Genomic DNA, 288,358 nt, shown 5'->3' with positions numbered 1-288,358 from the left:
GCCCCTAACCCCCCATTCCAATCAATACAGTAATCACCCAATAGGGACAAGGGGGAGGGGGCAGCCCAGTGACTAGCGCACAAATATAAAGTATCCTTATGTGCAGCTATTCTTCTCCCAAGTGTTGCGCCTCTACATTGCTCCCTACTGGAGGGCCCCCGGGTCTACATTGCTCCCTACTGGAGGGCCCCCGGGTCTACATTGCTCCCTACTGGAGGGCCCCCGGGTCTACATTGCTCCCTACTGGAGGGCCCCCGGGTCTACATTGCTCCCTACTGGAGGGCCCCCGGGTCTACATTGCTCCCTACTGGAGGGCCCCCGGGTGCTGTCAGTGTCCCACTCGATGTCTCATGAGCACCGTCACCATGGCAACACTTGTACCACCCACAAACGTGCCCATGAACCCAAAATATTTATCCCTCTGCCCCTTCCAACAACTTCAGCTTCTGGACTGGACTCCAATAGGAGACCTGCTCTGTCCTGAGCTACATATATATATATTGTGAATATCACTATAAATATCCTATACAGATATACAGTCAAATGAAAACGTTTGGGAACCCCTCTTAATTCTTCGGAGTTTCGTTTATCATTGGCTGAACTTCCTTTTAATATATAACTTGCCTTATGGAAACAGTAGTATTTCAGCAGTGACAAAACCACAAATCCACGGTCTCCTGGGGGTTCAGTATAGAGAGAAAGAGAAAGGATCTGAACCGAGAACGCCGATGCGCGTTTGGCAATGTTTGCTTTATCAAGGCGTAACGCGAAACGCGCGTCGGCGTTCTAATCTACAGATCTTTTGGCTACCTTTAATTTGAATCCTTGGTCTAAAATTTTTTTGGGGGGTGGTGGAGGTATCAATCTTTGCTCGGTTCAGATCCTTTCTCTGTATAATGAACTCCCAGGAGACCGTGGATTTGTGGTTTTTTAGGATATATTAGTCTCTTAATCCAGTGTAGGGCCCAGTTTAAATACTGAGACCCCAGTCCCGGTTCCTCTGCCTTCTCCATCTTTGTGGCGTCCCAGGGAAAGAAACATTTCAGGCAGCAGTTTTGGGACAACTCCACCTCCTCTTATTTCATTTTCCTCCTTTTTTTCATGAATTTGAGCATTGATTTCAGTTTTTATCTGATGAATTGACAGTCTATTTAACTGAATTAATTGAATCTTCATTGCCCACATATAAGTACTAACGAATACACCACTTTATGTTTAATGAATTCATTTCTCCTATCTAAGCAACATTTTAAAATATACTGTATGTCATTCTATTTTGCAAAGCAGCAACCGATTAATTAAGAAACTAGTCACTATTTGGGGTAGCACTTTAATTAATTTTGATAAAAAATATATAAGATCAATTAAGGAGGGTATAAATCTTTGTGAGGGGACCTTTTTTTCCCCCTCTTTCCTATGGTTTAATGTAACATAGATCCCCATTGGGTTTCTGAGTCTCTTTTAAAGTCCAATTAATTTATCGCATAACTTATCGCACAGCACTTTATAACTTATCGCACAGCACTTTATAACTTATCGCACAGCACTTTATAACTTATCGCACAGCACTTTATAACTTATCGCACAGCACTTTATAACTTATTGCACAGCACTTTATAACTTATCGCACAGCACTTTATAACTTATCGCACAGCACTTTATAACTTATCGCACAGCACTTTATAACTTATTGCACAGCACTTTATAACTTATTGCACAGCACTTTATAACTTATCGCACAGCACTTTATAACTTATCGCACAGCACTTTATAACTTATCGCACAGCACTTTATAACTTATTGCACAGCACTTTATAACTTATCGCACAGCACTTTATAACTTATCGCACAGCACTTTATAACTTATCGCACAGCACTTTATAACTTATTGCACAGCACTTTATAACTTATTGCACAGCACTTTATAACTTATCGCACAGCACTTTATAACTTATCGCACAGCACTTTATAACTTATCGCACAGCACTTTATAACTTATTGCACAGCACTTTAGAATTCAATTACCCAGAAAATACTTAACCCAATGTACTAATTAGTGTGTAGAACTTAACTGTGATCGAATAGGCGAGTGAAGAACATATTGTGACTGCTTTAGTTTAACTGATCAAGTTTTCTATCTTCTTTTATATTGTGAATTATCAAACACTGACGGAAGTCAGACCTCTGCTTGAATCAGAAGGATAAAAACCATATAGTAAACAAAGGGATAGTGGTGTGGTTTGTGTTTTTAACTGAACAATCTTTGTTTTCAGATCTTTTGAGAGTTGCTTTGAGGATCCCATGCTGTCACTCTTCAGAGGAGAGTCAAACAGAAGCACAACTTGCAATTGGTCACCTTAAATACCTTTTCTCATGATTGGACACACCTGCCTATGAAGTTCAAGGCTTAATGAGCTAATCCAACCAATTAGGTGTTGCCAGTAATCAGTATTGAGCAGTTACATGCATTCAAATTAGCAAAATGACAAGGGTACCCACATTTTTGCACAGCCAGTTTTTCACATTTGATTTCATCTCATACAACTGAATACTCCTCCACTAAATTATTTGTTCAGAAAACAGTCCAGTACTGAGATGTTCCTGGGAAATGAAAGACATATCACTGTTATATTTTTTGTTGAAAGTGGAGTTAATTATTATTCAGGCTGAGAGGGGTTCCCAAACTTTTCCACATGACTGTATGTATATATATATATATATATATACAGTGTGTATATGGCCCATGCTAGAGGTAGAGGCTGCGGAGACTTTGGCCAGTTGGGGGGCAGCTTTGGTTTCTCCCCTCCTCGGGGTCCGTTTGTGCAAGAGAAGTGAATTCACCAATCCCAGGAAATTCCCAGAACAAATCCAGTGGCTTCTTGTACAAATAAAATAATAATGTGGATCAACTCCGGGTGGAACCACAAGTTATTTCCCCACACCAAGAAATTTCCCACAATCCCTGGGGATCTCTTCCTGAATTCAACCAGCGTCTCCCTGAACTGAAACAAATGAACTTGTGACTCGGCAAATTGTTTCACATTTATTTCTTTATTGTGTTTGATGTTATTTGTTCTGTGATACAATTCTACTCATCATTCCCATATCCACTCGTCTCCCACTGCCTCTCACTTACTGTAAGGGTTAAATATGGAAGAGACCAACTCAGAGACACACAACTATACACACACACAACTATACACACAACTATACACACACAACTACACACACACAACTACACACAGATATATATATATATATACACACACACACAACTATACACACACACAACTATACACACACAACTATACACACACACAACTACACACAGATATATATATATATATACACACACACACAACTATACACAGACACACAACTATACACACACAACTATACACACAACTATACACACACAACTACACACACACAACTACACACAGATATATATATATATATACACACACACACACACAACTATACACAGACACAACTATACACACACACACAACTATACACACACAACTACACACAGATATATATATATATATACACACACACACAACTATACACACACACAACTATACACAGACACACAACTATACATAGACACACAACTATACACACACAGACACACAACTATACACACACACAACTATACACACACAACTATACACACACACACACAACTATACACACACACATACAACTATACACAGACACACAACTATACACAGACACACAACTATACACACACACACAACTAAACACAGACACACAACTATACACACACACACAACTAAACACAGACACACAACTATACACACACAACTATACACAGACACACAACTAAACACAGACACACAACTAAACACAGACACACACACACAATTACACACTGACAGACACACAGACTATACAGACTCCATACAGAAAATACCCTGGGTGAATAGAACCTGAGCTGTTAAGTCACAATTGTGAGAGGCCCCCTAGTACTTACCCAGGTACTGAGCACTAATACTTCTGCCTCCTGGGCTGTTCTCTTTCCCATGGTCAGACAGGAACCTCCCCCTGGATAAATAAACCCAAATTATTTTACCCTTAATCGGCTGCTTTAACCAGATGTCGCCAGTGCCCCCTCTAGTGACAAAAGCCAGAACTGCAGAGTTTCACCAATTTGTACTTAACTCTGTTACAGGTTATTAGGGTTCATTTATATTGTGAGAAAAAACCCAAAACAGAAACAAATTCAAAATTGTTTGCAGTTTTCACCCTGTCTTTGCAGTGAGTGTTTATTTGTACCCTGGGTACCCCTGGAACTATAGCAGGGTGACACCCCAATGTTTCTATATATCTGTAACCTTGTTATGAGCTAAGGGGGCCCAGTCTGAAGATCAGTTAGGGGGAGATTTGGGGTGAGTGCTTATTTGTACCCTGGGTACCCCTGGAACTATAGCAGGGTGACACCCCAATGTTTCTATATATATGTAACCTTGTTATGAGCTAAGGGGGCCCAGTCTGAAGGCCAGTTAGGGGGAGATTTGGGGTGAGTGTTTATTTGTACCCTGGGTACCCCTGGAACTATAGCAGGGTGACTGTTACCCCAATGTTTCTATATATCTGTAACCTTGTTATGAGCTAAGGGGCCCAGTCTGAAGGTCAGTTAGGGGGAGATTTGGGGTGAGTGCTTATTTGTACTCTGGGTACCCCTGGAACTATAGCAGGGTGACACCCCAATGTTTCTATATATGTGTAACCTTGTTATGAGCTAAGGGGGCCCAGTCTGAAGGTCAGTTAGGAGGAGATTTGGGGTGAGTGCTTATTTGTACTCTGGGTACCCCTGGAACTATAGCAGGGTGACCCCCCAATGTTTCTATATATCTGTAACCTTGTTATGAGCTAAGGGGGCCCAGTCTGAAAGTCAGTTAGGGGGAGATTTGGGGTGAGAGATTATTTGTACCATCGGTACCCCTGGAACTATAGCAGGGTGACACCCCAATGTTTCTATATATCTGTAACCTTGTTATGAGCTAAGGGGGCCCAGCCTGAAGGTCAGTTAGGGGGAGATTTGGGGTGAGTGTTTATTTGTACCCTGGGTACCCCTGGAACTATAGCAGGGTGACTGTTACCCCAATGTTTCTATATATCTGTAACCTTGTTATGAGCTAAGGGGGCCCAGTCTGAAGGTCAGTTAGGGGGAGATTTGGGGTGAGTGCTTATTTGTACCCTGGGTACCCCTGGAACTATAGCAGGGTGACACCCCAATGTTTCTATAGACAGACACAGAGCTGGTAACTTACAATAATATGGTGGGGGGGGTTCTGGGTGTGCCCCCCACATGCAGAGTTGAGTGATCACCTGAGAGATGGGGGGGAGACTCCCAATATTGGGGGGGTAGATAAGTAGCAGTTGAGGTGGGACAGACGGTGACTGTAAGGAAATAAAAACGAGGGTTTAATAACAAGACATTTAATTGGGGGACAATTATTTGTAGAAAGTGGAACATTTGAGTATTGTGGCCCCCCCGGGAGGCGGATCAAGTCTGTGAGAGTCAAAATCCTGAGCTGCCGATGAGGCACAATGGGGGGGGCTGCAGTTTCTTTGTTGGGTCCCACGTAGAAATAGTGCAAATGGGGGTGAGTGTGTCTGTGGATAATGGGGGGCTCAGTACAAGTCTTTGTAGATCTCCTGTAAGAGGGGGTGCAGGCACATGTCGGCCTCCGTCTTCTTAATGAGCTGCAGTAACTGCACGTGCTCAGTCACCACCTGCCGCAGGTCCGTCATCTTCTGCAGCAGTTTAGCGAAGAGCTGGGCGGAGTCTGGATGATTGAGCTTCAGCTGCAGCTCCAGCGCCTGTAACAGACTGTCCTGAATGTCTTCTATGGGTTTCACGTTCAGCAGCCCCGGCCGGTCTGAAACAATAACGGGGTGTTAGTCACTCGCCCCCAATCCATTCAACTCTGTCAGTATATACAGTTTATAGTATAGTGTAGGGGAGTGTGAGTGCATACTCCTGTGAGTGTGAGTGCAGGGGTGTGAGAGTATATACTCATGTGAGTATAGGGGAGTGTGAGTAAATACTCATGTGAGTGCTTTTAGATTCATACAATGGGGCTGGAAGAGTGCAAGCTGTGTGAGCGAGGAACAGTATGAGGGAAGAGTGCAAGCTGTGTGAGCGAGGAACAGTATGAGGGAAGAGTGCAAGCTGTGTGAGCGAGGAACAGTATGAGAGAAGAGTGCAAGCTGTGTGAGCGAGGAACAGTATGAGGGAAGAGTGCAAGCTGTGTGAGCGAGGAATAGTATGAGGGAAGAGTGCAAGCTGTGTGAGCGAGGAATAGTATGAGGGAAGAGTGCAAGCTTGTGAGCCGAGGAATAGTATGAGGAAGAGTGCAAGCTGTGTGGAGCGAGGAATAGTATTGAGGGAAGAGTGCAAGGTGTGTGAGCGAGGAATTAGTATGAGGGAAGAGTGGCAAGCCTGTGTGAGCCGAGGAAGAGTATGAGGAGAAGAGTGCAAGTGTGTGAGCGGATGGAGGGAAGAGTGCAAAGCTGTGTGGGGGATTGAGGAGGGAAGAGTGCAAGCTGTGTGAGCGAGGAAGAGTATGAGAGAAGAGTGCAAGCTGTCGGTGAGCGAGGAAACAGGTATTGAGGGAAGAGTGCAAGCTGTGTGTGAGCGAGGAATAGTATGAGGGAAGAGTGCAAGCTGTGTGACGCCGAGGAAGGAGTATGAGGGAGAGACGTGCAAGCTGTTGAGCGAGGTAAGCAGTATGAGGGGAGAGTGCAAGCTGTGGGTGAGCGAGGGAACCAGTATGAGGAAGGAGTGCAAGCTTGTGTGATGCGAGGAAGAGTATGAGCGGTAAGAGTGCAAGCTGTGTGAGCGAGAATAGTATGAGGGAAGAGTGCAAGCTGTGTGAGCGAGAAATAGTATGAGGGAAGAGTGCAAGCTGTGTGAGCGAGGAACAGTATGAGGGAAGAGTGCAAGCTGTGTGAGCGAGGAATAGTATGAGAGAAGAGTGCAAGCTGTGTGAGCGAGGAAGAGTATGAGAGAAGAGTGCAAGCTGTGTGAGCGAGGAATAGTATGAGGGAAGAGTGCAAACTGTGTGAGCGAGGAATAGTATGAGGGAAGAGTGCAAGCTGTGTGAGCGAGGAAGAGTATGAGGGAAGAGTGCAAGCTGTGTGAGCGAGGAAAGAGTATGAGGGAAGAGTGCAAGCTGTGTGAGCGAGGAAGAGTATGAGGGAAGAGTGCAAGCTGTGTGAGCGAGGAACAGTATGAGGGAAGAGTGCAAGCTGTGTGAGCGAGGAATAGTATGAGGGAAGAGTGCAAGCTGTGTGAGCGAGGAAGAGTATGAGGGAAGAGTGCAAGCTGTGTGAGCGAGGAAGAGTATGAGGGAAGAGTGCAAGCTGTGTGAGCGAGGAAGAGTATGAGGGAAGAGTGCAAGCTGTGTGAGTGAGGAAGAGTATGAGGGAAGAGTGCAAGCTGTGTGAGTGAGGAAGAGTATGAGGGAAGAGTGCAAGCTGTGTGAGCGAGGAATAGTATGAGGGAAGAGTGCAAGCTGTGTGAGCGAGGAAGAGTATGAGGGAAGAGTGCAAGCTGTGTGAGTGAGGAATAGTATGAGGGAAGAGTGCAAGCTGTGTGAGTGAGGAAGAGTATGAGGGAAGAGTGCAAGCTGTGTGAGCGAGGAATAGTATGAGGGAAGAGTGCAAGCTGTGTGAGCGAGGAAGAGTATGAGGGAAGAGTGCAAGCTGTGTGAGTGAGGAAGAGTATGAGGGAAGAGTGCAAGCTGTGTGAGCGAGGAATAGTATGAGGGAAGAGTGCAAGCTGTGTGAGCGAGGAATAGTATGAGGGAAGAGTGCAAGCTGTGTGAGCGAGGAATAGTATGAGGGAAGAGTGCAAGCTGTGTGAGCGAGGAAGAGTATGAGGGAAGAGTGCAAGCTGTGTGAGCGAGGAAGAGTATGAGGGAAGAGTGCAAGCTGTGTGAGCGAGGAACAGTATGAGTGAAGAGTGCAAGCTGTGTGAGCGAGGAATAGTATGAGGGAAGAGTGCAAGCTGTGTGAGCGAGGAAGAGTATGAGGGAAGAGTGCAAGCTGTGTGAGTGAGGAAGAGTATGAGGGAAGAGTGCAAGCTGTGTGAGCGAGGAAGAGTATGAGGGAAGAGTGCAAGCTGTGTGAGCGAGGAAGAGTATGAGGGAAGAGTGCAAGCTGTGTGAGTGAGGAAGAGTATGAGGGAAGAGTGCAAGCTGTGTGAGCGAGGAATAGTATGAGGGAAGAGTGCAAGCTGTGTGAGCGAGGAAGAGTATGAGGGAAGAGTGCAAGCTGTGTGAGTGAGGAATAGTATGAGGGAAGAGTGCAAGCTGTGTGAGCGAGGAATAGTATGAGGGAAGAGTGCAAGCTGTGTGAGCGAGGAAGAGTATGAGGGAAGAGTGCAAGCTGTGTGAGTGAGGAAGAGTATGAGGGAAGAGTGCAAGCTGTGTGAGCGAGGAATAGTATGAGGGAAGAGTGCAAGCTGTGTGAGCGAGGAAGAGTATGAGGGAAGAGTGCAAGCTGTGTGAGTGAGGAAGAGTATGAGGGAAGAGTGCAAGCTGTGTGAGCGAGGAATAGTATGAGGGAAGAGTGCAAGCTGTGTGAGCGAGGAATAGTATGAGGGAAGAGTGCAAGCTGTGTGAGCGAGGAAGAGTATGAGGGAAGAGTGCAAGCTGTGTGAGCGAGGAAGAGTATGAGGGAAGAGTGCAAGCTGTGTGAGCGAGGAAGAGTATGAGGGAAGGTACAGGCAGGGCCGGGGGTGACTCAGGGTCACATGACTGGATATCACTAATAAGGACAGAGGAAGCCAAATTTAAACACTTTCCGTTCTACAAAAACGCCACAAAAACAAACAAATGAATAAAATCGTCTATTTCCGTTATTTGTTGATTTCCTCTTTGTGACACAGAAACACAGTGACCCCAGGAATCCCCCCCCCCCACATAGAGGGGTCTGAGGTCTGTGACTCTATTCCCTGCCCCCCCAGCAGCTCTATACTGGGATATAATGGGACAGGGGGGGTGCCCCTCATTCTACTACAAACCCCCCTCAGTTGGTTTAATAACTGCAGAAATGTCCAAGGACAAGTAAAAAAAACAAAGGGGCGGAGCAACTGGAACTTCTCATAACTGTCACTTAATGGCCCGGAAAGTCCAACTGGCGATAACCAACTGCCCCCGATCAGTCTCCTGGTTCTGCCGGAAATATACGACCCCCCCATAATCTCCCGCAGCCCCAAAGCTTAGTCCTGTCTCCTATGGGGCCCCGTGATGTTCCCACTTCTGTCCCACAATGCCATGGGCTACTGTGGCCAGTGCAGGAGATGAGTGTGCACTCAGGGGAGAGTGAGTGTTCAATCAAAGTTGACTTTAATATGAATTTGTAATGCGCTGCAGCCAATGGGATTGAAAGACAATTTGCAGTTGGTCTTTATTTTTTATGTTGTGATATTAAATGTGTGAGACGTTCGCAACGCTCTGTTCTCTCTCTCTCTCTGGGGTGAATTGGTTGCTAGGGCATTTTATCTGTAGCAACCAGGCAGAATAGAGATGGGGGGGGTCTCTACAGAAAGAGAAAAAACAGTTGTTTGGCCATAAAAAAATCATTCACTAAAATATAAAATTCCATTTGACTGTAAACGTTCCCCTTAAAGGGCCCACAACATAAATCAACGTGAGTCGTTAATTATTGACTAAAGTGGGTGCAACTTGTACTTGTGTCTATTCTCACCCCCCCCTCTCTATTGGGACACGAGGGGGCCGGCAATTAACCCATTACTCCCAGTAACCCCTGCTCTGACTGGCACCACACGGGCACATTACACACAGTTGTGTCTGGGGGTCTCAGCTACAATATTGCATTGTGGGTACAATTACAGTGAGTGTGGGCTCAGCACTTTCCCATGATCCTCTGTGAGCAGCAGGGTGGGCGGGGTTAGTGCAGTGACTCAGTGTTGGACAAGAATAACTGGAGCCAATCAGTAGAAAGAACTGTTACCGACACTTTAATATTAGGGGAGAGAAGGTCTGGGCCCAAGTTAAGTTTTCAGGTCGGAGCTTCTTCCACTTTTACCCCCCCCCCCATAAACCTGCCCTTGTCCCCGGGTGACTTCCCCTTTATCTGAACTTTACTGACTTACTTACTGTTTAACTACAAACTCTCATGTTCTGACACATTCCCCTGGCACTGCTCTCTAACACACTCACTAACACACTCACTAACACACTCACTAACACACTCACTAACACACTCACTAACACACTCACTAACACACTCACTAACACACTCACCTTAAACTTACACACTCCACTAAACAACCAACACACTCACAGTACAACTTACACTCACTGTACAACTATCACCACTCACCATGTAACACACACTCACATTGTACAACACACACTTACTGTACAACTTACACACTCACTGTACAACTTACACACTCACTAAACAACCAACAGTCATTGTGCAACTAACACACTCACTGTACAACTTACACACTCACTGTACAACTTACACACTCACTGTACAACTTACACACTCACTGTACAACTTACACACTCACTGTACAACTTACACACTCACTAAACAACCAACAGTCATTGTGCAACTAACACACTCACTGTACAACTTACACACTCACTGTACAACTTACACACTCACTAAACAACCAACAGTTATTGTGCAACTAACACACTCACTGTACAACTTACACACTCACTGTACAACTTACACACTCACTGTACAACTTACACACTCACTAAACAACCAACAGTCATTGTGCAACTAACACACTCACTGTACAACTTACACACTCACTGTACAACTTACACACTCACTAAACAACCAACAGTCATTGTGCAACTAACACACTCACTGTACAACTTACACACTCACTGTACAACTTACACACTCACTGTACAACTTACACACTCACTGTACAACTTACACACTCACTGTACAACTTACACACTCACAGTACAACTTACACTCACTGTACAACTATCACACTCACCATGTAACACACACTCACATTGTACAACACACACTTACTGTACAACTTACACACTCCCTGTACAACTTACACACTCACTGTACAACTTACACACTCACTGTACAACTTACACTCACTGTACAACTTACACACTCACTGTACAACTTACACACTCACTGTACAACTTACACTCACTGTACAACTTACACACTCACTAAACAACTTACACACTCACTAAACAACCAACAGTCATTGTGCAACTAACACACTCACTGTACAACTTACACACTCACTGTACAACTTACACACTCACTGTACAACTTACACACTCACTGTACAACTTACACACTCACTAAACAACCAACAGTCATTGTGCAACTAACACACTCACTGTACAACTTACACACTCACTGTACAACTTACACACTCACTAAATAACCAACAGTCATTGTGCAACTAACACACTCACTGTACAACTTACACACTCACTGTACAACTTACACACTCACTAAACAACCAACAGTCATTGTGCAACTAACACACTCACTGTACAACTTAGACACTCACTGTACAACTTACACACTCACTGTACAACTTACACACTCACTGTACAACTTACACACTCACTGTACAACTTACACACTCACTGTACAACACACTCACTGTACAACACACTCACTGTACAACTTACACTCACTGTACAACTATCACACTCACCATGTAACACACACTCACATTGTACAACACACACTTACTGTACAACTTACACACTCACTGTACAACTTACACACTCACTGTACAACTTACACACTCACTAAACAACCAACAGTCATTGTGCAACTAACACACTCACTGTACAACTTACACACTCACTGTACAACTTACACACTCACTGTACAACTTACACACTCACTAAACAACCAACAGTCATTGTGCAACTAACACACTCACTGTACAACTTACACACTCACTGTACAACTTACACACTCACTGTACAACTTACACACTCACTGTACAACGTACACACTCACTAAACAACCAACAGTCATTGTGCAACTAACACACTCACTGTACAACTTACACACTCACTGTACAACTTACACACTCACTGTACAACTTACACACTCACTGTACAACTTACACACTCACTGTACAACTTACACACTCACTAAACAACCAACAGTCATTGTGCAAATAACACACTCACTGTACAACTTACACACTCACTGTACAACTTACACACTCACTGTACAACTTACACACTCACTAAACAACCAACAGTCATTGTGCAACTAACACACTCACTGTACAACTTACACACTCACTGTACAACTTACACACTCACTGTACAACTTACACACTCACTGTACAACTTACACACTCACTAAACAACCAACAGTCATTGTGCAACTAACACACTCACTGTACAACTTACACACTCACTGTACAACTTACACACTCACTGTACAACTTACACACTCACTAAACAACCAACAGTCATTGTGCAACTAACACACTCACTGTACAACTTACACACTCACTGTACAACTTACACACTCACTGTACAACGTACACACTCACTAAACAACCAACAGTCATTGTGCAACTAACACACTCACTGTACAACTTACACACTCACTGTACAACTTACACACTCACTGTACAACTTACACACTCACTAAACAACCAACAGTCATTGTGCAAATAACACACTCACTGTACAACTTACACACTCACTGTACAACTTACACACTCACTGTACAACTTACACACTCACTAAACAACCAACAGTCATTGTGCAACTAACACACTCACTGTACAACTTACACACTCACTGTACAACTTACACACTCACTGTACAACTTACACACTCACTGTACAACTTACACACTCACTGTACAACTTACACACTCACTAAACAACCAACAGTCATTGTGCAACTAACACACTCACTGTACAACTTACACACTCACTGTACAACTTACACACTCACTAAACAACCAACAGTCATTGTGCAACTAACACACTCACTGTACAACTTACACACTCACTGTACAACTTACACACTCACTGTACAACTTACACACTCACTGTACAACTTACACACTCACAGTACAACTTACACTCACTGTACAACTATCACACTCACCATGTAACACACACTCACATTGTACAACACACACTTACTGTACAACTTACACACTCCCTGTACAACTTACACACTCACTGTACAACTTACACACTCACTGTACAACTTACACTCACTGTACAACTTACACACTCACTAAACAACTTACACACTCACTAAACAACCAACAGTCATTGTGCAACTAACACACTCACTGTACAACTTACACACTCACTGTACAACTTACACACTCACTGTACAACTTACACACTCACTAAACAACCAACAGTCATTGTGCAACTAACACACTCACTGTACAACTTACACACTCACTGTACAACTTACACACTCACAGTACAACTTACACTCACTGTACAACTATCACACTCACCATGTAACACACACTCACATTGTACAACACACACTTACTGTACAACTTACACACTCCCTGTACAACTTACACACTCACTGTACAACTTACACTCACTGTACAACTTACACACTCACTGTACAACTTACACACTCACTGTACAACTTACACACTCACTAAACAACTTACACACTCACTAAACAACCAACAGTCATTGTGCAACTAACACACTCACTGTACAACTTACACACTCACTGTACAACTTACACACTCACTGTACAACTTACACACTCACTAAACAACCAACAGTCATTGTGCAACTAACACACTCACTGTACAACTTACACACTCACTGTACAACTTACACACTCACTGTACAACTTACACACTCACTGTACAACTTACACACTCACTGTACAACTTACACACTCACTGTACAACTTACACACTCACTGTACAACTTACACACTCACTAAACAACCAACTTACACACTCACTAAACAACTCACTGTACAACTTACACACTCACTGTACAACTTACACACTCACCAAGCATCTTCCAACTTACATAATATAAAACTCTTACTGTGTATGGAAAGTTCACTCACACACTAACAATTATTAGGGACACACTGGTACAGACAAGAGTTGCAGAGTTGGGGTACATACAGGAGTGGGGAGACCCACAGAAATAGGATAACTTGCTGCACATAAATCCATTCTGTATTGACCAGTTTTTAGGGTTAATGTGGCCTTTAAAGCCCCCCCCCACTGACACAAATGTTGCTGAATGTTAGAAGTGAGACAAGACACCCCAATAATAACTGGGGGCTGCAGGTTGTGGACGTGATTTAGCGACTGGCTCAGACTCACCTCCGCTCAGTATAATGACCGCTACAAATATGGCCAAGTCGCTGTCGTCGAGTTCGAGGGAGTTGAAGCGAATGGCGAATTCGAATTTGGGCTCCATGAAGTCGGAGAAGGGTTTGCGCAGACTCTTGAGAAACTCGCGGGTCATGAAGCCTTGGCCCTCGGCTACGAGCACCCCGTCTTTGTTCATGAGCGAGGCCAGCATAGTGAATATGATCTCGTGCACCCCGTATTTCAGCAGCGTCACTTGGTCGTTCAGGTCGAGGCTGACGAATCCCGGGATGTTCTTGGCAAATTCCGTGATTTCCCGAACCGCCTCCGCGGAGCGCGACTGACAGCGCTGGAAGATTCGAATCGCCACCTCCTTGTTCTGCTCGGGGGTCACGCACTGCCCCTTGATCTGATCCTCCCCCATCATCAGCGAGTTCATGTCGTGTATAACCACGGGCTGAAAGGGAACCGTCACACGTTAGTGGCCCCAATAAGTCTCTGCATAGGGGCCCCTAAACTGCCTCCAACTGCCCCATCATAGGATTTAGCCTCTCAGGGGCCACATAGGAAACTGTTTGAGACCGGGGCCCTCGGTCCTTCCCACTGCTCCCTGCGCCCCTGGAATTGCCCAAACAGCAGCCTGGCACTGATGGGCCCTAAAACTCAGAAGGGGCCCCTACTGGTCCTAACAGGGAATCAGTCTCTGTACCCCAAGCACATTTATTTTTAGCAATTTATTTCTATTTTTATTCCTATAGAGTCACCCAGAACTTTCACTTTTTAGCACTTCATGAATTCAGTGCATTAAGGGGGCAAATGTGGGGCCATTAGGTTCCTTTTCCCCTAAAACCTGAACCCACTGTATTTGTTGTGGGGCCTTATTGGTTCCCCCCCCACCCCTTTACCTCCTGCAGGTATTTTGGCCGGGGATAAAGACTTTAGCCCCACCCCCCCTGCTGCACTTTAGTTTTTTTGCACATTCATTTTTGTTGCACATGCACTTTTTTGCACATGCACTTTTTTTCACATTCATTTTTGTTGCACATGCACTTTTTTGCACATGCACTTTTTTTGCACATTCACTTTTTGCACATTAATCTTTGTTGCACATGCACTTTTTCACACATGCACTTTTTTACATGCACTTTTTTGCACATACATTTTTGTTGCACATGCACTTTTTTGCACATGGGTGATGGAACAAAACAAGACTGTGCACATGAGACTCTGATGTGGCTGAGGGTGCTGGGAGTTGTATTTTCATGACAGTTAGTGGGAGACCTGTTACTGATATGCAGTTCTCAGATCCACCTGGGAGTGGGAGTGTCTATGCTCTGAGCTGGCTGTGGCCCTATTGCTCCATTATACAGGAGGGGCCAATAAGGAGGAAAGCAGGAGCCCATGACAGACTCTATATACACTGGGGGTAAAGTCCAGTGCAGAACAAACAGAGAGAACAAGAGCTGACTATTTGCACATTGCTTTTTCCCTTCAGCTCGGACTCCCAGGACCTCACTCAGGGGCCCCATGAGAGGGAAAAGAATCAGGGACTGCAGGGGGGACAGTATTGAGGGGTCTGACTGAGGAACTGGGGAGTCAAACAAGAGTGTGTGTTGCCTTCAGCAGTTGTTTATGAACCACAACTCCCCGCACCCACTGTGATCTTTTGGTATTTGCCTGTTCCCCATTGTGACATTGTGTAATGGAACCTGTCGGTATGATTTCCTGCTGCACAGGAAGTGACGGCTGCAAAGGAACACTCTACACTACAATATGATACAGAATATAGGGGGTCACATTGGGCAGGACAAGGAACTGCTCCGGTGCAACAGAACTCTGAGCTGATGAACCAGAATTGGGGCCCCTAGTTTCACCTGTGGCCCTTAGGAGAACCTGCTGAATGCCATTAACCCTTTAGCACCAGGCTCCGCACACTCATCACATTTAGATTTCTGGATTGGTCGGTGCCACAATGTTTCGCTTCAGGACAACGATTGGCTAAACTGCACCCCCAGCTGCTGCTGCTGAAGTCCTGATTAGTGGTGGGGTCGCTGGGAGTTGTGGATGGAGAACAGCTGGAGGGCACCCTTTGATTCAGCACAGAGCGGTTGGTGGGCTGCAGGGAGTTACAGTTGGAGGGAGGCAGGTGAGGGGCCCCTGAATGAATTCTAACAATAAAGGGATGATCCCGGGGAACTCCCTGTATAGATGAATATTCGCTACTTACAGTTTTGTCGGTGGCTCTGCCCGTCAGGATGGCCCGGGCCTTGGCTTTGGTCAGTGGGAAGGACTTGACGTAGGAGTCGTACAAGTGTTTGGCCAGGACTCGCTGATCGGCCGACTCGGGGTTCAACTGGTCGATGTCGCTGGAGATTTCAGCCAATAATTTCTCCTTCTCTGCCTGCGGCATCCGACCGAACCTGATGGCTGAGCCCACACACGTTCCCATTAGAACCAGAACTTTCCCACAATGCAGCGTTCTTACCCACAATCCCAGTGTCACTGCCCTTGCACCTGCCGCACTTGCACCCCATTTGCCAAAAGTAACTGCCCCAGCGAATTGGTTCAAATTGAACACTAAGGGGGTTCTGTAATAAAAGGCACTAAGTTTGCACAGGGGCAGTAACCATAGCAACCAATCAGCAGGTAGCGTTTACTGGTCACCTGTTTAAAAGGGAAAATCAAATTATACTTAACGAGATTTTCATTTCCTGTACTGAAGTATGAGAACAAGTACCCAGTGTCATGTGACGTACAGGAAAAGCTAAAATCTTATTGGTTGCTATGGGTTACTGCTCCTGGGCAAAATTAATGCCTTTTATTACATATGGGGCAAGTCTTGTGTTTGGCATAAGAGTAACGAGGGCACTTTATTCTTTTGGTGCAGCTGAACCCAGGTGATTGATTCCTGGGGTGATTGATTCCTGGGGTGATTGATTCCTGGGGTGATTGATTCCTGGGGTGACTAATTCAGGGGGTGAAGGGTCCCATGGAGTTAGTGCCTGGTCCCCTGAATCAATAGGTGCAGCAGCACCCAATTCAGAAAGGAAGGCAGGACGGACTAAGCGGTGCTGAGCGCAACTATATAGAAGTGCAAGGAGCTCATACTATCCCTTTAATCAAAGTGCCGTTATTTGCAACTGTCACACAGAGTGAGTCCCCTGCACAGCCACCGGGGGGCAGCAGAGCACGGCCTGAGCCATTAGTCTGTAGCTTCTGGTTACTGTCCGACTTCTCTGAACCAGGAGCTCATGTCCCTCAAGTGCTGCCAGTACCTTAGTAACATTCTGCCCAAAATATTGTCTCTAGAATAAGACCCAGCACTATTCCATTTATAAACATTAAAGGGGAAGTTACTCTGTAAAGGAACTTTTAGGATTCTGTAGATGTCAGGTAACCCCCTCTGTAATTGGTCTGTATTCATTGTTATTGTTAAAGGGATATTGTCATGGGAAAAAAATGAATCAGTTAATAGTGCTGCTCCAGCAGAATTCTGCACTGAAATCCATTTCTCAAAAGAGCAAACAGATTTTTTTATATTCAATTTTGAAATCTGACATGGGGCTAGACATTTTGTCAATTTCCCAGCTGCCCCTGGTCATGTGACTTGTGCCTGCACTTTAGGAGAGAAATGCTTTCTGGCAGGCTGCTGTTTTTCCTTCTCAATGTAACTGAATGTGTCTCAGTGAGACCTGGGTTTTTACTATTGAGTGTTGTTCTTAGATCTACCAGGCAGCTGTTATCTTGTGTTAGGGAGCTGCTATCTGGTTACCTTCCCATTATTCTGTTGTTAGGCTGCTGGGGGGGGAGGGGGGATATCAGTCCAACTTGCAGTACAGCTGTAAAGAGTGACTAAAGTTTATCAGAGCACAAGTCACATGACTTGGGGCAGCTGGGAAATTGACAATATGTCTAGCCCCATGTCAGATTTCAAAATTGAATATAAAAAATTCTGTTTGCTCTTTTGAGAAATGGATTTCAGTGCAGAATTCTGCTGGAGCAGCACTATTAACTGATTCATTTTGAAAAAAAAATTTCTCCCATGACAGTATCCCTTTAAATTTTTTCTTCAGAATTTAACAGCAGGTAATCAGGTTAGATAATCAGTTGTAGTCCCACCTCAAACCAGTATCAGCCAGAGGGCAGTGTTTCCCATAGAGCTGCAACAGAACAGCGCCACCCTCTAACAGGGACTAATGTTACTGGTAACACATAACCCATTATAATCAGTCGGCAGCTTATTGGCCCGTGGGCTTCCATGATCGATTTCTGGGTGTAAGTTGGCCAGATGTTGATCGGGAAGGGTAAAATATCTGTTCATTGATCAGAACGTTGGGCCCTAGGGGCATATAGGGGAGAGATCCCGGTGTACGGTCACCTTTAGTGTCTGGACTCTATTGATTCCCCTGATCAGAACCATTTAGGCCCAGTCAGGATATTGGCCAGTGCATCTCTATTGCAGGAATATATTTATATTTAGGGATAATATTAGAAATAATATAGTAAATAAAGTAAAATATAAGGATATTATAAGTTACGGAGAAGTTCCATGACCGTGTGATAAAGACACGAGGCTGAAGGTCATGGAACTCCGAGGTGACTTCTAATATCCTCATATTTTACAACAGGGGGAACTTTATTTATAATAATACACAAGTTTGAGTGAGTCATGTGACAGAAATGACATCACTAAGCTCCGACTGTAACCGATGACATCACTAGTAACTGTTTATAAGGATCTAATTTACAGGATATTCATGGCTCTTGTGTATTATAAAACAATTAATTGTGATGCTAGTGGGGGGCAGGGGCATCTTCCCAATAGAATGTCCCCAATTTAACCATTTCCTATGTATTAGGGCAGACCCAGTTCCATCCAATCACCACTCTCCTCCTCACCTGCATCTCTCTGCCCTTCCTACACAAGAACATCAGACGGGGTTGCCATAGGGATTCACTGCGCCTTATACACCCACCTAACCAAGTCCTGATCTGCCCCTGATCTTCCTTCAGAAGCTCCACCTCTTTTGCAGCCCCCCCCGTCTGCCCCCCACAAGAGGCTCCTGTCTTACCCCCCCTTCTGGCTGTAAAACAAAAGCAGTGACTCTCTATCCAAACTCTGCCCATTTATAACTATCTCTATATATAAATATCTCTATATATAACTATCTCTATATATAACTATCTCTATATATAACTATCTCTATATATAACTATCTCTATATAACTATCTCTCTATATAACTATCTCTATATATAACTATCTCTCTATATAACTATCTCTATATATAACTATCTCTATATATAACTATCTCTCTCTATATAACTATCTCTCTATATAACTATCTCTCTCTATATAACTATCTCTATATATAACTATCTCTCTCTATATAACTATCTCTCTATATATAACTATCTCTATATAACTATCTCTCTATATAACTATCTCTCTATATAACTATCTCTCTATATATAACTATCTCTATATATAACTATCTCTCTATATATAACTATCTCTCTATATAACTATCTCTCTATATAACTATCTCTATATATAACTATCTCTCTATATAACTATCTCTCTATATAACTATCTCTCTATATAACTATCTCTCTATATAACTATCTCTCTATATAACTATCTCTCTATATAACTATCTCTCTCTATATAACTATCTCTATATATAACTATCTCTCTATATAACTATCTCTCTATATAACTATCTCTCTATATATAACTATCTCTCTATATAACTATCTCTCTATATAACTATCTCTCTATATAACTATCTCTCTATATAACTATCTCTCTATATAACTATCTCTCTATATAACTATCTCTCTATATAACTATCTCTCTATATATAACTATCTCTCTATAGAACCATCTCATTAATAAACCCAACTAAGGGTTCAGGGAGTTATGGGCAATAACCCTTGAGTTACTGGAAGAGAGTGTGATGGCCACAAGTTGGCCCAGGGTTAACTGTTTGGCAATAAGTGTGGCTTTGGCTTCATGTCTATACGTTGCTGCAATGCCCCGAGGGGAGGTTGTGCCTATTGTCTGCCCATTGTCTGTTGGGCATGTGACCTGTAATAACATCTTATGATTTATTCTGTCACTTGACTGTGTTTTGCTGATGTTGCAATCCCCCCTCCTCCAAACAGGACATTCTGCTTCTATCAGTGATGAATACCAGGGGCCCCCAGGGGCACAACATAAGGGCACGAGGCAATTGTTACCCACCCCAACACTAAAATATTCCTTCAAGACTTTCCAAACATCTGCAACAAATCCAAACAACTGCCCCAAAACTGATATCATGATAATTACAGTTATTGTGCAAAGTCTCCCTGGCACCCGGGATCAGCCTCAGTCACACAGCGGCCTCAGCAGCTCATCTGCTCAATAACAAACTACAATTCCCACAATTCTTACTCAGCCATTGCTTCTAATCCATTCAATTCAATTGCACTTTGTCAGGGTGCCGGGACCTGCTGGTGCCTTTTGTGTTTGTTATAAAAGTTCTCTCACAACTTCATCCAACGACTGGGTCTACAAGAGACACTGGGGGGCTATAAGGGGCTTAGGAATTATTTCTGTGGTGCATTTCCCAACAACAACCTCCCGTATTAACCCATCCCTGGTAGTTCTTCTGTAGAGGGGCTCAGCCATAGTGAGAGTTACATTTAAAGAGGCATTAAAACCAAACTCCAAACTTCACTGCCCACAATGATCTGACTGCCCCTCCCCCCAATTAAACTCCTCTGCCCCAAGTAGGACAAGATGGGAGACAGTAGGACAAGATGGAGACAGTAAGATAAGATGGAGACAGTAGGACAAGATGGAGACAGTAGGACAAGATGGAGACAGTAGGACAAGATGGAGACAGTAGGACAAGATGGAGACAGTAAGATAAGATGGAGACAGTAGGACAAGATGGAGACAGTAGGACAAGATGGAGACAGTAGGACAAGATGGAGACAGTAGGACAAGATGGAGACAGTAGGACAAGATGGAGACAGTAGGACAAGATGGAGACAGTAGGACAAGATGGAGACAGTAGAGCAAGACGGAGACAGTAGGACAAGATAAAGACAGTAGGACAAGAAGGAGACAGTAGGACAAGATGGAGACAAGGTGGAGACGGTAGGACAAGGTGGATACAGAAGGACAAGATGGAGACAGTAGGACAAGATGGGGACAGTAGGGACAAGATGAAGACAGTAGGGCAAGATGGAGACAGTAGGACAAGATGGAGACAGTAGGACAAGATGGAGACAGTAGGACAAGATGGAGACAGTAGGGCAAGATGGAGACAGTAGGACAAGATGAAGACAGTAGGGCAAGATGAAGACAGTAGGGCAAGATGGAGACAGTAGGACAAGATGGAGACGGCAGGACAAGATGGAGACAGTAGGACAAGATGGAGACAGTAGGACAAGATGGAGACAGTAGGACAAGATGGAGACAGTAGGACAAGATGGAGAAAGTAGGACAAGATGGAGACAGTAGGACAAGATGGAGACAGTAGGACAAGATGGAGACAGTAGGACAAGATGGGGACAGTAGGACAAGATGAAGACAGTAGGGCAAGATGGAGACAGTAGGACAAGATGGAGACAGTAGGACAAGATGGAGACAGTAGGACAAGATGGAGACAGTAGGACAAGATGGAGACAGTAGGACAAGATGGGGACAGTAGGACAAGATGAAGACAGTAGGACAAGATGGAGACAGTAGGACAAGATGGAGACAGTAGGAAATGATGGAGACAAGGTGGAAACGGTAGGAAAAAATGGAGACAGTAAGAAAATATGGAGACAGTAGATGTATAGTAGATGTAGAGGATAGAGGAAGATCTTGCCCTCCCCTTGCTTTATATAAACCCTCAGAATGAGTTGAATTTATACATTTGCACAAAGGAGAGACATATCAGGGAAAGTTACTTCTTGTTCCCCATCAAAAGTTCTGATTGGACAGAAATGATTCCTATTAGAAAATAGATTATCATATTAATGTGAAGGGGTAGTTATAGCCTAAAATCTGCTCATTAGACAGAAGTACTCCACCATATTGGGTGTGGCAAGGTCGGAGAAACAAGCAAAACAGGACTTTTGGGGCTATTTTTAGTTTATATTTATAGTCTAAATATGGATTTGGGTCATGGTACCAAGCAGCTGGTCCGTATATGATCAGTAGAGCATGGGGGGAGGATTGACAGAATGAGGGGGTGGGGGCGAGTAGAGTTGCCCCAGGACTTGTTTGCTTTGGAATTCGCATGCCAAGAACTTCTGTTATTGAGCTTTTGTCCATTAAACCAGAAAAGCCGGTCCTGCCCCGTGTGAGTGAGTGAATGAGCGGAGGAGGAATGAGGCCCTTCCAGTCTGTCGGCTCAATCCCAGAACAAGTCCATCTCGTGCCAATAGTGACCCTGCTTTTTGCACGCCGGCGACCTCACGTACACACGACCCAATGTGTCAATTCTAACGAGGAAACCAGTCTCATAAATACAACAGCCTGAAAGATTGTGACCAGGGGTTGCAGGGAGTTAGTGAAATCACAAATTCTTGCACTTCCGACACTCTCACTGGAGCTGTGTGTGCAAAAATGTGTTAGTGCTGTACTGGTGTCATACTGTGTGTGTGTTAGTGCTGTACTGGTGTCATACTGTGTGTGTGTTAGTGCTGCGCTGGTGTCATACTGTGTGTGTGTTAGTGCTGTACTGGTGTCATACTGTGTGTGTGTTAGTGCTGTACTGGTGTCATACTGTGTGTGTTAGTGCTGCTTGGTGTCATACTGTGTGGTGTTAGTGCTGCGCTGGTGTCATACTGTGTGTGTGTTAGTGCTGTACTGGTGTCATACTGTGTGTGTGTTAGTGCTGCGCTGGTGTCATACTGTGTGTGTGTTAGTGCTGTGCTGGTGTCATACTGTGTGTGTGTTAGTGCTGTACTGGTGTCATACTGTGTGTGTGTTAGTGCTGCGCTGGTGTCATACTGTGTGTGTGTTAGTGCTGTGCTGGTGTCATACTGTGTGTGTGTTAGTGCTGTACTGGTGTCATACTGTGTGTTTGTTAGTGCTGTACTAGTGTCATACTGTGTGTGTGTTAGTGCTGCGCTGGTGTCATACTGTGTGTGTGTTAGTGCTGTACTGGTGTCATACTGTGTGTGTGTTAGTGCTGTACTGGTGTCATACTGTGTGTGTGTTAGTGCTGTACTGGTGTCATACTGTGTGTGTGTTAGTGCTGCGCTGGTGTCATACTGTGTGTGTGTTAGTGCTGTGCTGGTGTCATACTGTGTGTTAGTGCTGTACTGGTGTCATACTGTGTGTGTGTTAGTGCTGCGCTGGTGTCATACTGTGTGTGTGTTAGTGCTGTGCTGGTGTCATACTGTGTGTGTGTTAGTGCTGTACTGGTGTCATACTGTGTGTGTGTTAGTGCTGTACTGGTGTCATATTGTGTGTGTGTTAGTGCTGTACTGGTGTCATACTGTGTGTGTGTTAGTGTGTACTGGTGTCATACTGTGTGTGTGTGTGTTAGTGCTACGCTGGTGTCATACTGTGTGTGTGTTAGTGCTGTACTGGTGTCATACTGTGTGTGTGTTAGTGCTGTACTGGTGTCATATTGTGTGTGTGTTAGTGCTGTACTGGTTTCATACTGTGTGTGTGTTAGTGTGTACTGGTGTCATACTGTGTGTGTGTTAGTGCTGTACTGGTGTCATACTGTGTGTGTGTTAGTGTGTACTGGTGTCATACTGTGTGTGTGTTAGTGCTACGCTGGTGTCATACTGTGTGTGTGTTAGTGCTGTACTGGTGTCATACTGTGTGTGTGTTAGTGCTGTACTGGTGTCATATTGTGTGTGTGTTAGTGCTGTACTGGTGTCATACTGTGTGTGTGTTAGTGCTGCGCTGGTGTCATACTGTGTGTGTGTTAGTGCTGCGCTGGTGTCATACTGTGTGTGTGTTAGTGCTGTACTGGTGTCATACTGTGTGTGTGTTAGTGCTGTACTGGTGTCATACTGTGTGTGTGTTAGTGTGTACTGGTGTCATACTGTGTGTGTGTTAGTGCTACGCTGGTGTCATACTGTGTGTGTGTTAGTGCTGTACTGGTGTCATACTGTGTGTGTGTTAGTGCTGTACTGGTGTCATACTGTGTGTGTGTTAGTGCTGTACTGGTGTCATATTGTGTGTGTGTTAGTGCTGTACTGGTGTCATACTGTGTGTGTGTTAGTGTGTACTGGTGTCATACTGTGTGTGTGTTAGTGTGTACTGGTGTCATACTGTGTGTGTGTTAGTGTGTACTGGTGTCATACTGTGTGTGTGTTAGTGCTACGCTGGTGTCATACTGTGTGTGTGTTAGTGCTGTACTGGTGTCATACTGTGTGTGTGTTAGTGCTGTACTGGTGTCATACTGTGTGTGTGTTAGTGCTGCGCTGGTGTCATACTGTGTGTGTGTTAGTGCTGCGCTGGTGTCATACTGTGTGTGTGTTAGTGTGTACTGGTGTCATACTGTGTGTGTGTTAGTGCTACGCTGGTGTCATACTGTGTGTGTGTTAGTGCTGTACTGGTGTCATACTGTGTGTGTGTTAGTGCTGTACTGGTGTCATATTGTGTGTGTGTTAGTGCTGTACTGGTGTCATACTGTGTGTGTGTTAGTGCTGCGCTGGTGTCATACTGTGTGTGTGTTAGTGCTGCGCTGGTGTCATACTGTGTGTGTGTTAGTGCTGTACTGGTGTCATACTGTGTGTGTGTTAGTGCTGTACTGGTGTCATACTGTGTGTGTGTTAGTGTGTACTGGTGTCATACTGTGTGTGTGTTAGTGCTACGCTGGTGTCATACTGTGTGTGTGTTAGTGCTGTACTGGTGTCATACTGTGTGTGTGTTAGTGCTGTACTGGTGTCATACTGTGTGTGTGTTAGTGCTGTACTGGTGTCATATTGTGTGTGTGTTAGTGCTGTACTGGTGTCATACTGTGTGTGTGTTAGTGTGTACTGGTGTCATACTGTGTGTGTGTTAGTGTGTACTGGTGTCATACTGTGTGTGTGTTAGTGTGTACTGGTGTCATACTGTGTGTGTGTTAGTGCTACGCTGGTGTCATACTGTGTGTGTGTTAGTGCTGTACTGGTGTCATACTGTGTGTGTGTTAGTGCTGTACTGGTGTCATACTGTGTGTGTGTTAGTGCTGCGCTGGTGTCATACTGTGTGTGTGTTAGTGCTGCGCTGGTGTCATACTGTGTGTGTGTTAGTGCAGCTGCAGTGTTCTTGCACACACCAACCCCGCACTTTATTACAGTCTGTGCTTTATATCCCCATTGTGCTCAGCAATCAATAGAGTAGCGCCCCCTAGTGGTGAGAGAATTAGGGTCCTGCCAATCACAGTCCCACTGAAGTCAGGGTTGGATTTAAAGCATTTGTGCCCCCACCCCCACCCATCATTATAGTGCAGAGAGGGGGCACTGCAACTACATCTTGGGATTTAAGCTGCTACCTGGTAACCCAGCTGACTGGCCATAGCAACCAGGCATTGGGCTGTTCCAGTGAAATAAAAGTAAGAAGAGGTCTGAATAAATAATAGTAAGTCGTTAACATTTAATATTAATGAGGGGGGGAGAGTCTTTCCTCCTGTAGAAGCAAAGGAATGTCCCACAGGCAGCACAATTTAGCAATTCTCTAAAGCCAATTAATGAAATTAAAGCCAATAAGTGATTAAATCAGTCAGGAAGTTTTCAATGAGATCACTAATAAGGAGTTGTATGCAAATGAGGTGATAGAAGGGGCAATTAAGTGCAAGAGGAGGTGCCACTGGGGTGAGAGGAGTTTGTTTTACTCAGAGGAAGAACCAGAGAAACTCCAGTGACCTCAATGTTGGCTCCTGGGGCTCCTGGGTCAGGAATGGTGCAGGGCCGGTAGGGCCACAGGGAATGTGATTAGTGGCCTCGCCCCTAGGAGTCCTGACCTGTATGAGCCTCGCTGGTCAATGTACAGGGGGGGGCAGTATAAATTCCATATGCGCTGAACCATTCAGAACATGGCCTTCCCTTTATTTAAATACTTACTCTTGTCAAAATAAAACCTGTTCTCTTCTTGTGCCTGGGAATGTGCCGGAATATTGGCCTCAGATTGTGTCATTTTGCTTTACTTCCCCTTTAGAGTGTGAGAGAGCGAGACAAGAAGAAACAGGGACTGGGGTTCTTATATAGAACATTCACCCCTCAGGAAGGGGCCACACTCCGCTTATTAGGGACCCACTGAGTTCTGGATATTCACTTCAGAATTTGGCCCAATCCAAAGACTTTGTGCAGAATTCGGATTCAGCAAAACCAGGGCCCAAAGCAAAACATTGCGGGAAATAATTGTATAGACCAGGGATCCCCATTCAGAAGTAAAAGGAGTTGGGGAGCAACACTAGCATAAAAAATGTTCTTGGGGAGCCAAATAAGGGCTGTGATTGGCCATTTAGTAGACTGGCAGCTACAGGAGACTCTGATTAGCAGTACATCTGGTTTTTATACAACCAAAACTTGCTCCCAAGCCTGGAATTCAAAAATAATCACCTGCTTTGAGGCCACTGGGAGCAACATCCAAAGGTTTGGGGAGCAACATGTTACTCACGAGCTACTGGTTGGGGATCACTGGTGTAGAGAGATAGAGAGGTCTGAGTTCTGGGACCCGGGGGGAGAAGCAGAAACCACTCACCATTATGGGACATGCCGACCGCCAGGCACTTCTGGAACCGGCAGAACTGACATTTGTTTCGGCTCTTCTTGTGAATCCGGCAATTCAGGTCGCACCTTTCATAAATTAACTTCAACCTGATTGTTCTTCTAAAGAACCCCTGAAAAGTAGAAGGAACAAAATCAGGACACACAGCCCCTGAGCAGAAAGTGACCACCAGTAGGGGAAGGAAATATGGGATGGACGCTGGGCTCCCCTGAGCAGAAAGTGACCCCCAAACCCAGCAGGGGAAGGAAATGTGGGACAAATACAGGGGTCCCCTGAGCAGCGAGTAAGATATAATCATTACCTTGCAACCTTCACATGCATGGACGCCATAGTGGAACCCAGAGGCTTTGTCCCCACAAACTCTGCATTCAATGGCTATGAAGGAATTTGGGGTGTCTTCAAAGGCTTTACTACACTGTGGTTTGTCTGAAAAGTAAGGGGGTGACGGGGGCTCCAGCTTTATGGAACCTGTTGGGTAGAAGAAGAGAGGGACATGATTTAAACCGGTGCTATATGAATAGCAGTCCCGTGTGACTGTCTCTACTTCCTTTGCAAGGGGGAGTGTATTTCCTGGTACTCATGTGACTGTCTCTACTTCCTTTGCATGGGGGAGTGTATTTCCTGGTACTCGTGTGACTGTCTCTACTTCCTTTGCATGGGGGAGTGTATTTCCTGGTACTCATGTGACTTGTCTCTCTTCCTTTGAACGGGGGAGTTTTATTTCCTGGTACTCGTGTGACTGTCTCTACTTCCTTTGCACAGGGAGTGTATTTCCTGGTACTCGTGTGACTTCTCTACTTCCTTTGCATGGGGGAGTGTATTTCCTGGTACTCATGTGACTGTCTCTACTTCCTTTGAACGGGGGAGTGTATTTCCTGGTACTCGTGTGACTGTCTCTACTTCCTTGCACGGGGGAGTGTATTTCCTGTACTCGTGTGGACTGTCTCTACTTCCTTTGCACGGGGATGTATTCCTGGTAACTCATGGTGACTGTCTCTACTTCCTTTGCATGGGGGAGTGTATTTCCTGGTACTCGTGTGACTGTCTCTACTTCCTTTACATGTGGGAGTGTATTTCCTGGTACTCGTGTGACTGTCTCTACTTCCTTTGCATGGGGGAGTGTATTTCCTGGTACTCGTGTGACTGTCTCTACTTCCTTTGCATGGGGGAGTGTATTTCCTGGTACTCGTGTGACTGTCTCTACTTCCTTTACATGTGGGAGTGTATTTCCTGGTACTCGTGAGACTGTCTCTACTTCCTTTGCATGGGGGAGTGTATTTCCTGGTACTCGTGTGACTGTCTCTACTTCCTTTGAACGGGGGAGTGTATTTCCTGGTACTCGTGTGACTGTCTCTACTTCCTTTGCACAGGGGAGTGTATTTCCTGGTACTCGTGTGACTGTCTCTACTTCCTTTGCATGGGGGAGTGTATTTCCTGGTACTCATGTGACTGTCTCTACTTCCTTTGAATGGGGGAGTGTATTTCCTGGTACTCGTGTGACTGTCTCTACTTCCTTTGCACGGGGGAGTGTATTTCCTGGTACTCGTGTGACTGTCTCTACTTCCTTTGCACGGGGGAGTGTATTTCCTGGTACTCATGTGACTGTATCTACTTCCTTTGCATCGGGAGTGTATTTCCTGGTACTCCTGTGACTGTCTCTACTTCCTTTGCACGGGGGAGTGTATTTCCTGGTACTCATGTGACTGTCTCTACTTCCTTTGCATGGGGGAGTGTATTTCCTGGTACTCGTGTGACTGTCTCTACTTCCTTTGCATGGGGCATGTATTTCCTGGAAATCATATTACTATTAAGGACCTAGTAGTGAAGTTGGACACAGATATAACATGCATAACACAGCAGATAATCACAAACAAATTGAGCAGACACTTCCAGAGATCACTCCTCCAGGCATATTTAATGATAGGCTGATGAGCATATGATGAAGTATCAGTATGATATGAAACGCGTAAGGCTGAATCCTTGTATACCAGAATAAAGTTACTTATTATTTGACAAGTCTGCCTGGAGGAGTGATCTTTGGAAGTGTCTGCTCATTTTGTTTGCGATTATCTGCTCCCCTAAGCTGAAGGTTCAGGGCGGTGCACCGGGACCTCCTCCTACATCTGGTGAGTTATACAGAGACCAGAAACGTTTTTTATATACTACTATCATCAATAATTGTTCATCATTCGTTGTGACAGATATAACATGGACTTCATTATAGAGAATGCTGGGGCTGTTGGGAGCAGAGAGAATTCAGGAGTCATTTCATAGGGTGCACCTGGAAGAGGAAATGAGACGGCGTACTTTGGCATTCCTGTAGCTTCAGGTCATATTTATAATCAATGGGCGACTGGTCGTTCCTGCAGAGGAAAGTCTTTTCATCCAGAATATCATCATAGTGAGAATTGATGCTGGAAAAGTCTACAGTAGTAAAGGGCTTAATGTCATAGGGCTGGCAATGGTCCTCCAGAGCCGACATGTCCATGGAATTCATTCCGAAATTCAAATTGGACCAGAAAGGCATTTCAGTGTCCACCATGACTGTGCTCGCTCCTGAAAGAGAAGCCAAAAGAGACCAAATCAATATAAATCATTCTGATCAAAACAATGAGAAGAACCCACATTTCTGCCACATCTGATAGCTGTTCTCTCTGTGGTCAGTCACAAGTTCCAACGCCAAACCTGAGAGACTTCTAAGTAATAATATTATATCATTTGATATTTCATCCAACTAATTGCAACATCTAAACCAACACTGTATTATATAAAGCCACCAATCAATCACTGACCACAATGAGGCTGGACATCCAGATTGTATGTTGTTTCTTGTACCCTTATCCTAATAAACAGTGTTAGTTCACTAGGATAGTGAATTGAGGGCAAGATGGACGCAGTACGACAAGATGGAGGCGGTAGGACAAGATGGAGACAGTAGGACAAGAAGGAGACAGTAGGACAAGATGGAGACAGTAGGACAAGATGGAGACAGTAGGACAAGATGGAGACAGTAGGATAAGAAGGAGACAGTAGGACAAGATGGAGACAGTAGGACAAGATGGAGACAGTAGGGCAAGATGGAGACAGTAGGACAAGAAGGAGACAGTAGGACAAGATGGAGACAGCAGGATAAGATGGAGACAGTAGGACAAGATGGAGACAGTAGGATAAGATGGAGACAGTAGGACAAGATGGAGACAGTAGGACAAGATGGAGACAGTAGGGCAAGATGGAGACAGTAGGACAAGATGGAGACAGTAGGACAAGATGGAGACAGTAGGACAAGATGGAGACAGTAGGACAAGATGGAGACAGTAGGACAAGATGGAGACAGTAGGACAAGAAGGAGACAGTAGGACAAGATGGAGACAGTAGGACAAGATGGAGACAGTAGGACAAGATGGAGACAGTAGGACAAGATGGAGACAGTAGGGCAAGATGGAGATGGTAAGACAAGATGGAGACTGTAGGACAAGATGACGACAGTGGGACAAAATGTAATACAAAGAAGAGGGCAAGAAGGAAATATTAACATGTAGGTTTTTCTTAAAGTACCATTTCCAGATTCCTCCGACTAATAAAGGTTGTCAAGACACGCTGGGTGTTGTAGTTGGACAAGGCTAAAGCTCCATATGTTGAATTGTCATAAGAATTGACATTAGGAACCATGGCCCAACTCCCATGTGACTCCCAGCAGGCTACTAAATCTCTTTCCTGGCCACTGTCTGTTTGTCCAGTTGGTGAATGGGGGTTGGTGCGGGGAGTTGATGTGCAGAGCTAAAGGCCGTTCCTGCTTTTATGAATCAGTTGGGAGAGAGTGGGACGGGTGTCTGGTGTTTTGGAACATTCTGTATCCTTGGACTTTATCTCCACAACTCTAAATTCATTCTCTGGTCAGATCCGGAGAGAAACTCAGCGACCCCCTCACTTCTGCTCATACCCCCCCCATTTACTCTTGTTTCTATTCAGCATTTACTGAACTGTGGCTCTTATTGGTCTCTAACTCCCAGCAGCCTCTCTATACATCAGTTTTGTGCAAAGCCCTATATAAATTCTAGGTGCCCCCCATCAGAGCTTGAGCCGCGGGGAGGCGCCAGTATTAATGCTCCATAAATGAGCCAATCAGCTTCCAGAAGTGAATGCGCTAAAAGAAAAGGATTGTGGCCCATTATTCCAGAAGGGTTCGGGGAGTTGTTAGGGAGGATTCCTGGAAGTCTGTGACCTGCGGCCGCTGCTCTTTCCCCAACCTCTGCCCCCCATGGAAATAAAATCTAAATTTAGCCAATTTGGCCGCTGACCCCATGTGTCATGTGATTGCATTTAACCCCTCGTTGGCCCAGTACTCACTAATATTATTGTGTAATTCCTATAGTGCGTCTGACCCCCCTTGGTTCACAGTTACGGATAAAGCAGAATGGGGGGAGGGGGTAATAGTTTAATCCAACTGATTTCCAAGTTGGACTTCGAGGAGAGTTTCTCCCCAAATTCCACCCTAACTGAGCCCCCCCCCAGCTGTGCATTTTGGGTTCAATGAGAGGAAAGACACAAATTCCCAATAAGAACATTTCAAGTATCAGTGAATAATGTGAATTCTAGAAATGGCTCTGCAGTTGGACTACAACTCCCAGCATCCCACAGAAAGCCTTTGGTCTCCACTAGCAAAAGCCTATACTAAGCTGTTCCCCACTATATTCTCACAGAGAGAGCAGAGACAGCTAACAGGTTAGGCCGGGGTTTAGCACTACAATTCCCAGCATCCCCTGCTGCCGCAGAGGGAGGAGCTTGGCACACATAAGAGATTACTGTGCACATTCACAGGGAGAAATAATTGTACAGAGAAAGTTTCGGTTTGTCTGTGTCGTTGCAGCAGGACGGCTCCCTCCTTGCGGTTTCCCTCTTTGATCGCTGCAATAAATAAAGGCACAGAGACAAATGCAGCCAGACAGGATGCGTGGGGTTAAATAAAACACCACTAAACTTTTAACCCCAGTGACATGTACAAAGCGAATGTCTGATGTCACATAAACTGCGCCTTCTGCTGAATTGCATTAACCTTTTCCTTATTCGTCTCATTACACCGAGACTTCACTTCTCTGGCACTGCTGGGTGTAGCCGCTATTATACTGATATACAGATATTATATATATTCTATACATATTATACCACTCTTACCAGCACACTTGCTACACTCAATAGGCCAACTCAGTCCCACAGCAGGTATAAGTATAAGTATAACATGAATGTAAGGGGCAGCAGAGGGCAGAATAATGGATACTGTACCTATTAGTTCTATTAACTAGATTAATTATTGTATCCAAGCTCCTGGCACAAACACTTCATTGCTGCAAGTTGTTGCAGCCAATCAGGACATGGGTCAGAGAAATGGGCGGTACCATGTGAAACAGGCCCCGTGAGCAGTCAGTCATCCTCTTATTCCCCTCAAATACCCCTGAGTATCACTCATGTATTATAAGGGATAATGTACCCCCTACTGTAAATGATAAGGATATTAGAAGTCACTGAGGGGTTGTTCTGTGACCATATAAAGGCACAAGGCTGCAGGCTGAGTTATACAGGGAACTCTGAGTATCACTCATGTATTATAAGGGATAATGTACCCCCTACTGTAAATGATAAGGATATTAGAAGTCACTGAGGGGTTGTTCTGTGACCATATAAAGGCACAAGGCTGCAGGCTGAGTTATACAGGGAACTCTGAGTATCACTCATGTATTATAAGGGATAATGTACCCCCTACTGTAAATGATAAGGATATTAGAAGTCACTGAGGGGTTGTTCTGTGACCATATAAAGGCACAAGGTTAGGGGTTAGACAGACATGCTTGGGCAGGTACATATTGGAAGACACATGATTTCATAGTTAAATTGGGTTGAAAAAGTCCATCAAGTTCACCCCCTCCAAATAAGCCCAGTCCATATATTTCCACTTTATGGGTAAAAAGGTCCCCTGCTATTTGTCTATAATGTCCTCTAATGTACTTGTAAAGTCTAATCATGTCCCCTCACAAGCGCCTTTTTTCCCCCAGAGAAAACAACCCCAACCTTGTCAGTCTCCCCTCATAATTTAACTCTTCCCTCCCTCTAACCAGTTCAGCCGGTAGTTTCAGTGGCCCCTCCAGTTCATTAATAAACAAGTGAAAAAGCAAAGGGTCGAGGAGAGACCCCTGCGGTACCCCAGTAACAACACTGTGATTGGTGCCCAATAATAATGATATAAATATATAAAATAATAAAATAACGTCAATTCTGCGCCCAGTTCCACATGCCAAGGGGCAACACTTCCCTTTATGGATTTTGTGGGTTTTACGCAACAAAAAGTCACAGTTTTACTGATAATTGGGGTGTCTGTAGGCAGATAGGAACAACATGAACCCCATATCTGAGGTCTGAGGGTTGTGCAGATTCTCCTGGGAAATCGTTGTCCCATAAACCTCGGAAAACTCCCGAAATCTCGGAATCACTGGGCTGTTTGGCACCCGCAGCCTCACAACATGTTTTTGGGTAGAGCCGCGGCTCATGGGAAGACTCATTAGGATTTAACCTTTCCCTTAGATTCTCTGAGTCCACAAAATCGTCCCTGAGGGACCCCTCACTTCCTCTGCCCCAGGAATACGATGATAGTGAGTAATTAAACTCAATAAATGGGACACAAGAGATAGCACTCCGCTCCCTGGGCTGCGCATAAACCCAATCAGAAAGGCAAGAAACTCCACCGCACCCTAAAAATGCATCTCTTTCCAGGGATGGGGTTATAGCTGGGGGCAGAGTGTATAGTAAGGATCCAGTAATGTGACGCTTTAACCAATCATCTGTCCTGGGCCCCAAGAGCCTGTGGCCCCTGTGCAGTGTCCCATTATATACACTACAACCAGCAGCTCTCTGATTACTGAACTACAACTCCCAGCACCTCCCACAAGCATGTTACATAGTCAATGTTACTGTTGGCAGCCTCTCCCTGGGAAGAGACAAATCTGGGGGGCTTTGTGGGTTCCTCTCCCAGGGCCACAATTATATTTCCTGAGGCATCTGCAGGAGAATGGGGGTACAGAAAACCCTCCTTACTCTATGTACTGGGGAATATTTTGCTTCTAGTAGAAATGTGCACACAATTTGATAGTGGGATTTTGGGGTACAGTTCAACACCCCAAATGAATGAGCTACTGAAACCCCAGTATTCGTGATTGGCCCTGGTCCCTCCGTGTTGGGTAAAATCCCAGGCGTGAGGCTGATGTGTTTGCCAAGGGCAGGACTGTGCGTGTGAACTCATATTGGGAGAGATACGGATCTCTAGGGCCCATTAGAACTTTACAGGGTTCTGATTTGTGGCCCTCGGCGCACCTCTAATCACAGCCCTCGGCCATAAAGTGAGGTGAGATAATGTTTATCAGGACGTGTCTGTTGGTCAGGGGCCCACGTGTTCTTTATTTAGAATCATTTCATGGAGTTAGAGATTAACTCAGGCCTGGCCCAACTCTACCCCAAACTCAAACTTCATGGACTTGGGCGACTTGATAAATTCCCTTTTGTGTTGTGAGGAGGGTGTGGGATTGGCTGCGTTGTCAAACATATTTCAATCTCATTCCCCAGTGAATAAACAATGTACCACAGACAACCCAGCAATCCTGTGCCCAGACAACCCGGCAATCCTGTGCCCAGACAACCCAGCAATCCTGTGCCCAGACAACTCAGCAATCCTGTGCCCAGACAACCCAGCAATCCTGTGCCCAGACAACCCAGCAATCCTGTGCCCAGACAACCCAGCAATCCTGTGCCCAGACAACCCAGCAATCTGATGCCCAGACAACCCAGCAATCCTGTGCCCAGACAACCCGGCAATCCTGTGCCCAGACAACTCAGCAATCCTGTGCCCAGACAACCCAGCAATCCTGTGCCCAGACAACTCAGCAATCCTGTGCCCAGACAACCCAGCAATCCTGTGCCCAGACAACCCAGCAATCCTGTGCCCAGACAACCCAGCAATCCTGTGCCCAGACAACCCGGCAATCCTGTGCCCAGACAACCCAGCAATCCTGTGCCCAGACAACCCGGCAATCCTGTGCCCAGACAACCCAGCAATCCTGTGCCCAGACAACTCAGCAATCCTGTGCCCAGACAACTCAGCAATCCTGTGCCCAGACAACTCAGCAATCCTGTGCCCAGACAACCCAGCAATCCTGTGCCCAGACAACCCAGCAATCCTGTGCCCAGACAACTCAGCAATCCTGTGCCCAGACAACCCAGCAATCCTGTGCCCAGACAACCCAGCAATCCTGTGCCCAGACAACTCAGCAATCCTGTGCCCAGACAACCCAGCAATCCTGTGCCCAGACAACCCAGCAATCCTGTGCCCAGACAACCCGGCAATCTGGTGATATTGTTGGCTTGTCACTTGGCAACTAGAAAACCAAGAGAATCACAGCTTGACAGAAGACATACCAGCCAATCAGATGTTAGTTCTAATCAGCAATGAGTGAATACTTTGAGCTAATTGGTTACCAGTCATGAAGTGGCACATGTTACTACTTACCTCTGTCAGTCAGTCCTTATGTGTCGAACTGCAGGATTTGTAGCTCTATAGGCCAACTCATGATTTCCCTTCTTCATGAGGTGCATGGTGATCACATGGGGGTATCACAGACCCTAAAACTGACATTTTGCTTTTTCCAAGTCTGAGTTAGGATGTGTCTCTTCCTCCTCTCACATACCAGTATGTGCCAACCTTACCCCTTCCACCCAACCAAACTTTCACCCAAACTGCACTTTCAGGCTCCTCCCTCCTCCAATAAACGGAGAGAAGTTGATCTTCTGCCCTGATAAGATGGAGCTGTATCTCCAGTTGGGCTGATCACCTGATACGGGAATTCCCCTCAGGGACAAATCACTGCAACCCCGGCAGTAACACCAGGGAATTGGCTTGTGCCTCTCAGTTGAGTCAATGAGCCCAGGAATGAGGGGGTTACACTGGTACCAATTTTACACCGCCACTTACAGACACCCTTACTGACACTTTACCCATAAGTCATTCATAATCATATGATCAATATGCTAAAGGGATATTAGATTGTCAGCTCCACTGGGGAGGGGCATATTTGAGAGTGGAAACACTTGAGGAAAATGAACACCCCAAGTTGAAATGTGCATCATAATATGTCACTTGCTCCTCCCTAAATCTCTCATTCCTTTAACTATTATCTGTCTGTTATATTCTTTGCACTGTTGGTTCTAACTCTTGCAGCAGAGGTATTCTAATTAAAGAGCCTGGCTTCTGCTACACTGCTTCAAGAGGGCAAGATGGAGAGAGTAGGACAAGATGGTGACAGTTGGGCAAGATGGAGACAGTAGGACAAGATAGAGACAGTAGGGCAAGATGGTGACAGTTGGGCAAGATGGAGACAGTAGGACAAGATGGAGACAGTAGGACAAGATGGAGACAGTAGGGCAAGATGGAGACAGTAGGACAAGATGGAGACAGTAGGACAAGATGGAGACAGTTGGGCAAGATGGAGACAGTAGGACAAGATGGAGACAGTAGGGCAAGATGGAGACAGTAGGACAAGATGGAGACAGTAGGACAAGATGGAGACAGTTGGGCAAGATGGAGACAGTAGGACAAGATGGAGACAGTAGGTCAAGATGGAGGCAGTAGGACAAGATGGAGACAGTAGGATAAGATGGGAACAATAGGGCAAGATGGCAACTCTAAAACTACTAATCAGATTTGCTGATTTAGTTACACAGACAAATAAGGGCAGGACAAGGGCAAGTTGCTACTTTACATACATAATGGGGTCGCACAGATCCTGCTTTGGTGAGGGGCCCTGGTTTGTGGCTCTGAGGAAATGTGTCCTGTCTGGGGAAACACTGTCACAATCAAAGGTTTTTTGACAAACGATTTAATCATATTACTGGTGTTACAGGCTGCGGGGAGTTGCACAACTGTGTGGTTGGTGCAGAGTTATTAACGTCACAATCAAATAAATCTAAGGTCAATGGGTTCTTATTGGGTTCATGGAAATAAGAGACAGCAAATGAGCCTTCGCTGGTTGGGCATGCTGTGAGTTGTAGTTTGGTTACTGTCTGCCCATTGGCAAGAGATTACACATAGTTTACTAAGCGTGGGCCCCTGTGGCCCCATATAATCATTCCTCCAGAAATACAAGTGAAAAACTGACTCTCCTGCAGATAAGCAGTCGGGGGTTATTTGTCTATTGCACTTGTTTCCTGTTAGAGAGTCGCAAGCAGCAGTGATTCTTTATTCCGACACTAAAGTCCTGGGGTTGTCAGTTCTGAACAAAGACCCAACCCAATCAAGTCCAACCTCGGTCCCTGTAAATCCTACAGAACATCTGACTCCAACTCCAACCTGCCCCACGAGGGAGACATTTCTCTCTGACTCCATAAGGACAGCTGGGCGATAACACACTGTAACTTATCCCTCGTTAATAGGCATCCGGCCCTTCCTGAAATAGGCTAATGTATCCGCCATTGCCGCTTCAGCAAAGGGATTCTTCTTGCAAAATGGATCACTTTCCCAGTGGAATTTCAGGTCTTTGTTACCCCCGGTAACAAGAAACTAAAGGTGCATTTGACAGTATGTCGGATGTTAAAGTTCGGGGCAAGTTGCAGTTGCCCCTCTTTTTTTTGGATCAGAAGCACAAACACTACGCACAGGCTCCAGTCTGCCACTGACTCGTTACTTTGGACAGTAGGACCGTAGCAACTAGATCAAAGTTCAAAGTCCAATTTGGAGTTAAATGGGAATGTAACAGGGATAAGTGTGAAGCTTTGGGATTATGGACTTTGGACTCTCCGGGACCAGATACTGTATAGCTTGGCCTGGGTGCAATATATGTAATAAATGCAATATATGTAATAAACTTAGGGATGCACCAAATTCACTGTTTTGCTATTCCGCCGAATCTTCACTCTTTCAGGAAGGATTCGGCCGAATGAAGAACCAAATCTGAACAAAGAGTTAAAGATTGTGTAGCAAAATAAATTAGAATTTCCTTTTTCGTGTGATAAAAAAAGCCACATGATTTTAAAGGTTCGGATTCAGTTCGTCCAAATCTAAACTCTGCAGCAATATAATCGCAGACTGGGTGCATCTCTAGTACTAATATATAAGGGCCCTACAATGGCCTCCCTGGGGCCGTATTCACCAGTAGTTCCTTTCAGAGGACACAAGGGCTCCCACTGATACAAGAAATTCCCTCCCAGCTCTAGGGGCAGATACACGAGAAGGTCTCAGGAAGGGCCGGATGCCTTTCTTTAGCTTCACTTCATGTCAGACCCCAGTGGCCTAAAACTGCTTCTCTTCTGCAAGAAAATGGGGAGATTCTGCACAGAAGCCACTGGGTCCCCACAACATGGAGAGAAAGCAACGGAGCGAGTCACTGCACAAACACCAGGGAATGGCTCTAGTCTCACGGGGAAACCAGTAGGGCAGCATTTTTATGTAATGAGGGTTTTTATGTTTTATTGGTGGGAAATATTCCGGGCCCCCCCTTAAATAAACAATAAATGCAACTCTGCCCATTAGACTGAATGCTTCTGTGCTGAGACTCAACTTTTTACTTGTCCTTCATTCCAGGAACTATTACCTATGACCATGAAAGGGTTAAGTCTACAGCTTTAATAGAGGTGTTCAACTGTCCCCAGCCATGTCTGCTTCTGTCAGGGCCAAATAACATTTGAGGGCCACCATCTTGCCCTACTGTCTCCATCTTGTCCTACTGTCTCCATCTTGTCCTACTGTCTCCATCTTGTCCTACTGTCTCCATCTTGCCCTACTGTCTCCATCTTGTCCTACTGTCTCCATCTTGTCCTACTGTCTCCTTCTTGTCCTACTGTCTCCATCTTGTCCTACTGTCTCCTTCTTGTCCTACTGTCTCCATCTTGTCCTACTGTCTCCTTCTTGTCCTACTGTCTCCATCTTGTCCTACTGTCTCCATCTTGTCCTACTGTCTCCATCTTGCCCTACTGTCTCCATCTTGTCCTACTGTCTCCATCTTGTCCTACTGTCTCCTTCTTGTCCTACTGTCTCCATCTTGTCCTACTGTCTCCTTCTTGTCCTACTGTCTCCATCTTGTCCTACTGTCTCCTTCTTGTCCTACTGTCTCCATCTTGTCCTACTGTCTCCATCTTGTCCTACTGTCTCCATCTTGCCCTACTGTCTCCATCTTGTCCTACTGTCTCCATCTTGTCCTACTGTCTCCATCTTGTCCTACTGTCTCCTTCTTGTCCTACTGTCTCCATCTTGTCCTACTGTATCCTTCTTGTCCTACTGTCTCCATCTTGTCCTACTGTCTCCTTCTTGTCCTACTGTCCCCATCTTGCCCTACTGTCTCCATCTTGACCTACTGTCTCCATCTTGTCCTACTGTCTCCTTCTTGTCCCACTGTCCCCATCTTGCCCTACTGTCTCCATCTTGACCTACTGTCTCCATCTTGTCCTACTGTCTCCATCTTGTCCTAATGTTTCCATCTTGTCCTACTCTCTCCATCTTGCCCTAATGTCTTCATCTTGCCCTACTGTCTCCATCTTGTCCTACTATCTCCATCTTGTCCTACTGTCTTCATCTTGCCCTACTATCTCCATCTTGCCCTACTGTCTCCATCTTGTCCTACTGTCTCCTTCTTGTCCTACTGTCTCCATCTTGTCCTACTGTCTCCATCTTGCCCTACTGTCTCCATCTTGCCCTACTGTCTCCATCTTGTCCTACTGTCTCATCTTGCCCTACTGTCTCATCTTGCCTACTGTCTCAACTTGCCCTACCGTCCCCATCTCACCTACTTTGCCTAAAAATCACCTGCTTGCTCTGCTGCTTCCATTGAGTAACACCTAAAGAAATAATTGCCTGAACTACACCCCTCAGCAGTTCCTAAGAGCCTCTGACATGTAGTGAATGAAGATCTGGGTGTCTATGGACAATGAAATGACTTCAAGTAGAGACTCACTTGGGGCATTTCACACTATTAACACTAACATTGGAATTTTCTCTGCAAGAAAATTAACTCCCTGCACAGACACACAAACTCCCTGCACTGACACACAAACTCCCTGTACAGACACACAAACTCCCTGCACTGACACACAAACTCCCTGCACAGACACACAAACTCCCTGCAGAGACACACAAACTCCCTGCAGAGACACACAAACTCCCTGCAGAGACACACAAACTCCCTGCAGAGACACACAAACTCCCTGCAGAGACACACAAACTCCCTGTACAGACACACAAACTCCCTGCACTGACACAGGAACCAATTAATTACACCAATGTTCCTGTTGTCGAGACTGGGGGGCAGAAAGTGCACAGTGCTGAGTACAGTGGCAGTTGCCTGTCAGAGATGGATGACAGTTTGGAACCAACAGGAAACATTCACTGCCAGTTACTGCTCCCGGCTTGTCAGTAATGAGAATAAATTGTCGACACTGAACCCTAAATATTCTGCCCCTTCCCAGGGGTGCCACAAACATCCCGAGTGAACCCCAGGAACCATGAAGAGCAATAAGTCAATGACAGGTCACATCTATAGGGCAGCACAGAGGCTACTTAAGGGGGCACTCGGCAGTTCATTGCTCATCAAACTGTGCATTTATATCAATCAGTACCCCATAGTGACACCCCATATTTAGCTGTACTCCTTTTGCTGACACCCCAATATTCATTAGCACCAGTACAAACCTTGCCATATGCACAAATATTCTAACAAGTAATATCCTATATATTTATATATATTTCTATGCACAGATACCAAAAGCCCAGTATTATCTATACCCACCAGCACCCCAATACCAGCATATCCACAGCTGCCAGTAATCCAATACTGAACCCTAAAAGCAATACCCCTTACCCCAATACTGTACTTAAATATCCACCAGAACTTAATATCTTATGTCCCCCAAACCAACGTAATTATATTGTCCAGCACCCCAATAACATCACATCAGCCTGTACCCCTGTACTCTCACACTGACACAATTCCAAAGCATGCTATCATACTGACACCCCAATACTAACCCACTGATACAAAACCATATCACACTGACACCCCCATAGTATCTGCCCAACACGTGCCAGTCCCCAGTACAACTGTCACTTCAGACAATAAATCACTCAGGTGAGTTTGAACCAATCAGCTGATAAGGGGAGTGATCCCCGGGACTCACCTGCTCCTCTCCTGGAATGTCACAAAGTGCTTCTTGTTGCTGCGATTCCGACGCGCTCAGACTCCCATGTGCCACCTCTGCCGGGAGACGGATCTGACCGGAGTTGGGAGATTATTAACCCTCAGACCTGCGGTGCCCAACTGCCAGCCCCCCTGCGCTTTGTGGATTTGCCCAGTCACTGTGCCCGTCCTGCAGGGAGTTGTTGGCTGTGCAGGGAGTAGCAGGGAGTTGTTGGCTGTGCAGGGAGTAGCAGGGAGTTGTTGGCTCTGCTGGGAGTAGCAGGGAGTTGTTGGCTCTGCTGGGAGTAGCAGTAAGTTGCTTGCTGTGCAGGGAGTAGCAGGGAGTAGCAGGGAGTAGTAAATGCTGCACTTGTTCCTCGGGCAGAGCTCAGATCTCTGTGTCTCACTCTTGTCCCTGTCTCTTCTCTACTCACTCTGACACGCCCCCTCTGCCTTCCAGGTCACGCCCCCTAGCACTGAGCTCCTGCCAAACCTCCTCTATTCCTGCTCTGCTGCTCACTCCCAGTGACCCCAGTACATCTCCTGTCCCCCAACAACTCAGCCCTGACACCCACTTTTTATTTGTAAATGTTGGTGGTTCTGGCACCCCACCTACTGGCCACTTGTAGTACTGCACCCACTCACTCCTCAATAGCACCCAATTGTTCTACTAATGCTTCACTGCAATCAATAGGAATAATGGGACTGGCACTTATACTGACATGATACTGGTACCATAGTGATGATGGGACTGGCACTTATACTGGCATGATACTGGTACCATAGTGATGATGGGACTGGCACTTATACTGGCATGATACTGGTACCATAGTGATGATGGGACTGGCACTTATACTGACATGATACTGGTACCATAGTGATGCAAAGAATCAAACAATTCCAGAATGCAGTACCTTTTCCACTGTAGGGTATTATGGCTTATGGACAGTTTCTGTAGGTTCCTCAACCTTCTTCTCTGCTTCTCTGGGTTCTCAGATTAAGTTCTGAGTGCAGCTGCTGCCCCCCCCCCGCAACCTCAGGGTCTGCTCCCCAGTAGTTATGCCCCTGGGTTTAGTTAAAAACCACTGGTGTAGGTGCCCAGTCAGGCAGTTGGCAGGACCAAGTGTCAGTTAAGAGAGAGGGATTTCTTGACTCCTGAGTTGGTTAAATCTTTCAAAGGGAACAACAGATGTCTGACATTAAAATGATAGGAGGGTTATATTGTATATTCAGGTCTGAGGGATGTTGAGGGGACACTCCAAATAAATTCTACAACTTACCCAAACCCCCAACTGAAGCGGCAACATTGGAAGCGCAGCAGAAAGTCAAGTAATCAAGTTCAGTTGCACTACAGGGACCAGCCTTGTTCTCCATAGCACTGGTGTCTATGATACTTCATTGGTAATTAGCCTCAGGGCTGGTAATTGTAAAGTAATGAATCACTAAGATAGGGGGTATAGACAGGATTGTATAGTTATGTGTGTGTATTGTATATGTGTTTATATATGTGTATATATGTGTATATAATGTATATATGTGTGTATATATGTGTGTATATTGTATATATGTGTGTATATGTGTATATATGTGTGTATATTGTATATATGTGTGTGTATACATGTGTGTATATGTGTATATTGTATATGTGTGTGTACATGTATATATATGTGTGTATTGTATATTGTATATGTGTGTGTATATGTATATATATGTGTGTATATTGTATATATGTGTGTATATGTGTGTATATGTGTGTATATGTGTGTATATATGTGTATATACTGACAAAGACTATAGTGCCGAAAACATTGGGGTATTCTGATCTTTGGCAAGTGTATCCATCTCTTGTGGTGGTTTCCTTTTTTGCCTTGTAACATATTGCTATGTGGTGTGTATATTATACTGCTGTATATGTATTACACTGACAGCTATTTGTGTTCAGATGTATGTTTTATTTTGTGAAATATAAAGAAACATTTTTTCACACCCCCTTGTGTTTGTGCATTCCCAATATACATTGTATGAACTAAGAGAGCAGGGGAGGATTTCTCACAACTGCCCAAATACAGAAAACAGATTAAGCCAAACCCCTAGTTCTCAATCAGAACCAAAAATTCATAGAATTTTAACCCATTTTCTTCTGCAGGTCTTTAATATTCAGTTGACATCAGAAATATGAAGAGACAGAAGGAGAGAAGGGAAAGGGGGTTAGGGAGTAGAGAGACAAATGGGGGAGAGGAGAAATATAGAAGGGGAGAGAAGAGGGAGGATGGGGGAGAGTAAGGCCAAACAGTTGGGGGAGAAAAGGAAAGGAGAGGGGATGAGAGACAGAAGGAGAGAAGGGAAAGGGGGTTAGGGAGTAGAGAGACAAATGGGGGAGAGGAGAAATATAGAAGGGGAGAGAAGAGGGAGGATGGGGGAGAGTAAGGCCAAACAGTTGGGGGAGAAAAGGAAAGGAGAGGGGATGAGAGACAGAAGGAGAGAAGGGAAAGGGGGTTAGGGAGTAGAGAGACAAATGGGGGAGAGGAGAAATATAGAAGGGGAGAGAAGAATGAAAGAGAGAAGGGAGTGGAGATAGAAGTAATTAATAGTCTGGCTCTGGGTGACCCTCTCGAGGGTGTGAAGTAGATTTTGGAGAAGAGTGAATGGGGGTTCTGGTCTGGTGGCTGATTGGTGGGTCTGTAGGTCGGGGGAGTTTAGGAACAGTTCAGTTCAAGCTTTTACCTTGGGGAAGGTATTTTATCAACTCGTGGATCAGCTCAGACTTTGAACTTTGAGGAAGAGAAAGTCAGAAACAAACTGCAGCTACAAAGAAGCAGAGAAGCGACAGTGATGCAACAGTTGGGGGTCAGAAAGGGCAAACGTGCCGACTCTGCTGGGAGTGAAACACGTGGGCACTATTATTGTCCATCATGCGTGTGAGTCACATACATGTCCCCTGTGTGTCACCCAGAATAATTAGAGTGTGACCTGCCCCCTAGTAACACACTGCCCAATATTGCTCCAAACCCTGGAATAAACACACAGATAATTTGCCAATAGTGAACAGTGGAAACGACATGTTCTGGGCAGTGATGTCATGAATTGTGGACAAATCACAGTAACCGGCTTCATTCATTGGTCACATTGCTGGATTACTTACATCAACTTTACTGCATTCATACAGCCATGGGAAGGTTTATTGTGTGACTGTTACTCATTTCATTAAACCATGAATTAAATATAGGGGGGAGGGATTAACCTGGACTCCCCCCCAAACTCCCGACCGTGTGTTCAGCCCTTTATGTATATCCATGTGACACACAAACAGAATTCTGGTGAGGGGTCGGGGCCTGTGTATAATAAGGTCCTTCCTCGAGTTTTTCCTTTACCCAATCAGTTATACCATGTGACATAACTAGATCTCTGGTTCTCTCACAGTCGGTACTGGGGTGGGGCTGATGGACTGACAATAGGATCCATATACGGTTCTGCCTCTTCCCAGCCCCTACTGCCAGTTTCATTCTTGCTGCCTGCCCCAAATAAGTGAACAGGCAGTTAGTAGTGAGTGAGCAGGTAGTCAGCAGTGAGTTGTGTGGGGAGAAATAGTTACACCACTGAGTAGATGAAAAAGGTAAAGGGGACAGTATTTTTGGTTTTTTTTTACACCTTTACTGTAAGTCACAAAAAGTCCCTGGTCACATGACAGTGAGAAAGGAGCAACGAGTTTGGTTCCTTCCAGGAAGAGCGGCAGTTGCATGAATAAAAGTGACACGGAATCTCTGAACATTTTTGGAATATCTGACGTGATCTTTATGTAATAACTTGCCAATAGTGTCAAATCATCAAACTCTGTGTTGTGAAATGAAATGAGAGGCAACTTGGGAGTTGGGTTATTCCTCATTGTAAGAGCCCGGCAGCCAAACTGTGTTCAACTGAAACGAGATACATCGTATCATTCAAACACGATTCTGTGATTTTGTGCTGGGGTCGGGGTCTGGGTCCAGAAATATTCAACAGTATAAAATCTGCCCAACCAATACCAATCTTCCCAACCAATACAATATGTCCACCCTGTCCAATTGATCCAGCGTATCCAACCTGCACAATCTATTCTGCTTATCTAACCCATCCAACCTGCCTTAAACTATCCAACTTATTTAACCTATCCAACCCCTCATACCTATTAAATATGTCCAACCTAGACATCCTATCTAACCTATTTAACCATTCCTATCTGTCCAAGTTATCCAACATGTGCACCCCATCTAACTTATACAGTATCTATCCAAGTTTTAGAATGAATAAAGCCATTATATTGTCCCCCAGCGTTGGCCCTGTAGGGACCAATGAGAGAATAACAGCAGATACGGAACCACATTGCTCAGGGCTGATGTAGGATCAGGTGTTGGACTGAGCAGAACAGGGGAATGAGGGGAAAGTCCTATTTAGACAGAGCAGAGTATCTCCGCCCAAGTGGAATAACTAACGTTGGGGACTATTCCATTACTGGCTACAGAGAGAGCAGTTTGATGGGCAATGGTTGTGCCAGGGAGAGGGAGACTGGACCTTGTCTGGTTGGAATTGGCCACTGGGAAACCATGGGAACCTTTCTGTATGTGATGCCAAATATCACTGGAGCTTCACTGTGTGACTGCAGGAGACCAGAGATGGTTCCCGTTGGGTAAGGCCTTGTACCCAATGACTAAAAGCTCCCCATGTGTAAAACACATACAAATGTTTGTCACACTCCCATAGACTTCTCTGAAGTAAACCTGGTTGGACTTCAATAGGCTTTGGCCAAATCCCATAATACATTAGAGGCAGATTTACTAAGCTCGAGTGAATAGTTCGAATAAAAAAAAATATTCAAATTTTGAAGTAATTTTTTGGGTACTTGGAACATCGAATTGGTCAAATTCGATCGAATTCGTAAAAATCGTTTGACTATTGGACCATTAAATAATCAAAGTACTGTCTCTTTAAAAAAAACTTCGACTTCATACTTCGCCAAATTAAAGCTACCAAAGTCCAATGTTAGCCTATGGGGACCTTCCACAGCACTTTTCTACGTTTTTTTTGTTGAATAGAAATCCTTCGATCAATGACGATTTTTATTCGATCGTTCGATCAAACCTTTTGCCTCTTTTCTTTCTGATTGTGAGGATGGTAAAGATGGTGAGGAATGTGAGAATGGTGAGGATGGTGAGGATTGTGAGGATGGTGAGGAATGTGAGGATGGTGAGGAATGTGAGGATTGTGAGGATGGTGAGAGTTGTGAGGATGGTGAGGAATGTGAGGATGGTGAGGAATGTGAGGATGGTGAGGAATGTGAGGATGGTGAGGAATTTGAGGATGGTGAGGAATGTGAGGAATGTGAGGATGGTGAGGAATGTGAGGAATGTGAGGATGGTGAGGAATGTGAGGAATGTGAGGATGGTGAGGAATGTGAGGAATGTGAGGATGGTGAGGAATGTGAGGAATGTGAGGATGGTGAGGATGGTGAGGATGGTGAGGATGGTGAGGATTGTGAGGATGGTGAGGAATGTGAGGATGGTGAGTAAAGTGAGGATGGTGAGGATTGTGAGGAATGTGAGGATGGTGAGGATGGTGAGGAATGTGAGGATGGTGAGGATTGTGAGGATGGTGAGGAATGTGAGGAATGTGAGGAATGTGAGGATGGTGAGGATGGTAAGGAATGTGAGGATGGTGAGAAATGTGAGGTTGGTGAGGAATGTGAGGATGGTGAGGAATGTGAGGATTGTGAGGATGGTGAGGATGGTGAGGAATGTGAGGATGGTGAGGATTGTGAGGATGGTGAGGAATGTGAGGATGGTGAGGATGGTGAGGAATGTGAGGATTGTGAGGATGGTGAGGATTGTGAGGATGGTGAGAATTGTGAGGATGGTGAGGAATGTGAGGATGGTGAGGATGGTGAGGAATGTGAGGATGGTGAGGAATGTGAGGAATGTGAGGATGGTGAGGAATGTGAGGAATGTGAGGATTGTGAGGATAGTGAGGATTTTGAGGATGGTGAGGAATGTGAGGATTGTGAGGAAAGTGAGGATGGTAAGGATTGTGAGGAATGTGAGTATGGTGAGGATGATGAGGAATGTAAGGATGGTGAGGATGGTGAGGAATGTGAGGATTGTGAGGATGATGAGGATGGTGAGGATGGTGAGAATTGTGAGGATGGCTAGGAATGTGAGGATGGTGAGGAATGTGAGGATGGTGAGGATGGTGAGGATGGTGAGAAATGTGAGGAATGTGAGGATGGTGAGGATGGTGAGGATTGTGAGGATGGTGAGGAATGTGAGGATGGTGAGGATGGTGAGGATTGTGAGGAATGTGAGTATGGTGAGGATGGTGAGGAATGTGAGGATGGTGAGGATGGTAAGGAATGTGAGGATGGTGAGAACTGTGAGGATGGTGAGGAATGTGAGGATGGTGAGGAATGTGAGGATTGTGAGGATGGTGAGGATGGTGAGGAATGTGAGGATGGTGAGGATTGTGAGGATGGTGAGGAATGTGAGGATGGTGAGGATGGTGAGGAATGTGAGGATTGTGAGGGATTGTGAAGATGGTGAGGAATGTGAGGATGGTGAGGATGGTGAGGAATGTGAGGATTGTGAGGATGGTGAGGATTGTGAGGATGGTGAGAATTGTGAGGATGGTGAGGAATGTGAGGATGGTGAGGATGGTGAGGAATGTGAGGATGGTGAGGAATGTGAGGAATGTGAGGAATGTGAGGATTGTGAGGATGGTGAGGATTGTGAGGATGGTGAGGAATGTGAGGATGGTGAGGATGGTGAGGAATGTAAGGATGGTGAGGATGGTGAGGATGGTGAGGATGGTGAGGAATGTGAGGAATGTGAGGAATGTGAGGATTGTGAGTATGGTGAGGATTATGAGGATGGTAAGGATGGTGAGGAATGTGAGGATGGCGAGGTTTGTAAAGATGGTGAGGAATGTGGGGATGGTGAGGATGGTGAGGATTGTGAGGATGGGGAGGATTGTGAGGATGGTGAGGATGGTGAGGAATATGAGGATGGTAAGTAATGTGAGGATGGTGTATAATGTGAGCATGGTGAGGATGGTGAGGATGGTGAGGACGGTGAGGATGGTGAGGATTGTGAGGATGGTGAGGAATGTGAGGATGGTGAGGATGGTGAGGATTGTGAGGATGGTGAGGAATGTGAGGATGGTGAGGATTGTGAGGATGGTGAGGATTATGAGGATGGTGAGGAATGTGAGGATGGCGAGGTTTGTGATGATGGTGAGGATTGTGAGGATGGGGAGGATTGTGAGGATGGTGAGGATGGTGAGGAATGTGAGGATGGTGAGTAATGTGAGTATAGTGAGGAATGCGAGGATTGTGAGGATGGTGAGGATTGTGAGGATGGTGAGGATGGGGAGGATTGTGAGGATGGTGAGGATGGTGAGGATGGTGAGGATGGTGAGGAATGTGAGGATGTGAGTAATGTGAGGATGGTGAATAATGTGAGGATGGTGAGGATTGTGAGGATGGTGAGGATGGTGAGGATGGTGAGGATGGTGAGGATGGTGAGAATTATGAGGATGGTGAGGAATGTGAGGATGGTGAGGAATGTGAGGATTGTGAGGCTGGTGAGGATTGTGAGGATGGTGAGGATTGTGAGGATGGTGAGGATTGTGAGGATGGTGAGGATTGTGAGGATGGTGAGGATTTTGAGGATGGTGAGGAATGTGAGGATGGCGAGGTTTGCGATGATGGTGAGGATTGTGAGGATGGGGAGGATTGTGAGGATGGTGAGGATGGTGAGGAATGTGAGGATGGTGAGGAATGTGAGGAATGTGAGGAATGCGAGGATTGTGAGGATGGTGAGGATTGTGAGGATGGTGAATAATGTGAGGATGGTGAGGATGGTGAGGATTGTGAGGATGGTGAGGAATGTGAGGATGGTGAGGAATGTGAGGATGGTGAGGATGGTGAATAATGTGAGGATGGTGAGGATGGTGAGGATGGTGAGGATGGTGAGGATGGTGAGGATTGTGAGGATGGTGAGGAATGTGAGGATGGTGAGGAATGTGAGGATGGTGAATAATGTGAGGATGGTGAGGATGGTGAGGATTGTGAGGATGGTGAGGAATGTGAGGATGGTGAGGATAGTGAGGAATGTGAGGATGGTGAGGAATGTGAGGATGGTGAGGAATGTGAGGGTTGTGAGGATGGTGAGGATTGTGAGGATGGTGAGTAATGTGAGGATGGTGAGGATGATGAGAATTGTGAGGATGGAGGAATGTGAAGATGGTGAGGATGGTGAGGAATGTGAGGGTTGTGAGGATGGTGAGGATTGTGAGGATGGTGACGATGGTGAGGATTGTGAGAATGGTGAGTAATGTAGGGATGGCGAGGATGGTGAGGAATGTGAGGATAGTGAGGATGGTGAGGATGGGGAGGATTGTGAGGATGGTGAGGATGGTGAGGATGGTGAGGAATGTGAGGATGTGAGTAATGTGAGGATGGTGAATAATGTGAGGAAGGTGAGGATGGTGAGGATTGTGAGGATGGTGAGTATGGTGAGGATGGTGAGGATGGTGAGGATGTTGAGGATGGTGAGAATTGTGAGGATGGTGAGGAATGTGAGGATGGTGAGGATGGTGAGGAATGTGAGGATGGTGAGGAATGAGAGGATTGTGAGGCTGGTGAGGATTGTGAGGATGGTGAGGATTGTGAGGATGGTGAGGATTGTGAGGATGGTGAGGATTGTGAGGATGGTGAGGATTTTGAGGATGGTGAGGAATGTGAGGATGGCGAGGTTTGCGATGATGGTGAGGATTGTGAGGATGGGGAGGATTGTGAGGATGGTGAGGATGGTGAGGAATGTGAGGATGGTGAGGAATGTGAGGAATGCGAGGATTGTGAGGATGGTGAGGATTGTGAGGATGGTGAATAATGTGAGGATGGTGAGGATGGTGAGGATTGTGAGGATGGTGAGGAATGTGAGGATGGTGAGGAATGTGAGGATGGTGAGGATGGTGAATAATGTGAGGATGGTGAGGATGGTGAGGATGGTGAGGATGGTGAGGATGGTGAGGATTGTGAGGATGGTGAGGAATGTGAGGATGGTGAGGAATGTGAGGATGGTGAATAATGTGAGGATGGTGAGGATGGTGAGGATTGTGAGGATGGTGAGGAATGTGAGGATGGTGAGGATAGTGAGGAATGTGAGGATGGTGAGGAATGTGAGGATGGTGAGGAATGTGAGGGTTGTGAGGATGGTGAGGATTGTGAGGATGGTGAGTAATGTGAGGATGGTGAGGATGATGAGAATTGTGAGGATGGAGGAATGTGAAGATGGTGAGGATGGTGAGGAATGTGAGGGTTGTGAGGATGGTGAGGATTGTGAGGATGGTGACGATGGTGAGGATTGTGAGAATGGTGAGTAATGTAGGGATGGCGAGGATGGTGAGGAATGTGAGGATAGTGAGGATGGTGAGGATGGGGAGGATTGTGAGGATGGTGAGGATGGTGAGGATGGTGAGGAATGTGAGGATGTGAGTAATGTGAGGATGGTGAATAATGTGAGGAAGGTGAGGATGGTGAGGATTGTGAGGATGGTGAGGATGGTGAGGATGGTGAGGATGGTGAGGATGTTGAGGATGGTGAGAATTGTGAGGATGGTGAGGAATGTGAGGATGGTGAGGATGGTGAGGAATGTGAGGATGGTGAGGAATGAGAGGATTGTGAGGCTGGTGAGGATTGTGAGGATGGTGAGGATTGTGAGGATGGTGAGGATTGTGAGGATGGTGAGGATTGTGAGGATGGTGAGGATTTTGAGGATGGTGAGGAATGTGAGGATGGCGAGGTTTGCGATGATGGTGAGGATTGTGAGGATGGGGAGGATTGTGAGGATGGTGAGGATGGTGAGGAATGTGAGGATGGTGAGGAATGTGAGGAATGTGAGGAATGCGAGGATTGTGAGGATGGTGAGGATTGTGAGGATGGTGAATAATGTGAGGATGGTGAGGATGGTGAGGATTGTGAGGATGGTGAGGAATGTGAGGATGGTGAGGAATGTGAGGATGGTGAGGATGGTGAATAATGTGAGGATGGTGAGGATTGTGAGGATGGTGAGGAATGTGAGGATGGTGAGGATAGTGAGGAATGTGAGGATGGTGAGGAATGTGAGGATGGTGAGGATTGTGAGGAATGTGAGGATGTTAGGATGGTGAGGATTGTGAGGACGGTGAGGATGGTGAGGATTGTGAGGATGGTGAGTAATGTGAGGATGGTGAGGAATGTGAGGATTGTGAGGATGGTGAGGATTGTGAGGATGGTGAGGATGATGAGAATTGTGAGGATGGTGAGGAATGTGAAGATGGTGAGGATGGTGAGGAATGTGAGGATGGTGAGGATGGTGAGGATTGTGAGGATTGTGAGGATGGTGACGATGGTGAGGATTGTGAGAATGGTGAGTAATGTGAGGATGGCGAGGATGGTGAGGAATGTGAGGATAGTGAGGATGGTGAGGATGGGGAGGATTGTGAGGATGGTGAGGAATGTGAGGATGTGAGTAATGTGAGGATGGTGAATAATGTGAGGATGGTGAGGATGGTGAGGATTGTGAGGATGGTGAGGATTGTGAGGATGGTGAGGATGGTGAGGATGGTGAGGATTGTGAGGATGGTGAAGGATGTGAGGATGGTGAGGATGGTGAGGATTGTGAGGAGGTGAGAATTGTGAGGATGGTGAGGAATGTGAGGATGGTGAGGATGGTGAGGAATGTGAGGATTGTGAGGATGGTGAGGATGGTGAGGATGGTGAGAAATGTGAGGATGGTGAGGAATGTGAGGATGGTGAGGATGGTGAGGAATGTGAGGAATGTGAGGATTGTGAGGATGGTGAGGATTGTGAGGATGGTGAGGATTGTGTGGATGGTGAGGATTGTGAGGTTGGTGAGTATTATGAGGATGGTGAGGAATGTGAGGATGGCGAGGTTTGTGATGATGGTGAGGAATGTGAGGATGGTGAGGACTGTGAAGGATGAGGAGGATTGTGAGGATGGTGAGGATGGTGAGGAAGGGTGAGGATGGTGAGTAATGTGATGATGGTGAGGAATGCGAGGATTGTGAGGATGGTGAGGATTGTGAGGATGGTGAATAATGTGAGGATGGTGAGGATTGTGAGGATGGTGAGGAATTTGAGGATGGTGAGGAATGTGAGGATGGTGAGGATGGTGAATAATGTGAGGATGGTGAGGAATGTGAGGATGGTGAGGACAGTGAGGAATGTGAGGATAGTGAGGAATGTGAGGATGGTGAGGAATGTGAGGATGGTGAGGATTGTGAGGAATGTGAGGATTGTTAGGATGGTGAGGATTGTGAGGACGGTGAGGATGGTGAGGATTGTGAGGATGGTGAGGATTGTGAGGATGGTGAGTAATGTGAGGATGGTGAAGAATGTGAGGATTGTGAGGATGGTGAGGATTGTGAGGATGGTGAGGATGATGAGAATTGTGAGGATGGTGAGGAATGTGAAGATGGTGAGGATGGTGAGGAATGTGAGGATTGTGAGGATGGTGAGGATTGTGAGGATTGTGAGGATGGTGACGATGGTGAGGATTGTGAGAATGGTGAGTAATGTGAGGATGGCGAGGATGGTGAGGAATGTGAGGATAGTGAGGATGGTGAGGATGGGGAGGATTGTGAGGATGGTGAGGATGGTGAGGATGGTGAATGATGTGAGGATAGTGAGGATGGTGAGGATTGTGAGGATGGTGAAGGATTGTGAGGATGGTGAGCAATGTGAGGATGGGGAGGATGGTGAGGAATGTGAGGATTGTGAGGATGGTGAGGATGGTGAGGATGGTGAGAATTGTGAGGATGGTGAGGAATGTGAGGATGGTGAGGATGGTGAGGAATGTGAGGAATGTGAGGATTGTGAGGATGGTGAGGATTGTGAGGATGGTGAGGATTGTGTGGATGGTGAGGATTGTGAGGTTGGTGTGTATTATGAGGATGGTGAGGAATGTGAGGATGCCGAGGTTTGTGATGATGGTGAGGAATGTGAGGATGGTGAGGATTGTGAAGGATGAGGAGGATTGTGAGGATGGTGAGGATGGTGAGGAAGGGTGAGGATGGTGAGTAATGTGAGGATTGTGAGGATGGTGAGGATTGTGAGGATGGTGAATAATGTGAGGATGGTGAGGATTGTGAGGATGGTGAGGAATTTGAGGATGGTGAGGAATGTGAGGATGGTGAGGATGGTGAATAATGTGAGGATGGTGAGGATGGTGAGGAATGTGAGGATGGTGAGGATAGTGAGGAATGTGAGGATAGTGAGGAATGGGAGGATGGTGAGGAATGGTGAGGATGGTGAGGATTGTGAGGAATGTGAGGATTGTTAGGATGGTGAGGATTGGGAGGACGGTGAGTATGGTGAGGATTGTGAGGATGGTGAGTAATGTGAGGATGGTGAGGAATGTGAGGATTGTGAGGATGGCGAGGATTGGTGAGGATGGTGAGGAATGTTGAGGATGGTGAGGAAAGTGAGGATGCTGAGGATGGTGAGGATTGTGAGGATGGTGAGGAATGTGAGGATGGTGAGGAATGTGAGGATGGTGAGGATAGTGAGGAATGTGAGGATGGTGAGGAATGTGAGGATGGTGAGGATTGTGAGGAATGTGAGGATTGTTAGGATGGTGAGGATTGTGAGGACGGTGAGGATGGTGAGGATTGTGAGGATGGTGAGTAATGTGAGGATGGTGAGGAATGTGAGGATTGTGAGGATGGTGAGGATTGTGAGGATTGTGAGGATGGTGAGGAATGTGAGGATGGTGAGGATAGTGAGGAATGTGAGGATGGTGAGGAATGTGAGGATGGTGAGGATTGTGAGGAATGTGAGGATTGTTAGGATGGTGAGGATTGTGAGGACGGTGAGGATGGTGAGGATTGTGAGGATGGTGAGTAATGTGAGGATGGTGAGGAATGTGAGGATTGTGAGGATGGTGAGGATTGTGAGGATGGTGAGGATGATGAGAATTGTGAGGATGGTGAGGAATGTGAAGATGGTGAGGATGGTGAGGAATGTGAGGATTGTGAGGATGGTGAGGATTGTGAGGATTGTGAGGATTGTGAGGATGGTGACGATGGTGAGGATTGTGAGAATGGTGAGTAATGTGAGGATGGCGAGGATGGTGAGGAATGTGAGGATAGTGAGGATGGTGAGGATGGGGAGGATTGTGAGGATGGTGAGGATGGTGAGGAATGTGAGGATGTGAGTAATGTGAGGATGGTGAGGATGGTGAGGAATGGTGGATGGTGAGGATTGTGTGGTGAGGATGTGAGGAAGGTGAGGATGGTGAGGATGAGGATGTGAGGATGTGATGATGTGAGGATGGTGAGGATGGTGAGGATTGTGAGGATGGTGAGGATTGTGAGGATGGTGAGCAATGTGAGGATGGGGAGGATGGTGAGGAATGTGAGGATTGTGAGGATGGTGAGGATGGTGAGGATGGAGGTGAGAATTGTGAGGATGGGTGAGGAATGTGAGGATGTGAGGATGTAGGAATGTGAGGAATGTGAGGATTGTGAGGATGGTGAGGATTGTGAGGATGGTGAGGCTTGTGTGGATTCGGTGAGGATTGGTGAGGTTGGTGTGAGTATTATGAGGGATGGTGAGGAATGTGAGGATGGGCGAGGTTTGTGAGAGTAATGGGGAATGATTGTGTGAGGGATTGTGAGAGGGGAAGTGGATTGAGGATGGTGAGGGATGGTGAGTGAAGGGTGAGGATATATGTGTATAAGTGAGACGAATGGTGAGGAAATTGCGAAGGACGTGTGTAGGATGGTGAGGATTTGTGAGGATGGGAATATTGGTGAGGATGGTGAGGATTGATGAGGGATGGTGAGGAATTTGAGGATGGGAGGAATGTGAGAGATTTGGTGAAGGATGGTGAAAATATGTGGAGGATGGTGGAGGATGGTGAGAGAATGGTGAGGATGGTAAGAGGATATGAGAAATGTGAGGATAGTGAGGGAATGTGAGGAATGTGAGGATCGTTGAGGAGGTGAGGATTCCGTGAGGATTGTGGAGGAATTGTTAGGATATATATGATTTGGGAGGGACGGTGAGTAATGGTGGAGGGATTGTGAGATGGTGAGTAATGTGGGAGGTATGGTGAGGAATGTGAGGATTGTGAGGATGGCGAAGGATTGTGAGGATGGTGAGGAATGGTGAGGATGGTGGGAGGAGAGGAGAGAGAGAGTGGATGTGAGGAATGTGAGTATGGTGAGGATGGTGAAGAATGTGAGGAATAGTGAGGAAGGTGAGGATTGGTGAGGATGGTGAGGAATGTGAGGATGGTGAGGATGGTAAGGAATGTGAAGGATGGGTGAGAATGTTTAGGATGGTGAGGAATGTGAGGATGTGAGGATTTGGTGGAGGAAATGTGAGGAATGTGAAAGGATGGGTGAGGATTGTGAGGATGGTGAGGAATTGTGAGGATGGTGAGGATGTGAGGATTGTGAGGAATGTGAGGATTAGGTGAGGATGTGAGGATTGTGAGAGAGTGGTGGAGAATTGTGAGGATGGTGAGGAATGTGAGGATGGTGAGGGATGTGAGGATGGTGAGGAATGTGAGGAATGTGAGGATTGTGAGGAATGGTGGAGAGGATGTGAGGATTGTGAGGATGGTGAGGAATTGTGAGGATTGGTTGAGATTGTGAGGATTGGGTGAGGAATGTGAGGATGGTGAAGGAATGTGAGGATGGTGAGGAATGTGAGGTAATGTGAGATGTGAGGAATGGTGGAGGATTGTGAGGGATGGTGAGGAATGTGAGGGGATGGTGAGGAAAGAGAGGATGGTGAGGATGGTGAGGAATGTGAGGATGGTGAGGATGGTGAATAATGATGAGGATGGTGAGGAATTGAGGATGGTGAGGATAGTGAGGAATGTGAGGATGGTGAGGAATGTGAGGATGGTGAGGATTGTGAGGAAGTGTGAGGATTGTGTTAGGCACTCCGCTCCGCACGCGATTGGGAGACGGTGAGTATGGTGAGGGATGGTGAGATGGTGAGTAATGTGAGGAATGGTGAGGAATGTGAGGAATTGTGAGGATGGGGAAGGAATTGTGAGGTAGATGGTGAAGGAATGTGAGGATGGTGGAGGAAAGTGATGGATGGTGAGGATTGGTGAGGAAATGTGAGGATAGGTGAGGATGGTGAAGAATTGTGAGGAATGTGGAGGATGGTGAGGATGGTGAGGATTGTGAGGATGGTGAGGAATAGTGAGGATGGTGAGGATGGTACGGAATGTGGAGGATGGTGAGAAAATGTGAGATGGTGAGGAATGTGAGGATTGTGGAGGAGGTGAAGGATGGTGAGGTGAATAGTGAGGGAATGTGAGGATGGTGAGTGATTGTGGAGGTATGGCTGATGGAAGTGAGGATTGGTGAGGAATGTGAGAGATTGGTGAAGGATGGTGAGGATTGGTGAGGATGTGAGAATGTGAAGGTTGATGGTGAGGAATGTGAGGAATGGTGAGGAATGTAGGTATGGTGAGGAATGTGAGGAATGTGAAGGATTAGGTGGAGAATGGTGAGGAATGTGAGGACCGCGCGACGCGCAACGCAGCGCACGCGCTCGCACGCGACTCGTGAGGAAATGTGAGGATGGGTGAGGATGGTGAGGAATGTAAGGATGGTGAGGATGGTGAGGAATGTGAGGATTGTGAGGATGGTGAGGAATGTGAGGATGGTGAGGAAAGAGAGGATGGTGAGGATTGTGAGGAATGTGAGGATGGTGAGGATGGTGAGGATGGTGAGGAATGTAAGGATGGTGAGGATGGTGAGGAATGTGAGGATTGTGAGGAATGTGAGGATGGTGAGGAAAGAGAGGATGGTGAGGATTGTGAGGAATGTGAGGATGGTGAGGATGGTGAGGAATGTAAGGATTGTGAGGATGGTGAGAATTGTGAGGCTGGTGAGGAATGTGAGGATGGTGAGGATGGTGAGGAATGTGAGGATGGTGAGGAATGTGAGGAATGTGAGGATGGTGAGGATTGTGAGGATGGTGAGGAATGTGAGGATAGTGAGGAAAGTGAGGATGGTGAGGATTGTGAGGAATGTGAGGATGGTGAGGATGGTGAGGAATGTGAGGATGGTGAGGAATGTGAGGATGGTGAGGATGGTGCGGATTGTGAGGATGGTGAGGAATGTGAGGATGGTGAGGATGGTAAGGAATGTGAGGATGGTGAGAACTGTGGTAGGATGTGAGAATGTGAAGTATGGTGAAGGAATGTGAGGATTGTGAGGATGGTGAAGGAGGTGAAGAGGAAATGTGAGGATGGTGAAGGATTGTAGAGGATGGGTGAGGAATGGTGAGGATCGGGGTGAGGAATAGGTGAAGGAATGTGAGGATTGTGAGGATAGGTGAAGGATTGTGAGGATTGTGAGAATTGTGAGGATGGTGGAAAGGAATGTGAGGATGCGTGAGGGAATGTGAGGATGGTGAGGAATGTTGAGGAATGTGAGGAAATGTGAGGATTGTGAGGGATGAGGTGAGGATTGTGAGGATGGTGAGGAATGTAAGGATTGGTGAGGAATGGTGAGGAATGTGAGGATTGTGAGGATGGTGGAAGGATGGTGAGGATGGTGAGAATTGTGAGGCTGGTGAGTGGAATGTGAGGATGGTGAGGAGGTGAGAATGTGAGGATGGTGAGGAATGTGGAGGAATGTGAGGAATGGTGAGGATGGTGCAGAATTGTGAGGAATGGTGAGGAATGTGAGGATAGTGGAGGAAGTGCGGATGGTGAGCGATTTGTATGTAAATGGTGAGGATGGTGAGGATGGTGAGGAATGTGAGGAATGGTGAGGAAATCGTGAGGTGGTGAGAAGGGGAGGATGGTGAGGAATGTGAGGACTCCGTGAGGATTGTGAGGAATGTGAGGATTGTTAGATGGGTGAGGATTGGGAGGACGGTGAGTAGTGAGGATTGGTGGGATGGTGAGTAATAGTGAGGGATGGTGAGGAATGTGAGGATTGTGAGGATGGCGAGGATTGTAGAGGATGGTGAGGAATGTGAGTGATGTGAGGAAAGTGAGGATAGGTGAGGATGGTGAGGATTAGGTGAGGATGGTGAGGAATGTGAGGATGGTGAGGAATGTGAGGATGGTGAGATGGTGGAATAAGTGAGGATGGTGAGGATGGTGAGGATTGGTGAGGATGGTGAGGAATGTGAGGATGGTGAGGATAGTGAGGAATGATGAGGATGGTGAGGAATGTGAGGATGGTGAGGATAGTGAGGAATGTTGAGGATTGTTAGGATGGTGGGATTGTGAGGGGGACGGTGAGGATAGTGAGGATTGTGAGGATGGTGAGTAATCTGTGAGGATGGTGAGGAATGTTGAGGATTGTGAGGATGGTGAGGATTGTGAGGATCGGTGAGGAATGATGAAGAATTGGAGGATGGTGAGGAATTGTGAAGATGGTGGAGGATGGTGAGGAATGTGAGGATTGTGAAGGATGGTGAGGATTGGTGAGGATTGTGAGATGGTGACGATGGTGAGGATTGTGGAATGGGTGAGTAATTGTGAGGATGGCGAGATGGTGAAGGAATGTTGAGGATAGTGAGGTGGTATGAGGATGGGGAGGAATTGTGAGGATGGTGAGGGATGGTAGGAAATGATTGAGGAATGTGAGTATGTGAGGAATGGTGAGTAATGTGAGGCATGGTGGGAATGGTGAGGATGTGAGGATGGTGAGAGATGGTGAGTGATGGTGAGGATGGTGAGATATGTGAGGATGGTGGAATGATGTGAGGATGGTAGGTGGGTGAGGAATTGTGAGGATGGTGAGGATTGTGAGGATGGTGAGCAATGTGAGGATGGGAGAGGATGGTGAGGAATGTGAGATGTAGAGGATGGTGAGGATGGTGAGGAGGGTGAGAATTGTGAGGATGGTGAGGAATGTGAGGAATGGATGAGGAGGTGGAGGAATGGTGAGAATGTGAGGATTGTGAGGATGGTGAGGATTGTGAAGGATGGAGGATTGTGTGGATGGTGAGGATTGGTGAGGTTGGTGAGTATTATGAGGATGGTAGAGAATGTGAGGATGGCGAGGTTTGTGATGTGGTGAGGAATGTAGGATGGGTGCAGGATGGTGAAGGATGAGGAGGAATTGTGAGGAATGGTGAGGATGGTTGAGGAAGGGTGAGGATGGTAGTAATGTGAGGATGTGAGAATGCGAGGATTGTGGAAGGATGGTGAGGATTGATGAGGATGGTGAATAAATGTTGAGGATGGTGAGGATTGTGAGGATGGTGAGGAATTTGAGGAATGGTGAGAATGTGAGATGGTGAGGATGGTGCAAGTAATGGTGAAGGATGGTGAGGAATGGTGAAGGAATGTAGAGGGGATGGTGAGGATAGTGGAGGAAGTGAGGATTGTTAGGAGGTGAGATTGGGAGGACGGTGGTATGGTGCAGGATTGTGTATTTGTATGGTGAGTAATGTGAGGATGGTGAGGAAATGTGAGGATTGTTTAGGATGGTGAGGATTGGGAGGACGTGAGTATGGAGGATTGTGAGGATGGTGAGTAATTGAGGATTGGTGAGGAATGTGAGGAATTGATTAGGTTGTGAGGATTGGGAGGACGGGTGAGTATTGGTGAGGCGATTGTGAGGATGGTAGAGTAATGATGAAGATGGTGAGATGGTGAAGGATTGTGAGGGATGGCCGAGGATTCTGTGAGGATGGTGAGGATAGTGTGAGGAATGGTGAGAGTGAGGATGGTGGAGGATTGTGGAGGAATGTGAGTATAGTGTGGAAGGATGGTGAAGAATGTGAAGGATGTGAGGATGGTGAGGGATGGATAGAAATCCGATTGTGAGGATGTGACGGAAATGTGAGGAGAAGAGGATAGAGGATGTGGAGTGGGTGAGAATGTGGAGGATGGTGGAGGATGATGAGGATGGTCGGCAGAGATGTGAGGAATATTGAGATGGTGAGGATTGTGCAGGATGGTGAGGAATGGTGAGGGATGGTGAGGAAATGTGAGGATGGTGAGGATGGTGAGGATTGTGAGATGGTGAGGATATTGTGAGGAGTGGTGAGGAAATTATTGAGGTATGGTGAAGGAATGTGAGGAGGTGTAGAATGTGAGGAATGTGAAGGAATTGGTGTGAGGAGAGGTGAGGGAATGTGGAGTGTTAATTGTGAGGATGGTGAGGATTTTGTGAGGATGGGTGAGAATTGTGAGGATGGTGAGGAATGTGAAGGATGGTGAGAATGTGAGGAATGGTGAGGAGTGAGGAATGTGAGATTGTGAAGGATAGTGGAGGATTGTGAGGATGGTGAGGATGTGGAAGGATGGAGAGGAAAGAGAGGATGGTGGAGGATGCGTGAGGAAATGGAATGGAGGTGAGGAAAAGAGGAGGATGGTGAGGATTGTGAGAATGTGAGGATGGTGATGGATGGTGGAGGATTGGTGAGGATGGTGAGGAATGTAAGGATGGTGAGGGATGGTGGGAATGCTGAGGAATTGTGAGGAATGTGGAGGGATGGGTGAGGAAAGAGAGGATGGTGAGGATTGTGAGGAATGTGAGGATGGTGAAGGAGGTGAGGAGTGGTGAGGGAATGTAAGGCATTGTGAGGATGGTAGAGAATTGTGAGGCTGGCTGAGGAATGTTGAGGATGGTGAAGGAAATGTGAGGATGGTGAGGAATGTGAGGAATGTGAGTGGTGAGGAATTGTGAGGATGGTGAGGAATGTGAGGGATAGTGAGGAAAGTGAGGATGGTGAGGATTGGTGAGTGAATGTGGGATGGTGAGGATGGTGAGAGAATGTGGAGGATGGTGAGGAGATGGATGAGGAATGGTGAGGATTGGTGGAAGGGATTGTGGGTGGTGAGGAGACATGTGAGGATGGTGTGAGGATGAGTGAAGGAATTAGGATGGTGAGAACTGTGAGGAATGGTGAAGGAATGTGAGTATGGTGGGAATGTGAGGATTGTGAGGGTAGGTGAAGGATGAAGAGGAAATACGTTGAAGATGGTGAGGACTTGTGAGGATTGTGTAAGGATGGTGAGATGGTGAGGACTGGTGAGGAAATGGTGAGGATTGTGAAGGATAGTGTAGGATTGATGAGGATTGTGAGAATTGTGAGGCTGGTGAGGAATGTGGAAGGATGTGAGGGATGGTGAGGAATGTGGAAGGATGTGAGGATTGTGAAGGAATGGGTGAGGGAATGTGAGAGATTGTGAGGAATGGTGAGGGATTGTGAGGGATGGTGAGGAATGTAAAGGATGGATGAGGATGTGAGGAGAATGTGAGGATTGTGGAGGATGGTGAGAAGGATTGTGAGGATGGATGGAACTTGTGAGGCATGGTGAGGAAATGTGGGATGGTGAGGATGGTGGAGGAATGTGAGGTGGTGGGGAATGTGAGGAATGTGAGGATGGTGAGGATGGTGAGGATTGTGAGGGATGGGTGAGGAATGTGGAGGAAGTGAGTGTATAAAGTGCGGATGGTGAAGGATTTGTGAGGAATGTGATGGATGGTGAGGATGGTGAGGAATTGAGGAATGGTGAGGATGTGAGGATGGTGAGATTGTGAAGGATGGTGAGGAATGTGAGGATGGTGGAGGATGGTAAGGGAATGTGAAGGATGGTGAGAATGTGAGGATGGTGAGGAAATGTGAGGATGGTGGAAGGAATGTAAGGATGGTGAGGAATAGTGAGATGGATGAGGATATGTGAGGATGGTGGAGGAATGTTGAGGATGGTGAGGATGGTGAGAGAATGTGAGGTAGTGAGGATTAGTGAGGATTGTGAGGATGGTGAGAATTGTGGGATGGTGAGGAATGTGAGGAGGTGAGGATGGTGAGGAATGTGAGGATGGTGGAGGAAATGTGAGGAATTGAGGATTGTGAGGATGGTGAGGATTGTGAGGCTGGTTGAGGAATGTGAGGATGGTGAAAGAATGTGAAGGAATGTGAGGATGTGAGGAATGGGTGAGAATTGTGAGGCTGGTGAGGAATGTGAGGAATGGTGAGGAATGGTGAGGATGTGAAGGATGGTGAGGATGGAAAGGAATGTGAGGATGGTGAGGATTGCGAGGATGGTGAGGAATGTGAGGATGGTGAGGATGGTGAGGAATGTGAGGATTGTGAGGATGGTGAGGATAGTGAGGATTGTGAGGATGGTGAGGAATGTGAGGATGGTGAGGATGGTAATGAATGTGAGGATGGTGAGAAATGTGAGGATGGTGAGGAATGTGAGGATGGTGAGGATGGTGAAGATGGGGAGGATTATGAGGATGGGGAGGATGGGGAGGAATGTGAGGATGGTGAGGTTTGTGAGGATGGTGAATAATATGAGGATGGTGAGGATTGTGAGTATGGTGAGGAATGTGAGGATAGTGAGGAATGTGAGGAATGTGAGGATGGTGAGGAATGTAAGGATTGTGAGGATGGTGAGGATTTGGAGGATTGTGAGGATGGTGAGGATTGTGAGGTTGCTGAGGAATGTGAGGATGGTGAGGAATATGAGGATGGTGAGGAATGTGAGGATTTTGAAGATGTTAGGATTTTAAGGATGGTGAATAATGTGAGAATGGTGAGGATTGTGAGAATGGTGAGGATTGTGAGGATGGTGAGGAATGTGAAGAATGTGAGGATGGTGAGGAATGTGAGGATGGTGAGGATTGTGAGGATGGTAAGGAATGTGAGGATTGTGAGGATGGCACTTGCTGCTGCCCCCCCTCCCCCGGAAATTCGCTCTTAAAGTACCAGGAGCAGCATTTTGCTGCTCCTGGTACCTAGTGGGGCGCTGCCGCCTGTGGCGACAGCCTCAACTCGCCTCATTGGCGAAGCACCCCTGATTGTGAGGGTGGTGAGGAATGTGAGGATGGTGAGGAATGTGGGGATGGTGAGGATTGTGAGGATGGTGAGGATGGTGAGAATTGTGAGGATGGTGAGGGATGTGAGGATGGTGAGGATGGTGAGGAAGGTGAGGATGGGGAGGATGGGGAGGAATGTGAGGATGGTAAGGAATGTGAGGATTGTTGGGATGGTGAGGATTGTGAGGATGGTGAGGATTTTGAGGAATGTGAGGACTGTGAGGATGGTGAGGATGGTAAGGATTGTGAGGATGGTGAGGAATGTGAGGTGGTGAGAGAAATGTTGAATGGATTGGTGTATGTGAATGTGGCGGATGGTGAGGGATTGAGGATGGTGAGGTGGTGAAGAAATTGTGAGGATGGTGAGGGATGTGAGGATGGTGAGGATGGGAAGGAATGTGAGGATGGTGAGGATGGTGAGGAATGTGAGGATGGTGAGGAATGTGAGGATGGTGAGGACTGCGAGGATTGTGAGGATGTTGCGGATTGTTAGGATGGTGTGGATTGTGAGGATGGGGAGGAATATGAGGATTGTGAGGATACAATTAATAACTATATATTTGATAAAAGGACATAATTTAATTAAAACAATAGGACGTACAAAATCTAGCAGTTTTGCGTTATCGATGTCTAGACAACTATGAGCTATAAAGAATTATTATACTTTGTTTTTATATCTTTATAATAAGGGTTTGTAGAGTTTATGATAAACAAAAAAATTCATGGTCTGCCAAGGATATCCCTTAATCAACTCTTTGCTTTTTTAATTGTTGTAAGGTAGACAATATGAGTGAGGATTATAGAGCGATGTGAGATTTTGAGAAATGTGAGGATTGTGAGGATGGTGAGGATTGTAAGGATTGTGAGTATGGTGAGGAATATGAGGATGAAGAGGAATGTGAGGATGGTGAGGAATGTGAGGATGGTGAGGATGGTGAGGATGGTGAGGATGGTGAGGATGGTGAGGATGGTGAGGATTGTGAGGATTGTGAGGATGGGGAGGATTGTGAGGATGTGGAGGAATGCGAGGATTGTGAGGATGGTGAGGATGGTGAGTATGGTGAATAATGTGAGGATTGTGAGGATGGTGAGGAATGAGAGGAATGTGAGGATTGTGAGAATTGTGAGGATGGTGGGGTTGGGGAGAAATGTGAGGATGGTGAATAATGTGAGGATTGTGAGGATTGTGAGGATGGTGAGGAATGTGAAGATGGCGAGGATTGTGTGGATGGGGAGGAAGGTTCTGCGGTTCCGATTCTGTCTGATAAAGCTACTTGTGCCACCAGTAAGTCCCTTACACTTATCCCCAATTATCTGCATCTTAAATCTGCCCCCCAGTTGGGGGGGGGGCAGGAATGGTCAAGGAAGGAGTTAACTGGCATCATGTGACATATTGGGCCCAGAGACTAAACATACAGTAGAGTTTACTGAAACCCAAACTGAAGCACCAGCAGCAGAATAAGAAAAGCAAAACCCTGCGGAGGAACAGTAAGAGGAATATATAGAGGGAGTAGGGTTGCCACCTTTTCTGGAAAAAATACCGGCCTTCCTATATATTTATCTTTATTCCCTATTAATAACATTGGGATCACTGACCTTCCTATATATTTATCTTTATTCCTATTATAACATTGGGCATCAATTGACGCTTCCTAAAGTTTATCTTTATTCCCTATTAAATAACATGGGATCAACTGACCTTCCTATATATTATATCTTTATTTCCCTATTAATAACATAATGGGATCAACTGACGCTTGCTTTTTTATCATTTATTCCTATAATAACATTGGGAATCCACGGCCTTCTAATATATTTAATCTTTATTCCCTATTAATAACATTGGGATCACTTGCTTTATATTTAATTCTTTATTCCCTATTAATAACATTGGAACACGCCTTCCTATATGTTTATCTTTATTCTATTTTTGGGATCACTGGTCCTTCCTATATATTTCTTTATCCCCTATTAATAACATTGGGTCACTGACTTCCTATTATTTATCTTATTCCCTAATTAATACATTGGGATCACTGAACCTTCCCTTATATATTTATCTTTATTCCCTATTAAGTAACATTGGGGATCAACTGGCCTTTCCTATATAATTTATCTATTGTATTCCCCTAATAATTAATAAACATTGGGATCAACTGACCTTCCTAATATATTTATCTTTATTTCCACAAATTAGGATAACATGGCACTGCCTCCTATATATAGTATCTTTTATTCCCTAGTTAATAACACTTGGGATCCACTGACCTTCCTATCAAATTTATTTTATTCCCTATTAATAACATTAGGGAATACTGACCTTCCTAATATAATATTAATCTTTATCCCTATTAATAACATTGGGATCTACTGACCTTACCTTATATTAATCTTTATTCCTATTAATAACATTGGGATCAACGCATATTTTTTCTATCCAGGTTGGCAACCATAAAGGGAGACATTTATACACTCCTGACCCCCAACTTGGGATATGATCTGATATGTATCACACACAATAAATATGATATTGTATCACATACGCACTGCTTTATTGATAAACGCTATTAAGTGTCACATTTATACATTTCAATGGCAGAAATACTGATAATAAAGTGAATGGTGAGAAGGTTCCCGGCAGTTGGGTGAGTTACGGAATGAAGGGAAATAAATGAAGGGGAGCCCCCTGAGCTGTTAGTGGTTGTGCGAGGATGGAGACCCGCCACATTGATAATAGGGGGGGGGCTGGAAGTTATTACTAGGAAGTTATTTGATTCAAAAAACTACGACAGAATAAATGACGGTGATTGAGGACATAAGAGAGAATAAAGTCATTTTGGTATCTGATGTGGGAACACAATTATTAAATTTCCAATGAACAAAGATATCAGGAAACTACAAACACAACACATGGGGGGGGGTGCATTAATTAACCCGGTGGCCCTGGAACTGTAACATGTTAAAGGAGATATTGTGGGAGAAAATGACCCCCTTTCTTACTTCCCCCCATCCTCAGCAGTTGCCTCTCGCTCCTTCTCACAGTCGCCCCCAGACCCCCATGTTCTCGGGCAGTATCTCTTCTATTTCCTTGCCTGTAAGCTCAATCAGGCTCCTTACCAAGTAACTTTGGGACATGGGGTCATACAGTCCACGTCGTTCTCACAACTAGATTTATTAAAAACCTGTGGGTTGGGGGTGAGTCTGTGACTATAAAATTCCTACAGACACGACCCTCTCTGCTCTCACTTATTATTCACCGTCACTGGGACTTTGTGCCTTGAAAGAAGAACATAATCCCTGTGTAAATTGTATAATGAAGGTGAGTGTAGGACAGACCAGGAGTGAGTGGAGGAAAGAGTAGGAATGAGTGAGTGTAGGACAGACAGGGGTGAGTGAGTGTAGGACAGACAGGGGTGAGTGAGTGTAGGACAGACAGGGGTGAGTGAGTGTAGGACAGACAGGGGTGAGTGAGTGTAGGACAGACAGGGTGAGTGAATTGTAGGACAGAAGATCAGGGGTGAGTGAGTGTAAAGGACAGACAGGGGTGAGTGGATGTAAGGACAGACAGGGGTGAGTGAAGTGTATGGACAGACAGGGTGAGTGAGTGTAGGAACAGACAGGGTGAGTGAGTGTAGGACAGACAGGGGGAAAGTGAGTGGAGGAGCAGACAGGGTGAGTGAGTTATAAGGACTAGGACAGGGGTGAGTGAGTGTAGGACAGACAGGAATGAGTGAGTGTAGGACAGACAGGGGTGAGTGAGTGTAGGACAGACAGGGGTGAGTGAGTGTAGGACAGACAGGGGTGAGTGAGTGTAGGACAGACAGGGGTGAGTGAGTGTAGGACAGACAGGGGTGAGTGAGTGTAGGACAGACAGGGGTGAGTGAGTGTAGGGACATGACAGGGGTGTAGTGGGGTGTGGACGAGGGGTGAGTGAGTGTAGGACAGAACAGGGGTGGAGTGAGTGTAGGAACAGACAGGGGTGAGTGAGTGTAGGAAGACGGGGTGAAGTGGTGGGGACAGACCAGGGGTGAGTGAGTGGAGGGACGACAGGGGTGAGTGAGTTGGGAGGACAGACGGGTGAGTGAGTGGAAGACAGACAGGGTGGAGTGAGTGTAGGACAGACAGGGGTGAGTGGAGGGTGGACAGACAGGGTGAGTGATGTAGGATGACAGTGGGTGAGTGAGTGTAGGACAGACAGGGTGAGTGAAGTGTAGGACCAGACAGGGGTGAGTGAAGTGTAGGAACAGACAGGGGTGAAGTGAGTGCCAGGAACAAGACAGGGGTGAGTGAGTGTAGGACAGACAGGGGTGAGTGAGTGGAGGACAGACAGGGGTGAGTGAGTGTAGGACAGACAGGGGTGAGTGAGTGTAGGACTGAGCAGCTCATTAATTGTAAATGTGCAAATCTTCAGCAAATGAACAAAGTATTAATTAAAGGCACGTGAGTGAAATAGCCCAGTCTCTGATATTTTGGTAATGGGGGGAGGGGGTACATGGGGGGCACTTGCAGTCCTACAGATCCAGCTGAACAGAAAGATTTGGGAATTCAGACACCGCTAGATGGAGGGGCTTATTGTCTATTTGGAATCCGTAGGGACTGCGGCGGCACGTGACGACTCTGTAGCTCAGACATAATGTCTTGTTTGGGGGCCAGTGGGCCGAGCGATGATGCACTTCACAATCTCAGTCTCTCCTTAAATAATAACCAAGTCAAATTAACAAAGTGATTTTAATTGTCTTATCTGAGAAACCTTGGAGTCCAAGGCCAGAGACTCCCGGGAGAGTAAGAGACACACGTTAGTGCCGAGAGCCAGACCAAGGCTGTGAGTGGAAATGTCACACTGATTAGAACCTTTATTGATATTGGGACAGTCTGGAACCTCCCCCACTAACCCAGTTCCTACATGAGGGGGTGTCAGATTGGACCCCAGATTTATACACTTGCCATTCCTTGACTGAGACTCTGGGCCACTAAATTGCCACCGTCTGAGTTCAAACTACATTTCCTATTTATTTATCTATTTATAAAGTACATTTGTGGAAGAAATATTTTGTCCTGTTCCTCTATTTTTCCCTCCTTAGTGTAAAGTTCCTACTATGTACTAAAGTGGGATTTCCCATGAGGATACTTGGAATCATATTGTTGGGTGTTCTGTCTCCATCTTGCCCTACTGTCTCCATCTTGTCCTAACTCTCCCATCTTGTTCCTACTGTTTCTCCATTGCCCTACTGTCTCCCATTTGTCGTACTGTCTCCATCTTGCCCTAATTTCTCCAATCTTGTCTAAACTGTCTCCATCTTGCCCTAATTCTGTCTCCATCTTGTCCTAACGATGTCTCCATCTTCTCTACTGTCTCCAATCTGTCCTACCTGTCATCCTCTTGTTCTAACTTGGTTCTCCAGATCTTGTCCTGACTGTCTCCATTTTGTCCTAACTGTCTCCATCTTGTCCCTAACGGTCTCCTCTTGTTCTACTTGTCCATCCATTTTGTTCCTACTGTCTCCATCTTGACCCTACTTTCTCCATCTTGTCCTATAGTCTCCATCTGCCACTGCTGTCTCCACAATCTTGTCCTACTGTCTCCATCTTGTATCTAGCTGGTCTCCATCTTGTCCTAACTGTGTCCAATTTTGTCCTAACTGTCTCCTAAGTCTTGTCGAGCTGTCTCCATCTTGTAGTCTAGACTGTCTCCATTTTGGTCCTACTGTCTCCATTTTGTCCTACTTCCCACTCTTGCCCTACTTTCCCATCTTGTCCTACTGTCTTCTAATTTGCCCTGCTGTCTCATCTGTCTAACTAGTCTCCATCTTGTTCTACTGTCTCCATCTTGTCCTTACTGTCTCCATTTTGGTCCTATCTGTTCTCCAATGCTTGTCCGCTGTCTCCACTCTTGTTCTATGTCTCCATTTTGTCGCCTGACGTCTCCATCTTGCCCTAACTTTCTCATCTTGTCCATACTGTCTCCATACTTGACCCTGCTGTCTCCATTACTGGTCCTTCTGGTCTCCATCTTGTTCTACTGTCTCCATCTTTCCCTACTGTCCCTCCATTTTGTCCTACTGTCTCCATCTTGTCCCTAACTTGTTCTCCATCTTGTTCTAACCTGTCTCCACTCTGTCTATCTGTACTCCATTTTGCCCTAAGACAATGTTCCATTTTGTCCGTAATCTAGTCTCCATCTTGCCACTAATTGCTGTCTCCAATCTTGAACCTACGTACTGCCAGTCCTTGTCCTAAATGTCTCCCATCTTTATCCATACTGTCATCCTACTTGTCCTACTGTCTCCCATCTTGGTCCTTGGCTGTCTCCATCTTGTCCTACTGTCTCCGTCTTGTCCAACTGTCTCCATCTTGTTTGTCTGTCTCCATCTTGTCCTACTGACTCCATCTTTATATATATACACAACATGGCAGTATATATCAGTGTGATATTGTCAGATAAATAAGAGCAATTACATTAATAGGAGAGAGATAAACATCTGACAATGCCGGACACTATTTCTTCCTGAGAGTCGGAATCTCCTCACTAACATAACAATCCCGGGCAGAGAATTCGCACTTTGGGAACAATATTTTTACCTTGGTTGTCGCTGCCAATGGCAGAACTTGACTTTCCTGTATGAACTGGGGAAATCTTGGGGTTCACTCGGTTGATCAATTACAAGGTCATTGCATGAATCTAAAAATGAGAGTATCACTATAATAACTATGTGGCGTGTGGCGGCACCGGGTGGGGGAATCATATTGTTTGTTTAAGTGCGCGCTCCCCCTCATTCACAGGGGCTGGAGGGGAAGGAAGAAGCTCAGAGTCTCTGGGAAAGTGATTGAATTTAACTGCTGCTCTGGACTGGGGTTTGTATGGGGCCCAGGCAACGACCGATATAGGGGGTTCAACTGTTACTCCCCTACTCTCATCATTTTGCTTCTATTCCCCCTCTTCTATATATAAGTACAGAATTTAAGGGGGGCAGTAAATGAATAGAAAGTAACAAGAAGAGCGAACTAAGCTGATAATAGGGAATGGAAAGGGATCAAGTTGATCGGGGAAAGACAAGTTGGGATTGTTACAGTGCGGCGGATCGTCACGAGGAGGAGCCAGTTTAAAGGGGGAATATGACACTATATATAATATAGTAAGGGATATGATCACTATATATAATAACTAAGGGGATAATGATCACTATATAAGTAAATATAGAGAGGGGCGCACTCAGATCACTAATATATATAGTCTAAAAAGATTATAAGGGGGTAATGATCACTAAATAATAGAATGATATATAAAGGAAGATATGAATCTCAAATGATTAGAATAATATTAAGGGAATATGAATCAGCTATTAATAAATATATAAGGGGATATGATCACTAATACGCTGTGGAGAGAACGGTTTTGTCAAGAATAGGGTAGGCTATACAGGGGGATATATGGAAAGTAAATCCACTCACTGCACGCCTAAGTATAAGGGGGATATGATCACTAATATAATACGTATGATAGGGCGGGACTATGAAATCACTATAATAAGAGTATATAAGGGGAATATGATCACTATATATAAATTATATTAAGGGGGATAGTGATCAGCTGTATAATGATATGATAAGGGAAATATGATACTATATATTAAAGTATATAAGGGGATAGCATCACTATAATATAATATAGATAGCTGTAGGGGAATGATCACTATAGTAATACGAGAACGGCTAAAGGATATGAGGTGGCAGTGCTGGAGTGGATGAGATCACTAATATTATAAAATATAGGATTTTGGATAATGATCGACATATATATAAATAATAGTAGGAGGGGAAGTCATGATCCACTAAGTAATAAATATATAGAGGGGATAATGGATCGAACGTCTACAGTATTTGCAGTAGGACGAAAACGCTAGAGTCGCGATCGTAAGCGAATGATCACTATATAGTGTACAATATTATAGAGGGGAAGAAGAGGGAGTCACTAATACGCATTAGTGATAAATATATAAGGGGGCGAGGTAATGAAATAGAGAAGAAGTACGATGAGAATGAGCAACTAAGCGAATAAATGGGGAAATATACAGAGTGCTGTATAGGAATAAGAGAATATAAAGAGGAAGGAGCCCTAATAAATAAACTTGTCCCTAACTGGCTTTTATTTAGTTAGTTAGCTCCTATCCAGGCACAAACTTAAGGGAGACCCAACCAGATTAGAGGGAATTAGGTTTCATGTTAACCAGGAGGGAAGGGTGAAGTTTGTGAGGATTGGTACTGAGATGTATTAAGGTTTGTGCTTAAGCAGAGGAAGGGTCGGAATGTGCCTTTTCTTAGAAGAGGAACAAAGGATAGGGGGTTATGGGAGGTTTAGTACCAAAAAAGACCTTGTAGGGACAGGGATAGATAGACTATATAGTGCTTCTGGGTGTATAGACGTATCAGTGTGTGCGAATTTCGGTATGGTAGAATTTTTGGGATACCTTCGACCATTAATGAAATTGGACTTTCGACTTTGATTCGAACATTTGAATAAATATGAGACTCGTTACGATGATATATTACGATTATCGATGTAATGTCTCTTTAAAAATCCTTTGAATTCAATACTTCGCCAAGTTAAACCTACCGAATTGCATTATAAGCCTATGGGGACCTTCTACAAGCATTTGATAAGTTTTTGGCATCGAATAAAAATCCTTCGATCAACGCTGAAATTGTTCGAATCATTCGATTCAAACGATTTAATCGTTCGATCAAACTATTTTTATTCAATCAATTGAATGCTTATTTTAGGGCTAAATCCTTCGAATTCAATATTCAGATTTGAAGGATTTCAGTTCGATGGTCGAATTCGAGGGTTTTAACCCCTCAAAATTTGTCCCTTGATAAGTACCCCCCTTACAGTCAGGGAGTAATTTTTCCCCTCGACTGCAATGGGATGAGCTGGAAGTTGAGCAGTAAGCAGTGAGTGAGTAGTGAGTGAGTAGTGAGTGAGTAGTGAGAGAGCAGTGAGAGAGCAGTAAATGAGTAGTGAGTGAGTAGTCAGTGAGCAGTGAGTGAGTAGTGAGTGAGTGAACAGTGAGTGAGTAGTGAGTGAGTAGTGAGTGAGCAGTGAGTGAGTGAACAGTGAGTGAGTAGTGAGTGAGCAGTGAGTGAGTAGTGAGTGAGCAGTGAGTAGTGAGTGAGCAGTGAGTGAGTAGTGAGTGAGCAGTGAGTGAGTAAGTAGACTCGAGAGTAACAGTGGTAGTGACAGTAGTGAGTAGGTGGAGTGAGCAGTGAGTGCGAAGTAGTAGTATGAGCAGTGAGTGAGCAGTGAGTGAGCAGTGAGTGAGCAGTGAGTGAGTAGTGAGTGAGCAGTGAGTGAGCAGTGAGTGAGCAGTGAGTGCGCAGTGAGTGAGTAGTGAGTGAGCAGTGAGTGAGCAGTGAGTGAGCAGTGAGTGAGCAGTGCGTGAGCAGTGAGTGAGTAGTGAGTGAGCAGTGAGTGAGCAGTGAGTGAGTAGTGAGTGAGTAGTTCAGCTGGAGCTGGTGCCTGTGAGTAACACAAAACAGAAAGTAATATGGTCATGTGGCTGTGACTGATCAGGATGATTGACAGCAAAACACTAGTGTGAGGCACAAGAGACAAAGAAGTGCAAATATTGGTGCAAGTGTAACAATCTCCCCTCTGATTACAAGTAGTTGCACTTTGTCTCAGTGTTAGTGGTAAAACACAGCCCAGGTAACCAGCAATGCTCCAGTGACAAAGGGGTTAAAGGGGTGCTTCATCTTTACTTTTTAGAATGTTCTATTCTTAGCAACTTTTTCATTGGTCTACATTTTTTAAGTTCTTGTAGTTTTTGAATTCTTTTTCTTGTTTTGCCTCTTTCCAAATTTTAAATGGGGGTCACTGACCCCGGCAGTAAAAACACTATTACTGTGTGAGTCTACAATTTTATTGTTATTGTTACTTTTTATTGCTCACCTTTCTATTCAGGTCTCTCCTATTCATATTCCAGTCTCAAATTTAAATCCCTGCCTGGTTGCTAAGGTCAGCTGGACCACAGCAACCAGACTATACTGAAATGCAGAAATATTATTTGGAGAGCTGCTGAACAAAATGCTAAATATGTCAAAAACTACAAAAAATTAAAAATAAAGACTAATTGCAAATTATCTTAGAACACCGCTGCCTGCATTATGCTAAAAGTTAATTTAAAGGCAAACTACCCCTTTTAAGGAAAAGAAATGTGTATTTGCAGAGACACTTCGGGTCATTGAGAAAGACTGGGGACCTTCCCCATAGACTAACATTGGTGCTCGGTAGGTTTTAGGTGGCGAACTAGGGGGTGGAAGACATTTTTAAAGAGACAGTACTTCGACTATCGAATGGTCGAATAGTCGAATGATTTTTAGTTCGAATTATTCGATTCAAAAGTCGAAGTCATAGTCGAAGGTCGAAGTAGCAAAAAAAATACTTTGAAATCCTTCACTCGAGCTTAGTAAATGTGCCCCTAAGTGTAACACTGATTCCCCTATCACCTGTATCTGTGCCTTATACATGAAGTTAGATTGCAAGCTCTACAGGACAGGGAAATATTATCAAAGAATGCCGGGTATTTCTGTCTGATCCTTTTTCCTTACCATAAGGTGGCACTAAGCAATCTGGGGAGAAACTGCACCCAAAACTGCCCTAGTGTACCTGCTGTTTTGTCTCCTGTCACTGTAGTGTCTCACACACCACCTATACACTAACACATACACTTACACACACTTATACACACACACACCACCTATACACTAACACATACACTTACACACACTTACACACACTTATACACACACACACACACACTTATACACACACACACACACACACACACACACACACTTATACACACACACTTACACACACACACACTTATACACACACACACATACTTATATACACACACACTTATACACACACACACATACTTATATACACACACACTTATACACACACACACTTACTGTATAGACACACACTTATACACACACTTATACACACACACACACACAGCTGTAGAGCTCTCTCTGATCTCATGGAGTTGTACATGTGTGTGTTTGTGTGTGTTTGTGTGTTTGTGTTTGTGCCTCATTTTCATTGTTTAATATAAAATACAAACCTTGTTGCTAAATTCTGGGGAGCTCCTGCCTATTTACCATTACCTGTTTGACCCAAACTAGTGACGTTTGTGTCCCTCATTCTCATTGGACAAGGGGACATATTGAAATATAAAGGATTCGGCCCTGTTCATATTGAGCTGGAAATGTCCCATTGGACTTCTGAGAGGGATAGAACTGGGCCAGGCTTTGAATACAAGCTCAGTACCTGTATATAGAGGAAATACTAGAATATAATAATATTCACTTACTGTACATGTGCCAAGGTAAGTGATACTCTGTAACTACACCAGCTCTTTGTGGGTTGAACATGAATAGGGAACCGGCTAATGGATCAGGTACAGAACTTTGCAGCCACTTACAAAACATTCACCCATGGGGCTGAGGAGCAGTTCTAAGGTCAGAACCCTAGAGATTTTATGGGCAATTCTCAGGCCCAGATAGAACTAAAGAGACTGGTTCTGGTGGGGAAGTTGGAGGGATTGGGACATGAGGGGAACAGGTTAAACAGTAGGAGGAATTCAGGAGCTGCTGATTGAAGGGAAGAGAAAACAACAGCAGAAAAACCGGTTCCATTGTAACTGGGCTGGAAATTCTGCTGCAAAATGAATGAGAGGCAGAACACAATGAGGGGCAATAACTCATTTGTCAAATTCTACTAATTACAATGTTTGCCTGTCGGCAAAATGATCCACTGACCCTTCTACCAACCAATCAGCATCCAGGAGTTGGACTGGCCCCCACAGTACCAGAGAATCATCCATGGGCCCAGCAATTCCTAGCAGTCCCAGGAGTGTGAGGGTGAACTCTGAGTGTGAGATTGAGCTCTGAGTGTGAGAGTGGACTCTGAGTATGAGGGTTGGACCTGGAGGTTCTGTGGCAGTTGCACCAGCATAACATACATTGGGTTACAGTGGATAAAGTGACAGTTTGAGGCAGTGAGAGTGTCCAGGAATGGGCTGTATGTCTGTCAGTATCTGCCAGTGAGGGGTGGAGGTGGCAGTTGATAGAACATGGATGGGAGGAGGGGAGACAATGTCAGTTCATCACACGAGGATGACAAAGCAATTTCATTAACTGGATCACTAAATTCAACTGCACCAGTTCAAACATAAATATTAACCAATCACTGAGCCAAACTGACAACTGGCATCAGATACTCACTGCCAGTTCCACACAAGATGTGATCTTCTACTTTTCTTAGTGCCGCTGAGCCCAGAACTGGGACCCTGGATTTCCTCCTGACCCAGACGTTACCATCACCCTATTATGCCCCAGCTATGCCCACTGGTACCCCAATACACCCAGACACTCTTGATCAGGGCAGCCATCAGAGGGGGACAGGGGGGAGAGTTGTAGGGGGCCCCGAGGGTAAGGGGGGCCCGGCCACGCCACACTTACTTGATTAGCCAGGCCCCCCATCTTTCTGAGAGCTGCTGACTTCGGGAAGGCATGGACGTTTAAGGGGCCCTGGCCACCAATTTTGGCAACCAATTTTTTTCACACGTGGGGTCCTAGCCACCATATTTTTTAATGGGGGGGGCCTGACCACCAATATCTTTTTATTTTTTATTAACATGTGGGAACCCTAGCTACCAATATTTTTTTTGTTTTTTTTACTGTGTGGTGGGGAGGGCGGACCTGTAAGTGGGGCTTGCGGTGGGCGTAGCCCAGGGGGCCCAGGAAATGTTGTTGTATGGGGCCCTGCAATTTCTGATGGCGGTCCTGCTCCTGATTGTATCCCTGGCCCATGTATAACCCAGGGCATTGAGTCTATATACCCCCCTGTGTCCCAGCAGGTTACATTGGGTGGCAAAAAGTGTTTCCCCCACCCTCAAACCCACTATCACCCACTATCACCCACCCAGGCCACAGCACAGGGAATGTTCCACTTCATGAAGTTTTGGGAGACTTTTCCTTTAGTTTTAGGCCTAAATGGTCTCCAGGAAGGGCAAAGAGAACCTTGTCTGTGTGACAAAAACTCCTGTGATTCTAAAGATTTGGTTTTGCCTGGCACTTGAATTCCCGGCCAAATACCCAACCCAACCCTGGATTTGCTGCCTCCCCACTTGGTACCACCAATCCTGAGGAATAGCCGAGTCCTTAAGAAGAAATCCTGAATTTACACACTTCTCACAAGACTCGTGGAGACGCAATGGGGCAAACGCTCCCGCCCGACTGACTCACCCATTGGCCAGAGAAGATTATTTTTATTGTATTGTTGTCTGAATAGAACATGGACTTTGTATGGGAAAGCCCGGCAATTTGGTGCTGATATTCTGTTCCAACGCGTGGAATGTAATAATGACACTAATAGGAGGGTCAGGGTCTGAATGGGACATCGGGAAAAAACCTGGTGGGCCCAGACACTCACTGCCTTAAGCCATTGCTGTAGCCCTGGTGGGCGGTGGGCCCTAGGCCCCCAGTCTGACTCTGAGAAGGGCTAAGGGGAAAGAAATCTATCTGAGGGGTTCAATACCAGAGATAAGGACAAGCAGGGTGGCCCCACGAGAGTCAGAGATGTGCAACCTGCAGGCCATAGGGTTTGGCTGAATTGCAGCTCCCACCATGGAAGGCTGTTGGGGTCCTGGTAGGTGAGTTGAACAACAATTGGGGGCCACTCAGCCCTTTCCCAGCTCTGATTTAAAGAGGACACTGGAATAAGGAGGAAGAGAAATAGAAAGTCAAACCCCCGACCCGAAAACAGAAGTCCAATTGCTCAGATAGAAACTGAATCTCAGTCAATTCTCACAGTCTGTTCATTGGGTTTAGATCATTGAGAAGCAGAGAAATCCAGTAGCCGGTGCTGCTGTATCATGTGCCACACTGGGTGTAAGTGGTACCTGCCGTGGGCACAGTGGGGGGGGCAATTGGTACGGGGGGGTTGTGGAGAATAAAGAAGAACTAAATGCACAATTCTTTCTGATGAGACAACAGGAGGTTTAGTGGAAGTTGGCACAACACTCGGGGCAATATGATTGTGCACAAAAGCTTGCACTTCATCTGCCCCTGGTACAGTGCTGTGTTCTTGTCTGTTGCTGCCCTTGGCACTGGACCTTAGTGCGGACCCCTGACTGTTGTGCCAGTTGTGCCCCTTTCATACCATACACTGAGTCCATATCCTGCTAAATAGAAATGCATTTAGTTGCATGCTGCAATGCTGCTGTATATAAATCAGTTCAGTCTGCAGCGTGCATCTAAATGAATTGCTAATTAGCCATATGAAAGGTGTAACGTGGCAACCCTAGAAGCACCCATACGTGCCACTTCTGGCTCCCAATAAAGGGCACAAGTAAGGGGCACACAGGGCGACATCCACACACCGACCATCTGCAACCCGTTACAAGGTGAGAGTCCACTAATGGGCAGGTCGTTTCTCTAGACTTCTGGGAGAGAAATGGTGCATTGTGGGTACAAACAGGGCAATTTACATTCCTGTTACAATCTACCCCCGGCCATAAAAGTCCACCCCTCTGTGGGCTCCAACACATTAACCTATTCCGTTATATCAGGGGCAATAAATCACAAACAGTGCAAAATAACATGATTTTCCAATCAATTGCTGTTCTGTCATTAGAAACTGATAATTTTATCGTGAGACCTGGCCCAACCCATTGACTCCCTTGTATCAAGCACAAGACGTGATGGGAGTTTATTAACCCACTGGGAGGCTCATGGGGCAGCGGGGTCCCAGTATGTATATTATATCTATATATTCCCCACCTCTGGAGCTAATCCACACCCTTATCTGCACCTGGGCGGGGCCTTGTGGTTATGACACGGAAGCTAATGATTGGGTGGCAATCAATCAACCGTTACTCAAGATAACACAAATAACAGGCCCATTCTGATAAAATCCTCTATATGAACTTTCTTACCCTCCCGGGGTATTTATGGCTTCTATTATCCAAGTTAGTTAGCGGCAATTGCAGATATATATATATATATATATATGGGCACCAGCAGAACTGGAGAAGAAATCCGTTGTAGCCAGCAGCAGCATCGTAACCCTGGTGTTAGGCACTGCCATGTGTTTGATGTGATGCTGGCATGTGCCCCTTACATTTAGGCACAGCCACATAATGGGGCGACCAGGACTGCTCGGGGGAGGGTTGCACCAACTGCTTAAAGGAACAGTAACGTCAAATGTAAAAAGTGTTTTAAAGTAATGAAAATATAATGCAGTGTTGCCCTGCACTGGTAAAACTGCTGTGTTTGCTTCAGAAACACTACTATAGTTTATATAAATAAGCTGCTGTGTAGCAATGGGGGCAGCCATTCAAAGGAGAAAAGGCTCATGTTACACAGCAGATAACAGATAAGCTCTGTCTGTCTAATGGTGTTATCTGTTATCCATTAGTTATCCTGTGCCAATTTCCGCCATTGCTCCCCAGCAGCTTGTTTATATAAACTATAGTAGTGTTTCTGAAGCAAACAGATCAGTTTTACCAGTGCAGGGCAACACTACATTATATTTTCATTACTTTAAAACACTTACATGTTTTGGTGTTACTGTTCCTTTAACTGCTCTAACTGTTTCAACTGCTTTAACTACCTAACCGCACTAACTACTCAACTACTTCAACTCCACCAACTGTTTGAACTGCCCAACTGCTCTAACTACTTCAACTCCACCAACTGCCCAACTGATCCAACTGCTCTAACTAACTAACTGCCCAACTACTCAACTACTTCAACTCCACTAACTGCCTAACTTTTCTAACTACCTAACCCCACCAATTACTTCAACTGCCCAACTGGTCTCAGGATTGCAGTTTCTATGTTAATTATTTTGTAGCTTTAAAATAAATTAAGGATTTCTAATCCCACAAAAGAACAATAACTTCCCTTTATGCCATAATTTTTTAGGCTAATAAAATTTTCTCTCTCTGTATATATTTTATGGTCTTCACCTCTATTGGGTTAGAGATGGGTAGAGACAGTTAGGGATAGGTAGAGACTGCTAGGGAAGGTTAGAGATGGGTAGAGACAGTTAGGGATGGGTAGAGACTGCTAGGGATGGTTAGAGACTGCTAGGGATGGGTAGAGATGGGTAGAGACAGTTAGGGATGGGTAGAGACTGCTAGGGAAAGTTAGAGATGGGTAGAGACAGTTAGGGATGGGTAGAGACTGCTAGGGATGGGTAGAGACTGCTAGGGAAAGTTAGAGATGGGTAGACAGTGTAAGGGAACGTTAGAGATGGGTAGAGCTGGTTAGATATGGTTACAGATGGGTAGAACCAGACAGCTGGAGATGGATAGAGATGATTAGAGATGGGACAGAGATGATGAAAGTTGGTTAGAGACAGTTAGAGATAGAAATAGACAGTTAAAGATGGTTAGAGTTGGTCAATTAGGGTGGCAGAAAACTGCTCCTGTAACTTTAAGTGCTGAAAATTCCATTCAATGAAATCAACATTTTGGCTCTTGTGGTGCAACAGACACAGACAGAGAGACAGACAGAGAGACAGACAGAGAGACAGACAGGGGCAGGGGGACCGACACTGAGGCTACAATGGACAGTGGGTAGAGGTGGAGAGAGACTGTTCCCAGAGAGAAGAATGTTCTGTTTAACTCAAGGTATTTTAGTTCTATTTGTGATGAATTCCTTCTGGTTGTGGAACAGTCTGTGCAGAACAGTCAGTTTGTCCTGGAACAGATTGAACTACAGAAACTCCACTGACCCGCGCTACTGCTGCTGTTGGACTTTCACTGAGAGAGACGACACAATCGCTGTTATCTGGAAAAATGAGCGACGCCACAATGAAAAGTTGTGTTCTCATTTGCAGAAAATTAGCTCAGAGTCGTAATCACGGCACAATATGACGCCAGTAGCAGCAAAATAATAATAATAATAATAATAATAATAATATGGAGCCAGAGTCACAATATGACCAATGGTGATGTAACAACGGGGCCCAATATTATTTCCATGTTGAAAAGCAAAACATAATTATTGCAAAATGAAACACGAGCCGATTGTTGTTGTCAGACACGTAACCCAAAACACAGTGTCCCACACACGACAATACACAGGCCCCACACCTGCACCGCTCTCACCTCTGGGGACGTCTGGGAAACTCATGAAACTTTATGGCTTTATAATGTTTGGATTTCACCACCTGGTCCGACTGCTGAATTCAATAGGGTAGTGACTAGTACCACAATAACAGGGGTCCCCGGGGGGAGGGGGAGGGGTGTAACAGTAGGACAGGGGTCAGGGCTACTTACCAGTTACCTACCAGCTGCCCATCAACTCATTCTGCTCTCTGTGACCTTCAGATTTTGGAATGAACTTCAGGACTGGGTCACAAACTCAAGTGGCCTCGGCTCAGTATTGTGGGGGCAACACCCGGTTATTCACTTACACACGGTACAAACCTGCTCACACTCAATGTGGGGGGGGGGGGAAATTGGCAGGTTGGGCAGAAACAATGTGACACACAACTAATCGAAACAAATAGAAATGTAAATGATTGTGAGGGTGAGACGCAAACGGTACTTGACTTACTACTCGGCCCAAGGGAATGTACTACATGAGTCAGAAATCCTAAAGCCACAATGGTTCCTCCCCACAAAGGATCCCTAAATAATAACAACGGAGGGAGTGTATTTCCTGGTACTCATGTGACTGTCTCTACTTCCTTTGCACGGGGGAGTGTATTTCCTGGTACTCGTGTGACTCTCTACTTCCTTTGCATGGGGGAGTGTATTTCCTGGTACTCATGTGACTGTCTCTACTTCCTTTGCATGGGGGAGTGTATTTCCTGGTACTCATATGAGAGATTGTATTTCCTGGTACTCATGTGACTGTCTCTACTTCCTTTGCACGGGGGAGTGTATTTCCTGGTACTCATTTGACTGTCTCTACTTCCTTTGCATGGGGGAGTGTATTTCCTGGTACTCATGTGACTGTCTCTACTTCCTTTGCACGGGGGAGTGTATTTCCTGGTACTCATATGAGAGATTGTATTTCCTGGTACTCATGTGACTGTCTCTACTTCCTTTGCATGGGGGAGTGTATTTCCTGGTACTCGTGTGACTGTCTCTACTTCCTTTGCATGGGGGAGTGTATTTCCTGGTACTCGTGTGACTGTCTCTACTTCCTTTGCATGGGGGAGTGTATTTCCTGGTACTCGTGTGACTGTCTCTACTTCCTTTGCACAGGGGAGTGTATTTCCTGGTACTCGTGTGACTGTCTCTACTTCCTTTACATGGGGAGTGTATTTCCTGGTACTCGTGTGACTGTCTCTACTTCCTTTACATGGGGAGTGTATTTCCTGGTACTCATGTGACTGTCTCTACTTCCTTTGCATGGGGAGTGTATTTCCTGGTACTCATGTGACTGTCTCTACTTCCTTTGCATGGGGAGTGTATTTCCTGGTACTCATGTGACTGTCTCTACTTCCTTTGCACTAGTGTGACTGTGGAAAACACAGCAGTCCTATATTGCTTTATGGCAGAGATTAAGGTATACTGGGGTGTGGGAATGCTATAGGGATATTAGATTGTATGCTCCTTGGACATGGGCTGATGGGAATGCTTTATAATCTGTGGTACAACACTGGGGAATTAGTGAGGGATGACCGGATATAGATAAAGGAAAATAATAATAATTGGTATGAGTGAGAGGCAGCCCTCAAGCTGTTGCTGAACTGCAAGAAGAAAGCAGGGGCTGTGATTGGTTGGTGGTGCTGAGGGGATGGGATGATGTTAGATGAGGGAAGGGGTTAATAGTAAGAGGTGAGAGTGGCGGCACGTGAAGGGAGAGTGAGGCACCTGCATCATTATCTAATTAATCATTAGCTTGACTTAAAGGGAAAACAAAGAACATTCAGTTGATCTGCTGAGTCACTCTGATCCTGCCCAGAGCCACGTGGGGAACCAGCAGTGCAGCAGTAAGTCCTGTTTAGTAGCTGACACTTTGGATCCTATGGGTGGAAGTGGAAGGGAGAATTTCCCACTGGGACTGCCAATTAAATTGTTGGACCCCCCCCAGCTAATTTGTAACCAGCCTGTTGTGCCAACTTAGTAATGTGCCTTATACAGGGGCAGCGCCACCCACTCTACAGGTTTCACACACCACTAAATCTGCATTATTTATTTATAATTCGCTCTGTGTCTAGCAACTTGCTGCTGCCTCTACTGATTTCACTGAAGCCATGCACTGTGCCTTTAAATTCACTGCTAGTTTTATATTTAAATGGCATGGAACTAAAACAAAACATTTTGCCTCAAAAATAAACTTTAATTCTGCATAACTTTACAATTTAATTAATTTCTCATTCTGTTACCTTTGGCTGTCTCTACTTCCTTTGCACGGGGGAGTGTATTTCCTGGTACTCGTGTGACTGTCTCTACTTCCTTTGCACTGGGGAGTGTATTTCCTGGTACTCGTGTGACTGTCTCTACTTCCTTTGTATGGGGGAGTGTATTTCCTGGTACTCGTGTGACTGTCTCTACTTCCTTTGCACTGGGGAGTGTATTTCCTGGTACTCGTGTGACTGTCTCTACTTCCTTTGTATGGGGGAGTGTATTTCCTGGTACTCATGTGACTGTCTCTACTTCCTTTGCACGGGGGAGTGTATTTCCTGGTACTCGTGAGAATGTCTGCTTTCCTTTGTTGGGGGAGTGTATTTCCCTGGTACTCGTGTGACCTGTTCTACTTCCTTTTCATGGGGAGTGTATTTCCTGGTACTGTGTGACTGTCCTCTACTTCCTTTGCATGGGGGAGTGTATTTCCTGTACTCGGTGACCTGTCTCTACTTCCTTGCATGGGGGAGTGTATTCCTGGTACTGTGTGACTGTCTCTACTTCCTTTGTATGGGAGGAGTGGTATTTTCCTGGTTACTCGTGTGACTGTCTCTACTCCCTTTGCATGGGGAGTGTATTTTCCTGGTACTCAATGTGACTGTCTCTAACTTCCTTTGCATGGGGGAGTGTATTTCCTGGTACTCGTGTACTGTCTCTACTCCTTTGTCTGTAACTCGTGTGACTGTCTCTACTTCCTTTGTAGGGGGAGTGTATTTCCTGTACTCGTGTGCTGTCTCTACTTCCTTTGTATGGGGGAGTGTATTTCCTGGTACTCGTGTGACTGTCCTACTTCCTTTGTGGGGGTATTCCTGGTACTCATGTGACTGTCCTACTTCCTTTGCACGGGGGAGTGTATTTCCCGGTTACTCGTGTGACTGTCCTCTAATTCCTTAGGCCTGGGGAGTGTATTTCCTGGTACTCATGTGACTGTCCTCTACTTCCCTTTGCACGGGGGCAGTGTATTTTCCCGTACTCGGTGTGACTGTCTCTAATTCCTTTGCACGGGGAGTGTATTTCCCGGTACTCGTGTGACTGTCTCTAATTCCTTTGCACGGGGAGTGTATTTCCTGGTACTAGTGTGACTGTCTCTACTTCCTTTGCACGGGGGAGTGTATTTCCTGGTACTCGTGTGACTGTCTCTACTTCCTTTGTATGGGGGAGTGTATTTCCTGGTACTCGTGTGACTGTCTCTACTTCCTTTGTATGGGGGAGTGTATTTCCTGGTACTCGTGTGACTGTCTCTACTTCCTTTGTATGGGGGAGTGTATTTCCTGGTACTCATGTGACTGTCTCTACTTCCTTTGCACGGGGGAGTGTATTTCCCGGTACTCGTGTGACTGTCTCTAATTCCTTTGCACGGGGAGTGTATTTCCCGGTACTCGTGTGACTGTCTCTAATTCCTTTGCACGGGGAGTGTATTTCCTGGTACTCGTGTGACTGTCTCTACTTCCTTTGCACGGGGGAGTGTATTTCCTGGTACTCGTGTGACTGTCTCTACTTCCTTTGCATGGGGGAGTGTATTTCCTTTATCAGAAGTATTCTGCAATAAATATAAAGATTATGTTCAATCACAGCAAGTTCTGACTGCAGAGACAGAGCTAGTGAAAGTGATGACGGCACCATTATATGGAGGTTTCATTTGGCTGCACATGATGTTGTTTCCTGACATTTCAGAATTAAATATGAATGAATACATTGGTTACATGAACAGTTTCATATAAACACAAGCTCTTTGCTGTAATGTGAGTTTAATCATTAACTTGCCCTTTATGATACAATGAGTAGGAGGTTGGACAGTGTGGAGTGGGGGAAGCAGTGGAAAGATGTGATACAGTAACACATACAGTTCCATACGGAATTTACTATATATATATAACACTGATGTGACGTTCCCCACTGTCCATAAATTGATGTGATGCTCTATATACTGTATATATATATATATATATATAATATATAGTATATATATATATAATATATATATATATGTTGCTTGTGTGTGAGGCACCAGGATAGTTTCTTCTCTACATTTCATCCCTTCTATTTGTGTGCTCTGACAGGCTGTAATATTACATGGGGCCGTAATGAGAAAGTACAGAGAAGAGCGACTAAACTGATAAAGGGAATGGAAGGGATCAGTTTGGGGAAAGGCAAGTTGGGATTGTTACACTGGAGAAGAGACAGTAAGGGGGATATGAATCTACTATATATATATATAAATATATAAGGGGATATGATCACTATATATAAATATATAAGAGGGATATGATCACTATATATAAATATAATAAGGGGAATATGAATCACTATATATAAATATATAAGGGGATATGATCCTATATATAATATATAGGGGATATGATCACTATATAATAATAATATAAGAGGGATATGATCACTTATATATAAATATATAAGGGGATATGATCATATATATAATATATAAGGGGATATGAATCACTATATATAAATATTAAGGGGATATGATCACTATATATAATTATATAAGGGGATATGATCACTATATATAAATATGTAAGGGGATATGATCACTAGATATAAATATATAAGGGGATATGATCACTATATATAATTATATAAGGGGATATATGATATGATCACTATATAATAAATATATAAGAGGGATATGATCACATATATAATATATAAGGGGATAGTGATCACTATATATACCTGTAAATATATAGGGTATATGATCACTATATATAATTATATAAGGGGATATGATAACTATATATAAATATATAAGGGGGATATGATCACTATAGTATAAATATATAAGGGTATATGATTACTATATATAAATATATAAGGGTAATATGATCACTATATATAAATATATAAGGGGATATGATCACTATATATAAATAGATAAGGGGGATATGATCACTATATATAAATATATAAAGGGGATATGATGACTATATATTAAATATATAAGGGGGATATGATCACTATATATAAATATAAAGGGGGATATGATCACTATATATAAATATATAAGGGGATATGATCACTATATATAAATATATAAGGGGATATGATCACTATATATAAATATATAAAGGGATATGATCACTATATATAAATATATAAGGGGATATGATCACTATTTATAAATATATAAGGGGGATATGATCACTATATATAATATATAAGGGGATATGATCACTATATATAAATATATAAGGGGATATGATCACTATATATAAATATATAAGGGGATATGATCACTATATATAAATATATAAGGAGATATGATCACTATGTATAAATATATAAGTGGGATATGGTCACTATATATATAAATATATGACACTAGCCTCACTTGCGACTGGCTTTTATACCCACCTCTGCCAGCCATTGACCAATCCCGAGTGAGTGGACGGAACCACCACACCCCACTCAAAGCTGATTAGTCCAGTCCCAATCTTGCCTCCTGATTGGCTGCTGACCTCCCCCTGCCAAACACTATGGGGCAGATGTATCAAGGGTCTAATATCGAGGGTTAATTAACCCTCGATATTCGACTGCCGAATTAAAATCCTTTGACTTCGAATATCGAAGTCGAAGGATTTTGCGCAATTCCTTCGATCGAACGATTCAAAGGATTTTAATCCATCGATCGAAGGATTATCCTTCGATCAGAAAAACCTTGGAGAGCATATGGGGACCTTCCCCATAGGCTAACATTGGCCTCGGTAGGTTTTAGGTGGCGAACTAGGGGGTCGAAGTATTTTTTAAAGAGACAGTACCTCGATTATCGAATGGTTGAATATTCGAACGATTTTTAGTTCGAATTGTTCGATTCGAAGTCGAAGGTCGTAGTCGAAGGTCGAAGTAGCCAATTCGATGGTCAAAGTAGCCAAAAAAACATTCGAAAATTTAATTTTCTTTCCTCTATTTTCCTCTATTCCTTCACTCGAGCTTAGTGAATGGGCCCCTATGTACCAATTTCTTAGTGGGTCAGTGTGTTCACTTACAATGGAATTCTGGGAAATGACATTGCATTATGGGTATAGAACATGACTGCAACTAAATTTGTACATTACTGATATAGGGTGGGATCATAAGAGAATCTTTATAGGTTAAATCAGAACAAATCTCCCCAAATTTCTGTTCTGTGTCCAACTATCCTGTCCAGCTGTGAAATTCCGGTGCTGTTTCTGCTGAACCCACTCCCACTTATCATCCCTGGATTCCCTGGAGCTCCTTATAGAAATAACCGGCTTTCCTCCGGGATCTAATTATATCTGTGCAGTTAAATGAATGGCTTCCTGTTGCACCGCTAATCCCTGAGTCCTGGACATTGAGAAGGAAATAGAATGTGTCGCATCCTCCCGGCACTTCCTGCTCATTTCAGCCCTGGGCTCGTTAGAGAGCTGCCCAATTATATTCTCATCCTTCCCTGTCACCTAGTCACATTATTCTCTGGCCTCTCCAGGCAGCAGTGCTGTAATGTTCTATTTCCATAAAGGAGTGACCCTTATCTGAGCCATGAGCACATTGGGCACATGATGGGACTCACACTAAGGTGCAGGGGCTGTGGAGCTGGGCAATGCTGATTTGGGTGCAGAGCAGGTACAATGTAGTTACAAGGGGGCCATTGTATAAGAGTCACTTGACTCTGAAGGGAAACAGATGAGGAAAGTGAAGCTGAAAGGAAGGAACAAAGGGCTGTGCAAAACCAACACCAGTTTATATCTGAAGGAACAGAACAAGCTCCAATCTGTCTTCTGCTGTTTGTCCAGATAAGTCTCTGCTGATAATGGGTCATGTGGGGTGGGGGGTCATTGGTTAAACAGAAATATCTGTAAATAAAGCAAAGGAATGGATGTGGAGAAAGTAGAGACTGTAGGCAAGAAGAGTGAGGGACTGTAGGCAAGATGGAGTCAGTAGGACAAGATGGAGACAGTAGGGCAAGATGGAGACAGTAGGGCAAGATGGAGACAGTAGGGCAAGATGGAGACAGTAGGACAAGATGGAGACAGTAGGGCAAGATGGAGACAGTAGGGCAAGATGGAGACAGTAGGGCAAGATGGAGACAGTAGGACAAGATGGAGACAGTAGGGCAAGATGGAGTCAGTAGGACAAGATGGAGACAGTAGGACAAGATGGAGACAGTAGGGCAAGATGGAGACAGTAGGACAAGATGGAGACAGTAGGGCAAGATGCGAGGACAGTAGGGCAAGATGGAGACAGTAGGGCAAGATGCGAACAGTGAGGCAAGATGGAGACAGTAGGGCAAGATGGAACCAGTAGGGTAAGATGGAGACAGTAGGGGCAAGATGGAGACAGTAGGACAAGATGGAGACAGTAGGGCAAGATGGTGACAGTAGGGCAAGATGGAAACAGTAGGACAAGATGGAGACAGTAGGGCAAGATGGAGACAGTAGTGCAAGATGGAAACAGTAGGACAAGATGGAGACAGTAAGACAAGATGGAGACAGTAGGACAAGCTGGAGACAGTAGGACAAGATGGAGACAGGAGGGCAAGATGGTGACAGTAGGGCAAAATGAAGACAGTAGGACAAGATGGAGGCAGTTAGGGCAAGATGGAGAAAGCAGGAACAAGATGGAGACAGTAGTGCAAGATGGAGACAGTAGGGCAAAAAAGGAGACAGTAGGGCAAGACAGAGATCGTAGTACAAGACGGAGAGAGTAGCGGCAAGAACGGAGACAGTAGGGCAAGACAGAAATTGGGTAAGATGGAGACAGTAGGGCAAGATAGAGAAAGTAGGGCAAGATGGAAAAAGTAGGGCAAGATGGAGACAGTAGGGCAAAATGAAGACAGTGGGACAAGTTGGAGACAGTAGGGCAAGATGGAGACAGTAGTGCAAGATGGAGACAGTAGGGCAAGATGGAGACAGGCGATGAAGACAGTAGGGCAAAATGGAAACAGTAGGGCAAGATGGATACAGTCGATGGAGACAGTAGGGCAATATGGGAACAGTAGGACAAGATGGAGACAGTAGGGCAAGATGGAGACAGTAAGACAAGATGGGGACAGTAGGGCAAGATGGAGATGGTAGGGCTAGACTAAAACTTTAGGGCAAGACGGAGACAGTAGGGCAAGATGGAAACAGTAGTGCAAGACGGAGACAGTAGGGCAAGACGGAGATCGTAGTACAAGACGGAGAGAGTAGGGCAAGACGGAGACAGTAGGGCAAGACAGAAATTGGGTAAGATGGAGAAAGTAGGGCAAGATGGAGAAAGTAGGGCAAGATGGAAAAAGTAGGGCAAGATGGAGACAGTAGGGCAAAATGAAGACAGTAGGACAAGATGGAGACAGTAGGGCAAGATGGAGACAGCAGGGCATGTCTCTATCTTGTTCTACTGTCTCCATCTTGCCCTACTGTCTTCATCTTGCCCTACTGTATCCATCTTATTCTAATTTCTCCATCTCACTGTACTGTCTGCACCTTGCTCTACTGTCTCCATCTTATCCTAGTTTCTCCATCTTGCCCTACTGTCTCCATCTTGTCCTACTGTCTCCATCTTGTCCTACTTTCTCCATTTTTCATAGTCTCCATCTTGTCTTACTGTCTCCATCTTGTCTTACTGTCTCCATCTTGTCATACTGTCTCCATCTTGTCCTACTTTTTCCACATTGCTCTACTGCCTCCTAGGCTTTCTCCAATTCCTTTTTGTCTACTGAAATAATCTGTTGAGTCTGTTATATTTACTCATATTTCTGCATCACTAACTGCCCCCCAAGAGAAAGTTCTTGCCCAGCTCTGAGCAAACACTCGGGCTCTGCAGATGCCCTGACCTTGGCACTGGGAGGAAGGTGCCCATGGGCAGTGCCCACAATCCCAGCAACAATGAAACAATAGAAACAGCGGCCGTTGTGATAAGAAACAGGAGACTTCTTTTCCAGCACATTTTATTGATGTGTTGAGAAATTCCTACAAAAAGTTTCAATAAATTTTCTCTCAGGCATCTCCAGTAACATCTGTTATGGGAAACCTGCGGCTTTGGCAATAATAAAGATTCTTTCAGAATTGGGAAAAATTGCTTTTTGTATGAGATCTAGTGAATTTTCAGCTGATTAAACAAATGGCTCTGTTGAAAACATTACGTTTCATTCATGACCCCTGGGGGCGCAAGTAGAAGAGCACTAAGGGGGCACAAAAGTTAAAAAGTACTTGTATCCCAGGGGTGCGGCTCTTTGTAAGGAGCAATGGATGAAACATCTGTAAAATGTTGGTGCAACTCACAAGTCTCTGCAGTGAAACAGACTTTGTCTTTCTCTATAAAACACAGAGGGGGCAGGTGAATGAGCCCAAATGTCTGACACTGGTGGGAAGAGGTATCGCAACTACCAGAGTAAATAAAGTATAAAACTATTGCAGTACCAGGGTTGCCATGAGGCATGTGGAGACTCCATGTGATTGTCTTGCAGCACCTCAACTTGCCCAAACCCTGTGGCAGACATTGATTACAGGGAAGATTTGTGGGTGGCAGTACCACGCTCTGTACCTTGTGCCACATTCATTATCCAGTGCAGAATGAGGAGCACAGCCTGTAGCCATTATTGTCATGGTTGCAAGTGCTCGGTCCTGGGGTCCAAAGGGGGTACAACTAGTAAATGAGCCCTCAGTTACATTGATGCAAATCAATTCATTCCATGTTTCTTATATCTCAACCCCTAACTCTAATCCTAACTCTAACCCTATTTCTCACCTGAACCCAAACTCTAACCCTAACTATAACCTTAACTCTAACCATAATCCTATCCTTCACCCTATGACTTTGTGCACTTCTGTGTGCCACTAGATTTATAAGTACATTACATATATATTTATATGTCACATAGAAGAAATAAAATGAAACAGTTTGGAGAAAAACACAGAAGCTTCATGGGAATTGTATTGTTATTATTATATGATATTGTTTATTTAGCAGGGGTGAGGGCACACAGTACAGGACTGGCACCATTACTTGCCATAGCACATTGGTACAGTAGGAGGAAGGGGCATCGTTTTCAGCTCTGGGCAGAAATGTTAATAGATCTCGATGCAAATCTTATACCCTCGGCTGTAGGATCAGCAGTGCCACACGCCATTCTATAATAACACAATCACAAGCACTGGATGACAGGAGGATTCTGGGAAACTGACCAAGAGGACTATGAGGAAAAATGGAGACAGTAGGGCAAGATGGAGACAGTAGAACAAGATGGAGACAGTAGGGCAAAATGGAGACAATAGGACAAGTTGGAGACAGTAGGATAAGATGGAGACAGTAGGACAAGATGGAGATAGTAGGGAAAGATGGAGACAGTAGGGAAAGATGGAGACAGTAGGACAAGATGGAGAGAGTTGGGAAAGAAGGAGACAGTAGGGAAAGATGGAGACAGTAGGACAAGATGGAGACAGTAGGATAAGATGGAGACAGTAGGACAAGATGGAGACAGTAGGGCAAGATGGAGACAGTAGAGCAAGATGGAGACAGTAGGGCAAGATGGAGACAGTAGGACAAGATGGAGACAGTAGGGCAAGATGGAGACAGTAGGACAAGATGGAGACAGTAGGACAAGATGGAGACAGTAGAACAAGATGGAGAAAGTAGGGAAAGATGGAGACAGTAGGGAAAGATGGAGACAGTAGGACAAGATGGAGATAGTAGGGAAAGATGGAGACAGTAGGGAAAGATGGAGACAGTAGGACAAGATGGAGACAGCAGGGAAAGATGGAGACAGTAGAACAAGATGGAGACAGTAGAACAAGATGGAGGCAGTAGGGAAAGAGGGAAAGATGGAGACAGTAGGGAAAGATGGAAACAGTAGGACAAGATGTAGACAGTAAGGAAAGAGGGAGACGGTAGGGAAAGATGGAGACAGTAGAACAAGTTGGAGACAGTAGGACAAGATGGAGATAGTAGGGGCAAGATAGAGACAGTAGGGCAAGATGTAGACAGTAGGACATGTTGGAGACAGTAGGACATGTCACATGTTGGAGACCGTAGGGAAAGTTGGAGACTGTAGGACAAATGTAAACAGTAGGACAAAATGGAGATATAGGGCAAGATGGAGACAATGGGGCAAGATGGGAACAGTAGAACAAGATGGAGACAGGACAAGATGGAAGCAATAAAGTAAGATGGTGACAGTAGGACAAAATGGAGACAGCAGTAAGGTATAGTCCATGGTAGTAATAGGGTTTTTTTTTCTGGAAACCTTGGTTGATCATCCTGTAATATTTCTCAGCACCAGCTCATAGGTCTTGATGGAGCTTGAGGGCTGCATGCTAAATGGTTGTGAGTAAGTTACACACTGGCTACACATCATTCAGAATAAAAAGTAACTGTGTATAAGAGGGTCCAATGCTCAGCAAAGGTTAGAGGGTCAAGCTGGGTCAGGGAAGTTCAGAGGGTTGTTTCGAGGATCAGTGATGTTCTCCTGCCAGAAACACAATTTCCCCCCTTTATTAGGAAGTGCGTTGGTGCATCTAAAAGCCACTGGATCTGCTCACTAATCAGAGAAGAGACTGGCGAAGGATTTCCTGAGGTTCCTGATAGTCTCAGCCTTGGAATCCTCATCACTACTGGCCGACCGGAAGAAGGAAGCTTGAGTGAAGCTGAAAGTATTGGTCAGGGACTGGGACTTGCTATGGGACAGAGAAGAACACAATAAGGATCTCTTGCTCCAACAAACACACACACAACACTCCTGATGTATTTGTCACTAGTGTAGCCAAGACTTGAGTCTCAGCCCAGCCTGTAGGGGGCACATGTTCTCTCCAACCTACACAGCTTATTACCACAGGTTGTTTTATCTGAGTGTGTGGGACCCTTCATTATAGTCCCAAGACTGAGTTCTTAGTGTTTGGTTTTATATTGAGCAACATACAAATAAGCTGATGGGAATTCACCCAGGCAGGAGCCCACTGTGGCCCACCACTAGATCCTCTGTCCAACCCCAATACAGCCCTGGCCAATTGCTGCTCCAGACACAGAGACTACATGATTTCTTGTCCAACCACTCTGCTGCCCAAGGCTTGATCCATGTTATATGGGCACTATAACTCCCAAAACATGGAGACGGGGGAAGGAGGCAATGGGGAGATAGGGGGGCAGGCAGTGGTGTAACTAGATATTACTGGGCCCCACAGCAAATTATTTTTCAGGCCCCCAAAATTTTTAGTAGTTAACTTGTTTTACCAATATTTATTGAAACTGTATATGAATTAGGGCCTCGTGGGGCCCCTATACCTCCTGGGCCCCCCTGCAGGCGCAGGGTCTGCTTCCTCTATAGTTACGCACCTGGGGGCAGGAGGCAGTGGAGGTGGGGGCAAGAGGTAGTGGAGGCGGGGGCAAGAGGTAGTGGAGGCGGGGGCAGGAGGCAATGAAGCTGAGGCAAGAGGCAGCGGAGACAGGGGCAGGAGGCAGCAGAGGCACTGGAGGCAGGGTCAGGAGGGAGTAAAAGCGGGGCAAGAGTCAATGAATTTGGGGCAAGAGCCAGTGGAGGCAGGGGTAAGAGTTAGTGGAGACGGGGGCAAGAGGTAGTAAAGGTGGAGCAAGAGGCAGTGAAGTTGGGCAAGAGGCAGCGGCAGGAGGCAGTGACATTGAGGCAAGAGGCAGTGGAGGCGGGAGCAAGTGGAAATGGAGGGGGGGCAGGAGGCAGTAAAGGCCGGGCAAGAGGCAGTAGAGGTGGGGGCAGTGAAGGTGGGGGCAAGAGACAGTGGAGGTGGGGCAAGAGGTAGTAAAGGTGGAGCAAGAGGCAGTGAAGGCGGGGGCAAGAGCCAGTGGAGGGCGGGGCATGAGGTAGTAAAGGTGGGGCAAGAGGCAGTGGAGGTGGGGCAAGAGCCAGTGGAGGGCGGGGCATGAGGTAGTAAAGGTGGGGCAAGAGGCAGTGGAGGTGGGGCAAGAGCCAGTGGAGGGCGGGGCATGAGGTAGTAAAGGTGGTGCAAGAGGCAGTGGAGGCGGGGCAAGAGGTAGTAAAGGTGGGGCAAGAGGCAGTGAAGGCGGGGGCAAGAGCCAGTTGAGGGCGGGGCATGAGGTAGTAAAGGTGGGGCAAGAGGCAGTGGAGGTGGGGCAAGAGGCAGTGGAGGCTGGGGTGCTGATTCAAGATTAAATGTTATTAAATGCTAAAACACCTTTTTTATTTTATTTTGCCAGAGTCACCCTGACCCTTTAGTGTTCTGATTGGACTGATAGGAGTTTAGGGGTCAGTTGAACACCCGGTAGCCGCACTGATTAAGGGACTTTATCACTTTCATATTTTGGGATGAAAAGACAAAAAGGCAGATTTTTATATTTTGCCTCTCCAGTTGCCATGGCAACAAGAAAGGGAATTGTATTTTGAGCTTTGGAGAAGGCACTTCCTCCTTTCTAACTGCCATCTCTTGGTTCTGACCACAGGGTCATGTGACACAGGAAGTTCTGCTCCTGCCACATAGGGAAGAGCTAAAAAGGGAAAGGTGCATAAGGCTCCCCTGTTGGGGTTATATGAGGAGCCCTCATGCGCAGTCAGCCATTCGCCCAAGTGAATCACACGCATTAAAGGGGAAGTTAACCTTTTCATTGACTATTAGAATGTGGCCATACCAACTACTTCATTAAGCAATTTTGTTTCTAAATTAACTATGCAAAGCAACACTTAAAGGGACAGTATCATCACCAGGAGGAGGGCCCTTGAAATCAGCCCCAGTGGGCCCTGGACACCCCAGACCAACCCTGAGCAGCATGTATAGCAGTGCAAGAGTGCATTTGTATCTTTCACCTTCTTCTGGGGCCACTGCTCTGAAGAGCTTACAGTCATACATTTCACAAGGGGAACCTGCTCACAAAGTGCTGACACAGGTATCAGAGGGTGATCATTACTGAGGAAAAGCAAACAAAGGGCCCCAGTGGCCCCTAACTAGAAGAGAAAGATAAGGCAGTATAAAACTGCTACAAGGCCCAGCAATGGGGAGAGATGGTGACAGTAGTTACATATGAAGATCCAATTTGCCTCTGATGGGGTAAAATTCCTTCCTGGCCCCATGAGGGCAATTGGAGCAGAACCTATAAAAAATTGAGGCCAGTTTCATTGGAGTCCATTTCTGACAAACAGACTCATGCCCTGACCCCCGTCGGGCGGCTCTAGTCTCGTTTACATAGCGGCAACAGTGATTTCTGGGGTTAATCTTTAATGGAGCTTTTGAGCATAAACCCGCCGACTCACCCTCAACAAGGGCATAAAAAACACATTTATATGTTTGACCCTGAAATGTCTCCAGTTTGTTATGTACGACATAAATGTGATATAACTAATCAAAAGGCTCAGTAAAGTCTGGTATTTACGGGCCCCACTGTTTGCACCAGAGTTGTTGGAGAATTCCGGCTTCTTCAGCAGAGTTTTGGCTCTGGAGCATTTGCTATTGTTTTCTGCCCACGTCACCCCATTGTCCCAGGGCACCTGTGATTGATCTCCCCTCGTATTTACTGCACTATAAGCCAATAAACATACTGAGCACGTAACTGGCTGGGGCCACATTATGTAAGAACAGGTAATGGTGTTATACCCGCAACAGAAACATTATTACACTTTGAACCTTTAAATAAACCAATATACTGTATATCAGAGATGTTCTGTAAGCCACATTATAAAACTGACGAATGGCTTGTTCTGACTTGGATCTACTGGCCCAGCTTTGCCTCCGTATAGAGGAAATTAGAGGCAGAGAAGGCACCGGTTATTGTGGGAGGGATGAGGCCAATGGGAAGATGTTGATGTAGAAGAGGATGGAATAAACCTTGTTGAGGTAGAGCAGGGGATTTAATGAGGGTTTGTAATAATTAGACTGTATGGAACAGTTATGAGGTTCCCCCATGCTATAGAATTTGGGGGAGATGCTTAAGCCTAGGAAGAGTGTGGTGGAGTTCTAGGAAGGTTGAGTTTGAACAAGGAACCAGGAGAGAAAGCTTGAGGACATTCAAGGAGTGGTCTATATTAATCCCTCTGTTTTTATGGCCTTGAGAACGTTTTATTTATTCATTGATTGCAAAGGCTCAGCCCCCCCCCCCTCCAAATAAAATGAGATAAGGCATCACCAGGATGAAATCATGTCGAAGCCTACCTTATCACTAGTGCCCAACACATCCAAATATGTACATTTCTGGTGTTTTGGCTATTAATGTAACATTCTACTATTCTTTATATACTGGACTTACTTGAGCTGAGGATGAGCCTTTTGTGGTGGGTCTGATTGTGACACTCTCCCAGAACCTAAAGCCTCCTGTCCAAAATCTGGTTGCTGTTGAGCAGCTCCATGGGGTATGGTGGTCTGTACAGGTGGAGGCTGCATCTGAGTATATGGATTCTTGGTCTGTACAGGTGGAGGCTGGATATGAGCATGTGGAGGTTTGGTCTGAATGGAGGGAGACTGAAGAGCAGTTGATTCAGGATGTTGCATGGTCTGTACAAGTGGTTCCTCATCCTCTCTTTGCTTGGCCATAGGTTGAACTGCCGTGTATCCATACGATATAATTTCTTGGGGTTGCCCAGGGCACCCTAAGTTTTGCACACAAATAATGTTACAGAGTTATGTTGACATGCATTCTTTCTCCTGCTGTCATTTCATTACACTAATTAATTTATTTATCACAGAGGGGATGCCACAATGGAGCAGTGACATCACATGGTTGGATTGAGTTGTCATTAATCACAACCCATAGGTTACCTTCCAGTGCCCATTCACACTGCCCTTAGCCAATCAGACACCGTTAGACACAACAGTCTCTGAAGCATTAAAGGGGCAGATTTGAACATACACTAGAGTGAGCTGCTCTGATCTATTTGCTCAATGCCTCGGCTGCATCTTATTCAGTTTATGGAGAAACCACATGTAAATAAAACTACACTGTGCAATGTTTTCACATACAGCAGCTCCGGGTATTGAGAAAAACGACAGTACAAAAAGTAAATAAAGGGATCATTCTCCTTTCAATTAATGAACAGACAGAACTATTCTAAACAACTTTTCTGTTGGTCTTCATTTTTTATTTTGTATGCTTTTTGAATAATTAGCCCACCTGTTCTACAGTTTCCAGGGAATGTTGGTTACATAGGGTTCAATTCAAGGTGAACATATTTATCTGGTAGTACTTGTGTATTACACTAACGCCCCTGGAAGAGATATAATAAGAGCCATTGAGGTGCCATAGCAAGACCCCTGGGGGTACCACACTCATCCCATGCAGGTGTCATACTGAGACCCATGTTTGTGCATTACTGCAACCCATGAAGGTGATATACTAAAAACCCTGGAGATATCTTACTGAGAACCCTTAAGATGCCCAAATGAGACCCATGCAGGTCCCCTTGGTGGAATCATACTAAGACCACTGGAGGTGCTATACTGACACCCCTTGAGGTGCCATGCAGAGACCCCCCGAAGTACCATACTGATCCCATGCAGGTGACATACTGAGAGCGTTGGATGGGCCACAGTGAGACATTTGGAGGTGCTAAACTGACACCCATTGTGGTTCCAAATGAGACCTCTGGAGATGCCATACCAAGACCTCAGTGGTACCATACAGAAATCAAGGGCCTTTAGAAATCATGGGGCCCCATACAACAACATTTTCTGGGCCCCCTGGGCCCTGCCCACCTCAGCCACAAGCCCCACCCCAGTTCCCAAGCCCCACCCCAAATCCCACCCACACCACAGTAAAAAGGCCCCACATATATCAGAGCTAAAAAAGGTAATCCCCTCAGCACACAAGTTTTAAAAAAAACATTGGTGGCCATGGCCAACCCCTTACAAGTTAAAAAGGCATCAGGGGCATTGGGGCATCAGAGAATATTTTTTAAAAAAAACATTAGTGGCAGGGGCTTATTAAAATAATCCATTGGTGGCCAGGGGTTTAATAAAAACACATTTGTGTCAGTAGAACTGAACTTGTGGCTTCAGGACTTCAACTTCGGCTCTTTTTGCGGCTTTGGCGCTGTTCGAGACTTCGGAACTTCAGAATTTCGGTTGTTTGGGATTTAGGCTCTTCGGGACTTCAGCAGTTCAGCACAACTTTGGCACTGCTATTTTGAAAAGTGGAGAACAGCCAGGCCCCCCTTTAGGGGTACAACAGTACCCCCTTTGCCTCTCTGATGGAAGCCCTAATGAGAGCCATGCACGTGCCACACTGCAACCTATGGAGGTGATTTAATAAAACCCTGGAGGTATCACACTGAGACCATAGCACACTGGGACCATAGCACACTGGGACCATAGCACACTGGGACCATAGCAAGTCCTCTTGAGGTGCCACGCTGAGACCATAGCAAGACCTCTGGAGGTGCCACATTGAGACCATAGCAAGACCTTTGGAGGTGCCACACTGCAACCTATGGATGTGCTTTAATAAATACCTTGGAGGTGCCACACTGAGACCATAGCAAGACCTCTGGAGGTGCCACACTGCAACCTATGGATATGCTTTAATAAAAACCCGGAGGTGCCACACTGAGACCATAGCAAAACCTCTGGAGGTGCCACACTGAGACCATAGCAAAACCTCAAGAGGTGCAACATTGAGACCATAGCAAGACCTCTGGAGGTGCCACACTGCAACCTATGGAGGTGCTTTAATAAAAACCCTGGAGGTGCCACACTGAGACCATAGCAAGACCTCTGGAGGTGCCACATTGAGACCATAGCAAGACCTCTGGAGGTGCCACATTGAGACCATAGCAAGACCTCTGGAGGTGCCACACTGAGACCATAGCAAGACCTTTGGAGGTGCCACACTGCAACCTATGGATGTGCTTTAATAAATACCTTGGAGGTGCCACACTGAGACCATAGCAAGACCTCTGGAGGTGCCACACTGCAACCTATGGATATGCTTTAATAAAAACCCGGAGGTGCCACACTGAGACCATAGCAAAACCTCAGGAGGTGCAACATTGAGACCATAGCAAGACCTCTGGAGGTGCCACACTGCAACCTATGGAGGTGCTTTAATAAAAACCCTGGAGGTGCCACACTGAGACCATAGCAAAACCTCTGGAGGTGCCACACTGAGACCATAGCAAGACCTCTGGAGGTGCCACACTGAGACCATAGCAAGACCTTTGGAGGTGCCACACTGCAACCTATGGATGTGCTTTAATAAATACCTTGGAGGTGCCACACTGAGACCATAGCAAGACCTCTGGAGGTGCCACACTGCAACCTATGGATATGCTTTAATAAAAACCCGGAGGTGCCACACTGAGACCATAGCAAAACCTCAGGAGGTGCAACATTGAGACCATAGCAAGACCTCTGGAGGTGCCACACTGCAACCTATGGAGGTGCTTTAATAAAAACCCTGGAGGTGCCACACTGAGACCATAGCAAGACCTCTGGAGGTGCCACATTGAGACCATAGCAAGACCTCTGGAGGTGCCACACTGCAACCTATGGATATGCTTTAATAAAAACCCGGAGGTGCCACACTGAGACCATAGCAAAACCTCAGGAGGTGCAACATTGAGACCATAGCAAGACCTCTGGAGGTGCCACACTGCAACCTATGGAGGTGCTTTAATAAAAACCCTGGAGGTGCCACACTGAGACCATAGCAAAACCTCTGGAGGTGCCACACTGAGACCATAGCAAGACCTCTGGAGGTGCCACACTGAGACCATAGCAAGACCTTTGGAGGTGCCACACTGCAACCTATGGATGTGCTTTAATAAATACCTTGGAGGTGCCACACTGAGACCATAGCAAGACCTCTGGAGGTGCCACACTGCAACCTATGGATATGCTTTAATAAAAACCCGGAGGTGCCACACTGAGACCATAGCAAAACCTCAGGAGGTGCAACATTGAGACCATAGCAAGACCTCTGGAGGTGCCACACTGCAACCTATGGAGGTGCTTTAATAAAAACCCTGGAGGTGCCACACTGAGACCATAGCAAGACCTCTGGAGGTGCCACATTGAGACCATAGCAAGACCTCTGGAGGTGCCACATTGAGACCATAGCAAGACCTCTGGAGGTGCCACACTGAGACCATAGCAAGACCTTTGGAGGTGCCACACTGCAACCTATGGATGTGCTTTAATAAATACCTTGGAGGTGCCACACTGAGACCATAGCAAGACCTCTGGATGTGCCACACTGCAACCTATGGATATGCTTTAATAAAAACCCGGAGGTGCCACACTGAGACCATAGCAAAACCTCAGGAGGTGCAACATTGAGACCATAGCAAGACCTCTGGAGGTGCCACACTGCAACCTATGGAGGTGCTTTAATAAAAACCCTGGAGGTGCCACACTGAGACCATAGCAAGACCTCTGGAGGTGCCACACTGAGACCATAGCAAGACCTCTGGAGGTGCCACACTGAGACCATAGCAAGACCTCTGGAGGTGCCACACTGAGACCATAGCAAGACCTTTGGAGGTGCCACACTGCAACCTATGGATGTGCTTTAATAAATACCTTGGAGGTGCCACACTGAGACCATAGCAAGACCTCTGGAGGTGCCACACTGCAACCTATGGATATGCTTTAATAAAACCCGGAGGGTGCCACACTGAGACCATAGCAAAACCTCAGGAGGTGCCACACTGAGACCATAGCAAGACCTCTGGAGGTGCCACACTGCAACCTATGGAGGTGCTTTAATAAAAACCCTGGAGGTGCCACACTGAGACCATAGCAAGACCTCTGGAGGTGCCACATTGAGACCATAGCAAGACCTCTGGAGGTGCCACATTGAGACCATAGCAAGACCTCTGGAGGTGCCACGCTGAGACCATAGCAAGACCTCTGGAGGTGCCCCACTGCTGCTAAATATGTCACAAGGTCAACTTCCTTTTCAGAATAAGATTAAGAGCCACAGAGGAAATAAATGTTAAATATAAAGAAGTCAGTGTTACAGATTTCATCGTATACAATCGGCCCACTCACTGTGTGGGATCATTTAATAATATCAGTGACATTAATAGTTCAAAGGTAAAATGTGTCAGGAGTCAGTGACAGTGTTAATCACCAGATGCATCACACGCTCAAGTGCAGTCACATAAAGAGACTCGTCTATCAAATTCCACTTTTTGGTCTAAACAAAACCTGCCTAACTGTCAGTTGATCCAGAGGAAGCAAAAACCCCCATCTGAAGTCTCTCCAATTTGCCTCTAAGGGGGAGAAATTCCTTCCTGACTCCAAAATGGGACCAGTCCCTGGATCAACTTGTACTATGAGCTATCTCCCATATCCCTGTATTCCCTCACTTGCTAAACACCATCCAACCCCTTCTTATACCTATCTAATGTATCAGCCTGTACCCCTGATTCACTTCCCAGCTCTCCCTGTAACACCCCTTTCCCTTCTCTAATCTCGTTGGCTCCCTCCTGTCTGCTGGGAGGAGCTACTGGTGAATAAAGCATCCGACCCTTCCTTGTACCTATCTAATGTATCAGCCTGTACCACTGATTCACTTCCCAGCTCTCCCTGTAACACCCCTTTCCCTTCTCTAATCTCGTTGGCTCCCTCCTGTCTGCTGGGAGGAGCTACTGGTGAATAAAGCATCCGACCCTTCCTTGTACCTATCTAATGTATCAGCCTGTACCCCTGATTCACTTCCCAGCTCTCCCTGTAACACCCCTTTCCCTCCTCTAATCTCATTGGCTCCCTCCTGTCTGCTGGGAGGAGCTACTGGTGAATAAAGCATCCGACCCTTCCTTGTACCTATCTAATGTATCAGTCTGTACCCCTGATTCACTTGCCAGCTCTCCCTGTAACACCCCTTTCCCTCCTCTAATCTCATTGGCTCCCTCCTGTCTGCTGGGAGGAGCTACTGGTGAATAAAGCATCCGACCCTTCCTTGTACCTATCTAATGTATCAGCCTGTACCCCTGATTCACTTCCCAGCTCTCCCTGTAACACCCCTTTCCCTCCTCTAATCTCATTGGCTCCCTCCTGTCTGCTGGGAGGAGCTACTGGTGAATAAAGCATCCGACCCTTCCTTGTACCTATCTAATGTATCAGCCTGTACCCCTGATTCACTTCCCAGCTCTCCCTGTAACACCCCTTTCCCTCCTCTAATCTCATTGGCTCCCTCCTGTCTGCTGGGAGGAGCTACTGGTGAATAAAGCATCCGACCCTTCCTTGTACCTATCTAATGTATCAGCCTGTACCCCTGATTCACTTCCCAGCTCTCCCTGTAACACCCCTTTCCCTCCTCTAATCTCATTGGCTCCCTCCTGTCTGCTGGGAGGAGCTACTGGTGAATAAAGCATCCGACCCTTCCTTGTACCTATCTAATGTATCAGCCCTGTACCACTGATTCAGGGAGACAATTCCACATCTTCACAGCTCTCACTGTAACAAACCCCTTCCCAATATTTAGGCGGAACCTCTTTTCTTCTAATTGGAATGGGTGACCTTGTGTCAGCTGGAAAGACCTACTGGTAAATAAATCATTAGAGAGATTATTATATGATCCCCTTATATATTTATACATAGTTATCATATCTCCCCTTAAGCCCCTCTTCTCCAGAGTGAACATCCCCAATTTGGCCAGTCTTTCCTCATAGCTAAGATTTTCCCTTTACCAGCTTAGTTGCCCTTCTCTGTCCCCTCTCTAATACAATAATGTCCTGTTTGAGTGATGGAGACCAAAACTGTAGGGCATATTCTAGATGGGGCCTTACCAGTGCTCTATACAGTGGGACCCCCTCCTCCCGTGACTCTCTGCTCCATTTAATACAAGTCAAGACCTTATTTGCCCTTGATGCTGCTGACTGGCATTACTTGCTACAGACAAGTTTATTATCTACAAGGACTCCAAGCTCCGTCTCCATTATGGATCCCTGAACTGCTTCCCCGTGGCTTCCATCTGCTTCAATGAAAAAACGCCTGCGCCAATGCACTTGCAGCACTTCGATTTCCAAAGTCGCCCGAAGTTTCCTCACAAGTAATTGCCGCAGGCATTTTTTCATTGAAGCAGACGGAAGCCACGGGGAAGCAGTTCGAGGAGATAAGTTGCCGCAAAGTAGAGGCGATTAGTCTGTGGGCGACTAAATCTCCCGGAATCTCCAGGAGTGCCCTTACTTACATCCCAGGTGCAGGACTTTACATTTATCAACACTAAATCTCATTTGTTCTGATGTTCTGGGAATGTTCCCATGCTCTCATTGGCTACAGGTTGGTCTAACCCTGGGAATTATCTGATGCTCTCATTGGCTACAGGTTGGTCTAACCCTGGGAATGATCTGATGCTCTCATTGGCTACAGGTTGGTCTAACCCTGGGAATTATCTGATGCTCTCATTGGATACAGGTTGGTTTAACCCTGGGAATGATCTGATGCTCTCATTGGCTACAGGTTGGTCTAACCCTGGGAATTATCTGATGCTCTCATTGGCTACAGGTTGGTCTAACCCTGGGAATTATCTGATGCTCTCATTGGCTACAGGTTGGTCTAACCCTGGGAATTATCTGATGCTCTCATTGGATACAGGTTGGTTTAACCCTGGGAATGATCTGATGCTCTCATTGGCTACAGGTTGGTCTAACCCTGGGAATTATCTGATGCTCTCATTGGCTACAGGTTGGTCTAACCCTGGGAATTATCTGATGCTCTCATTGGATACAGGTTGGTTTAACCCTGGGAATGATCTGATGCTCTCATTGGATACAGGTTGGTCTAACCCTGGGAATTATCTGATGCTGTCATTGGCTACAGGTTGGCCTAACCCTGGGAATTATCTGATGCTCTCATTGGATACAGGTTGGTTTAACCCTGGGAATGATCTGATGCTCTCATTGGATACAGGTTGGTTTAACCCTGGGAATGATCTGATGCTCTCATTGGCTACAGGTTGGTTTAACCCTGGGTAAGTTTTGATGCTCTCATTGGCTACAGGCTGGTATAACCCTGGGAATTCTGATGTTCTGATGAGGCTTATTGAGTTCCCAACAATGTGCCCAATGTCAGTGCATTTCCACATACAAATAATTAGACCTGTAGATTTAGCAATAAGCCCCCAGGAAGATGCAGCGCAGCCCACGGGCTCCATCCCGAGTCGTCCCTTCATATTAATAGGAGAGAATTTCATAACCAACACCCCCGCACTGTATATTTAGTACAGAGATTGTGAAAGCCATTAGTAAGCAGATCACTTGTCTGTTCTTCCCTTTGAGTAAGATCTGCTTAAAGCTGTGGCTTCTATCAAGTGTCTCACTGTGGTCTGACCAACCTGCTGCTGAGTGGCCACTTTGGCTCCCAGGCCGGTCCCATCCAGAGCTGACAGCGTGGGACTGAGATGTGACAAATAACTGATAAAGCTCTTTTTTACTTCTTCCTCCTTCTGCTGAGCAACACGTGCGACCCCAACATGTGCAGCCGACACTGACGCAATGGCCACGAAACGACCTCTAATGAGAGGTTCATCCAAGGCCAAGATAAGCCTGCGGCCCCCCAAACAACTCCCAGCAGTGCCAGGAGTTACAGTGCAGCATATGGAGACACATATATAATATATATATAATATATAAATATAATATGCTGGGGGTCTTTAGCATTGCCTCAGACCCCCCCAGCTTCCATGCCTTTGTGACGTTTATAAATAAGAGGCTGCTGCTTTACACAGAGCCCCCCAGTAGATTTTGAGAGGCCCCTCCTTTTCTCCTGATTCTGCACCCTCATTGGTTCTCCTGACAGATTCCCCAGACACAATAAGCAGAGGGTTATTAACTGAGAATCAGGCCATAAAGTGTGTTTTTGCCCAGACTGTGCAGTGATTGGGCGGGAGCAGTTTATTAGGCAATATCTGGGCAATATATCTGCTTGTTTAGCCTTAATGACACAAACATTCGCTTTATCACTGCTAAGGATTCTAAGAAAACTCTACGTTCGGTGAAACAGGGGTCACTGACCTCCCCTGCACTTGGGCAAGTTACAAGGACATTGGCTCATTAGAGAAAGACGATTGCACCTCACTGCCACCCAAGTCTCACACTCTTTGTATAAAGTGCTTTATAGGATTAAAGGGCAACTCCACCCGAAACAGAATAAAAAAAATAAGAAATAACTTTAAAGTTATTTGTAAACATGACTGTTTGTCTCTTTCTGCACTGCTGCTTCTTCATTTTGATTAATGTAGCACAAACCAGCTCTTCTCTAGCCAAGATTGCTATGACTATAATGACTTCCAAACTGCTGTAGAGTGTTAATCAGTTAGCTTCAGCTACATTGTGTCAGGAGTCGGAACCAGTAGGGCCAGACAGATACTACTTTAAGTTGCAGTGACACAGAACTATAAACCCAGTGAGAATGAGGAATGAATGGATATTGGGAAGTTGTATCAGGAGTCAGAAGCAGCAGTGCAGAGAAAGGGACAGACACAATGACAGTTACACAGAACTATAAACCCAGTGAGAATGAGGAATGAATGGATATTGGGAAGTTGTATCAGGAGTCAGAAGCAGCAGTGCAGAGAAAGGGACAGACACAATGACAGTTACACAGAACTATAAACCCAGTGAGAATGAGGAATGAATGGATATTGGGAAGTTGTATCAGGAGTCAGAAGCAGCAGTGCAGAGAAAGGGACAGACACAATGACAGTTACACAGAACTATAAACCCAGTGAGAATGAGGAATGAATGGATATTGGGAATTTGTATCAGGAGTCAGAAGCAGCAGTGCAGAGAAAGGGACAGACACAATGACAGTTACACAGAACTATAAACCCAGTGAGAATGAGGAATGAATGGATATTGGGAAGTTGTATCAGGAGTCAGAAGCAGCAGTGCAGAGAAGAGAAAGGGACAGACACAATGACAGTTACACAGAACTATAAACCCAGTGAGAATGAGGAATGAATGGATATTGGGAAGTTGTATCAGGAGTCAGAGGCAGCAGTGCAGAGAAGAGAAAGGGACAGACACAATGACAGTTACACAGAACTATAAACCCAGTGAGAATGAGGACTGAATGGCTATTGGGAAGTTGTATCAGGAGTCAGAAGCAGCAGTGCAGAGAAAGGGACAGACACAATGACAGTTACACAGAACTATAAACCCAGTGAGAATGAGGAATGAATGGATATTGGGAAGTTGTATCAGGAGTCAGAAGCAGCAGTGCAGAGAAGAGAAAGGGACAGACACAATGACAGTTACACAGAACTATAAACCCAGTGAGAATGAGGAATGAATGGATATTGGGAAGTTGTATCAGGAGTCAGAAGCAGCAGTGCAGAGAAAGGGACAGACACAATGACAGTTACACAGAACTATAAACCCAGTGAGAATGAGGAATGAATGGATATTGGGAAGTTGTATCAGGAGTCAGAAGCAGCAGTGCAGAGAAAGGGACAGACACAATGACAGTTACACAGAACTATAAACCCAGTGAGAATGAGGAATGAATGGATATTGGGAAGTTGTATCAGGAGTCAGAGGCAGCAGTGCAGAGAATGAGGAATGAATGGATATTGGGAAGTGGTTTAGAATTATATTTCCTATAGTTATACAGATAAATTGGGTGGGTTTTGAGGCGCATTCCCAAGGATGACATAGGGAGACATATTGGTTATATTTGGGAGCACAATTGCAGGGAATTCTGGGAGACTCGCTGCGATGCTGCCGGGGGTTAGAACATGTGACACCACCACTGGGGCAGGTGAAAATACCGTGTGGGAAAATTGAAGAATAGCGGGAGATGTATTTTGGAGGAGAAAAAACTCAAAATACATTTGTCCCAAAGTTCTGATAAATGGAATATTTGCAGCAATAGAAGCAGTTAAAGAGCTGGAGGGCCACACGGGTCACATGATTTGTTCTCCCAGCCTGGGGCCCACACAGTCTCAGGAGAGAGGTACTTACCTACATGTAGGTCCCTTCCATTCCCACTGTTTGGGGTGAGTGGCCCCCCTCTTGTAAGCAGTGCAGGTCACTGGGGTCACAGGTCGCTGAGGTCACAGGTCGGTGAAGCAGGAGGGTCTCCGTGAAGTCTACGGCCTTCAATTTCCCATGGAAGTGACTCAGGTTCCTGCTTTGAACAAGATCCTCGGAGACAATTAAATCGTCTGCATCTGATACTTTGTATCATGGCTCCACTTTAACCCCCAGACAATCAAGGGGAAAAGCCAGACCAGATCCGCCCTACTCCCCCCAAAAGCTGACAGGCAGGGGCAACACGTGGGCTGTAACCATGGAGACCATAGCTTGGGTGCCATCTTTTCGCCAAACACCAGCTGGGATTGTTCATTGTCACAACACGTTTCCTACATTTTGTTGCTTTCGTTTTTTTCCATCTGAGCCTGTTTTAGGGGGGTCGTGGTATAGGAATTTCCAGGGCATTGCCGCGGAATTAATGTGCCAATTAGAGGGTTAAAGGCACAACAGGAACACCCCTTGTATTGCTATTAGGGAGGGTATTAGGGAGGGACTTGGATCCCGTTTGGTTTTCCATCTTAATAAGTAAGAAAATCATATTTGTGTATAAAACTCCGGCCCCAACTGGTAAAATACAGAATTTCCATCAGTCGGCAGAGAACCCAGAGACAGGAGGGGCCCTGTAGGGTGGTACAGTGTTACTTTTTGGGGTACAGTGTTACTTTTTGGGGTACAGTGGAAGTTTGAATTCAGTGAATCTCTTTGTGCTGTGTGAGTTATAGTTCTGTATAGTCTAATAGTATTAGCATGTTCCCAGGGCAAACAGCATTTACATAACTTACATTTATGCATTTAGTCAACATAATCATTGTGGCCCTGCTCTTTACCCCATATTGCAATTAACAAGGGGTTAGAAAAGCAGTTGCCAATGACTACAAAGGCTTCTATTAGCCATTCCACTTCTAACAAGCTGACCAGACTCCCTGTCAGTCTGTGACATCACTGAGGTTGGTGCAGCAAGGAACCAATGGAAGCAGCCTGGAATGGTGATGTCACAGGATCAGCAGTCCAATGGGAAGCCTGCGGGCCGGATGTGGCTCTTCAAGGTATTTTGGTGGGCTCCACAGAATGGGGCCAGTGATGAACACATTTGTACATGAGATTGTAACCACTGAATGATATGGAGGAGATCTGGCTCTAATAAGCCTGGGGGGCTGTTGTTACAATAATTAATAACGGGGTAATAAATGGACCCCCGAGACGTGAGCAAGAGATGATACACAGAGGCAGATGTAAGTTTCTTTATTGCACGTTAAGCTTTACAAGTGATGTCACATAAACCCCTCCCATCATTCGCCCCAATATTCTCTCACAGCAGCGCCGGCACAAAATAAAGAAATTGTACAATGTGGGGCACACGGACTCGTCTCACACAACCCCCACAACATGCTGAAGAGCTAAAAATGGAGCAGGTGCAGATAACGCCCCTCGATTTATATGAACCACCCCAAATTGATAATTTGATAATGGCACCCGAGTATTTGCCAGTGATGCCTCCATTGTCACATAGAAAGTGGGGTGTGTGCCCATGACACGGCACAAGGAGGTCCCCAATACCAACATTTGGTTTCTTGCCATGGCCCAACTTGGCCCTTTAGGGCCACTCATATTCTCCAAGGGCCCATTGCACCAGCGCGGCAGAAACAGCCGGGAGTCCCTGAAATGATCTGCTGTAACCACTGAGCCACCAAATCTGCCCTTACTGTACCCTCATTTCTGCCCATGGCATCATTATTGGGGGTTTCTCATGGGCATGGAAATGGGGCGAATCACTATAACCCCCCTAATGTCCCACATAACCACAAGCTGTGCCTGATGGGATCAGCAATGGGCCCATTGGGTGTTACATGGATATGCAATGACTTGTGGGAAGATGATATCAATGACTGACAGACAAACTACAACTCCCAGCATTCCCCTGCCTATACCATATACCAACATTGGTGTCCCCTTCAACTCATAACCAGATTATATATAATATAGAAACTGTCACCCCAAATCTCCCCCTAACTGACCTTCAGACTGGGCCCCCTTAGCTCATAACAAGGTTACAGATATATAGAAACATTGGGGTAACAGTCACCCTGCTATAGTTCCAGGGGTACCCAGGGTACAAATAAGCACTCACCCCAAATCTCCCCCTAACTGACCTTCAGACTGGGCCCCCTTAGCTCATAACAAGGTTACAGATATATAGAAACATTGGGGTGTCACCCTGCTATAGTTCCAGGGGTACCCAGGGTACAAATAAACACTCACCCCCAAATCTCCCCCTAACTGACCTTCAGACTGGGCCCCCTTAGCTCATAACAAGGTTACAGATATATAGAAACATTGGGGTGTCACCCTGCTATAGTTCCAGGGGTACCCAGGGTACAAATAATCACTCACCCCAAATCTCCCCTAACTGACCTTCAGACTGGGCCCCCTTAGCTCATAACAAGGTTACAGATATATAGAAACATTGGGGTGTCACCCTGCTATAGTTCCAGGGGTACCCAGGGTACAAATAATCACTCACCCCAAATCTCCCCCTAACTGACCTTCAGACTGGGCCCCCTTAGCTCATAACAAGGTTACAGATATATAGAAACATTGGGGTGTCACCCTGCTATAGTTCCAGGGGTACCCAGGGTACAAATAAACACTCACCCCCAAATCTCCCCCTAACTGACCTTCAGACTGGGCCCCCTTAGCTCATAACAAGGTTACAGATATATAGAAACATTGGGGTGTCACCCTGCTATAGTTCCAGGGGTACCCAGGGTACAAATAATCACTCACCCCAAATCTCCCCCTAACTGACCTTCAGACTGGGCCCCCTTAGCTCATAACAAGGTTACAGATATATAGAAACATTGGGGTGTCACCCTGCTATAGTTCCAGGGGTACCCAGGGTACATTTACTGGCTAGAAATGTTAGACTGGGAGTTGGGAGAATAGTTGGGTCTCTATACTAATATTTCTACATATAAAGATGCAGGAAGTACTGAACAACTCCCAGCATGATACATACAGTATATACAGTATAAACAGTATATATATATATATGTGTGTGTGTATATAGATAGTGAATGTAACAGCTGCTGCTCCGTATAATATGCTGAACATGTATCTGTTCTTTTCCTGCCCAAGAGGCAAATCATTTTATAATATTGCAATACAAATAAATAATGAAGACCAACTGCAAAATATGAAGCTGACTGCAGTGCACTAAAAGTTAATGGTAACTTGCCCTTATAAAAAGAAGTGCCAATCATTCAGATACTGATGCCAAACCCATAAAATAAACAGGCCTGGAGTATTGTCCCTTATCTCACGGCTCCCATTGGTTTAATGAGCCGGTACAGAGGGCTCCCGGGCCACACTGGGTAAACACGGGCCCAGCCTTTCTTGTTACTCCCAATTACCTGGAATAAAGGCAAGTTCCAGTGTTTCTGTGTGACGCTGAGGGGCCCTGGGCTGAGGTTTATGGGGTTAATGGATAAATGGGCGGAGCACAATAATAAATGGAAATGACAGGGAAGCACGTGATTGGGGGGAATGACCTATTGAACTCTGCTTGGGGGGCAGTGCGAGGGTTACCAGGTTGGCGGTTTTCAAGCCAAATTGGGCTACTAATTTAAAGTCCAGGCAGGTATTGAAAGTACAAACTAGCCAAGGTACTGATTAAGGATTTGGGCTACTGACTGGGCCTTTGGCTGCTTTGTACTTTGTACAGTTTTTTCTTGCCCTAATGTGCCAGGTCTGTGTCTCCCAATGCATGTTGGGTAATGGCGTTTTGGTTTAACAAGTTGAATGTAAGACTACAATACCCAGCATGCAGTGGGACTGACTTGTGTAGAAGTCGGAGTTGCCAGATTTTGGGCTCTGTACCCCAGTCTCCCGTCCCTCTTAATCATTCTCACATTTTCCAGTAATTTTCCTCAATTTCAGATAATTTTTGGCAAAAATTCGCTGGCCACCAAAATGTCTAGAGGTTGAGCTGTTTTACCAATATTTATTGAAATTGTATTTGTATTAGGCCTTATGGGACCCCTATACCTCCTGGGCCCCCCTCTGTAGTTACCCCCCTGGTCACAAGCGAATTTGTCCCATTTTACTTCATAGAAAAATATTGGAAACACTGAACATTTGAAAGGGGCGTATTTTCACATAAATTCATTTATATATATTTTGAATTGCCTCTAGCCTTAGTTCTGGGCTGGTTTTGAAAATTACACCTGACAACCCTGAGTGCAAGCCCCTCTAATATCACAAGCTAATGGGAGTAACGGGAGTAACGGGAGTAATGGGAGTAATGGGAGTGAGCACCAATCAAAGCCCAACATGTGACACGACTGAGCCCCGCAGTGAGATTATAAATGGGATTATTTAGTATCAGAAGAGTTAAATCCTGTGCAATTTGTACCCCTGGGGCAACAGCAGCTCCACTTTACCCCCCCCCCCACAAGCAGTCGCCTCAGACTTGGTGTCTCCCCAAACATCTCTGCTCGACAGGACCCAATGTCTCTATAGCCGGGTCCCCAACCTTTTTTACCCATGAGCCACACTCAAGTATAAAATGTTGGGGAGCAACACAAACATATGAAAATATCCCAAATAAGGGCTGTGATTGGCTATTAGTAGCCCCTGGCAGTTACAGGAGACTCTGTGTGACAGTACAACTGGTTTTTATACAACTAAAGCTTTCATTTAAGCCACAAATTCAAAAAGTAGCACCTGATTTGAGGCCACTGGGAGCAACATCCAATGGGTTGGGGGGCAACATGTTACTCACGAGCTACTGGTTGGGGGTCACTGACCTATAGAAACAGTGATGCCCCCCCAGATCCAATAAGAATGAAATTGGCCAATGGAAGAGCAGGAAGACATGGAATGTGACCCCACCGTTATCCCAAACAGAACCCCCTCCATAGAACTAATGTGCCCCCAAATCACTCCGCAGCCTCTCTATGGAATAGACATGTGGGGGGAGGGGGGCTATTGAGCCAGAGGGGGGGTCGAGAGCAAATATTTACATTGAAGACGTCACACAGGGGTCGGGAAACTTCCAGAAGGGGAATTTGCAGCACCTCCCACACAAAGTGGACCGGGGGGGGGGTCAGAGCCGAGGGCAAGAAGCCAACACAACAGAAGGTCCCCAAGACAGTGGGGGTCACAGGGGGGGCAATTGCACGTGTGGCCCAGCAGCAGTTTTGTATAAAGACAAGTGACACCAGAGGCACTAGGGGGGGGGCTGTCCATGCTTCCACAACACCCACTTGTACAAAAGAAATTCATAGAAAGAAAAAATCCAAAACTTCAATAAGAATCAAGTGAATCTCAGCCCCCGACATGCACAAGTGACACAAGGGGCCGGGGGGGGGGCAGCTCCATAACAAAATCGCACAATATTTATAAAATAACATTGACTCATCCGGGGCAGGTCGGCTCTGACTGGGGGTACGGGGGTGGGTACTGGGGGGAAAGGAGGGGAGTGGGGGGCAAGACAAGCAGAGACAGGACACGTGGGACATAGAAAAACACAGTTGGGGGGGTCAGAAGTGGATCAGGGGGGACACGACACAGAGATCAAGCGTCACTTTCACTCGCCCCCAACTGTCACACGGCCTGAGCCGGAGCAGCGACACCGTTACAGTCTAGAATGTACTGCAGACAACCTTGGGGTGGGGGGCGCTGGGACGTCATTTTGTTGGGCTCCGACTCACTTGGGCTCCCCGTCTGGAAAGAGACAAAAGAGAAACAATGATTTGGTCATTCACATGTCAGTTCTGCATAATGCCCCCCAGTTATTATTAAAGTTTGTATTTATAAACCCCCACTTTCACCTCTTGTGCCCATTATACTTCCCATTATACTTCCCATTATACTTCCCAATATACTCCCAATTATACTTCCTATTATACTTCCCATTATACTTCCCATTATAGTGTCCATTATACTTCCCATTATACTTCCCAATATACTCCCAATTATACTTCCCATTATACTTCCCATTATACTTCCCATTATACTCCCAATTATACTTCCCATTATACTTCCCATTATACTTCCCATTATAGTGTCCATTATACTTCCCATTATACTTCCCATTATACTTCCCATTATAGTGTCCATTATACTTCCTATTATACTTCCCATTATACTTCCCATTATACTCCCAATTATACATCCCACTATACTTCCCATTATACTTCCCATTATACTTCCCATTATAGTGTCCATTATACTTCCCATTATACTTCCCAATATACTCCCAATTATACTTCCCATTATACTTCCCATTATACTTCCCATTATACTCCCAATTATACTTCCCATTATACTTCCCATTATACTTCCCATTATAGTGTCCATTATACTTCCCATTATACTTCCCATTATACTTCCCATTATAGTGTCCATTATACTTCCTATTATACTTCCCATTATACTTCCCATTATACTCCCAATTATACATCCCACTATACTTCCCATTATACTTCCCATTATACTTCCCATTATAGTGTCCATTATACTTCCCATTATACTTCCCATTATACTTCCCATTATAGTGTCCATTATACTTCCTATTATACTTCCCATTATACTTCCCATTATACTCCCAATTATACATCCCACTATACTTCCCATTATACTTCCCATTATACTCCCCATTATACTTCCCATTATACTTCCCATTATACTTCCCATTATAGTGTCCATTATACTTCCTATTATACTTCCCACTATACTTCCCATTATACTTCCCATTATACTCCCCATTATACTTCCCATTATACTTCCCATTATACTTCCCATTATAGTGTCCATTATAGTTCCCATTATACTTCCTATTATACTCCCAATTATACTTCCCATTATAGTTCCCATTATAGTTCCCATTATAGTTCCCATTATAGTGTCCATTATACTTCCCATTATACTTCCCATTACAGTTCCCACTATACTTCCCATTATACTTCCCATTACAGTGTCCATTATACTTCCCATTATTGTGCCCATTAGGAAGACAATGAAACTGGAACTTTTTTGTTGACTTAATCCCTGTGGTGGGAGAATTAGGGAACAACTGGTGGGGGAGAATCGAGGGAATGAGGGGAGAGAGAGTTGTACAGACCATTGAGTCATTTACTGTGGCTATAGTTTATGGTTACCATGGAAACGCTGTATATCACAGTTAAAGGCTGATGTACAAGTCTGATGTTACAGTATAATGTTATTCTGTATTTATACAAATGCTCCAACATTCTGCCATAAAATCTGTTTTTATTATGAGAGAAATTCCCCACACAGGTGCCGGGGGCATCGTCTAATCCATATCTACTCCCACTTTACTACTTGTTTTACTCACAGGCACCTCCAACATTCACAACCTGCTGACCCCAAGGCTTAATCCATTAAACGGGTTGTTCCTCTTTAAATTAAATTAGTATAATATAGAGAGGGATATTCTGAGACAATTTGCAATTGGTTTTCATTTTTTATTATAATTATTATTATTGATATGAATAAGAGACTGGAATATGAATAGGAGAGGCCTGAGTAGAAAGATGAGGAATAAAAAGTAGCAATAACAATACATTTGTAGCCTTACAGAGCATTTGTTTTGTAGATGGGGTCAGTGACCCCAGTTTGAAAGCTGGAAAGAAGAAGAAGAATAAGGCAAATCATTCAATAATAATAAAAAATAACAAATGAAGACCAATTGAAAAGTTGCTTAGAACGAGTCCACAGTTTGATACATGAACTGATACATTTGCTAGTGAGTATTCTGTGGGTTTGTGTAATAACTCCCCCTGGTGGTCTAGTGGGGGGTCGGCAGGGAAGAGAATCTTCGATGGCGCCGGTTGTGTAGGGCTCGCGCCGCTATTCTTTAATTACAGGCACAGGGGGGCTGGAGAGATGACGCCACTGCGCAATGGCACGAAATTTAAATGTACATTTTTCATTACATTTCATTTCATTTTTCATTACATTTCATTTCATTTCCATTGCCCGTTATAGGAGTTTGTTCCTGGTGATATTTGAGCTTTGTGCTAATCTGTTTCAACCTGTTTGATTCCTCTTGTGACCCCTCCCTGGCTTTTCACTATTCTGACCTCTGGATCCTGACCCCTGACTGAATACCGACTACCTCTTCTGATTAACCCTCTGATTGACTTCCTGGTTTGACCCTTGCCTGCCTGACTTCACTTATTCTCTGCCTGCCCCGACCCGGCCTTTTTGCCTTACGCCTTGTACCACGACCTTCTGCCCAAAGACTTTTGCTACAGTCGTGCCCCTTCGCTTGTTTAGAAGCCCTCGCCTGGCACCTCTCATTGTAAGACCTGGTGGCATCTGAATAGCTGAGGCTCGAGAAGCCCGAGCCTAGACCAGGGAGCTTGCCATCGGTTCTACATTCAGGGTGCCGACCGTTACAGTTTGTGTGAGTTACAACTGATCCTCATTCATTTTACGCACAGGAATCGGCCAATCAGGAACGGACACACACTCCACACTTTACAACTGAGCTTCATTTTTATTGTATTTGATTTTCTGTTGTTTTTTTGTATTTTAATGATCCGTTTTCCTGTTCAGCCTCTTCTCATAATGTAAGTGAACCCCATATCTGATTGTAGAGGTCACTGACCCCAACAAAGCTGATTCTCTGCCAGGCTCAGGTTTTACTGTTATTTTTATGGCTCATTCCTGTATGGAGACCCCTTATTCCCCTCTCTGGATCCCACCCTGCTGCCAGTGCCCCCCACAACACTGAATGGCCCACTGGAGAGAAGCGAGAAAGTGAAATCATTAAAAAACAAAACACAAAATAAAAAACAAGAATGTAAACAGAGACCAACTGCAAATGTTCTACAACACTCTAAATATAGTTTCAAAGGGGACATTCACCCTTAAATTTACTTTAGCAGGTTACAGAATGGCTAATTCTAAGCAACTTTTCAATTGGTCTTTATTATTATTTTTTTTAAAGTTTTTTTAATGATTTGCCTTTTTCTTCTGACTATTTCCAGCTTTCAAATGGGGGTCACTGACCCCATCTATAAAACAAATGCTCTGTAAGGCTACAAATGTAATGTTATTGTTACTTTTTATTCCTCATCTTTCTATTCAGGCCTCTCCTATTCATATTCCAGTCTCTTATTCAAATTAATGTATGGTTGCTAGGGGAATTTGGACCTTAGCAACCAGGTGGCTGAAATTACAAACTGGAGAGCTGCTGAATAAAAAGCTAAATAAGTCAAAACCTACAAATAATAAAAAATGAAAACCAATTGCAAATTGTCTCAGAATATCCCTCTCTACATCCTACTAACAGTTAATTAAAAGGGGAACAAACCCTTTAAACTCTGTAGAGACACACAGTGACACAGATACACTGAATACTATGAAAGTGGGGCTCAATGGAGCAGAAATGAGGGGCTCCGTGGAGCTGACAGTTTGGAGTAGACATGAGGCTCTGTAGGAATAAATAAAGCTCATGATACTGTGAGATTTATCATCAAAATAGTAGTTGACCTTTAAATTAACATTTAGTATGGTATAGACAGAGATTTTCACACTGTTTGCAGTTGGTCTTCATTTTATATTCCTGTGGGGTTTTTTTTCATTATATTGGTTTGTGCTCAAAACCTCATGTTGCAGCAGCAATCTGGTTGCTAGGATCTAGTTTACCCTAGCAACCAGGACAAGGGTTTGAATAACAGACTGGAAGATGAATAGGAGACGGCTGAACAAAAAAAGATTAAGTAATTAAAAGTAACAATACCAAGTAAAACTGTAGCCTCACAGAGCAATTGTTTTTGGCTGCCGGGGTCACTGACCCCCATTTGAAAGCTCCCAACTCCCAGAATCCCCTTGGTGGGAGCATTAAGGCGAGCGGAGGGGGGCAGCTTTGGGAGGGACATGGGGAGAAAAGCTATTGTGCAAGTGGCAAATAGGATTTGAGAAGCTCAGGGAATGGAGAGAAGGACACGGCCAATACCAGTAACACCAGTAACACCAGTAACACCAGTAGCTATTTATGGAGCAAATCATTGGTTATTGTTTAACCCAGAGGAATACATTACAGCAGGGCTCATCCCCTGTACCACTTATTTAATTCCTCTCTTTATGGCTCTATTATTCATGGGCAGCAATGACTAACTGGCGTTAAACAGGCAAAACAAAGGGCGCACATTGCAGGGAGAACTCTACGCGGCTCCTCTGGGTCTCAATTCGGCCAATAAGAAACTGAGGCAAATAAGGAATCCGTTTACAAGCTGAAAATTATATAATGTCCGATAATTTTATGGACCATCATAAACTTTACAGCCCAACAATAGGCTCAGCGTTAAACAGAAAAAGTTTACAAAATCTAATAAAATCTGTAAAAAGGAACCAATAAGGAAGAAATAAAACTGGGAATAACACGGAGATACTGGTGGGACCGGAAGAGAAGAATTATGATTATAATGAACCCACTGGGGGGAATGAGGAAGGAAGATGAGGTTCCACTGACCCCATCCGTGGATACTCGCCACTGACATTTGGGCTGATGGGTTGAGAGGCTCATTTCACATAATCTGGGGGAGTGGGGTGCAATCTGAGACCCTATGATTGACTGGTCAATGGGAGGAACTAATGTAAAGAGAATTATGGATCAAAAAAGAGCACGGGAAAAGAGAATCTTATAAATGAGGAGGACAGAGAAAAAGTTCATGGGTAAAGGCCAATAATTGGGGGTGTCTTGTACTTCAACTACAACTGAACCACCACAATATTGATATAAAGTGATATGAGAGCTGTACTGGTGTCCACACTAAAGAATCCATTACACCCTACTACCTACATCTTACTCCACCATCATCACCTTTCTCTAGCATGGTCCTACCCAATCAGTCTTGCTTTTTGGTGGCTATGTTTCCCTACTGTTTCAATCATGTTCTACTGTCTCCATCTTGTCCTACTGTCTCCATGGTGTCCTACTGTCTCCCTCTTGTGCTTCTGTCTCCATCTTGTCCTACTGTCTCCATCTTGTCCTACTGTCTCCATCTTGTCCTACTGTCTCCATCTTGTCCTACTGTCTCCATCTTGCCCTACTGTCTCCATCTTGCCCTACTGTCTTCATCTTGCCCTACTGTCTCCATTGTGTCCTACTGTCTCCATTTTGTGCTTCTGTCTCCATCTTGTCTTACTTTCTCCATCTTGCCCGACTGTCTCCATCTTGTCCTACTGTCTCCATTGTCTCCTACTGTCTCCATCGTGTCCTACTGTCTCCATCATGTCCTACTGTCTCCATCTTGCCCTACTGTCTCCATCTTGTCCTACTGTCTCCATCTTGTCTTACTTGTCTTACTTTCTCCATCTTGTCCTACTGTCTCCATCTTGCCCTACTGTCCATCTTGCCCTACTGTCTCCATCGTGTCCTACTGACTCCATCTTGTGCTTCTGTCTCCATCTTGTCTTACTGTCTCCATTTTATCCTACTGTCTCCATCTTGTCCTACTGTCTCCATCTTGCCCTACTGTCTAGATCTTGTGCTTCTGTCTCCATCTTGTCTTACTTGTCTTACTTTCTCCATCTTGCCCTACTGTCTTCATATTGCCCTAATGTCTCCATCTTGTCCTACTGTCTCCATCTTGCCCTACTGTCTCCATCTTGTCCTACTGTCTACATCGTGTCCTACTGTCTCCATTTTGTGCTTCTGTCTCCATCTTGTCTTACTTTCTCCATCTTGCCCGACTGTCTCCAGCTTGTCCTACTGTCCCCATCTTGTCCTACTGTCTCCATATTCTCCTACTGTCTCCATTGTGTCCTACTGTCTCCATCGTGTCCTAATGTCTCCATCTAGTCCTACTGTCTCCATCTTGTCCTACTGTCTCCATCTTGTCTTACTTTCTCCATCTTGTCCTACTGTCTCCATCTTGCCCTACTGTCTCCATCTTGTCCTACTGTCTCCTTCTTGTCCTACTGTCTCCATCTTGTCCTACTGTCTCCATATTGCCCTACTGTCTCCATCTTGTACTACTGTCTCCATCTTGCCCTACTGTCTCCATCTTGCCCTACTGTCTCCATCTTGTCCTACTGTCTCCATCTTGCCCTGTCTCCATCTTGTCCTACTTTCTCCATCTTGTCCTACTGTCTCCATCTTGCCCTACTGTCTCCATCTTGTCCTACTTTCTCCATCTTGTCCTACTGTCTCCATCTTGCCCTACTGTCTCCATCTTGTCCTACTTTCTCCATCTTGTCCTACTGTCTCCATCTTGCCCTACTGTCTCCATCTTGTCCTACATTCTCCATCTTGCCCTACTGTCTCCATCTTGCCCTACTTTCTCCATCTTGTCCTACTTTCTCCATCTTGTCCTACTGTCTCCATCTTGCCCCACTGTCTCCATCTTGTCCTACTTTCTCCATCTTGTCCTACTGTCTCCATCTTGCCCTACTGTCTCCATCTTGTCCTACTTTCTCCATCTTGTCCTACTTTCTCCATCTTGTCCTACTGTCTCCATCTTGCCCTACTGTCTCCATATTGTCCTACTGTCTCCTTCTTGCCCTACTGTCTCCATCTTGTCCTACTGTCTCCATCTTGCCCTACTGTCTCCATCTTGTACTACTGTCTCCATCTTGCCCTACTGTCTCCATCTTGTCCTACTGTCTCCATCTTGTCCTACTGTCTCCATCTTGCCCTGTCTCCATCTTGTCCTACTTTCTCCATCTTGTCCTACTGTCTCCATCTTGCCCTACTGTCTCCATCTTGCCCTACTGTCTCCATCTTGTCCTACTTTCTCCATCTTGCCCTACTGTCTCCATCTTGTCCTACTGTCTCCATCTTGTCCTACTGTCTCCATCTTGCCCTACTGTCTCCATCTTGCCCTACTGTCTCCATCTTGTCCTACATTCTCCATCTTGTCCTATTGTCTCCATCTTGCCCTACTGTCTCCATCTTGTCCTACTTTCTCCATCTTGTCCTATTGTCTCCATCTTGCCCTACTGTCTCCATCTTGTCCTACTGTCTCCATCTTGCCCTACTGTCTCCATCTTGTCCTACTGTCTCCATCTTGTCCTACTGTCTCCATCTTGTCCTACTGTCTCCATCTTGCCCTACTGTCTCCATCTTGTCCTACTTTCTCCATCTTGTCCTACTGTCTCCATCTTGCCCTACTGTCTCCATCTTGTCCTACATTCTCCATCTTGCCCTACTGTCTCCATCTTGCCCTACTTTCTCCATCTTGTCCTACTTTCTCCATCTTGTCCTACTGTCTCCATCTTGCCCCACTGTCTCCATCTTGTCCTACTTTCTCCATCTTGTCCTACTGTCTCCATCTTGCCCTACTGTCTCCATCTTGTCCTACTTTCTCCATCTTGTCCTACTTTCTCCATCTTGTCCTACTGTCTCCATCTTGCCCTACTGTCTCCATATTGTCCTACTGTCTCCTTCTTGCCCTACTGTCTCCATCTTGTCCTACTGTCTCCATCTTGCCCTACTGTCTCCATCTTGTACTACTGTCTCCATCTTGCCCTACTGTCTCCATCTTGTCCTACTGTCTCCATCTTGTCCTACTGTCTCCTTCTTGCCCTACTGTCTCCATCTTGCCCTACTGTCTCCATCTTGCCCTGTCTCCATCTTGTCCTACTTTCTCCATCTTGTCCTACTGTCTCCATCTTGCCCTACTGTCTCCATCTTGCCCTACTGTCTCCATCTTGTCCTACTTTCTCCATCTTGCCCTACTGTCTCCATCTTGTCCTACTGTCTCCATCTTGTCCTACTGTCTCCATCTTGCCCTACTGTCTCCATCTTGCCCTACTGTCTCCATCTTGTCCTACATTCTCCATCTTGTCCTATTGTCTCCATCTTGCCCTACTGTCTCCATCTTGTCCTACTTTCTCCATCTTGTCCTATTGTCTCCATCTTGCCCTACTGTCTCCATCTTGCCCTACTGTCTCCATCATGCCCTACTGTCTCCATCTTGTCCTACTGTCTCCATCTTGTCCTACTGTCTCCTTCTTGCCCTACTGTCTCCATCTTGCCCTACTGTCTCCATCTTGCCCTGTCTCCATCTTGTCCTACTTTCTCCATCTTGCCCTACTGTCTCCATCTTGTCCTACTGTCTCCATCTTGTCCTACTGTCTCCATCTTGCCCTACTGTCTCCATCTTGCCCTACTGTCTCCATCTTGTCCTACATTCTCCATCTTGTCCTATTGTCTCCATCTTGCCCTACTGTCTCCATCTTGTCCTACTTTCTCCATCTTGTCCTATTGTCTCCATCTTGCCCTACTGTCTCCATCTTGCCCTACTGTCTCCATCATGCCCTACTGTCTCCATCTTGTCCTACTGTCTCCATCTTGTCCTACTGTCTCCTTCTTGCCCTACTGTCTCCATCTTGTCCTACTGTCTCCATCTTGTCCTACTGTCTCCTTCTTGCCCTACTGTCTCCATCTTGCCCTACTGTCTCCATCTTGCCCTGTCTCCATCTTGTCCTACTTTCTCCATCTTGTCCTACTGTCTCCATCTTGCCCTACTGTCTCCATCTTGCCCTACTGTCTCCATCTTGTCCTACTGTCTCCATCTTGCCCTACTGTCTCCATCTTGTCCTACTGTCTCCATCTTGTCCTACTGTCTCCTTCTTGCCCTACTGTCTCCATCTTGCCCTACTGTCTCCATCTTGCCCTGTCTCCATCTTGTCCTACTTTCTCCATCTTGTCCTACTGTCTCCATCTTGCCCTACTGTCTCCATCTTGCCCTACTGTCTCCATCTTGTCCTACTTTCTCCATCTTGCCCTACTGTCTCCATCTTGTCCTACTGTCTCCATCTTGTCCTACTGTCTCCATCTTGCCCTACTGTCTCCATCTTGCCCTACTGTCTCCATCTTGTCCTACATTCTCCATCTTGTCCTATTGTCTCCATCTTGCCCTACTGTCTCCATCTTGTCCTACTTTCTCCATCTTGTCCTATTGTCTCCATCTTGCCCTACTGTCTCCATCTTGCCCTACTGTCTCCATCTTGTCCTACTGTCTCCACCTTGTCCTACTGCGTCCAACTTGCTATTTTTATCTTGCCCTGTTGTTTCATTGTCCCCATATCACAATTGCCCTCTCTGTGTAACTATCTTGTTTATACTGTTCCTCAGTGGAACTCCATTATGTGCAGGGGCCCAGGGCCACAGAATACACATTGTACAGACGCCTGTATGAGACTGATGGGAAAATCAGCCACAAGGAACAATGTGGTAAAGGCCTATATATATATATATTGTATATAAATGATGGGTGTGTCGAATTTATAACCTCTGATTGGTTCCACAACATGATACAAATATAAAGTCATTCTGAGTATAAAATACTTGGAAAGCAAATCCCTCCCCCCCCCCATGTGTCGTCTGTGATTTGTGCACATTGACTTGGGATCAGCTGATCTGTGAGTTACTTATTCATTTATATAACTAACTAATCCTGTATATTAGTCATATTGCTCAATCCTTCTATTTACCCAACAGCAACACCTGTGTGTATTGTACCTATAGAGTAACACTTATTATAGATACACAACTCACTCACATAATTGTATTCTCACCCAAACTTCCCTCGGAATTGTGCTTAGTACAGGGGAATACCTATGTACCATAGTTTTATGGGATCTCTCTGTACAGACTATGAGCAAACTTAGGGACTGTTCCTGCTGAATTGTGCTTAGTACAGGGGAATACCTATGCTGCCATAGTTTTATGGGATCTCTCTGTACAGACTATGAGCAAACTTAGGGACTGTTCCTGCTGAATTGTGCTTAGTACAGGGAATACCTATGCTGCCATAGTTTTATGGGATCTCTCTGTACAGACTATGAACAAACTTAGGGACTGTTCCTGCTGAATTGTGCTTAGTACAGGGAATACCTATGTACCATAGTTTTATGGGATCTCTCTGTACAGACTATGAACAAACTTAGGGACTGTTCCTGCTGAATTGTGCTTAGTACAGGGAATACCTATGTACCATAGTTTTATGGGATCTCTCTGTACAGACTATGAGCAAACTTAGGGACTGTTCCTGCTGAATTGTGCTTAGTACAGGGAATACCTATGTACCATAGTTTTATGGGATCTCTCTGTACAGACTATGAGCAAACTTAGGGGACTGTTCCTGCTGAATTGTGCTTAGTACAGAGGAATACCTATGCTGCTATAGTTTTATGGGATCTCTCTGTACAGACTATGAGCAAACTTAGGGACTGTTCCTGCTGAATTGTGCTTAGTACAGGGAATACCTATGCTGCTATAGTTTTATGGGATCTCTCTGTACAGACTATGAGCAAACTTAGGGACTGTTCCTGCTGAATTGTGCTTAGTACAGGGAATACCTATGTACCATAGTTTTATGGGATCTCTCTGTACAGACTATGAGCAAACTTAGGGACTGTTCCTGCTGAATTGTGCTTAGTACAGGGAATACCTATGTACCATAGTTTTATGGGATCTCTCTGTACAGACTATGAGCAAACTTAGGGACTGTTCCTGCTGAATTGTGCTTAGTACAGGGAATACCTATGCTGCCATAGTTTTATAGGATCTCTCTGTACAGACTATGAGCAAACTTAGGGGACTGTTCCTGCTGAATTGTGCTTAGTACAGGGAATACCTATGTGCCATAGTTTTATGGGATCTCTCTGTACAGACTATACTCACATCAGTCACTGTATCACTGGACTAGTGTAATTAAATATTATGAGTGTTATATCAGTGCCGCCTGCAGGGCTGAGTAAGAATGTTATAAGTGAGAGAAATTAACAGTAACTGAGACACGGGGGGCATTTACGTACCAGAATGCAGCCTGCCCATTGGTTATTTTATTGCACTTTATCTGCAGGTTTCAGCCACTTGTACCACAAATACAGCACTGAATGGGTTAGTAACTCCTGCTCTGCTGATGGGTGGGAGAGGGGGAGCATGTAGGTGTCACCCCTATCTATCTCTTGATTTACTGTCACCCAGACAAGTTAAAGGGGTTGTTCACCTTTAAATTAACTGTTAGTATGATGTAGAGAGGGATATTCTGAGACAATTTGTAATTGGTTTTCATTTTTTATCATTTGTGGTTTTTGAGTTATTTATCTTTTTATTCAGCAGCTCTTCAGTTTGCAATTTCAGCCGTCTGGTTGCTGGGGTCCAAATTCCCCTAGTAACCATGCATTGATTTGACTGGAATATGAATAGGAGAGGCCTGAATAGAAAGATCAGTAATAAAAAGTAGCAATAACAATACATTTGTAGCCTTACAGAGCATATGTTTTTTAGATGGGGTCGGTGACCCCCATTTGAAAGCTGGAAAGAGTTGTAAGACGAAGAAGGCAAATAATTCAAAAAATTATAAAAATAAAAATGAAGACCAATTGAAAAGTTGCTTAGAAAAAGACATTCTATAATTACTAAATGTTAAGTCAAAGGTGAAGCACAACGGGGCTGCTCTCGGCACCAAGTTACTAATGCAGATCCCCCCGGATACAAGTGCTGCTGTAGTGAGTGGTAAGAAGTACCTCATGCTCATGCCCTTGTGCCCTGGGGGTTAAATGAGTGACCCCCAACACCTGGGACATCTTTAAAGGGCCAGTAACACCCCTTGTAACAGACCTGACTCCTCTTAGATTAAAGGGCAACTATTGGGGTAAAATATTTAGGGCTAATTGGGGGAAACAATTGTATATTTGGGCAGTGACGTCTCATGTCACATATAAGAGAAGCTCAGTCACTTCATTTCCATGTTTGTACCCCGACTGCCCCAAGTCGCCCTTCTCAGGGAGTTGCCATAGCGCTGGAGGGGGCATTTATTTATTTATTCCCATCAGGAGGGTGACTGTATTTTGTCTTTAAGAGTCAGGGACAGACACAGAACTACAACTCCCCGGTGACGTTACAGTGACACAGACTGACACAAAGAATAAGTCACCCCCGGGGGGTTGTTACCAGCAAACTGCCCCCTCTACTCCCCCTTGTCTTTATCCAACTCACTCACAAATGTGTAAAAACCAACAATTTGTTCTCCTGCAGCAAAATATCTGACTGGTCATGTGACTTGTGTCAACTTATTTATTACTGGTCATGTGACTCTCCCCAGCGCTGCACTTAGACAATAAGGCCCAACCCAGTGTGAGTTCTGCTGCTGATCCACATTCTGACGCCATCTAGTGGTCACATGGGGCTGTTACAAGTGCAAACAAAGGTGTATATGTGTGTGTGACTGTGTGTGTATATAAAGTATATATATATATATATATATGTGTGTGTGTGTGTAGTTACATAGTTACACAGTTACAGTTACTAAATTGGGTTGAAAAAAGACAAAGTGCATCAAGTCCAACCCCTCCAAATGAAAACCCAGCCCCATACACACACCCCTCCCTACTGTCACATAAATGATATATCCCCATATCTATACTAACTATAGAGTTTAGTATCACAATAGCCTTTGTATTATGTCTGTCCAAGAAATCATCCAAGTCCCTCTTATAGTCATTAACTGAATCATCACCCGGCAGTGCATTCCCCAACCTCACTGTCCTCACTGTGATGAACCCCCTACTCTGTTCCTTTAAATGAAACTTCTTTTCCTCTAGTCTGAAGGGGAGGCCTCTGGTACGTCATTCTCTTTATGGCTAAAAAGGTCCCCTGCTATTTGTCTATAATGTCCTCTAATGTACTTGTAAAGTCTAATCATGTCCCCTCACAAGCGCCTTTTTTCCCCCAGAGAAAACAACCCCAACCTTGTCAGTCTCCCCTCATAATTTAACTCTTCCCTCCCTCTAACCAGTTTAGTTGCACTTAGTCTCTGCACTCTCTCCAGCTCATTTATATCCCTCTTAAGGACTGGAGTCCAAAACTGCCCCCATACTCCAGATGAGGCCTCACCAGGGACCTATAAAGAGACACAATTATGTTTCATCCCTTGAGTTAATGCCCTTTTTTATACAAGAACTTTATTTGCTTTAGTAGCCACAGAATGACACTGCCCAGAATTAGACAACTTGTTATCTACAAAGACCCCAAGATCCTTCTCATTTAAGGAAACTCCCAACACACTGCCATTTAGTGTAGAACTTGCATTTAGATTATTTTTGCCAAAGTGCATAACCTGCATTTATCAACGTTGAACCTCATTTTCCAGTTTGCTGCCCAGTTTTCCAGTTTAGACAAATCACTGTGCAAAGTGGCAGCATCCTGCATGGAACCTATAGTTCTGCACAATTTAGTCTCATCTGCACAAATAGAAACAGTACTTTCAATGGCCACCTCCAGGTCATTAATAAACAAGTTGAAAAGCAAGGGACCTAGTACGGAGCCCTGCGGTACTCCACTAACAACACTGGTCCAATTAGAAAATGTTCCATTTACCACCACTCTTTGTAGTCTATCTTTTAGCCAGTTCTCTATCCAGGTACAAATACTATGTTCCAGGCCAACATTCCTTCATTTAACCAGTAACCTTTTGTGTGGCACTGTATCAAATGCTTTAGCAAAGTCTAAGTAAATCACATCCACTGCCATCCCAGAATCGAGGTCTCTACTTACATTCTCATAAAAAGAAATTAAGTTAGTCTGGCAAGATCTATTACGCATAAAACCATGCAGCACAAACTCATAGTATTATGATTTGCTATGAAGTCCAGTATCTTATCCTTTATTAACCCTTCGAAAAGCTTTCCTAATACTGACGTCAGACTAACTGGCCTATAGTTTTGAGGCTGAGAATGGGATCCTTTTTTGAATAGAGGCACCACATTAGCAATTCGCCAGTCTCTCGGCACTATGCCAGATCTCAATGAATCCTGAAAATTAAGTAAAGAGGTTTGGCAATCACAGAGCTAAGCTCACTAATTACCCTTGGATGAATACCATCTGGCCCCGGACCTATGATTATCTTATGTTCTAGTCTCTTTTGAATTTCCTCATGTGTGAACCATGCATCATTAGTTGTATTACTAAAACTGGGACTTTTAAGAAGGAAACCTTCATTAACTGCTTCCTCATTTGTGTAGACAGACGAAAAATATGAGTTCAGAATCTCAGCTTTTTTTTGTTCTCATCAACCAGCTGACCCCCCTCTGATATTAAAGGTCCCACCCCTTCCTGCTTCATTTGTGTATATATGTGTGTATATGAGTATAGTGCTACTTGCACACACAGCGCACAAAATAATGAAGAGCTTACAGTCTAATTGCAACTTTGCTGGACAAGAATATAATTTAATATATGTCTGCCTTGTTTCCCCTGTGTATGGGGGGGGGGTCGGAATAAAAAGCTAAATAAGTCAAAAACCACAAATAATAAAAAATGAAAACCAATTGCAAATTGTCTCAGAATATCCCTCTGTAAATCCTACTAAAAGATGAATCACTTGTGGGGTGCACTTTCACAACATTGCAGACTGTATGAAGTGAGAAATGATGGAGATGTTTCAGTAACATTATGTATATAACGTATACCGTATATACTCGAGTATAAGCCAAGTTTTTCAGCCCCCAAAATATGCTGAAAAACTCTACCTCGGCTTATACTTGGGTCAAGCGCAAAAACGGTCGCCGGCGTCTAAGAATAGTCCCCGGCATCTAAGAAAAGTCGATGGCGTCCAAGAATAGTCGCCGGCGTCCAAGAATATTCTCCAAGAATGGTCGTCGGCGTCCAAAAACGAGATGCCGGCACCTCCAATGGGGGCAGAAACCCTCAATTTTTTGATTGAAACTAACCAGAAGCTGCTGCATTTCTCACCCTAGGCTTATACTCGAGTCAATAAGCTTTCCCAGTTTTTGGAGGTAAAATTAGGTACCTCGGCTTATACACGGGACGGCTTATACTCGAGTATATACGGTATATATAAACAACCTGTGGCCTGGTGCACAGCAGATCACCTGTTAATGCCTAGATGCTGGAACAAACCAATCCCATAATATTAAACAACAGAAATAGTCCACACTCAGTAGGTCCTGTGAAGTGAAAAAAGTTTAGTTTATTCAACGTTTCGGCTCACGTACACGAGCCATCCTCAGGAAGTACGTATACGTATATATATATATATATAATATATATATATAGTAAAGGATGGACCCGCACTCCACAGTTCTTGGTGAAAAAAATGATGTGTTTATTCACAATGCATATCTAACGTTTCGGTCCACGCTGGGACCGAAACGTTGGATATGCATTGTGAATAAAACACATCATTTTTTCACCAAGAACTGTGGAGTGTGGGTCCATCCTTTACTACATATGCAAAAAACTTGACCAACGCACCCATCATCTAAAAAATCCGGTAAGAGTGCGCTCACCACAATTGACTTTGTATATATATATATATATATATATATATATATATATATATATATATATAAGAATTGCTATAGTGCTACTGAATTATTATAGGAAACAACCAAATCACTGTATTCTAAATCAAAAAAAATAGAATTTTTTGGTCAAAATTGACGTCGTTGTTGAATACAGTTTTGGCTTATTTTTGAAGCATAGACTTTGGATTAAGACTATTTGTAGTCATACAGCTGCGAACCAATCAGAACTGCAGACCAGGAAACATGTTTTATCCTCAGACTGAAAAGATGACGTTTTACTCCTACACTGGGGAAATCACAAAAGGTTTTAGAGTAAAGTGAAGCCGACGCTCATGTCCCACTCACTCACATCAGCCGAGATTGTAATGTCCCCCCAGGCTACACCTGAATACTGAACTGTATCATTTACTGGGGGGGCAGGGAAAATAAGATCAGCACAGACTGGAGAGGAATTTCCTACACAAATCTCTAAGTGATTGAGGCAATAATACGAGTATCTCTGAGGTTATTGCTGTGGGAAATATCACTGACATGTTACACAGACGATAATAAATCCTTCCATTCATCAAACACCAACTTCTATTTACTAAACTAAAGATTAGCCACATGGACCACAACAGACACCTCTGAAACCAAATAAATGGAATTTCCCATAGAAACAGAATCATTACTTTCAGCAGCAGGTACAAGAGGCCAAAGGTTTAGTAAAGACAAATGCAATGATCCAAGTGGCCACTGGGTGTCGCTATTGTGCAAAGAAATCACTTCCATTAGTTCTTGAAGGAACAGTAACACTAACAAATGAAAGTGTTTTAAAGTAATGAAAATATCATATAGTATTGTGCTGCACTGGTGTAGCCATGGGGGCAGCCATTCATGCACAGGATACACAGTAGATAACAGATAAGTACTACTATAGTTTATATAAACAAGCTGCTGTGTAGCCATGGGGGCAGCCATTCAAGCACAGGATACACAGTAGATAACAGATAAGTACTACTATAGTTTATATAAACAAGCTGCTGTGTAGCCATGGGGACAGCCATTTAAGCACAGGATACACAGTAGATAACAGATAAGTACTACTATAGTTTATATAAACAAGCCTCTGTGTAGCCATGGGGGCAGCCATTCCAGCACAGGATACACAGTAGATAACAGATAAGTACTACTATAGTTTATATAAACAAACCTCTGTGTAGCCATGGGGGCAGCCATTCAAGCACAGGATACACAGTAGATAACAGATAAGTACTACTATAGTTTATATAAACAAGCTGCTGTGTAGCCATGGGGGCAGCCATTCAAGCACAGGATACACAGTAGATAACAGATAAGTACTACTATAGTTTATATAAACAAGCTGCTGTGTAGCCATGAGGGCAGCCATTCAAGCACAGGATACACAGTAGATAACAGATAAGTACTACTATAGTTTATATAAACAAGCTGCTGTGTAGCCATGGGGACAGCCATTTAAGCACAGGATACACAGTAGATAACAGATAAGTACTACTATAGTTTATATAAACAAGCCTCTGTGTAGCCATGGGGGCAGCCATTCCAGCACAGGATACACAGTAGATAACAGATAAGTACTACTATAGTTTATATAAACAAACCTCTGTGTAGCCATGGGGGCAGCCATTCAAGCACAGGATACACAGTAGATAACAGATAAGTACTACTATAGTTTATATAAACAAGCTGCTGTGTAGCCATGGGGGCAGCCATTCAAGCACAGGATACACAGTAGATAACAGATAAGTACTACTATAGTTTATATAAACAAGCTGCTGTGTAGCCATGAGGGCAGCCATTCAAGCACAGGATACACAGTAGATAACAGATAAGTACTACTATAGTTTATATAAACAAGCTGCTGTGTAGCCATGGGGACAGCCATTTAAGCACAGGATACACAGTAGATAACAGATAAGTACTACTATAGTTTATATAAACAAGCCTCTGTGTAGCCATGGGGGCAGCCATTCCAGCACAGGATACACAGTAGATAACAGATAAGTACTACTATAGTTTATATAAACAAACCTCTGTGTAGCCATGGGGGCAGCCATTCAAGCACAGGATACACAGTAGATAACAGATAAGTACTACTATAGTTTATATAAACAAGCCTCTGTGTAGCCATGGGGGCAGCCATTCAAACACAGGATACACAGTAGATAACAGATAAGTACTACTATAGTTTATATAAACAAGCTGCTGTGTAGCCATGGGGGCAGCCATTCAAGCACAGGATACACAGTAGATAACAGATAAGTACTACTATAGTTTATATAAACAAGCCTCTGTGTAGCCATGGGGGCAACCATTCAAGCACAGGATACACAGTAGATAACAGATAAGTACTACTATAGTTTATATAAACAAGCTGCTGTGTAGCCATGGGGGCAACCATTCAAGCACAGGATACACAGTAGATAACAGATAAGTACTACTATAGTTTATATAAACAAGCTGCTGTGTAGCCATGGGGGCAGCCAGTCAAGCACAGGATACACAGTAGATAACAGATAAGTACTACTATAGTTTATATAAACAAGCTGCTGTGTAGACATGGGGGCAGCCATTCAAGCACAGGATACACAGTAGATAACAGATAAGTACTACTATAGTTTATATAAACAAGCTGCTGTGTAGACATGGGGGCAGCCATTCAAGCACAGGATACACAGTAGGTAACAGATAAGTACTACTATAGTTTATATAAACAAGCTGCTGTGTAGACATGGGGGCAGCCATTCAAGCACAGGATACACAGTAGATAACAGATAAGTACTACTATAGTTTATATAAACAAGCTGCTGTGTAGACATGGGGGCAGCCATTCAAGCACAGGATACACAGTAGATAACAGATAAGTACTACTATAGTTTATATAAACAAGCTGCTGTGTAGACATGGGGGCAGCCATTCAAGCACAGGATACACAGTAGATAACAGATAATACTACTATAGTTTATATAAACAAGCTGCTGTGTAGCCATGGGGGCAGCCATTCAAGCACAGGATACACAGTAGATAACAGATAAGTACTACTATAGTTTATATAAACAAGCTGCTGTGTAGCCATGGGGGCAGCCATTCAAGCACAGGATACACAGTAGATAACAGATAAGTACTACTATAGTTTATATAAACAAGCTGCTGTGTAGCCATGGGGGCAGCCATTCAAGCACAGGATACACAGTAGATAACAGATAAGTACTACTATAGTTTATATAAACAAGCTGCTGTGTAGCCATGGGGGCAGCCATTCAAGCACAGGATACACAGTAGATAACAGATAAGTACTACTATAGTTTATATAAACAAGCTGCTGTGTAGCCATGGGGGCAGCCATTCAAGCACAGGATACACAGTAGATAACAGATAAGTACTACTATAGTTTATATAAACAAGCTGCTGTGTAGCCATGGGGGCAGCCATTCAAGCACAGGATACACAGTAGATAACAGATAAGTACTACTATAGTTTATATAAACAAGCTGCTGTGTAGCCATGGGGCAGCTATTCAAGCACAGGATACACAGTAGATAACAGATAAGTACTACTATAGTTTATATAAACAAGCTGCTGTGTAGCCATGGGGGGCAGCCATTCAAGCACAGGATACACGTAGATAACAGATAAGTACTACTATAGTTTATATAAACAAGCTGCTGTGTAGCCATGGGGCAGCTATTCAAGCACAGGATACACAGTAGATAACAGATAAGTACTACTATAGTTTATATAAACAAGCTGCTGTGTAGCCATGGGGGCAGCCATTCAAGCACAGGATACACAGTAGTTAGATAAGAAAAATTGAAAAGTGGATACTGGAGAGGAGTGAACATGAGAAAGAAGAGAGTAAGGGAAGAAAAATATTAAGTAAGAGCAAAGGGGAAGTAAATGGGAGTGAGAAGGAAAGAGGTGGGTTATCGGGAGGAAGAATTGCATTAGAGAGAGGAAAACAGGGAGAGAGAAAGTAGGGAGAGGAGGAAATAGTTAAAAGAGTAACTAAGTTACTAAGAAGAGGAAATGCAGTGGTGGAACTAGTGGGGGAGCAGGGGGTGTGATTGGGCCAAGGCCTGCAGCCCCTCAGGGCCCCCTGGCAGGTTGTGCGCCACGTATTCCGGCCGGTTCCGGGCGTACGGAGGGGGGCCCGGCTACGCGACTGCGCCAGTGTCCGCCCCCTCTAGTTACGTTGCGGATGCCATCGCCCTGCACCTGCCACTTACTCACCTGCACAATAAAGACACGTATGTACTAATGCTGCTCATAGACTTCAGCTCAGCATTCAATATAATTATTCCTCAGCACCTGAGTGTCAAGCTGAGCCTGTTGGGCCTGAACATCTCTATCTGCAACTGGATCCTGGAGAGACCTCAGTCAGTCTGAATGGGAAGAAACATCTCCAGCTCCATCACATTGATGTTTCCTCAGTCCACTGCTCTTCTCATTGGTGACTCATGAGTGTGTGACAAGGCAGAGCTCCAATCACATCATCAGCTTCACTGATGATACAACCCTGGTGGGTCTCATGAGCAACAACAGCGAGTCAGTATATAGACAAGTATATAGACAAGTATATAGACATGTATATAGACATGTATATAGACAAGTATATAGACAAGTATATAGACAAGTATATAGACAAGTATATAGACATGTATATAGACAAGTATATAGACAAGTATATAGACAAGTATATAGACAAGTATATAGACAAGTATATAGACAAGTATATAGACAAGTATATAGACAAGTATATAGACATGTATATAGACAAGTGTATAGACAAGTATATAGACAAGTATATAGACAAGTGTATAGACAAGAGGTGAAATGGCTAACGGACTGGTGTAAAGTCAACAATCTGTCTATGAACACAAACAAAACAAAGGAAATAGTTGTTGACTTCAGGAGACCACGGGGTGATCACTCTCCACTGTACATTGATGGATCTCCGGTGGAAATGGTCAAGATACTAAATTCCTTGGGGTACACCTGGCGGAGAACCTCTCCTGGACCCTAAACACCAGCTCTATAGTGAAGAAGGCACAGCAACGTCTCTGAAGAAAGCCCAACTTCCACCATTTCTCCTCACTATGTTCTACAGAAGGTCCATTGAAAGCATCTTGTGCAGCTGCATCACTGCCTGGTACGGACACGTTCTGTATCGGATCACATGATCCTGCAGCGGGTGCTGAGGACAGCGGAAAAGATCATTGGGGTCTCACTTCCGCCATCTTGGTTATTTACCACAGCCGCTGTCTCCAGAAGGCTCCCAGCATTATCAGAGATGGCAACCAAACTGCACACAATCTCTTTTCCCTCCCGCCATCCGCTAAGAGATTCCGCAGAATTAGGCACCAACTTCCACAATGTGCAACAGTTTTTTTCCACAAGCCTCAGGCATCTCAACTCCCAACGACTGAACTCAATATATTCACAAGAACCGCAAAAATAACCTCACATAATGTAAGTCTACCTCGTCCAGCAGGACCGCGTATTATTCACCCCATGAGCAGAAATTTATAGTCTGATGTGTAGCACCAGGAGTCTGGAGAGAATTTATTTCATTTCTATTATGTACTGTATTACTGGATATGGCTGAAATTACTATAAAATCCACTTGACTTGAGGAAATGATAAAGGAATATGAGGAACTTGGAAAAAGCCTAAGATTAAAGGGGACCCGTCACCCAAAAAAATTATTCCAAATCCTATTTTATCACATTAGTCAAGGAAAATGAACTTTAATTACACTGTATAAATGATTTCAATCTTGTTTCCTTCAGTCTGGGAATTTATAATTATAACAAGCAGGCAGGAGCCATATTGTGGGACACTGTTATTAAGACAAGTCTTGTATCATCTCAGAATCTTGTTTGTGCACCAGAATGGGGGACCTGATGTCCATCCCCATGTCCTGGTTACACAATTAAATGGTGAAGAGATTGGGGGGAATGTGGGGAGAGCAGTGACATGTAGGAAGTGCTGAATGGAAAGTGAAAGGAATTGCCTAAGGCATAGAGGAGGGGCAGACAATATTTGATTGACAGCTGAGATATTTAAATGAGCTTACAACAGCTATGAATGATTTAATACAAAATAGAAATTGGATTTCATGTTTAATTTGAAAAGGACTTTTATTATACAGATTTTTGTGTCTGGGTGACAGGTCCACTTTAACTGAAGGAATGAATTGGGAAATGGATAAATCAAAGGGTTGAAGTGAGTTATGGAGAGGAGGAAATACAGTAGGAAATGGGTTGTAGGAAGTAAATTATGGAAAGGAGGAAATGGTTCTGGGCGTTGCAGGAAGTGAGTCAGGTAGAGAAATAAAAAGGTTTGCGGTTGTAGGAAGTGAGTCACTGAAAGGCAACTATTTATTGTATATATACACTAGGGATGCACCGAATCCAGGATTCGGTTTGGGATTCGGCCTTTTTCAGCAGGATTCAAATTCGGCCGAATCCTTCTGCCTAGCCGAACAGAATCCGAATCCTAATTTGCATATGCAAATTAGGGATGGGGAGGAAAATTTTGTGACTTTTTGTCACAAAACAAGGAAGTAAAAATTGTTTCCCTTTCCCACCCCTAATTTGCATATGCAAATTAGGGTTCGGATTCGGTTCGGTATTCGGTCGAATCTTTCGCGAAGGATTCGGGGGTTCGGCCGCATCCAAAAATAGTGGATTCGCTACATCCCTAATATACACACACATATATACGGTATATATATAGTTTCAGAAAGAACCAGCAACACAGGGTTATTTATAATGATGAAAAAAATATATTTGGTGAGACATTCACAGCCAACGTGACGTTTCAGTCCCTCCTGGGACCTTTCTCAAGGCAACCGCACCCCCCACACAATGTGATTTTATAGCCAATGAAACGACATCAATTAAGGAGTGACATGAACAAAGCACCAATAATTAGTGTCTGTGCTCCAATGTGAGCCATAAAGTTCATTATGTTGACAAACTTCTTCTTTAATATGACATGTACTAATACATTACTAAACGTTAAATACATACACACTGCCGTTAACTTAATAAAACCCAGTAAAATCCAATAAAACTGATGCAAAATATGACTTGTGTAATTAGTGAACCAAAGTATAATATAAAATACATAATCATCCTAGTTAGTCACTCTTGTACCCCCCTAGTCTGACTTGTATCTAGGGGCCCCTCCTAGGTGTAGTACTGAAGTTTAATTCCAATTTTTTATTTCAACCACCTATATATAGTATTAGTAAATAGTAATAGTCCATAAAGTATAAAACTATAGAAAGCCTCCGATATATCATCAGTCAAATTAGGCAGAGTAAATCTATGCAATTACTATATATTAAAGCTCACGATACTTCTTATGGGGGAATCCCTATTCTGCAACCACACAGTTCAACATCCGTAGTGTAACTCCATCCATAAATCCTATACGTCCACCAAATGTTTATATATATATATATATATATATATATATATATATATATATATATATATATATATATATATATATATATATATATATATATACCGTATATACTCGAGTATAAGCCGATCCGAGTATAAGCCGAGGTACCTAATTTTACCTATGAAAACTGGGAAAACTTATTGACTCTAGTATAAGCCTAGACACAACTACAGCCCTGTCTCCCAGCAGCGCACCTTCCGCCAAAGAGACTCCCCCAGCGATCGACCGGACTTCTTTGCAAAGTTGATGGTGACAGAGAATTGTGCAGAGAGTGCTGTGTGTCATAAAACCATCACTGATCTTTCGTATAACCAACAGATGGCGCTGTGTGATATTGCCATCACTGTTAATCCTTTATTCAACCAACAGATGGCGCTGTGTGATATTGCAGTTACTTTTATTCTTTGATACAACCAACAGATGGTGCTGTGTGATATTGCAGTTACTGTTATTCTTTGATATAACCAACAGATGGCGCACTGTTATTCTTTCATATAACCAACAGAGGGTGCTGTGTGATATTGCAGTTACTGTTATTCTTTGATACAACCAACAGATGGCGCTGTGTGATATTGCAGTCACTGTTATTCTTTCATATAACCAACAGATGGCGCTGTGTGATATTGCAGTCACTGTTATTCTTTGATACAACCAACAGATGGCGCTGTGTGATATTGCAGTCACTGTTATTCTTTCATATAACCAACAGATGGCGCTGTGTGATATTGCAGTCACTGTTATTCTTTGATATAACCAACAGAGGGCGCACTGTTATTCTTTCATAAAACCAACAGAGGGCATTGTGGGATATTGCAGTCTCTCCCCAAGTGAACTGTTGGTATAGGAATGATTAAAAGTGACTGCATCTCAGTTACTGCCCGCTGACCCGAGTATAAGCCGAGGTAGACTTTTTCAGCACATTTTGGATGCTGAAAAACTCGCCTTATACTCGAGTATATACGGTAGATATATATATAACTGCACAGTTAGGGGCACATTTACAAAGCTCGAGTGAAGGATTCGAATTAAAAAAACTTCGAATTTCGAAGTGTTTTTTGGGCTACTTCAACCATCGAATGGGCTACTTCGACCTTCGACTATGACTTCGACTACAAATCGAACGATTCGAACTAAAAATCGTTCGACTATTCGACCATTCGATAGTCGAAGTACTGTCTCTTTAAGAAAAACTTCGACCCCCTAGTTCGGCAGATAAAAGCTACCGAACTCAATGTTAGCCTATGGGGAAGGTCCCCATAGGCTTGCCTGTGTTTTTTTTGATCGAAGGATATTCCTTCGATCGTTGGATTAAAATCCTTCGAATCGTTCGATTTCGAAGGATTTAATCGTTCGATCGAACGAATAATCCTTCGATCGTTCGATCGTAGGATTAGCGCTAAATCGTTCGACTTCGATATTCGAAGTCGAACGATTTTAGTTCCTAGTCGAATATCGAGGGTTAATTAACCCTCGATATTCGACCCTTAGTAAATCTGCCCCTAAATGTGTGATTTAGCCAAATGGGAGCAATTATGTTGCAGATATTGAGCAATTGGCTTGACCAGGAGGAACATCACATAGACTTTAATTATATAATTCTAAGTTATAACCTGGGACCCTCCAGACGTCACTAAACTACAACTCCCAGCACCATCATCAGATTTAGTGCAGGAGGGCCACAGGCTTCTGTAAGGGCTCAAACCAGAGAGATGATAATAAAGGAATATCCAGCCCGTCCCAATATTTTCCATTAAGAAGGAATATTACTCCTGAGTGTGGGGGAGGGGGACACCGACCGACAAACAACTTCATTGTTGGCTGAATGATGAATCAGAATATTTTCCTGTTTCTCATCACAAAACCCACTGAGGAGAATGGAAGTCAGTTCTTACCTGAGGTTGCAGAGTTGCAGTTGGTCTCACAGGAGATTTGGCCACAATCTGATTCATCTTATTTACCACTAAATCAGCAATGAGCTGCCGGTCTTCTGCCTCATGGTCCCCAATGACGGGCAAAGTGCAGTCCATTACCTGCAGCAAATAATAATTCAACTTGCTTCACTATTAGTATTATACCGATTATTATTATTATTATTATACTGTTTATTAAACTACAATATCCACAGCACCAGCAATGACTCTCCTGCCTGTAATGGGCCAGTGATAAAGCAGGAGCCTACGCCTGGCGCCCCCTAGTGGTTATTACACAGACTACAGAGGGATAATGATGGGGGAGGTGCTATTGAAATAAATGAAGATAAAATAATAATATAATTGAGTTGGGGGGGTGGAGTTATAAGGAGAGAATTTATTGGGTTTGAGAAGCAAATGAAAGTCCCAGAGCCCCGTATTGAAATGGGTCTGTTTGTCCTTTAAAGGGGTGGTTCACCTTCCAGTTAACTTTTAATATGTTATAGAATGGCTAATTCTAAGCAACTTTTCAATTGGTCTTCATTCTTTCTCTTTCCAGCTTTCAAATGGGGGTCACCGACCCCATCTAAAAAACAAATGCTCTGTAAGGCTACAAATGTATTGTTATTGTTACTTTTTATTCCTCATCTTTCTATTCAGGCCTCTCCTATTCATATTCCAGTCTCTTATTCAAATAAGTGCATGGTTGCTAGGGGAATTTGGACCCTAGCAACCAGATGGCTGAAACTGCAAACTGGAGAGTTGCTGAATAAAAAGCTAAATAAGTCAAAAAACACAAATATTAAAAAATGAAAACCGATTGCAAATTGTCTCAGAATATCTCTCTCTACATCCTACTAACAGTTAATTTAAAGGTGAACAACCCCTTTCATCCAATAAACGGATCCAGGAATGAGCAGAATCCTTGTTACTTGGCTGCACCTCCAGATTCAACATGAAGTACGAGGTCCCCTTATTTATCTGCCCGAGAGTGACCCCAGGGGCACTTTATTCATATCCAGTCGTGGTGGTTTCTAATCTCCCATTGAGCCCCCAGATAGAACAAGTTGGTTCAGCCCACGGAGCGTCCGGTAATTATAGTCGGGCGCCAGGAGGAGGGTTACACGGGGGCCACCTGCGTTATTTATACCCCCAGTACAAAGAAGGGGAAATAAAACCTGCAGAGGGAATTTATAGCACAAACAGTTTCTTGTCCAGTAAGTTTTATTTTCTGACACCACAGAACTGCCCAACCACTAACATGTGTCACTATTTAGCAACAGCGAAACCCCCCCCCCATCTCCTGCACAGGGAAACCTTACTAGGGAGACTTATTTGTACTGACCAGGGGGCCAAAATAGCATCTGGAGCCGACCCAATGGGGAACAGAGAGAATTAGGGCGGGGGATGGAAATGGCAACTGCCTGTTCCCTTCAACATGACTGGCAGCGCTCAGGGGTCTCATTGCTAATTCATTCACTCAGGGGTGACCCACAGTTCATGTACAAACTTGCTTCCTTAAACTGGAAGAAGAGGCCCATGATGATATGTTGGGGGAGGGGACACGCGGCGATTCGTTTTCTGAAGTCGCCCGAAGTTGCCTCACGAGGAAACTTCAAACTTCAGGAAACTTCAGGCGACTTTGGGGAGATCTGCTCGTGTGGACTGACCCTTAATGTGTCAGTGTCAGTTACTTAAAATAATGTACTTAGGGTGGTATCCACTGCCCCTCACTGTATAGAATGTATTTAGGGTGTCCACGAAGCCACTGGCTCTCACTATAATGAATATATTTGGGGAATCACCAGCCACTGCCCCTCACTGTATATATTGTCTTTATTCCTTGTTACAATAACCAGTGGAATGGGGTGAAACAGATAATGTGCGCTGTCCCTTTAACACCGTCTCCATAAAGTGTTTTGCTGTGAGTTGATGTTTCAGTGAAATGAAAGAGCAAAATATTTACGCAGGAGAAATAAAGAAATGATTCATGATCCGGGGGCTGCCATGGAGCCGCAATGTGCCCACAGCTAAAAATATTCTGTTTTACAGGAAAAGTACAAATAACATTCCCAGCCTCTTACCTCCATAATATAATCCTTCCCGTCTTTCCCATGTACAACCTTCACCGCACAAATATCCAGCCCCCCGAATATCTCCGAACACTTGTCCACCCACATTTTGTACCTGGAGAACAGAGAATTGTGGGAATGAGACAACAGTGTAAAGTAACGGGGTCCCCCCGAAAACTGTGTGTCCCAAAAATACTCCGAGACACGAGGCTCATTTATCAACACAGGGCAAATTTGCACCCGGGCAGTAACCTATAGCAACCGGTGTTTTTTGTTTTTTTAATTAGAATTTTATTTGTAAAGGGATGTAAATTAGCCGCAAAGCCATGTAATGCATAAAATACAATATAAATAAAAGTACAATGTAAATAAAAGTACAATGTAAATAAAAGTACAATATATAAAAATACAATTTAAATAAAAGTACAATATAAATAAAAGTACTATATATAAAAGTACACACAGGTAGAACAAGTCAGATAATAAATATACACAGAGCTATACAGTAGGAATGAGGTCCCTGGTCCGTAGAGCTTACAGTCTGAGTGGGTGGATAACATACAGACACAAACTGGGGGGGAAGTGCACAAGGTCTGGGCATTGGTCATTAAGTTTAGGGACTAGACAAATAAGTTCTAGAGATCCAAAAGGCAGACTCTTCGTTATTTCTTGAAGGGATTGAGAGAGGATTTCCTTACGGAGGAATTCAGGGATGGAATTCCAGAGAGAAGAAGTGAAATAGAACTACTTTACTAGTAATAACATACAAAGTGAAGTGTTGTACAATGAGAAGGAATTTACTAGTCTCATGTCATACACACAGCACTGCCCATATACCAGCAGTTACTTTTAATCCATCTCACCCTGACCAGATTCAGTTTTACTACAGATTCAGTTTTACTACAGATTCCTACTCACACGTCATGTTCCAATATGTTGCACTCATGAGATGTAACAAGATGGAAACAGACTGTAAGTTTGTATATCTGGCCTAGCCAGTAAAATACCTGCCAGGGCCAGGGGCCGGTATTACAAATTTACCAGCAATGTAGCTGCCAGTAATATATAATACCTATAACAAAAGCCCTTGGCCTTCCGGCAGAAACTTACCCCTCCTTAGTCTTCTGCCCCTCTCGCGATGGGGCCTTCTCCCTTTTGCATCACGACGCACGTGGCCCCGCCCCTTTTTACATCACAGCCCATCCATTTATCCATGGCTCCGCCCCTTTTTATGTCACACCGTTACCGCCCCATCACTGGCCGGTAAATTTTAAAAAAAAGGTGGCAACCCTACATGAGACTAGGTTTGCCACCCGACCAGTATTATACAGGCCTGGCCAGAAATAATAATGCTTGACCCCAATGTTATTAATAGGGAAAAGTCTAAATATACAGGAAGGTCAGTGTTTTTTTCCAACCCTACATGAGACAAGTAAATCCCTTCTGATTCCAGACGCTTCACTTTGCAGAGAGAAGAAGCAGCAGTAAGATAGAAGGGTTTGAGAAGAGAAGTGGCAGGGGATGGAGGGGAGAGAAGGTGATGGTGAGAGGAACGTATAGTGAGACAAGAGAAGAAATGTAGTGAGGAGCAGAGGAGTGAGGGACATGAATGTCAGTAGAATAGTTTATATGTTATCATTTGCTTAACAGGCAGCCACACTAAGGATTTTAGTTGGGGTTGAGCAGGTTCCCTTTTAGGAGAGAACAGGAGGATCCTGGCAGCAGAGTTTAACATTGATTGGAGGGGAGAGAGATGAGAGTCAGGAAGACCAGTTAGGAGGAGATGGCAATAGTCTAAACGGGATAAGATAAGGGCATGGATTAGTGTTTTGGCTGTTGTTTGTGAAAGAAACGGGTGTATCTTGGCTATACTGTGGAGGAGAAACATCAGGTTTTGGCAGTATTATTAATATAATTAGAGAAGGAGAGGGACTGGTCAAAGATGATCCCCCAGCAGCGTGCTGAGTTAACCTGGTTAATAGTCATGCCATCAATAGTAATGGAGAAAGGAAGAGAAGGGTGAGGTTTGGGTGGAAAGACCATGAGCTCAGTCTTGGCCAAGTTGAGTTTGAGGTGGGGTTGGTTCATCCAGGAGGAGATGTCTAGGGGCAGTTACATCTGAGTCTGAATGTCAGTGAGTGGCTTTATTTCAGCCAATTGCAGCTACAACAATGAATGTAATAACTGGATTGGTTGCCATGGGTTACTGCCCAGTGTTCATAAATGACCTCTATTGTGTCCTTTTGCCACTCACACCCTAACCTGCTGGTTTCGACATCAGCAAAGGGGCAAAATGAATGACTAAAAAAGCAATTCCTTTAAAGGAGAAGGAAAGGTTAAAACTAAGTAAGCCTTATCAGAAAGGTCCATATAAATATACCAGTAAACCCCCATAGTAATGTTGCTCTGAGTCCCCTGTCAAAAGAAACACTGCATTTCTTTCCTTCTATTGTGTACACATGGGCTTCTGTATCAGACTTCCTGCCTTCAGCTTAAACCTCATTGCCCTGGGCAAGAGCATGCTCAGTTTGCTCCTCTTCCCCCTCCCCTCCCTTCTCTACTGTAATCTGAGCCCAGAGCAGGGAGAGACTCAGGCAGGAAGTGATGTCACACCACATTAATACTGCAGCTCCTATCCTAAACAAACAGAGTTTCTAGAGCTTTTTACTCAGGTATGGTAAAATATTCTACAGAATAAATATAGCATTCTAGCTTGCACTATTGCAGCTAATCTATTGGCAATAAAATGCCTCCGTAGCTTTCCTTCTCCTTTAAAGGGGCGGTTCACCTTTACGTTCAGGGGCACATTTACTAAGGGTCGAATATCGAGGGTTAATTAACCCTCGATATTCGACCATCGAAGTAAAATCGTTCGACTTCGAATATCGAAGTCGAACGATTTAGCGCTAATACTTCGATCGAACGATTATTCGTTCGATCGAACGATTAAATCCTTCGAATCGAACGATTCGAAGGATTTTAATTCATCGATCGAACGAATATCCTTCGATCCAAAAAACATAGGCAAGCCTATGGGGACCTTCCCCATAGGCTAACATTGAGTTCGGTAGCTTTTAGCTGCCGAAGTAGGGGGTCGAAGTTTTTCTTAAAGAGACAGTACTTCGATTATCGAACGATCGAATAGTCGAACGATTTTTAGTTCGAATCGTTCGATTCGTAGTCGAAGTCGAAGGTCGAAGTAGCCCATTTGATGGTCGAAGTAGCCAAAAAAACACTTCGAAATTCGAAGTTTTTTTTATTCGAATCCTTCACTCGAGCTTTGTAAATGTGCCCCTAACTGTCAGTATGTTATAGAATGGCTAATTCTAAACAACTTTTCAACTGCCCTTCATTTTTTCTTTTTTTTTTCTTTTTTTTTACAGTTTTTGAATTACCTGCCTTATTCTTCTGACTATTTCCAGCTTTCAAATGGGGGTCACTGACCCCATCGAAAAAAACAAATGCTCTGTAAGGCTACAAATGGATTGTTATTGTTACTTTTTATTCCTCATCGTTCTATTCAGGCCTCTCCTATTCATATTCCAGTCTCTCATTCACATCAATGCATGGTTGCTAGGGGAATTTGGTCCCTAGCAACCAGACTGCTGAAATTACAAACTGGAGAGCTGCTGAATAAAAAGCTAAATAAGTCAAAAACCACAAATAATAAAAAATGAAAACCAATTGCAAAGTGTCTCAGAATATCCCTCTCTACATCATACTAACAGTTAATTTAAAGGGGAACAACCCCTGTAAGAAAACAAAAGAGATTGGTCCATCTTGTCTCCTAATTTCAGCAGTAGGTTCCCTTTAATTGGGAATTCATTTCTCTTCCATCCCTCCGTCTCCAGGGGATTAATTAAATTCTTTTCTGACATTTCCCCTCTGAGTTCACATTGCGTTTCATGTTAAAGCAGAAAGTTTATTTTGAAAGTGAGAGAAAGTTCTGTTTGTCGGGCCCGGAAAGGAAACGTTGGGTTTTGTGTGCGGCACAATTTGGTGCAACATTCCCTCAACTCTTTACTTGTTTCTTGTGGCTGAAAATAAACACTGGCTGGAGCCTCTCAGCCCCGGAATTGGGGAGTTTATATCCGGAGCCACGTTCTGCTTTTTATAGAGTTACTGAAACATGTTCTTGTTTTAGCTTTAGCAAATATATATAAATATCCCAAATATTCTGCGCCCCACTTCTGACCCCTATCCACCGCCTCTCTGATCCGTCCTGCAATGCTGGGGCCACAACATTAGGGAATACTGGGGTCACAACATTAGGGAATACTGGGGTCACAACATTAGGGAATACTGGGGTCACACAGTCAGGAATTGCTGGGGCCACAACATTAGGGAATACTGGGGTCACACTGTCAGGATTTGCTGGGGCCACAACATTAGGGAATACTGGGGTCACACAGTCAGGAATTACTGGGGCCACAACATTAGGGAATACTGGGGTCACACTGTCAGGATTTGCTGGGGCCACAATATTAGCAAATACTGGGGTCACACTGTCAGGAATTACTGGGGCCACAACATTAGGGAATACTGGGGTCACACTGTCAGGATTTGCTGGGGCCACAACATTAGGGAATACTGGGGTCACACTGTCAGGAATTGCTGGGGCCACAACATTAGGGAATACTGGGGTCACACTGTCGGAAAGTCTGGGGCCACAACATTAGAGAATACTGGGGTCACACTGTCGGAAAGCCTGGGGCCACAACATTAGGGAATACTGGGGTCACACTGTCAGGAATTGCTGGGGCCACAACATTAGGGAATACTGGGGTCACACAGTCAGGAATTACTGGGGCCACAACATTAGGGAATACTGGGGTCACACTGTCAGGAATTGCTGGGGCCACAACATTAGGGAATACTGGGGTCACACTGTCAGGAATTACTGGGGCCACAACATTAGGGAATACTGGGGTCACATTGTCAGGAATTACTGGGTGTAGCGTTTGACTATTCCTCATTGGAGCAACTGTAATAATGGGATTCACCACTAGGAGTGGAAAATGTCAGCTCCTGTGCTGGATTTCTTTGTGGAGAGGACGGGTGTCCTGGTGATTTTGTCTATTTTATACTTCACCTTTTGTGGGACACTTTAATCACTGGGGGGAATAACAGTAAAATCACTGAAATCTCCCTATTAATGAAGATTCATTGGGTACCAGGACTTTTCCCAGTGGGTCTTTGCCCTTTCTGGGGGCAGAGAATTAACTCTTATTTACCTTTCCAGGTTCTGCTTGTGTTTCGTGTATTTCCATCGGTGCGAAAGAGAGGGAAGGGTTAATTTAGAAGTCAGAGGATTGCTGAACATGTGTTTTTGGAAGCTGCCATACTGATTAATATCTCTCTGTATAAAATGTCTCCATTGACTTCAGTGAACTGGAATCTAATGGGTAAAAAACACTGCCTTCTGGGCTGTATTAAAGGGGTGGTTCGGCTTTAAGTAAACGTTTAGTATGTTACAGAATGGCTAATTCTAAGCAACTTTCCAATTGTCTTCATTTTTTATTTATTATAGTTTTTGAATTATTTGTCTTCTTCTTCTGACTCTTTCCAGCTTTCAAATGGGGGTCACTGACCCCATCTAAAAAAACAAATGCTCTGTAAGGCTACAAATGTCTTGTTATTGGTAGTTGTTATCCCTCATCTTTCTATTCAGGCCTCTCCTATTCATATTCCAGTCTCTTATTCACATCAATGCATGGTTGCTAGGGGGAATTTGGATCCTAGCAACCAGATTGCTTAACTTACAAACTGGAGAGTTGCTGAATAAAAAGCGAAATAAATCACAATGACATTTTCTTACATTATATGTGGGTTTATATCCCATTAAATAGCAAAGTCTTGGCTAAGGACACTCCCATATTCCCAAGACTTTCCTTTACACCCCCCGGATTAGCTGCCCCCCTGCTTTTATATGAAGGACCCCCACTTTGTGGAAACATTCACCTTTGTGACATGGCAACTTGCTCCAACATGGCCGATCCCGCGCTCGTCTTCCAGTTGCCGGACATGGAGGTTCTCCTGCCAATGAGAGAAGAGGATTACTAATGGGATTAGCGGATTAGTAGGAGGCAGATAATAAACGTGACATTGTGATTGGCCACACATGTCCATTAGGAAAATAAAGCCGCCATCCTGCTATTTGTTAACTATACAACCAAAAACTGGTTTTGTCCAATGAAAAAAAAACTAACATTTTGGGCAGATTTCCAGAATCCATTCTTTATTCATTTTCACTGTATTATTTGCAATTCTAATGGACTTTCTTTTATCTGGTTCTGACTTGAGAAACAAAAGCCACTTCTCTTCCTGGTTTTCTAATCCACCGGCTTCTGCCACATCCGGTCATGAGTCAGAACCAGCAGTACAAGTAGACAAAATGAGCAGAGTGACTGATACAATGAATGGATGGAGTTGCAGCACTCACATGTAGGCCTTGTAGTTACTTCCGATCTTCTGAATCCTCACGTCGTATTTAGAGTCGATGAAGGGCTCGGTGGTGGCGTAAGTCTGGGTGAGGGCGACAACACTGGCGATGTCCTGGAAATCATAATGATTCTCCACCTTCACCTGATGATGATTATTATTGATAATATGATTTAATGACAGATAGAAACATGCAGGAAATTAGTAATGGCCTCCCCCTAAATGATACACATGGGGGGCAAATACCTGCATGGGGCATTAGGGTCAATTCACCACAATAGTAACTGATTGTCCTTTAACTGTAACACACAGACTCCCTGCAAGTAATATGGGAAATCATTAGTTACTGAATTACAACTCTCAGCTGAACTGGTGTCACTCAAAGATGTCTGTATGGGGGGGGGGGGGTCTAAACAACTGCATAACTGGTCCCCTCTGAATAACTGACATAAGATGGAAATAGCAAGAGACCACACAACACAGGTCAGGACAAAAGGGAAACAGGAAAGAAACATGAACACACTGAGGTAAGATGGAGACAGTAGGACAAGATGGAGACAGTAGGACAAGATGGAGACAGTAGGACAAGATGGAGACAGTAGAACAAGATGGAGACAGTAGGACAAGATGGAGACAGTAGGGCAAGATGGAGACAGTAGGGCAAGATGGAGACAGTAGGACAAGATGGAGACAGTAGGACAAGATGGAGACAGTAGGGCAAGATGGAGACAGTAGGACAAGATGAAAACAGTAGGGCAAGATGGAGACAGTAGGACAAGATGGAGACAGTAGGACAAGATGGAGACAGTAGGGCAAGATGGAGACAGTAGGGCAAGATGGAGACAGTAGGGCAAGATGGAGACAGTAGGACAAGATGGAGACAGTAGGACAAGATGGAGACAGTAGGGCAAGATGGAGACAGTAGGACAAGATGAAAACAGTAGGGCAAGATGGAGACAGTAGGACAAGATGGAGACAGTAGGACAAGATGGAGACAGTAGGGCAAGATGGAGACAGTAGGGCAAGATGGAGACAGTAGGACAAGATGGAGACAGTAGGGCAAGATGGAGACAGTAGGACAAGATGGAGACAGTAGGACAAGATGGAGACAGTAGGGCACGATGGAGACAGTAGGGCAAGATGGAGACAGTAGGGCAAGATGGAGACAGTAGGACAAGATGGAGACAGTAGTTCAAGATGGAGAAAGTAGTTCAAGATGGAGACTGTACGACAAGATGAAGACAGTAGACCAAGATGGAGACGGTAGATCAAGATGGAGACTGTAGGACAAGATGGAGACAGTAGGACAAGATGGAGACAGTAGACCAAGATGGAGACAGTAGGACAAGATGGAGAAAGTAGACCAAGATGGGGAAAGCAGACAAAGATGGAGACAGAAGACCAAGATGGGGACAGTAGACTAAGATTGAGACAGTAGACCAAGATATAGACAGTAGAACAAGATGGAGACAATAGGGAGAGAGGGAGACAGTAGGACAAGATGGAGACAGTAAGACAAGATGGAGACAGTAGAGCAAGATGGAGACAGTAGGACAAGATGGAGACAGTAGGTTAAGATGGAGACAATAGGCCATGATGGAGACAGTAGGTTAAGATGGATACTAGATGGAAACAATTGGGTAATAACAGAAAGTCCAGCTGTCCTGTGATGTTATATGTTGTAGATACTTTGCAGGTTGTCCATTGCTGAGCCAGATCCTAAAACACTTTGATTGTGATTGTTTTGGGGAACCCCTATGAGATGAATCACATACTTTCTAACGTGGGCTGTTGTGGCTCCATATAAATACCAGCAGCAAGTCTCACCGCCATGTTTGCGGAGCACCAGTTCCTGAGTTACTATAGGTCATTTACTCTGAATCTGCCCCTGAATGAACCAGATCAACTGGCAGAAACTCAATGTTCCATAAATCAAGCGAATGGCGGATTCTTTGCTATTCCAGTAATTACACAACAGATTATAGAGCCGCAGGTTTATTTACCTTTCCCATCCCAGCGTGTGCGTGACCAATCTTCACAACAACCGGAAACGTTGGCATTGCCAGCTGCAAGAACCAGAAAAACATCATCGGATATAAAAGTGATTAAAATATATGTTCTGATATATGTTCTGATATATGTTCTGCTGGTACCAAATCCTGAGCTTCCGGTTCTTGTGCCTCTGTAATAAGGAAACAGCGAATTCCAGCACGAAAAATTCACAGAATTCTTATCAGTATCATTATTATTATTATTATTATTATTATTAACATGCACTGCCAATATATTTCATTGCAATTATAAGGAATTTGCTGTAGTCATTCATGTATTATAAGGGATAATGTACCCCCTACTGTAAATGATAAGGATATTAGAAGTCACTGAGGGGTTGTTCTGTGACCATATAAAGGCACAAGGCTGCAGGCTGAGTTATACAGGGAACTCTGAGTATCACTCATGTATTATAAGGGATAATGTACCCCCTACTGTAAATGATAAGGATATTAGAAGTCACTGAGGGGTTGTTCTGTGACCATATAAAGGCACAAGGCTACAGGCTGAGTTATACAGGGAACTCTGAGTATCACTCATGTATTATAAGGGATAATGTACCCCCTACTGTAAATGATAAGGATATTAGAAGTCACTGAGGGGTTGTTCTGTGACCATATAAAGGCACAAGGCTGCAGGCTGAGTTATACAGGGAACTCTGAGTATCACTCATGTATTATAAGAGATAATGTACCCCCTACTGTAAATGATAAGGATATTAGAAGTCACTGAGGGGTTGTTCTGTGACCATATAAAGGCACAAGGCTGCAGGCTGAGTTATACAGGGAACTCTGAGTATCACTCATGTATTATAAGGGATAATGTACCCCCTACTGTAAATGATAAGGATATTAGAAGTCACTGAGGGGTTGTTCTGTGACCATATAAAGGCACAAGGCTGCAGGCTGAGTTATACAGGGAACTCTGAGTATCACTCATGTATTATAAGGGATAATGTACCCCCTACTGTAAATGATAAGGATATTAGAAGTCACTGAGGGGTTGTTCTGTGACCATATAAAGACACAAGGCTGCAGACTGAGTTATACAGGGAACTCTGAGTATCACTCATGTATTATAAGGGATAATGTACCCCCTACTGTAAATGATAAGGATATTAGAAGTCACTGAGGGGTTGTTCTGTGACCATATAAAGGCACAAGGCTACAGGCTGAGTTATACAGGGAACTCTGAGTATCACTCATGTATTATAAGGGATAATGTACCCCCTACTGTAAATGATAAGGATATTAGAAGTCACTGAGGGGTTGTTCTGTGACCATATAAAGGCACAAGGCTGCAGGCTGAGTTATACAGGGAACTCTGAGTATCACTCATGTATTATAAGAGATAATGTACCCCCTACTGTAAATGATAAGGATATTAGAAGTCACTGAGGGGTTGTTCTGTGACCATATAAAGGCACAAGGCTGCAGGCTGAGTTATACAGGGAACTCTGAGTATCACTCATGTATTATAAGGGATAATGTACCCCCTACTGTAAATGATAAGGATATTAGAAGTCACTGAGGGGTTGTTCTGTGACCATATAAAGACACAAGGCTGCAGGCTGAGTTATACAGGGAACTCTGAGTATCACTCATGTATTATAAGGGATAATGTACCCCCTACTGTAAATGATAAGGATATTAGAAGTCACTGAGGGGTTGTTCTGTGACCATATAAAGACACAAGGCTGCAGGCTGAGTTATACAGTATCACGCATGTATTATAATATGACAGAATTAATTTGTTGCATTACAGGGGGAGGTGCGGTTCGCCTGGAGAATAAAATCCCTTTATAATGAGAAAGTGCAGGAGGTTCAGCTCAGGTCAGTGTTTCACCTGCACAAAGATTTCAGGGGGTTTTGGGAACTTTCCAGAATGTTTGTATTGAGCCTCAGTATATGAAAGAGATTTAATGTCTCGGTTTCTCCAGTAATAGAGAGTCACTACCCGGCAAGAGACTGGATGTGACCCCTAAAGCTGCTTCTTTCCCTCTCTCGCTCCTCTAAATGACTATCCCCCCCCCTTATACTTTCCCGTCACCGGTTCAGTAGCCGAGGGCACGAGGCCGACAGTCACATTCACTGACCAGTTACAATTCCTCTTCAATTTACATTGTTTGTAGTTTGTGAAATACATATTTAGTTGCTATACAATAATTTACCCTGGCAACAAGCATGGGAGTGAAACAGAGACTGGAGGGTGAACAGGAGAGGCCTAAAGGGAAGTAATAAAAAGTAATTGTTTTTGGTAGCTGGGGTCAGTGACCCCCATTGGAAACTAGGATGAGGTAAGACAGTTATGTAAATATCTAAAAACTATTTAAAAAATGAAGACCAAGTGAAGAGTTGTTACAAATAGCCATTATGTGCGTATGGTAGTTCTGTTGTAGAGAAACAGGAGAGGAGGATAAAATGTATGGGGTGAAGGTGCTGGGAGTTGGGCAAGAAAGGGCACGGGCAGGTCATAAACTAAACTGGACCTTTATAGAAGCCCTGGATTCCTGTGACTTCCAATAGCCACTGACACTCTGGGGTACATTATACTCTATGTGGGGTACATTATCCTCTATGTGGGGTACATTATCCTCTATGTGGGGTACATTATCCTCTATGTGGGGTACATTATCGTCTATGTGGGGTACATTATCCTCTATGTGGGGTACATTATCCTCTATGTGGGGTACATTATCCTCTGTGTGGGGTACATTATCCTGCATGTGGGGTACATTATCCTCTGTGTGGGGTACATTATCCTGCATGTGGGGTACATTATCCTCTATGTGGGGTACATTATCGTCTATGTGGGGTACATTATCCTCTGTGTGGGGTACATTATCCTGCATGTGGGGTACATTATCCTCTGTGTGGGGTACATTATCCTCTGTGTGGGGTACATTATCCTCTATGTGGGGTACATTATCCTCTATGTGGGGTACATTATCCTCTATGTGGGGTACATTATCCTCTGTGTGGGGTACATTATCCTCTATGTGGGGTACATTATCGTCTATGTGGGGTACATTATCCTGCATGTGGGGTACATTATCCTCTATGTGGGGTACATTATCCTCTGTGTGGGGTACATTATCCTGCATGTGGGGTACATTATCCTCTGTGTGGGGTACATTATCCTGCATGTGGGGTACATTATCCTCTATGTGGGGTACATTATCGTCTATGTGGGGTACATTATCCTCTGTGTGGGGTACATTATCCTGCATGTGGGGTACATTATCCTCTGTGTGGGGTACATTATCCTCTGTGTGGGGTACATTATCCTCTGTGTGGGGTACATTATCCTCTGTGTGGGGTACATTATCCTCTGTGTGGGGTACATTATCCTGCATGTGGGGTACATTATCCTCTGTGTGGGGTACATTATCCTGCATGTGGGGTACATTATCCTCTATGTGGGGTACATTATCGTCTATGTGGGGTACATTATCCTCTGTGTGGGGTACATTATCCTGCATGTGGGGTACATTATCCTCTGTGTGGGGTACATTATCCTCTGTGTGGGGTACATTATCCTCTATGTGGGGTACATTATCCTCTATGTGGGGTACATTATCCTCTATGTGGGGTACATTATCCTCTGTGTGGGGTACATTATCCTCTATGTGGGGTACATTATCGTCTATGTGGGGTACATTATCCTGCATGTGGGGTACATTATCCTCTATGTGGGGTACATTATCCTCTGTGTGGGGTACATTATCCTGCATGTGGGGTACATTATCCTCTGTGTGGGGTACATTATCCTGCATGTGGGGTACATTATCCTCTATGTGGGGTACATTATCGTCTATGTGGGGTACATTATCCTCTGTGTGGGGTACATTATCCTGCATGTGGGGTACATTATCCTCTGTGTGGGGTACATTATCCTCTGTGTGGGGTACATTATCCTCTATGTGGGGTACATTATCCTCTATGTGGGGTACATTATCCTCTGTGTGGGGTACATTATCCTGCATGTGGGGTACATTATCCTCTATATGGGGTACATTATCCTCTGTGTGGGGTACATTATCCTCTGTGTGGGGTACATTATCCTCTATGTGGGGTACATTATCCTCTGTGTGGGGTACATTATCCTCTATGTGGGGTACATTATCCTCTATGTGGGGTACATTATCCTCTGTGTGGGGTACATTATCCTGCATGTGGGGTACATTATCCTCTGTGTGGGGTACATTATCCTCTATGTGGGGTACATTATCCTCTATGTGGGGTACATTATCCTCTGTGTGGGGTACATTATCCTCTGTGTGGGGTACATTCTCCTGTGAGCATATAACTTGCAACTTTTCAGCTTTTGCAGGGTGCAGGGAGTTGAGCTGTGCGGCTAAAGGGGAATTGTGGGACTTGTAGTTCAGCAACAGGAGAAGCAGATGAATGTGAGTGAACAAAGGGTTAGTGTTGCCCCTGGCACTCAGAATAGAGTTACTCTCTGGGAGTGATTGGCACCGGGGCTGTGGCCTCTGATTGGTGCACACAAGTCCCTGTGGGCGGGGCTAGACGGCTGAAGGCACAAGAAAAAGAAGGTTATTATGAGGCACAAATTAGAAGTCCGGGAGCATCAGGCTGGGGCTGCGGCGGCACAGAGGGACCTTCCCAGGAGAGAGACATTGTCTGAGGGGTCGCGGGCGGGAGCTGCTCTACTGATCAAACACTGGATGTGCCCAATATGAGAGTCTCACTGGCCAACTTGTGGCTTGCGCTCCTCTTAACCCTTGTGGTGCCTGAGTCAGTGAGAGGCTGTACCTGTGCCCCAGCTCACCCCCAGGAACACATCTGCCATGCGGCAATCGGTGAGTTAACTGCAGCCTGGACTGGCCATCTGTGGGTTTGGGCAAATGCCTGATGGGCTGCTTGCTTTAAAATGTAAATAGGCCGCTCACCTAAAAAATGCAAATGAGGTCTGTCTTAATTATGTAAATGAGCCGCTAGTTAAACATGTAAATGAGTTGTATGTAACAGACACCTAAAGCTAAACCAATGCCTGTACTTGTTAGTGCACGTGCGGGTGCAAATGGGGCCAGAACTCTAACCCCACAGTTGGGTTAATCTCACACCTTGTCCATCCAACATCCAACCAGCAGTGCAGCTGTGCCTGCCCCTTAGCCTCAGTAGCCAATTGGAAAACAGCAGACTAAGCATTATTTTTGGGGTTCATGCTGTAGGGGTGAGTCCCAGCTGTTGAAGGCGGCTCTTGCATTTTGCTGATCTGGCTTCACAATCACACGAAACTGGGGCCAAACTTTAGGCAAGTTGATGTGGTTGAAAAAATGCTGCTTTTTAAATTATTATTATTATTATTATTAACAAGTATTTATATAGCGCCAACATATTGCGTAGCACTGTGAGTGACGGAGGGAATAAGCTGTAAGTATAGGGCCCAGCTTCAGCACATAGGGCATATAATAATGCTTGTTATTATATACGAATGGGCCCCAATTGGTCCAGGAAGGAGAGCTCAATTTATTAATAATAGTTCTAGTTAACCTTGGGGTCATGCGTGCGACTACATGGGCTGCTTTGATACTTTTGCCGGAGCTGCTTTTTCCTCCCAGTCCAGCACTGGTTAACTGCAACTGAAAAGCGCCCGCCGAGTTTAACTCTTTCCCTGCAGGAATGATAAAAAACAAACGTTTATATAATGTTGCCCTTTGTTTTCTCTGCGTTGGGTTTCAAATAAGTAACAGCTGTTTGGTTGCTATGGACAAAGACCTTAGCAACACAGCTGAGTTAGAATAGAGATATGATGAGACAATGGCAGGAACACTTTGTATCAGAAGCAATAGCCACATAATTGTGTTTGTCTGGTTCCCTGTCAGAATCAGAACCTGCCCCATTGTGCTGACTGTTTTGTTAATCAGAACCAAAGCCAGAACCATGAGCAGATTCTGCAGAAATAAGTTTGGGGTTCATTCTGCCACTGGCCACTGGGCTGGCAATTATACTGGTGTGAGGAACTGGACCTGTCTGGGTCATCAGTTTGGGGATTATATTGGTACTGAAGAACTGGTTTTGTCTATGCAATGGGTTTGGATTATATTGGTTCTGATGAATTAATTCAGTCTGGGTCAATGTGCTGCAGTTGGTACTGATGAGCTGCTTCTCTCAAGCCGTTGCACTGGGATTTAAAAACTGGTTCTATCCGGGCAATGGGCTGGGGATTAAACTGGTTCTGTCTGGACCATATTATTTTGATACACTGAGGAGTATATTAGTACATGGTCTCGGGAATATAATGATACTGGGCAACTGGTTTGTACAATAGGAATTATACTGGTACTGGAGATATTGCTCTGTGTGAGGATCACATTGGTTCTAGAGAACTAGTCCAGTCTATAGAATAGATTTCCCCATGGATGCTCTGGGTAATAGTTTTGGGGGCTGGAGGTGCATGCTGGGAGTTGTAGTGCCAGTGGTATGTTCCTAGTTACTCTCAGTGCCGCTGAGTTTCCCCTTCCCTGACTCAATGAGACATTCCCAGAGTCTCCGCTCATTTGCATGTGTATGGGGAACACTGTGCCCAGCGCATACTGATTAAGGGACTGGGCCACAGAATAAATATTTGCTTTGACTTATTATTCCCCAAAATGCATTGTGGCCAGTTCTGAGGCTTATGGCGCATTTATATTTCTATTCCACATTGGGGGGTTTCTAATCTGGGGTTCAGGGTCCATTTGCTGTATGTTTGTTACTCAGGGAATAAAACATAATATAAAAACATGGGGGGCCCGGGGTCTCTATAGTGGGGAGGTGACACTTTATGGCCAGGGGTTTGTGCAAGTGGCAGTTACTAACAGCACTGGATCTGTGGGTAATAGATAAGGGGATTGTTGCTGGCACTCAGCACTTACAGGGTTAATATAACGGTTCTGCTGAAGGGAGTCTGAACTGGTGGAGCTTACGGTCTTGTCTACACTTGTTAATGAACATTCTTTCCACTTGATGCCCAGGTCATGCCCACATATACCCGGTTACCCTGTCTACTATAAACACTGACGCGCAGAACTGACAATTCATTTCTAGTCTGATGGAAAATATTCCCATGTAGTCGGTAGCTGAACAGATGTGGCTAATGTCAGTGCTGTGTTTCCTACTACTGACCTATGGGGGGGTTTTCTTCCAAAACTTGCCTTGATTTTACCAGTTCTTTCTTGATGTTCATTTAAAGGGATACTGTCATGGTTCAAAACACAACAGTTGAATGAGTTAATAGTGCTGCTCCGGCAGAATTCTGCACTGAAATCCATTTCTCAAAAGAGCAAACAGGTTTTTTTTACATTTAATGTTGAAATCTGACATGGGGCTAGACATATTGTTAGTTTCCCAGCTGCCCCAGTCATGTGACTTGTGCTCTGATAAACTTCAGTCAATATTTAAAAAAGTGTCATTTAGAAAAAAAAAACGACACCATAAAAATCATGACGGTATCACTTTAATTACCTTTCTCATCCTTGAAACTGCAAACAGAAAGTGTTACATAATGTTAAGCAGTGTTACTTAGTGTTACTTAGTGTTACTTAGTGGTCTTTGTAAAAGTCATTGTCATTAGGAGGGGGGAATTGTCATTCCTGGGAGGGGTCGTGGGGTCGCTGTATTGTGTGATACTTTGCTTCAGGTTCATCTCAATTTGCTCCACTCGACTCATGCGTTGCCTCCCCTGAATAAAATTGGGGCTCCATGTCTTGTTGTCCTGTGGCTTGTAAGGTCTCAGCACAATCCCTCTGGGCACCAACTCACTGTCTCGCTCCCCTGACAATGCTGAGAATTCATGTCCGACCCCCCATGTCTGGGACAATCACTTTTCATTGTGACTTTTGTTTGGGAGATCAGTGTTGCTCCCCTTTGTCTCTGCTGTCAGGCACCTCTCGTCTCCTCACACCGATCCTCCCTAAACATCCACAGCAGGAGGGGTACAACTGAGAGACCCCCACAGTCGCTCCATCACCCAATGAGACTACGGGACAGTCTGTATGAAGCACTAATACCCCCCCCCCTCTATATCATGAGCCCAGAGTAATGTCCAGAGACTTTACTAATCCTCTATTATTGCTACAAACAACTCTCTCTCTCTCTCTCTCTATTTCTTGCTCTCTCTTCATTTGCTTGTGTCACTGTCCCCCCCCAATAAAGAGAAAATGTACTTCAGCTATCAAAAGATTTATATACAGTACATATAGTAACTTTATTCAATGAACCCTCCCCTTTAGCACCTCTTCTCCAGTGTAACCCTTATATATTTATATACAGTGATCATATCCCTCTTATATATTTATATATAGTGATCATATCCCCCTTATATATTTATATATAGTGATCATATCCCCTTATATTATATATAGTGTCTATCCTATATATTATAATATGCATATCCCCTTATATATTTATATATAGTGATCATATCCCCTTATATATTTATATATAGTGATCATATCCCCTTATATATTTATATATAGTGATCATATCCCCTTATATATTTATTATAGTGATATCCTTATATATTATATTAGTGATCATATCCCCCTTATATATTTATATATAGTGATCATATCCCCTTTATATATTTATATATAGTGATCATATCCCCTTATATATTTATATATAGTGATCATATCCCCTTATATATTTATATATAGTGATCATATCCCCTTAGTATTTATATATAGTGATCATATCCCCTATATATTTATATATAGTGATCATATCCCTTTATGTATTTATATATAGTGATCATATCCCCCTCATATATTTATATATAGTGATCATATCCCCTATATATTTATATATAGTGATCATATCCCCTTATATATTTATATATAGTGATCATATCCCCCTTATATATTTATATATAGTGATCATATCCCTCTTATGTATTATATATGATCTCCAATATTTATTTTATGTCTCCCTCTATAGTATTATATATAGTGATCATATCCCCCTATATTTTTATGATCATACCTTATTATATAGTGATCATATCCTCCTTATATATTTATATATAGTGATCATATCCCCTCATATATTTATATATAGTGATCATATCCCCTATATATTTATATATAGTGATCATATCCCCCTTATATATTTATATATAGTGATCATATCCCCTCATATATTTATATATAGTGATCATATCCCTCTTATGTATTTATATATAGTGATCATATCCCCTCATATATTTATATATAGTGATCATATCCCTCTTATGTATTTATATATAGTGATCATAACCCCTCATATATTTATATATAGTGATCATATCCCTTATTATTTATATATAGTGATCATATCCCCCTTATATATTTATATATAGTGATCATATCCCCCTTATATATTTATATATAGTGATCATATCCCTCTTATGTATTTATATATAGTGATCATATCCCCCTCATATATTTATATATAGTGATCATATCCCCCTATATATTTATATATAGTGATCATATCCCCCTTATATATTTATATATAGTGATCATATCCCCCTCATATATTTATATATAGTGATCATATCCCCTTATATATTTATATATAGTGATCATATCCCCCTCATATATTTATATATAGTGATCATATCCCCTTATATATTTATATATAGTGATCATATCCCCTCATATATTTATATATAGTGATCATATCCCCCTATATATTTTATATTATAGTGATCATATCGCCCTATATATTTATATATAGTGATCATATCCCCTTATATATTTATATATAGTGATCATATCCCCTTATATATTTATATATATAGTGATCATATCCCCCTTATATATTTAATATATAGTGATCATATCCCCTTATATATTTATATATAGTGATCATATCCCCTTATATATTTTATATATAGTGATCATATCCCCTTATATATTTATATATAGTGATCATATCCCCTTATATATTTATATATAGTGATCATATCCCCTTATATATTTATATATAGTGATCATATCCCCCTTTTATATTTATATATAGTGATCATATCCCCCTTAACTGTCTCTTCTCCAGTGTAACAATCACAACTTGCCTTTCCCCATAACTGATCCCTTCCATTCCCTTTATCAGTTTAGTTGCTCTTCTCTGTACTTTCTCTATTTCATTACTGTCCCTTTTATCTAATAATATTTTGGCAAAATACTTAATTCCTCATGAATGTTATCAGTGTATTTGTTCCCCAGTGATGGGGGGGCAGACTGTGCTGCAGTGGAAAGGGCTGAATAAATTAAGAGAGAAATTTACAGACAAATTCAAGTCAATGTTCAGTTCCAGTTTCTTTGGGTGGAAATGGGCAAAGGAGTGGGAGTTATAAAATAAATGCAGTTAAGAGGTTAGGTTTTCAGTTGAGAAACGTCAGGTATAATAAGAACAAATGCCGCAAAGTCTACACCACAGAATTGCTTTGTACAGAACCAGTGGAGGAGGCTGTAGAGCAAAGACTGAAAGATCCAATAATCCTACGTTAGCAGTAACATTGGGAGTGACTGTTTATATTGGCACAGGCCTCTCTTTGCTTCTCATCAGTTAATTACCCAGCGCTCCAAAAGCAGCAAATCCAGACTTATAAGGGGAAGTAAAACACGTGTACCCCCAAATGTTTTATGGGATCTCTCTGTACAGACTATGAGCAAACTTAGGGACTGTTCCTGCTGAATTGTGCTTAGTACAGGGAATACCTATGTACCATAGTTTTATGGGATCTCTCTGTACAGACTATGAGCAAACTTAGGGGCTGTTCCTGCTGAATTGTGCTTAGTACAGGGAATACCTATGTTGCCATAGTTTTATGGGATCTCTCTGTACAGACTATGAGCAAATTTAGGGACTGTTCCTGCTGAATTGTGCTTAGTACAGGGAATACCTATGTTGCCATAGTTTTATGGGATCTCTCTGTACAGACTATGAGCAAACTTAGGGACTGTTCCTGCTGAATTGTGCTTAGTACAGGGGAATACCTATGTGCCATAGTTTTATGGGATCTCTCTGTACAGACTATGAGCAAACTTAGGGGCTGTTCCTGCTGAATTGTGCTTAGTACAGGGAATACCTATGCTGCTATAGTTTTATGGGATCTCTCTGTACAGACTATGAACAAACTTAGGGACTGTTCCTGCTGAATTGTGCTTAGTACAGGGAATACCTATGTACCATAGTTTTATGGGATCTCTCTGTACAGACTATGAACAAACTTAGGGGACTGTTCCTGCTGAATTGTGCTTAGTACAGGGAATACCTATGTACCATAGTTTTATGGGATCTCTCTGTACAGACTATGAGCAAACTTAGGGACTGTTCCTGCTGAATTGTGCTTAGTACAGGGAATACCTATGCTGCCATAGTTTTATGGGATCTCTCTGTACAGACTATGAGCAAACTTAGGGACTGTTCCTGCTGAATTGTGCTTTTTATATTATATAATGTTATGGTATCTGCTCCATTACACAGTGTTACATTTTATAGACAATATGAGCCTCCAGCCGACGGTGTATTAGTTCCATGTTACAGTTATAGTTTATAGTTTCACGTTATTGTTACAATTTATAGTAACACATTCTAGTCCTGCTGTAAATAAATAAATCACACAACTTATAATTCTGATTTTTTCCCCATTTCCCAGTGATTCGGGCAAAGATTTCGAGTGAAAAGGTGATTGTGGCTCCGAGTGCTGAGCCCTTCAACTCCATCAAACTGATCCAGTATGAGATTAAAGTGATTAAGGTATAATCAGGGTCTCTGGGAAGTCTCGGGAATCTCTCGAGATGGGGAACGGTCTCTCCTGCAGGTCTCACATCATCTCCCACGACCCCCAAATATTCACTTAGTCACAGGGAAAGTGACTGGAGGGCAGTGGGGGGGGAGCAGTGAATTATTTCTGCGCCAATGAAACATCTCCACTCACAGGGGGAATTTGTGTTGTTCCTCCTGTGAGTGTAAGTACGGGGGCTTCAGTGAGAGTGAATATGGGGGGCTCCTGTGAGTGTGAATATGGCAGGAGTCGTATTTGTGTCATGTTCCCCCATAAGATCACAAGTAAAACCCCCTCTTCCCTTTCATTGCAGATGTTCAAGGGCTTTGAGAAGATAAAGGACATTCAATACGTTTATACCCCCCTGGACTCCTCCCTCTGCGGCATCAAACTTGAAGCCAACAACAAGAAACAATATCTCCTAACTGGTAAATACAGTGTTGCAGCCCAACAGCCACCCTCATCCTCACCCTCGTCCTCACCCTCGTCCTCATCTTCATCATCTTCTGATTTTGCTTTAAATAAAGGGCCTGAGTAGCAGTTGTGTAACAAATTCATAAGGACCAATCGGTGCCACAATCCAGTCCAACCTCCAGTGGCCTATGGGGATGGGGCAACGTTTCACAAAAGAAACAAAGGCAACTACAGTTAAACTCTATAAATAAATTGTTACCTGCCCCTCAGCTTATCCGCTACACCAAGTCTTGATTTGTTACCAAACTACAACTCCCACATTCTCATTGAATTCTGGGAGCAGATCAGCCTCATTCCCACACACTCATTGTATTTAATGAATGACATATGTCTCTACCTGTTCATTTCCCCTTTATTTCTAGGCCAAATGTCTGCGGATAACAAGGTTTATATTCAGCTCTGCAACTTGATTGAGCCGTGGGACGACCTGTCCTTCTCCCATAAGAAGAGTCTCAACCACAGATTTCAGATGGGCTGCGAATGTAAAGTGAGTGGTACTTTCCCTTCATCCGCTGAGTATCTGAGTATTAGTACTACAATGAAGTAGCACTGACATATACTCGCTTAGTAAGGGCCTGAGAATGTAAAGTGAGTGGTACTTTCCCTTCATCCACTGAGTATCTGAGTATTAGTACTACAATGAAGTAGCATGACATTCAGTTAGTAAGGGGCTGGGAATGTAAAGTGAGTGGTACTTTCCCTTCACCCGCTGAGTATCTGAGTATTAGTACTACAATGAAGTAGCACTGACATACTCAGTTAGTAAGGGGCTGGGAATGTAAAGTGAGTGGTACTTTCCCTTCATCCGCTGAGTATCTGAGTATTAGTACTACAATGAAGTAGCACTGACATACTCAGTTAGTAAGGGGCTGGGAATGTAAAGTGAGTGGTACTTTCCCTTCATCCGCTGAGTATCTGAGTATTAGTACTACAATGAAGTAGCACTGACATATACTCGCTTAGTAAGGGCCTGAGAATGTAAAGTGAGTGGTACTTTCCCTTTATCTGCTGAGTATCTGAGTATTAGTACTACAATGAAGTAGCACTGACATATACTCAGTTAGTAAGGGGCTGGGAATGTAAAGTGAGTGGTACTTTCCCTTCATCTGTTGAGTATGTGAGTATTAGTACTACAATGCACCTGCACTGACATACTCATTAATGGAAAGATCACTTTATTCTCAGCCAATGCTGTTGAGTAATTCAGTACTAGTGAGTATTACTAGCTGAGTAACAATACCCAAAGTGTGAGTAATGTCTCTGTTCTGTGCAGATCACAACCTGCTACACGGTGCCGTGTTCCCTCCAGGCAGCAAACGAGTGTCTGTGGACAGACTGGCTGATAGAGAGGAGGCTGTACGGACAACAAGCGAGGAATTGCGCCTGTATTATGCGCAGCGACGGCTCCTGCACTTGGTACCGGGGGGGCCCTCCCATCGACAAGGAACTCATTGATATCAGTGAACCGTAGTCACCCCCCCCGCTGATCCAATGGCTCCTTCCATGTTCTCTACCAAAATCTTCCCCCTGGGAACTGAGATCCATAGGGAATTGTTAGATAGAGACTTATTGGATTCTGATCCACTCGCAATGTGGGTCCCGTGGGGCGAATAAGGGTTTTGGGGGTGTAGGTTATTCAAAATCCAACTGCCGGCTGCTTTCACTCCAGTTACAAAGACATTTCTCATCATATTCCAGTGAAATGTAGAGCGTTCCTTCCGGCTGTTACTCTCTGCTCTTCCTAGTTCATTAGATTAAAGGGTTGTTCTCCTTTAAATTAACTCTTAGTATGATATCGAGAGGGATATTCTGAAACAATTTGCAATTGGTTTTCATTTTGTATTATTTGTGGTTTTTCAGTTATTTAGCATTTTATGCAGCAGCTCTCCAATTTCAGCCGTCTGGTTGCTAAGGTCCAAATTCCCCTAGCAACCATGCACTGATTTGAATAAGAGACTGGAATAGGAGAGGCCTGAATAGAAAGAGGAGTAATAAAAAGTAGTAATAACGATACATTTGTAGCCTTACAGAGCATTTGTTTTTAGAAAGTCCGGTTCGGGAATCGGCTTTTTTCGGCCGAAACCTTCTGCCCAGATGAACCAAATCCAACTCCTAATTTGCATATGGACTTTTTGTCACAAAACAAGGAAGTAAAAAATGTTTTCCCCTTCCCACCCCTAATTTGCATATGCAAATTAGAATTTGGATTCAGTTCAGTATTATCCCGAATCTTTAGCGAAGGATTCAGGGGTTCGGCAGAATTCAAAATAGTGGATTCGGTGCATCCTTATTTTCAGATGGGGTCAGTGACCCCCATTTGAAAGCTGGAAAAAGTCAGAAGAAGGCAAAAACTATAAAAAAATGTATTGAAAAGTTGCTTAGAATTAGCGATTCTATAACATACTAACAGTTAACGTAAAGGTGCACCATCCCTTTAATACTCGCGCAGGTATTAGTGAAATCTTGTGACAAAAACATTTTCATTTGTATATTTTTGAAATGATTATGAAACAGAATCGATGTTTTATACTTTATATATATATATATATCTTGTCTAGGAGTCGTATGACTTATAAGACTTACATGGGAAAGTCTGAGCAGATCCGACACTCAACTCCATGTATTAGAGGCCCCGAGTTCTCTCGTGTCTGTGGCTTATAGAACTACTGACTTTAAAGGGGAACTGTCGCTAATAAGAAAATCCACAATTAGAAATCATATTAGAAATCATCAAGTCAGTGCTCTCTCCCCCTCTCAGCATCTGTCTCTCTTCGGTGTCTCTTCGTGCAGGAGTCAGATTTTGATTGACAGGTCTAATATATTCTTGGGGGGGGTATTAGAGCTCACTCACATAAGACATCTAAATTATAACAAAATAACTGACTCTGGCACAATTCCTGCAGGTAGAGAGACAATATCTCTGTCAGTTATTTTGAAAGCCTGGATGTATACATGAATACATTTTCTATACGAAGGGTGCCCTCCAAAGCATGTATTAGCCCTATCTGTCAATCACAATCTGGCTCCGACTCCTGCACAAAGACAGAATGGAGAAAGACAGATGCTGAGAGTGGAAATCAATGAAGAGTAACTTGGTCATTTCAGAAACGGTACAGGGTTTTATCAATTATATTTTGGAAATTTCTTAAATCTATGAATTGTTAATTTTCAAACTAGTTCCCCTTTAATAACAGCACAGGAACTTCCCATTCCCAAACCCCATGTTATTAATAAAATCCACTTGTCTCTGTGTGGGAAAGTCAAGGAACCCCATTTCATCTCAATTTATCAATTGAAGAACATATTTATATATTCCAAATTTGACATAACCCTATGTCCGTCTGACTGAAGATCACCTCGGCCCCCCATAGAAATAAAGTTTTTTTCTATAGTAATCATGATCTTGATGTTGTCCCAGAGGATTTTCCTTTAAGTCAAAGAAACAAGAAAACAGATTGACAAGTCAAAGCTGACTGAGTCACTGGTGGAAGATTGTGTCACCTGGCTATAGAAACAAGACCAAGAAGAACTGTACAGAAAGTTAAGGTAAGACCAAGAAGAACACTACACAAAAAAACTTAAAACAAGATCAAGATGAACTGAATACAATACATGACAAAGCCAAGATAAACAGTATAAAAACCAGGCAATGTTACGAAGAACATCACACAAGACCAAGACAAGGATAATAGAAGCAAGAACAACTGGGCTAAGAAGAACACTACACACAACCAAGACTATCCCAAGAAGAACTGTACACAAGACCAAGACAACCAAGAGACAACCATAAAGAATAGACCAGAACAAGGCCAAAAAGAAATGTACAGAAAGTTAAGGTAAGACCTACAAGAACACTACACAAAAAAATAAAACAAGCCCAAGAAGAACTGTATACAATACATAACAAAACTAAGAGAAACAGTACACAAGGCCAACTCAATGTTAAGAAAAATATCATGCAAGGCCGAGAAGAAAAGTGCACAAAACTAAGACAAGAGCAAGAAGAAATTTGTACAATTCCAAGACAAGACCAAGAGAAGCAAAAACAACTGAGTCAAGAAGAACAGTACACAAACCAAGACTATTCCAAGAAGAACGGTACACAAGACCAAGAGAGGGCCAAGAGAAGCAACTACAACTGGGTCAAGAAGAACAGTACACAAAACAAAGACAATCCCAAGAAGAACAGTACAAAAGACCAAGAAGAACAGTATGCAAGACCAAGACAAGGCCAAGAGAAACAAAAACAAAGATGAACAGTGCAGGAAATCAAGACAATCCCAAGTAGAACAGCACACAAGACCAATACAACCAAGAAACACCACAAAGAATAAACCACAACAAGACCAAGAAGAACTGTACAGAAAGCTAAGGTAAGACCAACAAGAACACTACACAAAAAACATAAAAAAGACCAAGAAGAGCTGTATACAATACATGACAAAGCCAAGAGAAACAAGTCAAGACCAAGGAGAATACTGCAGAAGAAGAAGAAAAGCTGACAAAAGTACCCAAGACTACAACATGACTAAACAGAATAGTACATAAGATGAAGGCGATGCCAAGTGAAACGTTACAGAAAAGAAAATCAAGAAGAAAAGTTCCCTAAACAACCCCATTAACACTTGGTCTTCAGAGGAGCCTTGGCACTGAGGTTGATTCCGTCTCCAGCTTAAATAATAAGGTGATTAAAGGGAAATTGGAGAAATGTAGAAAGAATCTTGGGGCCAATGTAAATGTATAAATAAGGCTAAGAAAGAATTTATAAAGTATCTGCCCAGTAAGACGGGGGCCATGGGGCCAACTGGGAGACCTCAGAGACATCTACAAAGTGACCATATTGATCCTTGTTGCCCAGTGGGTGCTAGAGGTGTGACACTATCAGTTCTCCATACAGACACTGGGACAGTTGAGTTGCAGGATCAGCACAATGAGGTGACAATGGCCATGACCGGGAGCTTTTCTCAGGCCAATGAGAACCTGGCAGTTTGGCAAATGGGATAATCAAGTAACGAGTATGTTCCTTCCTAATGACATCGATTTATTTGCTTTATTCTTGTGTTAATCACAATAAACTACTCCCTGAACCCCAACAACATAACCAGCAGTCAGACTCCCCCTCTTGTTATACAGTATTTCTATTAAACCCACAGTGCGACACACTAACACTTGTATCTTTCTTTAACTCTTTGTATTCTCCTTTTTCTTTGTTTCTTCCCAACTGTGAAATACGTTGCTGTGTTTTCATAGACTATTTATCTATTCATATAAAGTCCAGTTAAAATACAGAATAACGTGTGGATTTTGTTCTGAGACAAACCCCCACCCTCTACTTATATAAATGTATATCCCCATTACTAAAAAGAAACCCAAATGCAGGAATTATAGGAATTATATGTGCAGTGTCAGAAATAAATAGTAGGAACCTCCCAACAACAGTTACAGCATCAGCCATTCTATACATTCTATAGTAACATCACAGAAGGGGCAAGAAAATTAGCATAATATACTACTCAGAGTTCCCTGTATAACTCAGCCTGCAGCCTTGTGCCTTTATATGGTCACAACCCATCAGTGACTTCTAATATCCTTATCATTTACAGTAGGGGGTACATTATCCCTTATAATACATGAGTGATACTCAGAGTTCCCTGTATAACTCAGCCTGCAGCCTTGTGCCTTTATATGGTCACAGAACAACCCCTCAGTGACTTCTAATATCCTTATCATTTACAGTAGGGGTACATTATCCCTTATAATACATGAGTGATAGAGTTCCCTGTATAACTCAGCCTGCAGCCTTGTGCCTTTATATGGTCACAGAACAACCCCTCAGTGACTTCTAATATCCTTATCATTTACAGTAGGGGTACATTATCCCTTATAATACATGAGTGATACTCAGAGTTCCCTGTATAACTCAGCCTGCAGCCTTGTCCCTTTTATATGGTCACAGAACCCTCAGTGACTTCTAATATCCTTATCATTTACAGTAGGGGTACATTATCCCTTATAATACATGAGTGATACTCAGAGTTCCCTGTATAACTCAGCCTGCAGCCTTGTGCCTTTATATGGTCACAGAACAACCCCTCAGTGACTTCTAATATCCTTATCATTTACAGTAGGGGGTACATTATCCCTTATAATACATGAGTGATACTCAGAGTTCCCTGTATAACTCAGCCTGCAGCCTTGTGCCTTTATATGGTCACAGAACAACCCCTCAGTGACTTCTAATATCCTTATCATTTACAGTAGGGGGTACATTATCCCTTATAATACATGAGTGATACTCAGAGTTCCCTGTATAACTCAGCCTGCAGCCTTGTGCCTTTATATGGTCACAGAACAAACCCCTCAGTGACTTCTAATATCCTTATCATTTACAGTAGGGGGTACATTATCCCTTATAATACATGAGTGATACTCAGAGTTCCCTGTATAACTCAGCCTGCAGCCTTGTGCCTTTATATGGTCACAGAACAACCCCTCAGTGACTTCTAATATCCTTATCATTTACAGTAGGGGTACATTATCCCTTATAATACATGAGTGATACTCAGAGTTCCCTGTATAACTCAGCCTGCAGCCTTGTGCCTTTATATGGTCACAGAACAACCCCTCAGTGACTTCTAATATCCTTATCATTTACAGTAGGGGTACATTATCCCTTATAATACATGAGTGATACTCAGAGTTCCTGTATAACTCAGCCTGCAGCCTTGTGCCTTTATATGGTCACAGAACAACCCCTCAGTGACTTCTAATATCCTTATCATTTACAGTAGGGGTACATTATCCCTTATAATACATGAGTGATACTCAGAGTTCCCTGTATAATCAGCCCTGCAGCCTTGTCTCTTTATATGGTCACAGAACACCCTCATGACTTCTAATATCCTTATCATTTAATAGGGGTACATTATCCTTATAATCATGAGTGATACTCAGAGTTCCCTGTTATAACTCAGCCTCAGCCTTGATCCTTTATATGGTCAGAAACCCCTCAGTGACTTCTAATATCCTTATCATTTAAGTAGGGGTACATTATCCCTTATAATAATGAGTGATATCAGAGTTCCCTGTATAACTCAGCCTCAGCCTTGTGCCTTTAATGGTCACAGAACAACCCCTCAGTGACTCTCTATATCCTTATCATTTACAGAAGGGGTACATTATCCCTTATAATACATGAGTGAGTACTAGAGTTTCCTGTATAACTCAGCCTGCAGCCTTGTCCTTTATATGGTCACAGAACCCCTCAGTACTTCTAATATCCTTATCATTTAAGTAGGGGGTACATTATCCCTTATAATACATGAGTGATACTCAGAGTTCCTGTATAACTCAGCCTGCAGCCTTGTGCCTTTATATGGTCACAGAACAACCCTCAGTACTTTAATATCCTTATCATTTACAGTAGGGTACATTATCCTTATAATACATGAGTGATACTCAGAGTTCCTGTATATCAGCCTGCAGCCTTGTGCCTTTATATGGTCAGAAACCCCTCAGTGATTCTATATCTTATCATTTACAGTAGGGGGACTTTATCCTTATAATACATGGTGATACCAGATCTGTATAACTCAGCCTGCAGCTTGTGCCTTTATTGGTCAAGACAACAGTGAACTTCTAATATCCTTATCATTTACAGTAGGGGGTACATTATCCCTTATAATACATGAGTGATACTCAGAGTTCCTGTATAACTCAGCTGCAGCCTTGTGCCTTTATATGGTCACAGAACAACCCTCATGATTCTATTCTTATCATTACAGTGGGGTACATTATCCTTATATACATGAGTGATACTCAGATTCCCTGTATACTCAGCCTGCAGCCTTTGCCTTTATATGGTACAGACATACCCTCAGTGACTTCTAATATCCTTATTTTACAGTAGGGGGTACTTATCCTTATATACTAGTGATACCAGATCCCTGTATAACTCAGCCTGCAGCCTTGTGACTTTATTGTCACAGAACAACCCCTCAGTGACTTCTAATATCCTTATCATTTACAGTAGGGGTACATTATCCCTTATAATACATGAGTGATACTCAGAGTTCCTGTATAACTCAGCCTCAGCCTTGTGCCTTTATATGGTCACAGAACAACCCTCAGTGACTTCTAATATCCTTATCATTTACAGTAGGGGTACATTATCCCTTATAATACATGAGTGATACTAAGTCCTAAATCACCTCAGCTTGTCTTTATATGTCACAGAACAACCCTCAGTGATTCTAATATCCTTATATTTACGTAGGGTACATTATCCTTATAATATAGTGTCTCAGATCCCTGTATAATCAGTCAGCTTGTCTTTATATGGTTCACAGAAAACCTCAGTGACTTCTAATTCCTTATCATTTACAGTAGGGGGTAATTCCTTATAATACATGAGTGATACTCAGATTCCTGTATAATCAGCCTGCAGCCTTGTGCCTTTATATGGTCCAGAACAACCCTCAGTGACTTCTAATATCCTTATCATTTACAGTAGGGGGTACATTATCCTTATAATACATGAGTGATACTCAGAGTTCCCTGTATAACTCAGCCTGCAGCCTTGTGCCTTTATATGGTCACAGAAAACCCTCAGTGACTTCTAATATCCTTATCATTTACAGTAGGGGGTACATTCCCTTATAATACATGAGTGATACTCAGAGTTCCTGTATAATCAGCTGCAGCCTTGTGCTTTATATGGTCACAACAACCTCAGTGACTTCTAATATCTTATCATTTCGTATCATCCTTATAATATGATGATAGATTATGTATAACGAGCTGAGCTTTCCCTTATATGGACAGAGAAACCTTGTTACGATACCTTTCATTTGTGGGGGTAATTACGTTCCTTATAATCTGGTGAACTCAGAGATCCTGAAACTGTGCAGCTGGTCCTAATGCAGAACTAGTGTTCATTCCTTACAACAGAGGGGAATATTTATATACATGTAATCAATTGCGTTACTCCTCAGCCTGCTTAAGTCACTATAACTCAGCCTGCAGCCTTGTGCCTTTATATGGTCACAGAACAACCCTCAGTGACTTCTAATATCCTTATCATTTACAGTAGGGGGTACATTATCCCTTATAATACATGAGTGATACTCAGAGTTCCCTGTATAACTCAGCCTGCAGCCTTGTGCCTTTATATGGTCACAGAACAACCCCTCAGTGACTTCTAATATCCTTATCATTTACAGTAGGGGGTACATTATCCCTTATAATACATGAGTGATACTCAGAGTTCCCTGTATAACTCAGCCTGCAGCCTTGTGCCTTTATATGGTCACAGAACAACCCCTCAGTGACTTCTAATATCCTTATCATTTACAGTAGGGGGTACATTATCCCTTATAATACATGAGTGATACTCAGAGTTCCCTGTATAACTCAGCCTGCAGCCTTGTGCCTTTATATGGTCACAGAACAACCCCTCAGTGACTTCTAATATCCTTATCATTTACAGTAGGGGGTACATTATCCCTTATAATACATGAGTGATACTCAGAGTTCCCTGTATAACTCAGCCTGCAGCCTTGTGCCTTTATATGGTCACAGAACAACCCTCAGTGACTTCTAATATCCTTATCATTTACAGTAGGGGGTACATTATCCCTTATAATACATGAGTGATACTCAGAGTTCCCTGTATAACTCAGCCTGCAGCCTTGTGTCTTTATATGGTCACAGAAAACCCCTCAGTGACTTCTAATATCCTTATCATTTACAGTAGGGGGTACATTATCCCTTATAATACATGAGTGATACTCAGAGTTCCCTGTATAACTCAGCCTGCAGCCTTGTGCCTTTATATGGTCACAGAACAACCCCTCAGTGACTTCTAATATCCTTATCATTTACAGTAGGGGGTACATTATCCCTTATAATACATGAGTGATACTCAGAGTTCCCTGTATAACTCAGCCTGCAGCCTTGTGCCTTTATATGGTCACAGAACAACCCCTCAGTGACTTCTAATATCCTTATCATTTACAGTAGGGGGTACATTATCCCTTATAATACATGAGTGATACTCAGAGTTCCCTGTATAACTCAGCCTGCAGCCTTGTGCCTTTATATGGTCACAGAACAACCCCTCAGTGACTTCTAATATCCTTATCATTTACAGTATCAGCATCACTATGAATATTTGAATGATAGGGGTAAGTGAGTGACTCCAGACAGGGGAGAAGCTGAGTTTTCACCATTGGATCAGTAGGAGCAGGAGGAGGACATTGTTACGACTCACCATTTCCTTGTGGTTGGGGTAATACGTTTGCTCAATTAGTGGGAATTTCTCCGGTCCCAGGAGCTTACAGGCAGAAATCAGCTGAGAAAACTGTGGACAGAAGAGAACTGGGAGTCACTAAATGCCGGGAGAATCAGTGAGAGTTGTATTGGGTCCCATTTTCCCAGTTAGACACACAGATGGGGGAGGAAGTATTTGATAATATTGGGCAATTAGTGAATCAATTGGGGCGATTCACTGCTCTTCCCAGAATTCCTCCACTGAAACAATGTAGCAGCTGTCAGTCTCCTCTTTTGCCCTGTGCACTTTTGTGAAATTGAGAACTGACTGCTACTACATTGGTACATGCAGTCAGAACCGGTGGTGCAGAGAAAGGCAATGGACAGACCGATACAGCTTTCAGTTGCAGTGATATTTACAAATAAATGTTAAATGACTCATAAAATTGGATATTCTTTAGCATAAAGTCCTAGTGCAGCCCCGTGGCAGATGTAAAAAGCAGAGTTATGGGTGAGGCAACTCAGAGGTTAATGTAGTTGCCCTAAATTAAGGCCTCGGACATAGAACTATTGCCCCTTTTAGTGATTATGTTGCTTATTACCTGCCTCGGGCTCCACTTGCACTGCAGACCCAGTAATATCCAGTATATTATATTTTAGCCAATCAGATCATTCCTACTCACCACCCATGGCTTGTCGCAGAAATTGTAAATGGATTCTAAAGAGTTAATGCTGGGGATTCCGGCGTATTGCATTCCAATAATAAGGGTCCGGAAATCCTCGTTCTCCACCATACTGAAGGAATGCTGCCGAATGAGCACGAAATCAGGTCGGAAGGACCTGCAGGGATTAAACATGAGGGGTAAATCCCATGCCAAGATTCCGGCAAAGAATATGGCCAGTGAATGCATTCTGCACTGCTGGTTGTGACTTCTGATGGACTACAAGAACTATAGAAGACCTGGCTCCTATTTCAAGGGTCAGAACCAACACTGTAGAACAAGACAGACACAATGACAGTTACACAGAACTATAAACCCAGTGGGAATGAATGGATATTGGGAAGTTGTATCAGGAGTCAGAAGCAGCAGTGCAGAGAAAGGGACAGACACAATGACAGTTACACAGAACTATAAACCCAGTGAGAATGAGGAATGAATGGATATTGGGAAGTTGTATCAGGAGTCAGAAGCAGCAGTGCAGAGAAGAGAAAGGGACAGACACAATGACAGTTACACAGAACTATAAACCCAGTGAGAATGAGGAATGAATGGATATTGGGAAGTTGTATCAGGAGTCAGAGGCAGCAGTGCAGAGAAAGGGACAGACACAATGACAGTTACACAGAACTATAAACCCAGTGAGAATGAGGAATGAATGGATATTGGGAAGTTGTATCAGGAGTCAGAAGCAGCAGTGCAGAGAAGAGAAAGGGACAGACACAATGACAGTTACACAGAACTATAAACCCAGTGAGAATGAGGAATGAATGGATATTGGGAACTTGTATCAGGAGTCAGAAGCAGCAGTGCAGAGAAAGGGACAGACACAATGACAGTTACACAGAACTATAAACCCAGTGAGAATGAGGAATGAATGGATATTGGGAAGTTGTATCAGGAGTCAGAAGCAGCAGTGCAGAGAAAGGGACAGACACAATGACAGTTACACAGAACTATAAACCCAGTGAGAATGAGGAATGAATGGATATTGGGAAGTTGTATCAGGAGTCAGAAGCAGCAGTGCAGAGAAGAGAAAGGGACAGACACAATGACAGTTACACAGGACTATAAACCCAGTGAGAATGAGGAATGAATGGATATTGGGAAGTTGTATCAGGAGTCAGAGGCAGCAGTGCAGAGAAGAGAAAGGGACAGACACCATGACAGTTACACAGAACTATAAACCCAGTGAGAATGAGGAATGAATGGATATTGGGAAGTTGTATCAGGAGTCAGAAGCAGCAGTGCAGAGAAAGGGACAGACACAATGACAGTTACACAGAACTATAAACCCAGTGAGAATGAGGAATGAATGGATATTGGGAAGTTGTATCAGGAGTCAGAGGCAGCAGTGCAGAGAAGAGAAAGGGACAGACACAATGACAGTTACACAGAACTATAAACCCAGTGAGAATGAGGAATGAATGGATATTGGGAAGTTGTATCAGGAGTCAGAGGCAGCAGTGCAGAGAAGAGAAAGGGACAGACAGACACAAGGAAGAATCAATGGATATTGGGAAAGTTGCTGAGAAAGACAAAATGTTACTTTTGGGTGCACTGACCCCTCTATACAGACTGAGCCCCATGTGAGGGGAAGACAATGAGACGTATAGTTACAAACACAAAACAAAGGTGAATGAGACAATAATCGGCAGAGACTAATGATAGTGTGACTGTGTGTGAGACATCGCTGGGGCTACTGTGTCAGATACTGGTGCAAAGTCATTTAATTGTGGCTGAGCCACAAAGGTTTGACAGCTCCAATATATTATATTTCAGGGGCCCCTGTGTTGTAACACTGTAAAACACTGTAGTCAGTCAGGGGTTAATGATACAGGTATGGGACCTGTTATCCAGAATGCTCTGGACCTTGGGGGTTTCAGATAATGGATATTTCCATAATTTGGATCTTCATACCTTAAGTCTACTAGAAAATCATATAAACATGAAATAAAGCCAATAGGCTGGTGTTGCCTCCAATAAGGATTAATTATATCTTAGTTGGGATCAAGTACAAGCGACTGTTTTATTATTACACAGAAAAGGGAAATTATAAATTTTGATTAAAGTGGAGTCAATGGGAGATAAACATTCCATAATTAAGAGCTGTCTAGATAAGGGGTTTTTGGATAACAGATCCCATACCTGTACTGTAACCTCACACATAATGTCCCAGAGAGCAGAACAGCCCTTTAGGTCTTTTGTTAATTCAACAAAGTTCATGTGCAGAGAAAACCCAGGGAAAATCCACTAGAAATAGATTGCAAGCTCTGCAGCTTAGTTAAAGCTGGAACAGAAACAAAGTAAAAGAAATATTATGGGAGTTTTCCCCATTAGACTTGCACTCTATAAAGGGCAAATAAACCTTCTTGTTCCAGTAGTGTCAGAGAACTCACCAACTACTACTGGGGGGTAAGAGATAGTGAGCTCTGTATAAACAACCCCCTCCCTTTCAACCTTTCTTGGGGATGTAATCAATCCCTTTCCCCAGTGGAAAGAATGAGACAATTGCTGTACATTTTGGGGACAGTGGGGCCATTCTTTTAATAACTGGGATGTGAAGGATTTAGAGACAATATTGGAGCAAACATTGAAAAGATGCTGTTGAATTGGCCCATAATGAGCTATGGGCACAGTGTGTATTGTGATACTGTGTATATATTGTGAGATATGGTGTCTGGACTGTCTGTTATGTGATTTCTCACTGGCTTCACATGGGAAATCACATAAGAGACAGTCCAGCTTTACACCCTCACTGGTGTTCTCTTTACTCACACTTGAGTTTGGCCCTCACTGGCTTTCAGTGGACCACAAGTCCCAGAATCCTCTCTGGACACACTTGAGTGGGAGTGGTTTCTCTGGTCCTCTCTCAGACCTTTGGAGCTCTCTCCAACTCAGGGGAATCACCCTCTAGTTCCTCAGCCTCCTCCACTCCAGGAGGTCTCTAGGGTCAGTAGCAGCGCTCAGTTGTTGCTTCACACCTCCTATAACTATCCTTAATTAACTAATTACTAGATACCTAGTTTAGACAGCTGCAGAACCTTACATGGAGCAAGGAATGGAAGCCCACCCTGCTCTCTTCCATCCACTCCAGGGACCCATAATCCAGTTTTTACTGAGCCGGATCACACATTAGACTGCTTTACAGGCTGCAGCAATACAGTTTTCCCTGGAGTTTTCATTTCAGCAGCTCAATGCCGGTGAAATACACACAATATAGTGCCCTTTACAATATGTATATAGTAGCCTCTGGCAACCAGATGTTTGCTTGTGTACTACATGCGGTGCAAGGCATGCTGGGAACATTTGGTTTTATTCTACAGAATCAGACTCACCTGACAGTTTTAGCCCCATCCTGGGAGCCCTGGAGATCGAAGGTGTAACTGCCGTCTGAATGCGCCACCAGGTTAATGTCGCAGAATTCCGCCTAAACAGAAAAGTCACATGAGAGAGGAGGGGCCTCGGATCAAGGTGAAGGTTAGAAGGTGAAAAGTAGAATTTACACTTCAATATTAGAAAAATGATCACAAATAGAAAATAAAAAGAAAATAGAAAGTCATTTCTGGTGAAAAATCTGAAACCAACTGAACTGAAACAATTTCCCTTTAATGGGGCCCCTGATAAAAGGCAACAGATACAAATGAGTTGGGAGTTACGGGGTTACTCATAGGCCCAGCATGACTAAGTGACAGCAAGAGACTGGGGGGCAACGCAAGAGAGGAGAGAAGAAAGGGAGGGGGACAGATGAGAAGAGAGAGAAGCGAGAGAAACAAAAATGGAGAAATAGCAAATAGAAATAGGGAAGGAAAAAGAAGTGGAAGTAGGAACAAAAGAAAACAGAAAAGATAAAAGTTGGGAAGGAAAAGGGGGGGAAGTAGGAAGGAAAGGATAAGAGAAAAGATAAGAGTTAAGAAAAAAAAGGAAGAAGGAGAAGTAGGAAGAAATCAAATGAGTTTAGAAGGAAAATTAAAGGAAATAGGAAGAAAAAAATAAGCGTTGGGAAGGAAAGGGAAGGGGAAGTAGGAAAGAAATGATAATGACTGGGAAGAAAAGGGAGGTAGGAAGAAAGGAGAAGAGCTGGAAAGAAAGGGGAAGTGGGGAGAAAGGATAAGGAAAATGGAAAAGAGAAGAGAGAGAAGTTACAGGAGAGAAAAGGGAAAAGAAAGAAAGTGATGGGGCAGAGGGATATAAATGAGCTGGAGAGAGTGCAGAGACTAAGTGCAACTAAACTGGTTAGAGGGAGGGAAGAGTTAAATTATGAGGGAGACTGACAAGGTTGGGGTTGTTTTCTCTGGGGGAAAAAAGGCGCTTGTGAGGGGACATGATTAGACTTTACAAGTACATTAGAGGACATTATAGACAAATAGCAGGGGACCTCTGATGAATCACGTCTTTTGGTTTTGAATGATTCCCTAATGTGCTCCCTGCACTCACTGTACCCCATGTGCACCCCAAGTCTTACCTTATCTTATCTACTGGATGGAGGGAAGGAAATCTCTTACCTGTTCCACTCGGATGTCACACTCCCCCTGTACCTTCTTCCCCCGGAAGTGTTTGGCCCTAAAACCCAAAGCAAAGAAAAGGGTCAGATCTGATGGGAAGGAGAGAAAACCGTTGTTGCAGCAGAAGAGACGACTTTCCGAGTTGTTGCTACAAGTGGATACAATGTTGTATATAAGTGGGGCGAGTGCTGTTCCATATAGGATCCAGGAGGGGCACCTAATGCCTTCCAGCCACACAGGGGTTACTTTATATGTCACTGATATTCCAGCAACACAGGGGTTACTTTATATGTCACTGATATTCCAGCAACACAGGGGTTACTTTATATGTCACTGATATTCCAGCTACACAGGGGTTACTTTATATGTCACTGATATTCCAGCAACACAGGGGTTACTTTATATGTCATTGATATTCCAGCAACACAGGGGTTACTTTATATGTCACTGATATTCCAGCAACACAGGGGTTACTTTATATGTCACTGATATTCCAGCTACACAGGGGTTACTTTATATGTCATTGATATTCCAGCAACACAGGGGTTACTTTATATGTCATTGATATTCCAGCCACACAGGGGTTACTTTATATGTCGTTTATATTCCAGCAACACAGGGGTTACTTTATGTCATTTATATTCCAGCAACACAGGGGTTACTTTATATGTCATTTATACTCCAGCAACACAGGGGTTAATTTATATGTCATTTATATTCCAGCAACACAGGGGTTACTTTATGTCATTTATATTCCAGCAACACAGGGGTTAATTTATATGTCATTTATATTCCAGCAACACAGGGGTTACTTTATATGTCATTGATATTCCAGCAACACAGGGGTTACTTTTTATGTCATTTATATTTCAGCAACACAGGGGTTACTTTTTATGTCATTGATATTCCAGCAACGCAGGGGTTACTTTTAGGGATGCACCGAATGGTTTGGGATCCTTCTGCCCAGCCGAATCTAATCCAAATTCTAATTTGCATATGCAAATTAGGGGCGGGGAAGGAAATCACGCGACTTTTTGTCACAGAACAAGGAAATAAAAAATGTTTTCCCCTTCCAACCCCTAATTTACATATGCAAATTCGGATTCGGTTTGGTATTCGGCCGAATCTTTAGCAAAGGATTTGGGGGTTCGGCCAAATCCAAAATTGTGGATTCTGTGCATCCCTAGTTACTTTATATGTCATTTGTATTTTATATGAGAAAAAACTTGGAATATTACAAAACTCAACTTAAAATAAATAAAATCAGGAAACAAAAACTGAATTCACTGAATTCCTATTCATTCCCAAAGGCTCTGCCAACTCTCAAAATCATCTGAAAATCTAAAAAAAAAAACCTCAAATTGAATTTTTTTTTTAAAAGTTTGCCTATTACAACTCCCAGTGACTTTAACATGAACTTGTCAGATTTTAGATCCTGAATTTTTAACTTTAAGTTGTTGGTGCTGAATAAATCTCTAGAATTCAAGATTTTGAAACTCTAATTGGAATTTGTGAGTTTGAGGGAAAAAAAAAACCTGCTGCTCCCGCTGCTCCCTAATAATGTGAGAATGGGACCCCAACACTGGGTATTCCTGTCCCATGGGTGGAGTCTAATCTAGTTAAAGGGGAAGTCATCAATTTAAATGGGAACTCTACCCAATGACTGTGCTTTGTCTAACAAAGGAAAATGTCACATTGGGACTTTCCCAATATCCATTTATTTATAGTTCTGCACTGCTGCCTCTGACTCCTGATACAACTTCCCAATATCCATTCATTCCTCATTCTCACTGGGTTTATAGTTCTGTGTAACTGTCACTGTGTCTGTCCCTTTCTCTTCTCTGCACTGCTGCTTCTGACTCCTGATACAACTTCCCAATATCCATTCATTCCTCATTCTCACTGGGTTTATAGTTCTGTGTAACTGTCATTGTGTCTGTCCCTTTCTCTGCACTGCTGCCTCTGACTCCTGATACAACTTCCCAATATCCATTCATTCCTCATTCTCACTGGGTTTATAGTTCTGTGTAACTGTCATTGTGTCTGTCCCTTTCTCTTCTCTGCACTGCTGCTTCTGACTCCTGATACAACTTCCCAATATCCATTCATTCCTCATTCTCACTGGGTTTATAGTTCTGTGTAACTGTCATTGTGTCTGTCCCTTTCTCTGCACTGCTGCTTCTGACTCCTGATACAACTTCCCAATATCCATTCATTCCTCATTCTCACTGGGTTTATAGTTCTGTGTAACTGTCATTGTGTCTGTCCCTTTCTCTGCACTGCTGCTTCTGACTCCTGATACAACTTCCCAATATCCATTCATTCCTCATTCTCACTGGGTTTATAGTTCTGTGTAACTGTTATTGTGTCTGTCCCTTTCTCTGCACTGCTGCTTCTGACTCCTGATACAACTTCCCAATATCCATTCATTCCTCATTCTCACTGGGTTTATAGTTCTGTGTAACTGTCATTGTGTCTGTCCCTTGCTCTTCTCTGCACTGCTGCTTCTGACTCCTGATACAACTTCCCAATATCCATTCATTCCTCATTCTCACTGGGTTTATAGTTCTGTGTAACTGTCATTGTGTCTGTCCCTTTCTCTTCTCTGCACTGCTGCTTCTGACTCCTGATACAACTTCCCAATATCCATTCATTCCTCATTCTCACTGGGTTTATAGTTCTGTGTAACTGTCATTGTGTCTGTCCCTTTCTCTTCTCTGCTGCGTCTGGCTTCTTTAACATTATTTTTGGAGTCACAACCAGCAGTGTAGAGCATATAAATGTGATATTGTGCAATAAAAATAAATCTGTGAATAAATAAATACATTAGATTTCATTTTAAGGAAGTGGAAAAGACTCTACGAGGCAAGAGGATTCCCAGTAACTTGCTCTATGCAAATTGCTAACAGCTGTATGGAAATAATCCAATTAGTATGCAAATGAGCATAATGCTTCCGATGTATCCGACCCAAATGATCAAATGTGAGAGAAAGAACTGAGAATAAATACAAACCTGTCTGATATCATTTAACCCAGAAACAAACCAGCCTCAGAGCCCATCCACCCCCACAAATACCCCTAACAACCCCCCATTACTCGTATACAACAAAAAACTTGAGACCTACAAGAGAATTTCAGTCATTTTCCATTGTGTTCTTTGTTGTTTATTCCAACCCTAAAGCAGCATTAAAATAGAACAAGAGTTTGGGGCCCTCCTCTGTCTGTATTAAGTAATACATGAGTCTCTGTACTGTATATTTCATATAAATAATGACAGAATAATGGATAATGTACCCCCTACTGTAAATGATAAGGATATTAGAAGTCACTGAGGGGTTGTTCTGTGACCATATAAAGGCACAAGGCTGCAGGCTGAGTTATACAGGGAACTCTGAGTATCACTCATGTATTATAAGGGATAATGTACCCCCTACTGTAAATGATAAGGATATTAGAAGTCACTGAGGGGTTGTTCTGTGACCATATAAAGGCACAAGGCTGCAGGCTGAGTTATACAGGGAACTCTGAGTATCACTCATGTATTATAAGGGATAATGTACCCCCTACTGTAAATGATAAGGATATTAGAAGTCACTGAGGGGTTGTTCTGTGACCATATAAAGGCACAAGGCTGCAGGCTGAGTTATACAGGGAACTCTGAGTATCACTCATGTATTATAAGGGATAATGTACCCCCTACTGTAAATGATAAGGATATTAGAAGTCACTGAGGGGTTGTTCTGTGACCATATAACCATCAAACTTCCCACATTTCCCTCCAATTAAATTCAGAGGAGCCAAATAAACTCAAGTGAAATCCCCAACCTGTGAGTCCAGAGATGATTTTCTCTATTTCTCAGGGAGACGAAGCAGCAAATCCTCCTGGAACTGATTCATCAAATCTCATTCTCCCTCTATAAATCCAAACTCATTGCTGTGATGCTTGGGGGTCACTCAGGCGTTCCCCTCCCCCTCTGGTGGCAGAGACTCCTCATCTCACAACCAGGGACTGGGGTACAGGGAAGTATTTCAGCTCCGCACAGTTTTCTACATAAACAGTCATTAAAGGGAAATATCTGGATAGGAAATTCTGCCACTAAAAGCTCAGTCCAAAGCAAAACAAATACAGAGGCACAAAATCCCATAACCTGATTGTCCTTACAGTAAAGAACCCCTTCCTATGCTGATGGTGAGATCTCCTTTCCTCCCCACCAATGAATCACTCATTCCCCCTCTCTTGGTAGGGAATCCCATAACCTGACTGTCCTTACAGTAAAGAACCCCTTCCTATGCTGATGGTGAGATCTCCTTTCCTCCCCACCAATGAATCACTCATTCCCCCTCTCTTGGTAGGGAATCCCATAATCTGACTGTCCTTACAGTAAAGAACCCCTTCCTATGCTGATGATGAGATCTCCTTTCCTCCCCACCAATGAATCACTCATTCCCCCTCTCTTGGTAGGGAATCCCATAACCTGACTGTCCTTACAGTAAAGAACCCCTTCCTATGCTGATGGTGAGATCTCCTTTCCTCCCCACCAATGAATCACTCATTCCCCCTCTCTTGGTAGGGAATCCCATAACCTGACTGTCCTTACAGTAAAGAACCCCTTCCTATGCTGATGGTGAGATCTCCTTTCCTCCCCACCAATGAATCACTCATTCCCCTCTCTTGGTAGGGAATCCCATAACCTGACTGTCCTTACAGTAAAGAACCCCTTCCTATGCTGATTCATTTATATTCTGGTAAATAGAAGTTACAGTTCCCCTTTAATCCCCCAGGCACATTATATAGAGAATAAGAAGCAGATGGTGTTGGTCAGTCTCAGAACTGAAATTGGCACCGAGGCCCAAAATAACACGACCATCTGCGTCCGACAAACACAATAACCTTCTCCTGCAGCGACTGCTTAACCCACACACTGCCGGTGTTTATACAGAATCAACAGACGATATACACGGTGTCACCCACTGTCACCCACAGCTCTTACAGGAGAAGGAACCCCTTTTGCAAAAAACCCTGTACCCCCAACACCAGGTAGACCCCCTCCCCCCAGGCTAAGTACCCCCTGGGGAAATGCCCCATACTCCATATACTCCATATACTCCATATACTCCATATACTCCATATACTCCATATACTCCATACTTACCCCTCGGCGCAGATTGTTCCAGCAGAGTTGCACCATCCATCTTCTGCATCCTCTGTAATCTGACTGTCACACACATATATATAAATATATATACACACACACATATACACACACACATATATACACACATATATATACACACACACATATATATAAATATATATACACATAAGTGGGATCTATACTGATTTCTCAGACAATGAAACCTTAAGCCCAGAATGATCTAGCGCCACCCAGTGTCTATATGGAGCTACTGCAGGGCTGGCTTGGAGTGATGAGTGAAGCTGCCATATCTATTGTGCTTTACACATTATATTTAGATCTTCTGCTGATTTTTTATTTTATTTTATTTCTGGTGTTTATATAGTGACTATACATTCCTCAGTGCCATACAGAAATGATACATCATTCCCACCAGCTTCTTAAAATCCATGGCCCCTATATCATTCTCATCAGTCCCTGCCCCAGTGAGTTTACAATCTATGGCCCCTATGGCTCCCTACTGTCTCCATCTTCCCCTACTGTCTCCATCTTGTCCTACTGTCTCCATCTTGTCCTACTGTCTCCATTTGCCCTACTGTCTCCATTTTGCCCTACTGTCTCAATTTTGCACTACTGTCTCACTACTGTCTCCATCTTGCCCTACAGTCTCCATCTTGTCCTACTGTCTCCATCTTGCCCTACTGTCTCCATCTTGCCCTACAGTCTCCATCTTGTCCTACTGTCTCCATCTTGCCCTACTGTCTCCATCTTGCCCTACTGTCTCCATCTTGCCCTACAGTCTCCATCTTGTCCTACTGTCTCCATCTTGCCCTACTGTCTCCATCTTGCCCTACTGTCTCCATCTTGCCCTACTGTCTCCATTTTTCCCTACTGTCTCAATTTTGCGCTACTGTCTCCATCTTGCCCTACAGTCTCCATCTTGTCCTACTGTCTTCATCTTACCCCATCTGTCTCCATCTTGTCCTACTGTCTTCATCATAACCTTCTGTCCACATCCTTCCCTACTGTCTCCACCTTGCTCTATCTTCATCTTGCCCTACTGTCTCCATCTTGTCCTACTGTCTCCATCTTGTCCTACTGTCTCCATCTTACCCCTACTGTCTCCATCTTGTCCTACTGTCTCCATCTTGTCCTACTGTCTCCATCTTGTCTTACAGTTTTCATCTTGTCCAACTGTCTCAATCTTGTCCTACTGTCTCCATCTTGTCCTACTGTCTCCATCTTGTCCTACTGTTTTCATCTTGTCCAACTGTCTCCATCTTGTCCTACTGTCTCCATCTTGTCCTACTGTCTCCATCTTGTCCTACTGTCTCCATCTTGTCCTACTGTCTCCATCTTGCCCCTACTGTCTCCATCTTGTCCTACTGTTTTCATCTTGCCCCTACTGTCTCCATCTTGTCCTACTGTCTTCATCTTGCCCCTACTGTCTCCATCTTGTCCTACTGTCTCCATCTTGTCCTACTGTCTCCATCTTGTCCTACTGTCTCCATCTTGTCCTACTGTCTCCATCTTGTCCTACTGTCTCCATCTTGTCCTACTGTTTTCATCTTGTCCAACTGTCTCCATCTTGTCCTACTGTCTCCATCTTATCCTACTGTCTCCATCTTGCCCCTACTGTCTCCATCTTGCCCCTACTGTCTCCATCTTGTCCAACTGTCTCCATCTTGTCCTACTGTCTCCATCTTGTCCTACTGTTTTCATATTGTCCAACTGTCTCCATCTTGTCCTACTGTCTCCATCTTGTCCTACTGTCTCCGTCTTGTCCTACTGTCTCCATCTTGTCCTACTGTCTCCATCTTGTCCTACTGTCTCCATCTTGCATTTCTGTCTTCATCTTAACCTTCTGTCCACATCTTTCCATACTGTCTCCATCTTGTCCTACTGTCTCCATCTTGTCCTACTGTCTCCATCTTGTCCTACTGTCTCCATCTTGTCCTACTGTCTCCATCTTGTCCTACTGTCTCCATCTTGTCCTACTGTCTCCATCTTGTCCTACTGTCTCCATCTTGCATTTCTGTCTTCATCTTAACCTTCTGTCCACATCTTTCCATACTGTCTCCATCATGCTCTATCTTCATCTTGTCCTACTGTCTCTTATATTCTCCTACTGTCTCTGTCTTGACCTGCTGGCTCCATCTTTTCCTACTTTCTCTATCTTCTCCTACTGTCTCTTATCTTCTCCTCCTGTCTCTAATATTCTACTACTGTCTCCATCTTGCCCCATTATACTTGCTATGACAACTGTATTCCCACCTATATGTTCTGATTCGGGGCCCAGAGTACAGGAACCAGTCACATAAAAGAGAAATATGGGATGGCAGGTGGAATGGTTGGAAGGTTCTTGATTTGGCAGCACACAGACAAACAGATTGGATTGGTACCAAACAGCCAATGATTGTGCAGAATATGGACAGGGGAATTTTTTATCAGCAACACCCTAACCCTGAGCTCTCTCTGATTTCAAAGCTGCCATATTGATTGGCCTTGGGCTAATTACTGCTTCCCTGAGCTGATGCTGCAACAAATAGTTCTAATAAAACACAGTAACGGTCTATGGAACTGCCAGTGCCCTTTTAATTAGAATACAATCAATGGCAGTTTAACCCCGCCACAGTCTTTTCCCCTAAGGATTACATACTGGGAGCAAAGGGTAAGAAAACCTATAAATGAATATATAACCACATATAGTTTACCGGTATATTGCTTTTATTTTAATTCTTCAGGTTAGTAAAATGTGTTTAAGTGCTGCATTTGCAATAAGCTATAGGAATGTTCTGGGCACACAATAAGCTATACCCTCATACTGTACTGTCTAAGGGAATCAATATGGCACCTCCTCCTCCCATATGTATAAATACAAATATACAGAGAAGGAATGTTCTGGGCACACAATAAGCTATATCCTCATACTGTACTGTCTAAGGGAATCAATATGGAACCTCCTCCTCCCATATGTATAAATACAAATATACAGAGAAGGAATGTTCTGGCACACAATAAGCTATACCCTCATACTGTACTGTCTAAGGGAATCAATATGGCACCTCCTCCTCCCATATGTATAAATACAAATATACAGAGAAGGAATGTTCTGGGCACACAATAAGCTATATCCTCATACTGTACTGTCTAAGGGAATCAATATGGAACCTCCTCCTCCCATATGTATAAATACAAATATACAGAGAAGGAATGTTCTGGGCACACAATAAGCTATACCCTCATACTGTACTGTCTAAGGGAATCAATATGGCACCTCCTCCTCCCATATGTATAAATACAAATATACAGAGAAGGAATGTTCTGGGCACACAATAAGCTATACCCTCATACTGTACTGTCTAAGGGAATCAATATGGCACCTCCTCCTCCCATATGTATAAATACAAATATACAGAGAAGGAATGTTCTGGGCACACAATAAGCTATACCCTCATACTGTACTGTCTAAGGGAATCAATATGGCACCTCCCTCCTCCCATATGTATAAATACAAATATACAGAGAAGGAATGTTCTGGGCACACAATAAGCTATACCCTCATACTGTACTGTCTAAGGGAATCAATATGGCACCTCCTCCTCCCATATGTATAAATACAAATATACAGAGAAGGAATGTTCTGGGCACACAATAAGCTATACCCTCATACTGTACTGTCTAAGGGAATCAATATGGCATCTCCTACCCAATGCCACAAGCTTTTGCATTAACCCATTGCAGGAGGGTAATAAATATAATCCGCCAAAACCTTCCTGAATCTTCATTTCTTTTCTCTGTGAGCGACACCTCCAGTAAGTGCTGGGGGATCGATAGACTCATCTCCGGGGGTGTATTTATTATTAATGGCTTCTATAGATTATTTTCCCTGCACATCAATATCAGAATAAGTCTGTGGCTTCTCTCCTATTGATCCCCCGTCATGCAGAGAGTAAGGAGCTTATTGTAAGTACATTCCTGTATATTTCTATTCATGCATGTGGGAGGGAGCTGCCATACTGAACTTGCATCACAAACGGCTGGGAGGGTAATGGTTAAACAATTAGGGGTTTGATACAAAGTGGCAGAGAGAGAACTCAGAGAAGGAAACTTTGAGATGAAACCGTTTGTTCAGTGATTGGATGAATCTGCCACCAATGAGAAAGAGGAGAGTTCAGAGTATCACAGAAGATACAGTGCATTGTGGGAAATGAAGTCTTGCCTGGACCAGAGCCGATGACGTGTACATGTTACATGTAGTCAGAGCAGCAGTTCACCATTATTATTGAATCAGGGATGAATGGCTGTTGGGAATTTGCTCAGAATTACATTTTTTTCTATTAGGCAAATATTTTGGGTTTAATTTCTCATTAAAGGAGACATATAGGATAAATGAAAAACCCCTAATTTTGTACCTGCAATACCACAAACTGATTTTGTATTTGTTGTGCCCATAAGGCTTCGCTAACCAAACTCTTAATCTTAAAATAAATCTTAATCTTAAGAGATTCTCCATTACCAGCCCTAAAAGCAGCATCGCGGGCTTTCACCCCAATCTCACCTGATAGCCATGGCTTCTGATTTACTCTTAGAGTATACGGTATATAAATATATAGTAACCCGTTTAGAGATAATAATATCCTCTACACACTCAGATTTATCAAGGGTCGAATTTAGAATTTGAAAAACTTCGAATTCAAAAAGACCAACTGAAATTAAATCGAAGGGTTTTTTTCCACCGAATAGGTCAGTTTGCGATCTAATTCTAATCGTATGAATTGACGTATTATCGCATTTGAATCGTACAATTCAACGTTTTTCCCAAAAAAAACCTTGTTTTTTCAAAGTCCACCAATTGACTCCAGATAGATCCTAGGCGGTCCCCCATTGGCTAATACAGTCATTTGTCAGATTTTAGATGGTGATTGGTCAAAGTCGAATTTTTAAAGAGACAGTACATGATAAATTTCAAAATTTGGACTATTTCCCAGTCGAAGTACACAAAAATTATCTTGAAATCCGAATTTTTGTAATTCGAATTTTCCCTTCGACCTTTGATAAATCTGCCCCTTAGTAATTTAACCCATTACAGATACCGTATATTCCTCTAAATTTATCAGACCCTCATAAGTAGCAGTTTCATCAAAACATATTCCAGTCTGTAAACCCAAAAGAATCCTGCAGAGACAACATACACCCCCCTGGCCCCACTCGCATTTCTTTTACCTCCTTTTGTTTTACGTTTAAGCAGCGGCTTCTATATAACTATATCAGCTCAGAATAACAGCGACCCCTCTAAACATATAGTCCTTATGTCGCTTTGTCTTATCAAATACAAAAAGGCAACAGACTCTCATCTGTTCCTCCGTGGGCTGATCCACTTTATTCTCTATAGAGTCGACGTTAGCAGAAGGGCAGATGGTAAATACGACCCTAATCGGTTTTTTACGTGGTCTCTAACGTTTATCGCTCACTCGCCACGTTTCTGTTTCCCCTCGGCTCTCCTGCAAGAGGAACCACCTTATACAGTCCCACGTTTATATGGAATTTGGGTGCTGGGACAATACAGAGTATTAATAAATCGACTCACACCAACTCACCTCCAACTATTGTACTTCTTAAAGGGGCCCTGCAATTTTTTAATTCTGGGGAGATGGTTCATTAGGAGGGTAAATAAACAGCTTTATAGATGATCAGTTGCAGTACCACTTGCCACCACTATCAGCCAACGCACAGTGTTTCCCATAGTGATGCAACAGATCAGCGCCACCCTCTGTTTTGTGCTGCAGATAAGGGACTGATGGGTGAAATGAAGTTTGGATGAATCATCTGCCAGTTCTTATTATGATTATGGAGGTTCAGGGACTGAAGACAGAGCTGGGGGGCAGGAGAGGAGATGCAGAGGCTCCAGAGGTGATTGGTCAGCAGAGGAGGAACATTATATTCGCTAATGGAAAGTATTAAGTGGGTCTCTGGCGCCGCTCAGGCTGATGAAGCAGGTCTGTAAGTGTAATGCCTGGGATGTACTGAGCCGGCTGAACTACACCTAGAATGTTCCAGTAAGGCAACGGCAATTGTGACCAGTGAGACAGGAATACGTGACCCACTGCTTCATGGGAAACAAACACACGTGTTCCTGAGCCGGATTCATCAACAACATCACGCACACAACACGCAGGTTTAATTTCATTAACTGGTGCCAAACCCACAACACTGACTAATTGATCCAATTAGCTAATTCCACAAGAGTTAACTAACGAGCGAGTAATGTGTAATTATCCATGAGCCAAAGCAGAGAGTTCTGAGATGACACCAAGTGGAGTCTCCGATCTCTATTTTCATTAACATTAATTTCTTTAACGAAGCAGTGTTAATAAAAGCAATTAACTCCATTAAATCTACATGATGTTCCCACAGTCACAGCAACTGCAAGCGCTCGTGTCTCCGACAGCTGGGGTTACCAGAAATACTGCAGCTCTAACTGTAACAGGAAGAGATCACCTGACCAGAAATACTGCAGCTCTAACTGTAACAGGAAGAGATCACCTGACCAGAAATACTGCAGCTCTAACTGTAACCGGAAGAGATCACCTGACCAGAAATACTGCAGCTCTAACTGTAACAGGAAGAGATCACCTGATCAGAAATACTGCAGCTCTAACTGTAACCGGAAGAGATCACCTGACCAGAAATACTGCAGCTCTAACTGTAACAGGAAGAGATCACCTGACCAGAAATACTGCAGCTCTAACTGTAACAGGAAGAGATCACCTGAACAGAAATACTGCAGCTCTAACTGTAACAGGAAGAGATCACCTGACCAGAAATACTGCAGCTCTAACTGTAACAGGAAGAGATCACCTGACCAGAAATACTGCAGCTCTAACTGTAACAGGAAGAGATCACCTGACCAGAAATACTGCAGCTCTAACTGTAACAGGAAGAGATCACCTGACCAGAAATATTGCAGCTCTAACTGTAACAGGAAGAGATCACTTGACATCTGTGCTCAGGTGTCGCTTGCCTGCACTGCTGTGCACCATACTGAATTGTAACTGTGTAAGAGTTTGTCTATTGAGCAGATAAGAAAAATCCATTGGCAAGGTCGATATTGGCCCAGCTGTGCCCTCCCAAAGGCATTATTATTATCATTATTATATTATAATTATACACTGATTTACTTTCTCTTGGGGACAAAATCTGTGCATCAGTTTATCTGCCCAACGCTATTGTCGCTACTCATCAGACTGAACATTCAGCAACATAATTGGGAATTAGTATGTGAAAGACACGGTACCTACTGCTTTACTCCTGCACTCATAATAATACATAATAATGTGTTGGCGCTGCCATACTGAGTGAAGGATTAGCTGCTGAAACTGCCAACTGAAAGGCTGACACTCTGCCTGGGCTTAATTAGCAGGAGAATTCTCTAACCCAATGAGGCCTCTACATCTGTCATTTAATGATTCCTTCTCATTTCATTCTACAAGTTTTACCCCATAAAATACAAAAAGTCCTATTTTCTTTGTCCTTTAACTCAAAGAAGAGTGATAATGTTGCCAACTCCCTGCACCCCTCCCTGCCCCCCTGGGTTCCTGTGTTTCTGGTGTTTGGATTTTAGTACTTAACTCCGGGCGGGGGCTCAGTGTCTTGTGGATGAAGTGAAAATAAGCCCAACTGCCCAAGCTCCATGTTCCTGCAGGAATCTCCTCGGGGGGAATAGAGGGCATCACTGACTAACCAGGGATCCCCAACCTTTTGAACCCGTGAGCAACATTGAGAAGTAAAAGGAGTTGGGGAGCAACACAAGCATGAAAAATGTTCCTGGTGCCGAATAAGTGCTGTGATTGGTCATTTAGTAGCCCCTATGTGGATTGTCAACCTACATTGAGACTCTGTTTGGCAGTACACCTGGTTTTTATACAACTAAAACTTGCCTCCAAGCCTGGAATTCAATAATAATCACCTGCTTTGAGGCCACTGAGATTAACATCCAAGGGGTCAGAGAGCAACATGTTACTCATGAGCTACTGGTTGGGGGTCACTGGACTAAACTGTACGAACATCAGCTCCCTAATAACCTCTTAAAGAAGAATTCGACCCTAACGTTAAAAAACCCTACCCCCCCTACCCTACATACAGAAGACCCCCCCCCTCCCCCCCCGCAGGCAAATGCCTCTAATGTTTTACTTACCCCTCGGTGCAGATTTAGGCATCGGACTTCACGGGCAACATCTTCTTCTCTTCACAAATCTTCAGAATGAAATCAGACTGGTGGCGCATGCGCAGTTACAGCAATTTTCTGTTTCACGACAACCGCACATGCGCCAAAACTCCGGCCGGTCGCATTCCAAACATTAGCGAAGTGGCTAAAGATGGCACCCGTGAACTCTGATGCCTCAATCTGCACCGAGGGGTAAGTAAAACGTTAGGGGCATTTGCCCACGATAACACTTATGCTGGGGGGAGGGTAGATGGAGACAGTAGGACAAGATGGAGACAGTAGGACAAGATGGAGACAGTAGGACAAGATGGAGACAGTAGGACAAGATGGAGACAGTAGGACAAGATGGAGACAGTAGGACAAGATGGAGACAGTAGAGCAAGATGGAGACAGTGGGGCAACATGGAGACAGTAGGAGAAGATGGAGACATTAGGACAAGATGGAGACAGTAGGGCAAGATGGAGACAGTAGGACAAGATGGAGACAGTAGGGCAAGATGGAGACAGTAGGACAAGATGGAGACAGTAGGACAAGATGGAGACAGTAGGGCAAGATGGAGACAGTAGGACAAGATGGAGACAGTAGGGCAAGATGGAGACAGCAGGACAAGATGGAGACAGTAGGACAAGATGGAGACAGTAGGGCAAGATGGAGACAGTAGGACAAGATGGAGACAGTAGGGCAAGATGGAGACAGTAGGGCAAGATGGAGACAGTAGGACAAGATGGAGACAGTAGGGCAAGATGGAGACAGTAGGACAAGATGGAGACAGTAGGGCAAGATGGAGACAGTAGGGCAAGATGGAGACAGTAGGGCAAGATGGAGACAGTAGGACAAGATGGAGACAGTAGGACAAGATGGAGACAGTAGGACAAGATGGAGACAGTAGGACAAGATGGAGACAGTAGGACAAGATGGAGACAGTAGGGCAAGATGGAGACAGTAGGACAAGATGGAGACAGTAGGACAAGATGGAGACAGTAGGGCAAGATGGAGACAGTAGGACAAGATGGAGACAGTAGGGCAAGATGGAGACAGTAGGACAAGATGGAGACAGTAAGGAAACACTCTTTAGTTCAACATCAAATAAAAGTCTGCAAGATGGAACATCCCAGTTTATATAATAAATGGCTCTGTTTCTTGGATTATCCAGTTATTAGAGAGACTGGGAGGACAATTGCACAAGACTAGTGACAGTGTTACTCATTATTATTCACATAACAGAAGCAGTGCAATTACTGTACATGGAGGTGAGAGCAGAACAATAGGGCAGGTCATTTGTGGGAGAATTAATTATGGAGCCCCATTATCTGCCAGAAAAGTTTTGTACAGGAGACGACTAATTGTGTGGATCAGAATCTGTCCAATAAGGCTTCAGTCTGTCTGCCAATGATCTTAACTCTATAGATACTGGGCCGCTGCAGATCTCTGCTTGTACAGCAGTCCTATTATATTATGGTACGACTGTCCTCACTTTTATACACAATTTAGTCCCTCATTGTTCTACTAAAACTATAATCCAGTGGGACAGTGAATCCCCATCAGAGGTTAAAAGGAATTGATCTCTGCGCATTTCTTGGTTCTGCCTCAATGTCAGACTATTGGATTTCTCACTGTAACAATATTATCTGCGTAAATTAAATCCGCTGCTCCCTTCCCTCTCCCAATTAACTCCGAGACTTAGAGACCAGAGATAAAATGGCACCAACACTTGTAATACAGCAGTTTTTTCAGTTATTTTGCTTTTTATTCAGCAGCTCTCCAGTTTCCAATGTAAGCAGTCTGGTTGCTAGGTTCCGAATTCCCCTAGCAACCATACATTGATTTGAATAAGAGGCTGGAATATGAATAAGAGAGGCCTGAATAGAAAGATGATATCTCTCCCACTCTCCTAGCTCAGTCAGTCACAGGCTTCCTCAGTCAGCAGTACAGCAAATATACAGCAAATATAAAGCAAATATAAAGCAAATATAAAGCAAATATAAAGCAAATATAAAGCAATAGCAGTGGCTAAAACATGGGTGATCTCTGTGACTGAAAGTCCCCAATTCAGGGTCTTCACTGGGGAACATGCAGAAAATAAATGCAACCAACATAGTACAGTCAGACATACCAAATAATTACAGCAGTGCAGTAAATAAGAATGTTCTAATCCTGTACAGGCAGAATTCCATTTGCCAAAAAGTAATGTTAAATGGCAGGAAGGTGACACACGTTATACCCGACACCCTGTCCTGTTGGTTCTGAATTATATAACTGGGCCGAGCTCTGAGACACAGAACAGAACTGAAACCAATGACACATGAGTATAAACCCAGTGACAATTAATTTATATCACCATGTTGCTTAGAGTTATATTGCTTCAGGAGTCAGAAGCTGCAGTGCAGAGAAAGGGACAGACACAATGACAGTTACACAGAACTATAAACCCAGTGAGAATGAGGCATGAATGGATATTGGGAAGTTGTATCAGGAGTCAGAAGCAGCAGTGCAGAGAAAGGGACAGACACAATGACAGTTACACAGAACTATAAACCCAGTGAGAATGAGGAATGAATGGATATTGGGAAGTTGTATCAGGAGTCAGAAGCAGCAGTGCAGAGAAGAGAAAGGGACAGACACAATGACAGTTACACAGAACTATAAACCCAGTGAGAATGAGGAATGAATGGATATTGGGAAGTTGTATCAGGAGTCAGAAGCAGCAGTGCAGAGAAAGGGACAGACACAATGACAGTTACACAGAACTATAAACCCAGTGAGAATGAGGAATGAATGGATATTGGGAAGTTGTATCAGGAGTCAGAAGCAGCAGTGCAGAGAAGAGAAAGGGACAGACACAATGACAGTTACACAGAACTATAAACCCAGTGAGAATGAGGAATGAATGGATATTGGGAAGTTGTATCAGGAGTCAGAAGCAGCAGTGCAGAGAAGAGAAAGGGACAGACACAATGACAGTTACACAGAACTATAAACCCAGTGAGAATGAGGAATGAATGGATATTGGGAAGTTGTATCAGGAGTCAGAAGCAGCAGTGCAGAGAAAGGGACAGACACAATGACAGTTACACAGAACTATAAACCCAGTGAGAATGAGGAATGAATGGATATTGGGAAGTTGTATCAGGAGTCAGAAGCAGCAGTGCAGAGAAGAGAAAGGGACAGACACAATGACAGTTACACAGAACTATAAACCCAGTGAGAATGAGGAATGAATGGATATTGGGAAGTTGTATCAGGAGTCAGAAGCAGCAGTGCAGAGAAAGGGACAGACACAATGACAGTTACACAGAACTATAAACCCAGTGAGAATGAGGAATGAATGGATATTGGGAAGTTGTATCAGGAGTCAGAAGCAGCAGTGCAGAGAAGAGAAAGGGACAGACACAATGACAGTTACACAGAACTATAAACCCAGTGAGAATGAGGAATGAATGGATATTGGGAAGTTGTATCAGGAGTCAGAGGCAGCAGTGCAGAGAAGAGAATGAGGAATGAATGGATATTGGGAAGTTGTATCAGGAGTCAGAGGCAGCAGTGCAGAGAAAGGGACAGACACAATGACAGTTACACAGAACTATAAAGCCAGTGAGAATGAGGAATGAATGGATATTGGGAAGTTGTATCAGGAGTCAGAGGCAGCAGTGCAGAGAAGAGAAAGGGACAGACACAATGACAGTTACACAGAACTATAAACCCAGTGAGAATGAGGAATGAATGGATATTGGGAAGTTGTATCAGGAGTCAGAAGCAGCAGTGCAGAGAAGGGACAGACACAATGACAGTTACACAGAACTATAAACCCAGTGAGAATGAGGAATGAATGGATATTGGGAAGTTGTATCAGAAGTTCAGAAGCAGCAGTGCAGAGAAAGGGACAGACACAATGACAGTTACAGAGAACTATAAACCCAGTGAGAATGAGGAATGAATGGATATTGGGAAGTTGTATCAGGAGTCAGAAGCAGCAGTGCAGAGAAGAGAAAGGGACAGACACAATGACAGTTACACAGAACTATAAAGCCAGTGAGAATGAGGAATGAATGGATATTGGGAAGTGTATCAGGAGTCAGAGGCCAGCAGTGCAGAGAAAGGGACAGACACAATGACAGTTACACAGAACTATAAAACCCAGTGAGATGAGGAATGAATGGATATTGGGAAGTTGTATCAGGAGTCAGAAGGCAGCAGTGCAGAGAAGAGAAAGGGACAGACACAATGACAGTTACACAGAACTATAAACCCAGTGAGAATGAGGAATGAATGGATATTGGGAAGTTGTATCAGGAGTCAGAAGCAGCAGTGCAGAGAATGAGGAATGAATGGATATTGGGAAGTTGTATCAGGAGTGCAGAAGCAGCAGTGCAGAGAAAGGGACAGACACAATGACAGTTACACAGAACTATAAACCCAGTGAGAATGAGGAATGAAATGGATATTGGAAGTTGTATCAGGAGTCAGAGCAGCAGTGCCAGAGAAAAGGACAGACACAATGACAGTTACACAGAACTATAAAGCCAGTGAGAATGAGGAATGAATGGATTATTGGGAAGTTGTATCAGGAGTCAGAAGCAGCAGTGCAGAGAAAGGGACAGACACAATGACAGTTACAACAGAACTATAAACCCAGTGAGAATGAGGAATGAATGGATATTGGGAAGTTGTATCAGGAGTCAGAAGCAGCAGTGCAGAGAAGAGAAAGGGACAGACACAATGACAGTTACACAGAACTATAAACCCAGTGAGAATGAGGAATGAATGGATATTGGGAAGTTGTATCAGGAGTCAGAGGCAGCAGTGCAGACAAGAGAATAAGGACGTTGCAGATGTGCAGTGAGATTTTCCTCTGTCCATGGTGCTATTTACTATAAATCAGGATTATGGGGGTGATAACCTCAATGAGAGAAAATATACTGGTTAAAGGAGAACTAAAGCCTAACTAAAGAAGTAGGCTAGAAATGTTGTAACCCTAATACAAGCCCAAGGCAACCACAACCCTTTAGCAGTAAAGATCTGTGTCTCCAAAGATGCCCCAGTAGCTCCCCATCTTCTTTTCTGCTGATTCACTGATTCACATGCTCTGTGCTGCTGTCACTTACTGAGCTTAGGGAGCCACTTATATACTTATATACAGTACACATAGAATAGAAATGTCACAATTTGTGCTGCTGTCACTTACTGAGCTTAGGGACAGGCTTGAATACGTTTTTAAAGGTGTCATTAACCCAAAGTTCCCCTTTACACAACTCCCAGCTGTTAGTGAATATGTAGCTGCTTTACTGCAGTGCTGCACTGTCAGTGCTCCTGGGTGTCAGTGTCGTTAGGAAGGGAGGTGCTAGGGAATTTGCTATAAATCTTAGACCCAGTAGGTGTAGTTGAACTAAATTTCTCAGCAGGGGGCAGCAAGGGCCCCTTATGTCTGATAATCAGGTGGAAGGTTCTAGGGAAGCTCCTTTACCCGTGGGATCAGCAGGTCATTCCCATCAGCCTCTTCTTTCCTACACCCAAAACAGAAAGTCTATGACACCCTTAACTACAACTCCCATCATCCTCTGTGTCGCTACACCAGGAATCAACAGCCTCACTCTCATTGCCCCCAACTCCCAGGACCCAGTACCCTGTGTGTTGTACCTGACAGAGGCCCCGGGGCCCAATCCTTTCTGTGGGATCCGTTTAGTTTTAGACTGTAAGCTCTGTTGTATCAATTATTGGCTGCTTCGTATGTAAATCTCATGTTCCATGTATGTCCCTGCGTATTGTGCTGAGGAACAGGTTAATAATCACGTGATAAGAACAACATTAACCCATTAACTCCCGACTCAGCTTTACCCATTCCTGATCTGTAACTGATGAATCTCTCTCCTTATTATTATTATTATTATTATTATTATTATACCCTCAGTGACCCCTTCCCCTAACTGGGAGGTAAGTACCATAATACAGGGGGGGGTAAGTACCATAATATATAAGGGGGGGGGTCGGTACATTATATACAGGGGGAGTCGGTACATTATATTCAAGGGGGGTCGGTACATTATATACAGGGGGGGTCGGTACATTATATACAGGGGGGGGGGTCGGTACATTATATACAGGGGGGGTCGGTACATTATATACAGGGGAAGGGGGTCGGTACCAGTCGGTGTGCGGTTCCCCGATGACCAGCAGGTTCCGGATTGTCCCGGAGGGGTCGCCGAGTGGTGCCGGGGTCGGGCTGTGTCTGATGGAGCTGAAGAAGCCGGAGGGTTGGGAGACGCTGTGTCCGGCGGGTGGGGGTTCGGGGCGGCCCAGGTCAGACAAATACCCGCTGGGCAGTGACCCCAGGAACCCGCTGTCCGACAGCCGCCGCTTCAGGTAATTCATGTCCCGGCTCTTCCCTGAGGTTCCGCTGAGAGAGATCCAGGGAAATAAAAGAGCGGCTCCTGGTGCTTCTCGGGGTCGGAGATTCTTCAGTGTCCGGAGATTCCCCCGAGACTGACGCGCCGTTGCCGGACAGGTGAGAGGCCCCGATAGTCCCGGTGCTGATGCTGCGCTGAGTCTCCTTCCCGAGGAGCCAATCACTGCTCCCGATGTCACTGTGCGCTCAAGCTCCTCCCCCGGCCTCAGCTCATTCGCTCCTAATGGGAGGGACTGACATTCCCGTGCTCTGGGCTCTGCCACTCCCCTTCCTGTCTGAGATATACCCCGACCCCAATCATCCACCGACCCCACTTTCCTCCCCCTCGCTCCTGTCCCAAAAATCTGACCTACCCATAATCTACACTTCCCTCTTACTGACAAGTGTCCCTATAATAATGACACCCCAGTGTCACCCCCTCAGTGATACAAAACCTGGTTCTGCCCAAATTAAGTCTTAACCATGATCATCAGACAGTAGGACAAGATGGAGACAGTAGGACAAGATGGAGACAGTAGAACAAGATGGAGACAGTAGGGCAAGATGGAGACAGTAGGACAAGATGGAGACAGTAGAACAAGATGGAGACAGTAGGGCAAGATGGAGACAGTAGGGCAAGATGGAGACAGTAGGACAAGATGGAGACAGTAGGGCAAGATGGAGACAGTAGGACAAGATGGACATAGTAGGACAAGATGGAGACAGTAGGACAAGATGGAGACAGTAGAACAAGATGGAGACAGTAGGGCAAGATGGAGACAGTAGGGCAAGATGGAGACAGTAGGACAAGATGGAGACAGTAGGGCAAGATGGAGACAGTAGGGCAAGATGGAGACAGTAGAACAAGACGGAGACAGTAGGACAAGATGGAGACAGTAGGGCAAAATATAGAGAGTAGGACAAGATACAAATAGTAGGACAACATAGAGACAGTAGGGCAAGACAGAGGCAGTAGGACAAGAGGGAGACAGCAGGGCAAGATAGAGACAGTAGGACAAGATGGAGACAGTAGGACAAGATAGAGACAGTAGGGCAAGATGGAGACAGTAGGACAAGATGTAGACAGTAGGGTAAAGTGGATAAAATAGACCAAGATGGAGACAGTAGGGTAAGATTGAGACAGTAGGGCAAGATGGAGACAGTAGGGCAAGATGGAGACAGTAGGACAAGATGGAGACAGTAGGACAAGATGGAGACAGTATGACAAGATGGAGACAGTAGGACAAGATGTAGACAGTAGGACAAGATGTAGACAGTAGGACAAGATGTAGACAGTAGGGCAAGACAGAGACAGTAGGGCAAGACGGAGACAGTAGGGCAAGATGGAGACAGTATGACAAGATGGAGACAGTAGGGCAAGATGGAGACAGTAGGGATGGAGAAAGTAGAATAAGATGGAGACAGTAGGACAAGATGGAGACAGTAGGACAAGATGGAGACAGTAGGGCAGATGTAGACAGTAGGACAAGATGGAGACAGTAGGGCAAGATATAGACAGTAGGACAAGATAGAAACAGTAGGGCATGACAGAGGCAGTAGGACAAGAGGGAGACAGTAGGACAAGATGGAGACAGTTGCACAAGATGGAGACAGTAGGACAAGATGGAGACAGTGGGACAAGATGGAGACAGTAGGGGCAAGATGGAGACAAAAGAAGACAAATATATGGCCATGGTGAGTGGATAAAATGCTTCTCTCAGTCCTGTTATGGTTTTCATGAGCCCCATGTGGGGGATTTATCTTTGCTCCTCATCAGATATAAGAAGACATTTGTTCTCTCACTGACAATGGGTGGGCTTGGAGTGGGTTCTTTTATGTTCTCGTAGACCTACACCCCTACTGGTCTGGTCCTGCTCAGGATCAGAACAACAGTCACAAGATCAATTACATTTTACCTGAGAGAATCATTGGTGTCGCTGCCTGGAGAGGTTTAACTGAAAGAATAGGAGACATAAGAAGAGTTTGCTTAAGCAGAGTCACCAAAACCACTAACTATATACAAATATGAAATTCTGATATAAGTGAAACACACCACTCACAGGAGCACTGACACTTGATAAATTATCCAACACCAGAGATTGTAACCTCTTGGGAGCAGAGACTCACAACTACAATAAGAATCTCATGCTCCAGTCCTGCAGCTCCATAGAAATGATGAATCCCCAATGATTAGAGAAATCATGAGTCTAAAACAAATCCACAGCATCTGAGAGGGGGTGGTACCTACAGGCAGGAGGGGGTGGTACCTACAGGCAGGAGGGGGTGGTACCTACAGGCAGGAGGGGGTGGTACCTACAGGCAGGAGGGGGTGGTACTGATGGGATGGGAATGAGTGATTCATTGGTGGGGAGGAAAGGAGATCTCACCATCAGCATAGGAAGGGGTTCTTTACTTAAGGACAGTCAGGTTATGGGATTCCCTACCAAGAGAGGGGGAATGAGTGATTCATTGGTGGGGAGGAAAGGAGATCTCACCATCAGCATAGGAAGGGGTTCTTTACTGTAAGGACAGTCAGGTTATGGGATTCCCTACCAAGAGAGGGGGAATAAGTGATTCATTGGTGGGGAGGAAAGGAGATCTCACCATCAGCATAGGAAGGGGTTCTTTACTGTAAGGACAGTCAGGTTATGGGATTCCCTACCAAGAGAGGGGAATGAGTGATTCATTGGTGGGGAGGAAAGGAGATTTCACCATCAGCATAGGAAGGGGTTCTTTACTGTAAGGACAGTCAGGTTATGGGATTCCCTACCAAGAGAGGGGGAATGAGTGATTCATTGGTGGGGAGGAAAGGAGATCTCACCATCAGCATAGGAAGGGGTTCTTTACTGTAAGGACAGTCAGGTTATGGGATTCCCTACCAAGAGAGGGGAATGAGTGATTCATTGGTGGGGAGGAAAGGAGATCTCACCATCAGTATAGGAAGGGGTTCTTTACTGTAAGGGCAGTCAGGTTATGGGATTCCCTACCAAGAGAGGGGAATGAGTGATTCATTGGTGGGGAGGAAAGGAGATTTCACCATCAGCATAGGAAGGGGTTCTTTACTGTAAGGACAGTCAGGTTATGGGATTCCCTACCAAGAGAGGGGGAATGAGTGATTCATTGGTGGGGAGGAAAGGAGATCTCACCATCAGCATAGGAAGGGTTTACTGTGAAGTTAATGTGCCCCTCACCTCCATCCACAAAGACAACATGGTACCCAAAATATTGGGCAGTGGAGCACAGTCCTTATGCCCTTAGGTCTGTTACATGTTTATGTGATATGTATTGGAGACTCCATTATATTGGGTATGAAGTCCATGTCTCTGTACATACAGCACATTTAAAGGATAATAGAATAGAGGGGGGGTCATAGTTGGACCTCACAAAAATGTACCAAGTTGTGTTTACAAAAGACTCCTATAAATACAATATTTGTGATTAAATGCAAAGAAAACAGCTTGTGTGTAAGTGACATGGGGAAGACACGATGGAATCAGATTTATTGGCTCTGGGATGTGACGCACCATCTGTTCCTACAGTTTATTCTCCAGTCAGTGCAGAAACAGTTGCTAATAGTCGTAACCAGCAGTTCATCTGGTGAGTCAAGTGCACTGACACTGCTACAGTGAATCAATGTAATGATGTGTAACAATGTCTCAGTGTAACAATGTGAGACTATAGTTGTGTCAGACAATGAGTAAGTAACAACCAGGTGTAACAATGTCTCAGTGTAACAATGTGAGACTATAGTTGTGTCAGACAATGAGTAAGTAACAACCAGGTGTAACAATGTATCAGTGTAACAATGTGAGACTATAGTTGTGTCAGAAAATGAGTAAGTAACAACCAGGTGTAACAATGTCTCAGTGTAACAATGTGAGACTATAGTTGTGTCAGACAATGAGTAAGTAACAACCAGGTGTAACAATGTCTCAGTGTAACAAAAGGAAATTCCCGGCCCAGTTCTCTGATCTAACGGTCCCTCCTCAGAATCTCAGAAATCACAAACGAGCTGAATTTTCCCATTAGAGCCCGTGATTGTGTTATGTCTATTTTTAGTCACCAGAATTAATAAATTGAATTACTTTTACCTTCACTTGACAATGATTTAAAGGCAAACTGAACCAGGCCAGACACTACAGATGCCCAAGGCAACGTTTCCCCTACCCCAACACTAGAGCTGAAATTTTGGGGAGTCATCTGATTTTTCTCCTCACTGCTTTGAATTCTAAGGGATTTGCTGGTTGCTAAGGCCATGTATCCTGGTAACCAGAGTGGGGAGTCATTATGAGTCAGGTTTGTATTGTGATTTCCTGATCACTTATTTGACTTTGAAGGTGCAGGGAGTTAGATACTCACCTCCAGCAGCGACACTTTAGTCCAAGAGGCAGGAGAGTGGGTCGGGTCAGTTTTGGGGGACGTTGTTACTCCACTTTCCCCACAGTCTCTGACTGGCCCCCCCGCTCTGTTATGTTGTTGAACTGAATGTCCCTGCAGTGACTCCCACTCATATTGCTGCAGCCCTGGTGTATGTGGTTTGCACAGTAAATGCATTGAAAAGCTGTCCTGGTTGCTATGGGAAGTGGGACCCTGGATACGACTATTTGAAAACGGGTTCCATAGTTACACAGGGTGGAAAAAGACTTTCATTAGGTTCAGATTTGTCTCCATGAGAAGCTGCTGAATGTTTTGTAGATTCCTCTCAATCCCATTTCCTCCTATAGGGAAAATTCCTTCCTGATCCCAATCAGCCAATGAGATCAGTCCCTGGATCAGTTCTGCACTAAACATGGCCGACCCATATGGACCAAACCAACGGATTCTGTAGCAGGGGGCACAAGTAGGGGGACGAGCACATAAATGATTGGACCAGTTGCTGCTCCTCTTCAACCAATGGGAATTGACTGATATTCTCTGACCAATCAGTGACTGCTCTACATGCCCAGGTGTTTGGTAACAAGGACATTGGCCCAACCAAATCTCTCAGTGTTTGGTCACGTCAAACCGATTCGTTTACTGAGAAATTACCCCAGAGGACCCAGTAGGGAACTGATAGACATAAATATGTTTATAAATAAAATCTTATTCCCTGAGTTCAGGGGGGGGGGCCCTAAAGTGATTTTGCCCAGAGGCCCAGAAACGTCAAGTTCTTCCAGTGTCCGGAGAAACCAACTAACCCCATGTCATTAGAGATAGTGATCCAGTCCAGACATTTCTTATATTCTCATTTCCTCTTTCCATTTTGTGTGACCAGGAAGTAGGAAGTAGGAAGTAGGAAGTAGCTTCAAACAAACCCAGGACTGGATCATCACCGTCACTGTATTAACCGACCCACAACTGTAAGAGGCAAAACAGAGGCAAATAAATTGGATTTAGTTCATTATGTACTAATGGCATTTGTTTCATTCCCCTGAGCTTCCTGCGCACAATATTGTGACACAATGAATTAGCTCATTAGCTAACGATGAAGCACAGGCAGCTCTCTCCTCTCTCCTCTCTCTCTCTCTCTCTCCTCTCTCTCTCTCTCTATCTCTCTCTATCTCCTCTCTCTATCTCTCTCCTCTCTCTATCTCTCTCTCCTCTCTCTCCTCTCTATCTCTCTCCTCTCTCTCTCTCTCTCTCTCTCTCTCTATCTCTCTCTCCTCTCTCTCTCTCTCTCTCTCTCTCTCTCCTCTCTCTCCTCTCTCTCTCTCTCTCCTCTCTCTCTCTCCTCTCTCTCCTCTCTCTCTCTCTCCTCTCTCTCTCTCTCTCCTCTCTCTCTCTCTCTCTCTCTCTCTCTCCTCTCTCTCTCTCTATCTCTCTCTCTCTCTATCTCTCTCTCCTCTCTCTCTCTCCTCTCTCTCCTCTCTCTCTCTCTCTCTCTCTCCTCTCTCTCTCTCTCTCTCTCTCTCTCTCTTCTCTCTATGCACTTCATGCGACTCCCCAGGGGAAACATCTCATAATCCCAGACTCATACGCTGGTTACTTGGTTAGCTGGTTACTTGGTTAGCTGGATTGTTGGTTAGCTAATTACTTGGTTAGATGGTTACTTATAGGCTGGATATTTGGTTAGCTGGATGCTTGGTTAGCTGGATACTTGGTTAGTTGGATACTTGGTTAGTTCGATACTTGGTTAGCTGGATTCTTGGTTAGCTAATTACTTGGTTAGATGGTTACTTATAGGCTGGATACTTGGTTAGCTGGATTCTTGGTTAGCTAATTACTTGGTTAGATGGTTACTTATAGGCTGGATACTTGGTTAGTTCGATACTTGGTTAGCTGGATTCTTGGTTAGCTAATTACTTGGTTAGATGGTTACTTATAGGCTGGATACTTGGTTAGTTGGATACTTGGTTAGCTGGTTACTTGGTTAGTTTGATACTTGGTTAGCTGGATTCTTGATTAGCTAATTACTTGGTTAGCTAATTACTCGGTTAGATGGTTACTTATAGGCTGGATACTTGATTAGCTGGATTCTTGGTTAGCTAATTACTTGGTTAGCTGGTTATTTAGCTGGTGAGTAAGTTGTAATGACTGGGGGATGGAGTTATTCTATAATGGGACACAAGTGCAGATGAATATTTGGGGCACATTTCCATGTATCACAAACTCCCAAATTATTTACGGAAATGGAAATGTTTCTGGAAGGCGACTGGAGAATTCCATTGATTCCTTTTAGTGATTAGCAAAACGCAATAAAGTCAATGGACATTTTTTTCTTAAGGTGAACTTTAGTCTCGGTGACAATTTTGTCTTGGCGACTTTTTTCTGTGGCGAATTTTAGCCGCAGTTTCACAAAAACATTTGCAGATAGAGAAATGCTGAATTTTGCAGCAAACGCACGGCTGGAAAAAAAAATGTGCTCATCACTAATTGCTTTAAGTCCACATTATTCCCTAGTTATTCCCAAGATTCCAATGATCATTCCTGAGTATCAGCAGCTGAAATAAAGAGCAACAAGTGGACAGGGAGAAATGAAGCTGCAGAACAAGAGGAGGAATCAAGAAAGAACATTTCACCCCCGGGACCAGCACCACTTGGACCTTTCCATTGCTGAGACTCCACAAGGGCAAGTGCTGGAGAAGCTGCTGCTCATTCTTCTGGCTCCATATTCCTGTGGCCCTTAAATACAGGGGGTTTCAACTTTGAGGTTCAGGTTTTAGACGCAGGTGTTGGTGCATCTAAAGGCTAATTAATTCCATTATGTTCTGCCTGTTTGTATTCAGGTGGGTCCATTCCCATCAGTCCCTGCCCCAGTGAGCTTACAATCTAAGGTCTCTATCACATTCCCATCAGTCCCTGCTCCAGTGAGTTTACAATCTAAGGTCTCTATCACATTCCCATCAGTCCCTGCCCCAGTGAGCTTACAATCTAAGCTCCCTATCACATTCCCATCAGTCCCTGCCCCAGTGAGCTTACAATCAAAGGCCCCTATCAAATTCCCATCAGTCCCTGCCCCAGTGATCTTACAATCTAAGATCCGTATCACATTCCCATTAGTCTCTGGCCCAGTGAGTTTACAATCTAAGCTCCATATCACATTCCTATCAGTCCCTGCCCCAGTGATCTTACAATCTAAGGTCCCTATCACATTCCCATCAGGCCCTGTCCCAGTGAGCTTACAATCTAAGATCCGTATCACATTCCCATCAGTCCCTGCCCCAGTGAGTTTACAATCAAAGGATCCTATCACATTCCCAACAGTCTCTGCCCCAGTGAGCTTACAATCTAAGGTCCCTATCACATTCCCATTAGTCTCTGGCCCAGTGAGCTTACAATCTAAACTCCCTATCAGATTCCTATCAGTCCCTGCCCCAGTAAGCTTACAATCTAAGGTCCCTATCACATTCCTATCAGTCCCTGGCCCAGTGAGCTTACAATTTAAGGTCCCTATCAAATTCCCATCAGTCTCTGTCCCAGTGATTTTATAATCTAAGGTCCCTTTCACACTTCCATCAGTCCCTGTCCCAGTGATCTTACAATCTATGGTTCCTAATCACATTCCCATTAGTCCCTGCCCCAGTGAGCTTACAATCAAAGGCCCCAATCACATTCCCATCAGTCCCTGCCCCAGTGAGCTTACAATCAAAGGCCCCAATCACATTCCCATCAGTCCCTGCCCCAGTGATCTTACAATCTAAGGGCCTTATCACATTCCTATCAGTCCCTGCCCCAGTGAGCTTTCAATCCAAGCTCCCTATAACATTCTCAAGACATTAGGTTTAATTTATGAGAAGCCAGTTAACCTGACTCTTTATTTGGGGTGAGCAGGTAACTGGGGTAACCAGACAGACATGGGGAGACTCAGGGCCGCCATCAGGGGGGGACAGGGGGGACAAGCGTACCGGGCCCGGGCATGAAGGGGGGCCCGGCAGCGCTGCATTTTTTGAAGATCCGGGCCCCCCTTACGAGCGCCCGAGCCGTACGTCTTGCCTCTTCAGTGCCGAATGCGGAAGTGCCGAAAAGCCGAAGCCGATGCGCCGAAAAGACCCGAAGTCACGGAAAAAGCCGAAGTCCCGAAGTCACGAAGCGCCGAAAAGACCCGAAGTCACGAAAACAGCCGAAGCCGAAGTCCTGAAGCGGTGAAAAGACCCGAAGTCACGAAAGGAGGCGAAGTTGAAGTACTGAAGCCATGAGTTCAATTCTACTGAACACCAGTTTGTGTTTTTTTTTTTTTAATCCCCTGGCCACCAATGTATTATTTTAATATTCTATAGGCCCCTGCCACCAATCTTTTTTTTAAAACTTTTTTTGTGGGGCCCCAATTTTTTTTTTAACTCGTAAGGGGCCCCTTGCCACCATTGTATTTTTTTTTTTTTAAATTTTTTAAATTTTTTTAACTTGTAAGGGGGCCCCTGCCACCAGTTTTTTTTTTTTTTCCAAAAAAAAATTTTTTTTTCAAAATTTTTTTTGGGGCCCCAATTTGTTTTTAACTTATAAGGGGGCCCCTGCCGCCAATGGTTTTTTTTTTCGAAAAAATTTTTTTTTTTTTTTCAAATTTTTTTGGGGCCCCAATTTGTTTTTAACTTATAAGGGGGCCCCTGCCGCCAATGGTTTTTTTTTTCAAAAATTTTTTTTTTTTTTTTCAAATTTTTTTTGGGGCCCCAATTTGTTTTTAACTTATAAGGGGGCCCCTGCCACCAATGTTTGTTTATTTTTTAGTTTTTTTAAAAAATTTTTGTTGGGGCCCCAAGTTTTTTTTAACTTATAAGGGGGCCCCTGCCGCCAATGGTTTTTTTTTTTTCAAAAAATTTTTTTTATTTTTTTCAAATTTTTTTTGGGGCCCCAATTTGTTTTTAACTTATAAGGGGGCCCCTGCCACCAATGTTTGTTTATTTTTTAGTTTTTTTAAAAAATTTTTGTTGGGGGGCCCTGACCATCAATAGCTTTTTACAACTTGTGTGGGGGGGGTTACTTTTTTAGCGCTGATGTCTGTGTGGTCTTTTAACTGCGATGTGGAGTGGGCGGGATATGGGGTGGAGCTTGGTCGTCAGTGTGGGCGGGGCCCCAAAAATTTTGTTGTACGGGGCCCCGTGATTTCTAATGGCGGCCCTGGGGAGACTATACACACCCCTTGCTGATGCCACAGCTGGAATCTAAATGGCAGTGTCAGGCCGATGTGTCACCCACTGAGCCACGACATTGTCCCGCTTTCAGAATCCCTATGTTTAGTAACAATCCCAGTTTGGGCAGGGGCGCTCCACCAATGAGGCGAGTTGAGACACTCGCCTCAGGCGGCAGCGCCCCCCTGGTTACCAGGGGCGGCAAAAATGCCGCTCCTGGTAACTAAGAGCCGAATTTCCGGTTTTCAACCCGGAAATTCGGCTCTTGTAGTGCAGAGAGCGCAATTGCGCTGTCTGCACTAGCGTCGTGCAGCGCCCCGACCCCCTCCTGCGCAGAAAATGTGAGCGCCGTGAGGAGGGGTCGGGGCGGCAACGGAAGGCCGCCTCAGGCGGCATAAAGGCGCGGATCGGCGCTGAGTTTGGGTCAATTTCCAGTTCAGTGTAAGAACGTAAGATGCTGATGACTGATAAATAATGTTCCAAGAGATAAGTGAATTTCGCTGTGGAAATGACGCCCATAGACAAAAATGGAGGAAAAAAACACCGAGCATCAAAAAAAGATTGTCATCCATAGACATGTAATGCATTTTGGTGAATTTTCGCCATTTTTGGCGAAACTAAACGAAACGGGTCAAATTCACCCATCCCTGTTATTAACGAATAATATGACTGACCCTAATGAAGGGGAGGTGCTTATACCCTTGTGTTATTGTTTCATTGCCCCCTATTGTATTATGGTTGGTAATAAATATCATTTGGGAACAAGTGATTTTCCTCAGGTCTGAAACTTTAACTGTATATGAAGCGTCACTCATAGGGTTGCAGAGTTTTCCTATCAATAACATTGGCATCAAGTATCATTTTTACCGGCCAGGTGGCAACCCCTAGTCACTCAGTATGGCAGCTCCATGGAGCCTATTGGTGAGTCTCACTGCAGTGAAATGGTTAATGGAAATGCTATTGGCAGAGACTCAGCGGAGACTGGAGCTGTTCCCTCGTCTCATTATATTTCCAGAGCTGAAAATCTTATAATTAAGGGCTTCTTGTTGCCCCTCGGCACTGGCAGTTCTGACTGCGCAGGTAGATGAGAGATTTAATGGAAACATGAGAATTCCTTTTGTGCAGAATAAGGGGGAGAGATCCCCCCGGGCACCTGAGGAACAGAGAGAAAGATCCAATGAGAAGCTGAGCCCCCACACCGGAACATTCTATGGAACAAAGAGCAGAAATAATGGGACAGAAATATCTACAGACCCGACACATCACCAGCCAATCACTGGGATTCTGCAACTGAGCCTACAGGGAGGGGTTTAGAGGGGAGGAGCCAATAAGCCTGGGGGTCCGGCTCCATAAATGTAACTCCCGGGACCCCTGAGAATCAGCAGTGAAACGGGCTCATATTTCCTATTCCATTGTTTTCTACCCAACAGGCTGCTCCTGGCGCACTGATGCACAGCTCCTCTTACTGTATCAGATATTCATATTCTCTGTATCACTGTGGGGGGCTACATGACAGACAAGGGGGTATTACAGACATCAGGTGCCCATCCAGTGAAGGGTATAAACAAGAGTGTGGGGGCTCAGTATGTGTCTAATGAATTGCACCCCCTCTCAAGCTCCAGACAGTCTGACACACAATATTCATATTCATTTATTTCTTTGTTTGCTGCAGAGACAACCAGCATGGCAGCTTCCACATCTATAATTGAAGGCTTATTGCAGTACTGTGACACCCTTACAAAATAAGGGAAATGAAGCTTTCCCTTGTACCTTAAGTAATTATATTCCCAGTATACAGCCTCTCCATTCACCCTTAGGTGTGACTGGTTTGTAAGCAAGAGCTCATTCTAAAGTGAAGTATCTGGGCTCTGAGAATGTATTTACCTTTTTCAAAAAAGCAAACATAGAGCAATTTCAGTTTCCCTGTTTAGTCGATGTAATAATAACATTTTCCAAAAAAAACTAACATATTGATACACACATACAGCCCTATTCATTACACTGCTGCATGGGGAGTTCTGTACCTTTAAGGATTAGCACAAACTGCCGCCCCCTACTGATCAATACGTTTATTTACCTTTCTGACACATCTCCCCACCCACTAATAAAAGAAAGAACATGATGTTTTATTTCCATCAATAACATCTCATAGATCCCAGTGATTCAGCACAAATATCATTGGAACTTTATAAATATTCTCACTGCAGTTATTATTCATTATACAGACTGGACTGAGGGATTGTAATACTGCATCATCAGCATAGGAAGGGGTTCTTTACTGTAAGGACAGTCAGGTTATGGGATTCCCTACCAAGAGAGGGGAATGAGTGATTCATTGGTGGGGAGGAAAGGAGATCTCACCATCAGCATAGGAAGGGGTTCTTTACTGTAAGGACAGTCAGGTTATGGGATTCCCTACCAAGAGAGGGGGAATGAGTGATTCATTGGTGGGGAGGAAAGGAGATCTCACCATCAGCATAGGAAGGGGTTCTTTACTGTAAGGGCAGTCAGGTTATGGGATTCCCTACCAAGAGAGGGGAATGAGTGATTCATTGGTGGGGAGGAAAGGAGATCTCACCATCAGCATAGGAAGGGGTTCTTTACTGTAAGGACAGTCAGGTTATGGGATTCCCTACCAAGAGAGGGGGAATGAGTGATTCATTGGTGGGGAGGAAAGGAGATCTCACCATCAGCATAGGAAGGGGTTCTTTACTGTAAGGACAGTCAGGTTATGGGATTCCCTACCAAGAGAGGGGAATGAGTGATTCATTGGTGGGGAGGAAAGGAGATCTCACCATCAGCATAGGAAGGGGTTCTTTACTGTAAGGACAGTCAGGTTATGGGATTCCCTACCAAGAGAGGGGGAATGAGTGATTCATTGGTGGGGAGGAAAGGAGATCTCACCATCAGCATAGGAAGGGGTTCTTTACTGTAAGGGCAGTCAGGTTATGGGATTCCCTACCAAGAGAGGGGAATGAGTGATTCATTGGTGGGGAGGAAAGGAGATCTCACCATCAGCATAGGAAGGGGTTCTTTACTGTAAGGACAGTCAGGTTATGGGATTCCCTACCAAGAGAGGGGGAATGAGTGATTCATTGGTGGGGAGGAAAGGAGATCTCACCATCAGCATAGGAAGGGGTTCTTTACTGTAAGGACAGTCAGGTTATGGGATTCCCTACCAAGAGAGGGGGAATGAGTGATTCATTGGTGGGGAGGAAAGGAGATCTCACCATCAGCATAGGAAGGGGTTCTTTACTGTAAGGGCAGTCAGGTTATGGGATTCCCTACCAAGAGAGGGGAATGAGTGATTCATTGGTGGGGAGGAAAGGAGATCTCACCATCAGCATAGGAAGGGGTTCTTTACTGTAAGGACAGTCAGGTTATGGGATTCCCTACCAAGGGAGGAGGAATGAGTGATTCATTGGTGGGGAGGAAAGGAGATCTCACCATCAGCATAGGAAGGGGTTCTTTACTGTAAGGACAGTCAGGTTATGGGATTCCCTACCAAGAGAGGGGGAATGAGTGATTCATTGGTGGGGAGGAAAGGAGATCTCACCATCAGCATAGGAAGGGGTTCTTTACTGTTAGAACTGTAATTGATCATGGTGGTGTGAACTACAAGTCTCACAATGTACAGGTGAGGGTTGCGCATGTATAAAACAAAGGAATATAGTAAATGTGTTGGTATGTTGCGGGGCAGGGTTACACACAGATGAGTGATGTAATGTATAAAGGCTGGAGTGAGTGGATGTGTAACATAATAGCCAGAACACTACTTCCTGCTTTTCAGCTCTCTTGCTTTCCACTAATTGGTTACCAGGCAGTAACCAATCAGAGACTTGAGGGGGGGGGCACATGGGACATATCTGTTGCTTTTGAATCTGAGCTGAATGCTGAGGATCAATTACAAACTCACTGAACAGTTATGTCCCATGTGGCCCCCCTTATAGTCACTGACTAACTCAGAGTTAGAGAGCTGAAAAGCAGGAAGTAGTGTTCTGGCTATTATGTTACACATCCACTCACTCCAGCCTTTATACATTACATTTTTGCCTAACTAACTATATTAGATACATTTTTTATTTTGTACAGCCTATTTATTTACCCACTTTTTATTTTCACACTGAACTGTTCCTTTAAAGAGGAAATTCACTTTGCAAATATAGTAAATGAGTTGTTCCATTTCCCAGCAGCTCCTACTGAGCATGCTCCCTGACTGTTACTAACGTCTGTCCCATAGCAACTGTTACATACGGTACATGAGTCCCATTTCCCAGCAGCCCCTACTGAGCATGCTCCCTGAGCTTCATTAATAGTTACAGCTGGTGGATGAGATGTTGGGGTTACACTGATGCTGCTGAGAAATGTAACAAATGGTTACAGATTAGAGAGTCACAAGCAGCGAGTGTCACATTTTGAGCTTCACACAGAGACCCACAAGCTGCTGATTGGTGCAGGGAGCTGTGTATAGTGAAAGGTGCGGCTGGTTCCACAAATGGAAATTAACAGTTGAGAGGTGCGGGCAAGAAGGGGTTAAATAGATGTGGGGAGTTGCTCATAGGAGTGGATGGGACTCAGGTAAAGCAGGGGTTACAGACGAGACTCACCTCAAAATGATCAGACTCTGACTGAGGTTTATTATTCCAACCGGACAAACTTAAATAAGTACTAGTTCTGTGTAATAATAATAATAATAATAAACTCACCGATCTGCAGTTTTACATCCTTACTGCTGTCACATGGCCATTCCTCTATAACATACAGTTTGTTCAACGAAATCCCATCGTTTGTTTAGAGCTTCTCTCCCCTCACTGCCCAACCTTAAACTGCCCAACCTGCGGACTAATTGGGCAACGTACTGGTTTAGCCCTGTGCCAGGCTCCTGTCTGTCTTACCCTGGAGATTTAAAGGAGCCAATACCTCAGGCTGGGTGTTATATACCTCCCATCATATACAGCCAGCCTACTGCGACAGAGCTCTTTGTCACCAGATATAAAGGGGATATGATCACTATATTTAAATATATAAGGGGGATATGATCACTATATATATAAATATATAAGGGGGATATGATCACTATATATAAATATATAAGGGGGATATGATCACTATATATATAAATATATAAGGGGGATATGATCACTATATATAAATATATAAGGGGGATATGATCACTATATATAGATATATAAGGGGATATGATCACTATATATAAATATATAAGGGGGATATGATCACTATATATAAATATATAAGGGGATATGATTACTATATAAATATATAAGGGGGGTATGATCACTATATATATAAATATATAAGGGGATATGATCACTATATATAAATATATAAGGGGGATATGATCACTATATATAAATATATAAGAGGATATGATTACTATATAAATATATAAGGGGGGTATGATCACTATATATATAAATATATAAGGGACAATAAAGAAATAGAGAAAGTACAGAGAAGAGCAACTAAGCTGATATGGGAAGGGCTCAGTAATTAAGTCTTTGTTATGGGAACATAATTCAAGGGGAAGTCCGGCTTCCAAACCAAGAGGCCACATAACACAGAAACCCCTAATATACCCATCACAGTTACTGTACCTATTTCTTCAAAAAGTATAAATAAATGTCATTTTCTATGCTGAAGTCCAGCTGTGTAACAATTCTTCTCTTTCTGCATCATTTGAAATCCTGGCAGGGGAGGAGGGACTAAACACTGATGTGACACATTGTACTTACAGACAGACTGCAGGAACTACATTACCCACAATGCATTGCACTGGGATGTTCCTTCCCTTATTGAAATCACATGAGCAGGGAATTGTGGGGTTTGGAGGCTGCAGGTTGAGGACAAATGGCTGTTGATACAAACAAACAGTACAAATGAATATATAGACTTATAAAAAGTTAGGTGACCAAAGTCTCTGAGTCTTCCCCTTGGTTGTCCGACCCAACGATCTTCGTTTCTCCTCGAGTACAAAACAACAGTCCGAAATTTTCTTTAAAAGGTCAGCGCTAATTTAAAGCTCAAGGGAAAAAATATGATGAAAAAGAGAAAAAATTAATTTTTTATAGTGTAGTATTTACTGAGAGTTGTAGTTCCACAACCAAAAAAACTATTTGGTGCAGTTACCCTTTACGATTCACCACAGCTGGCTAGTGAATGGGTACTTACAAACGTTTAGATTTAGCATATGCACATCACGATTGGTAGAGAATAAAATTGTAGGGTAATCCTTCTGAGCTGGAAGAGGTTAAAAATGCGCAAATATAGTGTAAAACCCTTTTTATTAAATATCCTACAAAACCAACTGGTTGCACTCACATTTTAGTAGTTACAACAGGCACATAGTCACTTATCCGTGCAAGTCCGTACTGCTGCAAGTCTTTACTAGCGGTTGCTATCAGTGGCGTAACTAGTTGTTACTGGGCCCCATAGCAAATTCAATTTAGGGCCCCAAAATATTTATAAGTTGGCCTATTTTACCAAGATATGTTAAAATTGCTAATTAATTAGGGTCTCACTGGGCCCCCTACACTCCTGGGCCCCCCTGCAACCGCAGGGTCTGCTTCCTCTATAGTTACGCCCCTGGTTGCTATTGGGGTTCCGACCAGCGTTTCCTCCACAATCCGCTTGCCGCTTGTTGCTTCCTGGACGCTTGGATGTGACGTCAGCCGTCTATGCCTTACGCGTTTCGTCGCTTAACGACTTCATCAGACGCTTCCGTAAGCATACCTCCCAACTGTCCCTTTTTCGGAGGGACAGTCCCTCTTTTGACAGCTCAACCCGCAGTCCCTCATTTGTACTGGAAAGTCCCTCTTTTCTCTGCACTGAACAGCCAGAAAAAGAATTGGCTTTTAGCAGAGAGCCCAGAACAGCCAACAGGTGCAAATAAGATACTTTGTAACAATTTTGAGACACAAAAACACAGTTTAGATAAGGAGAAATATTTTCAAACTTTCATAACCTGCCTGTAATTAGGGGGTGTGGCCACAGAAAGGGGTGTGGTCAAAAAAATTGCTGCGCAATGTGCGGAAATTTTTTTTTTGTCCCTCTTTTTACTTCTAAAATGTTGGGAGGTATGCACGCAAGTGTAGTCTCCGCTATGCCTATGTCAGTGCAGATGAGAAGGATGGCGGCTTTTTAGATTGGAGATATATTTTGCCTGCACAAAGCCATGCTTCTCTAGCAGTCCAAGCGGAACGGAATCTGCATACAATAGACCCTATAAAAACAATATCCTTCCTCGCCGCTGTGTGTAGCCGAGTGCGGATGACATCATCCTCCTCTGGTGTGATAGGATTTTGGTTTTTTAGGATATTTAATAAAAAGGGTTTTACACTATATTTGCACATTTTTAACCTCTTCCAGCTCAGAAGGATTACCCTACAATTTTATTCTCTACCAATCGTGATGTGCATATGCTAAATCTAAACGTTTGTAAAGTACCCATTCAATAGCCAGCTGTGGTGAATCGTAAAGGGTAACTGCACCAAATAGTTTTTTTGGTTGTAGAACTACAACTCTCAGTAAATACTACACTATAAAAAATAATTTTTTTCTCTTTTTCATCATATTTTTTTCCCTTGGGCTTTAAATTAGCGCTGACCTTTTAAAGACAAAGTAACATTAGTCAGACAGCTCAGCAAAGTAGTCAGACAGATCAACAGGAGAGCAGGGGGCTGGGCTTAGGGAATGTTCCAAACCATTAAAAATCATGAAAAATCTGCATATTGTTTAATTGATGTATATTGCAAAGTTGCTTGAAATTATGTTTACTTTTCAAAAAGCTAAAGTTATAATTGTTTGGAGTTCGCCTTTCGGTATTTGGGGATAGTTTGTAGCAGCTACAGAACTGAAGCTTCTTATTGCTATTTGTGTCCTCTAGAGGGCAGCAACTGCTTATTTTCCCTTTATTTCTTTTCAGTCAATAAGGAGAAGGTTTCCCTACAAAATATTTGTTTAACAACCTTGGGCTGGGGGTGGCTGCTGGGAGTTATTAGCATTATTAGTTATAAGGCAGAGGGTTGTGTACTATACACACACATTCAGTTGCCCAGTGTCGGACTGGCGGGTCGCTGACTCCCTGGGACTTCCACCACAGGGGCCCCCACCCCCACCCGGCCCCCCTGCCTCTGCGGCAACCCCCCTACAGACTCCCAGCAGCCCACCCCCTCTGGGCCCCCCTGCCTCTGCGGCAACCCCCCTACAGACTCCCAGCAGCCCACCCCCTCTGGGCCCCCGCACATACCTGTCCTGTATTTGCATTGAGATTGGGGCTGGAGGGGGGGGATCAGGGGGCAGCACGGCTGAAAACAGGTGCAGGTCTTGGCTGGTGGGGCCCACTGGGTTTTTACCTGGAGTCCCACCAGCCCAGTCCGACCCTACAGTTGCTCTGTTGCCTCTTGCCCAGCTCTGGGCCCAGATGGTGAGTCATTGATTACACACATGTGACAGTCAGTGAAGGTTCCCTGTGTTCAGCTGACAGTTAGTTACATGCCAGTGACTGGGCAAATTCACAACATTTTCTTTTTCCACTGACGCCATTGTTTGTGCATTTAATCCCCCTGTCATTTGCCTCTGGACTTGTCTTTCTGCCCCAGGGTTTGTTGGAAAGTTTCCCTTAATTAATGAGTTTCTGAGCAAACAGAGATGGTCCGGCGCTGCTGACCCGCATCCACTCTGGCTGTGCAAATGCACCAAAACATGCGACAGGGTGTGGTCAGGACCCGGCAGAACAGGAATGCATCCGGGATCTGTGCATTTAATGCCCCCACCAAAATCCCAGGCACTGAGCTTGCACTTTCCACCTCTGTATGTACAAGTGGCTCAGAGGCTGTGTCTGCCAACATATTCCACTGCCCCAGTGAGCTTGCACTTTGATTCCTTTATTATTTCCACTAATCAGATCCATCAGAAGTCATTTAACTGTCTAGTGGGGTTAGACCAACCTGTAGCCAATCAGAGTCTTGGAACATCCTCAGGACTAGAAGAACCTGTAGCCAATCAGAGCATGAAGCTAAGCCTGGCATCTGAGTGGTGTCCTGTGTCACATGTCTGAGCTTGGTTATTGCAACTTTTGTTCACAGATTTGCACAAATTTTTGCAGTGGAGACAGTGTTTATATCATCACCAACATCAACATTTAGGGGGTACAACCTCCCTTCATCAGGTGCCAGGACAACAGAGAACCAGCACCACTTCTGCACAGTGAGTAGACTTTGGGTCTGCAGTGTATCAACTACAATACATTCAGCTTGGTTATTGCCAATGACATTTTGATATTCCAGGTAAAAATCCTGACCCAGCAGGGGACAGGCGCCTCCACACAGCCTTAACCACCAACCTGAAGAGTGCGCTGAATGCAGCCTTCCTTGTGCTCCCCAAAAGCTTCTCCAAGGAGGAACTCTACCTGCAGCTTGTGGGGCTCTCCTACAGTACTAGGGGGCAGTTGCACAATAACTTCCCAAATCCGCCTGATTCCTATAATGAAATGATCCAATTAGTTCCTAATCCCTCCCAGTGATGTGCAGTACTCACCTGTATCCAGAGCTCCTGACCACTTCCTGCTTGTAGACTGACCACTTCCTGCTTGTAGATTGGCCACTTCCTGCTTGTAGATTGGCCACTTCCTGCTTGTAGGCTGACCTGTCCCACTACTCAGACAAGTTGTTTCTGTTGATACAAAGTATCACTGATTCATAGGGCATTTATATTGCCAAATGGGCAACTTATAATATAATAAACAGTATTGTCAGCCTGTGGGTTGTTCTGCCCCAGCAGGTGAATAAGAGCCCGAGGGGCAGTACCAGTAGCTCATGGCTTTGCCCAAGAAACTGCCACAGAGCATCACTGGGCTTGTCACCCTCTGGGGGAAGAATCGTGACATGGAAGAGATTTTACGTCAGGTGGTGCAGGACCCTGATTGCAGCAGTGGGATACAGCAGTATGATGCAGCGGTGGGATGTAGCAGTATGATGCAGCGGGGGATGCAGCCGTGGGATACAGCAGTATGATGCAGCGGTGGGATGTAGCAGTATGATGCAGCGGGGGATGCAGCCGTGGGATACAGCAGTATGATGCAGCGGGGGATGCAGTGGTGGGATGTAGCAGTATGATACAGCAGTATGATGCAGCGGGGGATGCAGCAGGGTAAGTACAGGCACAACTGATGGGGCCACAAAGCAGGGGGCATTCTCTGGGGGTTCAGGTGACATTCCTGGGGTGGGGTATATTGACTGGCAGCTTGGTGCACTTGTGGGCACTAATATTGTTCCTGTGTAATGATAGGAGTCTCCCCAGTGTGGCACCCAACCAGCAGGGTGTTTTCCACCCAAAATGCCAGCAGGCTGGTAACTCTGCTCTGCCAGTGTAGAAAGAGTTAAAGGGCTGGAGGGACCAAGGGTGAAATCCACCCCCTCGTGCAACTCATCTGATGGAATGTTCTGGGGCAGCATGTTTTTTGCAGAGGGGGTATCTGTGTTCTGATTGGCTCCCTTCCCCTGCGCCTTAAACCACCACTATGTCTGTCCCCCTGCAGCTCTCTATGGCATTGTGCGATCCTCCAGCCTGTCTCAGAGCACCAAAGGGATCCTCACTGCTGGTAGGTACAGTGTTACCCTAATACATGATGCCCCCCACATGCACTTGATCTGCACTCGCCACCTGCTGCTGGGCCTTAAATACTGGTCCAGGGAGGTGAGTCAAGAAGACGGTGCAGTTCATTAATTGCCCCTTGTTATTGCCCTTGCAGGAGTCAAGAAGACGGTGCAGTACAGCTCCAAGGAATTCTATGAAATGCTGCGGAGGCTCCGGAAGGGCAAATCCTGATGTTTATTGTTTGGCTGTTCTTTGACTCTTATTTACAGTGTACCCCTTTGTTACCCCTAAATATGGTGCCCCCTAATAAATCTCTGTACTGACTTGGTCCAGTCCCAGTGCGCAGTATCCACCCAACTGTATATAGAGACCAGCACTGATTGGCTGAACCACTGAGCATTGTGGGTAATGGCTACACACACATCCCAGGCAGATACTGCCCTAACTATAATCCAACTGTCAGTGTGGGCGCCAGTCAACATGCAGCTGCCAGTTCAACCCCTCACAAACATTTTTTTGATTATTAGTGGAACACTTAGGGGGTTATTTATGAAAGGTCGAGTTGTCTTTTCCATGAAAAATTTGAGTTTTCAAGGGTATTTTTCAGTCAAAATTTAAATTTTTTAAAAACAATTATGGGGATTTATTATATCCCGACCCCAGAAATCGCTCATCCAAAAATACTCCAGCTAAAACCTGCCGAGGTCATTTACCAGTCAATGTGATATTAGTTAGTAGCCTTCAAACAGTCGGGCAGATTTATCAAATTCGAATATCGAAATTGAAGGATTTTAGCGCAAAAGCTTCGATCGTTCAATCGAATAAAAATCGTTCGATTGAATAAAAATCGTTCGATCAAACAATGAAATCGTTTGAATCGAACAATTCGAATAATTTTAAGCGATCGATCGAAGGATTTTTATTCAACCAAAAAAAACTTAGGAAAGTGCTGGGGTAGGTCCCCATAGGCTAAAATTACACCTCGGCAGGTTTAAAGTGACAAAGTATGAAGTCAAAGTATTTTTTAAAGAGACAGTACTTTGACTATCGAATGGTCGAATGATTTTTACTTCCTATCGTTCCAATCATTCGATTAGATCGAATTAGATCGAATTTGACCAATTCGATGGTCGAAGTACCCAAAAAAATACTTAAATTCTAATAATTTTCCATTCGAATTATTCACTCAAGCTTAGTAAATCTGCCCCTTAGTGTATTCAACTTTTTTACATTCAAGTTTATTCTTAAATGAGAAACCATTTGAGTTGTGAGTTCATTCAGAAACAAAATTCAACCTTCCATAAATAACCCCCTTAGAGCCACTGGGCTTTATTTGCCCTTTAATCACCGGTCACATTTCTCTCTCTGCAAAGGTTCAATCAAATTAATTGCCCCCCAGACTGACAGCACCAACATCTGCTGGGACCCAATTATATTATCTGCTGCTCTGGGCACGGTGTGATTTTTATTTGTCCAAAAACTCAGGGAAAGTTATCAATATGTAAATATTATGTGACATCTCACACATTTCTGACAACGCTTATCTGATCCCCATTGTAAGCAGCAGTCCTGTCCTGCTTTATGGCAGCTGAGATTCTAGCTATCTGTATAACAGAACATTCTGTCCCAGTGGCTGCACAGATCCTATCTGATCCCCATTGTAAGCAGCAGTCCTGTCCTGCTTTATGGCAGCTGAGATTCTAGCTATCTGGATAACAGAACATTCTGTCCCAGTGGCTGCACAGATCCTATCTGATCCCCATTGTAAGCAGCAGTCCTGTCCTGCTTTATGGCAGCTGAGATTCTAGCTATCTGTATAACAGAACATTCTGTCCCAGTGGCTGCACAGATCCTATCTGATCCCCATTGTAAGCAGCAGTCCTGTCCTGCTTTATGGCAGCTGAGATTGTGTCCCAGTAGTGGGCAGTTGGGCTTACACTCACACTGCTCTGAGTCTGTATAGGGAAGAGTTAAAGGGAAAGTTGAATAAAATATACTGGGTAGGTAATTATTTATATGATGTAGAACAGATGTTGGATGTGGGGCCAGAATGAGTCTCCTCGGAGCATCTCTGTCTCTGCCGAGTGTTTTGGGTTAAAATTACAGGTGTTTTATTCTCTCGCCTGATGTGAAACCTGAGAAGGTTTTATTTGTCCTTTAGGAGAGCGGAACATTGTGATTGAGACTCTTTGTCTATAACAACAGGTCACATGATATTCCCAATGCTCCCCCCTAACCCTATATATATATGTGGCTCCTGTATATAGAGCTGCGGGGCCCGGGGCCACAACCATCTACTGGTGTTTTCTATAAACAGATTAAATATAGAGCAACCCCCCCCCTGTGCTGGATGGAGGCCAGGAATGATCTCAATGCGACTCATGAGCTGCACTCAAACTTGCTCGTCGCGACTCCTGAACAAACATCTTTATGAGCTGACACTTTATTGTGTGTGGATTTTATTAGAGACATAATTCTTCTATTGATTCTTCATGTGCTAACGAGATTGTCCTTTATTTCCCATCAGCCATCACTGTAACCCCCCCCAATCCCTGACAACTTCTCTGCAAGGGGAACATGTCCCTCCAACAAAATCAAATCCAGATCTTCTGAATGTTATTATACCCCCCCCCCCATCCTATTCCCCTGGGGATTGTGGGAACTCACCTCTGAACTCCATCTTGTTTCTATTTCACTGTATTATAATATGTTCCAGCATGTGAGTCTAAAGGCAAAGTATTCCTCCATATTATTTACCAGCAACGACATTAACCCTGTTCCATTAATCACCGGCTGTACAGGGACTGTTCCTGCTGAATTGTGCTTAGTACAGGGAATACCTATGCTGCCATAGTTTTATGGGATCTCTCTGTACAGACTATGAACAAACTTAGGGGACTGTTCCTGCTGAATTGTGCTTAGTACAGGGAATACCTATGCTGCCATAGTTTTATGGGATCTCTCTGTACAGACTATGAACAAACTTAGGGGACTGTTCCTGCTGAATTGTGCTTAGTACAGGGAATACCTATGCTGCCATAGTTTTATGGGATCTCTCTGTACAGACTATGAGCAAACTTAGGGGACTGTTCCTGCAGAATTGTGCTTAGTACAGGGAATACCTATGCTGCCATAGTTTTATGGGATCTCTCTGTACAGACTATGAGCAAATGCAGGGGCTGTTCCTGCTGAATTGTGCTTAGTACAGAGGAATACCTATGTGCCATAGTTTTATGGGATCTCTCTGTACAGACTATGAGCAAACTTAGGGACTGTTCCTGCTGAATTGTGCTTAGTACAGGGAATACCTATGCTGCTATAGTTTTATGGGATCTCTCTGTACAGACTATGAGCAAACTTAGGGGACTGTTCCTGCTGAATTGTGCTTAGTACAGAGGAATACCTATGCTGCCATAGTTTTATGGGATCTCTGTACAGACTATGAGCAAACTTAGGGACTGTTCCTGCTGAATTGTGCTTAGTACAGGGAATACCTATGCTTCTCAGTTGTGCCAGTAGAGACGTATCTTGTCCATATTTCATGCCCCTTGTGCCAACAGCCCCATTCACACTGTGGTTTTTAGACAAATCTTTAACATAAATATAAATATAGACACAAACCAATAACATTAGTCGCTACCAGAACTCCAACTCCCATCATGCCCAGCAGTCTCTAAAGACTTGCAACTGCTTCTCTACTGGCCCCAAAATCTCAAGTAGCTTTGGATAGAGGGGGGACATTATTTCTTTGTACAGCAGCGGGTGTGTCCCTGAATTGTGTTCCCCCAGGACACGTTGGACTGTCACAGGAGGGGGGAACAACAATTCAATTTGACTCCTGCTGTTACCCCCCCAGTACAGGATTGATAAGGAGATTGTTCACAGAGATTAAAGGGCCACATTAAGTTTCCTCTGTGGTTGAAGCAACATTATCAGCGCTGTTCCTGCACAAACCAGAACTTACAGAAATCTGATATTAGAACTTAGAAACAAGAACAAAAAAACAGGAATTTCCGGCTGGAGACAAATAAAGTGAAGGGATCGGATCCGTCTCCCCCTCCCACCCCCAGAGACCTCGGCTCAGGATTATTGGCTTAATAATTACCCTGGGTGGCAAGTGCTTTTGTTCATTGGCTTCAGGGGAGGATTTTACTCCAAACACTGGTGAGACCGTTACGGTTTTATGTTTCTCTTGCCCGTTGTTTGGGACAATGGAGTCTGGAGCCCCACCTGCTCTCAACGACCCATTCTTCTTATAATATCTGTACCCCACGGGATTTCTACCCCAATATAGACCCCCTTCTGACATTTACTTACCACCCCCCCAACAAATAGGTCGGTATGAAAGGGGCCCCAGATAGACACAGGGGAGGTAGGAGAGGGGCCCCAGATAGACACAGGGGAGGTAGGAGAGGGGCCCCAGATAGACACAGGGGAGGTAGGAGAGGGGCCCCAGATAGACACAGGGTAGCAGGGATTCCAGCAGGAGGGCTGCAGTAAGTTGCAGGGAGTTGTGTTTGGGACGAGGGATGAGACAGAAGTAGAAAGTAAAGGACAAGACAGAACTTGATCAGAGAATGAGCTCGTGTGACTCATGGGAACTGTGACATCAGAACTGGTTGGGCTGGAAATGCTCAGTGGGTGGGGGGTAAATACTGGGGGCCCTTGTGCGCCACATTCATTATTAATGTTCTTCCGTAGGACACAGTTTCCAACTGGGGGGCCCCTCATGTCAGCTGTGGCCCTCAATAGATTCCATTGTATGACGTCATCACTTTCATATTATGTGGCCCCCAAATAATTGTCCCTCTACATCTACTGCCCCCCTGCTCCCAATTTGTGTCTAAAAGTCCCATGTGGGGTGTGAATAAAGGGGGGCCTGACCCCCTCCTTGTGAGACATTCAGAGCCCAAGTAATACCAGAGGTCACAGGAGGATTCTGGGGGTCACAACTGAATATCCAGGGCCCCCCTCAATGCTCAGGCCACAGAGACATGACTTGGAGGGAGAGTCTCACGGGTGGGGGGTCACTGATGATGATGATCAAGATGTTCCTATTGGTTCCTTTTCTCTGCACCCCTTCTTTATGGATCAGCACAGTGAACCCCACGATTTCTCTACTGGATGAGCACTGGCGTCTTTCTCTCATTTAAACGGGTTCTGCACCTTTAACTTAATGTTTAGTATGTTACAGAACGGCTCATTTTAAGCAACGTTTCAATTGTCCTTCATTTTATTATTGTTTTTTAATTATTTGCCTTCTTTTTCCAGCTTTCAATTGGGGGTCACTGACCCAATCTAAAAAACAAATGCTCTGTAAGGCTACAAATGTATTGTTATTGCTACTTTTTATTCCTCATCTTTCTATTCAGGCCTCTCCTATTCATATTCCAGTCTCTTATTCAAATCAGTGCATGGTTGCTAGGGGAATTTGGACCTTAGCAACTAGATGGCTGAAATTGCAAATTAACTGTTAAATAAAAAGCTAAATAAGTCAAAAACCACAAATAATAAAAAATGAAATGCAATTGCAAATTGTCTCATATTATCCCTCTTTATATCAGGGGTCCCCAACTGCCGGGCTGGTCTGTACTGGGCGACCTTTGGACCCAGCTGCACTAATGCATCTAATGCGCCTATTGATTAAAGTCCCAATTCAGTGTGATGTCATTGCCTGATACACCGCACATAAGACGCATCATCACGACACTGTCTGCCCAATCCTGGTCCTTGGAAAAATGTTGCTGCGTAAAACTGGTCCCTGGGGCAAAAAGGTTGTAGATGATACTAGGAGTTAATTTAAAGCTGCACAGCCCTCAATACCTCTCACTATATTTATATATCACTGAGCACTGGTGGGATCTAAGTGCAAAGCTTTATTTAATGGTGGAAGTGGATATTTGGGTTGAGCACAGGGGACATTTAGTGAAGCTGATGTATTACTGGGCAGCTGCCCACACTGTGTATAATATAATTCAGTATATAATATAATTCAGTATATAATATAATTCAGTATATAATATAATTCAGTATATAATATAATCCAGTATATAATATAATCCAGTATATAATATAATCCAGTATATAATATAATAAAATCCAGTATATAATATAATCCAGTATATAATGTACTCCAGTATATAATATAATCCAGTATATAATATACTCCAGTATATAATATAATCCAGTATATAATATAATCCAGTATATAATATAATCCAATATATAATATAATCTAGTATATAATATAATATAGATCATCTCATGCCCCTCCCCTGCAGCACAACGATTACTGGCCACGCCCCCATGCTTCCCTATAAATAAGAATCTCCGCCCACAATCAGTAGAAAACAAACTGAACCCTAAATCTCACACATTGAGGTCCCAGAAGCTCCGGGGGGTCAGTAGCTGCCGTTGGGCTCATGACGTCACCCTGATTATAAACTTGCCAGAGCCCCGCCCCTCAGCCAATCAGCAGCGGCGCCTCTCCACCTGCCTGGAAGCCACTTCCGCCATTCCGAGCGTCTCCTGAGCCGAGCGCGTCTCTCCCGGGAGCCAAGTTCCTGCCAGTGAGTGAGTGAGGGTCACTGACCCGGTATTGAGCCCAGTGTGTGTGGGGGGAGAGGAGCCCGAGTGCAGCGCGACCCCCGGTAACAGCAGCGGATGATCTGCCCCCGCCCGGGGCTCCGACCCAAACAAACAGCCCGGCGGGAAGTGGTGAGTGAGGAGCCGAGAGTGGGTCACGTGACGTCACCTGCGGGGAATTGTACGTGTGTCTGACGTCACTGTGTGTAAGTGTACTTGTGTCTGACGTCACTGTGTGTAATTGTACTTGTGTCTGACGTCACTGTGTGTAATTGTACTTGTGTCTGACGTCACTGTGTGTAATTGTACTTGTGTCTGACGTCACTGTGTGTAATTGTACTTGTGTCTGACGTCACTGTGTGTAATTGTACTTGTGTCTGACGTCACTGTGTGTAATTGTACTTGTGTCTGACGTCACTGTGTGTAATTGTACGTGTGTATGAACTGGGGGGGAGGGGCTGTAGAACATTGAGGAAAGAACCAGCAGTAGATATTTATTAGGGTCTCTGAGCCGCAGAGCTAACACTCTAATGTTCCCTGGGGGCTCAGTGTTGTGTCACACTGGGGGGAGACTCATTGATTTACAGTAAGACTGGGGGGGGGCAGTTGTGTCCCAGGGAGGAGCTTATTCTGCACAAACTCTCAGCCCCTCCCCCAGTTGTATTGACTAATAATGTCCCTGTCATTAACCCTGTCACTGGCAGCAGCACATGATCTGTAACTGAGAGAGGAGAGGGTTAATGGGGGCACAGGGGCCTCAGTGTCACTAGAGGGGGAGGAGGAAACACACATGGGGGGGGGGGTCCTGGGAAGTCCCAATATTCTCAGCCTTTTGCTCTTTCTTGGGGGTCTCAGGGGGGGTGACCGAAATCATTGATATATTCAGGGGGGCTCAGTGCAGCCCCTCCAGCTGGATCTTCTGCTCCCCCGTATCTCATGTCATCTGGGGGCCGTGTGGGGGGGCTTCAGGGTTTTACCGAATCTATTGCCATGGAAACCAATGGGCTGGATATAAGCCCCCCCCCGTTATTCTGTGTGACATGAATGTGATTTTGCACAGACAATAGGGGGGGGGGCTGTTACTGGATCCAATGGGGGAGGAGGTGACAATGGGATCAACACTGAGATACAGGGGGGGGGTGTCGTTTCGTTCAGTTCAGCAATTCTCTCACCCCAGCAATAGTCACAGTGCGCTGGCCCTTTAATGCTCACAGTCCTGTTTCCCCTGAGCCAGTCCCGTATTGCTCTGCACTCAGACTCATGGGGGAAATAATAGTCGCGCACCTTCATATTTGTTCCTTGGCCCTGTTGTCTGGGGGACGCCTTTTCCTGTTGCACTTCTCACTTCCTGCCTCATAGACATATACACACACACATATATATATATATATATATATATATATATATATATATATATATATATATATATATATAGTGAGGTTTCTTTGCACTTTCCCTTTTTATACATTGGCAGAACTGTGTGTGGCTGCAGGTTTGTGGCAGGTGCTGCCATACTGCTCTGATGCCCAGGCCTGACCATGTGAATGAAAAGCACCATCTTATTACATTTGCACGTTGCTCTGTTTGGAAACATCTTCTGGAAGGTCACTGCTGGTTGCCCCTCGTGCTTCCAGTAAGGAGGCGGAGCCAAGCTGCCTGCGTCACTGCTATGTGCGGAATGTGGAGCGTGGGCAATGAGGCAATGGCCTGTGGCATCCCAGCACTTTATTTGTTATGGAGGAAACACAGGCTCCACCCACTACTCCCGGGGACCTTTCCTTTAATGACGATTCTCTCTCATTTGGGTTTCCCTCAATTTCCAATTTTTATCCTTCAATTTTCCATTTACATCGTAAATATCTGTTACATGTTCTGTATATGTTCTGCCCTTTCCCTGATATTTATCTCTTTATAAACTTCTGTGCTTTTATTCTCATCTTTCTCCCTCTCCTACTGGAATATGTCACAGGCCTTTCCCCCATCACTGCTGCAACTGTCACCTATTCTTTCCACTAAAGGGCAACTCATCCTCCTCTGCTCTTATGACATTATTATGCCAATTCCCTGCCATAAAGCAAGACAGGACTGCTGTTTATTGCCAAAAAGGAAGTAGTCACACGAGTACCACGAAATACACTCCCCGTTCAAAAGAAGTAGAGACAGTCACACGAGTACCAGGAAATACACTCCCCCATGCAAAGGAAGTAGAGACAGTCACATGAGTACCAGGAAATACACTCCCCGTTCAAAAGAAGTAGAGACAGTCACATGAGTACCAGGAAATACACTCCCCCATGCAAAGGAAGTAGAGACAGTCACACGAGTACCAGGAAATACACTCCCCTGTGCAAAGGAAGTAGAGACAGTCACATGAGTACCAGGAAATACACTCCCCCATGCAAAGGAAGTAGAGACAGTCACACGAGTACCAGGAAATACACTCCCCTGTGCAAAGGAAGTAGAGGCAGGGCAGAAGTTGGAGTGTTGGCCTTACATGGGGGGCAGAGTCCTGCTTTTGGGCAGTTGCAGGGGGTACCGGGAGTTCTGGTGAGTGGTGTTGGTAGATATATCAGTGCTGAGTATCCCTGTGTGAGTGCAGGGGTACAGTGTACAATGTGGGTAGGAAAATGAATCTCCTGTGACTGTGCCGTGTGATTGGCTGGAGGGCACAAGGTCATGGGAATTTGGGTTGTGCCCCTGGGGGGTAATTAAATAGCCCTGGCACACGCTGTGGCCCTTTAACTGCTCCTGTGTGTGACTCGTGACCCAACTGTTGCACCGGCCCAGGCTCATTGTGTCCAGAATTATTGAGTCAGGGGCCACAAGTGCTAAATCCCCTCTAATCCCCATTCATTGGCACCCTTTGTGTGCTGCTCTGGCCTTAAAGAGACGGCTCCCCTTTTGTGACCTCTTCTGTTGTAGGGATGGGCTTCTCTCACTGCCGAGTCCAGTGTTACTTTGGTGGAGTTTGGGGTGTTTGTGCCCCTGAGAGACCAACTTGCCCCCAGCTTCAGGGTTTATGTACCTGACCTGCCCCTGGGTTTTGCCCCCTCTGTTCTCCCTTTTGTTCTGAGCAGATCCCCAGTCTCCCAAGGCCAAGTAACAATGTCCTTCCTGGGGTGCTCGTGCCACTGGTACTACCCCCAGAGGGATGAGACCCCCGAGTGCTCATCCAATGACAGATCTGTAGTTCTGCTGCTGGACGTTCCAAGTGAAGGTTCAGTTGTATTTTGCCCCAGGCCTGTTCCAGAACATCAGGAGACTTCACAACAAACTCTGTAATTAGACACAGGAATGCTGTGGGCTCAGCCTGAAAGTCGCTGCCCCGCTGAGGATTCTGGGGATTTCTGGGTCACATAACGACTGCGATTCTCATTGTTCAGTTAGTAACAATATCCTCCCCATGTATTGAATTAAAATTGGGGCTGATGGGGGGATGGGGAGCCTGTGTTTGTCTGTGGAATTACCAGGCTCATAATAATCTTACAGAGCAGGATTACTTGCCCTTTATTTGCAGCAGTGCTGTCTGGAGACACCTGTGTGAGATAAGAGACAAAGGCTGAGGCAGAACAAACAAAACCACTGAATTACCAGAAGATTTAATAGGTGAAATGTAAATCTTCAGTGACAGGAGAAGGTAAGGATGGTGCTCCTGGCCTCCTGTTGTGGGATTAGAACTCTGTGCAGAACAGATTAGTCTCCCAGTTGCTGCTTACCCCAAACTCATTGTATTCTTATTATGGGGCCTATGGGGCCCCCAACAAGCTCAGCCAACTGCCATTTACGGGTCAAAAGTTTTATCCCTGTGAGCTCAGGGCCACTCTAATCTTCCCACAATACTCGCTTAATTGCTCCGCCTCTTGACTCCGCCTTAATCCTATTCACACTCACCTGATGGGCGGAGCCTGGAGAGAAATAGGGATAAGGGAAAACCAATTGGAGATGCTGCTGCTTTATTTTGTGTGCGGTGACCTGTCAATTAGTTATATATGAACAATAGTCCGTAGCAACACGTGTGTCCTACATGTGATCCTCTAGTATTTTTTTAATATCAAATGAGAATGGAGGAAAGGAGATCTCACCATCAGCATAGGAATGGGTTCTTTACTGTAAGGACAGTCAGGTTATGGGATTCCCTACCAAGAGAGGGGAATGAGTGATTCATTGGTGGGGAGGAAAGGAGATCTCACCATCAGTATAGGAAGGGGTTCTTTACTGTAAGGACAGTCAGGTTATGGGATTCCCTACCAAGAGAGGGGGAATGAGTGATTCATTGGTGGGGAGGAAAGGAGATCTCACCATCAGCATAGGAAGAGGTTCTTTACTGTAAGGACAGTCAGGTTATGGGATTCCCTACCAAGAGAGGGGAATGAGTGAAGTGATTCATTGGTGGGGAGGAAAGGAGATCTCACCATCAGTATAGGAAGGGGTTCTTTACTGTAAGGGCATGTGGTCTCCACGGAGACAGTGTTTTTTTCTGTTTGGGGGGGACACAGAGGGGTGTCACTAGGAGAAGTGCTGTGGGAGTGACAGATATGAGACTGACTGGCAGCTCTTACTCATATTTAATTAAATAGGACATCACATTATTTGTGTGCTGGGGACTGTGAGAGGGGGGGTGTAATTTTGGGGGTGCAGATGGATGTTGCCTCTATTATAGAAATTCATTGTTTCCTTTCAGGGGCCCCAGGAATGGAGAATCCGTTGGATGTTTTGTCTCGGGCGGCCTCATTGGTTCATGCAGACGACGAGAAACGTAAGTCCTGTGTCCCCCCCCCACATTTTTTTGTATCCAGTCAGTGATTGGCTGTGCTGTTGTGCAGAGCGAGGGGTTAATGATATACTGTCCCCCAATAACAAGGAACATGCGGTGTCTGTGAGGGACCCCCCTGCACCACATGCAGCCGCTGCTTCCGCCTCCTCAGGTCAAAGGTTGGGGGGGGGGGGGTTTGAAGGGAACAACTGTGGGTATTGGGGTTTCTGCACTTGGCTCCAGTTTGCCCTGCCCCCTCTATCCTGTCACCCCAGGGCCACATCTTATTAGCGCCAAAGTGCCCCGAGTTTGCCCAAATGTCCCAACTGACTATAACTCCCAGCACCCTCTGGCAGCCGACAGGAGTTGCCATAGGGAGGGTTGGGCCCAGGTCAGTGCAGAACAGAAGTCAGGGTTCTGGGGGTATTGGGTACAACCCAGGGAAGTGACCCGTGTACGACCCCTCCGACTGGTTCCTGTAACGAACGACAAATGTATTTCCTGTCCCTCGTCAAATAATATATAATATATCCCTTTAATTACCCCAGACATGTCCCTCATCCCTTTAATGACCCCAGTCCTGTCCGTATATCCCTTTAATTGCCCCAGTCCTGTCCGTATATATCCCTTTAATTACCCCAGTCCTGCCCTTATATCCCTTTAATTGCCCCAGTCCTGTCCTTATTTCCCTTTAATTACCCCAGTCCTGTACGTATTTCCCTTTAATTGCCCCAGTCCTGTCTGTATATCCCTTTAATCGCCCCAGTCCTGTCCGTATATCACTTTAATTGCCCCAGTCCTGTCTGTATATCAGGTCTGTTAAAGGGACATTGTTCAGGAAGGAAACTGTCTGAGTTGCACCCGGCGCCTTTATCTGGGGTCGGTTGGGCAATGTGATCTGTGAGTAACGTGACACCAGCCAGGGAATCCGACCGTCTCCATTTGTACTTTCCATGTCTTGGCTCCAGGGTCCAACTACCCACCTTCTATATCACTGACCCCCAACCAGTAGCTCGTGAGTTACATGTTCCCCCCAACCCATTGGATGTTGCTCCCAGTGGCCTCAAATCAGGTGCTACTTTTTGAATTTGTGGCTTAAATGAAAGCTTTAGTTGTATAAAAACCAGTTGTACTGTCACACAGAGTCTCCTGTAGGCTGTGAGTCCACAAAGGGGCTACTAATAGCCAATCACAGCCCTTATTTGTCACCCCAAGGGACTTTTTCATGCTTCTGTTACTCCTCAACTCTCTTTACTTTTGAATGTGGCTCACGGGTAAAAAAGGTTGGGGACCTCTGTTCTATACAGTCCCACCCTCCTTCTATACTGTCTCACCCACCTTATATACAACCCTACCCACCTTTTGTACAATCCCACCCCCTCCTATACTGTCCCACCCACCTTCTGTACAGTCCCACCCACTTTATATACAGTCCCATCAACCTTATATACAGTCCCACCCACCTTTTGTACAATCCCACCCCCTCCAATACAGTCCCACCCACCTTCTATACAGTCCCACCCACCTTCTATACAGTCCCACCCACCTTCTATACAGTCCCACCCACCTTCAACAAAAGCCTCTTGGTCAACTCCGCTCTTGTTCTTTGAACTTGCACCTCCTCCCTCTCCTTTCTACCCACAAACTGCCCAGAAATCATCACTTACCCTCACGTGCACTGACCCAGTGTTACATTTGCACAGTAGTGGGAGAGCCCTGATCATAAGAGCTTGCAATCTGTAAGGGAGAGGAGGAAAGACACATGATGAGGGGAATCAGTGCGGAGTGTGAGTGCAGAGTAAGTGAGTGAGGTAAGTGGGTGGGTTGCTGAGACTTATAGGCTGGAATGGTGTCTCCCTTACTGGCTCTAGTTGGCCTTATGGGAGTTATTAGCCTGAAGAGCTTACAATCCTTACTATAGAGCTTCACTTGTGAATTTATTGGCCCTTGAATAACCTATGGGGGGGTCACATATTCTGGCACATTCCAATCGGGGGGGGGGGGGGGTCACTCACATTCCCAGGAGAGAATCACTCGCTGCCCAACACAGACCTTTGGAGCAGATCTAAAAGTCCCAGGAATGTGAGTGGTACCAGTGATGGGCAGCAGGTGGCGCAGTGAGTGCAGAATCACAGCAAAGAATGTTACTACTGCTGAGTAATGTCAAGGATTTGGGGAATGTGAGGGATATTTACCCTTTAGAGTCTGACATGTTCTGCTTGTTGCACTGGGTCTTTTGTCTCCTCAGTACAATGTTACTGTTACTCCTGTTACTCCTCTTCTTATTCTAATCACTGAATATTTTCCTTTCTACCCCAATATACATTCCATACTGCCCCCTGTCTGCTGCTCCTTAAACTTGTGTGAAGAAGTAATGCCCCGGGGGTAGTTAGTGGTGTGTGTGCTTAGGGAATTAATGCTACAGGGAGTACTTATAGTTGTGGGTAAAGATACTTGGAGTAATGTATTTCCATACAGTAGGAAGGCGTTTTCATGTTTGTCCAGCAGGTGGCGCAGTCTCATTCTATTCGAAGGTTCCTGCAGGTGAAGGAGAATACAAATAAGTTTGGCAGTGAAATGGTTTTGGGGCCGGGCCCAGAGCGTTTCGGTTATTCAGAACAGAGACCCCAATGGCTCCAGCAGGTGTTACACAGAACAGAATAGAAACCTTGGGATATAAATAGCGTGGGATCCTATAAATGGGATATTGCGTTTCCGTTGCCGAGTCGCACAGATTGGGGCTGATTTCATTCACACAGGGGGGTCGTTAAATTGTGTCGGATCCCTTTGTGATTCCTAAATGAAACACTTTCTGGAAAGGGTCGGCTTCTCCTGCAGTGAAAATGTTCTGCTCCCTGAGTCACAATCACTGGCAAATGAGACTTTGGGCTAATTATCTACCTATAACTCTTCCATGCAACTCCCAGCACCCTGTGATAATAAATCAGCTGTGATTTGTTTCTACCACAATCCCTTGATCATTCCTTCTCTGTATATTTGTATTTATACATATGGGAGGAGGAGGTGCCATATTGATTCCCTTAGACAGTACAGTATGAGGGTATAGCTTATTGTGTGCCCAGAACATTCCTTCTCTGTATATTTGTATTTATACATATGGGAGGAGGAGGTGCCATATTGATTCCCTTAGACAGTACAGTATGAGGGTATAGCTTATTGTGTGCCCAGAACATTCCTTCTCTGTATATTTGTATTTATACATATGGGAGGAGGAGGTGCCATATTTTTATTTTATCTGGATTACTGATTTGGGTGTTGGGATGATCATATGGATTTGGGCCCCGGATCCTGCAGTCGGGGGGGCTCTATGATTTATACTCGTTGTTGTTGCTCAGCTGGATCTGTATAAACATCTGGGCTCTGACAGTGAGATTTCGGGTGAATACCTAAATTCCCTGCCTCTGACTGTTCCACCCCCACCCCCTTCCACACTACATATGTTGTAGATCCACAACTCCCATCATCCTCTGTGATATCTCAAAGGAGTTGGTCCTTATGTATGTCACATGATCAGTCCCTCTTTGCTCAACCTGAAAGCAACAGACATAATATGTAGAAATGTAGTGAGAGGAAGCAGGGGAAGATGATGGGTTAATAGAGTGTAAGGCTGGGAGCATCTATACAAGGTGCTGATAATATAATGAAGGGTAAACCCAGGATTAACAATAGGGCATGTAGGGGTAATGTGATGGATAATAAGCATGGGGTAGTTCTATAAGGAAGAGGAAGCAAAGGAGTAATAATGAAACACATTACTGTTGTATGGGAGTAACAGTGGGATATGATGGGGTAATAAAATAATCACATGACTTAACTGTTCAGGCATAATAAAAATACAAAACAGGTAGGGCTGAGGAGGAGAGTTATTAGGAGTAACAGTGGGGCAAGTAGGGTTAATGGGAGGGAGAAGTAACAGTGGGGCAGAGGGGGTTAATAAGGAGGGAGTAGTAACATTGGGACAGAAGGGGTTAATGGGAGGGAGGAGTAACAGTGGAACAGATGGGTTAATAAGGAAAGAGGAGTAACAGTGGGACAAGTAGGGTTAATAAGGAAGGAGGAGTAACAGTTGGACAGAAGGGGTTAATAAGGAGGGAGGAGTAACAGTGGGACAGAGGGGGTTAATAAGGAGGGAGGAGTAACAGTGGGACAGAGGGGGTTAATAAGGAGGGAGGAGTAACAGTGGGACAGGGGGTTAATAAGGAGGGAGGAGTAACAGTGGGACAGAAGGGGTTAATAAGGAGGGAGGAGTAACAGTGAGACAGAGGGGGTTAATAAGGAGGGAGGAGTAACAGCGAGACAGAAGGAGTTAATAAGGAGGGAGGAGAAACGGTGGGACAGAGGGGTTAATAAGGAGGGGGCAAAGATGTAGGGGGAGGTGCAGGTGAGATAGTTGATGGGACTGGAAGGAGTTAAATAAATCTCTGGGTTGTTTCAGGGGGCGTGGCCAAGTTGAGGCTGCTGTTTGAGTGACGGGGCAGTGGGTGGGATTGTGCAGCAGAAGCAGCAGGATCCCGTGGGCAGGAAACGTTTGGCGCATGTGCAGATGTGACGGGACCAGTGAGCATGCGCAGCCTCCTCCCCGTTCTCCGCGCTATGGAGTGAGAGAGGAGGAGGAGCCTGCGTGTCAGTGAGGAACTTGCAGCGGGACTGTGAGGCGCTTCTCTCTCTTTCCCATCGCTCTCTGGAAATCGCTCTGAGCCGCTTGTCTCCCCCGAGTCTCCGTACCGAGAGCCTTGACTTTCCCGGGCCTTTTGTTACCGGGGCCGCATCTCCCCTCAATGCTCGCTCTGACCATGGACCTGCTCAACTACCAGTATCTGCACAACATGAACAACAACAACATCGCTATTCTCTGCTATGAAGGTAACTGGACTCCTCTCCCACAATCCTCTCCGTCTCACTGAGCATGCTGGGAAATCTCTCTCCCCTTTACTACTCCCCTGTCTGCTGTGCTGAGCATGCTGGGTATTGTCTCTCTCCCCTCCCCCCCACGTGTCTCTCACTTCCTCTTTATTCTACTAAATATTTCTTGCTTTCCTCTCCTTTATGGGGGGCTGGCTCTTTGGCTGCTCTTTTCCATTTTGGCGGGCTCTATATCCAGGTTACACTTTATTTGGTGGGTGGCTCCAACTACACCATGTGGTTACAGTTATTTGGGGGGGGCTCAGGTTGGCACAGTATCGATTTTGGGGGGGCTCTATATTCCCAGGGTGCAGTTATGGGCAGGGTTTGCAGGTTATTTGGGGCTCTATATCCCAAGGGTGCAGTTATTTGGCAGGGTGCAGTTATTGTGGGGGGGCTCTATATCCCAGGGTGCAGTTATTTGGGCTCTATATCCCAGGTTACAACATGTATTTGGGGGGCGCTCCTATATACCAGGGTGCAGTTATTTGGGGGCTTCTATATCCTTCCGTTGTTTCTCTGTTATTATGGGGAAGGGGGGGCTCTATAATACCAAGGGATCAGTTAATTTGGGGCTCTAATATACCAGGGATAAGTTATTGAGGACCCCTTGGTCTCTTATAATCCGGGTGCAGTTATTTTCGCACTGGGCCTGTGCAGTTATTTTTGGGGGTTCTATATCCAGGGTTCGCGTTAATTTGGGAGGGCATCTATTTATCCCAGCACAGTTATTTGGGGGGGCTCTATTTATCCAGGTGCCTATTTTGGGGGCTCTATTATCCCAGGGTGACAGTTATTTGGGGGGCCTCTAGTATCCAGGTACTTATTTGGGTCGGCTGGGCTCAGTTGTATATTCCGGGTATTCACCAGGGTTACAGTTATTTGGGGCAGTATTACCAGGGGCTGCGTTATTTTCGGCGGGTCCTCTTTATCCAGGGTGCGTTTATTGTGGGGGCTCTATTATACCAGGGTGCAGTTATTTGGTCGAGGGGCCTATATACCAGGGTGCATTTATTTGGGGCTCTATATACCAGGGTGCAGTTATTTGGGGGGGCTCTATATCCCAGGGTGCAAGTTATTTTGGCGGGTGGCAGTTATGAGGGGGCTCTATATCCCCAGGGTGCAGTTATTTTGGGGGGCTCTATTATCCCAGGTACAGTTATTTGGGGGGCTCTATATACCAGGGTGCAGTTATTTGGGGGCTCTATATCCCAGGGTAACAGTTATTTGGGGGCTCTATATCCAGGGTTACCAGTTATTTGGGGGGCTCTATATTACCAGGTGAGTTTATTTGGGGGGCTCTATATCCCAGGGTACAGTTATTTGGGGGGGGGCTCTATATACCAGGGTACAGTTATTTGGGGGGCTCTATATCCCAGGGTACACTTATTTGGGGGGGGGTCTATATACCAGGTGCAGTTATTTGGGGGGCTCTATATACCAGGGGTACAGTTATTTGGGGGCTCTATATCCCAGGGTACACTTATTTGGGGGGGGCTCTATATACCAGGGTGCAGTTATTTGGGGGGCTCTATATACCAGGGTACAGTTATTTGGGGGGATTATTTATTTCCGCCACTTGTTATTGTGGGCAGTTTCTAAGGAAAATCCCATAAATCAGCCTGTTAGTAAATACTCCCAATAAGTACTATAAATACTCCCAGTTTCCTGCTGTTGCCAAGTGGAATTTTCCAGCTGCTTTCCATGTGGATGTGTTAGACGTCGGAAATTGCTCTCCTCCAGTTCTTGTGAACTGCAACTCCCACCACCCCCTAAAGCACTGGTTCTTAGCATTGGCTCCCCAGTTGTTACATCACTACAACTCCCAGCATCCTCCCACATAAACTGAACAGTCTGAGTTCTGCAACATCCTAATGGGGCTTCAACTTCCCTGTTTGTTATAAAGTATGTGCCTGACCACTGTTGTACTGCGCTCCTGAGTATGTGGGTGCTTTAGAAATGTATTCCTATCGTTTGTTTGTGTGGTTCTTAGTACAGTCAATCTTTACTGCTTAGCTCATAGGATAATGCTGAGATGCTGCAGATATAACTCTGATCCCCATTGTAAGCAGCAGTCCTGTCCTGCTTTATGGCAGCTGAGATTCTAGCTATCTGTATAACAAAACATTCTGTCCCAGTGGCTGCACAGATCTTATCTGATCCCCATTGTAAGCAGCAGTCCTGTCCTGCTTTATGGCAGCTGAGATTCTATCTGTATAACAGAACATTCTGTCCCAGTGGCTGCACAGATCCTATCTGATCCCCATTGTAAGCAGCAGTCCTGTCCTGCTTTATGGCAGCTGAGATTCTAGCTATCTGTATAAGAGAACATTCTGTCCCAGTGACTGCACAGATCCTATCTGATCCCCATTGTAAGCAGCAGTCCTGTCCTGCTTTATGGCAGCTGAGATTCTAGCTATCTGTATAACAGAACATTCTGTCCCAGTGGCTGCACAGATCCTATCTGATCCCCATTGTAAGCAGCAGTCCTGTCCTGCTTTATGGCAGCTGAGATTCTAGCTATCTGTATAACAGAACATTCTGTCCCAGTGACTGCACAGATCCTATCTGATCCCCATTGTAAGCAGCAGTCCTGTCCTGCTTTATGGCAGCTGAGATTCTAGCTATCTGTATAACAGAACATTCTGTCCCAGTGGCTGCACAGATCCTATCTGATCCCCATTGTAAGCAGCAGTCCTGTCCTGCTTTATGGCAGGGGCATATATGTGAAACCTTTTGTGGGAATTAGTTTTCTTTGCACAGAGGATTTGTTCCTAGCAATCAGTACAGCTCCCAGTGTGCCATTAGCATGACTTAAATCATAAGAAAGCTCAGTAAAGCAGAGGAAACAACTGTCCAGTTTAACGTGTTCATTTTTTAAAACTGGATTTAAATCTAGCGGATCACTTCCATGATTTGGTTTAAAAGTTGCCCCCAATGCAGCCCTGATGCTTCCCGTGACATGGACTCACTCGGCCATGAGTTTGTTTTGGAGAAATCACCAACCTGGGATAAAGTGACATTTACTCTGGTCTATTCTTTTAAACCCTGCCGAGTTCTTTCCTTGGATTTGAATGAGGAAATGTTTGTATCTGAGGGGAACGTTGCTCGTTATCCCTGTTTTTGGTCTATTTTTTTAAATATCATTTGGTTTGAAAACCTGTCTCACCTCCAGCTGAGGTGCACCATGGGAAACTACCCAGAATCCCTCCCAGGGGTGGATGGAGAGCAAAATACAGTTCCGTTTTATTGAGGAACTCTCTGTTTATTACATGCCCCCAAGGGTTTCTCATGTTGGCAGCAAGGTATTTGGGGACAACAGATTGGTATCCAATTAATTAGCTGAGTTGTAATGGGACACTAATTGGCATAATTGCTGCTCTTTTGTTCTCATTAATTAGCCCAGTCTGAGTGCATGGGGGAGTCTGTTTTCCCAGCAGCTTCTCTTCTCATTCATCCGCTGCTGAAGGCCTTTTCTTTCCTTCCTTCCTTCCTTCCTTCCTTCCTTCCTTCCTTCCTTCCTTCCTTCCCTTCCTTCCCTCCCTTCCTTCCCTCCCTTCCTTCCCTCCCTTCCTTCCTTCCTTCCTCCCTTCCTCCTCTGTTGTGATTGGCCCCCAGTCCTGTAGGGAGAGGCTGATGGGGGATCAGTCAGGTGCCTTGTTTAGATTGAATTAAATTGAATATGTCCCAAGGGATACAACTTCTCCCATCAGTCCCTTATGTGCAGCACAAAGCAGATGGTGGCACTGTTCTGTTGCAGTCTTATGAGTAACAATGGCCTGCGGCTGCTACTGGTGGGAAGTGGTACTGCACCAAGCAAGGAGTCCCCGGCTTAGGGAAGCGCAAGGCATGAATTGGGGAACTATTTTGCTTTGAGGTCTCTCACCCTATTGTTTTGGGGTGCCAGAGGCAGGAGAGGGAATATGGCATTAGCCAGATGTTGCTCACTGTGTGCCAGGTGAGGGGCAGGTTGCTACGGGTCATGGGGAACATGGGGCTCCATTGTGTTATCATTAAATGTAGATATCAGCAGAAGGGCTATCCATTAGAGGGGGCTTATTCTATCTTTTGGGGCTCTAAATCCCATCTGAGACAGCCATGTCTTTGTGTGGTTTTCTCAATGTGGCCTTAGAGCGTGGGCTGTGCGGTGAGTAGTAGTTCAGCAGACTCAGTCCGGCTCTGTGCTCCACTTGTTTACATTAAAGACATTTGCCGGCAAAATCCCCTTATTTTGTGGGTACAGAGAGAGTATTGTTGTGCCTAAATGAGGAGATTGTTCCCATAGGGAGAGATTATTTGGCTGAATGGGGCTCTTGTGTGAGTCATTGGCTGCTCTGAGATTTTTATAGCTATAGGGGCATCTTCACTACTGCCCTCGCCTGGGGTGAGAGTGTGGCTTTGCATAGCATGGACCTGTCCCTGACTACTGGGAGATGTATTATCTTCAGCTGCTTATTGGTTGATTTAATGTGACGAGGGGGCAGGCCTTTTGGTTGGGGGGTATGTAGCACTGCGCTGCTGCTGCCCATGAGAATAAGCCCCACAGCTTGTACTGGAGCTTTAGCACTCGTCTGAAATAATATGGCTGCCCCCATGGCTACACAGCAGCTTGTTTATATAAACTATAGTAGTACTTATCTGTTATCTACTGTGTATCCTGTGCTTGAATGGCTGCCCCCATGGCTACACAGCAGAGTGTTTATATAAACTATAGTAGTACTTATCTGTTATCTACTGTGTATCCTGTGCTTGAATGGCTGCCCCCATGGCTACACAGCAGCTTGTTTATATAAACTATAGTAGTACTTATCTGTTATCTACTGTGTATCCTGTGCTTGAATGGCTGCCCCCATGGCTACACAGCAGAGTGTTTATATAAACTATAGTAGTGTTTCTTAAGCAAACACATCAGTTTTACCAGTGCAGGGCAACACTACATTATATTTTTATTACTTAAAAACTTATTTTTTGACGTTACTTTTCCTTTAAAGTGGTGTTGCTGTTCTGCTCTATGGGAAACCCTAAACGTCTTGTTGCTACAGGAGGGGGGTGCAACTGATTCTTTACATCTCCTGCTTTTATCCATTAAAGGGGAAGTTCACCTTCCAAACGCTTTTCAGTTCAGTTGTTTTCAGTCTGTTCCCCAGAAATAGACTTTTTTCAATTACTTTCCATTATTTCATTTTTACTGGTTTTCCAAAATCTAAGTGTAAAGTTGAATGTTCCTGTGTCTGGTGTTTGAGTCTGACAGCTCAGTAATTCAGGTGCAGATTCTGTTACAATTTTGCAACTTTTAGTTGATACATTTAGTTGATAAATTTCTCATCTCTGGAGAATTAGTAACTATTGTATCAAGTCTAACAGCTGCCTGTAATAAAACAGCAGGGACAGAGATAAGAAATGTATCAACTAAATGTATCCATTTAGAATAGTTTACAGGGTCGTCGACCCCCCTACCAGAGTTGCTTTTGAAGGTGAATAAAGGCACTTTCACAATTCTATATCAGAAAAACGTCACACATATAAAATAGAAAGTCATTGGAAAAAGTCGTTATTTCTGGTGATCTGTCGGGAAAACAACCAGTTGTTTGAAGGTGAACCACCTCTTTAAAGGGTCTCCCACACGTCCATGTAAGCCCCCTTTACAGTAGAACACCCCCAATTAGCCTGTTTCCTGCACAGTGTTCCAGCCGACCCCTTCATGGCAAATTTCTCCTTCCAAGGACAGGCGTTGGTTTATTCCTAAACTTCCAGTCCCACCAACCCCCACAGTAAATAATTGTCCCATTGTGACAGACACCCCCCCCCCCTGTCTGTACATGAGCAGTCTTTGAAGAGCCGTGCAGATGTCTCGGGCTTGTGATGGCATCTCTCCCAGTGTTTGTCCCCCATCCCCCTCTCACAATTCAGTGGCATCACTCTGCTCCATACAATGGGATTACAAGGAGCCTCTGGGTAGTTGCTGAACTCAGCAGGATTGGATTTTGCTGAGGACACGGGTTCGTGTTGGCTCGGTCCTTTGATTCCTCTCTTTGTTCCACGACTCAGCCAGAGATCTGCCTCCTTTGTGCCCCGGCCTTGCCCTGTTTACTGTCGCCTTTTACTGTCATTTAATTCTGTTTCTCGCTGTTATCAACTACGGGATGGGGACCTGTCCCTAAAATCTCCACACTAAATTCACCTTTACTCAAAAGGGTTTTCCCTTCTGCTGCTGTTATTGCCCCTTGAACTGCTTCTCCATATTTACCCTGTGGGGAGGAGCTAAATTGCTATTTGGGGTCAGTAGCTGCTCCTGTATAAATGGAGATCACTTGTTGCAGCAGTGGGGTCGTGTCTGTAGGAGGGAAGGTCACTGTGTAGAAGAGAAAGAAGTGTCCTGTGTACAACAAGCTGAATGTGGGAGGAATGTCGGAGAAACATACAGCCCATTCTTTCTGCTGAGCCGACAGTTGCTGCAGCTGGCGGCTCTTTTTAGGGACATGTGACGCATTTAAGTGTTTGAGAAGCAGGTTTTCGTTTCCTCGGCTCTTGTACAGAGAATTTGGCTTGGGGTGACCTGTTCTGCACCCGGAGGCCTGATTGATTTAGTGGGGCAGATAAGTGTTTTGGGTCAATTAGGGATGCACCGAATTCAGGATTCAGTTCGGGATTCGGCCTTTTTCAGCAGGAAAATCCTTTTGCCTGGCCGAGCCAAATCCTAATTTGCACATGCAAATTAGAGGAGGGGAGGAAAATCGCGTTACTTTTTGTCATAAATCAAGGAAGTAAAAAATAATTTCCCCTTCCCACCCCTAATTTGCATATGCAAATTAGGAATTGGTTCAGTATTCAGCCGAATCTTTTGCAAAGGATTCAGGGGTTCGGCCAAAATAGTGGATTCGTTGCATCGATACGGTTAATTTAAAGGAACAGTGAAACCATGGGGCATCTGCGCAGGCCTGGGATACATGTCCTGAGCTCTACCCAGAGTGCCCATCTCTGTACAAATTCCATTTTTTTTGTTCAGAGCTGAATAATTCTCTCTGGAATCTGCTGAGAGAGAACTTGTGGCTGTCGGGTGAGGCAACGCGGAGTCTGGGGGCCCAAGGCAACCGGCTGACTGCCAAGCCCCTCCCAAAGGTTAATTCTATTCTTATAAACAGATGGGCAGGTGGCAGAATAGCTAATGGGGAGAGGGTGGGTAGGATGGATATGTCTAAAAGTCACTGACTCCACCATTACCTGCCTGTGCTGGAGGAGTCCATTTGTAGCTGATACAGGAGGTCACATGGCAGTAGTGAGGGGGCTACGTCTATATGAAATCCCCAGGGGGTAATAATGCTTTGCAGTTGCACAGTCCTGGGATCTTGGCTAAAGACAGTTCATTCCTTGGCCAGTTTGTGGTGCTGAGTGAGTGTCAGCTTCTTAGGTCAATCTGTATATTGCTGGAAGCCACATGGAGGATTGTGTTTGGGGTTTTCTGCTGCCAACACCCTGTTTGTACATGTTGTCCTTATGCATCAAGCTTTATTTTCTCTATCATTAAAGGTGATATACTCAGCTTCTCTCCCAGGCTTCTAGTTGATCAGGCTCAGTCCTCTCCAGACAGCAGTGCTGTAAGTGAGACTTAGGGGCAAATTCATCAAGGGTCGAATATCGAGGGTTAATTAACCCTCGATATTCGACTGGGAATGAAAATCCTTCGACTTCAAATATCAAAGTCGAAGGATTTTGCGCAAAAACTATGATCGAACGATCGAAGGAATAATCCTTTGATCCAACGATTAAATCCTTGGAATCGAATGATTCGAAGGATTTTAATCCAACGATCAAAGGAATATCCTTCGACCAAAAAAACTCAGCCAAGCCTATGGTGACCTTCCCCATAGGCTAACATTGGGTTCGGTAGCTTTTAGGTGGCGAACTAGGGGGTTGAAGTTTTTTCTTAAAGAGACAGTACTTCGACTATCGAATGGTCGAATAGTCGAACGATTTTAAGTTTGAATCCTTCGATTCGAAGTAGCCCATTCGATGGTCGAAGTAGCCCAAAAAACACTTCGAAACTTGAAGTTTTTTTTACTTCAAATCCTTCACTCAAAGTTAATGAATTGGCCCCTAAAAGTCACAGTGAGACTGATCGTGCCACGTGCAACTGACCTTAATCCCAAAAGCACCACTGACACCTCTTCCCAAACATTCCTTATTTAGCCACATTGCTGTGTTTTGGGAATATACTCCTATTCTACTGCTTCCTAACATCTGGATTCTGCTATTGTTGTGGGATTTATGGGCATGAAACTCATCTAGTTGTGTGGATTGGCCTGTCTCGGGGTATGATGGGAGTTGTAGTTAGGGATGCACCGAATCCACTTTTTTGGATTTGGCCGAACCCCTGAATCCTTCACAAAGGATTCGTCAGAATACTGAACCCTAATTTGCATATGCAAATTAGGGGTGGTAAGTGGAAAACATTTTTTACTTCCTTGTTTTCTGACAAAAAGTCACGCAATTTCCCTCCCCACCCCTAATTTGCATATGCAAATTAGGATTTGGTTCGGCCGGGCAGAAGGATTTGGCCGAATCCGAATCCTGCAGAAAAAGGCCGAAACCTGGCCGAATCCCGAACCGAATCCTGGATTCGGTGCATCCCTAGTTGTGGTTCAGAGTGGGCTTTGGACCCTTCTGTTGCGGCCATACAGGAATCTAAAGCTGCCCATACACGGGCTGATAAAAGCTGCTGACAGACTGAGTTGGCAGTTTATTGCCCGTGTATGGGGCCTTCCGACGATCGATATCCGAAAGTCTGCCTGATGTAGATCAGACAGGACTAAAAATCGCATCTGTTCGTTGATGCGGTCACGCGATCCGATCGCCTTTATACCCTTCGTTATGATCCAATCATTAGGCCCTAGGCCCCACGATCGGATCAGCCTGATATTGCCCACCTCAAGGTTGGTATATTGGGGAGAGATCTGCTTGTTTGGGGACATCGTGCGAGCGGATCTCTGTGTGTATGGCCACCCAATCTGATTGGTGGTCATACATGGGCTGATAAACTGCAGACTGACCCAATCAATATCTGGCCGAATGTTGTGCAGATGTCGATGGATCGCTGTCACGTCTGTTTGCGCAATCTGACGGCCCATCCCTAGGGCCCACGATCGGATCAGTCTGATATCGCCCACACATATCGGGGGAGATCTGCTTGTTTGGGGAGCTGGTACGAGCGGATCTCAGTGTATGGCCACCAGTTGTTTCAGAAGCAGAATTGTTGTGGCCGAGGAGTGTGACGGCATCAAAGGCAGGCGGGAGACCTTACTCCCCATTTGTTTCTCTTTCATTGTTTCATCTCCGTTGTCTCCCCAAAACGTCTCCCCACTACAGCATTGACTGGGGAAGGATAAACAGTCTGCGCCTTTGATCTGCTAATGACTTTGGCTCCTTTGAAGTTCAGGACTTTGTCCTTCCTTGAGTTTCACACGAGGAGACTGAGGGGACCACGGAAATCATTCCCACCTGCAGCAGCCGTTTGGGGAGAGAATTCTCTCACTGGATTTCTTTATTTGTTTGTGGTTCCATTGGTTGTGTATTGTCAGACGCCTGTGTGTGGGGCCCCTCCCAGAATGCTTTGTGCTCCGTTGCTTCATACAGGCCCGGACTTTCTACTAAAACCTCCATTTGCCTCATTCTGCCCAAACTTGTCTGGGAAACACAAACTTGCTACTTTTCCCCAGTGTTGTGACTGCCGGTGCACCTCCCACACAGGATGCGGCTGATCTAGGCTGGTGCTGAGTATTCCCAATTGCAGGGGTTGGTACAGAGCCACATTGTTAAAGGGCAACTATCGCAGAAATGAAAATTTAATAAAGAGATAAGAAACTTTCTAAATACAATCAATTAAATATTCTGCATTGTTTCTGAAATAATCAAGTTTATCTTCACTATTCCTCTCTCAGCATCTGTTTCTCTTCATTCTCTCTTCATGCAGCAGTTGGGTGTCAGATATTCACTGACAGTTACATCCAATATATCTTATAGGGGGGCTCCTTTTGCCTAGAAGATGTATTAGAGCTCACTCTATTAAACTCACCAGACATCATGTCTCTCTACATGCAGGATTTGTGCAAAAGGCAGTTATTTTGTTAGATTTTGTTTGTACTGGAATCAGTTATTTGAGTGAGCTCTAATACATCTGCTAGGAAAGGAGCCCCCCTATAAGATATATTGGATGTAACTGTCAGTGAATATCTGACACCCAACTGCTGCATGAAGAGAGAATGAAGAGAAACAGATGCTGAGAGAGGAATAGTGAAGATAAACTTGATTATTTCTGAAACAATGCGGAATTTTGATTTGATTGTATTTAGAAAGTTTCATCAGTATGAGGAAGCTTGTATGAAATTTTCATTTTCACGATAGTTCCCCTTTAAATATGTGTGCGAGGAAAACACTTGGAGGCCTGTTTATCAAAAGCTGAATTTGTGAATTTAAGTTTTTTTTTTTTTTAACTAAATAAACTTTGCCATAAACATTTCATTGTTTATTAAGACCTTTGGATCTTACAAACTTGATCAAATAGAATCTGAATTCTCTACAACATGAGTCCCCAGCCTCCGGGCCAGTCTTAAACTGGGCCACCGAACGACCGAATTGGACCCCGACCCCCTGGAAAGTAGTAGGTTACAGGGAATCCCTGGCCTATTTGTGATACGGAGAGAAATAATATACAGCTCTGTGCCCCCCAGGATTTGGGCTTCGTCCAGTGCAGACAAGTTTTTGTGGCTATTTGATGTGTATATTTGTACATGGAACTCAATGAGGCAGGAACTATTTTTCCTCTGTTCCTTCCTTTCTACACATGGGAGTTCGCTGCCATACTGATTCCCATAGACCGTACAGTATGAGGCTTTGTGTTGTTATTGTGGGTAGTGGTACATTGCAATCCATAAGATGATTTGTGCTTGTGCAGACACATTCCCACAGCTAAACAGCAGCCGGCTAGGAAACAAAATCATTGTGTGTGTTTGTTGTCTGTGCTGTGGTTTTTCTCCCGGTTGCAGTGAGAGGTGCAGTTGCACAATACAACAAAGGCAGTTTGTAGGGATTATTTGTGCATCACCTGCAGCCCCAGCCCGGGAATCTCTCCTGTACAAACACAGGCGCTGCTGTTTGGGTGAGAAATTACAATGTGGCCTGAGTTAATATTTACTCCTGTCTGGGAGGAACTGATTTGTAATCTGTGAGTAGTGATGTGTGCTGGGCTGCTGGGAGTCCCAAACTCCACTCTTTATATACAGAATTATAATCTCATGCCTTTATATACAGGATTATAACCATCCATTGAGACCTTTATATACAGGATTAAAATCACACACTCAGGCCTTTATATACAGGATTATAACATACGCTCAGGCCTTTATATACAGGATTATAACATACGCTCAGGCCTTTATATACAGGATTATAACATACGCTCAGGCCTTTATATAGAGGATTATAATCACACACTCAGGCCTTTATATACAGGATTATAACCATACACTCAGGCCTTTATATACAGGATTATAACCATACACTCAGGCCTTTATATACAGGATTATAACCATACACTCAGGCCTTTATATACAGGATTATAACCATACGCTCAGGCCTTTATATACAGGATTATAATCACATGCTCAAACCTTTATACACAGGATTGTAATCAAACGCTCAGGCCTTTATATACAGGATTATAACCATACGCTCAGGCCTTTATATACAGGATTATAACCATACGCTCAGGCCTTTATATACAGGATTATAATCACATGCTCAAACCTTTATACACAGGATTGTAATCAAACGCTCAGGCCTTTATATACAGGATTATAACCATACGCTCAGGCCTTTATATACATGATTATAACCATACACTCGGGCCTTTATATACAGGATTATAATCACATGCTCAAACCTTTATACACAGGATTGTAATCAAACGCTCAGGCCTTTATATACAGGATTATAACCATACGCTCAGGCCTTAATATACATGATTATAACCATACACTCGGGCCTTTATATACAGGATTATAATCACAAACTCAGGCCTTTATATACAGGATTATAATCACACGCTCAGGCCTTTATATACAGGATTATAATCACATGCTCAAACCTTTGTATACAGGATTATAACCATACACTGAGACCTTTATATACAGGATTAAAATCACACGCTCAGACCTTTATATACAGGATTATAACCATACACCAGGCCTTAATATACAGGATTATAATCACACGCTCAGGCCTTTATATACAGGATTATAATCACACGCTTGGACCTTTATATACAGGATTATAATCACACGCTTGGACCTTTATATACAGGATTATAATCACACGCTTGGACCTTTATATACACATACATACCTTATAAGGCACAGGGAGTGTGTTGTTGCCTGCAGGGAGTGCTATTTCCCACAGATGATAAAACACCTGAAAATACACTTGGCAATTTAAACTGGCAGCTATACAAATATGTCAGATGTTTAATGGTGAGTGGGGCCCTATGTGACATTGTGCTTACATAGGGATTCTAATCACTGGGACATAAGGGGATATTGTTTTTTGCATGTTTTTTCTCTTCTCCTGCCGTTTTTTTTTCTCTGGCATTTTTTGCGTTAATATAGACGCATTACAGAATGTTTAAGGTCGGCTGTAAGTGGCCTTGTGAAAGGTTGCGGGGATTCCCTGTTTTGGTATTTATAGTAGGAGAGTAATTTATAGCAAGCGAGGCAATAAAATCTGGTTTGTCAGTTGCAGGAAGGCTGGTGCTTTATATCCACGACTTCTTGTGGGGGCCCAACTCCCAACTGCACTTGTGTACAAGGTTTTATTCTTATTATTCTTTGCTGTTCTTCTAAAGGTGGTCCTACACAGAGAGATGCACCAAACAATATGCCCACCTTGACATGGTCGATATCAGGCTGATCGTGGGCCCTCATAATGAAAGGTAGACTGGATCGCAGGACAACAAATAGATACAGTCTGCAATCCAACAGGGTTATTACCCTTACCAGATAGACATATGGCTGACTCTTGGCCAGATATCCATCAGAGAAGCACATTGGAGGGCCCCATAAACGGGCCAATAAGCTGCCAACTCGGTCTGTCTGCAGTTTTTATGGGCCTGTGTAGGGCCACTTTAAGTCTCTTGTATAGAAAAGGCAGAGAATTGTGTTGAAACAATAATGTCACCTGTCGTGTTTCTGGGAATTCTGGGCTTCGAGGGCCTGTTGGATATGCTGCATGGGAACCATAGAAAGTGATTCAAGGCTGGCAAAGGGTTAAGTGCCCCTGAAGTCTCTTGGCCGCTCATGTAGAGGGAACATTCATGTGTGTGACTGGCCAGCAGTCTCTTGAGCATTGGCATAGCCTGTTCAGTGATTGAGTACATATGGCCAAACGGTGCATTACAACCAGCCCTATATCCACATAATGATCCTGTTATTCCTATTCTCCCTTATCCGGCCTCAGTCCTGCCAGTACCTTCTCTCTCGCTGCTCCATTCAGCTGGGGCTGGAAGTGGAAAATTACAGAAGGCTGTCGGTGCCAGATCAGACCTGGGCTGGATTCTGGGTCACTTCATGCTCTTTGGTTAAATAACTCGCCGCTGTCTGGGTTGGCACAGAACGTGTTTGTGCTGGGGGCGGCCAATCGTTTATCTTGGGCTTTTTTCATGGGCAGAGTCACCGCTGGAGAGATATTCCGGTACAACGTAAATAAACGTTTCTATACAGGGCTGTATTTAGTGGTGGCGCCCGGGGGTACACAGCCTTTTTGCCTTCTTCGCTTTTTATATAAAGTACAGCCGTCCGACCTATGGCCATTTCCAGCACTCCTACACTAAACTGCCACCTCTTGCCCCAATATTCCTTCTTGCTCTTCCTAAAAGGGGTAAGCGATAAGCCCAAGGCAGGGCAAACAAACCCACCGAACATTGATCATGTATAAACCTCTCCGGTTCTTGAAATGAGTTCATTCAAAATAAAAAGTTTGGGGGCAATGATATTATGGTGGCAACAGTATTCTATTAGTGCAACCCACTTTCCAAAAAAACGAAGGATGATTTGCAGATCAGCGAAACGTGATATTCAGTTGATTTGCGAAGATCTCATTCTCATTGACGTTTTTGGAAACCTACAGGGTTCTGTTACCAGTTGTAACAATGACAGATGGGACTTGACTTAAGTGATTTACCCACATATGTATTAAAAACTTTTCCCAGGAGCAGTAACCAGACCAGTAAGATGTTTGCTTTTAAGCAGGTGACCAGTAAATACTACCTGCTGATTGGTCGCCAAGGGTTACTGCTCCTGGGCAAACTTTATTGCCTTTTATTACATAACCCCCTTAGTGTTTTATGCAACTCCTTTCAGCTGAATTTTACATTTCTTTCCACAGGGGAAGCAGCATTACGGAGTGACCCCAGGGTGCAGCCGCTCCCCATGTCCTCTGCTCTATCCAATCACCGGACAGCGCCTCCCCCCATCAGCCCCAGCAAACGGAGGTTCAGCATGGACCAAGGAGACGACGAACTAGAGTGTGACAACGACCATGTCTCCAAAATGAGTCGGATGTTTGCTCCGCACATGTAAGTTCCTTTTCTGATCCCATGTAGCACCCTGGTCTTGCCTTTGTGGTCCCGTGAAGCACCCTGGTCTGGCCTTTGTGATCCCGTGAAGCACCCTGATTTGGCCTTTGTGATCTCGTGAAGTCCCCTGGTCTTGCCTTTGTGATCCCATGTAGCACCCAGGTCTGGCCTTTGTGATCCCGTGAAGCACCCAGGTCTGGCCTTTGTGATCCCGTGTAGCACCCTGGTCTGGCCTTTGTGATCCCGTGAAGCACCCTGATTTGGCCTTTGTGATCCCGTGTAGCACCCTGGTCTTGCCTTTGTGATCCCGTGAAGCACCCTGATTTGGCCTTTGTGATCTCGTGAAGTCCCCTGGTCTTGCCTTTGTGATCCCATGTAGCACCCAGGTCTGGCCTTTGTGATCCCGTGAAGCACCCAGGTCTGGCCTTTGTGATCCCGTGTAGCACCCTGGTCTGGCCTTTGTGATCCCGTGAAGCACCCTGATTTGGCCTTTGTGATCCCGTGTAGCACCCTGGTCTTGCCTTGGTGATCCCGTGTAGCACCCTGGTCTGGCCTTTGTGATACCTTGTAGCACCCTGGTCTGGCCTTTGTGATACCGTGTAGCACCCTGGTCTGGCCTTTGTGATACCTTGTAGCACCCTGGTCTGGCCTTTGTGATAGCTTGTAGCACCCTGGTCTGGCCTTTGTGATCCCGTGAAGCACCCTGATTTGGCCTTTGTGATCCCATGTAGCACCCTGGTCTTGCCTTTGTGATCCCATGAAGCACCCTGATTTGGCCTTGGTGATCCCGTGTAGCACCCTGGTCTGGCCTTTGTGATACTGTGTAGCACCCTGGTCTTGCCTTTGTGATCCCGTGAAGCGCCCTGGTCTTGCCTTTGTGATCCCGTGAAGCACCCTGATTTGGCGTTTGTGATCCCGTGTAGCACCCTGGTCTGGCCTTTGTGATCCCGTGTAGCACCCTGGTCTGGCCTTTGTGATCCCGTGTAGCACCCTGGTCTTGCCTTGTGATAGTATAGCATTGTGGTTGGCTGCTTCCACTATACTTGTGAGTGTCTGAGTTACAGTGTAGAACCCTGGTCTCTTTGTTGTGATACAATGTGGCACCCAGGACTTTTCACCTGAGGGTCAGTTTTAGATAATGGCACCAGAGTTGGGCAGTAAACACATTTGTAGTGAGTCGTAGCATCTGAATAGTGTCTGCATGGAAATATTTTATATTTAGATGTATTATATATATATTCAGCTGAAGGCTGTTGGGGATGCAGAGAGTAGGGTAACCCAACATATCGGGGGGGGGGGCACCTACACTCTGAGGTGCAGCTGCTGAGCCGACACATGATCCCATGGCAGTTGTTATGGGTATTATGTACAGAATGTTTCCTATGGGATCATGGGAAACTCAATAAAATAAAGAATTGTAAGGGGCTGTCAGTTTGGGGGTCACTGCTCAGAGTCTTTATATCTGTGGCCCACATGCCTCTCATGCCTCAGTGAGGGAAGTGAGATCAGCCGGCGGCTCTTTGATAAGTGAGAGCCTTTTCCCTGGGAGCTGCTTGGGATTCCTGACATGCCTCCTGCTCTTGGCTTCCCTGGGATCAGTCACAAGACATGGAATTTCTTATTTACCTTCAGATACATCAGAGCTGTTAGTCAGTGGCTGGGCCTGCAGGAATGTGCTACAGGTTGGGCGCAACAAGCAAACCCCCAACAAATGGCTACTGGGCCCCTTTAGGATGGGGGGGGTCATCTGATTTCATGAATCTCTTTGTAGCCAATATAAAGGCAGCTCATCTATTGAATGGGTTTTCTGTCTGTGTAACTGTAAATAAATCCATGGTGTAAAGGTGGCCGCGCAGATATACACTAGTTTGCTGAGGTTTAAAATGAGCGGATCTCTCCCCGATATGCCTGGGAGATATTGGCCTGAGCCAATCATGAGCCCCGAGATGGGATCACAACTCCGAAAACACAGGTGGTCTGATTGAGGACCACATCAGTGATCCAATGCGCTCCTTGATCTGATGGGATTTATAAACCTGTGGGATTTACATCAATTTTCAGCCAAATATCAATCAGGGAAGCTCCATCTTGGTCTGTCTGCAGCTTATATTGGCCTGTGTATGACCAGCTTAAGCCTATAACCTTGGCCAAGAGCAAGTGTTGCCTTTAAATGTTACTGCGCATCAATCGGATATTTGTATTGGTTGGGGGCCACTGATCGGGGACACTGACTGCTCTGGGGGTCGGTTGGATGTTTGTGTCTGTGCAGAAGAGGTTTGTGGTTACACAGAACAGACAAGGAATTTGTACCTATTTTTCCCCAGACTTGTCCCAACAAGCAACACCCGAGGGGCTGACTTGGCTGCTCGATCCTTCCAGCAGTTGGGGAGGGATGAGAGGGGTTTCTTGGTTCTTTCCCTTTGTTCTCACAATGTGGCCCCCTGTAACCCTGTTTGTAATGCAGTGTTTTCATGTGATGATTTTATAAGGAAGTTGGCTGAATTTAAACATTTTATTTTAGTTCTTGGTTACACGTTCAGTAATAGGAGTGATATAATAATGTGCTCATAATGATGCGATTCATACATATATTTCTTATAAATTGTGTATTCCCATTCTCCTTGCTGTATGGTTTGCTGAAACAGAGCTTACAATCTAAGTGTCACACTCTAAGAACAGTTTTATTTATTTGGACAGACACGGGGAGAACCTACGGACTTATTGCTCTGTTTTCTAGAACTTTGCAGCGGCACACAAAGCAGATTTTGTATAGGGTTACTTCCCCTTTATGGGACTGAGGCAACAACTTGGCTTCAGATAACTCTCTGTACTGTAATATATTGTTCCCCTTGTGTTTATCTGCTGTTACATAAACTAAAATGGTTCTGTCCCAGAAATCTGAGTGCCAGCGAGTCTTCCTCATTAGCCGGATTAATTCTATTTCTTTTTCCTCTCCATTCCTGGGGGCCACTGTGACCCCACACCCGGGTGAATGTTGCGCCTGTGCATAAAGGTCGGACAGTGGAGCTGCAGTTGTCGGACAGACGGAGCCATTTTCTCCTTTTCACAATTCAGCAGAGAAACAATGGGCCCCTTTATCCCTGGCGGAGAGTCTGCTCCCAAGTGCTGACATCAGCCGTTTCCAAACAGGGCGCCCTTTACAATTAAGAGTCCTCACCCCGAGCCGACAGGCTTTTCAGCAGCCCCCCCCCCCCCCCCCGCATGACATTTTGGCTTTGCAAAGTCAGTATAATGAGGTGGATGGTGTGAAAGTTGTGGGCCCAGGGCACCGATATTGGGGGGGCTTATTATTTATAGAGAATAGAACTATCCTGGGAGTTGTACTTGATCCACAGCTGAATGGCTACAACTCTCTCCGGGGCATAAGCCCCAGGGGTTGCTGCATGGGGGGGGGGGGGTTATTAGCAGCTGATGTCTGGGTAGAAAAGGAGGCAGAAGGGACATGACACAGTGACTCCTTCCCTGCTGTGTCAGTCTAGACAAGAGACTATTCAGGCTTCCTCCTGCTCATGGGATTAGCATTTAGGGGTCAGCAGTTTGACCCTCTGTCGGGACTACAACTCCCAGCATCCCATCTACAGCCATAGCTTGCATTCAGTGGCCCCACAGCAGGAAGATATTTGCCCGGAGGTTCATATAGAAAACTTAGCCGGCGTCCGAGCAAACTGTGAGGTTTGTGCAAAAGTCGTAGAACAGATGGAGCCTGTGCGGCAGTCGGAACAGACAGGATTTCCCCAAAATACGGAGAATATCAGAGACTTGTTACACAATATCCTTCCCCCCTCGCTGCTCCAGTTTGAGGCTGTAAAGTGACGCCCCAGGCATTAGGACTAACAGATGTTTCCTGAGGTTGGGCAGAGGGACGAAGGTTCCCCCTCCCAGGGGCAAATCTGTTATGGAGACTGTTGCTAGAGACACCGAAAGCCATTTTAACTCTTGTCAGCTCGGTCCCCCTCTAATATGTGATATTTGGCGATTAAGGGGTTAAATGGCATAGGCCTTTGGACTGAGTTTAATTCAGTTCTGACCCACTGCAGACAATGTGTAAATTACCATCGTTCGAGCTCATTAGTAATATCCAAGCCTCTCAAGGCCCCCATACACGACAGACCAAGTCGGCAGCTTCCCCGATCGATAGATGCCCGGCAGGTTAAAAAGTCCCGTCGGATTGTGTCCGACGCATGTATGCAGTCCCGCGATCCGACCACCCATATCGGATTCATTCTGATCCAATCATTGGGCCCTAGGGCCCACAATCAGATCAGCCTGATATCGACCACTTCAATGTGGCATATCGGGGAGAGATCTCTCTGTCTGTGGCCACCTTAAGTGAGCACCCAGTGAGTCTCTGGCTGGCGAGAATGCTGTACATTGGGGAGTCATGTCAGCGGGTGTAACTAGAGGTTACTGGCCCCAAGCAGCAGCAGCATTTAATGAGGTAGGGTGAGGGGGGCACATTATGGGGCCCTGTTGGATCCATGCACTCGCTAGGCCCCCCAGTGATTTCCATCTTTTATTTATACTTTTCCACCCTAGGGGCAGGGATGTAGAATGACCCTCATGACAATAACAAGGAGGTGTACACGGGAGTGTTTGGCCCAGTTTCTGGGTGACATTTAGTTGAGAGACAAGCACGATGATAAAAATGAGTGTGCAACTTGCAGTACCACTTTCCACCAGATGCTGCCACTTAAATGCCTTGCATAGACTGCAGTGGAACACTGCCACCACAGAGATGGAAATGTAATGACATTTTAATAAAACCTCTCCCAAAAAGAAAAGAGCTCTCGTTTTACCAAGTAGAGAAAGTAGCTGTGGTATTTGCCTGTTATGATAGTTTCTGATGCGCTGGCTCATTAAACATTGTGCTACAGGGAATAGGGGAGAGCACAGACCAATCAAGGCCTCGGGTCAGTGGGTGCTGCCTATAATAACTTGCCCTTTATTCCCATATTATGGTGTATAAGTTTGAGCGTTTGCATAGTTGTCACCCTGAGGCACAGCCAGGAGCTCTCGGAGCTGCATTCAGGTCTGCGTTTCCCTGCACAGGCCGTCTCTCCCTGCTGCTTCTTGAGGGGACTTTTATTCTGACATGTTGCCTGCCAGTGTTTTTTTTTTTTTTTGGGGAAAGGGGCCGAGTGCCAAGTTAGAGAGGCCCGGGGATTTGTTTGCAGGACGAGGAGCTGCCGAAATGCTCTTTGGCAATGCTGAGAGTGAGGTTTGTAAAATCCTTTCATTTCCATCTCCTCCGACTTTCTCAGTCCATATGGCAACGCCGCACTTCCAGCTGCAGTTAATTTCAGGCCTGGGAAGGCACAGAGTTGGCTGCTAAATGAGGGGCCGTATAATAGCTTGGGGGCTTCACATGACTCTCCCTAATATGGCGCCTGCTGCTTCTTGGTATCATGGTGGCCAAATTCAGGGTTTCCTTTTCTTGGTGCTTCCAGCAAAGCCTCACTTGTATCTGAGCACAAACAACTGCACCGCTCTCTGAAGAGGATTTATTTCCCCTTAGCATGTGATTCTGGAGCAGAAAGAGCCGTGAGGGGCAAGTGTCCGTGGTGTTGCCCCCCAGTGTTTATCTGATTGTACAGGTGGATATTTAGCAGATGAGACTAAAGGTGGCCTGGTCTGAAAGTCGGCCAGATCTCGATTGGATGGGACTAAAAATCCCGTCGGATCGCAGTCGCATCTGTTCGTTGATGCGGTTCTGTGATCCGACCACCCGTCTGCGTTCGCTAGGATCCGATCGTTGGGCCCTAGGGCCCACGATCGGTTCAGCCCGATATTGCCCACCTCAAGGTGGGCATATCGGAGGGAGATCCGCTCGTTTGTTGACATCACCAAACGAGCAGATCTCTCCATGTATGGCCACCTTTAAGGGACTTTCCAATCGGATTTAATTTGGGTTGGTTTTGATTACAGTTGGGCTGGGCAGACAATCTCAGTGTAATGGTGTCGATCATTAGCCCCATTCAGATGTGCCTCCGGCCATATACCAGCAATGTCATCTCTGCTTTCTGATGTCCAGCTGACTAGTGATGGGCCAATTTCTCCCGTTTTGATGCCAGCAACAACTTCACCACCGGCGACATTGGAAATCCATTAAAAGCAATGGGCATCTAAACCGTCGTCTGCGTGAACGGTTTTTTCGCCAGTTACTACAGTTGACCTCTCCTCAGCACAAGCCTGCATTATATTCTGACCATTGACCTGGGAATTGGCTTTCAGGTATCTGACCGGTCTGTATAATACAGATATCTGTCTGAACAATCCGAATATTATGTTGGCCTGCATTGCACCTAGGGTTGCCACCTGGCCAGTATTTTACCGGCCTGGCCGGTAAAAATTAAGGTTGATCCCATTGTTATTAATAGGGAAAAAAGATAAATATATTGGAAGGCCGGTATTTTTTTTCCCAAAAAAGGTGGCAAACCTAATTGCACCTTGTGTGGTACGGGAGAGCTGAACAGTTGGATGCTGTATGTACACGGTTGGGCTCAGTATTAGTGATGTGTGCATCCTCCAAAACTATAATCCTCTCCTCACCCTAACCCACCCCTAGGGAACCCACACCTGCCCAAGGCAATGGGTGCTTTCTGAACTCAAACTGCCCATGACATTACAGAGCTGGGGGGCTCAAGGTGGCAAGTCCAATAGCTGAACCCACCACCCGCACCTACAACGCAACTTTGTGACCTGATACCCAGTTGGTATTGTATATATACCTGTGCATCACTAGTGTGTACCGCTCACAGATTTAGGAACACCCCCCTACCCCATGTGCAGCAGAACTTACCTTCATTGTATGAACTTAGAAGCAACCCCTTCTCCTTTAAGACTATAAGCTCTAATAACCTTCTTTCTTTTCTCTAATGGCTATTTGTATGTAATCTGTTTATATATAATGTACACTTCTGTTGTACTGCACTGCAAAATCACTTACCAGTTAGTAATAACCACAAATCAATTTTATGCACACATTTAATGAATTTATTTTGGTTTTGTCTAGAACCAAGAGCCTTAACGGCGATTACCGGAAAGAGCACAGAGACCGGAGCCGGAGCCCTATAGAAAGAGCAGCAGCGCCGACCATGAGTCTCCACGCCAGCCATTTGTATGGTATCCCACCCCTGGCGGTGGATCAGCCTCTGGCACTTACCAAAAACAGCATGGATGCTTCACGAAGCATGGGAATTGTGCCCCCCATGGAACGGCAACAGGTGAGGCAACTGCTTTTATTTCCACCAATACACGTGTTGGACTGTAACTCATTGTCCCAAACAAATGTATATTTTTAATTACAAGTGGTTTAAGGCGGCAATTTCTCTTCCTTCCCAGAACCGACCTTCTGTGATTACGTGTGCGCCGGCAAGTAACCGCAACTGCAGTCTGTCTCACTGCCCCACAGTCACCCACAGTGGTTGTGCCTCTGCTGCGCCAGGCAATTTCCGACGGCCATCGAACAGTGAGTGCACTTTCTGCTGTTACAGGGGATTGAGACATTTGTGTTTAACACATGACAATCCAACCGATTACTTGCCAGGCAATAGTACCAGCCCCATAGATTCTATGGTTCCTTAAATCATGTATTGTCTCTGTGTCCCATCAGGGTTCAATCACTCTAGAGATTTGATTTTTGCTGTCCTAGTTTTCCAAGTCATTTAATCATTTCAATTTTAAAATCTTATTCCACGATGACACTGTAGTCCTGGTACCAGCCGGAGATCTCGGGGTGTGCAGGTAGATTGTTGCAAGCTTTTAGGGGTACTAATCCATATTTGATGCAGTGCAGTCATTAGAAGATCAATATGCAATGCAAACTGGCAAGTTGTGAAGTTTCTAAAAGGTTATTAATTTGGCAAATTGAGTCCTGGTGCAATCATTCCAAATTCAGAGGCACGGCAGGGCCTGCAAAACCCTAGTGCTCCAGTTCTGATTATTCACTTTCAAGTGATACTGTAGTTTAATGTCTCCCTTCAGCTGTAGGGAACCTGATTAGCAATAGCAAATAATGATTGGGTGGTTAGAAAGTTCCAGTGAGACTTTCCCTTCTCTGTTCCTCCAGCTACGACTGCCTGTGACCCTGTGGTGGAAGAGCACTTTCGCAGAAGTCTCGGCAAGAACTACAAGGAACCGGAGCCCGTTGCCAATTCTGTGTCTATCACCGGTTCGGTTGATGACCATTTTGCCAAGGCCCTTGGAGATACCTGGCTCCAGATTAAAGCTGCCAAGGATGGTGGGCCTAGTAGCCCCGAATCTGCCTCACGAAGAGGTCAATCGCCCCCTTCGGCTCATATGATGAACCACAATCACTCCCCATCCGTCCTCTCCTAAAGAGACCTCCGAAAAAGCACCATTAAAGAGCGAGTGCATGATATGACTGAGCTACAGACCAGTGTCGGGGGGAAGCACATCAAGTTGGGCTTTTCTTTAATAACTTGTATACTTAACCTGGCGTTTCTCCGATGCCTTTACTCTCTAGCAGGAACAATTGTTTTCTAATATTCTATGGCGTCCTGCCTCTGTTACCAAAGAAACCTCCACTGCAGATTTGCCGCCTGTTCTGAGAAAGAAAAAAAAAAATCATCATTTTGCAGGAAGCGACGCTGTTGCGAAAGTGCTTCAATCCATGACTCTCCCTCTTTGCCAGCATTTGTTATGTGCTTATTGGCGTGAGTGTTTCCCTTTCTCCAGTTGAGTTACATTTGTTTGTATTTACTTGAAAAAGGATCATTAAGTCTTGATTTGCACTACGGAGGGCCAGCATGGGGTTTGCCTGCCCGACTTTTCATGAGATGCGAATATTTAGAAAGGAAACTGCTAGAAATGGAAGTGAAGGGGTTACGAGGGACGTGACTCTCCTTGTAGAAAGGGCACACACATAGAGAACATAGAATCCTCTTTCCCAGTCTTCTTTCTCGTAACTGGACGGCAGATCTTCTCAGAGACTGGCGGCGTGTGTTGTTTTGGTTGGCAGACAGGTCCGACAGGATCACTCTGCATTCTTTATGGGAAAATAAAATAGCTGGTATCTATTCTACACTTCTTAACCTCCTCAGTCCTGGACATAATAACTTACTGCTGGCACAGTTTAACTTTGGATAAGATTTTAGTTTGGTTGCTACCGTTTTCTCGTGGTAACCAGGCCGAGCCTCCGGATAGGCCAATCCTAATCAGTTTATTAATCTATGAATATGTGTGGTACAGGACGCTTGGGCGTTCATCTTGGTAAGCAATGACTTCATGTGCCCTTTGTGTGTGCGCTTGGTGAGCTTGTGAGTGGAACCGTATCTAACCGGCTAAATCTCTGTTACATGTCGGACTGGGCTGCTGTGTCATGCCATTAGGAATTTTATTTAACCCTATGTGGAAACCCAAGCCAAGGGTGTGTACATTCCTCTTGTTAGACCCTGCCCCCTTAGCAGAAAATAATTCTTAACTCAAAGGTAAAGGCAAAGTAGACCTGGTTCATTGCTTAGCTTTCTAGAATGTAGTCCTTGTGTGCGGTGCATCATTCCGACGTCTTCATTTTAGGGACTTTAGCACATTATATACCACTGAGTTTATTTTAAAGAGTGCAGGTATTGCATGGGCAGTGATGTGTTGCAAAATGCGTTGTGTTGGCTCAAGCTAGTACGTTGGCAGAAAGAGTCTGAGACTCGCTCGTAAGGTGATGTACCAAGAAAGGGTCTCTGGGGTTAAAACACATTTCACAATCCTCATTCTCGTTAACGCTTGGCATCTACCCCCTACTCCCCGTAGGGCACACTATATATATATATATATATATATATATATATATATATATATATATATATATATATATATATATATATATATATATATATATATATATATATATATATATACATATACACAACTATCAGACCATCATTACGCTGTGCGTAACGTATGTACAGAGAAATTTGTAGGTTTTTTTTTTTTTCTCTTTGGAAGAACAATTAATTTGTTAATGAAATGTAGCTATTTAATTGTTTGCCTTTCTCTTATTGTAATCATTAATTTTTGTTCTGTTTTCGTTTGGAGAGAAAAAGTTGATCTTTTTTTTTTTTTTTTGTAGATTTTATGTGTATTTGTGATACAGTAAAGTGCAGGAACACAGTTAATCTATGGAAACACTGCGTTTAGGATTCCCAGCCCGCTAGTGCATAGTAGTGCCACAGGCTACTCAACGTGGGGTCACTCGTGCCTGGAAATGGGAACTGTGGGAGAATGGGACTTTCTCAAATCAAATTTCATGTTTTGGGGGATTTTTGTATAGAAAAGGATGTGGTGTTTTGTACTATTTCCTAGTAACTTTATTAAAGTAGCCTGACTGGCCTATCTGAGATGGGCAACTCCCTGCAGGCAATTAGGCACAAGTGACACAATCAGAACACAACTCACGACTCACAACTGTACAGACACTTTGTATTGTGTGATGCAATAGGCCAGCCTGTAACCTGGGGAAGGAAGTGCTTACAACTGGCAGGATGTTATTACCTGTGACATCATTGTTCAGAGAACAAAAACAATTTGGAATTCTGACAAATGAAAACCAGGAAGGGGTGGGGGTGTCCCTCTTTTCATTTTGAATGAGCTGCTTTATGACACAGAGCTGTTATTTCATGATTTAACCAAAAAAAGTGTTTTGGTGCAAAACAGGATAATGAGCAGTTGCTCTGTGCCTGTAGTTTTAGGGGTGCCCACTTTTGCCCCCCCAGCAGCTGCCATTGACTGGGACCACAGATCTCCCCTGACTTCCATATCTTGGGGAACCCCTCCTGGTCCTGTTACCCCCCATTCTCTCCTTTATTGTTTGTGCAGATGAACAAGAGAAGCAGCTTTGGGCCTATGAGATGAGTTGTACTTGAAGAGCAGCGTACAAACAAGTCCCACAGAGGAACAATCTGCATGACTTTTACTTTTTTCCAAATATTTCCATGTTTGTAAATCTGTAAAATAGCGTTTCTGTTGTGGCCTCGATTTGACTGAAACTGAAAGGAAAAAAAAAAGTTTGGCCGGGCCATTTCTTTTTTTCTTTTTTTTTTGTACTTAAAGTATAAAGTAGCCTTAAGAACAATAAAGTGCTCTTAAACCACTGCCTGTCCCTTCTCTTGTTTCCTAATGGTGGATTTGTTCCTACACACAGTATTGTGCCCACGACTCTGGGACCAGAAATCCTGGCGCAATCACTTGCCTCAAAGAGATTTCAACCCAAAAGAGAGAACATTCACAACCAATTTCCATAAAGCAGTTGTACATGTGTAAGTGTAATGTTAATGGTTCCACCAGCCTCCTCCTCATGTCCACCTCACTGTGTGCCTCCAAGGATGTACCTGAAGTACTTTGTAAATCCCTCTCAGCAGTCAGGCCTCCTATCCCATAATCCCCTGCTCCAATCATGTGACTAATGGCAGAGAGATTCTCCTCAGCAGCCAGACCTCCTATCCCATAATCCTCTTCTCCAACCATGTGACTAATGGCAGAGAGATTCTCCTCAGTAAATCACGCCTCATATCCCATAATCCCCTTCTCCAACCATGTGACTAATGGCAGAGAGATTTCCCTCAGCAGCCAGACCTACTATCCCATAATCCCCTTCAACCATGTGACTAATGGCAGAGAGATTCTCCTCAGCAGTCAGGCCTCATATCCCATAATCCCCTTTTCCAACCATGTGACCAATGGCAGAGAGATTCTCCTCAGCAGTCAGACCTCCTATCCCATAATCCCCTTCTCCAACCATGTGACTAATGGCAGAGAGATTCCCCTCAGCAGTCAGACCTCCTATCCCATAATCCCCTTTCCTGTTCCTTCAACATGGCAGTGGGCACATAGGGTTAATCCCCCTGCTGGAAGGAAGGTACAGGAAGTGATGCAATAAAAGGGACTCCCCTTCGCCTTGGCGCCCATTCTTTTTCTTCCTGTCAGGAAAAATACCCTCTCAGTTAACAGAGCTCCTCTCCCTCTGTTGATGATCCTGAGCCGAGATATCCTCATCTTATGTGAGCACAGGACGAGCCGGCGGGCTCACGGCCAACCGTTGCCGCCAGCGCAATAAGGCGCAATGCCGCTCGCGTAGCGGCGCATGCGCAATAAGACGCTGAAGCGCCCATTACTCCATCCTGAGGCGCGAATGCGCAGGCGCAACTTCCGGGTAAGCTTAAGGGGCAGGATGGCGCCAAAAGAAGAAAAAAAAAAAAAAACTTTATTTAAATCCCCTCAGCTACTACATTAAATCAGTAGAACACTGTATGACTGTTCCCAGGTGTAAGTAGTTGCCTATGGGAGTAACTTAACGCTAGGAGCACAGGTGATTAAACAAAGTAACCTGTTTTGCGTGTATATTTACAGGCTGTCTGTAATGAGCAACAGACGATCACATTCAAGCTCCAGAGGGTAAGCATTGGAGGAGAGTGATTATGGGACTAACAAACAAGCTACAAGACAGTAAGTAAAATCCTTTTTCTAGGAACCATGATCAACACAAAAGAGGGACATCTAAGCCTACCTCAGGAAAAAATACCAGACATACAGGACCAAGTAAGACGACTTCACTCAAACCCCAATCCTTCAGCAAAAACTTGTCAAAAAATACTGGGGAAATTCAGCTCCACTATAAACTCGGTCAAATGGAGCAGAATACATATGAGAACACTGCAAAGAGAATTCCTGATTCAATGGAACAAGAATCACTCAGAGTCACAACAAATCACTCTATCGAGGAGCACGATACAATCCCTAGCCTGGTGGCTGAAGGAACAGAACTTAAAGAACCCGATATCTTTAAAACCCAGAGCTTGGGTAACCATCACCACGGATGCCAGCAGGTTGGGATGGGGAGCGCATTGTCAGAACTTGACATGTCAGAACACTTGGTCCTGGGAAGAAAGCAAAAGAAGCTCCAACTGGAGGGAGCTGAATGCAGTACTATGGAGTCTGCCAAAATTTCAGAAACTCATTCAAGGGAAAGAGGTCCAAATAAGATCCGACAACCTCACGACAGTCAATTACATCAACAAACAAGGAGGAACAAAATGTCAAGCTTTATTGAACACGACCATAACTATATTTGCTTGGGCAGAAAAGAACCTGAAAGACATATCAGCAACATACATCCCAGGAGCCCAAAACTCGCTAGCAGATCATCTAAGCAGAAAATTCCCAGCGATAGGGGAATGGGAACTCAACCAGGAGATCTTCGAAATGATATCCCACAAGTGGGGGCCATTTTCAATAGACCTCATGGCAACTGCTCAGAACAAGAAAATCCAGACATACTGTTCTTGGAAGAAAGACAGTCGAACAACATACTGGGATGCGTTCTCATTTCCATGGAAATTCCGAACAGCCTACATCTTTCCACCGCTGGCAGTCATCTCGAAGGTTATACAGAAAATCAGATCGGACAAAGCGAACGTAGTGATCGTGACCCCTTGGTGGCCCAGGAGAGCCTGGTTCCCGATGTTAATGCAACTGAAACAAGAGGAGCCATTTCACCTCCCGACTCTACCATCAATCCTACACCAGGGGACAGTACTACACCCAGACCCAGACAGCTGGGCACTAACAGCCTGGAGATTGAAAGGAACAGGCTAAGCCAGCTAGGACTATCCGACTCCACAATCACCACGGTGTTAGCATCCAAAAAGAACTCAACACACATCAAGTACGCTAAAACATGGGATACATTCACACAATGGTGTAATGAGAAAAAACTTGATCCGGTGACGACTTCAGAAATCACCTTACTAGAGTTTTTACAATCAGGAGTTGATAGAGGATTATGCCTTTCCACACTAAAAGGGCAAATAACGGCAATTTCCTCTTACACAAACATGCAATGGGCATCCAATCAATTGGTCAAAAAGTTTCTTTTAGGCATAAAGAAGCTTAAGCCCATTATCAGATCAGAAGTTCCTCCCTGGGACTTATCCTTGGTCCTGAATGCACTAATGGATAAACCTTTTGAGCCTCTAGAAAATGTTCCCCTAAAGGTTCTATGTCTAAAAACAGTATTTTTACTGGCCATAACAACAGCAAGGCGTGTAAGTGAGTTACATGCACTATCCATCAAAACTTCAAAAATGACTTTCTTTGCAGACAAAGTGGTATTGAAGACAGCAGATGGGTTCTTGCCTAAAATTACATCCAAATTCCACCAATGCCAGGACTTGGTATTGCCATCATTTCACCCTGAACCTAGGAATGAACATGAAGAAAAGCTACACACCTTAGACATAGTCAGATGTCTCAAGACTTACCTCAACAGGGTGGCAGACTTCAGGAAAACAGAATACCTACTGGTCACAACCAATGGCAAAGGAGCTGGAAACAGAGCCTCGAAAAGCACGATTGCGGGGTGGATAAAACAATGTATCCAGATGGCCTACTCATCACAGGCAGCACCTGAACCAGTAACTAAAGCACACTCTACTAGAGGGATAGCAGCTTCATGGGCACTCCGAGCCCAGGTATCCGCAGAAGACATCTGCAAAGCAGCCACATGGTCTTCTCTTTGTACCTTTTCCAAACACTATAGGTTTGACACTTATTCCAAAAGCCTAGCCGGATTTGGACATTCGGTCCTAGCAGCAGCAACTTCTAGCAAATAAATAAGCTCTGTTAACTTATGGGGGTGTTTCTATTCCTTATTCCCTCCCTATGTTAAGCTTGTTAAATCCCTATGTGCCCACTGCCATGTTGAAGGAACAGGAAAACTGAAAATCATATCATACTTACCGAGATTTTCGTTTCCTGGACTGAAACATGGCAGTGGGCAGGGGCTTCCCTCCCAAGGGTATTTTCACTCAGTCAGAAAGAATGGGCGCCAAGGCGAAGGGGAGTCCCTTTTATTGCATCACTTCCTGTACCTGCCTTCCAGCAGGGGGATTAACCCTATGTGCCCACTGCCATGTTTCAGTCCAGGAAACGAAAATCTCGGTAAGTATGATATGATTTTCAGTTTTTCCAACCATGTGACCAATGGCAGAGAGATTCTCCTCAGCAGTCAAGACCTCCTATCCCATAATCCCCTTCTCCAACCATGTGACTAATGGCAGAGAGATTCCCCTCAGCAGTCAGGCCTCCTATCCCATAATCCCCTTCTCCAATCATGTGACTAATGGCAGAGAGATTCTCCTCAGCAGTCAGGCCTCCTATCCCATAATCCCCTTCTCCAATCATGTGACTAATGGCAGAGAGATTCTCCTCAGCAGTCAGGCCTCATATCCCATAATCCCCTTTTCCAACCATGTGACCAATGGTCAGAGAGATTCTCCTCAGCAGCCAGACCTCCTATCCCATAATCTCCTTCTCCAACCATGTGACTAATGGCAGAGAGATTCCCTCAGCAGTCAGACCTCCTATCCCATAATCTCCTTCTCCAACCATGTGACTAATGGCAGAGAGATTCCCCTCAGCAGTCAGACCTCCTATCCCATAATCCCCTTCTCCAACCATGTGACTAATGGCACAGAGATTCTCCTCAGCAGCCAGACCTCCTATCCCATAATCCCCTTCTCCAACCATGTGACTAATGGCAGAGAGATTCCCCTCAGCAGTCAGACCTCCTATCCCATAATCCCCTTCTCCAACCATGTGACTAATGGCAGAGAGATTCCCCTCAGCAGTCAGGTCTCATATCCCATAATCCCCTTTTCCAACCATGTGACCAATGGTCAGAGAGATTCCCCTCAGCAGCCAGACCTCCTATCCCATAATCCCCTTCTCCAACCATGTGACTAATGGCAGAGAGATTCTCCTCAGCAGCCAGACCTCCTATCCCATAATCCCCTTCTCCAACCATGTGACTAATGGCAGAGAGATTCCCCTCAGCAGTCAGACCTCCTATCCCATAATCCCCTTCTCCAACCATGTGACTAATGGCAGAGAGATTCTCCTCAGCAGTCAGGTCTCATATCCCATAATCCCCTTCTCCAACCATGTGACTAATGGCAGAGAGATTCCCCTCAGCAGTCAGACCTCCTATCCCATAATCCCCTTCTCCAACCATGTGACTAATGACAGAGAGATTCTCCTCAGCAGCCAGACCTCCTATCCCATAATCCCCTTCTCCAACCATGTGACTAATGGCAGAGAGATTCTCCTCAGAACTGACACACAGGATTCCCAGCAGTGAGTGATTAGTGCACAGGGAGAATATGAGGAGGATTTTAACTGAATGATCTACTGATAAGAAGAGACTGCTTGTTGTTATGATTGAGGAGACGTCTGATACACAAGGTACTGCTGGGACTGTCCTGTTGCTTCACTGCTCCACATAATGTTTTTATTGTTGCCTTTAGTATGAGTGAGTTATTAAAGCAAAAATTTTACCCCAAAATGATGACTTAATCACCAGTTTATATCATATTACGTGGCATATTAAAGAACAAAACTGGAATATATATAGTGAATAAAGTACCCCCTCTTGTAAAATATAAGGATATTATAAGTCACAGAGGAGTTTCATGACCATATAAAAGTACGAGGCCGAAGGCTGTTTTTATATCATGGAACTCCGAGGTAACTTCTAATATACTTATATTTATGCAACCGGGGTACTTTATTTATTAATATACACACGGTTTACTGAGTCATGTGACAGAAATGACATCACTAGTCACCGTTTATAACTGATGACATCAGAACTCACTGTTTATAAGGATGTCATTTACTAGATATTGCTAGCTTTTGTGTATTATATAGTGAATAAAGTACCCCCTCTTGTAAAATATAAGGATATTATAAGTTACCGAGGAGTTTCATGACCATATAAAAGTACGAGGCCGAAGGCCGAGTTATACAGGTCATGGAACTCCGAGGTAACTTCTAATATCCTCATATTTTACAACTGGGGGTACTTTATTTATTATAATACACACATTTTAGTGAGTCATGTGACGGAAATGACATCACTAGTCACCGTTTATAACTGATGACATCAGAACTCACCGTTTATAACTGATGACATCAGAACTCACTGTTTATAAGGATATCATTTACTAGATATTGCTAGCTTTTGTGTATTCTATATAAATCTTGTCCTTTCTCCACGTGACAATCACAGGAAGGAGAGGGGGAGCTGAATGGTGGGAACAGCAGTGATAATAAAGCGAGTTTATTGGAAACATTGGCCTGACATCTCAGCCAAACTGCTGCTGAAGTGATCCAACATTCAGTAATATTCCATTGTGTGCAGCTTAAAACTGCCACAAATGTGACGGCTGCTATAGAATTAAACGCCCAAAATGGTGGAAATGTCTGCACAGTGCTCCTCTGTAAAAGTGTTAGTTTAATATGACGGAACCTTCCAGTCACCCCCCCCTATGATCTGACCTGCAGCTAGAGAAGAAAAGCCATCCTCATACATGGCCAGTATATTCAGTTGCTTCAATAGTCCAAATGCTTTATTAGAGTTCTGAATGCACTGCCTCTGTGTAAATATTGTTGTTTTTGGGAGTGTACAAGTAACCCCCCTGCAGTCAGCGTCCCCTTCAGAAATGTGTCTCTAATCTGAGCGGGATGGGGGGGTCTGACGTGACAATCACAGGAAGGGGAGTGGGAGTTAAATGGTGGGAACATCACTGATAGTAAAGTGAGTGTATTGGAAACATTGGCCTGACGCATTTTCTCACCCAAACACACTGAGACCTGCCCCTCCCTGAGCTTTTCCAGCAGATCCCTGATAACCCCGGCCCCTCCTGCGGATACATAATAATCTATTACCTATTAGCTGATCCATTGCAGTCAAGTTCAGCAGTGGCCCTATATGTGGCCCTACACAGTCCTGCCTCCCATTTGCTCAAACAGGAAAAATCCTTCCTGAGTCTTAAAGCTGGATCGGACCAATGAGAGGATCACTTGTTTAATAAAAGGAGCAAGTATCTAATGCAGGGAACTAATGAAAGGAGGAACAGGGAATGAGAGAGTGGAAAAGTTTGAAAGCTCCTCGTAGTGGGAAGTGAGGGGGGGAAGAGCGACTGCCATTGGGTTGGGTGTGAGTTCACAAGTTACCATCTGAGGAACAAGTTCATAGGCTCTAACCTGTCATATACCCATGTTCCCTTCTGTGCCCTGTTTCTTACTCATTATATTAGAGTCAGGACCTCGTTATTGTCATTAAATATGATCCAAGAATCTGGCCAACTGGCTACAGCCTCAACTCCTGTGTAAGAATAACTTCCAGCTGCCTGGCTGACCTTTACTCATATATCAAATGGCACCGGCTAGTGAGCTAAGGGGGCCCAGACTGAAGGCCAGTTACAGGAGATTTGGGGTGAGTGTTTACTTGTGCCCTGTGTACCCCTGGAACTCTAGCAGGGTGACACCCCAATGTTTCTATATATCTGTAACCTTGTTATGAGCTAAGGGGGCCCAGTCTGAAGGTCAGTTAGCGGGAGATTTGGGGTGAGTGTTTATTTGTACCCTGGGTACCCCTGGAACTATAGCAGGGTGACACCCCAATGTTTCTATATATCTGTAACCTTGTTATGAGCTAAGGGGGCCCAGTCTGAAGGTCAGTTAGGGGGAGATTTGGGGTGAGTGCTTATTTGTACCCTGGGTACCCCTGGAACTATAGCAGGATGACTGTTACCCCAATGTTTCTATATATCTGTAACCTTGTTATGAGCTAAGGGGGCCCAGTCTGAAGGTCAGTTAGTGGGAGATTTGGGGTGAGTGTTTATTTGTACCCTGGGTACCCCTGGAACTATAGCAGGATGACACCCCAATGTTTCTATATATCTGTAACCTTGTTATGACCTAAGGGGCCCAGTCTGAAGGTCAGTTACGGGGAGATTTGGGGTGAGTGTTTATTTGTGCCCTGGGTACCCCTGGAACTATAGCAGGGTGACTGTTAGCCAAAAGTTTCTGTATCTCTGGAACCTAGTTATGAGGCAAAGTCCGAGCCAAAGGCCTGGCCAGAGCATGACCAAGGGAGGCTTGAAATGTGAAAACCCTGATGAAGAACATACTAAAAGTGACTTCACAGGTGAACTTTGCCTTTAATCAGCACTACCCTCACCTATATGCAAGTTAATAAATGATAAACCAATAGGGATATAATTAGATTAATATCAGCCAGTATCACAGTGCAGGAGTAACAGCTCTCCTATTATTGCCCCATTTCTATATACATTATAGGAAGGATTATTAGGCAGGAATTAAGATATTGCAGTCACTGGTTATTCATTTTAGATTGTACTCTCTGGTGGTCAGAACATGGCCATTCTTTATGAATCCATAAGCAGTTTGTGTCCTGTTCCATGATTGGTCAGGTTGAAAGAAGCAAGTCAAGGAGGTAATGCGGTTCTGTTTGTGCCAGTTCTGTGGATTTGCAAGCTGCCCCATATACTCTATTCAATTATAGCCAGTAATGGCCTGATCTGTGTTTATCATGAATATTCTTTAAAATAAATGTCAGGCACAATTCAGCAGGAACAGTCCCCTAAGTCTGCTCATAGTCTGTACAGAGAGATCCCATAAAACTATGGCAGCATAGGTATTCCCTGTACTAAGCACAATTCAGCAGGAACAGTCCCTAAGTTTGCTCATAGTCTGTACAGAGAGATCCCATAAAACTATGGCAGTATAGGTATTCCCTGTACTAAGCACAATTCAGCAGGAACAGTCCCCTAAGTCTGCTCATAGTCTGTACAGAGAGATCCCATAAAACTATGTGAGCATAGGTATTCCCTGTACTAAGCACAATTCAGCAGGAACAGCCCCTAAGTTTGCTCATAGTCTGTACAGAGAGATCCCATAAAACTATGGCAGTATAGGTATTCCCTGTACTAAGCACAATTCAGCAGGAACAGTCCCTAAGTTTGCACATAGTCTGTACAGAGAGATCCCATAAAACTATGGTACATAGGTATTCCCTGTACTAAGCACAATTCAGCAGGAACAGTCCCCTAAGTTTGCTCATAGTCTGTACAGAGAGATCCCATAAAACTATGGCAGCATAGGTATTCCCTGTACTAAGCACAATTCAGCAGGAACAGTCCCCTAAGTTTGCTCATAGTCTGTACAGAGAGATCCCATAAAACTATGGTACATAGGTATTCCCTGTACTAAGCACAATTCAGCAGGAACAGTCCCCTAAGTTTGCTCATAGTCTGTACAGAGAGATCCCATAAAACTATGGTACATAGTTATTCCCTGTACTAAGCACAATTCAGCAGGAACAGTCCCCTAAGTTTGCTCATAGTCTGTACAGAGAGATCCCATAAAACTATGGTACATAGGTATTCCCTGTACTAAGCACAATTCAGCAGGAACAGTCCCCTAAGTTTGCTCATAGTCTGTACAGAGAGATCCCATAAAACTATGGCAGTATAGGTATTCCCTGTACTAAGCACAATTCAGCAGGAACAGTCCCTAAGTTTGCTCATAGTCTGTACAGAGAGATCCCATAAAACTATGGCAGCATAGGTATCCCCTGTACTAAGCACAATTCAGCAGGAACAGTCCCCTAAGTTTGCACATAGTCTGTACAGAGAGATCCCATAAAACTATTGCAACATAGGTATCCCCTGTACTAAGCACAATTCAGCAGGAACAGTCCCCTAAGTTTGCTCATAGTCTGTACAGAGAGATCCCATAAAACTATGGCAGCATAGGTATTCCCTGTACTAAGCACAATTCAGCAGGAACAGCCCAAGTGGGTAAAACTAGTGGCCCTTTATGGGTATATGAGTTATTCAGAGATTTCCCAGGTTGCTGGTGACAAAAAGTGACACCACAATCAAACGAAGCTGCATGGTGAGGTTGGTGATGATGGTGATGATACGTAACCCTGACATACAGAATGAGTGAATTGATTTCAACAGGGGATATTAAGGGGAGGGAATTATACAAATAAATGAGAAAAAGAGAGAATAAAGAGAATTTGTTGGTTTATTTGAGCAGAATAGAGCTTAATGGATCGTTATACATATTTGTGTTAGAAAAATGTTTTGTTACAAAAATGAAGCGAGTGAGAAAGTTCCAATGAGCATCTTAAGTGTCTCTCCTGATCCCCTTTATACCTCCAGACCCCTCAACCGACCTTGTTCAATAACCTTGCTCTTTACTGCTGGGACACAAAGCTACTAACAATGAAAATATAACCTTCTCTTTTCATAAACGGAATAAATTCACATTTTATTTCTTTATTTCCCAGGGGGAAGGGGGATTATACACAATTGCATGCCAAATGAAAAATATAGCAGCATGCACCGCATAAATACTCCCCTGCTCTGGGGCAAATATTGCTGCAGATATTTATAGACACATGGTGTTGATATTCACCGAGGCCCATGGGGGTAACACCGGGGCAGTTCAGTACTTGGAAATCAAAGTCTATAAAAATAACTGAATCTGTGGTTGGAAACAAGATCTGGAGGAGAAGGGGTTATTATATAGATACATGTATTTTAATATAGATTCTGTTACACGGTGCGGCTCTCTGCATAGATGAGTGCACAGCGAGGGCGACGCCATATTGCACAGGGGTGACATTTCCGTTATTCTTCAGACAACCTCATCATCACTCATGTCCCAGATCTGGAGAGAAACAAAGGAAACAGAATCAAGATGCAGCACAAGTCCCTTTAATAACAATAACATATTCTCTTGTGGATTGTAGGAAAGCCAATGTCATTCCAATATATAAAAAGGAATTACGATCTCAGCCTGGCAATTATAGACCAGTAAGTCTGACATCTGAGGGGGACAACTTATTTGAAGGTTAGTTAAGGGATCCCATTTAAAATTATGTTCTGAAGAATTGCATTCTGGGTAGGAATCAGACAAACCTGATAGGACACATAAAAGCCACAGCTTAACCCTCCTCTTTAGGAAATCTCTATTTTGGGAGGGAAGTCGGAGAAACTGCTGCTGACCTAGAGCTGTCCTGAGAGCGGTTTCATTTCAGAGCATTAGAAGAAGGAATAAGATATGCTGGGGCACACACCCACACACACACACCCACCCCCCTTTACTAATGGGCGATGCTTATGAAGACCATACAGTTAAGTGCAGGGTACTGGTGAGGACGGGCTTTTGAAGTAACAAAGTAACGCAGCAACTGAAGCTCCTCCAAAAACACAACCACATGTGACCCCTGGGCCACTGAGTCTTGGCTATTGTATGGGGAGTGTCTGGAACCCCCAGAATGAATTGTGACTGCCATAAGCAGCATGTGCACATCCATTTTACTGCATTGTTTCCATTTACCCCATAATTATTATTATTAACATGTATTTATATAGCGCCAACATATTGCGTAGCACTGTAAAGTAAATGTGATTATACAACTAAATCACATGAATTCTATACATAGAACATATGGAGTTACATACATCACAATCAATACAGGTACAAAAGGTGAGGAAGGTCCTATGCAAAAGAGCTTACACTCTAAAGGGAAGGGAGTAATACATAAGGTGTGGGAGTGGGCAAGATGGAAGTAAGTGGGTGAGAAATGTGGTATTGTATGTGGTGTTGTGTTTGGTAGTTAAGCAGAGTGAGGGGAGGCTTCTCGAAAGAAGTGCGTTTTAAAAGAAAGACTTTGGGAGAAAGTCAGACAGACTGTGGGAAAGTCTTGAATGTGAGCATGTGAGGAGGTAATGAGAGAAGAGTTGAGGAGCAGGTCAGTAGAGGAGCGTAGTAAGCGAGTGGGTGAGTATATAGAGATGAGTTCAGAGATGTAGGGTGGGGCAGAGTTATGAAGTGCTTTGAAAGTCAGTGTCATTAATTTGAATTTGATTCTGAAAGGTAACGGAAGCCAGTGCAGGGATTGACAGAATGGCGAGGCAGAGGAGGAGCGGTTGCTGAGGTGTATGAGCCTCGCAGCAGTGTTCATTATGGACTGGAGAGCTGAAAGTCTCTGGAGGGGGAGGCCAATTAAAAGAGAGTTACCAAATAGGCTCCTCCCAGCTCCATCATGCACATACCTAGATCATACATGTCCAGCATAAATCTACATTCCAGGACAATGAGCCTGGCAGAAGTACTTTCCCTGAGAAGCACTACATTACAACTTACTTACATTACTTACATTTCAAGCCATATTTATACGTACAATGTTCTACATCAAAATGGCCCTTACTTAGAAGGTTAATACATGGACAGCAGGAAAAGTTACATTGTCCTAAAAATTATGACCACAGAAACTAAACAGTTAATATTTCTGGTTATTCTAAACACGGGTGGGAAACAGTTAATATTCTTGGTCATTACAAATACAGGAAGGAAACAGTTGATATTTCTGGTTGTTACATACACAGGAGGGAAACAGTTCATATAACTTTATTACACACACACAAGAGGGAAACAGTTCATCGATCCAGTTATTACATACATGGGATAGAAACAGTTCATAGGCCTGGTTATTACATACACAGGAGGAAAACAGTTCCATATCTAATTTAACAAAGCCAGGATAACAAAGGGATTTGAACTAGACTTTTAGATGTCTGCTCACACAGTACAGATGTAGAACAGACTGCATAATAACCTACTAGTTCACATCTATGCAAGATGTTACAAACAGTTCATAGGCCTGGCTATTACATACACAGGAACAAAATAGCTCATAGATGTGGTTATTACATAGACAAGAGAGAATTCGTTCCTATTTCTGGTTATTACACAGGAGATCATTAGTTCATAAATCTGGTTTTTAGATGCACAGGAGAGAAAGTTATTATTTCTGGTTATTACATAAGAAGGAGGGAAAATAGTTCATATATCTGTTTATTACATACACAGGAGAGAAACAGTTCATATATATGGTATTACATCCACAGGAGGGAAACCGTTAATATTCCTGATTATTACAGACACAGTAGTGAAGCAGTTAATATATCTGGTTATTACATACACCATGGGAAAAGTTAATATTTATGGTTATTACATAGACAGGAGGGAAACTATTCATAGATCTAATTATAACATACACATTAGGGAAATGGTACATCACATACACACGAGGGGTAACGTTAATATATCTGCTTATTGCAAACACAGTAGGTAAACAGTTAATATATCTGGTTATTAAAAACACAGGAAGGAAATGGTTCATATGTCTGGTAATTACAGACACAAGAGGGAATCAGATATATATATATATATACAGTATATATATAGATATATATATATATATATATATATATATATATATATATATATATATATATATATATATATATATATATATATATATATATAAATATATATATGTGGTTATTGCAGACTCAGGAGGGAAACCCTTAATATATATGCGGTTATTATAGACTCAGGCGGAAAACAGTTAATATATATATATATATATATATATTTATATATATATATATATTTATATATATATATATATATATATATATGCGGTTATTACAGACTCAGGGTGGAAACAGTTAATATATCTTCTTACAAACACAGGAGGGAAACCGTTAATGTATCTGTTTATTAAAAACACAGCAAGGAAATGGTTCATATGTCTGGTAATTACAGACTCAGTTAATATATATGCTTATTACAAACACTAGAGGGAAACAGTTAATATATCTGGTTATTAAAAACACAGGAAGGATATGGTTCATATGGTAATATATATGTGTTTTTACAGACTCAAGAGGGAAACAGTTAATATATATGTGGTTATTACAAACACAGGAGGGAAACAGTTAATTGATCTGGTTATTACTAACGCACAAGGGAAACCGCTCATATATATATATATCTAGTTGTTGGAACTTGAGCCAGGGATGAGAGAGAGCACGTGGCACAGAAAGGGTGGTTGGTCCCAGTAAGCTGCTCGGGTTTAAGAGTTTTACATTTCTCACCAAAGTAACCGGGAGTTTGAAAAGGTCAATTGCTGGGAAAGGAAACCTTCCCTAAGAGCACAGTTCAGAGGGGGCCACTTGGGGGTTAAATATTGGGGCCACTCTTTGTGACTCTGAACTGAAGACAAACAATAAAGCAGAGAAATAAAATCTCCATAAATCAATTGTCACTTTCCTGGGAATGTGTGAGACACACTGATGATTATAAATCTGGCCCGTTGGATATTGGGTCTGTCCGATGTCTGAATAAGGGATCTGTGCACATTACAGGCTGAACCCCCCAACTGCAGCCTGACTGAGCTTTAGGTGACACACTCCATATTTACTGTACATCCCATTGATCTGAACAAACATCCTCATCCTGAGCTGTACATTTAAAGGGGAACTTGCACCAAGGCTTCATCTTTCTTTCATTGTTACTGTTTGTGAATGAACTTTTCAGACATTCAGCTGGGAATGAGCTTGATTTCTGCCTGTTGGGGAGTTGCAGTCACAATAAGGGATGAATGGGACTTTTCCAGCCTCAGCTACTATGTAACCATATAGAGCAGCCCCCAATCTGAGAGTCCAACAGCTGCAAGTAATGCAGAGAACTTTATGGGTCTGTACTGGATAAATCCATCTGCCGCACTAATCATATTCCTGAACACAAACCCCAATAAACCCTGTTATTTCCCAGTGGGGTGGTCCCGGCTGAGCTTTACAGGGCCACAGAATCCGGTCACCTTCCAAAACTTTATTAACCATTTCATAGCAGAATGAAACCAGTTCCTAACTAGACTCAGTCCTCTGATGCCACCCCCCAAAGAACTGGCACAGATGCCTAGCGAGGGGGTAAATTTGTAACCAGACTGTTTGGTCATTTTGGGTAAGAGCCCTGGAATAAATCTGAACCCACAGACAGCGGAGAAACTTGAATACCCTCAACTTTAAAAAAAAAAAAAAAAATAGTAGAAAATACATGCTGGTGGGAAGATAAACTTCCCCTTTAAAAATAACAGTAGAATTGTATAATTTAGCAAACTCTATGCACCTCCTTCCCATAGCAGGGGGGGTAGGGGGTCTCACGGCAATACAAGAGACATCTCTTCCTGGCACAGTTGCCCCCCTTCCCCAATTAATCTTACCTCAGTGACAGGAGCAGCCTGGCCAGACACACCCCTGTCAGATTAAGTGTGTGTGTGAGAGTGTGTGAGTGAGAGTGTGTGAGTGTGAGTGAGAGTGTGTGTGTGTGTAGTGTCATGTAGACAAGCCTCTGCCCCAGTAGAGCTTACAATCAAATTTCTCAACCACACACAGATCTGTGGAAATATCCCCTTGCCCAGCTGGGTTGTAGGGTTATATGCCTCATAATAAATATAAAAAAACCTTTAATTACACAAAAATGACAGCATTACTCCTCCCCCACTCCCAAACTGAATCCTTTTCCTACTGCTGCTATTCAAATAGGGATCCCATTGTCAGTCTGAAAATTATAGGCTTGTTAGTCTGACATGAGCAGTAGGAAAGTTTACGGAAGGGGTAACAAGGGATAAGACAACATTGCAAATTACATAGTTACATAGTTACATAGTTAAATTGGGTTGAAAAAAGACAAAATCCATCAAGTTCAACCCCTCCAAAGTAAAACCCAGCCCCATACACACACCCCTCCCTACTGTCACATAAATGATATATACCCATATCTATACTAACTATAGAGTTTAGTATCACAATAGTATAAGTTTGTACCATCATGATTTTATGGGTAACAGAACTTTAATTGCCTTTAAGGACGGGGCGAGCAGCAGGAACCTTGAGTCTGGGATAGCAGTGGATGTGATCTACTTTGCTAAAGCATTTGTTACAGTGTCATAAGAGAGAGGGAGGAAAGGACAGCTGGTGGCTGGGTCAGAACCGGGGAGGAAAATAGATAGGAAGATGTATGAAGCTGAGGCCAATGATTATTTCCCCATGTCCCTGACCGTTCACCTGCCATTTACTAATTACTGTCACTTTGAGAGAGAATGTTCTGGCAGATCCGTGAGTTCCTGTATTTTTCCTGAAAATTAATGCACAAGAGGAGGTCGGTTTCTTTTTGGATCTGGAAACTTGTATCCATGGCAACAAGTATTTGCAGTCAACGTGTGACACGGAGACAAAACTATGAGGGCCCGGACCATGCTGAGAGTAAAAGCAGCAAATGGTGTTTTTATTGCCGTTCAGCACGTCTGGCACATGTGCAATCACATTGCGGAATTACATGCAGGGGCTGCTGCGGCTCCATCCCAAATGAACATCGATCCGGTTCTGGGGAGCACAAAACCTTTCCTGTATGTACAATATATACACTGGGGTCATACAGAAGGGTTGGGTGATGGATAGTTGCACTTACTCATCCCAAACCCATTATATCACTATTAGTGATCGGCCAATCTGACCCATTTCGCCGAAAATTTGCCGAAATGTATCAAAGTCTATGGCAACCAATTTTTTTTGGACCCATTGGAGTCTATGGGCGTAATTTTCGCAGCAAAATATTTCACTCATCACTAAGTCAACTCCCTCACTGCCTGGGGCCCCATAGAAAAAAATATATAATTTGGGGTGTTCAATATGAAGCCCTGACTCTCAGAGTTTCTATCAGCAGCTGGTTGGCTCTGCCCAAACCTCACCTGATCCAGTAAGAAGGGACAGCTCAGCAGTTTCTATGGCGTTGGATCTAATTAGCACCCACAAACTAATTGCTGTCATAAATGACTTGGGAGAGAAACTGAACACAGGGAGCACGTGGGGCCCTATTAAAGCTGCACCCCACCCCTGACACACTTATGGAACATGCCAGAACAAAGCCCACAAATCTCACCTCTAAATGGGTCAGTCAGGGAGCGGCCCGGCAGATCTTGCTACGCCCTTAGCCAAGTGATGTAATTGTAGCACAGAAATGTAAATTATAACGATGTGTCTCACTATCAAATAACAACATTCACTTTAATGAACAAACCGGGATATAATTAGTGCAGAGAGGAAAGTGAATCATCAGCCGACATTGGCCTAGGATTGAAATATTCCTGCACAGCACCCACTGGATCCCCCACAATGGGGCTTTATAAAGAGGCAGATACATTTAGGAGATAGTCCCCCGGGGAAGATAAATCCTGTGAGGCAGTTTTATCCCATTTCCCTCCCCCTGGAGAGGCAGAACAGATTAAGGTGGATACAGAAGACTATAAAATAATCACATAAAGCTAACGAACTCTCTCATTAACTGCTGTGAGTCACACAGGGCCTGTAGCACCGGCCCAGCTGAATTTCACACTACTGTGACACAACAATATGGCACCTGTATGGCACAACACTACAACACCTGTATGGCACAACACTACAACACCTGTATGGCACAACACTACAACACCTGTATGGCACAACACCTGTATAGCACAACACTACAACACCTGTATGGCACAACACTACAACACCTGTATGGCACAACACTACAACACCTGTATAGCACAACACTACAACACCTGTATGGCACAACACTACAACACCTGTATGGCACAACACTACAACACCTGTATGGCACAACACCTGTATAGCACAACACTACAACACCTGTATGGCACAACACTACAACACCTGTATGGCACAACACTACAACACCTGTATGGCACAACACTACAACACCTGTATGGCACAACACTACAACACCTGTATGGCACAACACTACAACACCTGTATGGCACAACACTACAACACCTGTATGGCACAACACTACAACATCTGTATTGTACAACACTACAACACCTGTGTGGCACAACACTAGGGCACATGTATTGCACAACTGCACATGCACCACTTGAAAGATTATAGTTACCTAAAGAATGACCTTGCCTAATATTCTGTGCTGCTCTGTGATACCTCCTGTTACCCCATAGTCCCAAATCCCACCTAATTCCATCTCTATATAATAGCAGCACAGTAGATGAGGTTTAAATAAAATATATAAAATAGCGATGCACTGAATCCACTATATTGGATTCAGCCTTCGCAAAAGATTTGGCCAAATACTGAACTGAATACGAATTTGCATATGCAAATTAGGGGTGGTAAGGGGTGTATGGCACAGCACTACAACACCTGTATTTCCTGGTACTCGTGTGACTGTCTCTACTTCCTTTGCACGAGGGAGTGTATTTCCTGTTACTCGTGTGACTGTCTCTACTTCCTTTGCACGAGGGAGTGTATTTCCTGTTACTCGTGTGACTGTCTCTACTTCCTTTGCACGAGGGAGTGTATTTCCTGTTACTCGTGTGACTGTCTCTACTTCCTTTGCACGAGGGAGTGTATTTCCTGTTACTCGTGTGACTGTCTCTACTTCCTTTGCAGAGAGTGATTTAGACAAGCAGTTTGTTGAGAGTGTGCTGAGATCTACTGATCACCAGCTAAAGATCTATTGATACATCCTGATCTACCTTTTGGGCCCCCCTGATATAACACATCCCAATCCACACACTGTGAGACAATGAGTTGCACTTCCCATACAGATAAGAGGCAGATGAGATGCCAGTAAAGGAATCCTGGAAGCGGCTGCAGACAGGGCAGTTACTGTGGGAGAATGTCAGACAGACTGACAGAGCCAGACAGCAGACAGCAGGTTATAGAGATAAGGGGGGCCCTAATAAATGAGACTCTGGGGCGGCACTATCAGGACACAACACTCATCACTGACAGACCCACAGTCTCATTCAATCCCTCTTGTCCCACAGAGATTATATTCCTGCTGCCAGGGGCAATTAGGCTAATTAGCAAAACAAGACTCAAATGATCTGACTCTTCAGCACAAGAACAATTTACAGTTTGCTGAATAGAAATGAAAAACAAATGTAAAACTAAATGCAAATTGTGAACCGTCCCTTTAATGTTCCTGTCTGTGGTGTGTGAGTGTGAGTGTGAGTGTGAGTGCAGCAGCTCAGTGATCCATTAGTTGGTCCATTTCTCAGTAGGATCTATGGGGAATATAAGTGTAACTATTGTATCAAGTCTAACAGTTGCCTATAATGACACTCAGGGATTCTGCTCAGCAGGGACAAACACATGGATCAGTTAAAGGGTCGCTGACCCCCTCCCACAGCTGCTTCACAAACACATATGAAGAGGAAACATTAAACTTTACACTTCAATGATAGAAAAACTGTCACAAATAGAAAATAGAAAGTAATTGGGAAGAGTCTTTATTGCTGGTGAACTGTCTGAAACCAACTGAACTGAAAACATTTTTGGAAGGTGAACCACCCCTTTAAAGATTTGCCCAAGGGAATGCTGGGTATCAGCAGGGTTAATGAGCATGCCATTAGTAGAAATAGTTAGGAGGGATAATTAAAAACAGATTAGATTGGCCAATCACAGAGGAGAGAACCACTGGGCATAGAAGTTACCATGTTGAGAGTAACAGCTACATGTAAGGTTGAAAAAGATGGCAGGGAGTTGCTCCAGGGCAGGGAGTTATTAGGCAGTGCAAAGGGAACCACATTTACACACTAAAAGATTTCCGTTTCCAATAAACCCCCCCCCCAGTCTCTCCCCACCAAGTGTTTGCACAGAAATAGAAGGATTCAGCAGGTTGTAACTCGTTTGCTCTTAATTACTAGATAAATCCGCTGCCTCTCAGGGCAAATTAATTACAGTCATGGGCTCGTTCCACTAAGCAGTGCTGTCCAACTGCATGTAATGGGCCTATTACTTCTCATGCACGGCTTTATATTGGACTTATTTGTATTTTTGTATTTATATAGGGCTATATTAAAATGATGGCGTCATACAATAAAGTCTATGTAGCCAGACTGGGGTCCATACAAATGCTCTAAAGGGCCACATCTGTCCCGCAGGCCTCCAATTGGACAGCCCTGCTCTAAGGAACTTTCTAGAGCAGCTTACAACAGATTTCCAACCTGGGTCTGCCCCAACTCATGTATAAAGAACTTTCCCAGAGACCAGTGATGTGAATTAGAAATTGCAAGTATTTTGGGGGAAAATATTTTATTTAATTTGTGTTGTTGAATGCTCGTTTCTTTTTGTATTAGCAAGAGCAAGAGTATGTTATAGCAGTGGATTTCCTGGTACTCATGTGACTGTCTCTATTTCCTTTGCATGGGGAGTGTATTTCCTGGTACTCATGTGACTGTCTCTACTTCCTTTGCACGGGGGAGTGTATTTCCTGGTACTCATGTGACTGTCTCTACTTCCTTTGCATGGGGGAGTGTATTTCCTGTTACTCGTGTGACTGTCTCTACTTCCTTTGCACAGGGGAGTGTATTTCCTGGTACTCGTGTGACTGTCTCTAATTCCTTTGCACGGGGGAGTGTATTTCCTGGTACTCATGAGACTGTCTCTACTTCCTTTGCATGGGGGAGTGCCCCCCCCTCAATCTGCCGGGGTTTATGGGATTTCCTTCAGGAATTATGAAACAAATGACCCGCTTATGGGGCATCACCAGTGGTATAACTAGATGTTACTGGGCTTTTAGAGGTTGTCCTGTTTTACCATTATCATTAATTAGGGCCCCACAGGGTCTGCTTCCTCTGTAGTTACACCCCTGGGTATCACATCTACAGAACCATAAATTGGGGATGAGAGGGAGCAGCTGTGATGTCACCAGTGTGTGACACATTAAACCCCATTGTGTCCCCCCATGTGACTACATTCTCCCTCTCAGCGGTCACTTTACTCTATTTCCACTGCTATATAAATACTCATACTGACATTATTTCCATATTATTCCTCTGTACTCCCACATAATTCCCACATCATTCCCATATTAATCCCACATAACTCCCACATTCTCCTATATTAATCCCACATCATTCCCATATTAATACAACATCATTCCCACATTTCTCCTATATTAATCCAACATAATTCCCATATTAATCCCACATCATTCACACATTTCTCCTATATTTATCCCACATCATTCCCATATTAATCCCACATCATTCCCACATTTCTCCTATATTAATCCCACATCATTCCCATATTAATCCCACATCATTCCCACATTTCTCCTATATTAATTCCACATCATTCCCATATTAATCCATCATTCCCATATAAATCCCACATAATTCCCATATTAATCCCACATAAATCCCATATTAATCCCACATAATTCCCATATTAATCCCACACCATTCCCACATTCTCATATATTAATCCCACATAATGCCCATATTAATCCCACACCATTCCCAAATTTCTCCTATATTAATCCCACATAATTCCCACATTTCTCCTATATTAATATCACATAATTCCCATATTAATCCCACATCATTCCCATATTAATCCCACATCATTCCCACTTTTCTCCTATATTAATCCCACATCATTCCCACATTTCACCTATATTAATCTCACATAATTCCCATATTAATCCCACATCATTCCCACGTTTCTCCTATATTAATCCCACATAATTCCCATATTAATCCCACATCATTCCCATATTACTCCAACATCATTCCCATACTACTCCCACATCATTCCCACATTTCTCCTATATTAATCCCACATCATTCCCATATTAATCCCACATCGTTCCCACATTTCTCATATATTAATCCCACAAAATTCCCATATTAATACCACATCATTGCCATATTAATCCCAAATAATTCCCATTTACTCCCACATCATTCCCACATTAATCCCAAATCATTCCCATATTAATCCCACATTTCTCCTATATTAATCCCACATAATTCCCATATTAATCCCACATCATTCCCACATTGTATTAAACCTATATTATTCCCACATCATTCCCATATTAATCCCACATCATTCCCATAGTAATTCCACACCATTCCCATATTACTCCCACATCATTTCCATATTAATTCCGCATCATTCCCACAAATTTCTCCTATATTAATCCCACATTACTCAGACATCCATTCCAAGCAGTTTGTGCTTCCTGCCATTTTGGAGTATAATAAAGATGAGATTCATTTCCAGTTCTCATTGATTTCTGCCAGAAAAATATGAACACATTTTCTGAATGGGGGAAGTGTGACACTATGACATCATCATGGAGGGGGCTGCTCCAAGAGTGAAGCTATGACATCATCATGGAGGAGTCTGCTCTAAGAGTGAGGCTATGACATCATTATGGAGGAGGCTGCTCTAAGAGTGAGGCTATGACATCATTATGGAGGAGGCTGCTCTAAGAGTGAGGCTATGACATCATTATGGAGGAGGCTGCTCTAAGAGTGAGGCTATGACATCATTATGGAGGAGGCTGATCTAAGAGTGAGGCTATGACATGTGACTGAATACACGTGTCATTAATCTTCAGATCCAACTGAGATTTCAGTTCCATAAATCCATATTTATCTGTTCCTCCTCCTGTCGGAAAACTCTCTGTCCTCTCACTGGAATCCACAGACATATCTGCTGACACATCTCCTTCCCCTGCTGCACTAATCTCCAGCCCAGCTCATATCAACATGGCAGCTCCTCCTTTACCCCAAGATCTGCTCCCCCCCCTTCACTTACCCACACAAGGGCCACTCAGGACTCATCATCTGTTTGTCTGGGGGGGGTGGAGAGGTTCTGGGGTCAGACCAGACCCATGGAAATGAGGTCCAAATGGGACACTGAGAATTCCCAAAGCTGCAGCTTTTCCCTCACATTCCCATAGCACTGAACTGTGTCACTGTGCTGACTGACACATGGACCACTTACACACACACTAACACACAGGCACACTAACACACACTCACACTAACTCACACTAACACACACTCACACTAATACACACACTAACACACACTCACACTAACACACACTAACACACACTCACACTAACACACACTCACACTAACACACACTCACACTAACACACACTCACACTAACACAAACACTAACACACACTCACACTAACACACACTCACACTAACACACACTAACACTCACACTAACACACACTCACACTAACACACACTAACACACACTCACACTAACACACACTCACACTAACACACACTCACACTAACACAAACACTAACACACACTCACACACACTCACACTAACACACACTCACACTAACACACACTCACACTAACACTCACACTAACACACACTCACACTAACACACACACTAACACACAAACACTAACACACAGGCACACTAACACACACACACAATCTAACAAACACACTAACACACTCACACTAACACACAGACACACACTCTAACAAACACACTAACACACACACACTAACACACAGACACACTAACATAAGCACACACACAGTGAAATGCACTTTCTAACACACACTCACACTAAGATACACTAACACACACAAACATGATACTGCTCGTAAAAACAACAACTAACAAGAGATTTGTTCCAGGAGATCCAAATAAAAACCAGATGGGAAGGACCAGAGCCAGAATGTTTCCTCCTCTGTGTTACTTGTCCTTTATGTAATTACTGATTCCTGGTAACTCACTGCAACAGCTCCACATCTCCCCTCAATGTTCTGTGGGACAGAGGAGCTTGCACTCAATCTACACTGCCAACTGAACACGTCTCTGAGCTGGATGAGGGCTCTGTGTTGCTAACAAGTTTGGAAATGAGGGGGCACAGACTGCAGGGGACCTGCTGTATTTTATCTTCACAATTGAATGGGTTGTGCGTTGCAGCACAGGAAGGCGACCCACTTTTATACCCACAACAGGGAGTCTATTTGCTGCTACTCATGGGCCTCACTCTACTTCCTGTGCAGGGGAGTGGCTATTTGAGTCATGTGACTGCTCTAGTAAGTGCTAAATGAGTTCTGTAGGCCCATCGTGGAATTGCTTCTACTCGCGGCCCATAAGGGGGTTCCCCTGATTACAGAACTGTCTGAGAGGAGAGGAACATTGTATGAGCCAGAGAAAACCAGTTCATTTAGGGATATGAATATGAATGTGCCCAGTATAAGTCCCAGAGCCAGTCATGTCCATTCTTTCATCTCACACATTAGCCCCCCGGGATTCTGCACCAGTGCTCTGAGGCACCCACTAACCCATCCACTCACTCACTAACCCACCCACTCACTCACTAACCCACCCACTCACCCACCCACTCACCCACTCACTCACCCACCCACCCACTCACTAACCCACTCACTCACTAACCCACTCACTCACTCACCCACCCACACTGGTGCCCCTCTCTGTAGCTCAATTCACTTGTTACTTAACCTCACCCCTCCTGCCTCAGTGCCCTTGTGCCAACTTCTATATTTAACTCATCAATAAATATGTGACCAACAGAGAGATGGAAGTGGCTCCCTGCAACATGATTACTTGCCCAGCCTGGGAGACTTTATCCTAAAGGGGAAGTAAACCCAAATATAATATGTTGCCTAATTAGAGGAAATCACATGACACAAATCTTTCCCATATCCATTCATTCCTCATTCTCACTGGGTTTATAGTTCTGTGTAACTGTCATTGTGTCTGTCCCTTTCTCTTCTCTGCACTGCTGCCTCTGACTCCTGATACAACTTCCCAATATCCATTCATTCCTCATTCTCACTGGGTTTATAGTTCTGTGTAACTGTCATTGTGTCTGTCCCTTTCTCTGCACTGCTGCTTCTGACTCCTGATACAACTTCCCAATATCCATTTATTCCTCATTCTCACTGGGTTTATAGTTCTGTGTAACTGTCATTGTGTCTGTCCCTTTCTCTTCTCTGCACTGCTGCCTCTGACTCCTGATACAACTTCCCAATATCCATTCATTCCTCATTCTCACTGGGTTATAGTTCTGTGTAACTGTCATTGTGTCTGTCCCTTTCTCTGCACTGCTGCTTCTGACTCCTGATACAACTTCCCAATATCCATTCATTCCTCATTCTCACTGGGTTTATAGTTCTGTGTAACTGTCATTGTGTCTGTCCCTTTCTCTTCTCTGCACTGCTGCTTCTGACTCCTGATACAACTTCCCAATATCCATTCATTCCTCATTCTCACTGGGTTTATAGTTCTGTGTAACTGTCATTGTGTCTGTCCCTTTCTCTGCACTGCTGCCTCTGACTCCTGATACAACTTCCCAATATCCATTCATTCCTCATTCTCACTGGGTTTATAGTTCTGTGTAACTGTCATTGTGTCTGTCCGTTTCTCTGCACTGCTGCTTCTGACTCCTGATACAACTTCCCAATATCCATTCATTCCTCATTCTCACTGGGTTTATAGTTCTGTGTAACTGTCATTGTGTCTGTCCCTTTCTCTGCACTGCTGCTTCTGACTCCTGATACAACTTCCCAATATCCATTCATTCCTCATTCTCACTGGGTTTATAGTTCTGTGTAACTGTCATTGTGTCTGTCCCTTTCTCTTCTCTGCACTGCTGCTTCTGACTCCTGATACAACTTCCCAATATCCATTCATTCCTCATTCTCACTGGGTTTATAGTTCTGTGTAACTGTCATTGTGTCTGTCCCTTTCTCTGCACTGCTGCTTCTGACTCCTGATACAACTTCCCAATATCCATTCATTCCTCATTCTCACTGGGTTTATAGTTCTGTGTAACTGTCATTGTGTCTGTCCCTTTCTCTGCACTGCTGCTTCTGACTCCTGATACAACTTCCCAATATCCATCCATTCCTCATTCTCACTGGGTTTATAGTTCTGTGTAACTGTCATTGTGTCTGTCCCTTTCTCTTCTCTGCACTGCTGCTTCTGACTCCTGATACAACTTCCCAATATCCATTTATTCCTCATTCTCACTGGGTTTATAGTTCTGTGTAACTGTCATTGTGTCTGTCCCTTTCTCTTCTCTGCACTGCTGCCTCTGACTCCTGATACAACTTCCCAATATCCATTCATTCCTCATTCTCACTGGGTTATAGTTCTGTGTAACTGTCATTGTGTCTGTCCCTTTCTCTGCACTGCTGCTTCTGACTCCTGATACAACTTCCCAATATCCATTCATTCCTCATTCTCACTGGGTTTATAGTTCTGTGTAACTGTCATTGTGTCTGTCCCTTTCTCTTCTCTGCACTGCTGCTTCTGACTCCTGATACAACTTCCCAATATCCATTCATTCCTCATTCTCACTGGGTTTATAGTTCTGTGTAACTGTCATTGTGTCTGTCCCTTTCTCTGCACTGCTGCCTCTGACTCCTGATACAACTTCCCAATATCCATTCATTCCTCATTCTCACTGGGTTTATAGTTCTGTGTAACTGTCATTGTGTCTGTCCGTTTCTCTGCACTGCTGCTTCTGACTCCTGATACAACTTCCCAATATCCATTCATTCCTCATTCTCACTGGGTTTATAGTTCTGTGTAACTGTCATTGTGTCTGTCCCTTTCTCTGCACTGCTGCTTCTGACTCCTGATACAACTTCCCAATATCCATTCATTCCTCATTCTCACTGGGTTTATAGTTCTGTGTAACTGTCATTGTGTCTGTCCCTTTCTCTTCTCTGCACTGCTGCTTCTGACTCCTGATACAACTTCCCAATATCCATTCATTCCTCATTCTCACTGGGTTTATAGTTCTGTGTAACTGTCATTGTGTCTGTCCCTTTCTCTTCTCTGCACTGCTGCTTCTGACTCCTGATACAACTTCCCAATATCCATTCATTCCTCATTCTCACTGGGTTTATAGTTCTGTGTAACTGTCATTGTGTCTGTCCCTTTCTCTGCACTGCTGCTTCTGACTCCTGATACAACTTCCCAATATCCATTCATTCCTCATTCTCACTGGGTTTATAGTTCTGTGTAACTGTCATTGTGTCTGTCCCTTTCTCTGCACTGCTGCTTCTGACTCCTGATACAACTTCCCAATATCCATTCATTCCTCATTCTCACTGGGTTTATAGTTCTGTGTAACTGTCATTGTGTCTGTCCCTTTCTCTTCTCTGCACTGCTGCTTCTGACTCCTGATACAACTTCCCAATATCCATTCATTCCTCATTCTCACTGGGTTTATAGTTCTGTGTAACTGTCATTGTGTCTGTCCCTTTCTCTGCACTGCTGCTTCTGACTCCTGATACAACTTCCCAATATCCATTTATTCCTCATTCTCACTGGGTTTATAGTTCTGTGTAACTGTCATTGTGTCTGTCCCTTTCTCTTCTCTGCACTGCTGCCTCTGACTCCTGATACAACTTCCCAATATCCATTCATTCCTCATTCTCACTGGGTTATAGTTCTGTGTAACTGTCATTGTGTCTGTCCCTTTCTCTGCACTGCTGCTTCTGACTCCTGATACAACTTCCCAATATCCATTCATTCCTCATTCTCACTGGGTTTATAGTTCTGTGTAACTGTCATTGTGTCTGTCCCTTTCTCTGCACTGCTGCCTCTGACTCCTGATACAACTTCCCAATATCCATTCATTCCTCATTCTCACTGGGTTTATAGTTCTGTGTAACTGTCATTGTGTCTGTCCGTTTCTCTGCACTGCTGCTTCTGACTCCTGATACAACTTCCCAATATCCATTCATTCCTCATTCTCACTGGGTTTATAGTTCTGTGTAACTGTCATTGTGTCTGTCCCTTTCTCTTCTCTGCACTGCTGCTTCTGACTCCTGATACAACTTCCCAATATCCATTCATTCCTCATTCTCACTGGGTTTATAGTTCTGTGTAACTGTCATTGTGTCTGTCCCTTTCTCTGCACTGCTGCTTCTGACTCCTGATACAACTTCCCAATATCCATTCATTCCTCATTCTCACTGGGTTTATAGTTCTGTGTAACTGTCATTGTGTCTGTCCCTTTCTCTTCTCTGCACTGCTGCTTCTGACTCCTGATACAACTTCCCAATATCCATTCATTCCTCATTCTCACTGGGTTTATAGTTCTGTGTAACTGTCATTGTGTCTGTCCCTTTCTCTTCTCTGCACTGCTGCTTCTGACTCCTGATACAACTTCCCAATATCCATTCATTCTTCATTCTCACTGGGTTTATAGTTCTGTGTAACTGTCATTGTGTCTGTCCCTTTCTCTGCACTGCTGCTTCTGACTCCTGATACAACTTCCCAATATCCATTCATTCCTCATTCTCACTGGGTTTATAGTTCTGTGTAACTGTCATTGTGTCTGTCCCTTTCTCTGCACTGCTGCTTCTGACTCCTGATACAACTTCCCAATATCCATTCATTCCTCATTCTCACTGGGTTTATAGTTCTGTGTAACTGTCATTGTGTCTGTCCCTTTCTCTTCTCTGCACTGCTGCCTCTGACTCCTGATACAACAAGAGGTGAATAAACATACATTGTTTCAATGGTACATGTAGTCAGGCTCAGCAGTGCATAAATATAGCCAGCTGCAACTCTGCATCCTCCCCCTGAGAAAGAAGCATTGGAAGATGAAATTAAAAATTGCCCAAACTGTTGAATAAATCGACAAAAATGTCATGAAGTTGTGAGATTCTCTCTGTACTGGTGGGTACAATAGATAGCTTCAAGAAAGGGTCGGATGCCTTTTTCCAAGAATGCAAGATTACTGATATTAACCCTTTTTGTCCAAACTTTTGCCCTGAGTTTTCAGGAAATAAGAGACAATCTCTGATTGGATATCCCTCCCTCCTTCTCACTAAGCAAATAAAAGGGCAGGAATTAATTTAGCTTAGCACAGAATTCAATGAATTTGTTCCTCTTTTAACCTCAACTGCTATGCCCCGTCATCAGCACGGACAGAAGGACGGTCCATCTCCAACGCGGACAGAAGGACACTCTGTCATGAACAGAAGGACGTTCCATCTCCATCATGTACAGGACGCTCCATCTCCATCATGTACAGAAGGAAGCTCCATCTCCATCACAGACAGAAGGACGCTCCATCTCCATCATGTACAGAAGGAAGCTCCATCTCCATCACAGACAGAAGGACGCTCCATCTCCATCACAGACAGAAGGACGCTCCATCTCCATCACAGACAGAAGGATGCTCCATCTCCATCACAGAAAGAAGGACACTCCATCTCCATCACAGAAAGAAGGACACTCCATCTCCATCACAGAAAGAAGGACACTCCATCTCCATCACAGACAGAAGGATGCTCCATCTCCATCATGTACAGAAGGAAGCTCCATCTCCATCACAGACAGAAGGACGCTCCATCTCCATCACAGACAGAAGGACGCTCCATCTCCATCACAGACAGAAGGATGCTCCATCTCCATCACAGACAGAAGGATGCTCCATCTCCATCACAGAAAGAAGGACACTTCATCTCCATCACAGACAGAAGGAAGCTCCATCTCCATCATGTACAGAAGGAAGCTCCATCTCCATCACAGACAGAAGGAAGCTCCATCTCCATCATGTACAGAAGGAAGCTCCATCTCCATCACAGACAGAAGGAAGCTCCATCTCCATGACGTACAGAAGGACGCTCCATGACGTAAAGAAAGAAGCTCCATCTCCATCACAGACAGAAGGACGCTCCATCTCCATCACAGACAGAAGGACGCTCCATCTCCATCACAGACAGAAGGACGCTCCATCTCCATCACAGACAGAAGGAAGCTCCATCTCCATCACAGACAGAAGGACGCTCCATCTCCATCACAGACAGAAGGATGCTCCATCTCCATCACAGACAGAAGGAAGCTCCATCTCCATGACATACAGAAGGACGCTCCATGACGTACAGAAAGAAGCTCCATCTCTATCACAGACAGAATGAAATTCCATCACAGACAGAAGGACGCTCCACTATCTCTATGACGGACAGGACGTTCCATCTCCACCACGGACAGACGGGAGTTATTTCAGCAGGTTAATAAGAGGGATGTGATGTCACAGAGGATGAGGGAAAGAGTAAAGAAGGAAAGTGAGTCAGAGCGAGTGAGCGACATGTGAACTGCTCAGCATGACTCATCGCTCAGAAACTTTCCTCTCTATCAACTCCCTGACACCCACTCACTGTAAGTGTCATAGGAACAATCCCTTCCATTCATTGGCCTCCAGGGACACCCTATTTATTTCTCATGGACCTTGTGGCCCAGTCCCCCACTTCCCTGTACGGATCTAATAATAATTGTTTCAGTGAAAGTGACATTCATACTAATACCCCAATGTCAGGGGCTCCCCCCCCAGCCCTTGTGCAACACACTTCCCCAGAATTGGACCCCAAAGTCTCATTCACCAACACAACATAAGCCAGGAAAGTGCTGGGCTCCTATTTGCTATCTAAGATAAAAAACACAGTGACAGACTGAGGCTTCCTTCACAATAAAACTTTCTTTTGCAGTTTCTACTTCCGGTCGGCACAACTCCCATAATCTGATCCAATTGCACAACCCTGTGTCCTGTTTGTGGCACCAAACTGTGTAACCTTGGCTACAAAACATGCCCAGCAAAATAATATGCCAAAAATTGTGAGCTAATGGGCCCAGTCTGAAGGACAGTTAGGGGGAGATTTGGGGTGAGTGTTTATTTGTACCCTGGGTACCCCTGGAACTATAGCAGGGTGACACCCCAATGTTTCTATATATCTGTAACCTTGTTATGAGCTAAGGGGGCCCAGTCTGAAGGTCAGTTAGGGGGAGATTTGGGGTGAGTGTTTATTTGTGCCCTGGGTACCCCTGGAACTATAGCAGGGTGACTGTTACCCCAATGTTTCTATATATCTGTAACTTTGTTATGAGCTAAGGGGGCCCAGTCTGAAGGTCAGTTAGGGGGAGATTTGGGGTGAATGCTTATTTCTACCCTGGGTACCCCTGGAACTATAGCAGGGTGACACCCCAATGTTTCTATATATCTGTAACCTTGTTATGAGCTAAGGGGGCCCAGTCTGAAGGTCAGTTAGAGGGAGATTTAGGGTGAGTGCTTATTTGTACCCTGGGTACCCCTGGAACTATAGCAGGATGACACCCCAATGTTTCTATATATCTGTAACCTTGTTATGAGCTAAGGGGGCCCAGTCTGAAGGTCAGTTAGGGGGAGATGTAGTAGTGCTCACACTATAGTAGTAACATGATGTAGAACTGACCCAGTTACTCAGGAGTCCAGTGGCTGGAGCTGAGGGATGTGCAGTGGATCAGGTGGGAATAGTACAGGCAGATGGGGGCTATATCCGTTGAATGAATCACCTGTTCCTGGAATAACCCCTCAGTAACCGGAGTGGAGTGCACTATTATTAGACTGGCACGGATTCGCTGGACCGGAAACCGATCCATAGCAACAGAATTTGTCTTTTCCAACCTCTCC

The 288,358-nt window shown here is 44.3% G+C and overlaps 5 protein-coding genes and 1 long non-coding RNA gene across 11 annotated transcripts in view; 3 read left to right on the top strand and 3 right to left on the bottom strand.

Moving 5' to 3' along the window:
- Positions 1 to 5,453: 5,453 nt before the first annotated feature.
- Positions 5,454 to 41,669, bottom strand: pparg.L (peroxisome proliferator activated receptor gamma L homeolog). 2 transcript variants are annotated; one of them, NM_001087843.1, is given in 9 exon segments: positions 5,457 to 5,912; positions 14,383 to 14,691; positions 14,693 to 14,827; positions 16,598 to 16,632; positions 16,635 to 16,797; positions 27,064 to 27,202; positions 27,392 to 27,558; positions 29,398 to 29,646; positions 41,290 to 41,669. In NM_001087843.1, coding segments are annotated over 8 exon segments (1,431 nt in total). In that variant the 5' UTR covers positions 29,633 to 29,646; positions 41,290 to 41,669; the 3' UTR covers positions 5,457 to 5,664.
- Positions 41,670 to 91,192: 49,523 nt separating this feature from the next.
- syn2.L (synapsin II L homeolog) lies at positions 91,193 to 195,331 on the bottom strand. The gene is given in 13 exon segments (NM_001085734.1): positions 91,193 to 92,214; positions 95,762 to 96,101; positions 112,151 to 112,211; positions 137,192 to 137,329; positions 139,294 to 139,396; positions 145,243 to 145,317; positions 145,724 to 145,866; positions 147,726 to 147,788; positions 170,294 to 170,383; positions 170,976 to 171,132; positions 174,350 to 174,441; positions 175,517 to 175,574; positions 195,019 to 195,331. Coding segments are annotated over 13 exon segments (1,683 nt in total). The 5' UTR covers positions 195,246 to 195,331; the 3' UTR covers positions 91,193 to 92,078.
- Positions 152,340 to 161,903, top strand: LOC108704053 (metalloproteinase inhibitor 4). Its single transcript, XM_018240430.2, has 5 exons — positions 152,340 to 152,596; positions 159,421 to 159,521; positions 159,863 to 159,977; positions 160,386 to 160,510; positions 161,297 to 161,903. Exons 1-5 carry the CDS (start codon positions 152,473 to 152,475, stop codon positions 161,492 to 161,494), a joined length of 663 nt encoding a protein of 220 aa, XP_018095919.1. The 5' UTR covers positions 152,340 to 152,472; the 3' UTR covers positions 161,495 to 161,903.
- Positions 195,332 to 214,223: 18,892 nt separating the features above from the next.
- LOC108704052 lies at positions 214,224 to 215,737 on the top strand. Its single transcript, XR_005967081.1, has 3 exons — positions 214,224 to 214,967; positions 215,356 to 215,418; positions 215,569 to 215,737. It is a non-coding gene; the product is annotated as an uncharacterized LOC108704052 (long non-coding RNA).
- A 6,027-nt stretch (positions 215,738 to 221,764) lies between these two features.
- vgll4.L (vestigial like family member 4 L homeolog) lies at positions 221,765 to 257,421 on the top strand. Of its 4 annotated transcripts, none has more exons than XM_018240360.2 (6): positions 221,765 to 222,180; positions 226,681 to 226,755; positions 246,106 to 246,295; positions 253,329 to 253,539; positions 253,658 to 253,784; positions 254,385 to 257,421. In XM_018240360.2, exons 1-6 carry the CDS (start codon positions 222,078 to 222,080, stop codon positions 254,651 to 254,653), a joined length of 975 nt encoding a protein of 324 aa, XP_018095849.1. In that variant the 5' UTR covers positions 221,765 to 222,077; the 3' UTR covers positions 254,654 to 257,421.
- Positions 257,422 to 267,205: 9,784 nt separating this feature from the next.
- Positions 267,206 to 288,358, bottom strand: part of LOC108704011 (ubiquitin-like modifier-activating enzyme ATG7) — a 50,247-nt gene continuing 29,094 nt past the window's right edge. For both annotated transcript variants that reach the window (XM_041591019.1, XM_041591020.1), the window contains exon 19: positions 267,206 to 267,871. In XM_041591019.1, coding sequence (XP_041446953.1) covers positions 267,839 to 267,871 — 33 coding nt within the window. In that variant the 3' untranslated portion in view covers positions 267,206 to 267,838. The remainder of the gene's footprint in view (positions 267,872 to 288,358) is intronic.

Source organism: Xenopus laevis, chromosome 4L (genome assembly GCF_017654675.1).
Source record: "Xenopus laevis strain J_2021 chromosome 4L, Xenopus_laevis_v10.1, whole genome shotgun sequence".
NCBI classification, from domain to species: domain Eukaryota; kingdom Metazoa; phylum Chordata; class Amphibia; order Anura; family Pipidae; genus Xenopus; species Xenopus laevis.
Note: the sequence above shows the minus strand (reverse complement) of the source record. Positions and strands in the feature narration are given on the sequence as shown.

What these genes read in the sequence shown, in the direction of transcription:
- pparg.L (XM_041589176.1), bottom strand. Translation starts at nt 29,632, where the DNA reads ATGGTGGACACTGAAATGCCTTTCTGGTCCAATTTGAATTTCGGAATG. An exon ending in ATGCATGTGAAGGTTGCAAG is followed by an intron (nt 27,203 to 27,391) that starts GTAATGATTATA and finishes TCTACTTTTCAG; the next exon opens with GGGTTCTTTAGAAGAACAAT. An exon ending in GGTCGGCATGTCCCATAATG is followed by an intron (nt 16,798 to 27,063) that starts GTGAGTGGTTTC and finishes GTGTGGGCTCAG; the next exon opens with CCATCAGGTTCGGTCGGATG.
- LOC108704053 (XM_018240430.2), top strand. Translation starts at nt 152,473, where the DNA reads ATGAGAGTCTCACTGGCCAACTTGTGGCTTGCGCTCCTCTTAACCCTT. An exon ending in CATCTGCCATGCGGCAATCG is followed by an intron (nt 152,597 to 159,420) that starts GTGAGTTAACTG and finishes CCCATTTCCCAG; the next exon opens with TGATTCGGGCAAAGATTTCG. An exon ending in GAAACAATATCTCCTAACTG is followed by an intron (nt 159,978 to 160,385) that starts GTAAATACAGTG and finishes CTTTATTTCTAG; the next exon opens with GCCAAATGTCTGCGGATAAC.
- vgll4.L (XM_018240360.2), top strand. Translation starts at nt 222,078, where the DNA reads ATGATCTGCCCCCGCCCGGGGCTCCGACCCAAACAAACAGCCCGGCGG. An exon ending in GACGTCACCTGCGGGGAATT is followed by an intron (nt 222,181 to 226,680) that starts GTACGTGTGTCT and finishes GTTTCCTTTCAG; the next exon opens with GGGCCCCAGGAATGGAGAAT. An exon ending in TCATGCAGACGACGAGAAAC is followed by an intron (nt 226,756 to 246,105) that starts GTAAGTCCTGTG and finishes TTCTTTCCACAG; the next exon opens with GGGAAGCAGCATTACGGAGT.